Source organism: Pieris napi, chromosome 17 (genome assembly GCF_905475465.1).
Source record: "Pieris napi chromosome 17, ilPieNapi1.2, whole genome shotgun sequence".
Classification (NCBI taxonomy): Eukaryota; Metazoa; Arthropoda; class Insecta; order Lepidoptera; family Pieridae; genus Pieris; species Pieris napi.
Genome location: NC_062250.1, coordinates 11,182,703 through 11,429,586, shown reverse-complemented (window position 1 = coordinate 11,429,586; position 246,884 = coordinate 11,182,703). Strand labels below are relative to the sequence as shown.

The window sequence follows — 246,884 nt, the reverse complement described above, 5'->3', positions numbered from 1 at the left end:
GAGTAACTTAATAATAACATAGAACTAATTATATAAAAATTAAACAAATTACACATAAAGAAAACAAGGAAATATAAAACCTTAACCTATTTAAATAACAAATTATAAATAATGTAATTCTTGTGAATTCACCATCATATTCAGGATGCGCAAGACACGCGTTAATGGCGCTTGTCTGAGTAATAATAAATAATAATAATATATAAATTCTAAAGCTATTCCATATACACGATACAAAACTTCCAGAACGGATAAGAAATCCTTCGTAAACACATAAATCTTGTTCGTTACAAAAAGTGTATATATTTATTTCTACAACCAGGAAATATTTTTATCCATGTATGTACACAATGATATCGACATGTGTCCTTAATATTATCAGTGTTCAAAGATATGCGTTCAAAACAAATTACGTCGTTATAAAGCGACTGAGTTTATCAATTGTACCATTAAAATAATTTAGGCGCATTTTTTGTTGTCGTAGAATATTTGTGTTTCCCTTTCGATGTACGTCCTAGAAAACAACCTGCCCACTAAAGTATTTCTGAACCTATTCGACTTAGGGTCCTTCAAGAAAGGAGCGTACCGATTCTTAAAAGGCCAGCAACGCACTTGCGAGCCTTCTGGCAATATGAGTTTATAAGCGGCGGTATCGCTTAACATTATATGAGCCCGCCCGTTCGTCTCCTGTTACATAAAAAAACATATATTTTTTCTCTTTTCGTAACAGTGTTGCTTAGGCAAATTGCCTCGAATCAGTATTTTAGTTACGAGAGTGCAATAGAATTGCTTTGTATGTGTAAAGGGTAAGTTTTTAAACCCAGTTATATATTCTAGCATACTATTAATAGGAGCCAAATGTTCCTATTGGGAAATTGAAAATCATGCGTGTTAAAATTGTATTTCATTTAAACACATTTTAATTTGTACGTATTTGTTGGACGATTTATAGGACATTGACCTGGAAGTATTTGAAGTTAATTATTCATATAATATTGCATAAAATCCCCGATTCGAGGCAATATATTGTGGATTAAAACCTATTCCTACCCTATGAAATATCGAAATACTGTATAGGCGCCCCTTATGTGTCTAGGCAACAGATTTTTTGTAAATTTTCCACTGACTATATCTTTCTAGGAGCTCAGGTTACTTCGACATCTTGTGGCAGATACAAAAGCCTTTACTTTTACAAGTTGTCAATTTTGGAGTCTTACGCGCTGAGCGCTGACAAATATGTCAAAGTTCACACAGAAAACATGGTTTGACAGCTCTTGTAATTAGATATATGTTTGATTAACGTTCTATAATAGAGGACGTAGACCTTCCTTCGCCAAATGAGCAAGTGTAGCGAATATAGAAAGTAAAAGAAAAAGAAGAAAAGGTCACACCACTGATAGCTTTTGAAAAATTACGAGTCGATTGTAAAGTAAGGGACATTATTTATTCTTTCATACATTCAAGTAAAGAGTGTATCAATTATAAAAAGGCCGGCAACGCACTCGCGAGCCCTCTGGCAATGTGAGTGTCTATGGACAGCGGTAACACTTCACATCAGGTGAGCCTCTTGCCTGTTTGTAGCCTATTACATAAAAAAAAGAAAAAGCATATGTCCCAGGATCTGGATGTAGTGAGAACTATATTTCTGATGCACGTTTAAGTAGCAATATAAAAATTACATTTCAATTATTTTTTTAAAATAATATGAAACCGTACTTAATAAGGCGTATTCCAGGGGAATTCGTAATCTAAAAACAGGAATGAAGAGTATTTTCGAAGGTATTCCAGTAAATTGTAGTTTTTAGCAGACCACAAGCGACTGCGACAGATTGCGGAATTGTTTTTTAGTTTATTTACGAAATGAAACTGCTTTGTCCGTCGGGGTTCAATTTGAGTAAATATTTTATTACAAAACAGCTTTGAAGCGTGAAGCTGTTAAAGCCTGTGTACCTGAATTTTCTTGTGTTATTTTTTACAATATTTACGCACACTGATAAAGGGAAAGAAATACAAGTTTTAGGGAGACAACCAATTAAAGGCAAACAGAACAATAAGAAAGGGAAAGAAACATCGAACGTGTACGTGACGCACTCACTCCGCTGGCTCTAAGACCCAACAAGTGTATTTGCCTTGGAAATGAGAATCTTTCAGCGCTCCTGTGTCACTTCCCGCTAATTACAGCAAGTCCTCTTCCATTTTATAGATCCAGCAGTACCTGAATGTGTAGCAAGCGTGTTATTGTCCGATGAGAAATCGCTAAAATTTAATAAAACGAAAATAATACCACTAGTTTAGTATATACATAATTTAAATATTAAAAATTACGGTTATCGAGTTACTGAACGTAAAGAGCAGGTAAATAAAATAAATATATTATCAGTGGCGCTACAACCTTTATAGGTTTGGGCCTCAGATTTCTGTATCGGTTTTATGATCATTTATCAATCTAATAGGCAAGTAGGTGATCAGGCTCCTGTGACACACGCCTTCGACTTATACTTAAGGCAAGCTGGTTTCCTCACGATGTTTTCCTTCACCGTTCGAGCGAATATTAAATGCGCACATAGCAAGAGAGTCCTTTGGTGCACAGCCGGGGATCGAACCTACGTACTCAGGGCTGACAGTCGCACGCTGAAGCCACTAGGTTAAATAAGAAGATACTGATTCTTATTTATAGTTCTTTCAGCACGAAAGTCTATTGTTTTTCTTTTCTTAATCTATAAAGTGCTGTAGTGTGTGTTTCATAACTGACCTCATTTAATCCTACTTTATATTAAGACAAATCATATTGCTGCCAAAACTGAAATTTAACCCGTTCATCGCTCTAGGGAATCAATTTGAAAAACAAAATAGTTTTGGCACGAAGTTGTGGGGAATTGTTGCCAAGTGCGGTCACTGCAGCACTGCGCAGCTTACGGATACCTCTGTGCAATAAATACAACATTTTCTTGTTTTACGATCAATACAAATCAAAATCATTTAAATCCTTTCTTTTTAAATATGCCTACAGCGAATTGTATATTATTTCGGCCATACAATGCGCAGAGGCGATGAGAACTGGAGAAACTGATCGTGGTTGGTAACAAAGAAGGCAAAAGATCACGTGGCCGTTCACCAACTAGATGGACCGATCAAGTGAAAGACCCATCGTCCTCAATACTGTAAACTGCAAAGAGAGATGCACAGAAACCGGTGGAAACAGATTGTCCGCTCCAGATGCTTCCTTGCTGACAGCTGCCGATTAAAGAGAGACATAAGTTTTCAAATATTGACTCTAAATGTTTCACAGCCACTAAAATTGTTAAAAGTTTTACAAAATGTTTTTCTATTTCGACCTTCGTTGCTAGGGAAATGCAATTATGTTACTATAAATACTTTAAAAAAAGTTAGAGCAAAGTAATAAAACTTCTTTAAGTCTAAAAGCTACTATTTACTTAACTCAAAGCTTCGAAAGCTCAACAAAATCATAGTAAAATATAATTTATGCATGTCGGTATCGTATACTTATCAAGCCAGTCGTTGTCAGCGTGAGACTCTCGCTAGTAAGAATAAGTTATATTAGAGAAAAAACTAATTTCATATCACATAAATTCCTTAGGTTGAAGACATAAGCTTAATATGGTGGCTCAAAAGGTACTATAACCACATATTCACTGTTAATTATTAATAGTTTTAGATCCTGTGTAGTAATTAATGGATACGAGATATATAGAGATTTAATTTATTTATTGAGAAAGATTATAACTATTTCCTAAATATAAAGTTCTTTTTACGCCACTAAACAAATCTTTACATATAATGATGTACTTAACAATATAATGAATTAGTAAAAATAAAGTCATTTTAATCGAACTATCTATATGTGTCAAAGAATGCAATAGACTAACTAAAATTAGTTGAGGAACACTTATGGTAGTATAACTTGTACACTTATTAAAACTAATGATATCTACAATAGATAAAATATCTATACATACTGAGTACAGTTTAATTGGGTGTATAGTACTGCACTATCAAAACATTTCATTATTCTAAATTTGTTGTTAGTTCTCTCTACCTCAACCACAAATTTTGAAAGAGAGTTTTAGCTCGTAACACCCAATCGACTGCAAGCTTGTTTGATTCACGACTCGCTAATACTCAGGGGTTTTAATATTCCATTTTAAATGGGCTATTTAACATTATACGACATATTTAGTTGTTCCAAGAAAACTCAACGTCGTAAGTACGCGTCTTGGAGGCGTATTCATAAAAACTATGTCAAACTAATAGCATTATTTTAATGAAAGTAATCTTTTGACTTTGTCTGTGAATAGTGTTTAGTTACAAACGGTACAATAATGTCTTATTATAGAGAGGTCTATTAAGTATGAGGGTATGTAATTATTTAATATAGTATTAATACATCGGAATAAGCCTCGACTAAAATTAAAACGATGTCTGATGAATACGTACGTCTCATTCGATTAATATTATGTTTTTCATGTGAAAAGAATCATATTGTGATGAGAATTGAATTTTTTATTTTAATATAAAACTGTGCATCAACGGCGACCGAACAGTTTGTGGTACAAACGTATTCCGACCGCTATGGCTATATACAACTTTTCTACCTTCACCACTGAGGCCTTCAGGCCGGCCATTTAGCTGTTAGACTGATGGAGGATCCTCCCTTTCGTATGAAGTAGAGCAGCAAAAATATATAAAATAATCTACAATTAAGAATCGTATCGTATCAATGTCGTCAGATCTAACGTTCACCCAAGTTTTAGGTCGACCTTAAAAGTTGGTGAATTCGAACATTGAGATGTAAATTATGGTGTCATTTCACGTGTTCACTGTACATTACTGTGCGCATTGAAATTTATGTCTTCGCAAATTGAATGGAAAACTGAGTTTTCAATGTATTACGTGCGTAAAAGTTTTCCTTTGTCTCTTGTCTTGGTATATTTATGAAGTACTGCATATATTCATAACCATAATACGATTCCATTCGTGGGATTACTTTTACATTATAGACGAAGTATAGTGAAACAGTTATTGAAATGTTGTTATTGAGGGTTTTACAAGTCTAATGTTGTAGGGACCCCTACAACTAGGGCTGTTAACCAAAAAATAAAAGAGTGGCGGAGAGTTTATTGCCAGTTTTTCTCTTGCGTTCTACGCCCTTGATTTGAGAACTGGCAGTAAATGTAAAATTAAAAGCATTTAATATGTATTTCATTTTGACGTTCATAAGTGTACATTGTGTTACCTTAATAAATGATTTTGATTTGATTTGAATAGGTGCAAAATTGTCACTTGGTCATAAAGAAAGATGATAGCACTTAGCTATATAATCAAGGAATTGGGCAAGGCAGAACTAGAAGATATAGTCTTGTATAAATGCGCCACGTTACTGATCAGTATTAAAACGTTGCTGTGATTTTTTTTTAATTTTTGCCCAATAAATCTTGATTATCTCTGTGATGACACCACCAAGTGGAATTAAAATTATGGTATTTAACCCAAAAAAGGCAGTCATTGCAGCACATGGACACATTTTAGTGGGTGGGTTACCAGTCTTTGATGGAGGAAGTTGTTGAAATACATACGAATTTTTATATAAGATTTGGGCATTGTACGATAAAACACCGCCTTTGTGGAATCGTGACTGGAATATTCACGCGGAAAAGCCATAAAGTGGTGATAATGTGTTTTGCCGTCTATATTCCGATGTGCTTTCAAAATAGTGTATATCGTTGCATAGAATCCTTATGTTACTATGAAAGAGATTATTTAGATTTATTTTTATTGTTATATTTAGAATTTCAGATACTTAAATAGTTGTTTTTTAGAGATGGTTATTTCAAAAAGTTATAAATTTAAGATAAAAATTAATAGAAGATAAAGATTGGTTTTCTGTGAAGTCTGTTTTCGCACGATAATTTTACGTTGTAACGTCATAAGAAAACATAGATGAATAATTGCATTACTTTATAAATTGAATTGAAATATTATTTTGTATAATACAAAGGAGTTGTTAAAAAAATATTTTTTTTCGATATTAACATATATTTGCACTAGTAAATTCAAATTTCTTTAATTAAACTGTACAGATTAATTACAGGTAACAATGTTCTATAAACAACTTAAGGTAAATTCGTCACAAGCCAAACGCTTTGGCCAAACGTGCCTCTCTATCGCGTGTACCGCGCACTCGCTTGTGCAAGCGAAACGTGACAATGAAGCTCGGCTCAGGCGGAACGTGACAATGAATCATGTTTTTGTGTGCGTGCATCCGTTCATCGATTTAGAAGACGTAATCACGTCAAAATTAGTCTTTTAATGACACTAATAATGATATGCTATGTATAAAATACGATTTTTTTCGTATTTTTGTTAATTTTGTTTTGTTGATATTGGGCTTTAAAAATATTTGACACAATCACACTCTCATTCCTCCATAATTCTCGAAACTACGCCCCTGTAAACTAGCTGGAGCTTAGCGTTTCTCGGCTCTCACGTCTCAGTATCAGCTTATACGGATTGGGTTCCAATTGTAAGACATACCACTTAATCTTATTACGTTACTACTAAGAAATAGACCTTGCTTACCTATAAGTAGGGGTTTTCAAAAAATCGTTGAAGTGGGCCTAATGATCAATTAATTAGAATATTTTTATTTACATTTAATAGAAAATGCATTCTATATGATGTACTTTAAAACATAAGTGAAAACAAACTCACATCACAAAAATCTCTACGCTTTAAAACTAGTTATTTTTATCTACTTATATTAAATAATATAACTGTCAGTGCCGTTAAATAAAATAACATTCGGGAAAAAATTGTAGAACCTTTGACATGAAATATTAAGGAGTGAAATGTTTTTATGATAGCACATTTTCGTCGTCCTCATCAAAAACTCATCGATAGACCACTGGACCGCAACATTACGACGCTTCGGTTTTTCATAGCCTCTAATGTACGTATTTTTATATATTATTTTTAAGGAAAAGCTTTGAGCTTTTGATTGAATTAGGTATGAGCTTTCGTGACATACAACATACATCGTCTGTTTTTTTGATAAGGCTACCGAAGCAAAGACTCGACGATAATTATTATCACCAGGAATCGAAGCCAAGATTTTCGTGGTTACCGAGTATGGTATGTGGTGTACTTCCAAGGTGCAGAGTTGTTGGATTGTTTTCCAGAGTGCGAGAATTTACTAGATTTATGTTAATTGTAGAGGGCTGATCACCTGAACGAAACATACTCAAAACATATTTTGATTAGTAAGTAATGTTTGGTTTCCTGGTTCTCTCTCTTTAATCATGTCCGAACGTTGAACGTTGAACCGTGGTCAGCAAGGAAGCATCTGGTGCGGACTATCTGTTTCGACCGGTTTCAGTCCAGCGCCTGTCTTATGACAGTATACAGTTTTGAGGACGATGAGTCTTTCACTTCATCGGTCCATCTGGTTGGTGAACGGCCACGTGATCTTTCGTCTTCTGTGTTACATACCACGATCAGTTTATCCAAGTTCACATCGCCTCTACTCATCCTGGTAGTTTATTCATCTATAAAAGGATGCGTATTATTGATGTTGTATTGTGAGCAGTATTTCTACTGTTAAGGTTAAATATCACAAAACTGTAGAAAAAAGACAAAATAAATGGACGGTCTTACTTCTAATAGCAACTTCTTTTATACAACTCAGAACGGAAAACTACACTATAGTGTTTGATTAAGAAAAATTATACACATTCTGTGTATGTATTTTCAACAACAAACAACAGATAAAAAGAACAAAGGGTACATGTAGGAGTATGGTGACTAACATTGTGACACGAGAATTTTATATACAAGATATATATGATGTTTGTTTACTATCAATATATAAGCTAATTTTGAAATTACTAACATTAGTTATTTCCCTCCCTTAAATTGTTTACTTAAACATACTTGGTTTTGTGAGCTTTGCTCATTTCATACGAGTTCGAAAATAGGACCAAAAAATGTTCATGTTAGTCTGTGAAATCCCAACAGATCTGGTTATCTCGTTATTTTTAACTATGTAAGTTAACTTGTGACGAGTTTAGTAGCGTGGCTAACTAGAAAAACTGGGGACTTTTAATTAAATAATGCATAACTTTACGTATTTACGGACGGACTGAATTTCACAGAGACGTTTAAATGAAAATGGACGTACATTTCATTTAAAGGCTTGGTTAGTTGAGAGGTTAATAAAACGAGAAACCTTAGCTCTGAGGTGTCCACGATTAGAATTTTCTACCAATATGCGCTACTATCTCAGAAAAGATATAATGAGAAATCAGAAAGTACAAATATCTTAAACTCAAAAACCCACGATGTTAGGTAAACATAGGCTGATCACTCTCTAAGAAGAATGTTTCTTATTCAGTATAATATATACTTCATTCTTTTTATATCATATCTAAACTATGCAACGAAAGTTCAGTATGAGATAAAAATGTATAACACTATATTATACTTTTAAATTGCTTCCACAATATCTTTGCAAGTGGAAAAGAAATAAAACTCTTAAGAAATAATCTAAACTTCACATAGATGAAAGTTAGTTTCCACAGAAGAAAATTTACATCAGAATACAAAGAAGCCATTTCAAAGGAAAATGTGTTCGAGAATAATGTTACCGATATCATATTGTATACACAAGAACGATTACAGCATATATTTTTTTTATGTTGTGGCCTAGTGGCTTCGCGACGCTCATCCCTGAGGTCGTAGGTTCGATCCCCGCCTGTGCATCAATGAGCATTCTGTCTATCGCTCGAACGGTGAACGAAAACATAGTGAAGAAACCGGCTTGCCTTACCCAAAAAGTCGACGGCGTGTGTCAGGCGCAAGAGATTGACCACCTACTCGCCTATTAGAATGACAAATGATCTTGAAACAGATATAGATAGCCCAGGCCTAAAAAGATGGTAGCGCCACTTATTTTTTTAAACATATTAATTTTAAATAAAAACCTTTTTTGACCGGATTGAAGTTATGTATTATTATAAATTTACAACTATTTAACATAATTTTAAATTTATCAGTCACCGTGACCACGCACGCTGTAAAGCACGCGAAACGTCGGATAAATTTAAAATTATGTTAAATAGTTGTAAATTTATAATAATACATAACTTCAATCCGGTCAAAAAAGCTTTTTATTTAAATGTGTAATGGTTATGTCAATCAAAGACAATATTATTAATTTTAAACATTTTGCACGCCATCCGCACCTATTATCGACACAGTCACACATTGGTTTTAAATTGTATAACTTGCTGTTTATCTTTATTTGTTTTTTCTTATGAGTGGCCTTGGTGCGGTTATAAATAAAAAATAATTATTCTATTAAACGGTAAAATTCCCCACATAAACTAAATGTTATAGCTTACAAAGTTATATCAAAGGTTTTTTACGATAACGGCGAAACCGATTACTGTGGCAGAGTCTGTTCGCTTCATTACGCTGAGTTTATTAAAAAAATAATGATGTTTGAGTCTGGAATTGGTGAAGAATTCCAAAACTCATTTAATTTGAAGCGGTATTCCCGAACCGTGGTGTAGTGTGACCATGTACTGTTATTATTAAAATAAAAAATTGATAATAGAAAATTTAAATAAATTTAAATACACACACTACGGTACACTGTACCTTTAAAGCTAACAGCATTTCCTCGCTGTATTGAGATACTTATTCGTTTCGCACCAGCCCCAGCACTGATGTCAACGGGACTTTTTACCAGGCGCTAACTTAAATCTTTAAGTAGCGCCAGTGCACTTAAATACCAAGATTTGGAGAGAACAAAATAAAACAGCAAATTTACCAGTTATAAATTAATTTCTTGAAGAGAATACTTACTACAATCCACGATTCAATTGTAGCGGTAGCCATCAGCTTTCAGACATTTTACTTATGTATGTAAATTTATAGAATATTTGACATTTACTAAAAATATTAATAAATAATACTTAAACCCAATACCAACGCTAATATTCTTAGCGCCGTCTGGTCCTACATATTCCTATAATATATATGTTTTGAGAGTTTTCACTCTAAGTACGTTGTACTTCTTATACTATTTACCTTGGGCTCGAGACAAATTCACAAGACAGGCGTGGCTAACGCCTAACAAAAATGGTCACGTGACAAAGCGTGAGCATGTCTCTCCTACAAATTTGTTTTACGTTAGTTGCTCACGACTGTCGAAAAGTGATTATGTCTCTATGGTCACCCTACTATAGTGTCGCAGCGATGTATACAGCAATGAATCGGTATTTTGAAAACTATTCGGAAACGATTCATTCGCCGTTCAATTGTCCATGCTGGGTACAGAGCACAAAATAATTGCTTGCTTCTTACGGTTTTCCTCTTAAATAAATACCAAAGAACCAAAAGTTGGGCGAGGAACCAAAGGGGGCAAATTAACATTGTTTCTCGTAGTTTTATGTCCTAGCCCCCTTTTATTTAACTAAGCGAGAGTATGGAACGCAGTATAATACTTTCATAAACTAGAATAATATTATTCCAATTTGTTCAATTAATATTAACAAATTTATAACAATTGGGGCTCAGTTTAAATTCAGAGGCGTATTAAGTAAATTATCTCGGGTCTTTAAATCTGCGCTTATTCTGAGAACAATTCGCTTCGCTTCGATTTGGAAAACACAAAAGGAGAAGGTCTGAGAATTAAGCAATTGCGTTATTGCGAATTATTTCTTGATTTTGCGTAATAATTTGACAATACTACCATCTAGGTCTACCTGTCAAATTAGCCCTGAGATGTTATTTATTGATGCACTGGAAGCACTCAGTTGAACGCAGCTGGTAAGCGGGCAAACTGTTTGACGACCACTACATCGAACATACACATAAGAACATAATATCTTCCATATGATAGTAACTGTTATAATAAAATGTTATTTGACCTATATTGTCTGTCTTTAAGTATCCTTTTTAATATATTTGTTTTACAAGCTTTTATGTTTTAAACATCATAAACTACTACGCAAGTGTTATATTATGAGTGTTTTGTGTTTTTGATATAATCACATGCATTAATGACGCTTTATAGACTAATTAAATTAATATTATACATTTGGACTGAATCCAATTAATGAAAAGTCAATCGATGCTGCTACCACAGATTAGTAATAATTGGAACATGATATTGACACGAAATGGCGTTCTAGCAATTTTTTTTAATAACTCAATTCATATAGGTAAACAAGTAAACTTATGAACGTCAACTGAATTTTTTAAAAATTGAATCTAAATTTACATTTACTACCAGTTCGCAATCAAGGGCGTAGAGCAGGCAAGAAGAACTGGCAAGAATTTGTCTGCCACTCTTTTTAATCACTTAGTTTTGAGTCATACAAATTGTTTGAACTGCAGCAAATCAATCCCAAGGATTAGGAATATTTAAATATTCGTCAGATTTGTAAAAAGCTTTATTAATTAATTTACGTTTAACGAGAGCTTTCAGCTTTGCTTTTTTTTGCTTACCACAGAGCAACCTTCTTTTTCGATATATGATTAAAGTTCGAATATTATGATGTAAAAACAACAATGTAAACGAAAATAATCTCAATCTTGTTTATAACATTATTGAATTTAAAACGTGTAAACTTATAAACCAACGAACAGTATGTAATACATGTTTTCATGATGTTATTTTTTAAATTTATGCCACCACACGTACTGTTTATATTTCACTCAAATTTTGTGTGAGGCAACGCAATTTATTTTGGACAAACTCAATTTTCCCTTCTAAACTTATCTAGATAAAGCCTTCTTACCTTGATTAACCATTTCAGTGGCTTAATAATAATATGTTTAATATAAAGGTTCTGGGATTCGAATAAGGGAATAAATAAATAAAAGATAAATATTACAAAATCTTTCTGTGTGTGACCTTTTAGGCTTCTATTACATGGTATATATATTCTATATATATATTTACTAGGTTTTAAAGTGATTTCTAACGTAGCAAGTGGCGAAGACACTAAAAGTTTTTTTCAATGTTTAGTAAAATTCTTAATTTTAACAACTGTCTATTTAACAGCTATAATAAAACCCAAAGATTAAACTATTTATCTTAGATGACTACCCAGTACCCATGCTTTACAGGATTTCTTCTGTTGCAAGATAGATTCCTACTTAAGGTAAGAGTCGTTAGAATATAACTCAGATGTAAAACATAGCAATGTTAAGTCAGATTTTTTTAAGTTAAATAATAATAAAAGCCTTTTACTTTAGATACTTTAAACTTACACATTTATATTTCTATCATCTCATTCTTTAGATATCAGTGTGCTTCTAGCAAAGATCTCCTCCAAGTTCCGCCACATTCTTGTCCACCTGCTGTTTCCTTAAACTATCTGTTAAATAATAAGAAATCGTAATATTATAGACGCACATGGAAAAGGTTAAATTAGTTAATAGCATAGCTTTTTCACAAGGCGTTAAATATTTATATGTGATGAATGAACGTTTGGAATGGAGGCAAAATATGTGTAACTAAAACTACCGATAAACATAAGATTTTTCTCCTATCCGTACCAATTTCAGTCGCTATGTAATGCGGCTGCTTATTGCCCGTTAGAACCAACGAAATAAAGCTTCTATCTAGAACAATGTTGAAATTTAACAATTCTTTATTTTAAGCTTGACAAGTCTAGAAAGGGACTTGTAGATAATATGTGATGTGTTCATCTGTAGAGAGATTTTATGGACTTAAGCACATTGTAATAAATAGTCATCTAGTGGGGCTACAATAAATGGGCCATATAAGGGTATTGATCGCAGATGGCATCCGTTTCTTGGTTTTTTTCAATTTTATATGCATGTAGGTGATCAGCCTTGGATGACACATGTCATCGCTTTTCGGGTCTAAGGCATGTCAGTTTCCTGACGATGTTCGTACAAATGAAATATACATTGATGCACAGCCATGATTCACCTTGAGTTTGTGTGTTGTTCCCACATTAAGGAAAGTGCATGCATATATTTCACCGAGCCTTGCTGATAGCGGTGAAACGTTCTGTTTTCTTATTTAATTACAATAATTAACTTTAATTACAAAATCTAGAGAATGATCACTAAATAAATTCAAATCTCTCGTTAAAAGTAAATTAATTAATAAGGCTAATCCTTGGGATTGATTTGCTCCAGTTCAAACTGTATGACTCAAAACGTAGCGATTAAAAAGAGCGGCGGAAAGTTTCTTGCCAGTTCCTATTGCTCCCTCTACGCCCTTGATTTGCGAACTGGTAGTAAATGTAAATTTAAAATTAATTTAACTTCTTTTCTTACGTTCATAAGTGTAATTGTTTACCTATATGAATAAAGTTATTTTATTTTATGAGTTTGAGTTTAACTGCTAGTGATGAGGGGCATGATGTAGTGGTTTCTGTGCTTACAAACATTTGGTAAAAACATGGCGATTTAAAAGAGTGACGGAGAGTTTATTGCCAGTTCTTCTCGTCCGTTCTACGCTCTTGATTCGAGAAAGGGAGGTTTAGCTATTTTTGGCGTTCAAAAGTTTACATCAAATTACCTATATGAATGAATTATAGTACTCTTCGATCGCGAGTCCTCCAGCTTGACACCAACACTTCTTTACGTGGGATACATATATTCTAATAATGGTAGCTTTTGGAAGGAGGAGGAGAACAAAAGAGGAATTCGATTCCAAAGCAAAGCCTGTTGTTTATTACCGACTTTAAAAAAACTCCATAAAAACCTTTCTACGTGTTCAAGGAATAAATAAGAAAAATATTGGTATATCTTCGAGTTTTGCGCTGAAAAACTTCTATTGTAATTAATTTTTGATGAACACTAGCCAAAGTGGTATGAACTATCTACAAATGGACTGTAATAGTGATCATTTTTGAATTTAATCCCTGCTCCGTTATATTGCTAATCCTCCTTAATAACCTTGACAATTGATAAAACAGAGAGTGTATTGCTATAAAATGCCCTTTGGCATGCCAAGCGTAGGCCTGAACTCCCGTAGTCGCAGTTGTTGCGACATCTACATAATATTCGCCTATAATCAGTACCAACAATATGAACCACGCTGTGAAAGCTAGAAACATGAATTCGGTATCAGCCTCTGGGGTCGAGTAGTCAGTGGTTCGCCTGGTCATGGAGTCTCCTTTTAGCTTTCGAACAATGTACTTTTGCGTTCGTGAGTATATATTAGTTATAACTTAATATCTTTTATTATCGGCTTGTAGATCGTTATGCTCTCTTTAGTTAAAGATGAAGTTTTCAGGCCTTTTTATATTTTATTAACATTTCGAAGTCACGTTTATTTGAAGAGTGAAGTACTATTTTTTATAATATTAAAGATATATAGAGTTAATAAACGTAACTTTTGTACTTTTACATTAAAATTATAATAACCATATTTGTTTCATTTCAAACGTATGTGTTACAAGATTACTTAAATATACCTTCCATATTTTTTTAATATTTTAAAAATAAATATAGCTTTTATTGAATAATACTTTTTTTTAAATATAAAAACGGGCACCACTTGATGTTAACCCATGGACACTTTCAGTGCCAAAATGCGCGCGAGTTCGTTGCCGGCCTTTTAAGAATTGGTACGCTTCTTTCTTGTTCCTTAAGTCGAATTAGTTCGGAAATACTACAATCAGCAGCTGATTCCACATAGTGTGGGCAGCACAAACCGCCTTAAAACCGCTCAGTTATGGAAGGACGAATGTCGAGGTGATACAGGCCTGTTAGCTTTCTTTCTATAAAAAAAAATCTGTGGCGCTACAACCTCTTTAGGTCTTGGCCTCAGATTTCTGAATCTGTTTCATGATCATTTTTAAATTTAATAGGCAAGTAGGTGATCGGCCTCCAGTGCCTGACACACGCCGTCAACTTTTTGGGTCTAAGACATGTCGGTTTCCTCACGATGTTTTCCTTCACCGTTCGAGCAAATGTTAAATGCGCACATAGAAAGAAAGTCTATTGGTGCACAGCCGGGGATTGAACCTACGACCTCAGGTATGAGAGTCGCACGCTGAAGCCACTAGGCCAACACTGCTCTGCATCTTCTTCCTATAAAGGTACAAGTTTAATAAATTTTCCTGTTTGGTATCCGTATGTGCATAAATACACAAAAAGTTCTCTCCGAGCGTAAACGTAATTCCAAGCTAATATTCAGTTATTCTCTGAGGCAAATCGTTTACGCTTAAAATTTTCCTTTGCGAATTTATATTCATCTGATTGTCATGAAATATCCAATAATAGCTATTACAATAAAGGATAAACATAAATCAGAGGCTCTTTGTTATAAAATTCCTTTCAATTGGCTTCATTAAACGTGACACATCGAATGGAAAACAAAGGAAATTTGACAAAGTAATTCTGTTTGGATATGCAATCGTAAAAGTCCTTTGCGCTAGGGAATCCAACTGATTTTACTTACATAAGTAAATTTTTGTTTCATAAAATATTATAAGCAATGTTGGCCTAGTGGTTTCAGCGTTGGGGGGAAATAGCGGGGCATATGAGGCGTCATGCCAGAGAAATTCTTTTCGAAAGGTGGTTTGACGATCTAGCAACGCCCCGCGCTGGTGCATTGACAATAGGGGCAATTCGCCCAGTCTTAAAAGAATGGGTATGAAATAATGGTGAATAGGCGTTGGGGGGCTGTGACGTTTCGGCTTTCGCAGGTACTGTCTGGCCATGGATGCTTTGGGCGGTATCTGCATAAGGTGCCAGAAGGGAGATGCATCCGTTGTGCCACCATTGCGGTGCTCCAAATGACACGGCGGAGCATACTGTGGCTGAGTGTGTCACCTGGACAAGGGAGCGTCATGACCTGGTATCGGTTATAGGGTCAGACCTCTCTTTACCGGGTACTATTTTAGCTATGCTAGGAAGTGAGGAGGCCTGGAGTGCAATAGTCACCTTCTGTAAGCATGTAATGCTGCAGAAGGAGGCAGCTGAGCGATTGAGGGAGAGGCGCAGGTCTTGAATGAGCCCTCTATGTCGGATATAAGCCCGGGTCCCTTGGGTAGAATGCCTAGCGAACCCCGAGGGCCCATATTAAGGGCATGTGAAGGACTGAGGTGTTTTTAGTGGGTGGGGTCTCGCTACCCCTCTGAATAGCAGAGGGTTTTGAGTGTAGACCCAGCCCCACAGTCCCCGCGTCAAGCTCGATCCGTGATCGTCAGAGGTTAGATACCCGATTGTGCAGCAATGGAATTCTTTCTAAGTGGGCATGTAACATTTACTCGTACTCGTCGAAAACATCGTGAGGAAATCGGCTTGCCTTAGACCCAAAAAGTCGACGGCGTGCCTATTAGATTAACAGATCAGGCAACAGATACAGAAATCTGAGGCCCAGACCTAAAAAGGCAGTAGCGCCACTGATTTTTTTATTTATTTTACTATTAAAAAATTGATTTAAGTTTTTTTTATAAATTTACTACTCGAAAATATATGAAGTAAAAAAATATCATTACAAATAGTATTAAAGCCGGTGACGCACTTGCGAGCCCTCTGACAATGTGAGTATCTTCAATATCTTGGCCTCCTGATCGTTTACCCTTTACCCAAAAAAAAATATAAGTTTTCTATTTATATAATTGATGTAGTTTTACTAAGTTAGCCACCAGACATTACCGGATATTCTGACAATTTTTCACTGAACATGATTATTATTTCTTCTATACCTGTAGATTTTTGGGCGAACGCTGTTTTTCTCTACAAATGAATATGTGTATATTGTGCACATATACAGAATTGTATTGCGCACACCCGGTATTCAAACGGCAGAAAAAAAGTGAAGCTTAAAAAACGTAATACACAAATGCGGTCAGCCAATCGTTATATCAATACTTTAAGAGCCCATAAGGAACAGACATACTAAAATAAATAAGATATATATCAGTAAAGTGTACTACAAGTGGTCTTATCATTTGATATTGCCTATCAAAACCTGCGCTGAAGGTGATGGCCTGTTTCAAGGGGATATCCCTAACCACTTTTGTGGTTGATTCATAGTTTTAAGGACAGTCGATTTCAGGTTGTATACTTCACAATTTAATACGAGTCTCCAACCTGAAGTCATGATTTTAAATCCCACCTATACAACGATATAGATACATATATTTTTATACGCGTAATAACCACATAAGGAGTGTTGGTGGTTCCACCTAGTGGCTTCAGCGTGCGAATCTCATCACTGAGGTCTTAGGTTCGAATCCCGGCTGTGCACCAATGGACTTCCTCTCTATGTGCGCATTAACCATTCGCTCGCACGGTGAAGGAACACATCGGCTTGCCTTAGGCCCAACAAGTTGAAGGCGTGTATCAGGCACCGGAGGCTGATCTCCTACTTGTCTATTAGATTGACAAATGATCACGAAAGAGATACAGAAATCTAAAAGCCCTAAGACCTAAATAGGTTGTAGCCCTTTTTTTTTTTTTTTTAATTAAAACATTCCTATACGGCGAAAATCTACACACTAAACACTAACACAAATCTCAAACACTAATGCACATCAGATACAGAAATATGTATGGAATGGACGGATTATAGATCATAATTAATAATTTAATTAAAATACATGTCAAACAAAATCGCGGTCACATGTTGATAATGTTCCTCCTTAAAACCTCCTTCATACTTGTGGTATATTTTAATGCAACAGACGTACAATACAATTCTTTTAATTATAGTCAAGTGCACTTGCTTTGACATATATAAATGGTGACTTTAATTTATATCTCTTTGTGTGAGGCACAATGCGATTTCAAATAGTTTTATTGTATCTTGCGAAATTTTCCTTTGCATTTAGCCAAGAATCGGTGAAGATAGCAGTTAGTTATTTTCGAGAGAGGAATGTTAAAACCGTATGTTTACTATCGGATTCTAATCATATAGGTTAGTGATAATTTAACAAACTCTTTGAAGATTTATAATCTACCGCGAGTAGTAATTAAATGTAGAATTTATTTAATCGACAGTCATTTGTTATATCTACGATTTCCAGTATAGGTTATATTGAAAGACCGAGTGCTGGAATGTGACACCCTGACGCAGTTTCTGCTGGACCTTCACAATAATAATGCCACTTTAATTACATACTAATTAAAAAATACATCAAATGGGTGTTTTACGTTTGTTATTACACTAAGTGTACATTATTTTTATTTCCATTCGTGTTCTACAGTATGAACTCATCTTGGCTAAAGGATTCCTTCTGAACTTTCCATTTGGATCTGTCTATTCTCTGAAATGTTCCTAATCAGGATAATAGGAATTAAAATGAAAATAATAATTGATAATATCCTATAAAATTTGAGATTCTAGAGCATCACAGATTTGATTATCTATAGATCGGCGCGCAATTAATTTTATTGGAATTAATTTGATTTCGAATTTAGTCTTTGAATAGTTATTTGTTTTTGTGAAATTGTGGTGGTTCTTGCCAACTCAATCTACGGCTAAGATTGCTGCGGGCCTTGGATTTAAGGCGGAAACACATTACTAAAATGCTACGCGACTCGATGAAACGCAACGGGTGTTGAGTCCAAGATAAAAAATAAGTGAGAAATAATGAGAGAGGAATAACAAAACGCTTTCGCTGACATAATCACCTACCGTCTGGCAAACTGCTACAGCAATGGGATTAAGAAATTGCCATCTAAATAGCATCATTCTATTGATACTTTTGGTCCCTAATTTGATTAGCTAAAATAAAAAAAAATGCAAAATATTTATATTTTACATTTTCATACAAATCTCCAATTTCATAGACCTGCGTGTAATATAATAGTTTTTTTTGCTAAAATGCAGGCTTTACAAGACAGATTAGTTTACGAATAATTTCCAATGCGCTGTTCCTGTTCCAAAACATTGATTTGTCTTCTTCCATCGCATTAAAAACATAATTGATTATAGAGATATTAAATATACTAACAACTAAACGAAATACTATTTCATGATATGAATCTAAAAAGCCATCTTGATGAATATTATAAATAAATGATTATATTATTACGTATAGATTCCTATACAAATTAACAATTAACAATTACCATAAACATTTTGAAAATTCTACGAGTAAATACAATTCGTATTTTCAGGTATTCAATTTGCTAAAGAAGCCAATAAACATTCAATAACAGTATTGCAATATATAAATAATGACATTACACAGAGCAGCTGTCAACGTCAAGTTTACACACACACAGGCATCGTATTAAATACAGATTATCCAACTTTTCAAGATGTACTGGTTAATGTAAGTAATGACAATGAATTTTTATATAATAACTAGCTGATCCGGCAAACGTCGTTTCGCCATGTATATCATTTATAATAAAAAAATAGGGGTTGATCGTAGAGGGGTGAAAGTAAGGGGTTGTATGTATTTTTTAATGCTGTATCATAAAAAAATAGAAATTAAAAATTTTGTCTAAAAAATAAAAATCAAAATTTAGGGGTGGACTACCCTTAACATCTGGCGGGCTGATTTGTGAATCTAAACCATTCCCAGATCCCCTTGAAGACACACAAAAAATTTCATCAAAATTGGTCCAGTCGTTTAGGAGGAGTTCAGTCACATACACACGCACACAAGAAATATATATATAATAATTAGATTTTTATTAGAAAGAAAGAAAAATCGTTTTTCTTATTTGTGTAAGTAGTAAGTGCTTCCGTCTCATGATGTCCAGTTATGCGTACAGTATATTGAAAGGAGCAGTGTTGGAAAGGAAAACATCGTGAGGAAACCGACATGTCTTAGGGTGAGATCTATAGTGCGCACTTGGCCTTTGCTCAGACTTTACTTACGAAAAACACTAAGGTTAAACTATGATTTAGTATATTTATAGACATTTTAACGGTGAGATTAAGCTAAGCTCAAGCTAAGACAGAAATTGATGTTTCATTTCATGCAATACCTTCTTTATAATCCTTTAAAAAAGTAAAGAATAGTTGTAGTTAAGTCTGAGCAAAGTCTAAGTGCGCACTATAGATCTCATCCTTAGACCCAAAAAGTCGACGGCGTGTGTCAGGCACTGGAGGCTGATCACCTACTTGCCTATTAGATTTAAAAATTATCATTAAACAGATTCCGAAATCTGAGGCCAAGGCCTAAAGAGATTGTAGCGCCACTGATTTATTTAGTTTTTATAAAGAAAGGAGATTAAATCGCATTCGAGTGCAATGAAGATATATTTGCAATTGTTTTATTATAAATTGGCAAAATAAGTAATGAGTTTTTAATGTCTACAAAATCATATAGACCTATTGACTCATATAAATTATAATAACAAAATTTATTAAAATCATTATATCTATATTTTATAGTGAAATTGTTTTTCAGGCCTCTAAAAATAATATATTTGATTCAAACCACATTTGGTTAATTTTTGATGAAAATAATTCGACTGAAATTAACACAATCTTTTCAATTTTAAACCTATCAGTTAATGTCGATGTTACCATAGCACAGCGCATGGGTAAGTTATACAGATTAAACATATACTTTTATTATATACTTGAAATTTTTCAGGTATCGAAAAAAATTATACGATACTAATTTCTAATTTATATATATCTCATATAATAAGAAAGAAAGAAGAAAAATGAACCCGGCCGCAGTTTCGTCTATAATCGCGATAAGCTCGATCAATGTACCGGTTTTATTGTGTAAATTAACTACAATTAACCAGTGCCACGGCTCTTAGATATCGTTATCTGTGTCGAGATTTTTTCAAATAGGCACATAAAAGGCCGACAAAGCACTTGCGAGCCTTCTGGCTACGTGAGTGTCCATGGGCGGCGGTATCACTCAACATCAGATGAGCTTTTTTTTCCCGTTTGCCTCCGGACGGCGTCAACTTTTTTGGTAAGACTCGACTTAGGTCTTGGAACTCACGGTCTTTTCCATCACCGCACGAACGAATATTGTGGACATCAAAAGTAAAATTTATGTTTGATAACCACCGGCCGTGTAACACGATATTCGTCGATTTTTGGCTAAGTTTCCATGTATTATGCATTATTGGAAGGTCTACTAAAAAGATACTAAATAAAATAGAGCTCCATCTTCTGTGGGTCTATAGGAGAACCCTTTTAACACAATTCTTTTGTTTAGATTCAGGTTACACGTTATATGACATATTTAACTTTGGTAAAATACAAGGAGGTAATTTACAGAAAGAAATTACAGGCCATTGGAGTCAAGAAACAGGTGAGAGAAATGGTCTTAATCAATTTTAGATTTAATTACAAGTTTCAAAGGTAAAATCTAATTAAGTTTATTAATGTAAATTATGCCTTTTCTGCGTAGGTCTAATTGTGAAGAAAAGTTTCAAATACACACGACGATTTGATTTTCAAAGACTTGCACTAAGATTAATGATAGTGGTACGTATACAAAATATACCAAAGAGTCTTTATATATACTAAACTAAAATAATAATGTTTGATTAATAACAATAAAGATCCAATTTCCTTAGAAGGTAGCAAGGAAGGTTAATATTGTTTTATTTATACGAGGGATGTTCAATAGTGATTATGCGATACATTCTTCTTGGAAATAAAAAAGTACGGGCAGGCTTGGCTTGAGAAACGTACGCTCAATGTCTGGCCTAACATTGTAAAGATGATAATGTAATTATAGATCTATATCAAACATATGTGCTAACAGTGCCAACACTGCTTCGAAACAGCACTTTGTATTTATTTATTACAAAAAATAATAAAACAATGCTTAAAAATTTAAAATTAATTTACGAACCACAAATTAATGTTTGAATGACTTACTTTTAAAACAGAACATAAAATAATAAAATTAATTTACGATATAAAATTAAAGAAATGTTCTATAAATTTACTCAAAGACTTTAATAAAATAATTAAACTATTAATTTGTTTATTCCGATTTTTGTTATTATATAAATAACTTTTATACTACTATATAAGTTAATTTATATAAAATTTTTTCAGTATCAAGGTAAACCCGAAGAATTTCGCCCTGAAATAATATTAGAAAGAGATGTGGCACCAGGTATATCTATGGTGACACAGACTAGCGGCATGATACTTAACGAACTGGCAACTATACATAATATCAAGTAAATAAATTATTTTTAATCGAACTCTTTTCTCTACTGACTTTATTATTGGACATAGTACAAGTGACCATTTTAGTTTTATGTTTTTGTTGGTTGTTAAAGTATTCTTTTATTGTAGGAGTTTTTAAACCGCATTAATAACTTTATAATAAAACTTAAAAATAAAATTTACTGAAAAATAACTAATCCATTTATCAAAGATTATCATTATTACTAGTGTAGTAGTTATAGTGAACATTTTATATAACTAGTAATGGTACATTATCGTATAAACCCTTGATATAAGATAATAAATGTTATTATGATAAGGTTTAATAGCTAATTGTTATATGTTGAAACATATTTTTACAGCTTCAATTATAGTATATGTGACAGATGGGTTGGAGATTATAAAAGAGAAAGTCCGAATGTGAGTTAATAATAAAATATTTTTATTTATTAACTGGCTGATTTTATCAAAAACTAATTAACGATATTTTTAGTTAATTATATAATCAACTTCTAAGCCTACAAAAACATTGTTTGTTACAGGCTGTGACTAATTCATTGTATTTTAAGGAAATTGATATAACACCAACATTACGTTTTTTACCTTCTCATATGGACTACTATGATGTTATACACCAATATGTAACATATGCTGAGTTAGTAGTTCTTTTTATACATTTTTAAATATATATAGCATTATATATTTCTATACTCAATATGCTTTCGAATGATACAGCATTAACATAACTGATTTTGAAATAATTTTCGCAAGAGACGATGGCAAGCGGCCGAATGGAATGTCGTTGATCTCTTGGAAGATGGGACAGGTTTTGGTAAGGGATGATACTTGTGAGCCGCCAAAAAAAAAAAAATACTTAAATAAAAATAGTAAATTGTAAATACATATATATTTGATTGTTATCGTAATCATAGAAATCGTAGAATTTACTTTAAAATTGTAATTTCTTTGTGTGAAATTACATTTTAAGTAACCTTAAATTACTTTTTTTTTCAAAAAAGTTACATTGGTCCACTAAAACAATTAGTCTTATAAAATATAAAAAATCGTAAACATAAAAAAAATATAAACGTTTTTAGGTCTGGCCCTCAGATTTCCGTATGTTTCATGATTATTTGTCAATTTAATAGGCAAGTAGGTGACCAGCCTCCTGTGCTTGAAACACGCCGTAGTTTTTGGGTCTAAGTCGGTTTCCTCACCATCACCGTTTGAGCGAATGTTGAATACGCACATACAAAGAAAGTCCATTGGTGCACAGCCGAGAATCGAACTTACGACCTCAGGGATGAGGGTCGCACGCTGAAGCCACTAGGCCAACACTGCTCCTTCACGTACTTACCCTCTTTTTGAAGCCCTAATAAGCTGAATAATTTTTAGAGGTAAATACTTCTACCGCATCCCAACTACTGGAGTGGGTAAGTTTGAAAACCAATTCCTCACACCATTTACCCGAGATGTCTGGTTTACTGCGATCGGAGTAATAACGCTATGTGGTTTTGGCCTGTTATTGAGCGCAAAACTGGAGAATCGACCGAAGTCAGGACATTATGCGTTTTTCTCAGTTGTGGCATTATCTTGTCAACAATGTAAGTAATATTATATAAAAACTTTAAAAAAAAGCATTGTTAAGTGCCTATCTCATACCTAATCCGCTGTTTTTCTGTTATTTTTTTTTTTGCTTAATAAAGTTACTAGTATTTTAAAAAAACATTTGTAACATTGATATTTACCATTATTGTCATATATTTTAGAAATGATAGCTTGTAACGTATAGTATACTGTTGACAAAGTTTTATGTATGATGTGGTGTTTAATAAATAAATAAATAAAAACAACAAGTCTCGAAACGCCGTCCGTAAAAAGTTTTATGTCAAGTCGGTTTATTTATTTAGTTAAGGTACCATCTGTATTAAGTTAATACGTAATTAGCAAACCTATAAACATATTATAGTGATCATATCAATATACAAATCTTTACAAGTAATATTATACATGTTATATTCAATTGTTTCAGACACACGAACATAGTGTCAAAATATTATATGAACATTTCCTTAGTTAATTCACTAGTATTGTAGAAAATTAAGTCAACATAATATTACTGATTAGCCATAATAATTATTGTATAGACGCACTCTCTCTTGTGAACTTTATTTTAGAAAAAAAAAATAGTCAATCTATACATTAAAAACATACAAGAATTGTCATATTAATAACGTCACTATAAGTATAATATAATAAATACTTAATATCGAATTTCTCTTTCAGTTTTCGAAGATATAGATGACGGTGTTGTAAAGAGGAACTCCACGGGTAATTATAGTAAAACTCTCCAGCGATTTCATTTGTGTAAAGATAGATTTTATTGCAAATAAAAATGTATATTACTTGACGTACAAAAATTTAATGGTGGCTGTACACACTCGGCGAGAGCCTCTCGCCGAGAGTCTCGACCGAGAGGACCGAGAGAAGAGCGCAGCCTGTACACACTCGTTACGTTATTTGTATTTAAAACACCGTTAATAATGGACGTGGAAACCGCTGCTGCTGTTTGTATTTGTGCAATAAGTTATTTTAATTTTCTTCACGTTTACCATAAAAAAAAATTACGAAGCCATGGCGAAGAAGAAGATGGTGGATGGTTACTATGCACCGCAACAGAAATAGGTAATTAGGTTCATAAAGTTACGTCCACGGTACGTAGCCATGAGTGAATCTCGCTTTTTCTTTAGTTCCTCAATTGGGATATCCATCGGCCGGCTTATTCGCATCCAAGCATCATGTAGAGATTGTTTATTTTTGTGTCCTACATCCTTCGGATTCCATAACAACGATTCCCTTTGGTAACACTCCAAAAACTCTAATTCGCGTTCGTTAGACCACATTGTGCGATACGTCCTGTCACAACCACAGTCATCGAGCAAGTGATTGAACGAGTGTGTACAGGTCGCTCTCGTTTTACTCGCGAGACCCTTTGACTCGTGCGCAAAAAACCGACAGGCGACCGAGAGAGGCGAGACCGACTGCGAGGAAGCGAGGCGAGACGAGAGCTCTACTGTACACTCTCGCCCTCGGCCTGTCTCGGGGTGTCTCGCCGAGTGTGTACAGCTACCATAACAGTTATGAGGGAGTTTTTGCACCTGAGATCTGGAAAAAGTGTGAAAGACGTGAGACCACCACCAAAATCATGTGCATTTATAAGGTCAAAACTGTATAAAATTGTCATATTTTATGATTCTGAACCCGACTAGGTAGATAATAACAGTTAAAAGTGTAGCAACTATGTGGCTTTTTCTGCTGTGTCAAAAAAAAAGGCAGAAAGTGTAAAGTCGTGTCATTTCCAATCGTGAACATTATATTTATTTAACGTTTATGAGTACAAAATAATCTAACTTCATTACGATTTCTGTATACCACATGGACACTACATGCCAGAGGGCTCGCGAGTGCGTTGCCGGGATTTTAAGAATAGGTACACGCTTTTCTTGAAGGACTCTAAGTTGAATTGGTTCAGAAATCAGTGGGTAGCTGGTTCCACATAGTAGTGATGCGCGGCAATAACTACCTTACAAAACGCTCCGTTGTGGAACGACAGACGTCGTAGTGATACGGATGGTATTTTGTATTCTGCCTTAACGTCCGATGATGAAATTAAAGATTCTTTGGTAGTCCATCGTAATAATAATTCCATAGCTATTATCACTATCAAAAGTTAATTAAATTGGAGAATAATTAACATTTTATTGACTTCTTCTTTTTTCTTCTCCCTTATAGCTCGAAAGCTTACTATTCTAGTAACTGGTGTATCATGCGTTCTGATTTTCAACTACTACACAAGCAGCGTTGTCAGTTGGTTGTTAAACGGACCACCACCATCTATTAACTCTTTATGGGAACTGATGGATAGCCCTCTTGAACCGATCTTTGAGGATGTTGGTTACACCTGGTCCTGGCTTCAGGTATACTATATGTTAGATGTTTGTAGTTCTATTGAAATCAATAATTAAATTATAAGTGCTTTTGTTAGCATTTATTAAAATTACAAACAAAAGCTTTAAAATTGGTCCTAAATTATATGTTTTCGCAGATATTGTTAAAAAAAATCATTCTTAATTAATTTGGTAACAAAAACGTTGGACACATCATTAAGTTATATAAAATTGTAAAATTCGCAATATTACATTTAGTGTAATTATAATCGAGTAAAAACAACAGAAGTAAGTTTGCACCGTCTTGCTTGTGAATGATCAATTTGTCACGGATTGAAAAACGGAGTTTGAATGAAACGCATTTGCGAGCCTTCTGGCAGTGTGAGTGTCCATGGGCGGCGGTACCACTTAATATCACATGAGCCACCTGCCCGTTTGCCTCCTATTACATAAAAATTTTTGATCGACATTTCATTATTTCATTAGAGTTTAAATCAAATTTTAAATGGTAAAATAATGTTTCGAGGATACGTACATAGCACATGTTCTTAAATTAAATGTTTCAGCTACCCGATTATTATTACAATAAAAAAAACGCGCGCGCTGAAGATGTTTTGAAGAAGAGAATTAAAAAGAAAGGAAATTTAATTCTAACATCCCCAATGAAGGGTGTGGAAATGGTTAGAACTGGAGGTAAATATAATTTTATGGAAATTTACGATTTGGAATAGCATTTACAATATCATAAAAAGAAGCTGATTTACGGGACTTCTATTTATACGTAGTTTGATTAGAGTTATTAACAAGGTGAAAAACATATCGTTCGGTAATCGAGATAATTTTTTTAAAAGAACGAACAATAGAGTACAACAAAAGAGATGTGGAAAGTCTGAATATATTTTCATATTTTCCACTAAACTATACGAATTTTTATATCAGCTTATAATAAGAAAAGCTACTGGTATAATTTTTTATGTAATAACACACCAAATCATAATATATATTGCATTTTCTACAGTATACGTTACTATCTATTTATTCTTAAATACCTGAAAATTACGGCGAACATAAATTTTTACAAAAAAAAGGTTAAAATACATTAACATTACACTTCCAACTACAAATTTTAGTTTTTACTAGTAATTTCCTATTTAATAATAATTAGGACTAAATATTTATATTATTTGCAATAAAATCCAATAATTATTAAAAACAAGAACAAATACGAGGTTATATTTTTAATTAAAATACCCCGTAATAAAAGTCCTTACTTAAAACAAAAGTAAGTTGAAATTACAAGAAAACTTAGAAGTTTTAATCATTACCTCTAGAATATAACGAGCCAGTTCGTTTATCAAAGAGACTCTTGTTTTATTATAGTTAAGTCGACGGAACTCAAGACTAAACACAGAATATTTTAAAGATGTTAATTTTAGTTCTCTAGCCTCTTTGTTATACGTAGTCAGTGCATTTAAGCTTTGTTTGGCCGAGTTTTTCATACAAATATCACGAATATATAAAGTTTTTATAACAGTATAATAGAAGTGTATGTAAGTTAACTTAAGAATTTTTTTTTTTGACTGGCGGGGCGGGACTAAAATAATAAATAAATCAGTGGCGCTACCACGATGTCTGGATCTGTTTAATCATCATTTGTCAATCTAATAGACAAGTAGGTGATCAGCCTCTTTTGCTGACACACACCGTCGACTTGTGTATAAGGCAAGCCGATTTCCTCATGGTGTTTTCCTTCACCGTTCGAGCGAATGTTAAATGTGCATATAGAAAGAAAGTCCATTGGTCCTCAGAGATGAGACTAGCATGCTGAAGCCACTAGGCCAACACTGCTACATATTTAATATATCTGCCTTATTGTATTTGTCATAGGAACTACTTTCCTCCGACACAATTGATTTTTTGCGGGCAATCAAACCCAGGATCTTTGAGCTACGCATTATCTCTTAGTAATTACTACATTAAAATAAGGTGTGAATATTTTTTCAGCATATGCCTTCCATTGCGATGCGAACAGTGCAAATAAATACATAGCGAAAACTTTCACGCCGAAAGAGCTCTGTGACTTGGATTCTTTGCCGTCTTTTGAAAAAGCACTATTGTATACATCGGTTCAGAAAAATAGTCCTTACAGAGAGTTCTTTATTTGGAGGTAATCTTGCAGCTTCTATGCTGTTTCGTCCTACAACGGAAAAATTTAGGAATAGAAAAATATATGGAGATCATTTCCAATCTATTGAATTTAGTTCGATTCAAAAAATTATACATTCACTAATCATTTTAAGCAACATCTAAACCTGTCCAATGCTTAAACTTATTCTTCTTGTGCAACAGTAATATATCAATCAATAATATGTCAAATGGAAGAGACTAGTTGACCACGACACAGGGAATCCTAGTGCCCACACTATACACACTAGTGCACTTTCTGTTTTAACTATACACCCTTACTATTGTGTGTAATAAATATTTTAGTTCTTTTAGTTTTAAAAATGATGTCGCGTTTCTAGTAATATTATTAAATCACGAATAGCGAATTAAATTGAGCAAAATTGTGTCTAACATGTTAAACACTGTAGCACGATCTCGTAGCGTAGCGCTACGAACGTGCTATACTGATATCGTCTACACTTAAGTGCTACAGTGTTCTATACTATAGCGGCGAATACTCTATTACTTTATAATAGTGATAATGACACCATAATTAGTGATAATTTAATAATAATAGGGTCGTATTGGCTCTCTCTAATATATCTCAAATGACGTCATCTAAGCCCAATTTCAAAACAGTTCTTTCAATATTTGTTAACGTCGTAGTCAAATTTACTGATATTACTATTAGATATCTAAATCGCATTCACATTTGTATTGAGAGTTACACATCTGCAATATTGTTGATTTTACGAGTGAATTATATAGAGCTAATCTATTAATAACCATATAGTTTGCTTATTCTCTATAATTGATTATTAAAAAAAATGTATACGAAAATTATAAAACTATAAAATTATTACTTGTCGCTTTAATGTTATGATCAATACATACTGAGCGCCGATATTCCGCTTCTAACTTATATATTTGATTATAATAACTATATTTTTATAATTTTAATTTATAAATTAAGAATGGAGTTTAGTAGTTTTATTCCTTGTTGCATATTCAAAATAACTTGATTTCTTATAGTTACGCTCGAATAACAGAACAAGGAATAATGAAATTAATTCAATCTCGAACGTATCCCCGTGTGATGACATGTGAAGGGAGTTCTCCAAGAGCCCTAGCACTTGGAGGCGCTACTCCGGCATTCATAATGCTTGCTATCGGATATGTTGCCGGCACATTTATTATGTTTATGGAAAGGTATAATCAAGTTAAAGTTTAGATCGCTGCCTTGGTCAATCACGATGCTTTTATATAATTAAAATGCAATTGTGAAAATTATTTTTTTATTTATATACATAGATGATTGATTGAGATTTTCGTTTTTATGTAAACAGTAAAAGTCTAAGACACTTTGTGCCGCGGTTTATGTAATGATGGTCACTCTCTGGTACCATCTGCCCGTTGAGGTATTTCTGAAACAATGCGACTTAAGATCCTTCAAGCCAAGAGCTTACCGACTTCTAAAAGGCCGGAAACGCACTTATGCCAGTGTAAGTGTACTTGGGCGGTGGCGATATCACTTAACATCAGGGGAGCCTCCAGCAGGGGCCCTCAATTTTATTAAATAAAACCTCATTGTTTCGGTTTGGTCCTATTAAAAAAAAATCGTTGTATCTATTAACTTAAATTAATTTTAATCTTCTAGGATTTTGAAAGCTCACGAGCATAAAAAGCTTGCAAACTGATAATGAACGTTGAAGGACTAAATAACAAGAATGATAGGTGTACATTTTTCATCATAGTAGTTTTTAATTGTGAAGTCACGATATCAATAGTTATTTTCAATAGCAATACAACCTTTGATTAAAAATTTGTATCTGTATGTATAGTATTAATATATATAATGTATGTGTGACGCTTTTATAAATTTAATTTATGTATTATAATATATTATTATGTATCAGCATAAATAAATAAACGATATCTTTATTCACCATAGTGATTCACCTTTAATTAATAAAGGTTTTACCACCTGTAGTATCGCAAATACTGGAAATTAAAGCTATCAATCAAAAAATATAATATTATAAATATATATTTATGCGTATAGTAACGGCATTTACTCAAAAACTACCGAATGGATTTTGACAAATGTTTCACCAAAAGATAGTGTGATTTAACATTTCTTAATCATTTAACGTTAATTGACTGAATTATTAGCAGTTAAACATGTTTTAAGGAATCTTAATGCGTATAGAAACGGCATTTACTCAAAAACTACCTATTGGATTAAAGATAAAAATTTAAGGATTTAGTCAAAATTTACTTGGTTTCGGGAAAAAGGTAAATTACAATAAATGGTTTCTATCAATGATACTAAGATAATTTACTATCTATCCAAAAATATGGATGCGCCAAACTTTAATCAGCACTAAAATGAATCCCTTCTACGTATCACCATTATTTGAAGACACTCAGCCAGTATCGGAATTCTCGGTGTTGACATAACGAGGGAGGTTTAGTTTCGCTGTCATTTGGAGGATGAAAGCTAAAGCCTCCAAAAAGCTTGGTGTCCTTAGTAAAGTAAAACGGTACTTCACTCCGGGTCACTGCTTGCAACTGTATTCATATCAGCTAGATCCTTTGGCGAAAGCCAATGTTGGTTCAGCATGTTCTACCGCATTTATCATGGGGAGTGCTCGAAAGAATTGGTTGGACTGATACATACGGCTGAATGGCCTCGAGGGAGAATGCAAAATTCCATCCTTTACATCTCGACGTCTGGCGTTCCACACCAAAGCGCTTTTTAAGGCAATTTCTGTCACGCACCACCTCTTTGTGTACACCAGGTTTCAAGAACCGGGTGTGTTCTAGCCTTCTGGCGTTGCAAATGGACCCATGGATGGTGGTTATCTTATAAATTATAGCCTGCTCATTTGCCTCCTGTACCATAAAAAATCTATCTACTATCTTTAGTGTCTAGTCTAGTTAGGTTTCGTTTTTAATCAATTTCTCTGTAACAAGTTTTTGCTTGTGGTTTTATTAAATGTGTATCTTCTAATATGCATTTTACATACAAAAATCTTGATTGAGAAGCTAATTTTAAAGTACTAGTTTAATCACTATCAAAGCTTCAAGGATCAATATAGCGTCACCATTAAATTAGCTAATGTAAAGGTGACCGACTCGTGACCCTTACGCCCAAGGGAAATCAGACCTTAACGACCAAGGTCGGTGGTTCAATATGAATATATTAATGTAGCTATTTCCGATCCGGCTCTTGTAATAGTGATAAATAATTCTACATTTCCATCAAGCGGAGATCGAATGCTAAGTTTTAAGTAGGCTAAAGCTTAACAAAATATAGTCTCAAAATTTGTTACTAACCATTGCATTAGCTTTTAAATTTTTGTTTATATTATTATTTTATTTTTTTGACTATACTTTATTTAAATTAGAGTTGGTGATACATGTTATTTTTGTTACTTATTTATGCACTTCTTGTACTTTACCGTCTGTAGGTGGACGACTCGATGCATGTTAGCGATAAGGCCGCCCGTTGCTTATTAACTAATGTAACCTGCAGTTTTTGAAGTGAAACTTCTGTAGGCGCATGAGGGTAATTTTTTTTACGGATGAATCGAAATAATAATAATATACGCAGCGTTTTTGTCGTAGAAAAGGGAGAGAGCGATTGAGACCGAGTGAGAAGGGCGAATTGCCTTATATAAATTCTATTTATAAAATTAAAAGTTTGTAAAGAGAATTTATGAAATATTAGGATTTTATATTTTGTGCAAAATAATTTATTGAAATCTCAAATGACGAATTGTAAATTAAAATGCCACGTGTTTTTATACTCAAAGAAATAAATTAAAAAAAAATATATAATTTGTATTAATTTTCGACACTTTTAATATTTTAATGACAATTAAATTGAATTAATTCCTAACATATCTTCCTTTTTCCCTCCCTCTAAGTCTCGGAAATCTAAAGTTTTGGATTTGTATAAATATGACAAGACTTAAAAATTAGTTTGCCAAAGCAGTTTCACTTCTATCGTGTGTACTTTGTACGCACACACTTTTTTATGTATGCTTTTGTATAAGGGTAAATAAATGTTATGTAAAGTTTCATTTTTAAACAAGTTACTTAAAATTCTGCAAGGTAACAGACAATTTTATTAATATTTTAATACCGATACCAAACGCCATGAAAAATTCACGGATCAATGCATAGTAATAACCACAATATCCTTTGACTATGTCTGGCAAATATTATTATAAAATATTGGAACAGACTTTTCCAGACATATTACTTCGATATTGAAGATGCAATCTGTTATTGGTTTGAACTTTAATCAAAAGTTTAATATTCGTTTTATTCCTAACAAGAATGAAAATATATTTAATTAATTTACTTTAATTTATGTTCAGTGGTGTAGTTCGGACTAATACCCGCAGCTGAGTTTCAGTCGATGTCCGTCGTTCCACGACTGAGCGTTTCTAAAGGCCGATTTACATTATCTTTGTTCGGAAAGTAACCGAACACTTTGTAAAATAGCATAAGTACATATAGTTAGATCGCCGCCTGCGCGCGACGCTTTTCTATAACATCAGTGTATCATCAACCATCACCGCGATCACTCATTAAATTAGTTTTTAAGAGCAAAGCAATCTTTTATTTAAATATCATTAAAGTGTTTTGGCAGCAGCCCGAACATTTTTGGTCCTTCGAGCCTCCGTACAGGCGGGACCTGGAACGCGAGTTTTCGTGAAAGTTTCGTGTGTACGAAGTGCTAGCACCATTACATTAAATCATCAAGTGCGGTGAGCTACACCAGCTCCCACACAGCATACATCACAGCATACATCAGTTCTGGTTCGGCAAGCTAGCAGGCTTGCTACCAGGGATAGCAGCATCAGCATCAGCATTCGTGAGGTGGCCAGGCAGGCTAACCACACAACAGCATCATTACCTGTGGGCGAGCCAGGCAGGCTTGCCACGCAGCAGCATACAGCAGCAGCATACAGCATTGACAACACCGCGCGGGTTCGAGCAACAGCACAACAGCAACAGCATATCAAGTGAGATCTTTCCATATTACTGTTTAATCCAGCATGGATCGCGATAATCCTCAGCCTAGTCAACAGCAAACATCGTCTAATGTCACAGATGAATTAGCGCAGCAAGTAGAACCCCCGAAATCCAACGGAAAACTTCGGGAGCTCCTTAGAAAGCAAATGTCGAACTTCAAAGCGTTCGAAAGAACCGTCAGCAACATAGATTTAAGTAGCATGTCCGAAAAATGGGAGTTTGAATACACCCTAAAATCAATACAGCAGCGCTGGTCAGCTATAGACTCTCTTCACTGGGAGCTCGACATGTACCAAGAAGGTGAGGATGAGGTATATCAAAGCATATTTTCTAAGCATGAACGAACATACAACGAGTACATCAAATCAATCAATAGCAAATTATGGTCCGTTGCACATCGCGAGTATTCTACGCCCAAAATGGATATTCCAGTTTTTACGGGTAACTACCAGCACTGGACCTCATTCAAGGACCTTTTCCTAGAAACAATCGACCGCAACCCGTCCTTATCAAATGCACAAAAAATGCAGTTTTTGAAGAGCAAGGTAAAAGGTGAAGCTGAAAATTTAATTCGTCACCTACAAATCAGTTCCGAAAACTACTCTATATGTTGGGAAATTCTAAATAACAGATATAATAATCAAAGATTAATATTCACATCACACATGAATATTCTGTTCAGTCTCCCAACCATGCAGCAGCAGTCATTGATCCAGATCAAGAGGATGCATGACACAGCAGTCGAGGTACTTAATGCTATAAAGAACCTAGGTGTCAACATAAGCACCTGGGACCCCATCATAGTTCATATCTTATCACAAAAACTCGACACAGAGACCCATGCAGATTACATTGAATCAGTCAAAAATCCCCGTGAATTGCCTATTTTACGAGAGTTTATCGACTTCTTAAAATTGAAATTCACTACCCTAGAATCGTCTCGTAGAAAACAAGACTTTTCGACTCAAAAAACAAATCAAGCGACTCAACAAACTTATTATCAAAATCGAAAACAGCATTTTGAACACCAACCATCAAACAAAATTTTCCCACCGCGTCCCATCATGAAAGCGCTTCACGTATCTACAGGTATCATATGTCCATTATGTTCCCAGGCACACGGTATATTCCAATGCAATAATTTCTTGCAATTGCCGTGCGAATTGAAACTTAAAACCGTGCAAAAGTTACAACTCTGTGCAAACTGTTTGTATTCTCATAAAAATAATAAATGTTATTCAATAAAACGATGTCGTACGTGTAATGAAAATCATAACAGCCTGTTACATGACGCCTTTAACAAGCAAAAACCAACCATATCAACCGCAAGTACTTCGAAGTCTCACGTTCAACCAAATAGCAACGCAGCAACTACGCCCCATGCAGCCGTGGGAAAGGCAACCGAAGTTCTCTTAGCGACCGCAGAAGTCAAAATCACGGCAATCGATGGTTCACAGCAAATAATGAGGGTCCTGATTGACCAAGGATCCCAGATATCATTAATTTCGGAAAAGGCTGCTCAATCATTAGGTTTACAACGGCAAAAATGCAACGGCTCTATCTTTGGAGTCGGTCAAAAGCAGAATAATTGCAAAGGCATGCTCACTATCAAGTGCGCGTCTGTCAACGATGATTACTCATTCGAAACCGAAGTTTGAATTATAAACAACTTAATCAAAAGCTTGCCGAATCACAGCTTCGATAGACCGTTTCTACCGTATTTAGATAACATAAAATTAGCGGACCCTAATTATAATATGAGTAGACCAATCGATCTACTATTCGGAGCGGATGTCTATGCATCTATAATCTTATACGGGATAGTCAAGGGCGAACATCAATCACAACCAATAGCACAACAAACGCGCCTTGGCTGGATTCTCTGCGGAAACATGCCCCAATCATTTCACTGCAACGTTGTACTCAGCAACTTCGAAGACCTGAAACAATTTCGGGAGATCGAGGGTATAACGGAGGAGTATTCAATGTCCACAGATGATCAACATTGTATTGACTTTTACAAGCAAACAACAAAAAGACTCGAAGACGGACGGTACCAGGTCAGGTTACCAATGACAGAAAATTTTGAAGAGAAACTAGGAGAGTCTAAACACATAGCAATAGCACAATATCGAAACATCGAAAAGAAACTAGCAAAGGATCCTAATTTGGCAAAAAGTTACAAACAATTTATGCAGGAATATTTAGACTTAGGTCATATGACACCTTGTATATATAACGAAAGGGCTTCCCTGGAATGTTATCTCCCGCACCACGGAGTGCAGCGCGCCGACGCGAGCAAATTCCTACGCTATGTTTACAGTAGGTTAGCAAAGACGTCGTCTGGGTTCAGTCTTAATGATTTAATGTACAAAGGTCCGAATTTACAGAAAGACTTGCAATCACTTATTTTATCATGGAGACAATATAAAGTCGACTTCAGCGCCGACATAGAAAAAATGTTTCGGAAAATCTTGATAGATGAAACCGATCAAAATCTTCAAAAAATTGTATGGAGGAATTCACTAGAGGAACCTATCTATTTAACGCCGCACGAGCTACAAAATGCAAGTCGGTTGATCATTATCAATGAGCAAAGATCCGCATTCGCAAGCGATATAGAGCATTATCGCGAACATAAACGTGTGCAAAGTAAAAGCAAATTATTACCTTTGACACCGCACCTGGACAAGTCAGGAATCCTTAGAGTTGGCGGAAGATTATCAAAAGCAAACATAGATCCTGAGATGAAGCACCCAGCAATCATACCCCACGAAGGGCGTCTCACGACCCTACTGATAGCAAAAGCACATGAACTAACTTATCATGGTTTATTAAGGAGACCGATCATCAAATTGTCAGCATTACCTCTCGCCGACACGTCGTCTGAAAGCAAGCAAGAACAAGAACAAGAGCAAGAACAAAACAGAAAAAAAACATCAAGCAAGCAAACTAATGAATCATGTAAAGGTCAATCATCAGCCGGAAAGAAGACACGACCAGTTAAGAAGAAATTCGACTTTATATCAATGGCGATAGCGCTTCTTTCATTCATGAGCATTATGTCTACGTCTAGATCGGAGTATAATATTACTGAGATGAGCGCTAGCCAATCGTTGTATTTCGACCCCATAACAAAGATGCAACTTATCAGAGACAAATGGACCTTAGTTGTGTACCACGATATGGCCCCGTACTGGCAAGGTGAACTAGCATACAAAAAATTATCAAATCACTTGGACAAACTATGTACTAATATCGAGAATAATCAACAATGCCATATGATTTTACTACAAATGAATCACGACTACTCAGAATTACAATATAACAATCAACTTTTATTGACACAGCATTTTACCGAGCACTCCAGACAGCGTCGCGGTCTTATCAACGGCGTAGGCTACCTTGCGAACACATTGTTTGGTGTGCTAGATCAGCATTTTGCAGATAAATACACTGAGGACATTGAACTGATTACAAATAATCAACAGCACTTGGTAAATCTATGGCGTAACCAAACGTCTATAGTAGAGTCAGAAATTAACTTGCTAAAAAGAACAGAAGCATCGATGGAAAGGCAGCATAACATTATAAGTAGTCGGTTAAACTCTCTCGATAAGGCAACAAACGATTTTAATAAACAAATACAGAGCATGTCTGCGTCGGCGACGTCTGGTGCTCTCACCGGGCGCGCAACGCAGTGATAATAGTGAAATATAATCAGTGGTTCACAATGAAAGTGAAAGTGTTAGTGCGCGAAAGGCATTCTCTATAATCGAAGATAGTGTCGTGTAACATAAACACTCATTTTTTTTATCAGTAAATTTTTTTTTCTATCATTATTATGTATAATTTTAAGCATTTTGTTTTTTTTCCCGCCCGGGAGCATGTTCGGAAAGTAACCGAACACTTTGTAAAATAGCATAAGTACATATAGTTAGATCGCCGCCTGCGCGCGACGCTTTTCTATAACATCAGTGTATCATCAACCATCACCGCGATCACTCATTAAATTAGTTTTTAAGAGCAAAGCAATCTTTTATTTAAATATCATTAAAGTGTTTTGGCAGCAGCCCGAACAATCTTAGTGTTTAGGAGAGTGCTTTAGTACAACTCGAAAGGCAAGTTCTTTAGCGTAGCGTTTACTAAAGCAAGTAGCGTTTACATGTTTCAACTAAAGTTCTATCCTAAACACTAAGATAATGTAAATCGGCCTTAAGGCAATTTTTGCCGCACACCACCACTATGTGGAACCAGCTCACTGAAGTATTTCCGAACCAATTCGACTTAGTGTCAGAAGAGAGCGGGCTATTTCTTAAAAAGCCGGTAACGCACTCGCGAGCCCTCTGGCATTGAAAGTGTCCATGGGCGGCGGTATCACTTAACGTTTGCCCCCATTCTATAAAAAAATATAGAAATATGATTAAAAAATTAATACTCATATACGGATGGAACGAAATAAAGAGTTTTTCAGTATTTAGTTAATAAACCTCATTTTCAGTTCAAAACAAACAAGCTATGATATATTAACAAAATAAAGTTTGTCCTCGCTTCATTTTCGAGTTGCATTAACTAGGTACTGTCAGCAAAATGAGCGGTTTACTAATTACAGACGATTATTCAAGTTTCTTGTTCCTATTACTACTCAGTGTATATTTTAGCTAACCGCCTTCGTGGCTTAATCTGTGACGATATAGAAGAAGAATTTTAACATTTATTTACTGGTGAACCAGTATTTTAGCAGTTGCAGTATTTGAGCAGCGTGGTCGTAGGTTCGATGCCCGGCTGTGCACCAATGGACTTTCTATGTGCGCATTTAACATTTGCTCGAACGGTGATGGAAAATATCGTGAGGAAACCGGCTTATTTTAGACCTAAAAAGTCTGTCGGTGTGTGTCAGGCACTGGAGGCTGATCACCTACTTGCCTATAAGATTAACAAATGATCATGAAACAGATACAGAATTCTGAGTCCCAGACCTTTAAAGGTTGTACCATCATTGATTTATTTTTTGAACCAGTTCCTTCTTACGAGTGAATGTTAAAAGTAAATTACAGAAAAGATGCCGTGATGCGATTACACGACTAGAAAAGACAACAAGAAAACACAAATAAAATTTGCATATTTTTAAAGTGATAAATGACTTTGCTGGTAGTACGTATATTATACGACTAAATTAAAAACTGAAAAGCGAGTTACAGTTTTACTCGCAACGTTTTTGGTTATTTAAATGTAGCATTTATAAAATTAGCATAATAGTGTTTTCTTTCAGTTCATTATGAAAGAAACATTCTTATAATAGCAGTTTATTTTGATATAACATTTAATTAAGAATGAATCAATGCCAAGTAATGAGGCATACGCGTCAATAACTGGTTCTACTGTCGCACATTGTATATTATAATATTATTGTAATACATGACGCTTCAGTGGATGAAAAAATATATAAATAAAAAGAAATAAATTGAGAAATCCATACCTGTCTGCCAATTAAAATAATTGTCCTTAAATCAATTTTTTCACTAGCAATTGATTCATCAATTTAGTAGTAATATCAAAACTAGACCCATTGTCTTTGATGTCTAGAACTTATTTGAATATTTCATGAAGAGGTACAAATGTAATGGAAAGACTACTGTAGTTACAACAGCGAGTAGCGGCAAATACATTTCTAATGTCACGAAGTTTAACCCCTAATAATAAATAATAATTTTTGAATTGTAGTATTCAGTTATTTAAGATTAATGACATCGTAAGATTCAGTATTTATTTGATATATATTATTTAGTATTCTTCATGTCCAAGACAATCCTCTACATCCAGTACTTCTTTCATCATTTTAAGATTACGATAACATTTTTACTAGGAATTTACACGAAATAATATTGCATAAACAACAGAATTACCCTACTTAATGCTTCGTTACTTGACTTAGTTTATTAGATGCTAGGCGTCCAAAGCGACGTATGCGTTCCCGTTCGTTTCATGGCAAAAGAATTATGACTTATGTTTAAACACTTTATTTCTCAAAAAAGACAAAAATGTCACTTACGTGAGACTAATACTTAAAATAAGCACAATTAAAAGATAACCGTAGGCAAAAAACTAAAACGTAACCAATAAATATGAATTAAAAGTAATTATAAGAAATGAATTTAAATGAAATTTGTCTAACATAATATTCACTTAGCTTTTGAATGAATGGAAAGAAGTAATATTTTTATATTTGTGGGTTTTACAGCCTTCGTAGTTAAACATTTTTTTGCCGTAGTTCGTTCGTATTTTTGGTAATGCATAACTGGTTCGACGCATACTTCTATGAGTCACAGGTTGCGTCTTGGCATACATCACAGTCACATTGAAAAAAAAATCGATTGTCTGTAAAGTCGGTTTACCGATAGTTGAACGTGACAACGTCATAAGAAAATACGACAAACACTGCACTTCATACTTGACGAAAACATGTAAATGTATTATTGTATAGCAGCTGTCCACGCTCTCGCATAGTTCACTCAAGTAGGAGAGAGACAGATGTCGAACGCTGCCGAATGCGGAGGCCGATTGTGCCTCTTTGTCGCTCGTTCCGCGCTCTCGCTTGCACTTCAAGCCTTAAATGGAACGCCTCAGAGCGAGGTAACGCCGCATGCGTCATGTTTTTTCATGCGTGCAGCCGGCTCCATCGAATTATAAGACGTTGTCACGTCAATATCGATGAGCCAGGCACAGAAAATATTATTAGCTAGCTTACCCAACTGATTTTGTTACCGCTTTCGCGTATAGCATATCGTCGACATCAGGGTCAGAGCTGTATAAAATAAGGTACACGTTCACGGGGCGCGCGGGTATTTTTACAGTTCCGTAGACTGAAGCCTCCAATGTTTTTTGTGAGTCGTAAATTTAATTTGGTTGAGATGTTTTATTGTTAACAATATTTCTTCGTGGCTTTTATGGTGCTTCCAGTTCCTTTTAATAGACATATGTTAAATGGAAGTTTATTTGGTAATTCTGATATATATTCAAAAATAAAAATAGCCTTTATTTCAATTTTTTTTTCTTACATACAATCATTTAACAACAAACTCAGGATCACCTGATGTTAAGTGATACCGCCGCCCATGAACACTCACACTGCCAGAAGGCTCCCAAGTGCGTTGCCGGCCTTTTAAGAATTGGTACGCTCTTTTCTTGAAGGACCCTTAGTAGAATTGGTTCGAAAATACTTCAGTGGGCAGCTGGTTCCACGTAGTTGTGGAACGACGGACGTGTATACTTATGTTTTGTTTATCTTATAGATTTATATATGAAAATCTAGTATTTCATAATTTAAATATTGTATACCGATTCATTTGTTTATTGAACTCTAAACAACTTTAAAGCAACAATAGAAACAAATCACCTTAAAATAACTAAATCATTTCATAATTACCGTTGAAGTATTTTCAAAAAAAAATATATTATAAAGAGTTCCCAAAAAGCACCCTTGTCCAAGCAATTTTAGAAAAAACTTAGCATACTTATATAATGTTGGCACGAAAGATCGCTGACACTCAAACAAAGTAACATTAGGGTCAGTTAGGTGCATTTGGTGGTGATTTATGTACCAGATAAAAGTATTCTTCATAAATTTTAAAGGTTCACGTCAGCACTTTTGTGGTTACATTTTTGCTGATAATGTTTTAATAGTATTATCGCTGCGGACTGCGTGTTTCGGCTGAGAAGGGCCGAGACTTGATAGTTTGCGAGTTACGGAGGGAAAACAAATTATTGGATTTGCATTCTCTAATTGCCTCAAAATCATGTTACATAATCTGATAAAAGCCAAGAGGCTCATTGTAGGTGTTTAAAATTAAAAAAAAAAAACTTGTCGACCTATAAAAATTATCGCTATAGACTCTTTATTTCTGCTACAATTTTAAAAGTTTCTATGAAGATAAAGCTTGTTAGCTAATAAATTACTGATACTTTTATAACTCTTAAGGTGAGCGAATATCTTGCGGTCCTATCTAGTTAAGGAGTGTCTGGAAATCAAACATAATCAGTAGCTAATATAATGTTGTGCGCAGGAAGAACGGTACAGGTACAGGGCGTTCACTTACTTGTCTATTAGATTGCTGATCATAAAACAGATACAGAAATCTGAGGGCCAGACCCATAAATGTTGTAGCGCCACTGATTTATTATTTATTTATAAGGGTTTAATTAAAGAGCGTTCTCTAAAAGGTCGGCAACATAACCACACGCCATCGCAAGAGACCCACACTCGTCTATAACCATAAGAATATTACCGCCTCCTGTCTCATGAAATGCTGTATGATATTTTAAGTTATGATCAGGGTTTGGTAAATGGTACTTTTGCCCTACTTAAAAGGAACAATGTGCATAAAACAAAGTTACCTTGCAAGTTTAATAGTTGTTTGAAGATGACCTGGCCCTTCGCCAACGATGTTGCCAATTTTGTATAGAGACCCAATTTTCTGGTCAAAATAATGTGCAGTGCAGCGCTGACTAGCCAATTATGTAATTAAGCAATGCTCCGCTAATAATATGCCTCGAAAGTTATTTCAACTAGAAAATGCAGGTGCATTTCGAACGTTGAGTTAATATTTATATTTGTAGCTTTTAATACGAAGCAAATATCATCTTTAATTAGACATATACTATATTATTACCTATGGCCAAACCAACTCTTTAAAGTATCTTCAGAATTAAAATACTCGCAATTAAATTATTCGCATAAGGTTTGTTTAGGTAATTATTAAAAGGCTGGCAACGCACTTGCGAGTCCTCAGGCATTGATAGTGTCCATGGACAGCGATATCACATCAGGTGAGCTTTCTGCCCGTTTACCCCCTGTTCTATAAAAAGAACGCGTCTATGATTAGAATGTAGTACCCTCATATAATAATCTTTCTTGTATAATATTTTTTAATAAAAACCTTTGCAAGCTTTTTAAATAGAAATATTTGTTGAAGCAAATGTGCAGAAAGAAAGAATTGGTACATGGGGTCCGTTACTTATATATACTTGTATTACGTGAGCACTATACAGGGGATCTTTGAATTTCTTATTCTTTTCTTATATTTATTACCACATTGTCTATGCTTGAAAACGAAATGCATTTTCGAGGATTCCTACAAAATATTAATACTATTATTTTTGATAGCTTTGCTTACTTTTGATGACAACAGGAAGGGGGAGGGGGGTGGATATATTGCATTAAATCTGCTTACGTAATACTTGAATGACCCCATACGATTAAACTTCGTGGTCACGCGTACTCTGAAGTTCTAAACTTAATTTTATTTTAATATAAATTGCAACAAAGCCACTTCGAACATCACGAAATAATCTATACACATACAAATTAATTGCTGTTCGTTAGTCTCGCTTAAACTCGAAAACGGCTGGATCGATTTGTCTAATTTTGGTCTTGAAGTCCAGTCGACGACTATTAATTAGTGTTCCTATGTATTTTTAGAAATAAAGAAGTGTCACTCGATTGTCATATATTTATGGGTGCCTTCAGAAATGTTTGTTTCATGGCTGTAGTTTGAGGTTGTCTTTGGTCTGTTTTAAAAATGTTGTAATACTTTTTTGTGTCAAAAAGTTGTGTCATTTTGTGTGTATATAGGTGATACGAAGTTCACGAGTTCATCTAGTTCTATATAAAATTTGAATATTAGTGAAACGTTTTTAGTTAAGTAAATCAAGTCTTTTGTTTAGACTCATGACGCCAAGTGTCGGAGGCCATGTCGTAATATTGATTTTCAGTAATGAACATTCAGCTCACTGTACAGGCCATACTAATAATGGGGGCTGTTAGAGCTTCCAATCTTAGGTGTGGTGTATACTGTAGAATTTATTTTTACAATTAAGCTTTTAAGGGATATAATATTGTTAGCGGACTAACGCCATCTTGTAGCAGAAACCTATATAAAGCGTGGCAACACGCGTTGACTCACTTTTATTTCGAGACTTCGTGCGGAACGGACTTGTTACTAACCTAACCTCAGTAGATTTTAAAAGTCTAAAGTACCTACACGTTCTAATCTTTTGTGTTAACTAATAATATATTAAAAAATTCTCAATTTTTAATCTGTTTTCAAGTCCTCGTTTACAACGGAAACTTTAATGACGTCGTTACGTCTTTTAAGTTGTATAAAATTTTTTGGTGTTTATTTTTTAACCTAATAGAAATAAATCGGACAGGAGGCTCTCCTGATGGACACTCACATTTCTGGAAGGCTCGCAAGTGCGTTGCCGGACTTTAAGGATCGGTACGCTTTTCTCATGAGAACCCAAAGTCCAAATGAATCGCTCTTCGTTGAATACGGCCAAGCGAATGTTTTAGTTATGTGTGACACTTTCTTATATTAAATATCCTTTTGAGTAAATTAATTTAGACTTAAATTACTTATTTGTCTTAATTTAAGCTAGATCGTAATGTTAAATGATGTCTTTTGATGCAAATTAAAAAAAATCTGTCTGACGATTTTTAAAATGATAAAAATAACAAAACGTATATTAATTCAACTGGAAAGGGTTTTACAACAAGAAAATTGTGAAACTTCCTATAAAATATTACCACAAACAAACATAATCTTGAAAAAGAAAAATACAATTTTAAAGTTTCGCATAAGGTAATTTATAAGTGAAATAAGCTCTAGGAATTTTACTACTTTTAAACAAATAAATACTTCCCAATGTACCTAGATCTTAATATTAACAGTTGAACAATAGCCTTGTTCATTGCACCAGCTGAGTTGTCCCATGTTATGTCACCACATTATCATAATCGTATCTTCATATCGCAGCCCATAAAGTGTATACATGCTAGGGTTAGTTAAGATTGCATAGAACAATAATAGATTTTGCGTTTACTTTTTATTTATTGTCAACAAGTGCGTTAATGCGTGCGTATGCGTTTTGGGTTTATAAGTGCGAGTGAAGAAAGAAGTCATTCGCAAAATATTTTAATTGGTGCTGGAATGACAAATTATTATTGGTGCTGGAATAATAATTTAATGTTCATTACTAATCATAACATCAAATATACAGTATTTTTATTTTCAACCTACTTAGTAATAATAAAAAGAAAATGAAATATGTTTACTAACTTTGATCCCTGTGGCAGTGTACCTTTAACGCTGACGGCATTTCCTCGCTGTATTTATTTATTTCGTAATCCTACAGTTAACATAAATTGTATATAATAACAAACAGTTACACTGAAAATATAGCCAGAGATGGAATACATACATGAAACTACAAAAAGGTTCAAAAATTTACAAAAGGAATCAAACAAATAAAAATTATTCAATACATTTAACTACGTGGTACCTAATTTGGCTGTGTTGTGTAATGGTGTAAAAGTGAGGGTAAGTACGTGAAGGTGTGTATGTGGGGTATGCTCATGATGCAGGGATTTGGCGCTATGGATATTTTTAATACTTCTTTTCCATATTCCGCAAAAACCTAAACAAGTCAAGGCTTAAATATCTTTCGATGTATGTCCAGGCTACGCGATACAAAACTGAGATTTTGCATAGTTAGTGTTGATATGAAGAACATGAAACAAAGCACGATTGCGTCACCGGTACAATCTACCAGGCACCAACTTAAATCTTTGATTAGCGCCTGTGCACTCCCAAATATCAAGTCTCTACTCCAAAGTGAACAAAATCGGTGTTGATGGTAAGACTGTTAAATTTGAGCCGTTTTTTATTTCCCGCCTACTTTGCGGCCGTGATAGCTTTTGTGCTTGCGAGGGTGGTGAGACGGGGCAAACGTGTCCACTCAAGTTAAATATTTATTTATTTAATCTCATTAATACATACACTATCCTTACACGAAATCAGTATAAATTCTGAAAAGTAAAAATATAGCAATGTAATAATATGTAGCTTGCTTCCGCAGAGTCGATGTCATGTATTTTGGCGAGATGTTACCTCTTCAAGAATATTGTTTTTCCTCGCTTTCATTTAAACGATACAATACTTTTTTCATTTTAATCATTCTCAGAAATCACACGATCTATTGTGAAATCCGTTTGATTTTTAGATTATTTCGCCTGTATAGAATCGCGGCCGGGAATTCTTTTTATAAAAAGTGGGAATGTTTGATATTAAACACCTAAAAAAGGTTTATTACATACTTTGTTGATACGTTCTTTCAAGTCAAAGGGTCAGATAGCAAATACAGACTGCTTTATCCCTTATTCGGACCGAATACGTGTAGAATACGAAGAGATATTTTATTACTATTTAAGCATTATGTGATAGGAATCCAAGGTGATCTGGCGCTGTTCCAAGTTTCTTGTAGGTGTTACTAGACCCTAAAAAGGTGTGAACTTATTTTCAGCGGGTTTATATAATAGAATATTTGGGATACAACATATTAATTGTCATTCAAAATTATCGCTTTTTTTATAGACACAATTTCTTAATGTGTGTGTAAATGTCACAAACTGTTTCAAGATCTGTGAAACCAAATTGAAATCGAAGTTACATACTTGACAATCGTCGAACCAATGGACTCTGGTTTAATCCGCATGCCTTATATCGGTTTGTGTCAGACACAAAGCTGATCTTCTTTTCTATAATAATGCCTAGACCCATTTAGGCTTGCGGTGGCATATTATTAATAATTCCAATCTGAAACAGCTATACCACTGATAAATGAATTATGATATTTTAAAAACACTTATATACTTGTAGATCCATATAGATTTTATTGCCAGTGCTTCTTTTCCGTTCTACGCCCTGGTTTTGAGAACTGTATATTTTTTTTGACGTTCATAAGTGTAGGTACCTATATAAAAAATTATGTTTAAAGTAAAGTAAAGTAAAAAATCATTTAATCACATAGGTAACATAATGTACACTTATGACTTGTCAGTAAAGAAATACATATTAATGCTTCTAATTTTACATTTACTGCCAGTTCTCAAATCAAGGTAACAGGAGAGAAGAACTGGCAATAAACTCTCCGCCATTATTTTTAATCGCCATTTTTTTGTTTTACAAAATGTTTGTAAGGCTGCAACCATTACACCATGTCTCATGTGACATTTTAAGTAATTAATAATAATAACATAAATTAAAAACAAAGATTTGTCCTCTATTAGCAGGAGGCATAGTGAAATAGGAGCAAGCACTTACATTCTCGTGGGCACTTACACTCACAACAACACATAGTCGAAATAACCAACATCACCGCACACACGAATAACACAAGTCGTACAAGTACGACCAGTCACCACAAGCAGCACCCGTTCACGAGCATGAGCGTTAATTTTGATTTCTACAAGAAAGATTTCTTGTCTTTTTCTTCTTAAGCCGAATTATCCCACCAATACATTAACCCTTACATTATGTATATTGTCTCTCGTCATGAGATAATCGCGTTCACTAACACCACATTGCACGTACCCAAAAGACAATTTTAAAAGCACCACAGAGTAGCTAACACATGACAAAGCGAACGACTAGAGTGGATTTCTTGCAATAAATCTTGCTTTACTTGAGCTGTGGTGCTTTTAAAGTTACATATGAGGTCCCAACGGCGAAAGCTTTAGTTTGACCGACTTTAATATGATAATCTTAAGTTCTTTAAACATTCTTAAAGTTTTGAAAATTATTGTTCTTTCAAATGACAAATTCAGCTTAAACGATGTGCTTTTTCATTCATATCTTTATTCCTTAGTAACATCTGGTGTTTAAAATAGAGTGCTATACTTCAAACCTATGTTTTAATAATATTTAATGTTTCTCATTCGTTTGTAATTTGTACAAGTTATAAAGCTAATTTTATAAGTCATAATATTACAATAATTCGGAGAAAATGTCTTATCTCTCTTTCAGTTAAATTGTGTTTCCACTGACATAAAAAGGAAGATTAAAAGGATTTTTTTCTTATTTATAAGGAAAAAAATTTTTGTATGGACTTAGCCGTTCGGAAACTAGTAAAGAAAAACAGTGACCACTCTACCATTGCTATTAGCTTCAGATTCCTGTATATGAAGGATAATTTTTCCTTAAGTGACCAGTCTTCTGTGCGTAGGCTGTAGATTTTTGGGTATCTCCCATTGGATTTATGACGTTTACCACTTCATACATATGCTATATCTACATCACGTAACAAGCTATCTTTTCTAAAATATATAACAACTAGCGGACCCGACAGACGTTGTCCTGCATAATATTTCAAGCGATTAGGATATCAAACAAACTATAAAAGTACCAACAGCAGCGCCATCTGCTGGGCTGATTTGTGAATCTAAACCATCCAGGGCTCCAACCAAATGCATACCAAAAACATCATTCAAATCGGTCCAGCCGTTTTGTGTTCCGAGCCCGTCCGTCACTCAGTCAGTCCAGAGTTCCGTGACATACACACGTACATTAGAATTATATATAAGCTATCCTATCATTTAAGTTAGATCAAACTGCACACGTTGTGCAAATTTGATTGAAATCGGTTCAGTAGTTTAGGAGTCCATAGCGGACAACGCGTAATTTATATTAAGATTTTGGTATACATAAGTATTACAAAAAAATACTAGTACTTTTTTGCTTAAAAATTACCAGCAAAATAGTGGATTAGGTATGAGATAGTCTTAATAATTCATTCTTTAAAACTGATCAGCCCACTGCCGAATATATCCAGCTCCGGATTCTTTTTAATCCGTTATAATCGCGAAGAAATCGAATAAGAGGTGCCCGATCTCAATCATTAATCCCATTAATGGATTCATGATTGAGATCAGGTGCCGAGGTTCAAAGGAATGGACCTGGATTGACTGCCCGTTTACCAAGCAGACTCACTTTACTCTTACGCGGACCATTGTAAAGAGTTATATATTTAATATATTATATAAATAAGAGCAGTGTTGGCCTAGTGGCTTCAGCGTGCGACTCCAATCCCTGAAGTCGTAGATCCCTGGCTGTGCACCAATGGACTTTCTTTCTATGTGCGCATTTAACATTAGCTCGAACGGCGAAGGAAAACATCGTGTGGAGACCGACATGTCTTAGAACCAAAAAGTCAAACAGATTCAGAAATCTGAGGCCCAGACCAAAAGAGGTTTTAGCGCCACTGATATATATAATTTGTTTAAAATATTATACGGTATCGTACTGTAATTTGTGTTCATTCTAATGTGTAAAACATCTTCTTATAAAAGTTTCACCTACATTGGATCATATACGTATTAAAGGGTCAAGAGTTCCCGGCAAAAATCCCTTTTATTACACCCGGGTACATTAGACGGGTCACAAACCCCTAAAATTCCGCGTTTAATGCGGAAATTTGCGGAACATTTTTGTCCTCTCAAATTCACACGATGCTGTATTTTTATCATGATTTTTGAGTTTGTTGCTATCACTTGCAAGGCTTTATAAAAATTATATTTCAGGCCATCTATTTAGTAGGGACACCGTGATGCCTGGGTTTGACTCTTGGTCAGGGCATTATAACATCAACTATATTATTATTATTAACATCGCGTGGGCCATTCAATTTTTTCTAATCATATTAAGAGAACGTATAAATCCCTTGTGTTACAAACAAGAACTTCTATTAAGTACAGTATATCGGAACAGCTTACCATTCTCAAGGGATATTAAGAGTTTTTGGTTTGTTTGAGGATATCTAATATACATGATAAACAGATAAGTTAGAAGAAAGAAAAAGAAAACTTTATTACACACAACAAAAGGATATTTAGGTAAATAGAAAGTGCACTAGCCCTCTCGCTAGAATTCCCTGTGTTGTGGACCAGCCATTCTCTTACTTTTGACACGTTAACGGTACTTGATAATAATTTCTACATAACACATTTTAAAATTAAACTATTGTTGCACAGTTTGAATATTTTTCGTTTAAGTATAGCTGTCTTATGAGAGTTGATAAGATGTTTAAGCTTATTAGTGAATGTATAAAGTTTTACGTAATAGTTATTATTGTTTTTAAGGAAGTGGTTAAAGATTTCTCTTAAGGAGAAAAAACGTTGTTTGGGATACCAATATGTAGATTTTTGTTGTGTGTGATGTGGTATGTTCGCTGTCTTTTTCCTTAAGGCTGCATAATATTACTATTAAATATAGTTGCCTAACTTATTCTAAGCGTAAGAACTAATCTAAGCGTACGACCAACCAGGCTCCAGAAGTTAAACCACTCCTTTTATGGAAATTGTATTCGTTTTTACAACAAACTCCCAAGCGAAATTAGAGAATAATTACTGAATAAATTTAAAACTCTCTTTATGTGTAAATTTATCAATAAAGGCTACACACGTAGCATCCCATGTCAAAGCACGTTCCATTCTTCACCAAAGCACCAGCGATGGGGTCAATAGTACCACAATAAATTGTTCATTTAATATTTTAATTCTATAATAATAACACTTGATTTTGATATATAAAATATATATTATAAAACGAACTTTATCACGGCTTTAGTTTCAAATTGAATGCGTAATTCGTTCTTGAGTAGGCTTTTTTGGCTTAAGTTAGAAAACTAAGCGGTTCTCAGATCAATCCCTACTCGAAATTGACCATCATATTATTCATAAATAAAATTTAATCATATTTTAATCAAACTAACGGTTGAACTACTGATTTAAGCTAGCTAAGGGCATCGAGAAATCTTTTTAACATTGGATCTATGGCCAGCAACTATCTGACCCTTGCTTTGTTAACATACATAGTAACATATTACATAAGGATAATCTTAGTAATGTACAAAAAGAAACGAAACAGACGCAGAACTTGTGTCTCTTATATCTTGTTGGTAGTATATAAGACTCATTTATTTATACATAACTTACTTAAAGAAAGTATGATTTTTGAAGTGAAACTTCTTTATCGGGGTTGGAAAAAAATTTAGTGTAACATTTTTTCGTTACGCGTCACATTTTTCCGTTACGCGCCATCTTTTGAAGTGAAACTTCTTTATCGACGTATGGGAGAAATTTTGTAGCAGGTTACGCGCCATGTTGCTTTTTGAAGTCAAACTTCTTTATCGGCGTTGGAAAAAATAATTACACACATTTGTCACGTTTTTCGGTTACGCGCCATCTTTTTCTTGTCCCGACCACGGTTGATCCGAAGAGATTCGAAGCCATTAGTAACAAAAATATATAATAACGATAACAATGATAGTAATACTAATAATTCTATTACAATTAATGAAATTCTGTAATAATCTTATTTATATGTAGTACACATAGTAGTACAGTAATAAGTTAAAATGAAATAATTGTATTTGTATTCATGTCTATGATAATAAAAGCCTTTTGTTAAACTTTATCTAATTTAACTTTATTTAACCAATTTCTGTAAAGTTGCATATAGTAGATCATTGTTCGAAAAATAAGGTCATAAAGAAGTTTCACTTCTTACGTGTGTACACCTAGTACAAGCACACATTTTTTTTTTATGTAACAGGCTGAAGGCTCGTCTGATGTTAAGTGATACCGCCGCGCAGAAGGTTAGTTGCCGGCATTTTAAGAATTGGTAGCCCTTCTCGTAAGTGGAATTGGTTCGGAAATACTTCAGTGGGCAGCTGGTTCCACATATTGGTGGTGCGCGTCGAAAACTGCATTAAGAAACGCTCAGTTGTACAACGGGCGTCGAGGTGTTACGTATTTTGTATTCTATCTTGATTTCCGATGTGATTATCACACTACAGTTAACACCTTACGTGTGTACGTGTAACGTGAAAACACCTTAATTGTAATAACGTTGAATCTTATAACTTGAAGTCCAGCTTATAATCCCGGGGTACCCGTTCTCACCTCATTAATTACGGTCCAGTGTAAATTTACTCAGCTATTCCGCCCCCGGCGAAGATAATTGCCCACTGTCACCCCGCCGGAAGAAAATAAGTTTATACTTTTGTATTAATTTATATTTTTGTATAGTTTTGAGTGTATTTGTAAAGAATAAAAGTCTTGCAACTTTCCTACCGTGAACATTTGTTACATCCATGTACCAAGTCGGATATTCAGACATTCTGTTTTAAGTTATTATGTAAATTGCTAATTGAATTTTAGAAAGGCTAAGGAAATCTCCATGGCTTGGGAAACTCTGGTCTAAAAATAGAGACACAAGAAATTGTAAAATTGTCAGCGTACATTCTAGAATATCTATTTTGCGTTTCTATGAACGTTCCTGTCAAAGAGATTGTCACGTCATTCTTCGAATATGGGTTACAATGTCGTGTTGACTTTTGAATAGTGAAATGTGTATGTCATGGATAAACTCGGTAATATGCCCATGTGTATACAGACAATTTATCTTATCAACCTATCTATGAGTTTTCGAGCATGTTCTGTTTTTGTAAGTATATGTATGTGCAAACCTCAACCATGAGGTCATAGGTTCTTATCCCAGGTGGGTAGCATTTCTTTCTTTAGCTTGTTAAAACATGCTTAAACATCATTAGACCCAAATATCGGCGACATGTGTTAGTCGGGGATTTGAAAAACAGATGAAATCTCAGGCCCATAAAAGATTACCTACAGCAGCAATAGGATAGACTATAGATTATTTGGTCTAATTTCAATCAGATCTAGAACATATAAGTTGGATAGCACGCTGGAGTTCACCCCTTCGCTGTTGACATCCCCAGGTGCCGTACAGCACGATTGGGATCGTTGTTTCTTCTGAAAAGGAGTGGATCTGTTTGCCCCGTTCCCTAGACAGTTTAATATGGGTTCATTTAAGCCGCGGTTAAATAGGAATCTCCTGAACAGGCGTGCCATATAAGTCGTATCAATTATTATCAGGTGTGGCCAAACATCGATTTAGTTCTGTATAAAAAAATGTGTGCGAGTCGGTACGCCCGACCGAAGTGATAACTTAAACTAATCTAAACTATTTAATTCTGTAATGATTTGAAGATCATGTTCTGCTCATCTTCTTTCAAAAACGGTGATAGTTTCAGGTTATGTGCTCACTGTCAACAGTAAATGTCTAAGGGCCGATTTACATTATCTTAGTGTTTAGGAGAGTGCTTTAGTACAACTTGAAAGGCAAGTTCTTTAGCGTAGCGTTTACTAAAGCAAGTAGCGTTTACATGTTTCAACTAAAGTACTATCCTAAAGCACTCTCCTAAACACTAAGATAATGTAAATCGGCCTTAACGCACACTAAACACTAAGTAGAGAGAGGGGAGATAATTTAGCTTACTAAACATGTAGGTATTACGATTATGAAAAAACAATTAGTAATAATTTTGATAACATCTTGTAAGTCATATCTAAATATAAATATTACACATGCTTGAACTGCGATATCATTCATTGCCTATCTACGTATGTAGCTTATTAGTGTTTCAGGAAATATCACTAATCTGCAATCTGATAGAACAATTTTTTATACACAATAAAGTGGATTAGGATTTAGTGTATCGTGGGAAGCCAGTCTCATATTTTTGACATATTAACGGTACATGACAAAATTTCTACAGAAAACCTTCTTACATTTTATAATCAAGCTATTGTTGCATAATAATATTTTCTGATTCTGCATAGGACAGGTATATTTACATGGTTGTTATGAAGAGGCGAATATTGTACATTGTGTAGGAATCTGAAGAATTATTGAACTGTTTTGCTGACTTGTTCACTGGTATTCCTCATTACTACATTATTTACACTGTTAGCTATGTGAAATGTCTCTTCATTCTCAAACTATAGGTTGGACCTCAGAATTCTATCATCGATCAGCTCGTGAAAGAGACAAGTAGAAATAACAAAGGGACGCCTATGTCGGAAAACAACCTGACCAACTGGCTAATAGGCTAATAAACTAGTGTGCTATAAAAATATATATAAAGTTGAAATTATTTATTGTATTTAGTAAGTGAATAAAGGCTTTAAGTAAAAATATATTAAATTATACATTTGGTGAACACTGAGCCATAGAGAAAATACTTTTATTAGGAGATATCATATCACAACGCCTGATAATATCTTCCTATCTACACTAATATTGTAAATAGGAAAGATTTGATTGTTTGGTTGCTTGTTTGTTTACATTCAATAGGTTTCTAAACTTCTTATTCGATTCGAAATAATCTTTACCCTACATTATTCTTGCTAAACAATTTCAGTTAGAGATCTGTATGAAAACTGACTTAAACGATAATGTGAAAGAATTACCACCAAAAATTACATATATTGAACATTACGGAAACTATTAACAATAGAGCAAAATAATGTTCTAGAGTTTTATAGAAGACATCAATATCCACTAAATATTCCGCGATAGGTACCATGTCTGACAAAAATATGTATTTAATCCATTTACCAAGGAGGCCTACAGAAGTGATTGGTTCACCTCACAACAAGCACTTTTTGGTTAATTGGCTTTGGAAAGTTTTTAGTACATGCGCACTCTATCCATCACCCAGGTGCAGAGGCTTGTCGAAGACAGGGAAGAGTGGAGGAAGTTATGCGCCACTAACATGACCAGGAATGAAGAGTGCCACTGAAGAAGTAGTAACGTTATTATTTATACTTCTCTTTTTATGTAACAGGAGGCAAACGGGCCGGAGGCTCATCTGATGGTAAGTAATACCTATGGACAGTCACATTACCAGAAGGCTCGCAAGTGCGTTGTCGGCCTTTTAAGAATAGGAACGCTCTTTTTTTTAAGGACCCTAAGTCGAATTAGTTCGGAAATACTTCAGTGGGCAGCTGGTTCTACAAAGTGGTAGTCGGCAAATACTGACTTAAAAAGCGCTCGCTTGTGGAACGAGCAGATTTCATTTTAAATTAGTAAATACCAACGATCAAGTAACACGAAGCTTCTATATTAGATTATTAAATTTTGTAGAAAAAAAAAAATTTGTAGAAAATTATGTAGAAACGGGTAAATTCAATAGATAACGCTTCGTTCGGTTTAATTACTTTATGATTTATTAGGCGTCATTATTCAAGTTTCGAAGATACAATTGAATTAAAATCCTTTGCTTCTAGGTCTATATTGCATCAGATATTTCATAATTTTGTTGTGTTAATTTGTAATTGTTACAAAATTCATTATTATTATTATACGGATGGGATCTCATTGATCCCTTGGAGGATGAGATGGCCTTGGGTATGGGATACTTCTTGTGTGGACATGTTAGCACCGACTTACCTCCGTCGGAAAAACACAAAACTGACACGGCCGCAGGGCAGGCGGAAAATAATAAAAAATTTCCTCTAACTTTGATTTTGTTCCATTTGGAGTAGATACTCTTGTGCCTCGGGGCACCTAACACTGGTTCCTGCTAAACAAATGTTTTATATATATTATAAGTTCTGCCTTCGTCTCGTCTCGATTTAATTTAAGTATTTTGTTTGGCATTCATGTGTACTACGAAAAAAAAAATCCTCGCTGATAAACCACAGCCAGAAAGAGTTAATTTATCCTATTATCTTTACATTCCTTAATGTCTTATGGAGCAGGCGAAAGCTACTATAAGTTGTAGGGAACATCGGGGATTCCACCTTTCCTAGTGGAGTTGATTTTTAAAAAGAAAATGTGTAAAAGTCTCCACCAATTTTTCCTAAATACCTGGCAACATTTAAATAATTGCTTTGAACAAAACAAAACTGTTAAACTGTTTAATTAGATTATTTAATTTTCGTTAGTTTAAAAAGTTTAGCGGTAGCGCGCGATGCATTGTTTTAAAACAAAAGGTAATACAACTAATCCTCGAAGGCTTTACAGGCATTGTTCAGTGTTTCCTTTCACTGTATTTGGTACCTCACAGGCGGACTACACAAAATGCCTTCGAATCTTTTGTTCTTAATCGTATAGTATTATAAAACAAGTATTTAAATTTGCATAACGCGCTATGTCTAATATTTGATCGTCCACTTGAAATCGCTAACGATCCAGGTTTGATTTTAAATTTGACACTACCCGCAAATATGTATAACAATTGCGGGTAGTCAAGTTGTATTAAATCTATTTAAAAGTCAAATTATTTATTTCAATTAGGTATATTTAAAAGGCACTTTTGAAAGTTAAAATTGCCCCAATCAAAAGGTAGTTTTATATGGAGAAGAATGGGCTAGAAACTCCACTAGTTATATTAAGACAAGTAAGTAAGTCATTACTTAATCAATCTAAAAATCAATATTTTTTTAAAGACGTAACTGATGTATGACAACGTAACTGATTTTGTGAATTTTTAAATCAAATCAAATAAGAAAAGAGAACATTTCACTGATTGAATTTACATTAGCAATTATGATGTGTTTGTGATCATGCATCAGCTAAGGTTATGAAATATTGTTGCTTAAAACAGTGTTGTAATTGTCTAATGTGACTATGGTCAGGCGTATGCTACATTAGGTATTGCTACCTTGTCCCCAATCCTAAAGAAAATAAAACAGAAATAGAAAAATAACCAAACGTTGAGGTAGAAATTTCTTTTGAAAAATTATAAAAGTTGCCTCTTCATAAAATTTGTAATTAGTATACCGATACGTAATACCGATTTTTTTAATATTTATTACGTAATACTGATATATTTTGTAATAGTAGCTATCCTAGCTATGTTATTAAGGATAAAGTACGCAGTTTATCAAAACACTCGACAGATATCGTGATTTATAATCCTTAAGATATGAGAGCGACTGTTAGTTACACAGCTAAGTGCTAATGTTATATGCTTACAATATTCTCTTTAGAAACAGGACCTTTATTTTTGCCAAGAAATTATTATATAATATAAACATATGTCTGTTTTAACTAAAAAAACAGTGGCGCTACAACACAGCTCTTGGTATCAGATTTTTGTATCTATGTTGTGATTATTTGTTGTTTTCTACTTGGCAGTCGTTTGGGCGTGCCACCGTACGAGCGTGTGTTCATACGCACGTAGAAAAGTCCACATACAGCCGAGGTTCTAATCTACAACATCAGAGAGTCGCACGCTTAATTAACGCTACATTAAAACAAAAGAATAATGAAAAAATATAAATGTCTCAGTCGTATATATAACTATATCGTTTATTATATACAAAAATATTATGGTGGTACAATCTAAATTTCGCATATTCTGCCACACATAACAACTATAAACATGAAATTTGACTTTGATTGCAAAGCATTAAATTTCGGTAAATTAGGTCGTATTAAGACGGAAAAAAAATGGCATGAAAAACTTTGCTTTTGTGCTTAGAAGACTGATTGAACGAAACTTTTAAAAATCTCGGATTTTAATTTTTGATTGAAAATAAAACTATTGAAATAAAAATGTTTATTATTTTTATTAAGTTTTACTATCAAATTAGCTTACAGAAAAGTGGAAAATAACTTAAAAGTGCACACTTTTACTTTTTCTTTTATGTTCATAGCTACTTTCTCTCAATAAACCCCAAATATAGTCGCCCATCATGTTTTCATTGTATTGGCCTTGATAGCGTTGGTCAAAATTCATGATGTCCTGATGGAAACGTTCTCCTTGCTCTTCGGAATAGGCTCCCATATTGTTTTTAAATTTATCCAAATGAGCATGCAGCATATGTACTTTTAATGACATCCTGCAGCCCATGGCCTTAAAATTTGTAAACATATCCTCAACCAACTTTTCGTAGTTTTCAGCTTTATTATTTCCTAAAAATCCAGAAAAATCCACAAAAGCAAACTTTATACCGAAAAAAGGTATTTTCTTTTCGTTTTTGTGCATAACTAACTGCAATATATAAACTTTAGGTATATAACTATAGTATAAACTTTAGGACAAAGAACGAAATTTTTTTTGTAGAGTCGTGATAATTTATCTTAATTAAAAGGTACATTTTACATTATCAATCATATCATCTTAGTGAATTCTTATATTATTATATCACTTCATCATCGAGTAAAATATCCTATTATATTAAACAATTAGTATTAATTATATTTCACTCAAATAATCATTAATAAAACATTTACATATAAATACGATATGTGATCGTACGGCTAACTTCACCATTAGTTATTAATACATGTGTCTTCACTAAGACATCATGGAACATTGCGATCTAGCCTAACTTGAGACTAATAAGTAATTAAAAACTAACTTATTTACTAATAAGGAGTTTTAACATAAGAAAGTGTCCAATTGTTGTTCTTGTGTTTCAACAACTTACCATTGTTTAGCACTTAAGAATAACGTGCACTAACACTTATTCAAATGTTTTTGTGTTTTTCAATCTTCTCACTATGCCCTTGGTGTCATGAAGTTGAATAGCCTCGACAGTCAGGTGTTGGTGCAACCTTTGTTCTTGGGCTCCAGCATTCTTTTTGATTATTGTGGCGACACCCTCCACATTAAGGTCCCGATAGAGGTTGTTCGAATAATTTTAGTTTCATAAATGTTGATGAGGGTGATCTAAAATATTTTAACTCGGCCGATCGTCATATTTTTGATTCACTGCTTATTACTATTATACTGCTTTATTTCACTTGGATTGTTAGACGAAATTTTATTTTGATTACCTTTTTGCCAATTATATTTGTTATTAGTTACGTACCTACTCAATTTTATAATTTTGTAGTCAGTATTTTGTGCGTTTTGTGAACTATTCTAATGTATGTATTATCAGTTTAACCTCTCATATTGTTCCACAAACTAATATAATTTCTCCATATCCTTACGACGGACAATTGTGTGCCTTTCTTCTTTTTAAAGATATATCACGAGGTATGGCTACGGGCTACATAACCATGTGAATGCTGAAGCTATCCAACATTTTGATACAATAGGAACAAGACGCCTAAATATAACTAAACCTTTTAAGTAAATAAACCTAGTGTAGTGAATATAAGTGCTAGTGCGGTATCACACACGAACATTGTGTCAAAACATAGAACTCTAAGACTGTTAATAAACATTACCTTAGTTCAAGCTATTCACTAGTATTCTAGAAAATTAAGTCAATATAATATTACTTACCAATAATAATTATATTCGAGTAAAGTCTCTCTTTTGTGGCACAGTTCAGCATGATTAGCTATGCATTTCAACTCAATCTTTGGAAGACAATACATAAATCAGCTAGCAAAATGTAAATGGGAAATTTGGCTTCAGTGTGAATTGTTCTTAGGTGTGAGTCATAATCGACAGCGAGAATATCGCTATGTTATATGATATTTCCTTTTAACTTTACATTTTTTTACTATGCTAGAAATATAGGTAATGTAGGTATATAAAATATTTCACAATACATAATGAATGTGTTAAGTTCGCATGTCAGAAGGGGCGTTGAAATATATACGATAGCAATATGTTATATATTTATTGGTTTTATACACAACAAAATTATAGATACCAACTGGCACTACAGAGTGATCTGCTAGAACACACATGGAGCCCATTTATAACTAAAATAAAAGGTAAACATATTATACAATTATGACAACAACAATGGCGTAAGTAATGGAATCTAACCTACGATTAATCAGTTTATTAACTTTGGACTCATGACTCACTCGTAAACGCGACGCGAGAATACGATCAGTATTTTAGAATCCAATTTAACTTAGGGTCCTTCAAGAAGAGAGCGTACCAGTTCATAAAAGACCGGCAACACACAACCGAACCCTCTGGCATTGAGTCTCCATAGGTATCACTTAACAGATGAGCCTCCTGCTTATTTTCCCTCTGTATAAAAAAAAGTCTTCGTCTATATATACGGCCATACACTCCGAAGTGATTCCAATTATATCTCCCCAAGCAGGCGCTTGATTGGCACCTGCAAGGAAACCACGTGCCCACGCTTCCACTTGGGATACCAAGCAAAAAGTACAGTTGCAGATGAGGCAAAGAGAGCCGAAAAGAAAGAGCGAGGTGAAAAAGACTTATGACTTCGGGCGCTCATCTAGGGGGACGTTGAGTCAAGTCAACTATATAACAAATATACCTAGCTTATAATTAAAATACAATTTATAACATATAACGATAGAACTAAGGTATTTATAAATATAAATACTTACCCTTTCCATACACTATAAGTTTTATATACAAAATGGGCAACATATAATTTGTATGCCTATTATTTTAACTGAATCGTATTGTTAAACTAAATTACAAGTTATAAAGGATGAATATGTACTAAACCACAACCGCAGTGGAACTTTTAAGTAATTCAGTGCAATTTGCATTCTAAACTAGATTCGAGTACAAGTGGAATGCGCCAGAGCAAGATACTGATATTAATCAAACCTAACTTGAAAATGTTCACTTAAATTTTCTGACTTCCTTTAAAGTTGCTTCATTTTATTTATTAACACTTCGTTGCATACAGAAATATAATACAGTTGACATAATTAAATGAAAGGGCAACTGGCATTATCGCTTTCGAGCAATCTCTTCCAGGCAACCAATGTAAGAAAAAAAAAATAGATAAGGCAAGTGCAAGAAGTGCATTCATGAGACATATAGACAAAACGAATGGAAAAAAAAGCAATTAGAACATGTAAACAGCGAATAGGGCAATATTAAAAAAGGACACATTAAAAGGAAAAAGTGCACATTAGTTAGTACGAAAGTTAAGGTTACGATTTTTTACAGTAAACGAGCCTATGTAACGCCCAAAAATGCAGTGATCGCGCAGTACTCCCATTTTAGTGAGTGACCGGCCTTTGAGGCAGGAGTATACTCTTTCTTTAAACAATTGGAGGTCGTATATCCCTACGAAGACCCCACTGGGAGTCAATTCCACAGTTCGCTAGTTCGCAAAAGAAAACCTCTTGTGAAGCGGACCGTGGAAGACTTCCATCAAGGTGATGCTGATGAGACTTTGAATTACATACGGTGTTGCAACGAGGCTGGAGGGATCAACAAACTCTATATGTACGAGGCTCCTTTGTGATTGTGCATATGGTATGTAACCCGGAAATTAAATTCAATTTCGAGACAAAACTGTTGTAGGTTCCAATATTTTTAATGGGTCTATGACACAAACGCGGACATAAATTTGGTCTTTAGGTCTTGGCCTCAGATTTCTGAATCGGTTTCATGATCATTTTTAATAGGTAAGTAGGTGAACAGCCTCCAGTGCCTGACACACGCCGTCGACTTTTTGGGTCTAAGACATGTTGGTTTCTTCACGATGTTTTCCTTCACCGTTCGAGCGAAGTTAAATGCGCACATAGAAATAAAGTCCATTTGTGCACAGCCAGGGATCGAACCTACGACCTCAGGTATGAGAGTCGCACGCTGAAGCCACTAGGCCAACACTGCTCTCAAATTATATATAACAATAAATAATAACATATATAGCCAAAGATATACCAAAAAGTTCAAACATTTACAAAAGGAATAAATTAATAAAAATTATTCAATACATTTACCTTACCTAAAGGTGCGCTTACACGGGCAACTAAATTTGCTCAATTCTAGTCAATACTCGTCAACTATGACGTCACGACTACATCAAGCAATTTACGGCAACGGCAACAAGCATCAATACTGCGCAATACAATATTGAGCGATATGGCGCAACTTCATCAACTAGGCAATACTGTCGTACACGAGCATTTCAGTATTCGCTCGCTATGCTATATATTACTGACATGTCATAAGTGTACATTATGTTACCTATGTGATTAAATGATTTTTTACTTTACTTTACTTTATGGACGACATTTTTCTTGCTGCGGCGGCTTGTAGCGCTTTTTTATGATTAATTAAAAACAAAAAAAAAACAAAAAAAAAGGAATAATATCTGGGTGCGATCAATTTTGGCAAAGAGGCCACAATTTTCATTGTGTACAGAATTAGATGCTATATTATTCAAAAACTTTACTAAAATGTCACGAACAGACTTTGAATTACTTTTGAATAAAGTAATTAGAAATTATTATTATTTAGACCTCTGGCTCTCCCCGCGAAAGCAAGACGGCAAGCCGCAAAACAAACAAGTGCGAATGAGACATATACAAAAATTGCTAGGAATTTCAAAGTCCATTGGATATTCGTCAATTCGTATCTGCGACATTGAGCGATATGAAATATCTGGAGCAATTAGAAGCAATATCGCCGAAATAATTTATTGAAATTCATTAAATTTATTGAAATTGCTCCATTAATTGCTCCAGATCGGTCCATTCGTGTTGCCGAGCAATTATTGCCCTCGTGTAAGCGCACCTTAATTCAGTTGTGTTGTTTGATGGTGTGGAAGTGAGTGTATGTACATTTAGTTGTGTATGTGGGGTGTGCTCATAATGCAGGTGATTTACCTCTATGGATATTCTTAAAACTCCTTTTAATATATATAGCTTAAACAAGCCAAGGCTTAAATATTGGTCGTTGTATATCCGCGATACGAAACTGAGTTTTTTGCATAGTTGGTGCTGAAGTGAGGAACGTTATACATTATTTGTTATTTGCAGTCTAATATTGAAATTAGAATGTATACCTCAGTAAAAGTTCGGTCACTATCTTTTTATAGCCATCTATAGTCAAGCATTCATTGTCCATAGACTGATATCAGATAAGATAGATAGTATTTAAACTAACCAGGGACTCGTTGCTCTGTTATTCTCACTACAAGATGTATAGATTCATTATCGTCACGTTTGTCGCGAGTGTCGCTGGACAGCTTCAGTTAGATGGAGCCTGTGATTTTAATTCTACAGATTCTGTGAATAACTTAAATGCAACCCAGGTGAGATTTATATTAATGTTAAAAGTCACATTATATATTAACCATTGACTAAAACAAAACATGTGTGTGTACTTATGTATACGCGTTAGAAGTTATACTTCTTTGGTGTAAAAAGATAAAAATCTTTTTTAAATTTTTTTATCTTTCGCCTTATTCTATACGTTTGTAGAAAAAACGACACTAACAATAGAAAAAAGGTATTTAATAATTTTTGTCATTGAAAGTTTTAGTATAACGCATTATCTAGTTAAATAAAGTTTATTTAAATATCACAAAAAAATATTTCTACATAATTAAAGAAATGGACATTTTTAATTTTAAAATGTTGACTATGCTAACTTCAGGGTGTCGGTTTTTGTGACGATGGCGCACGCATCGTAAAAATGTACTCTCATCATTTTTCCTTAACGTGCCAAAAGAAGTATAACTTTAAAAAGGAAAGCTTTTAATTTATGAAAAAAATTAACATTTGGACCGATTAGAATGCTACGTTATCTGCTAAATAACAGACTATATTTTATTTTATTTATTTATATTAAAGCAGTATTAGCCAAGTGGCTTCAGCGTGCGACTCTCATCCCTGAGGTCGTAGGTTCGATCCCCGGCTGTGCACCAATGGACTTACTTTCTATGTGCGCATTTAACATTCGCTCGAACGGTGAAGGAAAACATTTTGAGGAAACCGGCTTGCCTGATACCCAAAAAGTCGACGTGTATCAGGCACAGAAGGCTGATCACCTACTTGCCTATTAGATTAGCAAATGATCATGAAACATATACTGAAATCTGAGACCAAGACCTAAAAAGGTTGTAGCGCCACTGATTTATTTTCTATTTATTTATAAAATAAAAAATGGAAAATTGTTCGAATCCAGGCTAGGTATTCATAAAATCAGTCCTAATTTTGCTTAATCCTGTCTCTTTATCACAGCGTAAACATAATTTCACAGATAAAAACTGATCATGAAAGTGGTTTACCTTCACAATGATATTATTTTCCAAAGTTTAGTCTAAAACATAGTTTTTTTACATCATATACTTAAAAGCATTCGTATAGCAATATAAATTGACAAAATATGTCTACTTATTGCTATAAAGGAAACATTTATTTGCCCTGTTAATATAAATTGGCTCTGTTAAACATTCTTGCAGAGCGGTCAAATTTGTGCCAAAATATATTACGAGTATAATCACTGTTAATATCTAAAATAAATAGGAAATTAATAAAACCTTATTTTAAGCGTTGAATGAATGTCTTTTCTATTATATCTTTCTTATATATTGTTACGCGCTTGGGGATGGGATAGAAAAGCCGTCGATCTCGAATGGTTTTTCAAAAAATGAATGAGGAATTTAATCACACGCAAAAATAGAGTAATTAAACGCTCAAAACACTATCGCTAATTACTTTGATTATCGCGCATAAATTAGTCACTTGGATTTTAAAACGGCCATAAACCACATTTCTTGCTAAAAACGTCGTAATCTCTAACTATTGAAAAAATAAATTTTACGTGTTGCTTTTTTTTTAAACCTTTAATACTTGTAACATGTTACGGTATTTTTTAAGGTCTCCGTAAGCTGAATAGGATCTTACAATTTGTGTCTCATGTTATATTTCAGCTTCAAGGAGAATGGCACATCTTACGAAGGATTGCAAGTGAAAATGAAACTGGACAATGTGCCTTTAGCACTATTTCTGGAGTCACTATTAACAACGGTGTATTTTCCTCTGCTCAATTCGAAATTCGGCAAGTTGTTAACAAGAAAATCGTCTCTAGAAAGGCGGCTGTCACTGCTGGGTCGGGAAATCAACTTGTTTTTAAATTCTCAGGTAAATTATTCATTTTCAGGTCTGGTAATTGGCCCCTTTTACAGGTCCTTGGTTTAATTAGGGACAATAATTATGTATTAATTAAAAATAACATTATTTTAAGCACGTCTCCCGTCGACAATATTCGTTAGACAACTATACATTTGCTGAACAACTAGTTGTTGTTGTTCATTCCTGAGTTTAAATCCCGAAAAGTAAGGGTATATGTAAAAATAATGTTAAGCAGTCAAGGTCGAACCGAAAACGAAATCCGAAGAAGAACCCAGATGACCAAAGACGCAATGACAAAACTGTTATGTGTATGGAAAGACCGGAACATTTCCTTAATAACAAAGCAGAAATTGGCAGAGACTCTGGTATTTCCGATTTCCTTTATATCGTTGAATCCTGGACAAGACGGTCATCTGAAAGGAGAAAAATAGATGCTCTGGAAATGTGAAGTTGGGGGCGGATGCTAAGGATTCCCTGGACAGCTAAGTCTTGTTACCAATGCATCCTGAGTTTTTTCCTGAGATTTTGGTCATAGTCACGCAGAGATCCAGGAAGCCTAGAAAAACTCATCGTGACTGGCAGAGTGGAGGGCACGAGACCTCGAGGCCGATCTCCTACTCGCTGGACTGATCAAATAAAAGCCCTTACGGGTCTTACCAGGCGCAGAGGCTTGTCAAAGACAGGAGAGAGAGTAGGAAGTTGTGTGGGGCCACTAACGCGACTTTCAGAAATGAAGAGTGCGACTGAAGAAGATGAAAAATAATGAATTAATTAAAACTCAAACTCTTTTTAAAAAGGATTAGCATATCGTTCGATTGTGATTGACCAATAGAGTCTCTACATCCAGTTTTGACCCGATCGGTTGTTTCGATTGTCCAATCACAGTCCATAGATATGTGTCAACGTTTATTCCCAGCTGGATAAAAAACTGCATTATATTAGGTGATTCATGCGAAGTACGAAATTTATGGGGTGGTGTGAGTTATAATATGCCGTAAATATGAGATACAGATAAAACTGATATCAGATAAACCGGTGGGATTATCATTCGTTTGAGTGGATCAGGTCATCCAGATTACAGATTAAATAGTGTAAACTTTTTTCACAAATACGTGAACATCGCCAATAAACCAACCAAATTTTCTAATTTTATTTAAATTCATATATTCTAGGAATTATATTTTTATTTAATATATTCTTTATTTATTTATAAGTTCCAAAACAACATGTATGCATAACATTACAATAAAATATGACATCAAAAATTTTACACACATACACATCTATCATAGTAGATCATAAGCAAGCTAGCAAGGAAAAAATTCAACAAGCAACCATAAAAAAAATTAAGTGTTGTGTTTTAAAATTACTTAAAACTAACTACGTACCTATATTTATTGATTCTTTTTGTCCTGTTTCTGAGTGTTATTACTTACTAGTTCTACAATTGTTTTAAGAGTAAATTTGAAGGGTTCATATAAATTTAAGAACTTTGTGAATTTTGTTTCAGATGAAACTTTCACCGGTCTAATATTGGCTACAGATCACATTGGATACGTTCTGCTATATGGATGTAATAACTTACAAAATGATACACGGAGAAATGGTAATATGCCATATAATTTTGAATGGTTTTAGAAAACAATAGATAATTAAGTAGTTTCATATTTAACATCAAGTGTTATCAAGTAGTTTGCTTGTCTAGACGAGGCAAAATCCAAATACATATATTTCTGAGTATTTATTTGTTAGGCAAATGATTGCCAATTTTAGATGATGTACTCTAACTTTTTCTTTTAACAACAATTAAGGCCTCCAACCCTCTATGGTGTCTTTGATAATTTATCTGTTTTGTATTAAATAAGCGACCTGACTTAACTCGAATTAGGTTAGATTACATTCCAATACTAGTCCATCACCTCATTCATGAACAATCAAGCTTTAGTAGAAAGAGGCTTAGACCACCCTTCAGCTTGTACCTCTAAGGGGTGAGCCCGTCTTTAACTAATCACATATTGTTTTGTTAAAAAGCCAGCGAAAAATAATAATAGTAAATAAAAATTGATAAATAGAAAATTAAAACAAATTTTAAAAGTTTAGTCCCTATGGCAGTGTATCTTTAATGTTGGCAGCATTTCCTCGCTGTATTGCGATACTCATTCGTTGAGCGAGGAGCACCAGCTCTGGGGTCACCGGTACTATCTACCAGGCGCGAACTTAAATCTTTAATTAACGCCTATGCACTTGAACCCCACGGCCCAAGAGTCGATTCCAAAGGGAACTAAATCAAAGCGCAAAGTAACTTAGTTCATAATTAAATCAAGCTTGAACATCCAAGTCCACGACGCTTTGTAAGTGTTCTAATAATTATTGCAGTTAGAGCATGGCAGTTCAGTAGATCAGACCAATATACGACAGCGCAAAGTGAGGCTGTCAACGCAGCAGTCTACGCAAATGTTGATTTGAGAAATGCCGCTTGGGAAACTTTGGGCTTCAACAAGACAGACTGCGACACGTCGAGTGCAGTTACCATAACAACGCCTGTGATATTAACCCTTGTTTTGTATTGCCTTGCTAAATTAATATAAAGTCAAAGTCTAATCATTTATTTTAATAAAACCTATTTAAAGGCCCCTTTGAAAGACAAAGTCAATTTTAAAAAAAGAATTGCTAGTTGCCCATTCCAAAATGTAGTTTTATATGGTGAAGAATGGGCAAAGAACTTCATACTTGCTCTTTATAATTGTTTTTACAATATTTTGTATACATTGATATCATAATTATATGTAAAGATCTAGAATAAAAAAAACTACTATCCTAAAATAAAATAGGCGCATGGTGTTATAAAAAACAGATAACTATATTATTATCAAGATACATGGTGCTCACATATTCACAAATATTGCAACTATACATTTTACATTATTATTTATAAAAAAATTAACATATAGTCAAACAGTGTGTGAGTTACGTCAAAAACAAAACATTTCAACTGAGTTGTGATTGTGAATTATTTATTAATTAATATATAAGTGTCTTGGTGATTAATGTCTATATTTATTATATATTCCCACCCTTTAGTTAGATTCAAATTGTTTCAAGTGAAAGTTAAGATTATTGTTATTTTGTTAAGAATTAAAATAATTACAAATTAGGTCCAATAATTTCACTTAAGTTTTTCTTAACCGACTTTTCTTTTTTTCGTTTTCCGTTTCAATTCCTAGTGGAAAATAGCCTGATATTTTTATAAGTGTAAAATCGAAATATTTCCTATGAATTCCCTTATCATGTTACTCATCTAGTGATTTATCTGATAACTTCTGAGTACCACTTAACACATTTAAGCGTTCTTAGAATTCTACAATTGATAACAAATTGTTTTGAGACTATTAGCTTTACAACATGCAGTGTTTCATTCCTCGAAACATTTAAACAAAAAGTACATGAAATTTCACAAAAATATGTCTGTATTGTACGAAAGAGCAGTGTTGGCCTAGTGGCTACAGCGGGCGACTCCCATTCCAAAGTTCGTAGGTTCGTATCACCTCGAAGTGCGTCGTTCCACAACTGAGCGTCTTTTAAGGCAGTTTTTGGAACCAACTGCCGCAGCTGCTGAAAAAGGTCGACTTAGGGTCCTTCAAGAAAAGAGCTTACCTATGCTTAAAAGGCCCGTAACGCACTCGAGAACCCTCTGACATTTACCATTAACATTCGCTCGTGTGTCAGGCACAGGAGGCTGATTACCTACTTGCCAATTAGATTGACAAATGATTATGAAATAGATACAGAAATGTGAGGCCTAGACCTAAAATGGTTGTAGTACCACTGATTTTATTGTAAGAACGACCCCACTACAGATACCACTGTATCAATATAATGCGAAAATTATTAGTTCTAGAAGGACAAAGTTTTGGCTTGAAAATCCATTTTTTGTAAAATAAATAATTATTTGTTTAGTTTTCGTTGAAAAATATTTTTTAACATAATCGGGCTCAAAAACAAAAATAATTGTAAGCAATTGAAAGAAAGAGAGAGAAAATGTTTTTTGTATGTTATCTCATTAAATAAATATTTGCAAAGGACGTGCCGCTCACCAATAGGGCGGGTGCACGTACACTAATTTTGCACCAATTGCAAAGGCGTGTTGGTAGAAGGAACAAATAATGGCTTCGCAACGTTAGGGAGTGGATGGGTATTGCAGCGGAAGAGTTTCTGCATCTGGCACAGGACAATACTAACCTCCAGCAATGGAGAGGCATTAAAAGAAGAAGAAGACCAGTGACCTATAAATTACGTTAAGTATCAAAACTCAAACTCAAAATAACTTTATTCATATTGGTAACCAAGTTATGAACGTCAACAGATAAATGTTAAATTGATTCTAAATTTACATTTAATACCAGTTCGCAAGTCAAGGGCGTAGACCGGGCAAGAAGAACTGACAAGAATCTACCACTCTTCAATCACCAAGTTTTGAGTCATACAAATTGATTGAACTGGAGAAATCAATCCCAAGGTTTAGGATCAATTAAATAATCGTCAAATTTATAAAAAGCTTTATTGAATTATTTACGTTTAAATACAAATCGATATTAAGAATGTTATTTATATAATCTATATATTAGTCTACAGATTAGATATCAGCTATTCACCATGATAAGCACTAATGGCGCCTTCAACACTTGGCAATTAGAGCCCCCTTCATGTTCAACCAGCTATATGATATTTACTGTAAATAAAACCTCATTGATCTATAAATATCCAAGTCTTAGTGATTGTATTATATAATATTTTTTTGGATACGATCGCGAGAATTGTTGCTGTATATCTAGATATGTATGTACTTAAAGAGCGGCGGAGAGTTTATTGCCAGTTCTGTCTTCCGTTCTACGCCCTTGATTTGAGAACTGGCAGTGAATGTAAAATTAGAAGCATTTAATGTTTCTTTTCATTTTTTTCAAGAGATCTGAAGATGTACAGTGCCACATAATTTTCTTGGCCGGCGGCTGGAATTGGTACTGCCGTCGCCATTTTAAAATGGAAAAATCAGACTGTTATTAATTAAATTAAATGTGAGAATGTTATTTTCTGTAATTGCTTGGTTCGTACCAAAAATAATTTTACTAAATTGAAGATATTATATTAATAGAACAGGTAACAAAACCTATTATTATATATAGTTATTCCTTATTTGAGTCCCATTTATTTAAGCCTAGAACTGTATTTTCTAGATACATTGTTTATTAAGACATTTCAATAAATTATTAAGTTGTATGTCTTGAAATTATTCCCCTTATAAGGGTTTATTTACTGGCAATGCTAATATCCATGACAGCGACGCTCTTACCGGCCAAGAAAAGTGGCATTGTATGTTAATAAAAGACAATGTTGACGTAGATAAAAGACTTCTGTATTTGACAGATAATTTTGAACAGAGAACATTTGTATTCTGTGCGTGCTTCGTAGCATATGAAAAGGAAAAGAAGCGGGCCTATGTGTACATGTAAGTGGATTCGCCGTCTTGATTCAATTTAGTTGTGGGAAAACTTTATATTTTTTTATTACACATGTGGTATTATTCTTTTTTCCTCGTATTTTGGCATGTCTCATTGAGCTTCCCATAGAAAGGTGGCTGACTTCTACATAATGATACTTACACCCTTCATTGTACGAGATAGTGGGCACACAGAAAGATCCAATAATTAAAAAAATCGTTTAACCTTTAAATTAAAATACGTTCTAAAGTAGCTAGCTATTATATTACATTACTAGCTGACCCGGCAAACGTTGTTTTGCCATGTATATTATTTCTAGGTTACATTTTTTTAGTTCAATAAAAATAACTTTCTACATTATATATATTATATAGTATATACCCAATAAATATTAGGGGTTGTATGCATTTTTGTATGCTGTATCATAAAAACATAAAAACAAGAAAAATTGTCTAAAAAATAAAAAAATAAAATTTTGGGGTGGACACCCCTTATTACTTAGAGGTTTAAAAGATAGATAGTAGCGGATTCTCAAACTTACTGAATATACATAGAAAATTTCATAAGAATCGGTCGAGCCGTTTCGGGGGAGTATGGGAACGAACATTGTGACACGAGAATTTTATGTTTTGTTTAATTGCTTTTTATTACTGTGACTGTAACGAATTATCTTAAACGCCAATATTTAATATTAATCTTCTAACATTTGCTAAAATCAATAGCGTTCCACGTGGGGCGTCAAGAAAGTGTGGAAAGCCCCAGGCCGCCTGCGGGTATCACGAAGTGAACACATGACATAACCTATCTATTAAAACAGATTGTAGCGTTAGCAACGAACATTTTAGTTCGTATAAACAGTGTAAAGACAGCGTTTCGCTCATTGGAGATATAACAGGCGTCATATTAATAGGCCCAAGGATATAAGAATATATCCTTGATCCGGGATCCTTGGGCGGCAAGTTTTTTTTTTATTTTATTTTTATCCATATGCAATCAGCCTCTTGGCTTTTATCAGATTTTATGAAATAATGGCAACTAGGGATTATATATTTAAGGGATTATACGTAAATGCAATATTTTTTATTTTATTTTAGTTGTATGTATTTTTGTATACATAATATATACCTATATATATATGATACGTATCATAAAGAAAACAATAAAAAATGTAAAAAAAAAAAATTTCGGATGGACACCCCTTATCACTTAGGGGTTTGAAAGATAGTAGCCGATTCTCAGACTTATTGAATATGCATGAAAAATTTCATAAGAATCGGTCGAGCCGGTTCGAAGGAGTATGGGAACGAACATTGTGACACGAGAATTTTATGTATATTGTATTGTGTTTTTAATTAGAGGCCATATTATAGTGAAGGATCAATGCATATTTATTGTTTTTATCATACTTGGACCAAAGCGTTATTTTGGTTAGTACTCATTCTTTATCTGACATATGATTTTGGTTAAATGGCGCTTTTACTATAAATGATGGTCCATTGGTCTGAAGTTCGATGACTACATTTACTGCTCTTACAATACTCAGTGTTTAAGCCAACGCTACAAATGAAGTTCATTAACCTGCCGATGACGTCACTCCCTCGCAGAAGCTACAGGGTGCTCGTGGCCTCCATGCATATATAATGAACTTTCTTATATTTGCATATATTTTAGCATATTTGGCGTATTAAAAGCGATTTAACACCAAATTTCACACGCTCCGCTGTGTTTGTTTAACGATATTAAAATACCATGGTGTTACCTCCACGGAATTAAACTTCATAATTAAAGTGACTTTTTGCTGTTCCTCTTTAAATCGACAAATTATGTATTTTATAGGACAGTACGAGGACTTTAATAAACTGTTAATGATACAATCGCATCCCATTTGTCCCTCCTTTCAGAAGAACGCGTTTTGGGCAAAGCTCACCGATGTCCTGATTGAGCCTTCTGATAAACGAGCTAGGGCATTCATAATTGCTCCCCTCACATTTTGAAATCGATTTTTCTTTAGTTATTTTGGAGAAATTTTCTGTTGCTCCATCTGTCACGAAACTACTTTGCTATTTTATGAGTTTGATAAAAATCTTCTATTCAGACTTTTCAGTTCTCACTTCTGTTGAAATACAATATAATTGATGCTAAAAGGTTCGATGTTTACACGACGATAAATTTGAACTAATGCCGCTATACTCACGTGACCATGTCATTATTCTGCCATGACTTTGAATGCGTCAAATGTATCTGGATCAAACATGATTATGAACTTACAACGCCTGTGTGTATGCGAAAATTCTCCTCCTGTGCAGCACACACGCACGAATTTTCGCATACGTAATATTATTAATATCAAACTCGTGATCGTCTTTATAAGTTTTGTCATTACTTAAGGCACATAATTCTGAATTGTCTTGCCATATATTTAGGACTTCGATATACACGAAATAGGTCATAGACAAAACTAAATTAGCCTACCGAGAATGTAAGCGGGGAGTTTATTGCCAGTTCTTCTCTTCCGTTCTACGCCCTTGATTTCAGAACTAGCAGTAAATGTAAAATTGGAAGCATTTCATATATATTTATTTTTTGGCGTTCATAAGTGTACATTGTGTTACCTATATGAATAAATGATTTTGAATTTTTTGAATACCTACATATTTATGTATCTAAAATTGTTTATATTCAGCGTTCTGTACTTACAATAGGTAATAATTTTCGTTATCAGCTGCTAACACAACCAAGTGTTGTATTGATGTTGAGAACAACGCTTTGGGCTGAAGCCAAAACCTCGTACAACCAGCCAATGACTCAGGCGGACAATATGTCACAGGAAACGATCGCTATTTCACAGGAAAACTATACTTATTTTTATAGACGTAAGAACTACGGTGCTATGAAGGATTTATTACATAACAGTATTTAATAGTATATATGGATGTTATTTGCTGACGTTATGCGTTTGGGTCTCAACTTTTTTTAGGCAACATCGTGAGGAAACCTACTTGTCATAGATTCAGGAATACGCTCTTAGTCCGTTACATAATATGCTTAAAGGCAAATTATAAGTGAAATAATAAACAATATTATTACTGAATAATATTGCCTACTGTAATAACTATCAATGGAGATTATTCTAGTAACGTGAATATTAGTAGTTCAATATAGTACGTACGAACTCGAATTACCTGCATAATTCACCAATGTTTCGGGTTTTATCTAACTATGACACTAATTATGAGGATATTGATATTTTCCACCTCACCAAAGAACATGTGAGAAAATATTTGAAGGGGCGGGAAGACTCGAATTTTGTTTAGGTTGTATTTGGTATTATTTATTGTTTTAAATATTAAATTTCAGTTTTCTGTATATATTTTTGTCTATTGATGCGCTTATTTGTTTCATTTTTCTTATATAATATTGTTTATCTATGTAATCTGTTTTGGCTTTTTGTACTGTATAAGTGTTTGTTTTGTAATATTATGTATGTTAGCTGTAAGATTACTTATAATTAAATAAATAAATAAATAAATATAGAACCTTACCTATGTGTATAATCTACTACTTTTTAAGGCTTTACAATAAATTCGCGCCTTAAAATTTTTTCTTAGCAATCATTATTGTCATTAACTTCAGGCGCCAAGCTCTTCTTGGTTTCATACATTAATTATCTTATGAATTTAAGTATATTTTCAAGACATTGTCAGCGTTCTATTAAAAGAAATATATAATTTACTTATTTTTAACACTAAATTGCATAAGATATAATAAAGACCGTACCGTTACCGTTTTTTCTGCACCAGAACTGGATATATTTGTGACAGGTTGGGAAGACAGAGATGAATGTAATTGTTTTTATTTATTAAGCATAAATTGTTTAAGGTATATGTAAGTTAGTCTATAAATTATAATTATTAGTTAGCATCTATGTTGTAAATAAATAAATTATACAAAAATGTAATCTTCATTGTATCATGTATGTATACAATAGTCACATAATATGTATATAGTGAAAGGGTTGATATGTTGCCCTGAATATATATTTTCAATAAGAAATATCATAATAAATGTTTAATTTAAAAGCATTTGTGTTTCATATCCATTGTTATCATAATTATTGGCAACGGGAATGGACAACTGGCGAAGTTGACATGGGGAGAAATTAATTATGCCAATAATTAATTTGGAATTGTATAGGAAAAACACCTTTTGTATGGCAATCAAGGTTTATAATAATTTACCAGAAACATTCAAAGATCTTCCTACTAGAGTTTTAAAAAATCGACGTGTTAAACTCTTGGAAAAAAATATTATTCTATTAATGATTATATAATTTAAAAATATATTTTATTTGATGATTTTGTGTCAAAAGAATATAAGAATTAAATATGATGTTATGATAGTGTAATAATATGTAAGGTACATGGCAGAATATAAGCTTAGATTGTACCACCATATTTTTGTACCTTATTGTTGCAAATAAATTATTACTATCCAACATTCGCAGATATATTTTACAGAATATACTAAAATTGCGAATAATACTAACAAAAAGTTGAATATGAGTTCTTCATTTCATTTATTACAAGCCTATTCTTGGTTACACAAGTAAGTCTTAAATATTAGTTATGAAAACTATGCGTAAAAATGATTAGGCAATATCAAAGCAGCAAAGGTGAAATACGACCTATAGATATTCTTTTACGTTTGGTACCCACGTCGTAAACTAGGATAAACTGGGCCGTATACTGTTTGTCGGCTTTGAGGATTTCGTGAAGCCCACAAAATTGTATTATAAAAGTAAATTCTGTATAAAGAAGTTCATATTGTGGGACTAATCTATTGAATTGCACACTATCAGAATTCACAAGGATCTCCTTCATAATCTATATCTATATATATAATAAAACTAAGTCGATAAAATGTGCGTGCCGATAAAACTTAAAAAGGAGTCCCGACACGATAAAGGGACTTATGTGGTGTGATAGCCCTTTATCCCCCCTCGAACAAGAAAGTTCCCGTTTTAATCTAAAGGGCATGTTTTTAAAGATATAAGGGACTTTCCGACCCTTCAACTTTGAAATTAAGTGCAGTGGCGCCATCTGTTATCGAATATTTGAACTTCATTCAGGACTTTTATTTGACTTATATTTTGGAGTTAAAGCAACATAATTTTAGTTATCCAAATTAGTTCTCAAAACATTAAAAAATTTAGGTTTTTAAATTTCGCGCTTTTACTACAAATGCTACCGCTATAGAACCTTTTATTATGGCGGACGATAATGACCAGAATACTCTAGAAGGTGTGTTCAACTACCATTGAATATAGCCGAACAACAATTCCCGGTATGTAAAATTTCAGCAAAATCTGGACGTGGTCAAATTCTAAAACAAGCTAAAATTATCATCTGGGATGAATGCACCATGGCCCATAAAAAAATTATAGAAGCTATGGACAGAACATTACAAGAATTGCGAAAAAACTCTGAAATAATGGGAGGAGCTCTACTCATACTCTCAGGAGATTTTCGACAAACACTTCCAGTTATTCCCAAGTCAACATCAGCAGACGAGATCAATGCATGCTTGAAAAAATCACATCTCTGGCCACAAGTACAAATACTGCAATTAACAAAAAACATGAGAGTTGAATTATCAAGAGATGAAACAACAGCACAATTTGCTAAAATACTTTTACAAATCGGCGAAGGTACATATCCTACTGACCAAACGACCGGCCTCATTGAACTTTATAGTGATTTCTGTAATATAGCCACTACTGAAGACGAACTAATCGACAAAATTTATCCAAATATTATTCAGAACTATACTAATGCAGAGTGGTTATTTCAAAGAGCAATTTTGGCCACTAAAAATAATATTGTTGACGATATCAATTTTAATATTCTAAAGAAAATACCTGGTGAAGAGAAAATATATAAATCGATCGACACGATGGTATCCATTGAAGAAAGTGTCAACTTCCCCACTGAATTTCTAAACTCTTTACAAGTACCAGGAATGCCATTACACTGCGTTCGTCTGAAAATTGGAACTCCAATCATACTACTCAGAAATCTCAACTCCCGAAAATTATGTAATGGAACTAGAATGATCGTAAAACAGCTATCGAATAATATCATTGAAGCTGAACTTATTTCTGGAAAGACCAAAGGACAGACAGTATTTATACCTAGAATACCTCTGATCTCTTCGGAATTGCCATTTCAATTTAAAAGACTGCAGTTTCCAATAAAATTAGCCTTTAGTTTTACAATTAACAAAGCGCAAGGACAAACTTTAAAATATTGTGGCATTAACCTCAAAGAATCCTGCTTCTCTCACGGTCAGCTATATGTAGCTTGCTCAAGAGTAGGAAATCCGAAAAATTTATGTATATATACTCCGGACAATAAAATGAAAAATGTTGTTTATAAACAAGTATTGTAAATAATAAGAAAACGTTTTCACTAACCTTTTTTTTACTTTTTACGTCATAGTTTATTTTTTTATTTCGACTCTACCACGTCATCTCATATCAACTCCCGGGCGAAGCCGGGTTTTTTAGCTAGTAATTATATAAAAATGAAACCCGTTTTCCGTTGTCACGACATAACATGAAAACGGCTTGACCGATTTGTCTGATTATTTTTTTATAATATTCCTTGAAGTACAAGGATGGTTCTTACGGAGAGAAAAATTCAAAAAATTGAGTGAAAAAGTCTAAAACAACACTTTTCTATATTCCCATACAAAATATTCGTAATAATATTTAAAGGCAATTTGAACTTTAATACCATATCATAAAGTTCAAGTGTTAGTGGAGGGGTTTCGGAAAGGTAAATTTTAATTTTTTGACATAATGTTTTTGTTGTATTATCAACCTTCTTTTTTTTATCTTTTAGCTAGACCGGTGTCCCGAATAGCATAATAAGTATTAAAAAAAATAAAGAATCGACTGTTAGGCGATACGATGTTCGCCAGGCCAGCTAGTTTGTTATAAAACCGTTTTATATGTGATATAATGTTCTTAGTTTAATTTTTGTATACTTTTTCTATTGCATTATAAAATAAGGAAATAAATTAACAATTTATAAAGAAAGTTAATAATGTTATAGATTACAATGAAGTCACTGGCATCTGATTAGTAAAGGTAGAATTTTATAGCTAGATTTTAGAGGCCTCCTTTTTTATATTACTGGAGGAAAACGGGCAGGGGGCTCACCTGATGTTAAGTGCCGCCCATGGACACACGCACTGCCAGAAGGCAAACGCGCTGCCGGCCTTTTAAGAATTGGTACGCTCTTTTTTCGAAGGACCCTAAGTCGAATTGGTTCGGAAATACTTCAGTGGGCAGCTGGTTCCACAAAGTGGTGGTACGGCAAAAACTGCATAATATATAAAATATATATCCTTCAAGATAAGAGCGTACCAATTCTTAAAAGGCTGGCAATGCCCTTGCGAGCCTTCTGGCTATGTGAGCGTCCATGGGCAGCGGACCAGAAAGCTTTCAGGGCAAATTGACAAATGGGCCTATATAGTGCCCGTTTATACTTTTTCGCGCAATCTATTGGCACAACCGGAGGTTGAATAATCAAGTAGGTTCGTAATTACATTAAAATACTTTATCAAGTTCTCTCAATTTTGCATTCGTTATAGTTAACTGATAACTGCGAAATTGTCCTATACTACATCTTTTTAATGACTACATTATAATCTTATATAAAAGCTATCATAAAATATAATTAATTCAACTTGACCTTCATAAGGTTTCCATCAAAGTTTTCTGAAAAGAGTCCTTCATCAATATTGATAAGGTTAGAAGACAAGATCTTGGAATTTCTGTGTCAATAAGTAACTATCTACATGGGTTAATAATATATTCAATATGGAAAGCTTTAGAGAAACTTTCGTATAAAATTTGCTTTGCAAGACTCAATGCAAGAGCACTTGTTTACGTCTGAAGTGTGTCTCGATAGCCAACAGCTTGAGTGGAATTAATCAATCGACGCGGCTCAAAATAGCTCGATCGGCCTATTAATACAGATCTTAGCTTAATGGAATGTTTAGATATACAACTGATTTCATACCGGCTATCTCAATCAAGATTTAACTCGGCTCAATCAAGATTTACGAGACGGCAGCGATAATCATGATGGAGAGCTGAAAATAGTTTGGCATCAAAAATGGTGATTAAGACTTTAACCTTTTAAAAAGATTGTTTTAGTATTAAACTCATCGAGCCTGCAGGACGCCGAAATTAGGCAGTCATCGCCGCCCATGGACACCCATTTCGGGTGCGTTGTCAGCCTTTGAGAGAGGAGTATACTCTTATTTTAAAAATTTGGAGGTAGTATCTCTCTGTGAAGGCATTTTGAAATTTTGAATTGATACGGCTCGTACGGTGTTGAAACGACGCAAGAGGGATCAACCCAAGCAACTCTTTAAAGCACTCACCATAGTACACATTGTCTCTGCGAAAAGAGAGGGAATCAAGCCAATCAGTAATACGTTGGAGATTGACAATTCGACAAGCCCTTAGCTGAATTTGGTTAAAAGGAAGCGGCTGGTATTTGAGAGTTCGTTTTTATATCAAACTATAGTCTAGTTTCCACAATGCCCCCTTAAGTTTGCAATGATATGAATCGATATTTAAGAGATCCTTTCCTCTTTGACCACTTTCTTAAAAACTTTCACTAACAATTCAAAATAACATAACTGAAAGTATTCTTATTGTGCAACAGTAGTTTAATTTTAAAATGTGTTATGTAGAAATTATTGTCAAGTACCATTAACCTGTCAAAAGGAAGAGACTCACTGCCCACGACACAGGGAATCCTAGTGTGGGGGCTAGGCACTTTCTGTTTAAACTAAACGTATAAAACAGGGAAGAGTAGGTATGTATGTCTATATAATAAACTCTCAGATATATTATTTCCTGTAATATATGATTTTGTATGTACATTTCCTCGGTAATCGGAGTGTTTCAAATAATAATTTGATGTTTACTCTTTAATTAACCACTCGCGTCCAACTATAGAATATATGCTAAATCATTAATTGTTAATTGCTTTCAATCAAATGGTAAATTAATGTTATATCAATATTAAATTATTTGTGTCTGGCTATAGTCTCCGGGCGTAACTCAAACGATTCAGGTAATCGCTACGCTTAAAAAACTAAAAAAGATTGAGTGAGCAAAATGTAGTCTTGGTTCGTAATAAGTATGAATAGTTTTGAAAATTCTAAAGGAGTTGAATAAAAACCAACAAATGCAGTTTTTATTTTATTTCAGTGATTACTGATTACATTATTAATAATAACATACAATATCTTAGCCTATTGATTCTAAAAAAATCATTTCCAATATCGCCTTACCTAGTTATTAAATTTTTGATTAATCCAGTAAAATTATCGGTTGAGTAATTACTTTAAGATGGAAATCGTGATATATAGGATAACAATTGATAAACGGGGACAAAACTACCGCCGGACTAAAGAAAATCTTTGGTATAATTAAATAAATTAATAACTTAACAAACGTAAATAAATTTGGAAGCCTTGAAATCGATATTGGTATTAAAATGGAAACAAACAATGAAATCGGAAACTTTGTCAACGCTGAAACGATTCTGTACGCATACACTAATTTATTAGCTACATTTAAACAAACGCATTCGTTTTTATTAGGGCTAATTCTCTGAATTGCAATTTTTATCGTAGTTAACAAACAACTTTGATCTTTCTTATCATAATTATAATTAAAACTACGAATAATCACTAAGTCACTAAGCTTATAATAACAGGGCTAGAGGAAAGATGTAATGCAAATTATAAAGAACATGATAAACAGCGCATTGCAGATGAAAATACAGTCCAAATACTTATAAAAATTGACGTAAGTTCCTCTTGAGGTCTGGAGATGTTTAAACAATATTTAGTATTAGATATTATTGTCGATATTAGCAATTCTGACTCTAATGACGATGAAGCATCTAAATAATTGGTTATTACTCACAGCCAGAATGATTTTTCATAGTTCATGTCTAGATATGGTAGGAGGAAGGAAATTTATTATTAGTTATAAAGTTTAGGTTACATTTTAAACTAATTTGCCTACAGTGCGTAAGTTTATGCCCTCTATTTATTTAAAGTTAGGATAGCTCCCTTTAAAATGGAATGTTAACAACTCGAAGATACGGAACACTTTTGATCGCAGATGAATGAATTCAAGAGTAATCAAAAGGATTCAGTGCGTCAAATCCAATTTATCTTAGATATAATTTAGAAGAAGTTTATTTTGGAAACTACAATAGTTTTTAGTGAGTAGGTAAACGCGTGACTTAGGTTAATTTATTTCAATTTTAATTTTGAATTAATACTAATCTAATCAAGTGCTAGATTTTATAATTTGATAGATTTATATCTAATTTAATGATGGGGTCAAAATCGAAATAATACGGTATACAAATCAAAATGTAAGATTATCGACGTAGAAATAGAGGAATAAGAATGCTAAGAGTAATTGAAGCATTACTAGAATAATGGCACCGCGGAATGTACCTGTCTTCATAAAAAATTATCCTAACTCGGCTTAACATTAACTGATTTGATTAATATTATGTCGCATTTTATATGAGTTACCTTATATTAATATTTAACGTCACTACTTTAACATTTCTTTTAACTCTTCTACTTATTGCCGATTTCTAATTTAAATTCCTCAACAGTTTTCTTAATTCCGTGATTCGGCCAATAGATGGTAAGTTGTGATGTGCGATTATCTTATGTTTTAATAATATCTCATTTAAATACGAAGAATCACGAGCTCAATGAATCTTCTTATTTATTTTACGATTAAATTTATGCGTTGACAAAGTTTCTGAAGAAGAAGAAAATTCAAAATCAAACGCATTGCCGCGTTGATGACAACCGATTCGGTTCTTAGAAGAATCCATAACGATTGCACGCAAATTTCGTAGAGGAAGTTGCTGGTTTGCGTGGAAACGAGCGGATTCAAAAGTTAAATAAATAAAGTTTACTTCAAGGCTTCCTATATAAAATAAATTCTCTAAATCAACATTGGTTGTCAATATACGTTATAACAAATTTACAATTTACGCCACTCACTGATAGATTCCTTCTATTCGTTTCGACCAAACCGTCTATCTCTAGAAATACAAAATTTAACGTATTTACAACCATTTTAATCCTTTTAACAAAACACTCATAAGTACCTTGCGTACGCACAGTCATGTACATTCTTTACAATAGAGGACTAGAATACTGGTGAACATAATATGATTAAAATGATACTTAACCTTAGGGCTGTCTACGTTCCGGAGGACGACCGCTACATTTCTATTAATCCTTATATTGTCTGGCAGTTGCAGAGATTTTCAACGCTTTTCGGAATGTATTCTATAAATCTGGATTCGTTCAGGGCCACTCCAACAAATTACCGATAAGTAGCTTACAACCAGACTAGTTCGAATTCGAGCGAAACATTATAGTTTAGAATTTTTTTGGGTTTATTATTGCTTATGGGTATTACATGATGATACATTTCCCTTTTTCGGCCCAAGGGTTGTTTTTCTTATCGGGGGCGTGTATGAGAGGATCATTCTTTTCATTCTCCTCTACGTACTCCCGCATCCTGGAACAACAATGAAAATCATCAATATATATATTTACAGTTACGTTATTCAATTGTTAATTAAATCTCTAGCTTCAGTTTGTATGAAGAATGTGACACAAAATCAAATGCAACCAAAGTTAGATATAATATATGTGTCCGCTCTTATAGTCGTCTAATATGACATGAACTTCACTACATATGCCAATTACATAATTAACAATAACATAATCCTGTGTCTATAACATATCTTAGTCATTTTCTGTTCGTCTTAATATATTTTGTCCTTATAATATGATGAAAAAACATATGTATAACATAGTGTAGGAAGACTTGTTGATATGAAGAACAAAACAAAACAATTTTAGGTGCGGGCCTATAAACTCTCTTTAATTATGGCCCAGAAAATAAGATAATAAAATTCTCCCTATATTTAGCTTAGTTAAGACAGTACTAAAGACACGGAGCTTTTATTAGGCTGTCTACCTTTTGATGGGTCGTTTGAGCAATGTGTAAACAATTTTACGTCAAAATATATATTCAACAATATGGAGAGCTACAAAGATATTCAAAGTCTTAAAATTATCCTAGAAGAGTGCCCATTAATTTAAGATTATTTTTATAACACTTTATTTCAATACGTCTAACTTTGACTATAATGTGTATCTATTCTTTGTTCCAAGAAGTAGCACAAGTACCTACCTAGTACGTAGTAAAATAATTAAATAATAAGAAATCGGGCGGTAGCTTTCGAGCGATCTCTTTCAGGTATCCACTGTGAGGAGAATAATAAATAAAGTGAGCACAAAAAGTGCAAAACTACATAAGATATACAATTACTTAAAGAATGGAACAAAACAATTATAACATATGCAGACAATGAAAAGGACGCATGAATATCTATAATTTTCAGGTCAGTACAGCACCACAGAAAAAATATCATATATCATCATCAATCGCTCATAGCCTTAGGGCTGATTGCAAATAATCGGAGAAAAAAAAAAGATCAGTTAGTACGCAGTAAGGCAGGTACCTCTTTATATTGGCACATTTGCGAGATTTGCACTGTGTTGTGTAAATTGTTTTAGTAACAGATTAGAATTCGATGTTTGAGAGTGAGTTCGGTGTCAGAGTGAATCAGAGTCTTCCCGCCTCTTCAAATACTTTCTCACATCTTCTTTGGTGAGGTGGAAAATATCAATATCCTCATAATTGGTGTCATAGTTAGATAAAACCCAAATCTTTGTTCATGTTCAAGTACACTTATGAACGTCAAAAAGAAGTCAAATTAATTGTAAATATACATTTACCAGTTCGCAAGTCAAGGGCGTAGCAAGCGGGCAAGAAACTTTCCGCCCCTCTTTTTAATCGCTAAGTTTTGAGTCATACAAATTGTTTGGACTGGACGTAGTTAGCTTAACTAATGTTATCTAAAATGCTATCTAATAACTGATACAAAGTCATAAGAAATAAATCAATATTTCCTACTATTTTCCTGGGTCATGTCGAATTTCACCCCAGTCGAATGCGAAAGCAACCCCAATAAGTACCTACTTGGCCGTGAATGAATGAATTTAGATTTCGGGCGTAAAAAAGTAATATCAAAATTCTTTAAATGTAGTTTAAGCATGACAACAACACACTACGATTGAACTGTTGATTATTTAATTGTTTTCCAATAAATACTGAAAAGAACTTGCTGCATGGAATTCAAGAACTCTCTAGATCGTCAATTTCCCTCAAGCTTTTTCTGCGACTTCTAGAAAACGATACATGTCATGCAAAACAATGTGATAATACCGCAAAACAGTAATCCATATTTTAATGTTTTATTCATTGCGCTTTCAATGTTTTATTGATGTATTATGAGCCTTGAACCTATTTCTCCTTGAGGACTTTTATCATATACACAGTTGTCTCAAAGCAAATTGTAAAGTACTTTTTTCTGTATGCTTAACTAGAATGAACTGGCACAATAACTGGCTTTTATGCCTGTCATGTCACCAATTTTAGGGTCTAAGACATACTGGTTTCATCCGACCGAGCAAGTTTTGCTCCCATAGAAAGACTATTGAACAAACATTTTGACATTTCCCCTTGTATATGTAATTACAATACATAGTCTGCAGACTAATTGCCTTACATAATATCGTATTACAAAGCCTTGTCAATCCAATTTATATCCACGGTTCACGGTAAACATAGAAACCCTAAGGCTAGCTGATGCCAGTCTTCGAACAAGAGTCACTATTTTACGTATAACTTATAAAAAATAAATAAAATAAATCAGTGGCGCTACACCCTCTTTAGGTCTTGGCCTTAGATTTCTGAATCTGTTTCATGCTCATTTGTAAATTTAATAGGCAAGTAGGTGATCAGCCTTCAGTGCCTGACACACGCCGTCGACTTTTTGGGTCTAAGAAATGTCGGTTTCCTCACGATGTTTTCCTTCACCGTTCGAGCAAATGTCAAATGCGCACATAGAAAGAAAGTCCATTGGTGCACAGCCGAGAGTCACAGTATGAGAGTCGCACGCTGAAGCCACTAGGCCAATACTGCTCACGTATAACTTATACTGGTTCAAAATTCTGGTAACCAGAGAAGCATGAGAAAATAATGCTTAGTATGAACTGGGCACGGGTCAAAATGGTATTACAGAGGACGCGTAATAGACGATTTCAAATCCATGTTCCTTCTTATGAATGAGAGACATGATGTAGCTGTTTCGTTATTAATTTATATAAACTACAATTTATAGACAAATAGATTATCCAGACAGATTTGATTGCTCACTTAAAATAATCATTTAGCCTGTGTGAGTTAATTTGTGAAACGGTTCTTTATTAAAGGATTGGTATCAATTAGTCTGCTATTACCAGCCTGAAATACAAGTAGATCAACTTGCAGACAATGGCCTGCTAGCTTGAAACAATTGATTGTTTATCGGGAATTCGAAGGTTTTAAGCGATCGGTATTTATTCTCCGATATGCCGTAACGTATTAAATTTACAATATTGTTGTCAAAGTTAAAACGCAAAATAAAATGATACAATACAAGTTTTAATGCAATTTGTATTCAAGTTCTTCTATTTAAAGTTTAATCAAAGGTTGTATTTACAATTTCACTATATGAAGCAAACATTTTTGTACGTATGCAAAAACAGTGGAAAACAACGGAATTAGATACATCAAGTAATTTTATTAAAAGCTCACTTCCATTGAGTTCTCATGAATAATTCAGGACAGACAAACAGGGACATTTTATACGGGTTCGTCTTTCTTCATTTTTTTCGATCGACCTGCATGTGTTATTGCATGTATTTGAGTGCTTTTCTGTATGATATTTTCATTTTATATAACCGAAATTGAAAAAATAAGTTTTTTAGGTCTTTTTTCAATGTTGGTTGTACATAATTATACATTTAATATGCAAATATACCGTTACAGTCCTTCAACGTACGGCAAAAGAAAAAAACATCGTGAGAAAACCGGCATGGGTCTACCCAAAAATTAGATGACATGTGTCAGATTGATTACCTACCTATCTATTACAAATTATTACTGAACAAAAATCTGAGACCCCTACCTAAAAGGTTGTAGTGTCATTGGTGGTGTATATATTTTTACTATATTTATTAATAAAGCTACAAAGAGGGACAGCTTTTTATTATTTAGTTTTTGTCTTTAAATGCTTCCGAGTCAAACCAATAAGAACTTTCAAAGTAATTAACTATGAGTTTCTAACTGATCAAAAAATTCAAGACACAAAAGAGCATTGAGAGCATTGATTACTATAGAGGCCTTCAATTCTTAGTGCGTTTGAGCATCAGCTATGCTCCTATGCATTTTTCATTGTATTGTTCATGTGTGGGAAAACTTCGTAAGAAAACCAACCCAAAAATACTTCATAAGAAACTTTTTTATAATCATTTTATGCGTCGGGTTGTGTCTCTCCCTAAAATATGGCGAGGGGGCCGATGGCTGGCCATGCGTCATACTCGTGAACGGGTGCTACTTGTGGTGACTGGTCGGACTTGAATTCGTGTATACGGTGATGTAAGTTATTTCGACTATGTATTTGCGTGTTCTTCCCACGAGAATGTAAGGGCGTGCTCCTAATTCACCATGCCTCTTGCTGATAGAGGACAAATCTTTGTTTTTAATTTATTTTATTATTATTAATTAACTATTAATTACTAAAGATGTCATGTGGAACATGGTGTAATGGTTGCAGCTCCATTCAAACATTGTGTAAAACAAAAAACTTGGCGATTAAAAAGAGTGGAAGAGAGTTTATTGCCAGTTCATCTCTTCCGTTCTACGCCCTTGATTTGAGAACTGGTAGTAAATGTAAAATTAGAAGCAATTAATATAAATTTCTTTTCTGACGTACACTTATGAACATTCTGTTACCTATATGAAAAATGATTTTTGATTTTATTTTAGTATATATTTATAAAAACAAATAGCAGATCTTACTAGCGTCTAACTTAATTAAACTTTACTAAATTCCTTAAGTAACCGTTAACGCCTAATCGATTTTGAGTCCGGCTATATAGAGTTAAATCAATATTTGAACCTGAGAAGCTGAGACTTCGATTATATATTTTATCTCGTCACCTGCGATAATACAATATCTTATGGTCTGGTAAACTCACGTTGAAAGCCGATATAAACCTTTGTTAACAGTTTACTGGCTCCAAAGGTCACGCGCCATGATCACGTTTAATTTGAAAGTTATACGACCGGGATAAGAACAAAATATCTAATAGCTATTCTGATGGATATCTATATGCTATGTTTTTTATATAATACACAATTGTAATGCGTAAGTATGCATCATTTCCTGGATTCCCTAAGATAGTCTTTGATATTGAATTTTTGTACTGCGCCATCCCAAGGTTGGAGTCGGTACGGATATTGAGAGAACTACAACAAATAAAAAAATAAAAAAATAAAAATAAAATATGTTTATTATGGAACATAAGATACACGTATCACTTATTCCACGTCATTAAATTTGAATTTGTAGGCATCCCTACTCATCGGCAAAGAAGACAGAGGGTGTAGGCCGAGAGAAAAACCCGGCGTAAAAAACTCTCGGTACTCTTTTAAAATATCAAATCATCAAACAACACTTATTTTAAAACAAATATCGCAAATTAATTAGAGGTAGCCTGTCTAGCACTAGTCCCAGGCCCTTTATCAACTAGATAATCGTTGACTTTATAGTAAGCCTTTTTACACAGCTTTTCTTTAATACATTTCTTAAATTTATTGAAAGGCAGAGATAAAAGAGCCTCTGGGATTTTATTAAAGAAGAGTATCCCTTTCCCCAAAAAAGAATTACTAACTTTAGATAGTCTAGTACGGGGAAATTGCAGCCTGCGTTTGTTCCGTGTGCATACAGAATGTCAGGATCTACAAACTATTGGAAGCTACTGGTACTGATTTGCTTTTAGTTACGGCATAATTCAATAAATAAAATAGATCGCGCCCTACAAATCTTTTAGGTCTGGTCTTCAGATTTGTGTATCTGTTTCGCGATTATTTGATCTTTTAATATGCAAGTAGTCTGCTGTGCCTCTCACTGACACACGCCATCTTTTTTGGGCCAAAGGCATGCTGGTTTCCTTACGATATTATCCTTCATCGTTTGAGCGAATGTTAAATATGCACGCGGACAAAAAGTCCATTGGCCTTTTTGACTTTCTTGTGGCAAGCCGAACCTACGATCTCAGGGATGAAAATTCCACGCTGAAGCCACTATACCAACAATACTCTCAAATAAGCTAAACAATTCCAAGTTATTTATTGTATGACATATAAATCCAGTGGCAATACAAACTTTCAGATCTGGGCCTCTGGGATTTGTGTATATGTAATCAGTTATCGTTATCATTTCTTTATAATTGGCAAATAGATAATCAGTCTTCTGTGCCTGACACACGCCGTTGACACATTTGAGCCAGAGGCATGCCGGTTTTCTCACGATATTTTCCTTCGCCATATGACATAATAAATTTAACAATTAATAAAATGATCCAAACTTGTTCTTACTCGAGTGTCAAAATATATGAACAGGATATTTTACATTAATTATTCTAATTAAATGCTGGATAAAAACTTAATAAACCAACACCTGTACAATGAACTATAAAAATAATTTATTCAGTAATACGATTACATGTCTGGTTAACGGGAAAATGTTAATTAGATAATGGGTCATTGTAATTGTTAATTAATGCGTGTTTCCGCGTTTGTGTCAATAACAATGTTTTAGTCATGCTACAGTATATATTGTGAAAATACCGAAAAATCTTTTAAGTAAATTTGACCCATCAGTTAAGATAAAATAGGTATATGTTTGATTCTTCTAATTTAATTACAATTACATAATGATCGCGCTGTTGCTTCTATGTTTTAAGTCTTTTCGATCGAACCTGGAGCAAATTTTGAGAGCAAATGTAACGTTTTACAGAAAATTATCAGCGTACCATGCCTAAATCGTTTTTGAGATACCGTAGATTCAAAATGTAATTTCTTCAATTTATTACAATCAAGTATACAGTATTTAAAAAGAAAATTAAAACAAGTTTAAAAAGTTTGGTTTGGTACTTTTAACGTCGGCAGCATTTCTTCGCTGTATTGCAAAATCAGTTTTTTCAATGATATAAATAAAAGGTTTAATATATAAGTAAATAATTTAAAAAAAATATCTTTAAAAAATCATCTAAAAGAGGTTAGACAAGTTTTGGTAAAAACTTAAACAAGAACTTTTTTCTTTCGCGGAATTATCTCCATTTCCACATTATAATAAAATTATTTAACTTCGAATATGTCGAGATTTCTACGCACAACGGACCTAATGAGAGACTAAGTGCGGAAACTGAGTCCACCAACCATTATTTAGAGATCTTGAAATATAACTTTAAGAATAATGTATTTAAGTTTCATTTTGAAGCGTAATTACCGAGATAGGGGAATCTTAAAATATGACGCCCTGATAGATAAAAACTGAAATTGCCGAGTGGGCGGTCCGTGAATGGTCTTTTCACTGTATTTTAGTCTTACTCTGGGCTATGACGTCAGAATCTTATCATACTTTAACATAACTACGGAAAATGCTGGGTCGATCCTGGTTTTTTTTGGTTTGATAGGCATGGCAGGTTGATGGGTTAATTGCCGCTTGTACATTGACCTTACGGGACTATAGCCAAATGAAATGGAAGCCAAAAGTAAGAGTAAGAGACCCTATCTGTAGATATCTGTAGACCTTCGTTGCGTAAACACCTTCCACAGAACGAAAGGCAAAATAAAATAGTTTGTCCGATAACTATCTTTTTTAAATAGTACATACATATACTATGTGCTTTTGAAATGTTCTTTATTCAAGGGTTGTTTAATTATTTTTAAAATAAAAAATTTATGACACATATATATGTCCTTTTGGTAAGCGAAATGTGAAAAAGTATTTGAATTAATAAATGGAAATACTGCTTTTTTGATTGGCATGTCGTATGTCAAAAACATACATTTTTGACATATTCAGCGCTACATATAAACTTTCAGTTAGCATAAAAGTGAATTGATGTCATTGAATAATATAATCGTAACGAATAAACATATAGGCTTGACGATATTTATTCAAAATCCTTTTGTTTTGATGACGATAACTTTGGCCAATATTGGATTTGTGTCGCATTATCCGAGGCGTATAAGCCGACCCTTCCTTGAGATATATTTTGAGGGGTTCCTAAGTATGTTTTGTATACGACGACCATTTATTATAAAGACATACAAATTTACGAATGCTGCTATGAATGTTTATACAGCCATTTATCTTCAAACATTTATTATTCAAATATTTGTATTACATGCATCGAACGATTTAAAAGTTTGTAAATTGTAAAATCTCTAACTATAAAACCGAAATTATAGTCTAACTATAGAACAATTGGTTAAAGAAATACAATATTGAAAAATATACCAGACATAAATATACAAGACAACACAACACTACAAAAAATATAATGATCATTTTCTTATGTATGTGAACTTCGACATGAGCTTTAAGAAAAAATGGTTTACGGAAGATCAAATAACTGAGCATCCTTGAAAAAATATAGACAATGTCATAACATAGCAAGTAATGGGTGTGGAGAAATGATTTCGGTAAAATAAAATTAAAGTGCGTAATTACTGCGTACTAAAATTACTGACTTAATTACTAGTGAGTAGGTTTTTGTTTTTGTTAATTAAATAATATTTCGCGTTCTTGGCCTGTAATGAATTTAAGGATAAAAAATGTATGTAACTAAACTGATATCGAAGTGTATGTCAATATCCTAGCTTTGTAATAGGTTGTATTTGTATTTCGTGCTAAATGATAATAGCTAACGTTCTCATGACTAAACGGCTAAACAGATTATAATGAGATTTAACGAATGGATTTGATATGATTATACGAACATAGAAAAACGGGTAGCATACATGGAATATAAAAAGCACGTCCTTACGAAAAAATCGCTCCCTTACAAAGAAATCAGAGCAGCACATACAATCACGATTATGAACCATAGCTGATTAGGAACAAGCACTAAAATGGGCCGCACACGTGAACCACTCCCGCCCGAATGGCCCAATATGGCCCAATGGCACTCCATTACGTCACCGCACAAATGTTAAAAAAAAGAATATTACTCACGCTGCAATGCTTTTTGATAGCGGCCAGCGTTCCATGGAGGCCTGGTACTTCATGTTTTCAATCTGCTTTTTCAGTGCCTCTTTGTCCATGGTTGCGAGAATACTGGCGTCCATCGCGCAGAATCTGTGGTATAAACACCCACACACAGGTAAGTGTCGTATGCACGTATTGGTAGCTCTGTGAGCGCAGAGACGTACAGTCAAAGAGACAAGTGGAAATTTAATTTATATCAAATCCCAGCTGTAATTTGTAATGATTATTGTCTAACACTTGTTACTATTACGGTGAATTTTTTGTTTATGGTATTACTTAGGTACAAATTATAAAGTAAGATTTTTTATTATTATATTATTTTCTAACGAATACAGCAAGCGTTGGTATATCTAAACACATTTATAAATGTTGTTAAATAATTATTTTGACATCATTAATGTTAAATATGAATTAAACCCGTGTTTTCTTTCATAAGTACCACAAACTTTTGAGATTAAAGAAAATATTGTCTTAAAATGCATTTTGAAACTTATTAAATTAAATCGTCACAGACAATAATAGATACAAATATGGACAGATCAGTGTGGAGGCAGCAAGTCGAGGTTAGGGCATTTCAAGACAAGCACAATCTTCGTCTTCCACATAACGAAGACGAAGTCTTCAAGATGAAAAAAAAAAGATCAAAATTAAAAAAAAACAATTATTACCTATAGCAAAACTTAAATAATAATATACTTATATTAAAATTCATTATGCAATAATATGGAATCGTTATAAATATGGATTTAAAAAGTAATAAAGGATATTAAACACTTGTCGCGTCATCTATACACAAACCGTCTCGCTTACACTGTAAGGGGATCTTAGGGTGTGCGTAGACGATGCGCGCGCATGCTGTTATAGTTTCTATGACAACCCTACGCACACTACAATAATTTTGCGCAAATTTAGTTAATGCACGGCCCTATACGAAAATTAACTTTATGCCTTTCAATTACGGTTGTATTTCAGTCCATATGAAGTGTGTAAAATTAATGAATTAGGCGTAATGCTCGGCAGTCGGCTGTGTTTTGTATCGCATTTATTCTTCATGCGTTGTACTCGAGCCCAACGTATGGTGTGTCAAAATTTATTGACGCATTTCTAATCGTTATTCTGTTCGCGGAGAGACTATTTTCGTGTGCGTTTTCGTAAATGGAATTTGAATTTGTATTTTCACATGTATTTTCGAGATTTTTGTAATATTTTTGTTGTGTTTGTGATGATTTTTTAGTGTTATTTAATTTTGTTTTACTTATAGAAATTCAATACGATAAAAATACCTACTATATTTTCCGAATCCATGACACTTTGTGACCTGAATAACATTCGAGTATTAATAACCCGGCGCCATAGCTTACTTACTGTTGTGCTGTAAAATATTCTCTAGTAGTATGACTTGGTTCAGTCAAAATATATACGTTATTAACTAGATATAATTTTAATTAAGTTAGATTTTAATTGTATCTTAATTTAGACGAGTAGAAATTATTTGACTCAATCAATAGACAATTCTTAATATAAATTTAACGTCGAATAACGAATTGATAACGACCTGGTTTTTTAGGTCAGTTACAACACCATAAACAATTATGGAAATAAATAAAAAAAAATGGATAGGAGGGCAAATCAGCCTAGGGGACGCAAAAAAGGGCAAACATCGCATCCCATGGACACCCATTATAGTGGGTACGTTGTCGGCCTTTGAGGGAGGAGTATGTTCTTTCGTTTAAACAATAGGAGAATTTCCCACTTGGAGTCTATTCCACAGCTTACTAGTACTATGTAAAATATATGCAAGATGTATGGGGATGCAGAATTCATTGTTTATTTAAATTTCTAACGAAATATTAAATATTCTTTGAATATATTAACAATCTACGGCTCATATTACATTATGTCACTCAATTCACAATTTATTCTCGAGTACTGTCAAAAACGTCACACGATGTGAAACCGAAATTTCTATTTGGGATTCTAATTAGTTAATTTTCAACTATTTAGAATACATTTAATTCTTTAAATTGTGTAATGTATTAAATTTAACTAAATAAAAATAAAATGTCACTCTTATTTTCAAGAATAATTTTATTATGAAAAGTTATTCAGTTGTTATTACGTTGTTCGCCAAGTGGCTTGAACGTTCGCGTCTCAAACTTAAGTTGTGCGTTCGGCTGTGCTAATAGATTTTCCATGTGCGTATTTAAACACTCGCTAGTTCGCTAAGTAATACATCTATAGAAAACATGCCTTACGCGTTAAACGACGGCGTGTGTTAGGAACACAAAGCTCTAATTGCCTATTAGAAAAAATATGACCACGAACGAGATATCTGAGGCCAAAAGATTTTTTTTCACACTTTATTGTGTTGTTCACATCCACCTCTTGTCTATGCTACACTATGAAATCAACGTTACTGTTACAACAGAATAATGTTGACTGACTTCTTTTAATCTCTAATATTTAGAACGAAAGGCAAATGACGTACTTGGCTGGCGATGACACAACTAGATATAAAAGAAAGAAGAAGAGTGAAGAAGATACTGGTGTCATTAGCATGGTCCATGATTCAGTTATAGAGGAAGGTTCTCTAGAGCTGAATCTTGGGGCATGAAAATGGCTGATAGACGACGCATAGACGCTTGAAATCTGGTGGTGGTGTCGTTTGCTGGACAACCTATATGACCAATGTCTCAATTGTAAAGGAACTGTATATCACAAAAAGGCTTTAAAGCATTTTTCTTAAGAAATATTTTGACAACATTGCCCGGGAACGTAATGAGAGAGAAAAACGTATAATGACAGTGGGGAAGCGGTTCCCATAGCGTTCAGCAGTGAGCAAGCAATCGAAGGAGTCGTTCCATAAATCAGGAGTTAAAATATAGGTCATTACAGCTAATATGCCAGGTTTAATTAGAAATCCAATGACCAATTTAGCGCTACAAATTACTTAAGGTAATTAGGATAATCTATTTTATTCTAAAAAAAAGTTTGCTTATAAAACAGATGACCAAATTGAGGTAAATTTTTACGATGTTTTTTGAAATCTATGTTTTACATTAAGTATTTGTAATTGGTAATCCATCCATTTTATTGTTTAATTTAAATTGATTAATTTATAAATATTTTGCAATATAGAAGAAACGGACTGAACATTAAATCTGTCGACTGTACCAAGCATGTTCAAAAAACATACTTTTGACACAATTGTATTTTCATATGGCGAAAGACGCTAGATAAAAGCTAAGATAAATAACATGTTACCTTAATAAGCATGTTTAAACCTTTAGAAAATATGTATGGACCGATAAATTTTGCTTTATCAGAACGAAGACAATTTTTTTTATAAGGCAACTAGCAGGAGGCTCATCTAATATTAAATAATACCGCCGCCCTCATCGACACGTACATTGCCGGTCTTTTAAAAATGGGTTCGCTTCTTGAAGGAGCTAGAAAAAATCTTAGGGCCAAAATTCAAGTGTAAACACTAAAGAATGATAGTGAATCATTAATATACAAATCAGTATGATAATTTTTGTTACATTTAAACCCATAGCAACACAAGTTTTTTAAAATTAATAAATTTTTGTTTTTAACCTACTGCTTGCTTCTGGAAAATACTTAGCTGCTTACTTTCATGATTCTACGTAAATTAACAGAAATAAAAGCCGTTAAAGAGGTTATATATAAATGGCATTTACTCAAAAACTACTGAATGGATTTTGATAAGTACTGTTTTCACTGATACAATCTAAGAGAAACCACTTCACACAAAAATCATTGACGTTCTCTGCCATTGTTCTTCGCTTTTAGTTCCGCAATGAAAGCAAGTTCAATGTGATGCGATTGTCTCATGTTACATTTTTGCTTTTAAACCTACATTAACCTTTTTCATATACTTTGGTCACGATACCGAGAGTATAAGATTTATATATAGTATACGTTCGTATGGAATTAATTGATTAGAAAATACGCGAATCTTCGTGGTTGTACTAAACCTTCTGTGTTTGACGTGGAGGTCTTTAGTTTAATAAATGAACGTGTTGTCATGAATGGCAAACACTATAGAGCCACTTTGTTTGCTTATACAAAGAGATAAAGTGTTATTTCTCTCTCTCTTTCTTATACGAGATATGCAGCAGATATTATCGTCGAATCGTCGACGACCAGGCACTTTCTGGCTTGAACTCTTGGCGTTGCGTAGAGGTGTGGGGTCCCGGGTCTGCATCTTAAATCGTATTTATCATGGATAATGTTCAAAGGAGTTGTTCGTATACCTCCAGCTGAGTTTCACCATCGGACGGCGAGGCATAATACGAAATTCTACCCGTCTTACCACAACTGAGCGTTTTTAAAGGCGGGTATCGCGTACCACCACCTTGTGAAACCAGCTTGACACTGTAGTATTTTTGAACCAATTCAACTTAGAGTCATTCAAGAAAAGAGGGTACCAATTCTTAAAAGGCTGGCAACGCACTCGCGAGCCTTCTGGAAATCTATGGGCGGCGTTATCACAGATGAGCTTTCTACCCTATTGCATCCTGTTATATGTATATAAAAAAAGAAATATTTTTAGACGATTTTATATTCACAGGCAATTAAATACTCTATGTTCAAAGGCAGAGGGAACATATCTGAGCATTCAAACCCTCGAATAAACCTAATAAATTTACTAGAATATGATTTCAAATCGATACTCTCTCAGTCCGCAATGATATTTTCAGTTCGATGTATCGGGCAATTGCTACATTTCTCGTTTCAGCAACAGTATTCACCTTTTTTGAGGCATATTTTCAAGCCCAAAAGTTATTCCAAGTTGAAATAATATTATATTACTCCACATTGACTATGTATAAAGCTTGTACACATACGCAACAATTTTTTGAGAGCCAATTTTGTTATGTTATTCATATCAAAAGGGTTATATTTGTTTAAGTTTATTTGATACACTAAATTCAATTTGTTTGCGGTATTTAAGAAGGTTGATTGCCTTTTGTGCGGCTGTACCGCTAATCTTGCTGGTACTCGAAACAAAACATTCTGTTAGATAATGTTTTCTATAACATCAAGCTTTAGGTTAAAAAGCAAGGCACAGTTTAGTAATATGTTTAAACATTTGTTTATCTTTGCAGAATTCTGGGGAAGAACTAAAAAATACCATTTGAACAAAATATGTCGTATCATAATATAAATAATAATAAAGCCTGTTTATTTCCAACCTTTACTAATGCAACGTTTATATGTGTTTTATAAATTTTTTCTTGTTATCCTAATGTCCTAACTTCCTTCAGTACTATTGATCGGAACCTCTTAAACGGTACAGGCCTCCTTCAGTCTTTTCCAAATATCTATATTCATGGCTTTATTTCTCTATTCGCTTTCTGCTACCGCTTCTATATCTTCTATCCACCTTTTTTTAGAGCGCTTTCTTCTTCCTGATGGTCCTTTCCATATAGTTGTCTTTAAAGTCCACCTTTTTATATGTGCATCTTGCTATACCATTGCCACTTCTGTTTTAAGGCATAATATAAGGCATCTATAATTTCGTTGTTAATAATAATAATTTATTGCAAGAATATGGTGCAAAAACCGTAGGTACAATCGTAAGTTCGCATATTCTGCAACATACATTGGCGCGCAAATTTATCTTTAAAGGAATTTTACATTTTACATTATTAGTCATATGAATTGGTCAGTTCTTATATTATTTGTATCGTACATATGCTATCATACGTTATTAAATTTATATCAACTACAGTGTCTTATGCATATAATCATTTATTGAATAATACATTTTGTCCAAAAGTAATACACCAAGTCGATTTTTAAAGACCCTAGTCAGAGGATCTTTTAATTCTTTTGGTAATTGTATTTGGTATTGTAAAGCTAATGGCCATACAAAAGGTGTCTTTCCAGATTGATCTTTGGCACAGTAAATTTTTCTATGTCTACTTCTTACTTCGACTTCTACATTCGACTTAAAAATATGTATGTTTCTGTGCACGAATAATTATAGTAGAATTCCACTAAATAATTATCCAGTGTTTAATTACATTAGAACGCTAATGATAAACCGTCGTGGAGTATAAATTAAATCAGACACTTTGAATTGATGAAGATTTAAGTGTAGACAGACCAGCGCTGGTTGCAGCTAATTTGACATAATTGTATGCAGCGGACAGGCCTCGCGTAAATTCAATTTGTTTGCGGTCTTGTGGGGTTTGTCTAGACGATGGGCGGAAAAGTTTCAAGGAAATTTACGATGATGTACTAAGACGTTTTAGATTTATAAACGATATTTACGTGAAAATTTACTTCATAATTCATATAAGTCTCGGCACGTAGCTTGAACAGAATTTGTTTGAATTCCAACAATATAATGGGGCAATAATATGTGAATAGTTTTTTTTAATACATAACAGGACTTCTGCAAAAAGGCAGAAGGCTCACCTGATGTTAAGTAATAGCGCCGCCCATAGATAGGTACTCACATTGCCAGTGGCCTCGCAAGTTCGTTGCCAACCTTTGAAGAATATGTAGGCACTTTTCTTGAATTACTCTAAGTCGAATTGGTTCGGAAATACTTCAGTGTCCAGCTGGTTTCATAGTGATCCTTTCTCTGTATGTATGGTGACGTTGGAATTCGCTTAAGTAATCTAATATGTTTTCTAAACTTACGGCAGATGCTAGCGCTGTGTCAACTCTGAATTTGTGGGTTGGAGAATCTTTTATATCACGTGAAATCATTGTCAATCGATATACATCTCGTTGTCATTAAATTAAACAGGCATCTTAAAAATTGTTAAGTGAAATATGATTCACCTTTTGTCAATAACATTATGTTTCATATTTCTAAATATATTTCAGCACGGCACTTGGATTGTAGATAAAGAATAATTATCGCAATTATAGACTATTAAAAAGATGTCACACATTTTTTGATTGTTCGTTAACTATTTATTTTTTATAAGTAATAATGTTAAATCTATAGTTGCAATATTTGTGAATATGTGGACATGGTGTATATACATAATAATGTAGATATCTGCTGCATTGTTTTTTATAACACCATGCGCCTATTTGATTTTAGTATAGTAGTTTTTTTAATTCTAGATACATATAATTATCAAATCAATGTATACAAAATATTGTAAAAGAGTAAGTATAAAGTTTCTAGCACATTATTTTCCATATGAAACTACCTTATGGAAATGGCCACTAAATATTTTTAATATTTTAAAATATGTAATTTTGATATAAATGATCGTTGAAAGATTATCTGACATCCCTGCGACACGTCTTAACAATTAATTGAATTGACCCGTATGAAGATTCCATTGGAATTAGTCTTCGTTTAAACGAATTTTATTACTCTCTCTAAGCTAAATTTACTTTAGAATTATCCATAATTAACTATGTTGTCACCTAGTTTAATTACTTAAATCGAAATTATTCGCAAAATATTTTTATGTACAGGTGTTTTAGGGGTTTGTTTATGTTTAAGTTTTTGTACGCAGTTTTTCAGATTTTGTGATATGATGCCAAAATATTGATGATAAAATATATCGATATCGTATTCTTTTTAATTATTTTTAGCTTCGCTGTTTACGTAATCGAGAATTGGTTTAAAAAATCAGTAGGCCCACGGAGGGTTTCATTTTAAAAGAGGCAATCTCTTTCGTACAAGCTAGTTGAATTATTGATTGACATAGGCGATTGAAACCTACACCAACGCTTGCTGAAGCCAATTAAATGATTACAATACTTAATATTTAAACTGTACTTACTTTAAATTATACTTCTAGAATATACGTCTTTTGGCTCTCTAACTGCGAGGATTCTGAAAGCGTATATTTAAAGAATGAATATTTTATAGCATTGGCATAATTACTTAATAATATATAATTATTTTGGAATAGAAACCCCACGGTAAAAAACAATTTCCTGGGTTTTTACCGGGGGGACGGCGGATCAATGTGTGGACTCTGGTCATACACAAACTAACATATGTGACGTATTGAAAACCCCCCTTCGTGTCGTGAATAAAGATGAAGATTATTAGAATTTTAGGAAATTCCATTTCGATAAAATTTAGTTGAACCAATGTTTCAAAAAATGTTCTCTCATTTCCAAAATAATCCATCAAAAACGTCATGCTTTCGTGTGAAGTTAGCTCACTCTCGTATATTGTGAGCAAATTGGAACAATATAACAAGTTCATAGGTTTTAATAACTCCATTTCTCTCTGTCCTTCAGAGATAGCGGCCTAGTCTGATGCGCAGTTCCACTTTGTGGAACCAGCTGCCCAGATATTTCCAAACCGATAACTTAGCTTAAACAGCGTACTACATCTAGTCTCTAGACTTAAAAGCCTAAGTAGCAGATGTCCATTTTAAAATCTTTAAACCTTTCGCGATCTATATGAAAAATTAAGTACTTTAAATTATGTATTATATCGTACCGTAAGTCTTAATATAGATATATAATCGACCGTTTCTTTATTGATTTTCCACCGTTACGCTTGTACGGCAAGACTATTAATAATAACTATCTTTATCTTTATTATTTTGTACTCTATTAATTCATATTTTAACATTATTTAATATTATGTACATTATCTTAAATTCTCCTCTATTAATCTGTGGTCACGATCTGTCAATTATTTTTAAAATTAATTATAAAAATATAAAGAATAAAAAAATAAAAACATACCGTATATCCTTAGGGACACATTAAAAATAATATATTTAGAAACGTGTATCGTAAACACAACTTTTTTAAACCAACGTTCAACGATAAATGCGGATAATTTAATTACAGCTAATTCTATTACGAACAAAGCCTCTCAACGCACACATATACGCGGACAGGGTTGTCGACTTTTAATAATAAATGTGTCATATAATCAATAATTTATGTAATAAATATGTTCGGCTATGAAATAGGTACAATATTATGATGATATTATGGTGATATGTACCAGTTTGTTCGCATATGCCAGTCTTAATAGTGTTTAATGTCTTCATGTCCTCTCAAATACAATGCCAATGAATGGCCTAAATATTTGCGATTTTGCAATGTCATAACAGAACATTAAAGAAATGATTGCATACTTTTATGAATAAAATAGAAACATTTTTATTGAATTATCACTATTATGTATGGATACAGAGAAGAAGAGAATCCATGGACGCATAGGCCAATCGAGTTGATAGAGAAGATGCGGGACAAGCGTATAATGAGCGCAATGGGACAATTAGCGTAACGTGACAATGAGTCATGCTATTTCGTGCGTGCAGCCGGCGTTCATCGATTTAGTCGACGTTGTCACGGCAAAAGGCACATACTGCCAGTGGGCAGCCCTAAACGGAACAAGACACTTGAAAAATTAAATATTATCACGTTTAATCTCAAAAAACATCTCTAACATATTAACATTGTATTTATCACCAAGAAGTTTTTTTCTTCGGCATCTTCATATGCTTCGTAAAATTTATTACAATATAATACAGTGTTATCAATAACATACCTGCCAAAATGACGTCAATTGTCAAAGTTGAAATAACACTGTCACTGTCAGCCAGCGTTGAATACTTGCGCCACAATAATGCAAATCTATTCGGACCGCGCTCTACGCTCCATTTGTGTAAGCGTGTATCATGGAATCATAGAAAATATTTTTGCTATGGTTTTTGACATATTCGAAGCCGTTAATTAATTGGAGTCTGTTATTAGTGCATAAATTGTAAATAGGAAATAGTAATATGTAGGTAACAGTATCGCAGAGCTGTTTAAAACATTTTGCAATAAATGTTACCATTTATATTTTTATTATTATTCGATATTTCTCGTTTTTATTATTTCTAATAGGTTTTAGTACATTTAATGCATGCCTCTAAGAGGTTTAAGTCTAGATTTCCTTTGTTTGTTTCTATGTTTATTGCTGTTGGCAGACTTTAAAAAAAAATTAAATATACATTTTTTTTTGCCTACACGTCCTTTTTTATTATGTGTAATAAAGACTTTTCTTTCCTTTTTTTTAATTATCTATATCTATTTAAAACGATTCTTGAGAAGAAAAACGTTCGTTTTATAATCAATTATGAGTACAATTTCTCCTAAGTATTGATTTTTTCCCTTAAATAACAATTGTAATTCGTTTGAAAATCAAAATGACTGTATTGGCAACTGTTGTAAATAATAAATACTTTGGTGTTTTCAATTAATATGTACATATAAAACAAAAACGCTTCACTAATTTACAATTAAACCTTATAGGCTTAATTTAAAGGAAATATAATAAAAATAATATTTTTTAAAAGTAACATACAGCACATTTCGAACCATCCATAAATAAAGAGCCGCACACACTATCATTTCTACTCACATCAATAACAGTATACATACAATTGTGCATATTGGCTATTCTAATAGAAGTATGTTTCCATTGTACTCTGTATTTTTTATCTGATATATCAAAAGGTATGACACTTATAGAGCTTATATGTTTAGGAATTAAATAATGTATATTTTAAGATTGAAACAAATATACAAAATTATTATTATTTTTGCGGCAGCGGTAACAGTACGAGCTACATCCAAATAATCCAACGATTCTAAACAAAGTGCTCAGGAGAATAGTCAATGCTCCCTGGTATATTCGCAATGACGACCTCCATCGGGACCTTAATGTAGAGGACGGCACCACAATCAAAAAGATTTCTGGAGCTCAAGAACAAAGGCTCCACCAACACGTAAATGTCGAGGTTATTCTTAACACCACGGGCCTAGTGAGAAGATTGAAAAGGACAAAATTATTTAAATTAGTTTTAGTGTTTTAAGTCCTTACCCGTGGTAAGTGGAAAAAAATTGTGCACAACAACAAAATGTCTTCCCCTTATTGGACACTTTCTTATGTTAAATATCCTTGTTAGTAAATTAAGTTGGACTTAAATGACTTATTAGTCTTAAGTTTGGCTAGATCGTAATGTTAAATGATGTCTTCTGTGTCTATAGTTCATTGATGTGTGTTTCTATGAAATAGCTACAATAAAACAAATAATTTTTACAGACTCCAAAACGCGCTAAGATGTATTAAATAACATTATTTATTATTTGTCTTCATTGGTCGAGTATTTTTAATTCCTTCTCTTGACTACAAATTAAAACCATTTGACACCTTGATCATCCAAAACGTTCCACGGACGGAGAAGCCATGCTTAATTAATAATAATAACAATCCACTTACACACAAACATTTCTCATTACACTCATACATTTTTAATATAACGCCGCACTGGCTCATAGCATTGTCGGAATATTTCCTCGTCTCGTCTAACAATGGACTCAGCTATCGGCATTGTGTATTCATAAATATGTTTGTATAATTACACCTCGTGCAGGTGCACTGTTCCCTCAGGTTAATGCCATATTTAATGGCTCATGTACTTTATGTAAGCTGCTTAAACCTTAAACTTTACTAACGTTTAGCCATGATGGCCTCATTTAGTAGTTATGCCAGCACTTTATTTGGCAGTAAGAGCTCAGAAGTCTAGAATATTCCGTTCTACAGTGTCAATTTAATTACCTTATCCTACAGTGTTGCTCATACTATTGCGTTTGCTGAAGTATTTCTGAACCTATTCGACTTAGGTAAAACAAAAAACTTGGTTGATTAAAAAGAGTGGCGGAGAGTTTATTGCCAGTTCTTCTCTTACGTTCTACGCCCTTGATTTGAGAACTGGCAGTAAATGTAAAATTAGAAGCATTTCATATATTTTTATAATGTATATTGCGTTAGGATTGCCCTGATGGGTTGAGGGGACGATAAGGTTCCGTCTACACGATAGCGCATCGAGCGGTCGGATCAAAAGTCGTGGTCGAGTCATAGTGGCAAGGAAGGACCTTGTCGAAGAGCCTCCTGCCTGTTTGTGATTAAAAAAAACGCAGCCCATGGTAGCAAAAGTGTGTCGAGTGCCTGAATATGTCATGCAACTTATTTCGCCTTGCTTGCTTCAACTGTGATATTCACGTTAACAAAACCAAAACTTTCCCAATAGAACCGATAGATGCTGTTCTGAAATAATTATCCGTCATGATTAATGTAGACTTTAGGCCGGTGACCTGTGACCTGGTTTCCCTATCATATTGAAAAGGTGTAATATATAGATCTTCAGGAAAGAAATGATGACGTAATAAGCGCCATTACGTGTACATTAGATCGGTGTGACACGGTTCCATCTGTCGTCGCATGTCTATTGTACTAGACCCTACTCATTGTAACTTTACAATGAATATAGGGATGACGGAGTATTAATTATTTAGTTTTGCGAGAGATTTTAACAAGGGTCGGTGAACTTTCTATTTTCACCCTTTGTTTAATTATTGTAGACTAAAACTCATGTTTTTCCTAAGTGAAGAAACTATTGTTAGTTCTAAGTTCATCCGAATTTCTGTCTACACAGAACACAAAATATCATCCGTATCACCTCGACGTCCGTCGTTCCACAACTGCTTTGCGATTCTGTAAACAATAAACTACAAGCTCCCACCTTATCAGAATGCCAAATTATAAAATGACTGTACTGCTTCACGACTGATTTGAGAGCGACCGCCGATGCGAAAACCGCTGTGTGAGTTCGAAAAGTGAGTTACAGAATCGCAAGGCTGAGCGTTTCTTAATTCAGTTTTGGCCGCGCTCTACCACTATGTGGAACAAGCTGCCCACTAAAGTATTTCCGAACCAATTCGCCTTAGGGTCCTTCAAGAAAAGAGCGTACCAATTCTTATAAGACCGGCATCACACTTGCGAGCCCTCTAGCAATGTGAGTGTCCATGGGTGGTATCACTTAACATTAGGCGAGTCTCATATGCCTCCTACAACATAAGAAAAATATTTGCAACCAAACCGCTTTGAGCCACCGTCATCGTAAGCCGTAAACCTTAAAAATACTTAAACCTCCTCAAAAATTGTAAGTTTTGAAATTGAAATTGAAAACCGCAATAATTTTTTCTGAATTTCTTTACTTTTTTGAAGAGGAGACATTCCCTGCCACGAAGTCTGGGCCTGAGGCATTAGACTGGACTTGCCGGACTATATATAGACAATGACACTTACAAACACCGCGGCATTCTATTGGTAAGAGATAATTCATAATCGGTTCATTAGTGATTATGCGGTTTTATAACTATTATGTATTAGATTGAAAGAGCAGTGTAGCGTGCGATTCTCATCCCTGAGGTCGTAGGTTCGATTCCCGGCTGTGCACGTGAGGAAACCGGCTTGCAATAGGCCCAAAAAGTCGACGGCGTGTGTCAGGCACCGGAGGCTGATGACCTACTTGCCTATTAGATTGACCAAAATTCAAAAATCCATCAAAACGCTTGTCTAGGCAAGATGGCGCCGCACCCGTCCCTATGACGTACACGTCAGTACCCGTAAATGTCAAGTTGTTTACGAGTTAATCATTCATAAGTATAATATATTTCGATCAAATTTTGGACGAAATTAAACTTCAAGAATGAATTATTATACATAATTTAGATACTACGTTATAGACAATTCGACTAATTTGTGACCATGTTGTGTTATGGAACTCCGATTTATTCCCGAACCAATTCAACTTATGGTCCTTCAAGAAAAGAGCGAACAAATCTTTAAAGGCCGCAACGTACATAAATCCTTGGAGCAGTGAGATCGCTTCGTGAATCCTGTGAAGTACCCAGAAGACTTCTGTGCTTCTGGAAGGAGTTAGGCTGGCTGGCAGCACAACGGACTTAATGAGAGTTTTTTAACCATTATTTAAAAGGCCGGCATCGCACTTGTGAGCCCTCTGGCAATGTGATGGGTGGCGATATCGCTTAATATCTGGTGACCCTTCTGTCCGTTTGTTATATAAAAACAGGTGACAGGTCCACTCAATCTGTGTGGTTCTTTCCTCAAAAGACCATTTCAGACAACAATCTACATGGTCTTCACATAATCTTGTTAGTTATGTCTGGACTTTAAAAGAGACTGTGACCTCTGAGTTTGTTTCGGCGTTTCTTCTCAGAGTAGTCAGATAGGAAACGTCGATCTCATCTAGTTTAAAAAAAAATGTTTGACGTGTAAAAGTGTTTGTTTGTAATGGATTTTTTATGGTCTAATATATAAAATTCTCGTGTCGTTCCCATACTCCTCCAAAACTACTCGACCGATTCTTATGAATTTTTTTATGCTTATTCAGTAAGTCTGAGAATCGGATAAAATCTATTTTTCATCCGCCTAAATTTTAATTTTAATTTGTTAGACAAAACTTTTTGTTTTTATTTTTTTATGACAACCCTTAATTGTCACCCCTCTACGATCCCCTATTTTATTGAACTAAAAAAATATTTCCTAGAAATATCGCAATCCGACGTTTGCCGGGTTAGCTAGTTTTTTTTTTAAATAATATTACCTATTATTTTACTCCCGCTTACGTGTTTTAAACAGATAACTCTAAATAACTCTTTATTTTACATAATTTTTTTTTTTTTTTTTTTTTTTTTATGTAATAGGAGGCAACCGGGCAGGAGGCTCACCTGATGTTAAGTGATACCTCCGCCCATGGACACTCACAATGCCAGAAGGCTCGCAAGTGCGTTGCCGGCCTTTCAAGAATTGGTACGCTCTTTTCTTGAAGGACCCTAAGTCGAATTGGTTCGGAAATACTTCTGTGGGCAGTGTCAAATAGCGTATTCACGCAGAAGCAGCCCTAATAATATATTTAAAGTTTTCCATACAGCGATACCAAGTTGGCTGCATTATTGTTCGGTAACAATGCGAAGGAAATCGAGTGTACCAACTAAAACAATTACTCGAGGACATCCATAGTTCCATACTTATGCTTTGTATGAGGCCATTTTAGTTATATAGGGTTAGGCATATTTAGCTTATGACTTAATGATCGTATAATTTTATAACATAATTTGCTCAAAATCTAAACATAAATGCTATTTTTTTAAGTACATATTGTGTCTTCACTTAGACATCATGAAACATAACAAATTTTAGTCTAATTTTATTTACTAATCTATATATAAAAATGAAACCCGTTTTGCGTTGTCACGACATAACATGAAAACGGCTTGACCGATTTGTCTGATTTTTTTTTATAATATTCCTTGAAGCACGAGGATGGTTCTTACGGAGAGAAAAATTTAAAAAATTGAGCAAAAAGGTTTAAAACAACACTTTTCTATATTCCCATACAAAATATCCGTAATAATACTTAAAAGGCAATTTGAACTTTAATACCATATCATAAAGTTCAAGTGTTAGTGGAGGGGTTCCGGGAAGGTAAAGTTATATTTTTTGACAAAATGTACGAGTAGCAGAATAAGTATTTATAAAAATAAAGAATCGGCTGTTAGGCGGTACGATGTTCGCCAGGCCAGCTAGTAATGATATATAATATAAGAAAGTGTCGAATAATAGTGTTATTGGACACTTTCTTACAGTCTCTATTAATTTTCTCTACACTCTGTTCTTGTGTTCTTTTCGGTTACCAAAACGATTGATATATAATGTTTAAAAGTGGTTCGGTTTATGGTTACTTTGGCTAGAAAACTACAGCAACCTAACTTATTCTTCGATTCCCGTGAAAAGTTTCATCATCGGACGTCGAGGTGATACAGATGGAATTTCGTCTTTCGTTCCACAACTGAGCGTTTTTGCCAGAACTTTGCTACCAAATATTTCCTAACCAATTCGACTTAGACAATAAAAGTGCGTACCAATTCCTTAAAGGCCGGCCACGCACATGTGAGCCTTCTAGCAGTTTGAGTGTCCATGGGCGGTGGTATCATTTAACATCAGGTGAGCCTCCTGCCCGTTTGCCCCCTGCTACTTAAAAAACGCAACCCTTCACCAGCAGCAAAGTTTAAAAATGGTAACAAAACTAGTGTCTGTGCCTGAAATGTCAAGCAATTTTGCCCATATAATCCTTGCTTATACTTGGATATTCCGAGCAGCGTTGATCTAGTGGCTTCAGCGTGCGACTCTCATCCCTGAGTCGTCGGTTCGATCCCCGGCTGTGCACCAATGGACTTTCTTTCTATGTGCGCATTTAAGATTTGCTCGAACGGTGAAGGAAAACGTCGACGGCGTGTGTCAGGCACTGGAGGCTGATCAAAAAATGATCATAAAACAGATTCAGAAATTCTGAGGCCCAGACCTAATTAGGTTGTAGCGCCACTGATTTATGTTTTAAACTTGGATATTAACGTTATCAAAGCCATAGTTATAATTACCAATTACGATTAAATTCCGTCTGATTACCCCGATGTTAATAACGTTGTAATAGAACCCAGGTATTCATGCAAATATTAATTAACGCGTGAGCAATATCAATTAAGTTGAGCTCATAAAATAGGCTTCAACGCTGTCTCCACAATGGACGTATTTGTCATAACTGGATTTAATTGTAAATACTTCGTTTCATTAATGATATATTAAATTACAGTGTAACCCTTTATAACAAATTTGAAGGGACCGAGCAGTTTTTTTCGTTATAGAGAATTTTCCTTATACGGAGGCAAGATAAAAAAACCAAATTTAACCAATTATAATAATTTAGATATATATAATAGATAGGTGACGATGGTGCGTTTAGTAACTGAGACCAAAATTTCCTACAGGCAATGTAATCTAAGAATAATGGCACACGTATTAATGCAATTAACAATAACAGAGGCGAGAAAGCTGTTTATGACCTCAGGTGTCTCTTAGAAATTTCGGCACCTCAATAGTTTTGTAAGCTGATTATAAAAACAATTACACTGAAGTATTTCGTTGCTGTCTGAATATGAAAATATTTATTCGTAATAGAGAATGGGTGTGGCGTTATAAAGAGTGTATTAATGTGTGGGTATTGTGTTAAACTAACTTTAAGTCATGTTTATGTTATATAGAAGTTTTCGTTATTACGAATGACATTTTAAAGAGTTTACACTATATATAGCGGTGTTGGTTAATTAATCAAACGATGTTCGTTCTAATCTATATGTACATCATGACGAAATCGTTATGTGTCAGGCACAGAAGTCCTATAAGAACGACACAATATTATTATTATTTGTTTGAGAGCATGAGCACGTAATTTACGATAATTTGTTAAACTATCCGTTTATGTTAATACGATAATACGATGTTTTTACTATAGAATTTTATCCACAACTAGCGACCCGCCCCGGACATTAATTTTTTTAACATTTTTTGCAGAAATCTGTTTTTTAATATTGTGGAACATTTTTTTAGTTCTATCATCAAAACTTTTCGCAGTGCATGCGATATTTTATAGGCTTTTATTACACTTTGGGTACTATTTTTGTAGTTCTAGTAGGGATCCTAATACTTTTCTTGCTATTAGCCTATGTTAATCAGTGATAATGTAACATTCAATTGGTGAAATCATTTTTAAAATCGGTCCAGTACTTTTTGAGCCAATTCATACACAATATCGCTACTGTGAATTCACTGTGCGATAAATATGTCGAGACAGAATTCAGTAGGCGCAACGTCTTTGATAGTCTAATTGAATAACAAATCGAGTATCGGCAAGAGTGCATGTGCGTGAGTGATAGAGTTGTGTATAAGCGTGTATAATTGGGTTAATTTTTACAATCTCAGTTCACCATATTCTCAAGTCAAATCATTTATTCCAATTAGACCACCTAAAATGGCACTTTTGAACGTCAAATAAAATATAAAGATGATTCTAGTTGCCCCTTCCAAAAGGTAACCAAATCAAATCAAAAATCATTTTGACGACTCATTGGTCTAGTGGTTAGTACCCCTGACTGCGAATCCATGGGTCCCGGGTTCGATCCCCGGCGACGAACATCGATGTGATGAGCATTTGGTGTTGTGCTTAGGTCTTGGGTGTTTAAATATTTATTTATATGTTTATCTATCTATAATATGTATGTATATCCGTTGCCTAGTACCCATAACACAAGCTTCACCAGCTTAGCATGGGACTAGGTAAATTGGTGTGAATTGTCTTTAAAAAAAAACATGTAGGTATGTACAATATACACTTATGAACGTCAAAAAAAAAATACATTAAATGCTTTTAATTTTACATTTACCGCCAGTTCGCAGGTAGTTTGGTGTGGAGAAGAATGGGCAAGAAACTCCACACTTACTCTTTTAAAATAGGTTTTACAATATTTTGTATACATTAGTTAAATAATTATATGTGAAGATAATGTACTTACTCCTAGAATAAAACTATTACACTAAAATAGGCACAAAGTATTACTTACAAACTAAGCAATGCAGCGGATATGTCAATTAAATACGAATGGCGAAACGAAAAATCTATCGACATTTTACAAATAGGATTAAAACAATTATTGGTACTGTATACGTCACTTTTTAATCTAAATTAATTATAAGCCCAACCTTACACATTTATTATCTCGCTCCATTGTAACGTAACCCTATTTTTCCTTTTAATTAACTAAAGGTTCGATATATCGACACTTCGGGACGTCCTTTGTCGAAAAAGTTTTCACGTTTGCGTTATATTGTTTAAAGTAGGTATTTTACGGGGAACGGTGTTAAACAAAAAGAGATCTTTCCTTTTTTCTTGATGGCTCCTATATATTTTTATAGATGGATACGTATAATCAATTATTAGGTGCGGCTCCTGCTATAAAAAAGAGGCTTTTATTGTAGGGAGTCTTTGAATAATTTAGTGATCAGTTACCCTGTGTTTACTTTTATTTAGCATCCAAAATTGTTCAAAACATTGCCTAAACCAAGGGAAAAACGGCTTTGGGTGCCTGCATGTTGCATCACGATGTATCCAAAAAAATATGCCTACTATAATATAATCACCTTCCTAGAAGTTATAGATCACTGTCCTGTAATGCTTTCAAAGGAATTGTGATTAAATTTTTAAAGGTGCCTTTATAGCTTGGGCGAGTATTTAGACGATTTTAACAATAATTATAAATAACTTATGACATTATATGACTACATGAAAATTAATATGACTTTTGCATGCCTATTTTCACATAGCTAACTGTGCGGATTTTAATAATTAATCGATCTAAATGTACCACTTTCTTTGCAAATAAGCGATTTATATATAACAATAACTATGTATGAAATTAAAGTCGCTTTATTATTACAGTATTGCTAGCTGCCCCCGCGAACTTCGTTTCTCCTTAATGTGATTTTACTTAGCTTACCTTTATAGTATATACCAACATGGAACATTTTGCTATGCTACCCCGGAGACTGTTCGATTTTCCAGAATAAACCTCCGAGTTCAAGTCCTAAGATTTTAATTAACAAATAAAAAATATTTGTTGATCGTAGAGAGGTGAACATTACGGGTTGTATGTATTTTTGTATGCTGTATCATAAAAAATAAAAACAAAAAGTGTTGTCTAAAAAATAAATAAATGTTATTAGTGGTGGACACACCTTTAAATCACTTAGGGATTTATAGTAGCCGATTGTCAGACTTACTGAATATGCATAAAAAAATTCATAAAAATCGTTCTAGCCGTTTCGGAAGAGTATGGGAACGAACATTGTGTCACGAGAATTTGATATAATATATAGAGATTTATTTCACACTATATATCTTACTGTCCGTATAATTTATAGCCTAACAAAAACATCGTGAAAATTAATATTTAAAGTGAAGCAAAAGCCGTTTTAGCTCAAGCTAACAAGAACTGGCCAATTTCTCTTGAAAAATATGAGACGTGGCAATTTATTTTTATCACAAAGCCGCTGTCGGGTGAAAAATACGAAATTCTCAAGTCGCTTGTCATTCTTAACTTCTAGTGTAACGATGTAACTTCTTCAACAGCTCTTCAAATTGACAACTTAACGTTGCGCTAAGGGGAAGAAAAAGTTGAAACGGAATTTTTAAGGCACATTTCAAGTAACAATATGTTGTATAGCTTGCTATTTGCTTGATATTTGCCTTAACTGGTTTTGGGGCAAAAAGATGTCAGTTAAAACATTTAAATGTTTGAATTAGAGAGCTGAAAGAAGAAACATGAAATCAACATCATATTCTTCGAGCAATATAATTATAGCATTCTATAATAATAATAATTTAGTTATTCAAGCAAACATGAATCATAAGTCTATATGGTTTTTATTGTGTTAAAGTCAAAGTCAAAAATCATTTATTAATAATATACTTAGGTAACTCAATGTACACTTATGAACATCAAAAAAGGAATATAAATTAAATGCTTCTAATTTTAAATTTAGTGCCAGTTCTCAAATAAAGGGCGTAGAATGGAAGAGAAGAACTGGCAATAAACTCTCCGCCACTCTTTTTAATCGCCAAGTTTTTTGTTAAACACAACGTTTGTAAGGAGTTGCAACTATTACACCATGTTCCACATGACATCTTAAGTAATAAATAATAATAAAATATATTATTAGTACACTATTACCCTAAATATAATATTAGTAGGTTAGCTTTAAAGTATATTAAAACATACAATTAAAAAGGGCACATGCGGTACACTTCAATGACGCATGTAAGGGCAATCCAGCCTTCCCGCTATTACCGCTATGCAGTACAGCCCTGCGATTTTGTAACTCACTTTTCGAACTCGCACAGCGGTTTTCGCATCGGCGGTCGCTCTCAAATCAGTCGAGAAGCAGTCATTTTATGATTTGGCATTCTGAAAAGGTGGGAGCTTGTAGTTTATTGTTTATCAGGATGCTAAATCATAAAATGACTGCTTCACGACTGATTTGAGAGCGACCGCCGATGCGAAAACCGCTGTGTGAGTTCGAAAAGTGAGTTACAGAATCGCAGGGCAGCTCGCTTGCGCATCGAGGCGTAAAACGTCTCCACAACTAAACATTGTAGACGATTGATGATTTTTGCAGATCAAGACCTCAGGCTACAGGCACTAATGATGTAGGTACAACAGTGCGGTAGTGGACCGGTTTACAACCGCCGAGAACCTTTTTAGACTAGCGCAGGATACCCGGAAATTCAAGTTGTTAACTGTAAAAGGTTGCAAATAATCCGGACCTAAAGACACGAAACGAAGCATTATATTTGCCTACCTTTAAGCCGCACACTCGATCAATCAAAACTTGATGAGTTTAAAAGCATTTAAGACCCACTTAGGCCTGAATGTGAAAATTCATTGACAAAAGGCCATTAAGTAATATTATCGGCGCCATTAATGTCGAGAATGCCAATACCTATTAAATTACTTGTAGCGAAAGTTCACTAAAGTCGATGTCATTATAGGCCTCTTTGAAAACCCCTTTAGGTGGCGTGAACTTTAAGCATTATGTTCGGAACTTTATAAATATTTTTTACAACGGACCATTCTTCATTGTAGAGTGTTAAATGTTACACCATCAATATTCAATAGTGGTGAGAGAACTGGAGGCAAAAGGAGGCTAACCAGATGTTAAGTGATACCATGGACAGATTGCCAGAAGGTTCAAGGCATTGCTGGCCTTTCAAGAATTGGTACGCTCTTTTCTTGAAGGACCCTTCTGTCGAATTGGTTCGGAAATACTTCAGTGGGCAGCTGGTTCCACATGTTATTGGTGCGCGGCACAAACTGCCTTAAGAAATGCTCAGTTGTGGAACGACGGATGTCGAGGTGGTACGGGTGGAATTTTGTATTCTGCCTCGACGTCCGATGATGAGGCTGTGGATATTGATCCGAACAACTCCACTAAACAATTTTCGTGGTAAATGCCTACATCGAAACAGTCGACGGCGTGTGTCAGGAGGATGATCACCTACTTGCCTATGGTATTATCAACAAGTATAATTGAATTGGTGTATTATTTTGGAAAAAAATGTATTACTCAATAAATTATAATCTGCGTGAGACACTGTAGTTGATATAAATTTAATAACGTATGATATGATATGTACGATACAAATAATAAAAGATCTGACCAATTCATAGTCAAAAATCAGTTAAACAACCAACCAATACTGAATATTTTCTCGTGTTTTCTGACTCGAAATGCAAAAGAGTTAATCTAAACGGTCAAGCAAATACGCCCACATCAAGAACATAGTTCTATCAAATTTCTCGTCGGCTCTGCGGGGTTAGTCAATAGTCTTTGAGCATGTGGGAACTGAATGAACGCGCCAATAACTGCGCTATTGCATCATACAGGCCAAGATTAAGAGGCAGATGTGCAAGACTAATTACAAAACGTAAAATCTTATATCAAAGTATGTGGGCACAAAAATATTTGAACTTTAATTTATTATATACAAATAAAAAACAGAAAAATAATAACTAACCTTAAAATAAAACTAAAATATATTATTTAAAGGAGTCCCTTTAAGCAAGGTTCCGAAGATAGTGGCAGCGTTCCCCCTTTGGATAGCTAGACTAATTCTTTGTCCGAGGTAACTGCCAGCTCTTCGATCTCCTGTGATGTCGACATACCTTTTTGTCCATCTACAGACCCTTGTATAGACCCCACGGACCCATGTAAATGTTTCATCGCTTTCAAGTTTCATTTAAGAAAAGAAAGAAAAAACTTTATTATACACAATATTTAGATAAAGTGCACAGGGAATCCTGGCAGCCTGTCTCTTCCTTTTGACATGTAAACAGTATTTTACTTTATTATTTGTGGGCAACTCGATTGACGCACAGTGGGTTGGAATTTATGGCCATACATAAACGAAATAAGAAAGAGATAGTTCGTAGCATTGCAATTACATAGACATTATGTAATATTTCATATGCTGTAATATAATACTCCTAAAAATATGGCATATCTGTCAAAAACATTAATCTATAGTGCATCAAAATGGGTACATCACAGTAATATCGGAGTAGCTGTATCATATTCTGAGCTGAGTTTAGGTTGAAATTCGCGTATTTTAAAATATAAATTATATTTAGAAACTGTTATTATTTTTCTTTGTTTAATAAACTGGTTTAACTGACTTCAAATAAAGGTTCAATCAGTTCGTTCTGTACGATTGTTGGAATTGTAAAATATTTGCGTTGTCCACAAAATCCTTAACAACAAAATCACATCAAAGCAATTTTTATTGAGGTGTTTTTCTTAGGGAACAATCCTAATGATCAATTTTGTTATAATAAGTACATAAAACATATAACTGGGACGTATCGTTCTTGAAAGTAAGGATAGAGAAAGATAAAAAAGCCGCAAAATATGTTTCCCTTGCGCCATTGCGCGTTGATGGGTCATCAAATAACAAGAGGGGTTGGGCTATTTTTTTGAGTTTTACGATCAAACTTCTAAATCGGAAGTTAGAGGACACAAATTTGTATGATTGTAAGAATTATTTAAATTATGGTAATAAAGAAAAAATAATATGCGTAAAATCCAGGGTAGGTACACGGTACACGGCGTGTTAGTGGAAAAAATTATGGCTTTGCAACGTTAGGGAGTGAAAGCGTTTTGCGACTGTGGAAGAGATGCATCTGGCACAGGACAAGACACGCTTCACGAGACTGATGGCCTCCAGTAATGGAGAAGCCTCAAAAGAAGATAAGATCGGTCTAGATTACATTAGAGCATTAGCAATTCGTATACACGACTTCCGGAATCTTTCTTTATCCTAAAAGCCTTGTATTAAGTCGTAAATAAATGCTGTATATAAAAAAATTAATGAAACATTTAATAATACTCTACGGTTATTGAAGTCTATTTTTATTATCTCCGTCCAACATCGGAACAAATACAGTTTTATTGGCCTTCTGTTACAGACCATTTCATAAAATACTTTGATTTGGTTCGTACAAATACGAATTGCTCCAATTTTAACCATTGGTAATCGTCTTATTTATTTATTAAAGTTCACCACATCTACAGAATATGTTACAAGCTATAATTTCTAAAATATATGACATACTATGGTAAACATAAAAAATTAAAAATATACACGTCTTCACTTACCTTAAGGCAATTCTTGTGTAAGAGAAAAAAATTGTTCGTATTAATACTTGCAAAGTTATCTTTAAGACAGAATTCGCTTACACTTAATATAAGTGAAAAGTTGTAAAAGGTTTTCTGTTTATGCTTAAAGTGCAAAACATGAAAACGAGTGGCCACTTCTAAAGTAGGTTAAATATTACACCAACTTAGAAATAATGAATGAGTGAGCTTTACTATAAGGCCCTTGTCCACCTATACGAAAAATATAAACGCTATTAATTAGATAAAACGTATTGCCTCTGAATCTTCGCCGAATACTGGTACAAAAAAAAAAGACGATCGCATGCATATCTTTATAACACATTGAACTTATGCCTCAGCAGCAGTGGTGGCCTAGTGGCTTCAGTGACTCTCATCCTTGAGGTCGTAGGTTCGGTCTCCGGCTTTGCACCAATGGACTTTCTGTTTGCGTATTAAATATTCGCTCCAATGGTGAAATGACATCGTGAGGAAACCGGCTTGCCTTAGACCTAAAAAGTCGACGGCGTGTGTCAAGCACTACAGGCTAATCACGTACTTGTCTATTAGATTGACACATGGTCATGAAATTGATACAGAAAACTGAAGCCCCACTTGTTTTTATGCGATTATTAGGTATTTTTATTGATATAAGATTTACATAAATCCCTTTATGTAATTCCCTCCTTTTAATAATATATTTTAGTTATTATATTTTAAGGTTAGTTATTGTTTTTGTTGTTCTTTTTTCTGAAAGATGTGTAAAGTTTTGGACGTGAAAACGTCTTATAATTCGATGGAGCCGGCTGCACGCACGAAAAAACATGACTCATGCGGCGTTACCTCTTAATGCAACGTCCTCACAATCGAGTAGCCCGATATATTGCAGCACACACAAAGAGACTCTTTTTATAGAAGAAGTCGCATGGGTCCGGCAAGCATCCGCAAATATACACTGTAAAAACATATGTAGGAATGAAGAAAATAATATTTATTACACAGCAAGGTTTCTAAAAATATTAATATCGTATCTTAATGTAGAATTAACCCTTACAATAATTATACGGAAAATTAAATCTCAAAGTTTATAAATGAAATAACAAAAGTGAAATGGCAAATAATGAGACGGCACTCGAATGAACACTGATTTTGGGAAAATTCAAGAAAATCTAATTATTTCACTTCGTTGCAGTTAAATGCAAATAATTTGGGACGGCTATGAAATTTGATTTTGTCAAAACACTCGCTGTGTCTAATTTAAATTGCTGTTTATTTAAATACTTTTAAATTTTCTTTAGGCGTCGGCTCTTTCTTGTCCTATATCGATCATGTGAAGCATTGAGAATGAGTATGAGAATAGTACTCGCCATTACGTTATATCCTAAACCACGCACTTAATTTCTTAATTATGAAATTTGTATTTATAAAAATAAATACATTTATTAGTTACACTACACACACATCATGCATAGCAGATTTCTTGCCTAGTCAACTTCTCGTGTTGTGGCTACAACTGAGCGTCGCCAGAATTGTTTAGGATTTCCTCTGAGCGTCGTGGTCAGCAAGGAAGCATCTGGAGAGGACTATATGTTTCCTCCGGTTTCTGTGCAGCAACTCTTTTATGATAGGGTACAGTTTTGAGGACGATGAGTCTTTCACTTTATCGGTCCATCTGGTTGGTGAACGGAAACGTGATCTTTTGCCTTCTGTGTTACCAACCATGATCAGTTTCACCAAGTTCTCATCGCCCCTGCTCAGGATGGCCACGTTTTTCCTTGTGGAGTCGGAGTTCATGATAATTTTTCAATCTAATAGCCAAGTAGATTAGCCTCCTGTGATTGACACAGGCCGTCGACTACTTAGGTCGAATGAAGGTTCGAACGAATATTAAATGCGCATATAGACAGATATAATATAAATAAATGGACGAATAAAGTGACGGAATGGCTTCCACGCTATGACAAAAGAAAACGGGTAAGACAAACAAAAAGTAAAAGATGGGAAGATGATGAGCGAAGAGCAGCTGGCCCTATGTGGCTAAGTAAAGCTGGAAACAGAGAAGAGTGGAAGCCCTTAGAGAAGGCCTATGTCCAAGGACAAGCTGTATAACAGAAATTAACCGGCTTGCCGATTAATTATTAGTATTTATTTTTTGTGTAAATATTTTAGTATTTCACATTTTTATGTACTAGTATAAGTAATTACAGCAATAAAGGCTTTTATTATTTATGATTATTATTATAGATAGATAGTCCATTAGGGCACAGCCGGGGTTGGTACCTATGACCTCAGGGATAAGAGTCGTGTGCTGAAGCCACTACACATTGTTACATTACTACTTTGTTTTTCTCATAAATTGTTATGTTTCAAAGCGGATTTTTGTGCCTAATTATAAAACCTTTTTAAATTTATCTGCTATTACGTTACATAGATTAACCTGTTTCAGGATTTTAGGTCATTGACAGTGGCTTGGCATTTGTAAGGATTGATCCATGGTCTCATTTAGATCGTTGATTGAAGGTAAACCGTAAAACTGTTGTTCTTGGTCAAATGGCAGGAATTTTAACTGATTACAAAAAAACAAAGTAAGAAGTTCGGATGTTATATTTGAGTTTCTCTCTAGACATACAAGCACGTGAGAAAATTTGCATAAACTTACTAAATCATCCTTTTTCATATAGATTCCAACTATAGTCCAGTACAGGATCAGTCCAAGTTTTAAGAAAATTGGTAACTTTTAAGGTATTAAGAGCCACGCAGGTTTTAGGAATTGTTAAATAAAAAAATATATATTAGACATTTATTAACGTTTCGCATAAACAACTAAAAATTATTTTTATCAACTACGCCTTTATTATTTCTTCTTTGCATCTAGTTTCTTCTTATTCGCTGAAAGAGTTCGGTTAAGAGCCTCTTGGGCGATCGCGTCATCTCTTTCTTCCAATACTTCTTCTAAATCTGGGCTCCATTGCGAATCTGAAGATGTTTAAACTATAGATGAATTTGAAAAGAAAAAACAATGTAACTAGTTGACCCGGCAAACGTCGTATTGCCATGTATATTATTTCTAGGAAACATATTTTAGTTCATTAAAAATAACTATATACTATAATAAAAAATAGGGGTTGATTGTAGAAGGTAGATACAAATTAAGGGTTGTAAGTATTTTTATGTTTGTATCATTAAAAATTAAAAACAAAAAATTTGGTATAAAAAATAACAAATAAATGTTTGGGGTGGACACCCCTTATCACTTTGGAGTTTGAATGATAGTACCCGATTCTCAGACTTACTGAATATGCTTAACAAAATTCATATGAATCGGTCGAGCCGTTTCGGGAACGAACATTGTGACACGAGAATTTTATATATATATGTCGGGGAAGGCTCGGATTATCAAGAAATGTTCCGATCGATTCAATTGACCGCTGATTATTACTGTTACTTGGGTAATAATTGAGATTCCTTTTATTAATTTACAGAATAATAATTAATTGATTCTATTTGTTTTGATATTATTTAATTGTTTTATAATTTAGAATAATTACTTTACGAATATTGATACGACCAATCAAAGTCGAGGGAATGCCTCGAGTAGGGGAGTGGCGCCATTTAGACTTTGGACTATGCGTTCAGGGAACGCAGGGTAGTTCTGATTGAGTATTCAGTAGAGCATTGTGGTGATGAGACGTTGGACCGAGTTGGGTTACCACTTAACCACTATGTGATTTATGGTTAAGTAGATTGTGATTAAAAGTGAGATCGGTGCCTTGAACCCGCTGCTCGTTATAATTTAAGTTAAAGTGTTATTTGTAATATTAAAAGGAATCAATCTGAATTAAATACTATACGATAATCATTGGTGTCTTTTGTTATCGCACTTTACCTACATGACGCCCACTAAGCCCGCTAATGAGGATGTCCATATCGATGGAGTTACAATATCTCTCCGACACATATACTATACTAGCTGTGCTCTGCGGTTCCACCGGCATTAATCCGCGATCTACTATAGCCTAAAGCTTTCGGTAAAGACTTTTAATTGCAAAACTTTTGAGAAGATATTGATGTCTTCTATAAAACTGTACATTGCTCTATTGTCAATAGTTTCCGCAGCATATACGACACATATTTTATAGGCATTTTTTTACACCTTGGATGACATTATTGTAGTTTTAGTTAGTATCCTTAATGTTTTTTTGCAATTAAAACAGTCAATATTAATCAGTGATAATGTAGCATTCAAATGGTGAAAGAATTTTTTAAATCGGTCCAGTACTTTATGAGCCAATTCGTTACAAACATACTTACATACAAATCTTTCCTCTTTATAATATTAGTAAAGATTTGAGTATACTTCTTTTAAAAAAAATTAAGGCGAAAATATGTAATCAACCTTTCATTATAAATTAATGGGCAATATGGATGTATGAACCTGCGCATGCGATTAATTTAGGCGTACATACCAACGAATAATCTTTCTAACAGTCGTCCTCTCTTCTTCTGCCGTCCCAGAACATGAACTTTATTATAGTACTGCAGCTCATTCATTCGATCCAACGCTGCTTCTAATTTCTGCTGACGAATCTTCTGCGTCACATGAGCTATTTCAGGTGTTAGTAATATTCTGTTGACAAATTGAAATATAATGTACCAGTCCCAATATGGCCAAATATTTCGACTGTGAGACATGCCTACGTTTTAGTGTAAAGCAAATAATGCGATTAGGATATAAGTATATGGTATATTGAATAAATAAAATGGTATCCACATATATGTTTTATACATAAATCATTTACATATTTTTTTAAACGCTGCACAACTTCGTGACGCTAATATTATTATTATTGCGTTACATCCGCAAAAATATTACCATCGTGCGCCTAAAGAAGTTTAACTTCAAAAATTAAAATAATAACTAAATTTAAATGAAACCTTAAACCTCATTAAGAGCATGATAAACAAAGTTTGGGTAAGTTGGAAGTTAGGCTCGCAAGTGCGCTACCGGCAAAATATATACATACATATATGTATATAGAGAAAAGTATTTTGTTATATGAGGAATAACAATACTTTATACGAAAAGGAAGTAGAGTCAATATGAAGTCAGACAAAGGTGCAAGTTTAGTTTTCTTTTTGGAGCAACGGGAGCTTGTCAGATGTTAAAACGGATAAAAACAGCTAACAATGCCAGTTGGCTCACCTTCACTCCTTTCTTCGTAATTATATTAAAAATAAGGTTTCTATTGGGTATTAAAATACAAAATTTACCATGTGTTAACAGTTTTAATACTAAGAATTAAACATTTACTCACTTCTCTTCCTCGATCTCTACTTTGGTACAAAACGGTACAAAGTACAGCGGTATAAATTTATCTTTAAGCTGATCAGGCATTGTTAAATACAGCGACTCTTCTTCACTTTCCTCCTCCACTTCTAATTCTGCTACAAAGGAAAGATTATATTTTTTTAATGTGACTGCCACTGCATCTATTTTTTTTTATTTCTCGGTTTGTTGTAAGGTTTTTTGTATTAATTGTACTTTTCTCTTTAGCTTTTTACTAAGGAATTTAAAATGTATCCTGTCGTGAAGCCCTTCAGGCACCAAGGTTAAATCCTTTGAAGGTTTATTTATTTAATTACATTTTGTTACAGTTATAGAAAAACAAATAACATTATACATAACAATTATAAGGGATGCAACGGGCGGCCTTATCGCTAGCAAGTGATATCTTACAGGCAACCCTAGTAAGGAAGATAAACTACAAAAAGAAACATAATGGGTAAAATATATACCAAGAATAAGATAAAGTGTAATCAAGAATTGCATAACCAAATCTTATAAAATAAAAAAGAATCACCAATCTGAAATAATACAAAAAAAACTAAACTATAAAGCTAGTCTTGTGTACTTTTAGTTTTATTGTAATATATTAACCTATAATAAAAAAAAAACAAAATAGTCGTAATAACGTATAGTTTTAAGTGAGTTTTGAGTTAACATTACTGTATGGACATGATACAATAATAAAAGTCTGAAAAACAGCTGTTAACAATTTAAATCATTATTTGTTTTTAATCGACTCGAAAAATGAGTCATAACTGTCAGTCGGCAATACTTTTTAAATAAAACGAAGACGAAATATTTCTTTGGTTGTGAGTAAAAACAATAAATAGTTATTTTACCGGCACTGTCCGTCACTGGGGTTGGACCTTGTTGTTGCGTTGCCTCCGTCTCCTCTAATAATTTTAAGAAATAAAATATTAATAAATTGTATTGCGTTGAGACATTCCTTTTTAAGCAACCATTGCAAGTTGACTGCCCTGAGCTACTAAGTAAGTTGTGTCTCCGTGTGTATAATAGGACGCTAAAAAATATGCACCTATTGTACACACCGAAAGTTAACACCAATTACAGAGGGAACAGCTTTATGGTTAGGGCGGCGAGTAAGTTTAATAGTCTAACTTGTGATATTGACCTATTCGCCTCAAGTGTGGTGTCGGCAAGGAGAGCTATGACATCTGAGCTCCTCAGTGGAATGAATGATGAACCATAAGTTTTTATAAGTGTACATATAAGTTATACTAAACTGTTTAGCGTTACTTAACCAATTTTTACTTAGTTTATTACTTTCTTTGATATATATTTTATTTAGTTGAATAAAATCATTTTATTGTTACCAATACAGTTAATATTATTAGTACTTAACTATTTGTAAAGATTTATTAAATGGCGTAAAAGAATATCTTGCTTAGCTGTTAGTCTTTCTCAATAAATATGTAAAATAAAAAAATAAAAAATTACGTGACTTAAAAAATATACATTTCTGAGATACTTATTCTTCATGATGATACAAGTCTTGCGAGTCACACAAAAACTAAATGTTTCCTGTACGTTTTGTGAACATTTTTATGTTTTTAAAATATAATATAATGACATGGCTTTGAGCACCTATTTTCCATTGGCAACATTATTATTACTAATTCTTACATAACTTACTTTTTTGTTCGCCTTCTACTTCTTCAAGGTAATGTTCCTATAAAGGATATAATGAATGCGTAAATATAACATTCAATTAATAATTTTATTTTTATTTTCAATGGAATAAAATAAATTAAAAATTGATAAATCGGACCTTTTAAACAAATTTCGTCAAAAAGTTTGTTCCCTGTGTCCTTTAATGTAGACAGCATTTCCTCACTGTATAACGATACTTATTCGTTGAGGGAGGAAAGCACTTAATTATTAATTATTATTATTACTATGTAATGTATCATTATTACTATGAATTATATAATAAAATAAATACAGTGGTTTCATTCAACTTAAAAGGTCTGATATTAGTATAGTGATCAAATTAAAAAAAAAAAAAATTACAGGCAAATAGATCCTTTTCCCTCAGTTTCTTTTCCTTTGTGTGCACGTGTATTAACACTCATTGCGGTTTTTTTAAGCACTAAGCCAACATTTTTTATTCAAAATATTCAATTTTTTCAAATAATTTAGTATAAAGTTATTACCTCTTTCATGGACATAGTACTTTCCGATGGAGGAGGTGGCAATGCTTCCAAGAATTCTGCTCGGAATTCCTTCCTGAAGATAAAAAATACTTTACTGTTTATATATTATAGTAATCCAAATGTATCTTTCATAAAAAAAGATCTAAAATTACGCATACGATTTATTTTTTTATTTTTATTCATAATTCAACAATACAAACAAATAATACTGTCGGCATACAAAAGCAATCAATTTTCCCTTGTTTTTTAAATAGAAGTCATTTGTTTGCGTCGGTTCGGAGCGTGTTCTTAAAAAATGGTTTCGAATTGATGGAACATCCTCCATTTGCCAGACTATAAACTCGTCTGTATAAGCCTGATGACTACGTCGATTTAGTTACGCGCCGAAAGTATAGCCAGACGTAGGCACTCTCTTCTACTGATACATTGCAGTCATTCGTTTCATAGCAATAAACATTTAATTATTCCGCTTAAATTCTATTGTTGTACGCGAGTGGTTAGTATCTAACACAAAAATCATCTATTATTTAAAGCACCCTGATGGACCAGGAACCGTACTCTTTAATTAAATGACCTTAAATCTTTGTCTAGAAGAGATTATTATTGTCAATAAGGCTCTTACCTAATTCTACATAAGTCATAACGCTGTTTGTACCTGATATGAGCTCCTCTGGTATTTCGTCCATGATCTTTTGCATCCCAGGCTTTCCGTGCTGCAACAAATAGTTGATCTCTCTCATCATCACGTCGTGCAGTGGCGCCGCCTCCAATGGAGAGAGAGCATTCCAATTCGACGTACGCGTCACCTGGCTGCGGCTGCCGCTGTGGTATTGGCGATTTCTCCCGCTCTTTACCAGAGCCTGGCTGAAAATGTTAAAATACTAAAATAAAAGGAGAGACAAAACCAGCGACGTTAAATCTTCTGTACCTCTCAAGACGAAATTATAAGTCTGTGAATCCGTCGAATCCATAAGCATTTATTGCCAAGGCGCTTATTATTATTTAAACAGAGTCATGTGTGAAATTAATTATTACCTTTTCTTTTCCAGTTTTTTTGGGTGTGGTGTCGATTTTAGTGAGCTCCTGAGAGTTCCGGACCTCATCCACTCGTATCCATTGTTGTAAGGTCAAAGGCCAGCCCTTGGGGGCTATGACTCTAAAATATATATGTAATCAATATGTATTTACGTATTATATATATTATTATATTTATTACTAATGCGATGACTTACTCAATTGTGTACTGCCTTGGTTCTACAGTGGACTTGGAGTCTTTAAGCTAGAAAAATTATGAACATCGTTAAAGAAACTTAATGTTTTTTTTAAGAAAAAAGAAATCCCAACTCTACGGGCGGTTACAGACTAACGTTTTTTACGCGCGTATAAGCTCGTCTTTGGAAGCGCATGTAGGCGATATAGGCGCGCCTTTTGGCACCCACGCAACTCGTACGAGCGTTGAGGCGCTTCTAAACTCGTATTAACACGAGCCACTAGTATCACTCCGCAGTTCAGGGTAGAGTGTATTAAAGTGACCGGTTTTCTGTCTTGATGCAACCATCTATGATACCTAGTATCTCTTTCGTATTCTCAGTCGACGCCTGACGGAGGAGAAGTAGCAATATTTCTTCGTCAGAATCCATGTTGAGCTGACGCGACGTCACTACCGGTTCGAGCGAACATGCGGACATATGCCAGGTTACGCACGTCCGGTTTTTTGAAGCGCGTATTGTAGCAAGCGTGTAGGCGCGTATGCTTAAACGCATAAGCGCAGAAAAATACGCTAGTCTGACACCGCCCTACAAAATACTTTTAGAAATTTTTGATTACCTTTAAATACTTTCAAATGTAATAATTAAGTATCATCACCATAAAACATAAAAAAATAACCTTAGTCGATGACCTATTTTTAGGTCCAGCTGATGAGGGTTTCTGTTTAGGTATTCTTGATGAGCGTGGACGGTCACTTGGAAATATGGACTTGGAATCAATCTGAAAATTGTCATAAACTTACTTACCAGTTATATAGAATACAAAATTATACATATACTCTGATTTTTCATTCCGTAGAATACTAAAAAACTCCACTGAAAAAGGGACAAATTTGACCCATTTGAGAGCAATAAAATAAAATGCTACGTATTTTTTATGTTTTAACAACAAAAAGGTAAATCTTAATATTATTTACTTACTCACCTAATACAAAAATAACAAATACTTCATTATCACGAACAATATACTATAATTACTATATTTTATTCTTTAGCTGGCATCACTGCCTACCAATTCTAGGTTTAGTCAACCTTTAAAAAAAATGTTACCTTTACTTGTGCTTTTCTTACTGTTTGTGATGAAAAGGGACGTAATTATCAATCGCCATAAAACCACTTTTAATGTTGCACCGCACTTAATAAAATGGATACATTTACTAACAAATAAAATGTATGTAAGAGTCAGATGTACCGACTCGTATTGAAATTGAAAAATTTGCCTGGCCATAAAGGTTTGTTATCTCTGACTTGTCAAAAAATTATAGCTGTCAGAATTCTACGGAATTTAAAATCAGAGTATAGTGTTCCATAATATTGTACCGCATTTGAGTTGGACATTGAGCGCTTATGCGCTGGAGACGTCAACAAACTTGGAGGTGTCGGCTGTAGTCGGATGTACGGCCAGTATAGCTCTCCCGTCCCTGAGCATCTGTCAACTTCTTCTATTTCACCATCAGGTCCCTTCATTTTTAGTATTGCCTGCATCTCCAACTAAATATAATTAATATCATGAACAATTGTAATATAACGAAGTATCACAAGCAAAGTAAAATAAAAAAATATTTGGATTAAAATGCAAAATTATTTAATTTTTTCTTATCGATGTTGATACTTTATAGTCGTCTTGATCAGCGAGTGAGTCTCTTTGGATAATAATTTGAGTCTCCATCAGTATCTGGAAAGCTATACCTATTTGTACCAAGTAAAACTTGTGTTTTGTAGTCTTGATTTCACTTACTTCTGGCGAAGTAGCAGCCGCTCTGAAACTAATGGCTTCATGTTTTGACACTGATAGATGAATCCCTCCCAAAATATTTCTACGGTTCGGTATGAATATCTCATCAACATGCAGTTTGCTTGCAGGTGGAAGAGGAAGATCCTTACAGCTGGTGTCATCATTATCACAAACATGGAAGACATCTGATAAACTGGTTAGCACTGTTAACTGCCAATGAACATCAGAAGATGTTCCAGGTGCTTCAGTAATAGTTCCATGGCCCATGACTGTGTAACTAGAATATCGATCGAAGCATTACTAGTATGCAATGAAATAAAGTATTTAAGCCTAGGCCTCAGATTTCTGTATCGTGATCATATGTTAATCTAATAGACAAGTAGGTGATCAGCCCCCTGTGTCTGACTCACGTCGACATTTTGTGACTAAGGCGAATCGATTTCCTCACGATGTTTTCCTTCACCGTTCGAGCGAATGTTAAATGCGCACATAGACAGAAAGTCCATTGGTGCACAACCGGGGATCGAACCTACAACCTTTAACGATTGGAGCCACACGTTGAAGCCATTAGGCCAACACTACTCTCATAGTATGCATTATCTATAAAAATATCGTTAGATAAACTTACCCATGCTCATTTGGACGAAAGTCAAATGTAATATGAGAATTATAAGCCTGAGGCATTTGAATTCCTGTGTCGTTATTATACACCGCAAAAGTCCTATATTGCAACGTACTCTGAACATCAAAGTGAACCTTAACAGGACTATGACAATAGAATACTCCTTGAAAATATGGAATCCACTTGCACTTCGGAGTTACAGGAGAATTGCCACTATGCTGCTGCAAGCCATACACACCGCTGAGGGCAGATGCAACCGAATAAGCATAGCGTGCACCAGGATACATGCCAAAGAACATATTCATCAGCGCTGACAAAGTCTCTAACGTTCCAAAAACATAATCCATCAACTACAAATAAAATCCAAAAATTAAATGTTAATGAATATAAGTAGCGGCACGAAACTCTAGCGCTGACCGTTATTGCGCAGAAGTAAAAAATAAGGTACCTGAGGGGGGCTAGCGGAATGAAGAGCGTCGATTGGCTCTCCAGTCGCATTTTGTCCCCCGCGCGACAGTACACATGCGCAGCAATCCCCTCCACGTAACGGCCAGCGCTAGACTTACGTTCCGCTGGTTATACATTGATTACTATTGTAATTTAATGTTTGGTAACAAACTAACAAGTTTTGTAATTTCAGGCGGTACAGCAAGTGGTGCCTGTAGACATTTTCTAGCCCAAGCACCACGCCAATGAGCTTGGATGACCCTAGCTGCCTCGTGCTTTCTTATTACTTTTTCCCGTTCTTCTTTTAAAACTCCACAAGGTATTTCTTCAGTTGCAAGTTCACATACATTGGAAGTTATTGGAAATTTTGGCGGGCTTAAAAGCCGGTCCATTGTTTCTTTATCTACAATGGGCCGCTCTTCAGCAGCAGCCTAGAATTAAATTACAATATTGAGACGATCATAATTATAAAAAAGTGTGTGCGTACAAAGTACACATGTTAGAAGTGAAACTTCTTTGTAAATTAATTATTACTAAGGTAAAAGCCCCAATAGATCATGTATGTACCAGTATACTCGTATGATCACTCCATGTATTGCGACAGAATTGCCATCGAAAGTTCTAATATGTAACTACTAAACGAATACATCAACCAATAGCGTGTATTTTTTCTGGATCTTCCTTACTCTCTCTATCAATCTTTCTCACTATAACTCTCTCACACCTCGCTCTATGGTATTGTGCGTAATGCGACGTTCGCACTTTCTCACTCTCTCTCAATTGGTCTCAATCGCTCTCTCCCTTTTCTTCGACAAAAACGCTGGACATCTTCGTGTCACTAAATATTAGTGTCACGAAGATGTCCTTAGAAGATTATTATTGTGTTTAATCTGTAAAAAATTTACCTTATGCGCCTAAAAAAGTTTTACTTCAATAATATAAACTTAAATGCTAGTTAATTAAAAACATAATTATTAATCTATAATAAGAGATAATTACAATCTCCACTTGCTGCTCTTCCTCCAATTGCTCCGTTATTTCTAATTCCTCAGCCTCTGGAAGTACACAATCACATGGGTCCATCATAGCAATATCCCGCAACGATGTTGGTGGCTTTGGTTTCGGTGGTAAACCAAAATCAGGGTCATGGAAAAACTTTCTTAACGTCGAGCACACGGCTTTGTATTCGTTCGGTAGCAGTTTTCGAATCAAAAGCGCTTGCAATGCCTGACGAAACATCCAATGCAAAAGTCTTTTGTCATAACCAACTATTTTTGGATCCCACACTAAATCTGGCTGATATGAACTGCAAATTATATAGGTTTATAAATACTATCGGTTCATACGGTACAACAGTTATGACAATTAGAAGCTTACTTGTAAAACTCCTTATCACTATATCCTAAAGTCGCGCTGGACCGTGAAGCTCGTAGCCAATTTGAAAAGGCTAGACTAAGATTATTAAGGAATCTCGACGCCCACGGACACTCACGGACAGCTGCCGATTGAATAACATCTCTAGTGCCCAGTACTAGTGTAGAGTCACTGAGAAACATGGCCGTCCAATTCATCCGAGAATGCACCCAAACTCTTAAAAGCATTACATAAGATACAAGAGTTCTGTATAAACTCTATATATATTACTAGAAAATAATTATACTTCTCAGTCACCATTTTAATATGTCACTTATTTAATTTAACAGGAGGCAAATGCTCAACTGATGTTAAGTGATACTGCTGTCCATTGACACTTACATACATCGCCAGAAGGCTAGCAAGTGCTAGCTAGCTCAATTCTTAAAGGTCCCTAAGTGGAATTGATCCTTGACGTCCGATGATAAACTCAGCTGGTATTAGAGCAGCAGGTATTAGTCCGAACAACTCCTCTGAACACTTTCCATGGTAAATGTGGTAAATGGTAAATGTATATTATGTAAACAATAACAAGACATCGATTAAATGAAAAATATTATCGACAAAGGGCCGTCAATGAATTCCAGTCGATAAATTCTTATATACCTGCAAAAATGTCGTCCCGGGTCTAGAGTGATTTCAATACAATCGTATCCTCTTGTCGCAATATAAGATTTAGCTTTTGGCAGTTCGCAATCAACAAACCATTCAAAAATTTCCAAAAACAAGTATGCCGGTTCTATGTGATCCATCACGGGTATACCACAGTTGAAAAGAACTCTTGGATGTAGCATTGCCAAGGATATTTTAAGGATGTTTTCGTCAGGTCCATCTATTTGAAGGTAGAGAGGAGCTGACTTTGGAGCGGGGATATCCAGGTTTTTGTTTGGTGGAGCCTTTGTTATCCGCACTGGGGGACTGCTGGCCGCTGTGGTATATTGATACATGGATGGGAAAAATAAAATATTTACGTTTTTAACGTATTCACGTATCTGTAATCATTACATTATATTAAAGCGGGTCTAAAAGACAAGCGGACAAGGTTGCGACCACATTCCGGCCAGGGCGATTGTTGGTGACGCTTTGGGATTTAGTGGGTATGGAATAGCGAGTCCCACACGAGCAGTCGCGCCCCGGAGGGGCCTGTCCCCAAGCAAAAAAAAAGACGTAAGTGTTGTCTCAATATTAATGCATTTATAATAGTTATTACTTACCTCTGTGACTTAGGTATTAGATGAAACTCCGGACAGAATCATGTTTCTATTCAGTATGCAAGATGAGCTTAATATCTACTAACCTAAAACTTTACGTACGAGCACAAAAAGTATGTCCAATTCATTCAGTTACGGATCGTTTCAAATAATGATTACATTTTATTATTTCTAATTTCTTGCTCTTTATTTCAATTAGTACTCATAGAATGAGGAATAAAAAATACTACAATAGATTATCAGACAATTCAGGGTTTGAATTCTACTCTATGGTTGACTTACTCCATCAAACTCTATCCACTCCCGAAGCTCTTCTTTCATTTGTTGATTAGAGCTATGTATATTACCTGAACGATTTAGTTCTTTACCCCCCTTTCTACCCTGCAATTAATGTATAATTATTATCAAAGATTTTTGTTAAAAGGAATGGATGGTGCATAGGCCGTCGATGTACCATTGATTTTTCTACACAATGATACACCTACACCTAATTTCGAGCAGCAAGGTCAAGGAAAACATTGACAGGAAACCATATTGGCAACTATATACACCATAAAAAAATTCTAAAGTTTAATATTGACAACCCTGTTCTGAAATCAAGACCATAGACTGGATGGAGAGAACTCTCCCATACCATGCTTCGCTCATATTGACATAAAATGTCATAATATTAATAATGTATGGTATAGGTATGTTATCTAAAGCTGGCGGCTTCAACACATTTACACTTTGTGCTTGTGTAGTGTCTGTGAATAAGCGCGAGACGTGATGTCAAACTGAAATACAATCACAAATACATCACGAAAAGACTGTCCGTCTCTCTCGCGCTCGGTCAAGCTTATGAGTATAAAAGAGACAGTTATTGTTTTTCTTTTGCTACTGTTTATGTTGATCTTTACTGTTTTATATTATTATTATTTTATACATGTTGATCTTTTTTCAAACATTACCAGGGCAATCTCGTGAAATGGTGCACAATGTTTTTAATTATTTTAAGCATCTTAATAAAAACAGTTTAATGAAAATTTTTTATATTTAATTTGACATCAGATGCGACTGGGTTTCTCAATACTGAAAGAATAGTTAGTGAAGTAAAAGTGAAGTGTGTTGAGCTAGATGGAGCTTATGTCGAAAAATGAAAAATTATTTACACGAACTACTCTTTCACGTTCTTGGTCTGGCTTAGAACTTTTGGATCCACCCTCGTATGCACCTAATATTTATATGTATTTGACACATTTTTATTTATTTACAACCCACCCAACCTTACTAAAACCAGAGTGGACTAAAATGTATAGCATGGCAAAAAAATCATATTTTGAAACATACTGTATGTGAAATTGCATTAGTGTGAGTACTGTGAACCCGCCAGCTTTCGATAACCGACCTATAAATACCTACCATGTAGTAGTAGTGTACCATTGGCCATTAGCAGGCAAAATGGAGGCACTAATAGTGACAACAAAACACAAAGTCGTGTTCAATCAAGGATAAAACTTCTTATGTGACTGGTTAGATTATAAATAATATCCCCACATACACGAGTTCAAACACAATCAGTCATCAATAGAACCCGTTCTCGAGCATGACGCATGGCCATCGTACCCTACGCATATATTGCAGGGAGAGGGACAACGTTATGCATGGACGCCATTACAAGTAATGACAGAACCAAAAGAGACTAAAGGACCGAGTAAAAGAGACTAGATGCTGTATTTCAAAATAAGTGCTTCCGCGATGGTTCCTTCAAAAATATTTCTCTACAATAAGAAAAATACTAACTTACCGGAGGGTTAGTTCTATCGTGGTCCTCTCTAAACTGAAACGTTATCTAAAAAGAAAAACACTTTTCACATTACATGGAGTAAAGCAAGAAAAACTTGAAAAATAAAATTCTTATTTCTGCATAGTTTTCAATATGAAAACCTATTCTTCTAAAAATTACATTTCAATTCCTATATGACAGAAAACTAACTAGTGTAATTACCAGCACTTATGTATGTACTTATGTACGCGTTAGAAGTTATACTTCTTTGGCGTAACAAGATAAAAATATTTTCAAAAATTTGTAGAAAAACGACACTAACAATTGAAAAAACTAAAATGTTGACTATAGCTTACTTCAGGGTGTCGGTTTTTTGTGACGGTGTGCACGCGCGTAAAAAATTACTCTCATCATTTTCCCTAACGCGCCAAAAGAAGTATAACTTCAACAACATAAGAAAAAAATTGGTCAGTGAATAGTTATAGATTCTTGATTATTGGTAACTAGTAGACTCGGCCAAGCGTTGCTGTGGCTAAGATTTTTGTTATATTACATAGTAGTAAACTATTCAAGAGAAACGGCAGGAGAACACCAATCCACCATGCTTTTTAGGTGGTTATGCCAATTGTAGCTTATGTGAAACGTTGGTAATTATTTTGATAAGGATCAATATAATAATACCAATAATAATACCTCGGTACGAAAAAAGAGCCTTTTCTAGCGGTGGTATTTTAATACAATATTAATAAAAGGACGCTTATTGTGACCGTAACTATAAAAGATAGAGACGTGATGTCGCGACATTTTTTATAGATAGTGATGTGTCCTGAAAAATTGTAATACATCATTTTGTTCTATCATTAATAGTTTTCGCAGCGCACACGATTGAAGGAAGTTTTTTGTTTATTTTTTTACACCTTGGGTTAGATTATTCAAGTTTTAGTAAGCATCCCTAATTTTTTTTTAAATGAAGCCTATGTCACTCGGGAATAGTGTAGCTTGCCAACGGTGAAAGAATTTTTGAAATCGGTCCAGTAGTTTCGGAGCCTATTCATTTCAAACAAACAAAAAAAATCAAACCTTTCCTCTTTATAATATAAGTATAGATTTTAACTTACAGATTCCGTACTCTGCACGTCGAGTAAATGCGGGGCGTGAGACTGCTTTAGAAAGCCATTAACCTTCAAGAACTTGGTGCGAGGGCAGGCGAACGCTTCATACAAGCCATGGTGACGAGCCCAGTCCACCCATCTGTAGATTTTCCATTGAGGAACCTCTGAAGACAAAAATACTTTTGTTATAATAAATTACTTTTATCATTTTATATACCAACTAGCAGACCGCCCAAGCGTTGCTGTGGCTAAGGTTTTTGTTATATTACATAGTAGCAAACTATTCAAGGGAAACGGTAGGAGAACACCAGTCATGAGGACCACCATACTTTTTTGGTATACCATTAAATTGTAGCTTATGTGAAACGTTGGCACTTTCAACACAGCGCCATCTGTTAGAATTGTGACTATCACAATAATGAACAAATATTTTGCAATAAAATAATATTGCGCGTATAAATTGAGTTGTATGCTTGTATGCAAATTTGATTGATATCGGTTCGGTGGTTTAGGAGTCCATAGCGGACAAACAACGTGACACGTAATTTATATATATTAAGATTTGACTTACTATACATTTAATATGTACGTTTTCTAGGAAGGATCTTACGATGGAAAGAAGCATGCTAAATATCAGTAAGTCCGATAGAATGAATAATAAAATCATAAGAAACCACACGAAAATTGAAGACGTCACAACGATACGAAGATTGAAATGGAAACGGGCTGGTCATATAATAAGACGTATAGAAAAGTGGAACAAAAATATCATATATTGGTACCCAAGAAATAAGAGAAGAAAACGAGGTAGACAGACGAAATAAAAACCGTAACTGGGAAAATATGGACAAGGAAAGCTCAGAACAGAGCAGAGTGGAAAGAAATGAAGGAGGCCTTGGCCAAAGTTGGGCAAACAGATGGGTTGTCGGTGTAACCGACTCACTAAAGACACTAGTTTAAGATTAAAATTTTGTAAAATTTCTGTCTGAATACAGGCCTATATATTATTATACAAATTAGACTTACTATACATTTACCATTTATTTATTTATAAATTTATAAAAGCTTGCCAACGCTCGGCACAATGATACATTGATAAAAGAAAAATAAAATAAATTGTTTAATGTGTCAAGCACTTATAGGCAAACATAGCATAAAATAAATAATAAAATTAATTAAGCGAAACAATAATATAATTTAAATAAACATTAAACGAAAATCGCTCTTAAAGTGTGAGGTGAGCAACAATGTATATCCAGATCTAGCTCATTTAACAGAATGCTCAATCTGGACATCGGTGAATTTTGGCCAAAACGCGTTCTCCGGAAAGGAGGGATAAATGGAATGATGGGATTTCTGGGATATCTACCATGTACGTTTTCCAGGGAGGGAAGGTAATTAAATAGGAGGGTAAAACTCCAATAGTATTACCCTTTTAATCTGTAGGTTTATTTGTAATAAAATACCTGACAAAATGAATCTTGCCAAATCACGATTATTTGCGAAATGAGACTTAAACTATATATAATATACCATTATTACCTGGCTCTGGTAAAGGTTTCTTCAGAGGAAGATCCCTTGCCATATTTATAAGCAAAGTCATTTGGTGACCAGGCGTGATTCCAGGTAGAGCGTAAGGAGGTTGAGTCTTTGTGTCCTCCAATAAAATTGTTGTAATAGTATTACGCTGTAAATTAAATTTTTTATGGTCATAATGCAATAGTATGTATATATGTTAAAGTTTAATTTCACAAGTTTAGTAAATCAATACAACATAATTTGATAAACTATAACAATAGTTATTTAAATAATATTTGTTTTTATCATAGTTGTTTCAACCTGCTTATTTGACTTTTTTTAACGCGGAAGTACGACTGACAAGGATGTTAAAAAATATAATAAATCAGTGCCGCTACAACCTTTTTAGGTCTGGGCCTCAGATTTCTGTATCTGTTTCATGATCATTTGTTAATCTAAAAGGCAAGTAGGTGATCAGCCTCCTGTGCCTAACGCACGCCGTCGTTTTTGGTTCTAAGGTAAGCCGGTATTCTCGCTATGTTTTAATGTTAAGTGCGCACATGGAAAGAAAGCCCATAGGTGCACAGGCGGGAACGAACCTACGACCTCTGGGATGAGAGTCGCACGTTGAAACCACTAAGCCAACACTGCTGTGACAATAATAACCATATTAAAAAAACCAGTTGAACAGACACAGAGATATGTCTGTCCCATGTGTCTATGGGCGACGGCGTACTTATCATCAGGTGAATCTCCTGCTCGTTTGCCTTCTGTTTAAAAAAAAAAAGTTACATACAAAAATGTTTCTTCACATACTACCATTCAGTACGTTACGTAATGAATGTACGTACGGAATACAGCAAAATTCCTAAACCACTTACCCTTACAGAAAAAGTTTCTTTCGTTGTTGGTTTTTTGGTACTCTTTGACTTGATAGTGCTCATCATCGTGTCACTGTCATCATCCCAAGAGAAAACAGGTACCTCTGACGTTACCAACTCCCACAGATTGTTGGGATCTACTAAATCACCTGCATGAGATAAGTGCAATGTACAACGCAGAATAAAACCTAGATTAAAGTGCAGCTCAAGAAACTCGACGCTGAAAGGTCACTGGTAACCAATGAAGACTGTGTTGGTGATGTAACATGGATGATGAAAAAAAGTTTCCAGCTCAATGTAATTTAGTTATAGAATGCAGTTTTAAAAGCGCATACAACTTTCGTCCCTGACGTTGTTTTTTATTTATTTATTTTATTAAAGTTCACCATATCATATATAATTCTATATATCTATAGTATATGTTACAAGCTATGTTCTATAATACATTACAGTTATGGTAAACATAAATGTTACAAAAAAATTAAAAAGTAAAAATAATAAAAATACAATGAAGAGAAAAAATATCTAGTAAATAGGGGAATAGGGGATTAGGTATCAGATAATCTTAACAAAGCTTTTTATTAAATTGATCAGTCCAGTAACGAAAATAACAAGCTTTTAAACTTGCTTTCATACCCTGACCTATCAGTTAATGTTAAGAATCAATAAATACGTATTACGCACGAAGTGTATAGCGAACACGAAAAAACTACGCGTGTCGGGTATGATCTAATGAGATGTGATTAATAAAATCGATACAGACATTCCAGTCAGAAGTCAAAAAGTCAAAAATCATTTATTCATATAGGTAACACAATGAATATATGAAATGCTTCTAATAAGTAAGGTAAGTTAGATTAGAATCGAAACTTCCAGAAATCCACATACGGTTGTATCGCCACTGGTGCCATTAATAAATGTAATAAATAGCTGATTTATACCCAAGTCTGGCGTTTAAAAATTTGAAAGGGAAGATTTAATAAATTTTGTAGTCGTTAATCACTCGCTAACTGACGTAACTGACCACAATTTAAAGGTCAAACTATTTCTCGCAGACTTTCAACTCGGTAATTGCGGGTAAAACTCTTTAATAACAGAGTTATATTGTATTATTATTTATACATCTAAAGGTTGGAATTTATTCTATAAACATATACTTTTAAAAAGTAAAATTTAGACATTTTTAAACGACACTTAAATGGTATTTTGAAAAAAAATTGATTATTTCCGTTTGAATTATAAGGATATTTTTAATTCACAAACATAAGCTTATTATTACTTATTAACTTAATTAAATTCCTTAATATACCTTACCTATTAATACCTAATCTTTTTTTTAACATTTAGACTTATCTCTATAGTCTACAGGCATTAGGCGACGGCTCTACTAAACACTACTGTGGCAGTGCACACCTTTAACGCTGGCAGCATTTCCTCGCTGTATAGCGATACTTATTCGTTGACCGAGAAAAGCACCAGCTCTGGGGTCATCGGTACTATCTACCAGGCGCCAACTTAAATCTTTAATTAGCGCATGTGCACTTAAACCCCACGGCCCAAAAGTCTTTACTCCAAAAGGAATATAACTAATGTTATATATTATATCTATTCTAATACTTATTTTCCTACGGAGGTTAAAACTTGATACCAAAAGTAAAATTAAACGTCAGGGAAACTCACCCGTGATCCTATAAGTCAGGTTCATTGCGCCAGTTAGAGCGTGTAATATATCAAACTCTGGCATCGATTCATCTTCAAAGTCTGCACCCTCGTCCGAATTCATGTCGGGAGCAGCCAACTTAAGCAGCGCCTGGGCAATTTTGATTAGCAATTATGCATTTACGCGTCTTGCATTTTTAATCAGGAATAAATAAAAAAAATACAACAATTTGGTTGTAGCATCTTTTTTTAAAACCTCTTATGCTCTATAATGGACATAATGTTCTGTGATTGAGATTTGTCCCAAAGTGGATAATGTTGATTGGCTGTGGTAGACTTGAACAAAGATAAAACAATACGGACCATCGTTGTCTTTTGTTTTACATAGGTACTGTTCTCCTAAGAGCAACGAACAATGAACCATGCTTTTGCATTACTTCACCTGCTGTAAAAACTTCGTAGATCTTGTCCAGAAACGCACTAATACTATTTGTCGAATCCTTCAATGTAGGTGAACCATCTACAAAACACTCTCATGATAGCTATTCTAAATTATTTAATTATAGTAAATGTTATATAATAAAAACTTAAGGGAAATTAAAAAAATAAAATTTTATTGGATATCAAATTGCAAAAACTAAATTAAGATGTTTATGTGGTATCGTATTACTCAATAACATTAAGAGTTTATGATATATATGAATTAGGTAATAGCGGAATATCTAATATGTTGTCATTTAAATCAACTTTCTATATTTTTTAATTAAAAAATTATACGTAAAAGTACTAATTTATTCGTATACTAGACTAATTCATCCCAGGTAAAACGAAACTAAAAAGCGAAGATTATAAGATTTTAGAATATTGACAAATTACAGACAACAGGTATCTTTTTAGCTTTTTGAGCACTTCTCTTCTGCCTCGTTATTAGCAAGTTATCTATATATATAAAAATGAAACCCGTTTTCCGTTGTCACGACATAACATGAAAACGGCTTGACCCATTTGTCTGATGGTTTTAATAATATTCCTTGAAGTACGAGGATGGTTCTTACGGAGAGAAAAGTTAAAAAAATTGAGTGAAAAAGTCTAAAAACAACACTTTTCTATATTCCCATACAAAATATTCGTAATAATACTTAAAAGTCAATTTGAACTTTAAACCCTTTTCATAAAGTTCAAATGTTAGTGGAGGGGTTCCGGGAAGGTAAATTTTTATTTTTTGACATAATTTATTTGTTGTCTTATCAATTTTCTTTTTTTTATCTTACTAGCTACACCGGTGTCCCGAATAGCAGAATAAGTATTAAAAAAAATAAAGAATCAACTGTTAGGCGGTACGATGTTCGCCAGGCCAGCTAGTATATTATATTAATAATGCCATATCCTAATATCATCAGCCACTCTACTTGGTCCATTTCTGGACGTAGGCCTCCTCTATTTTCCTCCCGTACGCCATGATCCGGCCTCTTTGTACCCACTGGGAGCCAACCTTCTTAACGATGTCGTCAGTCTACCTATTCAGGCGGCCGGAATTCCATTCAAGGAGCCTGCGGGTCCATTGCTTCTTGACCATGCGCTCTATGGCCTGCCCACCGCCACTTAAATGTTGCGACAGCCCTTACTACGTCGCTCACGTATGGCGAGTCTATAAATGCTCAGCCGTAATTTGAACGGATAATGTCAGAGTTTAAAGTCGCACGCGTATGCCACTAGGCCAACACTAGGTCAATGTGTGTATGTGAGAAAGACCGTTTAGTGAGTAGGAAAAACTAGGCAATTCGAAGCGATAGCTTATTATTATGTCACTCTTACATTTTAATATATATAAATTACGTGTCACGTTGTTTCTCCGCTATGGACTCAATACTCAACTAACGAACCAATATCAATCAAATTTGCACACCGTATGTAGTTTGATCCAACTTAAAAGATAGGATAGCTTACATCTCAATTTATACCCGCAACATTATTTTATTGCAAAATATTTGTTTATTATTTGATAGTCACAATTCTAACAGATGGCGCTGTGTTAAGTACCAACGTTTCACATTAGCTACAAAGCATGGTAGATTGGTGTTCTCCTGCCGTTTCTCTTGAATAGTTTACTAATATGTAATATAACAAAAATCTTAGCCACAGCAACGCTTGGCCGAGTCTACTAGTATATTATAATCTTTGACATAACTATATGTTAATAATATATACCTTACAAATAAGCAGCGGCCATAAATGAACAATTGGTGCTGTAATTGCAGGCGCTGCCATTTTGGCACCTGGTCTCGCGGGCGAGTGACAAAAAATAGGAGAGAACGGAAGTAGGGGAGACTCTGTTGCGTCTATGGGCACCAGGTCACTGACCCACACGCAACGCCAGGCTCCCAAATAGTACAGGCGAACGAGATAACAACCTAAAATGTTTTTATTTAATTATTATATAAAATTTACACAAAATAGCAATTCTATTATAACGCAGCGATGATATCTACAATCTTTTTAGGCCAAAGCCTCAGATTTTATGATCATTTTTCAATCTTATAGGCAAGTAGTTGATCAGCCTCCTGTGACACACGCCGTCGACTTTCTGGGTCTCAGGCAATCCGGTTTCCTCACGTTTTCCTTCACCGTTCGAGCGAATGTTAAATGCGCAAATAGAAAGAAAGTCCATTGGTGCACAGCCGTTGATCGAACCTATGACCTCAGATATGGGAGTCGCACGCTGAAGCCACTAGACAGACTACACCAACACTGCTCAAATTTTTAAATACATAGAGATAACCTAATGGGGCTAAGTTATTGTTACCTATCGTTATTTATAGCAGGTGACTAGACACAATAGAACTATAAAATATGTAATTGTTAGACTAACACTTTAATATGTTTCACGGTTAGAAAGATTTATTTTTAAAATATTTGTAGGAAATGTAATAAGCTTATATTTGGTTCGGTAATAAATACCGCCACATACAACTTTATTAAGATTAGCTCATCTTAAAGACTAGACGAACATACAAAAAAGGATATAATGTAATATCATATATGTCAGAGCAATGGCGCTGGTATCAGCTGTCAATGTCATTATATGTAACAAGAGCTCGTAAATTAACAACGTCAAAGTCTTATCAGTTTATAACCGTTAATATTTGTGATTTATTCGATTCGCCAATATTACTAGATAAACAAATTAACAGACTATTTGATAGTCTGTAGTAATAGTATCTTCAGTCATTATTAATCATGTCAGAGCAATGGCTTTAGTGTCAGCTGCCATTATCAGTATATTTTTTTTATAGAACATGGGGCAAACGGGCATGCCAGAGAGCTCGCGAGTCCGTTGTCCGCCTTTTAAGAATTGGTACACTCTTTTCTTGGAGGACACTAAGTCGAATTGGTTCAGAATTGAGGTGATCGCAGCAAAAACTGCCTTAAGAAACGCTCAGGTGTTGGACGACGAACGTCGAGGAGATACGGGTGGAGTTTTATACGGTGGATGATGAAACTCAGCTGCAGGTATTAATCCGGACAACAAAGTACAAAAATTTAGTACACAGTAATTTATAAGACTGACGTTGTCAATTTACGAGCTCTGTGACATATAATGACAATAGCATCTGATACTAGCGCCATTGCTCCGACATATAGGTATACTTGTGATTTATAGAGTTTGGATAAATTTCAGTACGTTCAACTTTAGTAGAATAATCTGCACCAGTACTCTTCAATACTGTTTGTCCTCAATACTCTTCAAATAGTGATTGATACCCCGACTTTTCTAGTCTACATTTACTCAGTACACGGCGCGATCCCTAGGTTGCGACAAATGCGTTACCGAATACAATTGTTCAGTTTGTCTTTAACGCTACGAATATAGAGTGCGATCTGTTGAAAGTTACAGAATACCAACGCTGTCTCCATTCATAGGATGTATTGTGTTGTTAACAAGGTTCGTCCGAGATGCTATTATCTAGCACGGGGTCTCACCTCGCACCTGTGTAATCGATATGATTGCGAACACATACGGTCCATGAAGGCTATTCTGACATTGCAATATAAAAAACATGTTACTCGCGCGTCTGTTTGGAAATGTTCACGCCACGGGAATTAAACACCATCCTAGTTTGCGTAAGTATATTTACTTTGAAAAAAAGAGAGGAGTTAAAACATAATCTGGGAAGATGAAACAAAATTGATAGCAGGGAAAGATTGGAAGATGAGAGACAAATGGAAGAATATATTTACTTTGATATTACGCGGATAAAGTCGCTAAAACGTATTACGTGATTAATGTAACCAAACATATATATAACATGATTCTTGTAAGAAAGCCAACGTTTGAACATGAATTTCTATTTTGTTTTATTTGCCTTATTAACTTTTAAAAAAATAAATTTTTATGTCTTCATGCATCAAGCCTGCGACTCTCAACCCTTTGTGCATTTAACTCACGCCTGCGCATTAATTGATTTCTCTTTCTATATGCTAATTAACATTTACACTAATAGTTTATAAAAATCGACGATTTGTGTCAGGCACAGGAGGCTGATTACCTATGAAACTGATCTAAAAACAGACGTATTAAAAGGTTGTACGTTGTACTACGGTATTGTTATTATGCATACATTATAAACCTAACATTTTTAAGATAACTAGATTTCCTTAAGTGATAATTTCTAGACACTTGTATATTTCCGCATCAGTCCCTGAGAATTTTCAACAATACACATTATCTAACATGCTCATAATAAACAATACATGCCACTTTCAAATCTAGTTTCGGAATCTAAGTTAAAAAAGCGCCAAGTATTATCTTAAGTATTGCTTAATTAAAGTTCACAACTTATATTTTTTTTATCAATGGATTTGTACATAACCACTTAAAATTGTACCTGTACAGAAAACAATATTAAAATGTTTATTAAGTATAAATATAAAATTCTCGTGTCACAATGTTCGTTCCAATACTCCTTCGAAACGGCTCGACCGATTCTTATGAAATTTTTTACACATATTCAGTAAGTCTGAGAATCGGCTACTATCTAGCTTTCAAACCCCTAAGTGATAAGGGGTATCCAACCCAAAAAAATATTTTTAATTTTTTGGATAATATTTTTTTATTTTTATATTATGTGGAATATAAAAAAATATTGACCATCCAAAATTTTTTTTTAGTATAGTAGATAGTTATTTTTATTGAACGAAAAAAATATTACCTAGAAATAATATACATGAAAAAAAAAAACAAAGTTTGACGGGTCAGCTAGTTAGTATAAAAATAACGATAAAAAATATTAATACCAATGTTTCAGTGGCGTCGGTGGGGTGTAAATGATCTTAGGAATTCACAATCGTTAATACTGCCTTAATACATTTAAAAAGCTTTACCATTTTTCGACAACACTGGCCTATGTTGTGCTCCACCTCCTGGTTTAAGGCCTGGCGAATAGATGTGATATCGAGCCCTCCAGCCTTCCGGCGGAAGGCTAAATGCGAAGTTTTCCCATTGATGTTCCACCTGACATTAAGGTTTATTTAACTTGATTTTTAACTATAACGTTTGTAGAAAGTAATCTTTTAAGCTCGCAACTAATTTTGAAAAGTCATTCACCAGTAGAAAGCTGCAATGAGTGTTAAATTAAAGAAATAAAATGAGATTGAGTGAGAGTTTCGGAGTCGACACTAAGCGTAGCTTCCATATTTTAAGATCTAAAAAATGTTTGACATACACGTCTCGACTCTAGGACCTTACTGCGTAAGTGGAAGATATTTAATTTACGGTTATTATACTGTAAACTCTGTACTGTACTACTTTCTTTACTCTGAAAAATAGTAATTTAAATATATACTCACAGTAATATTATCAACGCGTTCGAGAATGAAACACATAGAGAGCACAGATCTGCAGAAAGAGGATCTCAGTATAACTTGGGCGTGACTCAATTGCATATCGATGATATTCATTTTCGCGATGTCACTGGCATCCTAAGAGGGTAGTCAAAGAAATATATAAATTAGGTATGCTTATTCTCTCTACCACTATGCGATGTGTCGTCTATTGTATTTGGAGCGATTCTACTATGCGCAGGTAATGTTAAATTTGTACTTGGTTTTTGCAAATCCATGATATTTTTGCAATGTAACGGGTGTCCAAAGACGGTAGTAAAAAAAAACTGATAGGTTTTTTTTTACCCATGGCACAGGCTTATATATATATAGTCTTTCGACCATACCACCTAGTCTTTCGTAAAAAAATTCCTTTAATTATATATTAAGTTCATGTCTTTCGTAAAACGGTAAATTAATTAATTAGTAAATTTAGATTTCTTTTCAAATCCATGTTTTAAGTTTTGTCAAACCGTTGTCAAGTGGTGTCAGATGTATTACCACTTGTTTTGTCAGTGATCGAATCCGTGTAGTCAAGCAGTCATTTTATGATTTGGCATTCTGAAAAGGTGCGAGCTTGTAGTTTATTGTTTATCAGAATGCCAAATCATAAAATGACTGCTTCACGACTGATTTGAGAGCGACCGCCGATGCGAAAACCGCTGTGTGAGTTCGAAAAGTGAGTTACAGAATCGCAGGGCTGAATTATAACCTTAATTGATACGTATTATGCCAACGTCATTCAGGTTAATAAGAGTGTCAGATGCGACACAGGAGTGTGCACAGAATACCTGTGTTAAATTTCGAATTTGTTGTTGTATATCTATGATAGGTTTATTCAACATAGTACCCGTATGATTTGATTAGATAATTGTATACTCAAGCACAAAGACTGATCGCTTTTTTATTTTAAGAAACCTAGAGATGTCAAACCATCTGTCAATCCTTCATATTAAAGGTACGAGATTATTTATAGGTTTTAAAACATTTAAAAAAGTGATTTCGCCGCAGCGTTTCAACTTGAATATTTAACTTTTTGAACATTACATTTATGTTATATATATTACTAGCATCGATTCATTATGATAATTACCTACATAATTATTTACTTTTTAAACTAAAAATATTGCTAAAAAATATACATTTTCCTTGTATTGATTACCTCAAACACAGCTACTTCCGCCTCCCATCTGCTAAATGCCAAATCCTCAGCTCTGATCCATCCATGCAGGAACTGTCGCACAGAGCGAGGCAACGGCTGTGTCTGGTCATCCCCCCAGGACAGATCTGCATGAGATTTACTCACTGGGATCTTACTCATCACATGACTCGCTCGAAGTGCTGCTGGACCCTGGATTTATTTTCTAAGTATACTTTAACATCTGAGGAAACCTTAATATAGGTAAAATTATAGATATATTTTTTAGTAATATAATGTATAGACTATTATAATTATATAGTATCTCGAAATGGGAAAAATAACAGTGGTTACATGTAATTGTGATAATTCATTATTAGAAAAAAATATCACCTTTATACTCTGCTTTATACCTATACTAGCTGACCTGGCTAACTTCGTTCCGCCCTACAACCTTATATTGTATCGTTGTTACTTTAATTTAACTTATTTTAGGATTTCATTAATGTTAAGTATTACATTAATACAACTTTTTTGAAAACACAGAAATGTTTTATTGCTTGCCATTGCGAAAGAAGAATGGCAGTTTTACACATTAGGCATCTTCTCTCTAGCGTCAATATTGCGATACTGCATGTTAAGCACTTTCTGATATCCAACATCTTTTGATCAGGATCAAAGCATGGTTATGCATCTCCTCATTCACCTCAAGATCGGAATTTCTTGAACTGACTCGAATTCGACGTAAAATTATGCGTAGTTTTGTCAACAGATGGCACCATATGGTTTTTGCATTCGTAAAATTAATTAATTAATTTAATGTTATTCGATAACTTATCCGATATTTTATTGCTTATTCTGCTATTCGGGACGGAAACAAATCCAACAAATCAAAAACCATGGCAATCGGTCCAGCCGTTCTCGAGTTATAAGTGTTGTAACAAACACGACTTTCTTTTATATATATAGATATAGGCATATACGAGTATCTGTTCAAATACTACTTAAATTATTATATGAACTTTTTTTTATTTAAAGAAAACCATTTAATCCTGCTTTAAGTAATTTGTTTTTAAACTATGCAAATTACATCAAAATTAATTTATCATGATAAGGAAAGACAATGAAAATATATCAAAAAATACCATTCCCCAAGAATCAATAGTTAATTCAGTATCTCGGAACTCCCTGAAGGGGCATTCTGTGGGGTCCACCGTGTATGCTATCAGCTGTTTTATTTCACTCTTCTTAGACATTTTTTATTAATTGTATTTATATAACTTAGAGGGAAATTTGGCAGATTTAATGCCACCCGTGTTTGACGGTTATTTTAATCGCTTTTTAATTTTGGGAATTGGAGTTTTATGGAGGTTTTATAGGTTTTTGATAAGGCATATAGTCTATACCGACTTCGCTGACTGGACCTTTATTTTTTTAATAAATATAGCCTATATTATTAAGTTAAGTGCGTATTTAATACTTGCCCGTATAGTAAAGGAAGCGAGGAAACCGCCATACCTTAGACCCAAAAAGTCGACGGTGTGTCACGCACATATGGTTGATGACCTACTTGCCTATTAGAAATTAATAGAAATCACGGGACAGATACAGAAATCTGAGGTCCAGACCTAAAAGGTTATAGCGCCATTGGTATTAATATTATGTTAATTAGTTACTTGAATGGCAAATTCGTATCTAAAGGGTTTGTGGACGGCTAAAGTGTTTTAGGGGTTGAGACCTTTCTAGGCTCTGGATGTAGGCTCAGCCCCATTCTCCCCGCAACTAGTCCAAATTCTGTAGCGAAGCCCACGATAATGTAAGTGCGTGCTCCTATTTCACCATGCCTGCTGCTGATGACCAAATAAATTTGCTTTTAATTTATTTCATTATTATTTATTATTTAAGATGTCATGTGGAACATGATGTAATGGTTGCAGCTCCTTACAAACGTGGTGTAAAACAAAAAACTTAAAATAAAATAAAAATTAAAATATGTTTATTATGGAACATAAGATACATATACATGTATAAGTGATACCACTTATTCCACGTAATTAAATTTTTTGAATTTGTAGGCATCCCAGCTCATCGGCAAAGAAAACAGAGGGTGTAGGCCGAGAGAAAAAGCCGGCGTAAAAAACTCTCTTAAAATCTTGGCGATTAAAAAGAGTGGCGGAGAGTTTATTGCCAGTTTTTATCTTCCGTTCTACGCCCTTGATTTGAGAACTGGCAGTAAATGTAAAATTAGAAGCATTCAATGTATATTTCTTTTCTGACGTTCATCAAGTGTACATTGTGTTACCAATATGAATAAATGATTTTTTACTTTGACTTTGAAAGCCTGCGTTAGCGCATTTTCAGGTCAATCAAAGAAAACAACTTAGATACCTCAACCTTTCAAGTGCTATTCAGCTATCGAAGTATACCTCTCTACAAGTCTCTTAAAGATTGATTTATGAATTTATTGATTTACAGGCGAAGACAGATATAATAATACTTAAGACTAACTTACAAACAACTGAATTATCTCAGTTTCCCAAATCCGACTCATTTATATCCAGTACTGATGCATCGAGGAAACGATTAAGCTTCGAAACCATTAGTGGAATTGGTGACTCACCACATCCACACTGAAGTATATCTTGTCACCAACTTGTGGTTGTTTCTCGTAAATTAAAGATGATTTGTATGAAGACTAAAATATTTAACATTCTTCCTGCCTGCACATTCACTAAACCATATGCAGTAGAAGTTTCTAAGTAATTATCAATTCCTAACAAATATAAAAGACCTTCCAACTAGCCTTATTGTATTAAAAACTAGCCACATTAGTGTCAAACGGATATGTAACAACATTTAGAGGACAGGAAGCAATCTGGTTTGCCGTGAAAGCCTTAATTAGCTATGAGTTCTTGTTACGTTTCTATCAATATAAACTGTAACTGGTTGGTGTTCGTACATATTTGATACGAGGAAACAACCTCCTTTCTTCATCTTGATTTTTGGTTAATACGGGTTTATATCCTTCTACCTTCTTACTTGACACCTGAAGAATGATTCGGGAAGGTAAAAGTAATCACATTCCTCTCTATATCTCCATAAATATAGTACTGATTTTGAAAAAAAAAGTCATTTAGATAGATGTAATCGGTTCGAAGGACCAAAATGTACGGTTCCTGGATCATCGGGTTGATTTAAATTAAAGAGGATTTTATTTGTACTCTATATTAACCACTAGCGTACAACTATAGAACATAAGCGAAATAATGTTAATTTCTATGTAATGAATGAATGCAATGTAACAGTCTGGCTATACTCGCGGGGCGTAACTGCGACATTAGGAAATTGCCACGCTTATAAAACCAAGACAGCCTGATTAAGCAAAATGAACAGCCTTGGCTCCTACAATGTGGATTCAGAAATCTAAATATAATATAACAAACTTAAAGTACGAGCCTGCTTTGGTTTCTTAAATCGTTGTTGATTTTCAGCAAGCAGGAGATTTTAACCCACTGTGCCCTAGTTCGCTAGTGGCGCTGCCACATTAGAGCTTCCAGACAAGCTCGGTTTTATGCAGTAATCCTCCCTAGTGAGTGGATTCTATTTTAAGGCACTGAATACCCGCCTTTTCCCTGCATCCTCGGCTTAGTTGCAGTTCTAGGTAGTGGGCACATCAGACGGTGGCTGCAGCAGGTCCCAGGGTGGACGACCAGGACTACTCTACACTAGTGTTCCACTATATAACACAGCAGATGATTAGTTGTTTTTATTAGTCAGTGCTGACTTCACTCTATCAGCGATTCTGACCAACACTAGCCCAACTTCCCACCCCGAACTCTACCAATCGCGATGGATACTATGGACATCTATTAATAGGAAATTAAGTAAGGTACGAGCCGGGGTAATACTTATATATATATTTCTATACAGATTTCTGAAGTACATTTAAGCAATACTTTTTACTTCATATAGCATCATTGTTCTATTTTGTACCCATTATTGGTCCATACTTTAAACCGGTGCATGGTGAAGTGTAGCCGTAATAACGGCATTCATATAAGAAATACTTTGAAATCCAAAATACATGCGAAGTTAACTAAACAAACGACTTACACAGATGCGTAGGAAACAGCTACAAATATTTGATAAGATTAATATATACTCACAAAAAAATATTAATAAAAATTATAAGCCCTACTCAAAGCCTTTATGTAAGTATATTTTTAAGTTTAAAATATTCGGGATATAAATGATTTAGATTAACTATTTTGGTAACAAATAGCTACATAACTAGCGACCTTCTATCTAATCTATTATCTTTATCTCGTAAAAACCTTAAAATTAACGTATCAATTAAGATGTAAAATAATTGTTTCAAAGTTACATGCAACCAGTATTAAGGTCAGTTGCAAAATTTACCAAGTCGAGTGAAAGTAGTTTAGTATGACCAGACTCGTTGAGCCATGCCTCCGCCTCCGCTGTAGTTTTAATGGACTGTGAAGGGGATACTAAAGCAAAGTGACAGATCTTGGTAAACTGGTCCTGTGGCTGGCGAGGTAACTTGGCAGTTATTGATACAATTGTTAGATAAAGGGATTATGTGGTTTTAAAGATAAATTGATTCCATTAAATTCACACCATTATGTCTGCGTGAATGTAATCTATTTATTTATTAACACTTCTTTGCATTAACTTAATAAAAATTGAACATAATTAAATGAAAAGGAGGGCAACTGGCCATATCGCTTTTGAGCGATGTCTTCTAGGCGACCATTGTAAAAAAATAATATTAAGTTAGATAAGGTAAGCAAGAAGTGCAAAAACACATAATACATATAGTTATCAAGACAAAACTAAACAGGAACAAAAAACCCAAACTAAAAAAGGATAGATGAAAAATAAAAAGTGCACATGAATCACGATGATTTTAATCTAATTGAAAAAAGAGAGCAAAAAAACAATAACTAACCTTAAAATATAATAACTAAAATACATTATTAAAAGGAGTCCCTTTAGGCAAGGTTCCGAAGAGCAGGCAGCTAATTTGTAATTGTTTTTTTTTTGTTATCTAATTGCAATATACCTATGTATTTTAAACTTATAATAACTTCGAATATAAACGCTTATGTATATATTTTGAACATAAAATTTTATAATTAAATTAATTACTTATTACGTTATTGTTATTTTGTTCTTTCATTATAATTATGATATGACATTGACATTTCATCTCTCTTTTCAGAAGAACGCGATTTGGCCGAAACTCACCGATTGGAGATTGGGCATTCTGATAAACGAGCTATATCAATAATTGCTACCCTCACACTTTGAAATCGATATTTCTATTGTTCTTATGATTCTTTTTTCTTATGTCTTCGTGTATGTTATGTTTGCCTATAAGTTATTGCTTGTCACATTAAATAAGTTTTCTGGGGACTTCGAAGGCTTTACGTAGCGGCCTCACTGCTCTGACTGCTCTTTGGGAAGCGACAACCACGCATTCCAGGACTACGTGTGAACTTATTTCACACGTAGTCCTGGAATGCGAGGTTGCGCTGCTGCGCTGAAACAGACCCCGTACAAGGGACTGTTTGTCGCACCAAAGACAAATAAAGATTGATGAACTTGATGTTTATTTCGGAGACAGTCGCACGTAATTATCATTATTTTGTGATTAAATCTGTTTAGCTGTTTAAGCTTCAAAGCTGAGATGAGTGCGTGCAGGTCTTGCTTTCTTGATGTTGCATCGTAGTCTGAGAGTACTGGAAGAATAATCTTATACGAATAGACTATAATACCTCTTTCGTATGTATGTCTCACTAGTTATATTGTGTGTTAGGAGGCTCGGGCCACACTGAGACGCCAAATTTAAAGCCACATTCAATACAACTTGAGTAAAACATAAAGCACATATTACGGAACGAACGTAAATGTCAATTAAAACTAGTTATAAGGTATGTCGGGAATTTTGCTACCATTTTCGGTTTATACTTTCACTACGTTTTGTAACAGTGTAATGACATTTAATGAAAGTAATTTTCGCAAAATCTTGTAATACAATAATGATAGTTTTTTAACATTATTTAGGAACAGCTGATGGTTAGGGCAGCGGGTAGTTTTACAATTTTACTATTGAAGACCTGTTTGCCTCAAGTGTGGTGTCGGCAAGGAGAGCTCTGATATCTGAGTTTGTCAGTGAAATAAATAGTGTTTCATACGGTTTTATAAGTGTATAAGTTATATTACCTTAAGTGTTCCTCATCTAATTTTTAGTTAGTTTATTGCTTTTATATATATATAGTATATTACATAAAAAAACATTTATTTAATGGCGTAAACCTAACTTTTTTGGTATAGTATCATAAATTATAAAAAGAGCGGCTTCGAATGACAGCCATTTTTCGTGATAGTTAATTTTTGGACCCGACTTAAAACAGATATTATAAAATCCATGTAACAGCACAAGGTAAAGCTCTCAATCAGTATTTTTCATCTGTTGGCCAAGGGCCTTGACAGCAGCTCAGCTCAGGCTGTCAGCGTAGCTCGGCCTGAATGGGCTTTATTCGCGACAAGGACATCTTCTGCGAGACTCGGACGTTAGCTTAGGCCGGCGCGAGGTGGTCAATCACTTGAAGGGCAGCTCATTGGAGTGAGCGAGTACGTAAGGGACTTTGAATCTGGTTTGCCGCGCGGGAAGCTTTTAATTTGTCATTAGCTTTTGTTATCAGTATCAGTTTTCGATATTTTTATACTAGCTGACCCGGCAAACGTTTGTTTTGCCATGTAGAGAACATTTGTTTAGTTCTATAAAATAACTATCTACAATAATCAAAAATATGTTGATGGTAGAGGAGTGAAAATTAAGGGTTGTATGTATTTTTGTATGTTGTATCATAAAAAAATAAAAACAAAAAAATAATAAAAAAAAATAGAATTCGATTTTTTTTTGTGGGGCACATACCTTATCACTTATGGGTTTGAAAGATATAGTAGCCAATTCTCAGACTTACTGAATATGCATCAAAATTTCATAAGAATCGGTCGAGCTGTTTCGGAGTATGAGAACGAACATTGTGAGACGAGAATTTTATATATATAGAGATTACGTTACTTTGTACATTTAAATTAATTATTCTTGATTGAATGTTAATTTTACTAACAACATTAGATACAAACAATGGAATCTAAATTTCTTTTAGCTATTTATAAAAAAAAATAGCGGCAAAAAAAGCGTTTGGCACAATCCCACTGTTAAGTGAGAGGCGGCCTATTGGAAGGCATGCCTGTGCAGGAGATGCCTATTTAACCACCGCTTAAATTAAACCATATTAAACTCTCTAGGGAAGATGGAAGAGGGCGAAAGTTCCAATCTTTTATTGTTTTTACAAGAAACGATGATCCAAATCGTTCGACAGTACCTAGAGATGTCTACAACAAAGGGGTGAAACTCCAGCGTGCTCCTAGATGAGCGTTGAAAGGGTGTGACGGAATCAGGTTGTGTAGTTCCATGAAACATCCGGAGGGCAATATTATCTATTTTACTCGATTAGGTTTGACCGCCTATCTACTTGGAGTTGTGATGGCGTCTTCAAATAAATCTTGAAAGCGGCTATTTTAATTAAATTTTTTGACGTCTGTGGTTACAGAGTTCAAATGAGTCGTTTAATAAGAGAGCTGCGTAATGTCTAAGTTAAGGAAGGGCGCGTTGGAACGCTTGGTCGAATTAGCTTAGTTTAATTACTTTGTTAAAATGTTTATAATAATCATGAAAACGTAGTGATTTCATATAGGAAGTGGTCTTTTATGAAGCGTGAAAGAGATAAGTAATTATCTATCCTTGTCATACAGTGACATTCACAGGGTGAAAGGAATCATGTAAAAATGTATTGAATCTGAATGATTAATGGATATATGTTTTTAATACTTTGGTCAAATAAAATTAATCTGGTCTTGAAATTTCAAGATACAATATTGAATTTATCGATTAATAAAAAAGAATATGCTACCCTCCATTAACACCAGTATCTTAACTGACAATAAATATAATTACTCCAAAAACATATAAAATACGTAATTACGTAACGTAACGTACATTTAAAACGTCCTATCCCGTAGCACTCGTACGCGGTAGTCTAGCGTCGCAGCAAAATTAGGGTAGCTTGCATATGAAAATGAATCTACCCACCACTTTGCTTTAATCGAATAACTTGATTAGTAGATATTTTTTTTAATATTTTTATTTGACATTACATGCTTTCTTATATATTAGCTGCTTATACCAAATATATATATTATGCTGATTAATAATATTATTGTGACCTTTATGGTACCTTTAGGGTACCTTTGTACCTTTTTTACCTTTACCTATATTGGTACTACCAACTTGAAACTTCTGTTATCGTTATAATTTAATCATCGATATCCAATTAATATGAAGTAATATCTTGTGTAAGTGTGATTTATCTATCCTTATCTTTATGTTGTTTTCACATACAACGAAATACTATTTAGTAATTAATTGATATCATAACAGACCAATTGATTAAATTAAGACTCGTTGTATGGTTAATGAAAGAAAGTTAATATAAGTAATTAATTAATAAAGAAAAGCATTCCTTGTAACCGAGTCCTCAAGGAGCGATCTTGGACTTTCGTTATTTGCAGCATCGCAAAAGTATTTTCATTAATTAATAAGTGGAGGGCTATAAGATTGTATATATACTATATGATTTTTTTCTCAATGTTAAAACATATTGTATGTACCTATGTATAGCTAAGACTTGCAAAGCGTGTGTTTGTCCATTAGCTATTAGAACACTTATCAAACGTGTTTTTGAATGAGACAATAAGTAAAAGAAATATTCTACTGTTAGATTTAATTAGAGATATTAGCGTCTGCAATATAAAACCCTTCAACTATGCGTAACGAAGCTTATGTTCGTTTATTATTACTGTCATTACTTAATTATCTGCCAGAAATGATAAGGCCTAATTGAAATATCTTCGGAATACCATTTTGCTATCATTTTTCTATTTGTGGTTTACATTACGGTATAGTAAATTAACTATTAGTTTTGTTTGGTTTCTTTTTTTGAACTGAAAGACAAAGAACGGTGTTGTTCTACGCTCATTCCTGAGGTCGTAGGTTCAAACTGTACACGGTACGCATTTTACACTCGTATGGTGAAGGAAAACATTGTGAGGAAAAAAGCATGCCTTTGAGGCAGCAAGACCAGATATTTTTATCCCAATTTTAACTAAGTAAAGTACCGGTCATCCGCTGCTGCTGATTGTATGCTCAAGATGAAAGTAATCCAGACATCCACACCATAGGAATCAATAAAAAGTATCAATTAAAATTAATTAAAAACCACTTTCATTTTTAGCACATTTAATATTCAAAGCAAGTATCAAGACAGTTAGGTCCGATCGGCGCACACGCACACATTTTGAATCGGTAACGACGCACGGGGCAAAGCGTACTTTCGGGCGAATATTCAGTCCACGACTGTCTCTCCTCTGTGACAGACGGACAGCCATGAACACTACATAAAAATACACCTTCGGGGAAGTGTAATTGTGATCGTGATTTTCTTGACGACTGTCTGTGCGGTACTTTATTCAGTGCTTTGTGTTTTGAGTGTACATTCGCGGAAATCATAATGGTAAGTTTGTGCTTTTGTGTCGAACGCTTATGTTAAAATTAAATTGTCAAAACGGGTTGTTTTAAAACACGTTGACCTTGTTATTTCGATTTGGTAATAAATCGTTTTTATTAATCGATTCCGTATCCTTGAATGTATTCGATTATTTATTCTAGAACTTTGTTAATATTTTTAGATATTATTAATGCAAAACTGAGTTGTTTGTTGAACAGAGTAGAAATCGTAGCAGCATAGCATTTTGAGTAAAAATCAAGTAGAATTTAACTAAACATTTTTTAAAAGGTATGTCAATAGGTTTTCAAAGTTTAGTTTTCGAGTCCTTAAAACCTTTGTTTCGCGAGTTTGGAAAGCTTTTCGTTGTTTACAAGTATTTTAGTGTATTGAGGGTATTTCCACTTTACCTTTTAAAAGGCGAAGTAAATTGTTTAGTTCAACAGCTTAAAAAGTATTAGACTCAAAATAAATGGTAATATCAAAATAATTAGTACTGTTTTATAGTCTTCAATTCTAAACAAAGCTTTAAGCTAAATATTGATTCAACATATATAATATATAGATATTTTTTACTGAAACGCATTTTTGCCTATATGTGTATTGTTTTGTATATGCAATATTTTTTTATATCTTGTAGAGTTTAAATTCTGTGAAATATCGCGAAACTTTTCGTTATCGGTTGTGCGATATTACCTGCGTCTAACCTTCACATTTTAAGACAACTGGACTGGAACTAGTTTTTAAGTATTTATATATGTAAAAGGAGGTTTAGAATGCTTTATTCCGTTGATCTAGAAATAAATAATATTGGCTGTTAACCTTAGATTCATGACTTATTAAATAAAAGGAAGTACTTCTTTAAAGGGACACGAAACCGAGGAATCAACTTTAAGAAAAATATTTTTAAGTCAATTAATCGGTACTGTCTACCTTTAAAATGGGAGAGAATTTATGGAAGGGATAGAGAGATACATAGAGTGGTCGACCATAGGACACGGACACGTCCTTCCGTTGGTAGGTTCAGTCAATCTCTTAAAAATAATGAAAGGAGTTCCAGCGTTAATGGAACAAAAATGTCGCTCGTTATTAGCTCGTATAAGGGATATGCGTGCATAAGATAGTGAAAACGTTCTTATAATTGAACATTTTGAACATATTATTAAGTGAACTCATGAAAATTATTTTACGATTCATTATTATTTGAATACACGAAAAGTATTCAAGATAAAGTACCTAATGGTCCAGAAATGGGTTCGATATTGAACTATATCTAATTTTACTTTTGAAGTAATTTTTTACTTATGAAAACCGATATAGGTATTCTAAATACATCGGCGCTAGAACGATACAATGGGTAAAAACACAGTTTCTCTTAGAGAAAGTGGCGGTCTAAACGTAGAAATCGCGAACGCAGTGCTCTATGCAAATTTCGACTCTAATGTTATTGAAATATGAATTTTAATTGCTTGATATTTTGTCTTTAATATATGACTCTTTATTTTTAAAATACTCGGAGCTTTTCATGATTGTTCTATGTTGTTTAGCTTTTTTTCTCACGAGCTGATGGCCGCGAGACTGTAAAAATGGGACATAAAAAAACATTTTTTTTTTCTTTGCGTGACATCGTATTTGATTAATCAGGAAGAGAAATGTAATACAACATCAACTACATTTATAATTAAAGATATAAGAAGTCAGAATGCTCTTAGTAGTATTTTTTGTTTTAAAATTTATATTGACACTATGAACGTGAACAAAAACACCTTTTATAATTCAACTTAAGATATAAATTACACATTTATTAGTTTTATTTAAAAATGACTAAGTTAAACATAGTTATTGCTACATATTAGTAAGTGCATAAGAAATCCGCAAAACTAAAATAACTACTTTAATAGAGTATTTAACAAACTCATTCAAGATTAAATATAAGGTTACGAAATATCCGTTCATAACGTGATAAAGGTCACTAAATAGTGTATGTAGAGGTCAAACTATGTTCAAAACGTTAATTGTAAGAAACGAATTAATTTTATGTTCCATAAAACAGTATAACATATATTTTGTATATATATGCATGTCTAACCCTGTATTACAGTTAAGAAAATTGCTGACTTTATTATTACTACTACTTCCAGTAAGGTTAAGTTAGTTGGTAAACTCAATATTCAAATTAGGATCTCTGATGTGATTTTTTGGTATCGGCTGAGAGATGTATTACCTGACCTGGAACGAGTACCAGGATGTAAGAACTATGAATGGAGGGGGGGGGGGTTGTGGTTTGTCCTCACTATTGCCCAGATCCATCAAATCGCACCGTGGGGTTTTTGTGGATAGAATACAGTCTCTGAACAGTGGTGGGTGTACATTTCTCTACGGTGAAAAAATAAGACGGTGCTTTCATTTGTAATGTGATTGGCACGGTCTTTCATTTCGCGTGAAATGGTGAGGACATAAAAAAGATTCCAACGACTAAGAACCTCCTTTTTTGAAGTCAAAACAAAACATGCGTAGTCTTCGTAATATTTCTAGGAATAACAAACTTGTCTGTGACCGTGTTTTATGATGCCATTGGCTTTACGATATATCGTTGGACTGGTCACATATTTTATCTTTACGTTTACATTTATTTTTTATTCGTCATAAAACTTGCTAATTTTGCGTGAATCAATCATACATAGATGCCACATCTAAATTGACAAAAAAAATTGTATCACGCATAGCAACTACTGAAACTTAAACATAACAATTAAATATACAGTATTTACAATTTTCTTAACCTACATACCTAGTAACAATAAAAATAATTAAATATTAATTAAAACAAATTTAAAAAGTTTGGTCCCTGTGGCAGTGTACCTTTAACGCTGGCAGCTTTTCCTCGCTGTATTGCGATACTTATTCTTATTTCTTATTTAACCTTAAGTTGTATAAGACTGACTTATAACAGTAAATTCCGGATCTGTTACTTAATTACAGCGTAAATACTATTGACAGAAATAAATTAAAACTCTGCAATCAAGATAGAAGTTAAGAGTACAATAAGACTGATTTAACTTTATAAAGAAGAGGTAATAAGACTATGTATAATAAATTCATAAATGATTTACGGACGTTTTTACGGCTCAATTTTATGGTAGCTTTCTTGGTTGATAGATCTTCGGAAATAGTTTTGTCAAAGCACCAAAGCATTGTTCAGAAGCGCGGTGTCTAAAGTCAAAGCCACGATAATCGCCAATCGTAAAAGGCGAAGGCACTATTCGAAAAAAAACGTAATCCAGAAGTTAATCCAGGAAAAGTAAAGAACTGTACCTCCCGGATTCATTCGATCTTGATAAGAAAATCCACTTACGATGCCTCGTTTATCAATGTAGCCAAACTGTTTTAGTCAGTTAAAATCGTGGTTAATTTAATTCCTAATAAGGAGCTTGATCAATTATGAAACGTAGCCTTGTGGTTGTTGTAATAAATAACCGCTTTTTCGCATTTAATAATAACTTATTATATCATACACAGACTAGGAAATAACCTTATTACAGTACAAATTAAGGTTAGCCCTAACGGTAGATCCATCCTTTCTCTAACCAACATCTCATAGATTATAAACTTACCGTGTTTTGTATAATTAATTGTGTACGCGTTTGTTAATATTTAAATTCATTACAAAGCTCACACTACGAGCAATTTGTGTCACTAAATTAAAATTATTATGTTTAAAAGCCATGTATGAAAAACGTGGTTTGTTAGTAGTTTGTATTTATGAAACAAAATAGTCTATGGTCATAAGGCTGTGAATTTTTAAAACTTTTCAATTCATTTTTCATTTAATTTCAATATTTTTTCCACCTCCCACCAGTGACGAGTCTGAATATAAAAACCAACTACCGATATGATGTAATTTAATTATGAAAGACACAAACAATTTAAAATGTATTGTGATATTAACAGTTGCTCAATTTTTAAATGCAGTTTTGTAAAGGTCCACATTTGATCTGGATTCGGCGGGGGCTTTAATACATATTTCATGAATTACGTAACAAGTTATAGGTCAGTGCAGCTTTTAATATGCATTTAAAATATATCTCAGAGTTGATATAAAATAAAATACATCAGTGGCGCTACAAAGTTTTAGGTCTGAGCCTTATATTTCTGTTTCATGATCAATTGTCAATTTAATAGGCAAGTAGATCTAGATAAGATCAGCCTCCTGTGCCTGATACACGCCGTCAACCTTTTGAGTCTAAGGCAAGGTTTCCGATGTTTTCCTTAACCGGTCGCGCGAATGTTAAATACGCACATAGAAATAAAGTCCATTGATGCACAGCCGGGGATCGAACCTACGACCTCAGGGATGAGAGTCCCACGCTGAAGCCACTAAGCCAACATTGCTAAAAACAATGTCTCATTTCGTGTTAAATGGACTTTGACCACACATAATCGTGATATCATTATCCGTTTAAAGCTATTAAAAGCTTCTGTGCCTTTCTATTTCAACTATTTATAAATATAAAATCCGATTCCAAAATTTTCAGAGTGTACGAATAACCAATAAAACCTGTGCCATTCAACTTAGATTTTTAAAAAATCGTATGCCCCCATTTGTAAAATACACAATTTATAAAAAAAACTGAAGTGAACAACTTAAAAACTTAAATTATAGGTTCTATAAATAGCTAGCGAAACACAAAAAGTAAATTTACATAACATACTATGTCAATCACAGCAATCAAATCCCCCTGTGAGGCGTGGGAAACACTGTTTATAACTATCTGCCAAGAAAAAAAAATAACAATACTTTATGTATTAAAACTTTTTAGTAATCGTCTCGAAAGTTCGCCATAAACCACCGAAATAAATATTAAGCCTAATAGAAAAACAGTTGCGTTACTCTTGTGCAAGTTGACGTAACAAGTGAAGTTGCCCAAGTTACCTAAGCGATAGAAATAGACGACTACTATTTGTATTGCAATCATAACAAGTTTGCTGTGACAAAATTTAAGTAATAAATATGACATTCGATTACTATTACAACGTAAATAAATGAGGAAAAAGACGAAAGCGTACTTTAACGAAAATCAAACAACATTTGATTTTAAAGACTTGACAGACAACATTTACATATGAAATAGACGGAGATACAAATTGCCAATTAAAAAATACTGTCACCATATCAATTATTTGTTTAGCCAATTGGTTTTTTACCAAGGAAACCCAAAAATTGATGAACTGTGTTAGGTACAAAAGTGATAAAGATGCCAAATGACTTTTCTTTTGCAATGTTGAGTACTTTTAAAGTTAGAGAAATCTCGGAAGAAAGGCGACCAATTAAACCTTTTAATTGAATTTTTATTAGTAAAAAGTAGAGTCAACATAAAGCACTATTTTCATTATGAATATTCACGGCTCGTCTGTGCGTCCATTGAAGCGTTACGTTCGAGACACGTGTTATATTATTAGGTCAGGAACGTCAGCATAAAAATGCAATTATGTGTTTTCTATTTTAATTTTTTTATTCTACTCACACTGACTCCTGGCTGTAACTCAATTGTTTTTTTTTATAATAATAATAAATCCATTATTGGAAATTTAAGCATTTAATTACTTTTATGCTTATTTTACTATTAATAGGTTTTACTTAAACTTATAAACGACAGTGAACAATTCTTAACTTAAGAGAATAAAAAATTCTTAAGTGTCTTAACGCCCTGGCTGCGAGCTTGCGAGAACTTGCGAGTCTTCTGGTAATGTGGGTATCCACGGACGGCGGTATCACTTAACATCAGGTGAGCCTCCTGCCCGTTTGCCCCCTTTTAAATATAAAAACATCAATATATATACTTAGCTAAATAGAATTTAATAGTTTTGTGTATTATCTTTTATTAATTATCAATGACCCGTTCGTAAAATAACGTGCAGTAAAATCGCAGTTTAATTAGTTGAAACGTAACGATGTTTACATGGCTAAGTATCTCGTTTGACCGTGTCACAAATATGTTTCATTCAATAATATTTGCATTTATAATATTGTCAACAACTTGTGACCGGTTTTATGTTGTGGTATCCAAATTTTATTGCCGTACATTCTAAATCAAATCAATTTTATTTCAAAACAAAACACAACACTAAGAAGAATGGAAAGAAGACCTTGACATCAAGCAAAAGGTCAAAATAATAAATGCAGTTATCCAACAAAGAACAAAGATCACTGATGCACTTTCTACCTTTAAAGATGCCTCTATATTTATATTTAATCTGTTAAATCTTGAGTGTAGAACGGAAGACCAAAACTGGCTAAAAACTCTTCATCATTTCTTTAATTGCTAACCAGCCGCAGCCTTGGTCTACCAGGTTATGAGTTCAGTAAGGACCTTGGGGTTCTGTCCTCCGCCATTAGGTGCACATGTCCCAACTTGAGGCTGTTAAATTTTATGAATAGGACGATGTTGGCATCGTCAAAGATGTTATAAATGTTTGTGCGGCTTCATCTCTTGGCGTTGCGTAGAGATGTAGAGTATCTCTGCATCTTCTACCGCATTAACCATGGAGAGTGTTCAAAGGAGTTATTCCGACTGCAGCAGCTGAGTTTCATCATCGGACGTCAAGGCAGAATACAAAATACCATCTGTATCACCTTGACGTCCGTCGTTCCATAACTGAGCGTTTCTTAAGGCACTGATGTATTTCTCAATCAATTCGACTTACGATCCTTCAAGAAAAGAGCGTACCACTTCTTAATGGCTGGCAACACAATTACGAGCCATCTGCATGTGAGTGTGCATGGGCGGCAGTATCACTTAACATCAGGTGAGCTTCCTGTCCGTCTGCCTCCTATTACGTAAAAAAAAAAACAAATATTGATTGATTGACCACGTCGAGGTATATGTGCTATGTTTGCGAATACGCCAAACACAAAATAAACTATATTAACCCACATACATTAGTTATTGCAGTAATTTAGTAGGTACGTTGTTTAAGTACAAATTTTTATGTCGACTGTACTTACAATGAATAATTGTATTCTTTCATGTGTTATATTTTATTCGTTTTCCTATATAATCGAATTGTTTGATTGGAGGCATTCGTGCTGATAATTTAATTTATCCTCCAATTTTAATATCAATACAGTTTTATAGTTAATGTATTTAATAGCAGACTTTGAATTATATATTCGAAAATAATTGAACACAAGTAAAAAACTACTTAAAATCTTATCTTTTTAAACGGTTTATGACAGACGAAACGTCATAATATATATCCGATTTTGAATTGTGAAAGTTTCGAAACAGCTGTTGCTTTCCCAAGAATCGAATCCAGGATACGATAGGATATCTAGGTGCATATAATCTAGCTTCAGAATAGAACACAAGAACAGAGTGTCTTCCCCTTAATAGAGACTGTAATTAGTGGGATATTTTCTTATGTTAAATATCCTTATTAGTACGTTATGTTACTTATGAGTCTCATGTTAAGCTTGATCGTAAAGTTCCATGATGTTTTAGTGAAGACACATGTACAAACTACAAACTGTGAACGGCGATTTTAAATCACTATGCTATTCAATTTAATTTTTATTCCATTCATATAAAATAAACAGTTACGATTATTAAATACCTGCTAAATGAAGCTTAAAAGCTACGATCGCGGGAAGCCTTTTGTTACGCTTTTTGTTAGCCTAAAATAGATTAATTTCTGTTGAGTGTGCTATAGAAAATTTATCTTTTATTGTGAGTAAAAATAAGCTGGCCTGTCCATGTTTTTCAGTGACTGAAATGTTTTAACATAAATTCAGTCTAACACTACGTGTGTCCACAATTTTTTCTACCTAGGTTTTGCTTGTATTCCTACGTTTCTATCATTTTTATTACAATATACGTCAGATCATATTATCTTTAACCGCATAAAGACATCATCATGTCAAAACAAGATTTATCAGTGTCAAGTTAAAACTTTATTAAATATTTATTCAAATATGAACTTTATTGCAATTAAAATAGAGTCTTAATGTCTCATTGTGGTCAGTATGCAGATGCCCAATACGGTCTTTGGTTTCAAATGTCAGGGCTTACAAGTTGTCATTAATTACATTTCTCATTTAATTTTATACCAAGCCAGCGATTCTACGCAAATTCAGCCAAGTATCTTTATTTATTTCGTCCTACATCTAACATACATTTTATATAATAAAAACCGATTATACTAAATATATAGCCAGAGATGTAATACATAAATATACAAAAGTGTTCAAACATTTACGAAAGGAAAAAGTCAATAAAAATTATTAAATACTTAATACCTAATTCGCGTGCGTTGTGTGATGGTGTAAAGGTGAGGATGGACGTACTGGTGTGATCGATGCAGGTTATTTAGCGCTATGAATATTCTTAAAACTTGTTTTAAGCCTATTTCATGATAGCTTAGCTAAGCTTTATATCGCATAGTAATATTAAGAAATTTATCATCATTAACACAATTTCATTTTCATATTTTATGCTAATTGCATGTCGCCATCGGACAGCAGATTTAATTTTGTGATTTAGGCTTTCGGACTTATAATGTGTGATTTTAAAGACATTTTAAATTTATTAAGTTTGAAAGGTTATTAATTAATAGAACATGAAAATAAATATCAAACTCTATGTATGACTTTGACTCTGCTTTATATTTTGCTTTTACGAGGAATGTAATCATACAATAAATACAGTAAAATCAAGTAATCAAATAAGTATTTTTACCACAACGTAAACTAAATTTCCCCTCACAATTTTTCTTTAGTTTTTATAATTTATGAATCGATGTATTTTATTTTCATATGTATCAATGTATGTGTGCCGTTGTGAAGCTTTTGAAAACCAATTACGGAGAGAGACAGAAGAGTTCTTCGAATAAAATAAAGCACTTACACTGATTTAGTTCTTATGAATGAACCCTATACTACAACATGTACAGACATTTATTTAAACACGAGAGGCCATAGTTACCACGTGTAAATAGCTTCTAATAACTTAGAAGTAATTTTGTACGGTATAATATAAGTATACGTATACATTATGCCGTGAGGTGAGTAGATAACAGCAAGTTGTCCATTTGACATTAACTTTCACGATAATTTCACTTTCACAAAGTTCATTTGCGTGTCAGCTAATCTGTATTGCAAATCTTATAAATTTATAATCATTCAATCAGTTCATAATCACGGTATAATTTGCGAATTTTTTTAGGTCTCAGGGTAAGACTCGGAGACTTTCTGCCGAATATTATTCCTGTATGTTTTTGATGTAAGGGAATTAAAACTCTAAGTACGAACGTAGGAGGATAGGATGGTTTCCTGGCCTAAATCTAAATCCTGGCCGTTTACCAATAGATTTCTCTTTCTAACTCGTGCGCAGCTTTGTCTTACACGATTGAGGGGGGCTAATCATTTATAGTCAATATAAAGACAAATGATAAAAACACTGCTATTTGTAACGTTCCAACAATATTGTTATCAAATTCGTTTTTTATTTTGATATTGAATTAATACACAAATATATAGTATTGACAATATTCTTAATTATAGTAATAATTAAAAATATTTAAAAAAAAAATTCAAAGTTTGGTTCCTGTGGTAGTGTACGTTCCTTTAATGCTGGCAGCATTTCCTCGCTGTATCGCAATACTCTGGTGTCACTATGGGTATGTTCCGATATACACTGCGACCACTGTACAGAGTACCGTCAATTTAGTATACTGTGAAACCGTTTCTCTATAGCCAGCTATACTGGTTACAATTTAAAACGGAACGCAGTCCAGTATACTAGTCAGCTTCGTTTTTCGACACAGTTTTCAAATGAGTGCATCAAAGTTTTTCTATTCAACAAGAAAAACTATTATTGGAGTATTATCGCATTAAAAAAATCTATATTAATATTAACTGTCAATTGAATTAATACTACAAAGAAAGTAAGTTAGAATTTTAAATGTTTGTTATTAAACTGTAAGTTATATCAGCCGTTAGGCATTCAAGTGGTTTTGATTGATCACGTGATCAAAGCACTGCGAGTACCTTACCTCGAAAACGCCAGTGCTCGCAGTAGAAGTATAGCGGGGATTTGTGACGTCATATATTTCCCTAGGACGCTGCGGCTGTATACTGGCAGTCCATAGCGGAACGAATTTTTGAACAGTGGGAGCACTATACAGTACTCGCAGTGTATATCGGAACATACCCTATCTCTTTATTTTCTATTGATTACATATTTTAATCGTGGTAAGCGGGAGACTGCCACGACAAGTTGGTAGATTTGATATAATAATTAATGACATTCTAGTAAGAGTAGCGTACTAACGCCATCTATTGCCGCGAATTGGAAACTCGGATTTCTGTTAGCACTCGAATCGTCTACGTAGTTATGTAAATTAAGTTTTATTATTAACCCTTCCGATTTTTTTACCCGATAATTTTCTTTGTGCCTGAAGTAAGTAATATTATGATTTAATTTTATCTATTTACCAACTCGTTAAAAGCAAATTATGATTTACGCAATAAACCACGATATAATTTTTGCGGTAGATTATACAATAAAGGCCAATTTCTTTAACAGTTATTTCCTGATTGTGGTGAAAGATTTTTATTAAATAAGTAATTGTAAATAGCTTTTCGATGGCGAAACAAACACTTCGCAATTTAGTTTCTTAAGATCTGAATAAAAAATTATACTGCATAACGCACTTACATAATTTATATAATATTTGTTTATCTACTCAGCTTGGAAAGGTAGGTGTTTTGGCAGTGTCAGTGTTTAAATAATAATTGCAACTGAACACTTGATTCATCTCTATAAGTGACAGTAGTTGTTGTGTTTCGGTCAGTTCAGTTCAGCCCTGCGATTCTGTAACTCACTTTTCGAACTCACACAGCGGTTTTTGCATCGGCGGTCGCTCTCAAATCAGTCGTGAAGCAGTCATTTTACGATTTGGCATTGAAAGCATGGCATGAAAAGGTGGGAGCTTATAGTTTATTATTTATCAGGATGCCAAATCATAGACTGCTTCACGACTGATTTGAGAGCGACCGCCGATGCGAAAACCGCTGTGTGAGTTCGAAAAGTGAGTTACAGAATCGCAGGGCAGTTCAGTCGGTACGGAATAAGTTTAAGGAATTAAATATTATGACACTATCTGGTCAATATATTCTTGAAGCTTTGTTGTATGTACAAAAAAATTAAAACGATTTTAAAACAAATAGTGACTTTCACTAGTATAATACGCGGAATAGAACTAATTTGAGTGTATGACCAACCAGGCTCCAGAAGATAAACCACTCCTTATATGGAAATTGTATTCGTTTTTACAACAAACTCCCAAGGGAAATTAGAGAATTATCACTAAATAAATTCAAAGCCCTCCAGTTCAAACAATTTGTATGACTCAATACTTGGCGATTAAAAAGAGTGGCGGAAAGTTTCTTGCCAGTCCTTCTTACCCGCCTAGTGCCTAGTGGCTTGAGGGTGCGCCTCTTAACTCCGAGGTCATGCGTTCGTACCCCAGTTGTGCACCAATGGAATTCTCTAAGTGCACGTACGGCGAAGGAAAACATCGTGAGGGCAGCGGCACCCAAAAGCCTCCCAACATTCACCCCTCGTCGAGTTCCTGGCACAGAAATACAATATTTCTAAACTTTTTTGCCTTACAATTTTATAGATAATCCATGTGTTTTCAGCCGGGGCTCTCGTGCACACCCTAGGTTTAGATACGCACGCTTAACCACTACGCTTAGCATTTAACAATGTAACACAACATTTACTCCAACGATTTGCACAATAGAAACGTATGCAGCGAAAAAGTCAATGCCATTGGTCAATCACCCATTTAATACAACCTGAATTTCAACGTTCATTAGTTCGTGACTAAAATTACAAGCAGATCTAAGTCTTAATAGCCTTCACGTAGATGTCATAATAAATTGCATACATATGCATTTAGCAATATTTGGAATGCGAAAGGGTTATTATTTTGTTTAAGACCTGGATTCCATTCGTAAATTATAATCTGACTGTATAGTAATTTAAAACTAGATTACACATAACTGATTTTATCGCAGTTACATATATGTATATTGTATATACTAGCTGTCCCCGCGAACTTCGTTTCTCCTTAATGCCTAGCGTACCTTTTTAGTACATACCAACATGGAACATTTTGCTATGCTACCCCAGAGACTGTTCGGTTTTCCGTAAGGAAAAGTTTTTAGGTTTTTCTGTGATTTTCTCTAATAAACCTCAGAGTAAGTTATAAGTACTTAAAAATTAGAGGTTGATCGTAGAGAGTAGATGAAAATTAAAGGTTGTATTATGTATTTTTGTATGTTGTATCATAAAATAAAAACATTTTTTGGGGTGGATACCCCTTATCACTTAGGGGTTTGTCTCAGACTTACTGAATATGCAAAAAAAAATTCACGACAATCGGTCGAGCTGTTTCGGAGGAGTATGGGAACGAACATTGTGACACGAGAATTTTATAGATTAGATATGTACCAATATAAATATATTTTCAGTGGCAATTTAAATCTCTTAGGTTATCAAACCTACAAGAACGCTAGTCATTTAGAAATTGCAGAAGAAAAAAACTAAAAATATCTCACGCCTGCATAAACTACACACTTAAATTCTAGATACTTCCTACGTGCTTTATATTAAACGTAATTTTAATATAATTAATTTCTATTAAAACAATATTTTGTATATATGAGCTATAAACAAAATATTCCGCCTTTATACAAAACAAATGAATTTAGATGCACTGATATTAAGATTCTTAACCTAAAGAGTCATCTTACAATTATTTGTATTATTAGCTTTAATAGATTATATATAGCTTGGTATTTCATTATAACACGTCTTACAAATATTTGACATAACACTGGTAATACGTTCCAAAATCCTAAGGTTTTGTCGATACAAATTATGAATATTTAGTTGTAGGATTGTGCAAGCGATGTCGAAACACAAGGCCAGGTGGTAAGGACAAATGGACGTGCGGTGTTTTAAGCGAACTTATGTGAAACATTTGCTAGGTCTAGGAATTCAAATACATTTAATAATACCGGCAGAGTGCTTTATGGCTAAAAAGCTACATTTAAGTGTTATTAAAATGTAGCTTTTTAGCCACAGTAATAATATGTTATCTTGATATTTTTATAATATATAATCATCGATTTGTTATGACAATAAATAAAATGTTTTGGTAAATTTGTCGAATTTTCCCCGCCTTAAAACAGCTCCAATTTTTTTCTACCGTTCTTTTCGACTTTTATGTTGTAGCCCAAGTAATATTAAGGATGCGCTTGGCTTTGGACCCCTTCAAAATAAAAAAAATTATAGTATTACATAGTGTAAAAATTGGGTGAAAAAATTTTTTTGTGAAAAAATTGTATACCTTCTTTCATCCATTTCGCAGTTTCTTCGCAAATCTTACCTTTGGCTTTGTCGTATCATTTGATTAAATGTAGTTATTTGTAATTGATTCGAAAAATTCCAATGATTTTATTGTTAATTACGCCCTCAATACATATATTATAATTTAATTTCGCGAGAGTTTTGCGCCTATTGTGAACTTTTTGTGTTTGTACTGTATATAAATTATGATCGTCTAACCTTTCCCATTGTTCCTGTCTAATTGTTTCCATTTACCACTGATAATTGTGTGCCTTTTTCGTCAATTCATTTACACAAAGCCAATAAAATAACGTTAACGGGAATTCATTACTTTATTTACGTTATATATTCAATGGAAATTGACGGCGTGTTAACCTTTTAGTAAATATGTTGATAGTCTTTGGCTGACCACGATCGCTGAAGAGCACATAAAACGCATGTAATAATTCGCGTTTATATCTCTTAAAGAAAGTTTACATAAGTGCGTAGCCCCTAAAGAATAAAATAATAATTAAAAAAAAGCTTACTACCAACAGATTTTACTTGAACAAACGTCATAAAATTGTCATATTATTAGCCATTTAGTATCTTCACATCATAAAGTGATCACATCAATCGGGAGGCGACATTAACATTAATGCATACAATGCAACTAGTTTTAAGAACTTTCTTTTTGTGCAGATTTTAGTTTTCAAATGAATTTTAATGGCTGTTATATTTTGTATGTGCCACAACGTCTTTATAAAAATATTTTTTACTAAACTAATCCTATTTAGTCTTCTATTTCATTTAAGTATTCACTTTTCATATTATTATGTTCTAACAAAATGTCTATTAATTGTTTATTACAATTATTCTGAGAATCAAGACTCAGTTTGAGTTTATATATTAAGAGAGCTGTAAATAGATTAATAAAGTTAATTTTAATCTCGTAATTGACAAGTGTAAAGTGACTTTATTATCATCTGAATATAGGAAACTAAATAAACAATCTAATCCCAGATATCCACTTAAAATTGAATCTCATCTCGTATTTGCGAATTTTCAATACAAATTCAGACAATAGTTTGGCAAATTACACAAACTGAGCCGGGATCTAGTTTGTCCTCATAAATATGCAACGGTAGCAATTAATATTCGTCGAATAGTTCCAAATTAAATATTTGTTTGTATAACCTCCGATAGTTTGATATTGGTCGCAAACAATTTATTGAAAGCAATTGCTGAAAAAATTGAATCACTTTTCCATACGTGGACATAGCTTTGATGTCTTTGTACTGTGCTTTTATATCTGAATTTAAAACGTGATACAATGTTTTGTGTACGTTCAAACAGGAATCTTTTGAGCACTTTTTTTGTTTTTAATTCGGACATATTTTGTAAACAAGATTATGATTTGCCACAGCGAACCTTCAAACTTAAGACATTTATTAAATTATCTGTATAAAGCAGTAAAATATCTTTTTAACCGACTTCAAAAACAACGCAATGAGATATCAAACGATGCTCTTTTGTTGATAAATGGATGAGGCCATATCTCAACAAAGAGGAAGAGAGGGTTGTTTAATCGGGTGGATAGTTTTATGTATATTATTTGACTTTCCATTAGATCTATGATACATAAAGATTTATCTAAAGGTGAATAAAATAACATTTATGATATACTACATACCTATTATACCATTTAACTTTTAATGTATATGTCTCAATTAGAATTATTACTCAACGCTTTTATAAATATATGAATATGTATAGTTCGTTTCATTCAACTTTGATGGTCATCCATACGATAAAGAGGAAAGATTTGTATGTAAGTATGTTTGTAATGAATTGACCCAAAAAGTACTGGCCCGATTTAAAAAAATCTTACAACTCTCTGATTATCTCTGATTAATATAGGTTATTTTAATTGCAAGAAAAAAGGATTATATGTTCTAAACCTCAGTGTAATGTTTTTTAAAATTTGTTTTCATCAAGTCCCGTACACAAAGGGAGCCAGCGATAAACTATTGCTAAATACATTATTATTATGCGGACAATGGTATGTCCATTTACTGTACGCTTATGCCAATTTTTTTTTAAATAAATGCACACCCGTGCGAAGCCGGGACGGGTCGCTAGTAACTTAGATTAAAGGGATGAGAGTCAGAACTAAGATTCTCTGATAATAGAAGAAAAATTATTCGAAAACAATAAATATTGATAGAAATCAGTCTGGTCGTTAACCTCGTGGGGTGCTTTTAATTTATTTTGAAAGTGAATGTGCTAAATTGTGATTCATGTCACATTCTCACATTGGTACCGGTATGAATCACTACTTTTACCACTTTCTTCAACGTCTCGGTGACGAGCATTGTCAAACAATGAACGGTGACTTTCTGTTTGTACGATTGCCAACGGATTTAAGGTATTTGGTTACCGACTTCTAAACCTCAATAGAATGCATCTTAGAATAATCATAATTATGGGCCGCTGTCTCCTTAAGAAATATCTCTTGGTCCGTGGCGCGACACACAGTCCCACGGCAGAGGATGTTTCAGTGCTGCTAACTTTTACTAATATTTTTTTTCTACTAAGTTATTCCTACATTTTACAAGTTATCTACATTCCTTTTCTTTCTTATTTTGCGACTGAGGAGCAAACTAGCTGCTGTGGTCTCTGGCAGAATGACCAGCGCTGTGGAACATTCTGCCCCTCAGCATAATGCAGAGCCAGGGCCAATAACAACCACAGCACACACGCATTACACACATGAAACGAACCGAATGGGAAAAACGAAAAAAAATTTTTTTTTAATATCTTATTATATTTTTTTCTTTAATTATTGTTATTTTGTGTGTTTATGTGTGTGTGTTTTGTTAGTAATAAATTTTATGTCTATGTCTAAATTAATAATGTATAAAATATGCCAAAATACGTTTAGTTATGAAAGTAATTCCTTTCATATTCACACTGCGCGTAATAAACATAGGGTTGTACTGATAAAATTCTCCGCCTAAGGCTAGTTCTTATGTAGTAAATAACAGTGTTGTGTCACATCATGAAGCAGTAATCATATTACAAAACCGCGGACATTGCACACTCTGTTGACCGGGCCTTAAGACACACATTTCTTCACCTTAAATATGCCTTGCCCTTGAGGAAATTTATTTGGGCTCTACCCAGCTTCGTAGCATCTGTCAACAACTTTTACGTAAAAAATAAATAAATTATAACATTAATAGCTCGATATAACTGGCAGTAGGTCAGTTGTACATTTAAAAATCTGTAAATTATTAGGTCCCGTTGACTGCCTGTTAACCGTCTTTCGTCACGAAATTAATATTTGACGGTGATAACACTTAGAAGAAATAAGCTTGCCTTAGATCCAATTATTGACATGACCCAAGAACCAAAAACATGTGTGTGTACTAAGTACACGCGTCAGAAGTTATACTTCTTTGGCGTAACAAGATAATTTTTTTATCTTTCGCCTTATTCTACGTTTGTAGAAAAAACGACACTAACAATAGAAAAAAGGTATAAAATACATTGAAAGTTTTATTATAATGCATAATCTAGTTAAATAAAGTTTATTTAAATATCACAAAAACAATATTTCTAAATAATTAAAGAGATGGACAGTTTAGTTTAAAATATTGACAATGCTAACTTCAGGGAGTCGGTTTTTTGTGACGGTGTGCGGGTGTCGAGTTTTTGTGACGGTGCGCATGCGCATCGTAAAAATTTACTCTCATAATTTTAAGAAAAAAGAAAAAAGAGTCTGTTTCACTAATAATTTTTGAAGTTATTATACTTATAGTTATACTTCAAAAATGATTACTGAAATAGTCGAAATGCCAGAAACAGACACAAATAAGTCCTGTTCTTTTGCCTTATTTTAGAGACATAGCCTAATCAGAATTATCTATGATCTATGATTCAAGAGGCTGTAAAGAATTACATTAAAGTCATTGACCCCACGGTCCGGTTGACCCAGTGGCATACAACTATGAAAGTTGGATTCAAGGACATCATTTGTGTTGTGTAAACAAATATTTGACAATGGCATATATTTAACAATGCTTTTACTTAATTCAAACGTATTTTGTATTTTTATTTATCAAATTGTGATCAAATACTTGCGTCCACAGTTCAGTAAGCGTATCTTACAATCTAGTGTAAATTTATCTAAGTGGGCACTGGGCAGTATCAAAATAGGGTAATAGTAATAATAATTAAAAAACCTGAGGCGCCACCATAACAACCTTTTAGCTCTGAGCCTCAGATTTATGTATCTGTTTCGTCATCATTTGTTTTTTCTACTAGGCAAGAAGTTGATGAGCCTTCTGTACCTGACATACGCTGTTAATTTTTAAGGCATGCCGGTTTCCTCGCAATGTTTTATCTACGAATGCTAAATGCACGCATAGACAGAAAGCCCATTGGTGCACAACCGGGTTACGAACCTACAACCTCATGGGTGAGAGTCGCTCACTGAATCCACTAGACCAACATATTGCTCCTAACTTCGTTCACAAATAGTTAAAGATTTTGGCTTAAGTCCCAAAAAATCCAGAAATGTTTGCAAGTTTATAATAAGATATATTATTCAAATAAGATATATTAACTATCAAATTTATATATAACTAAAACTATCCTAACATTCAATATAAATACAAAAGAGAATTTTAATACACTATTGTAATTGAAATACAAGAAGCCAAATCACGTAATTATATTTAAAATGTTGATCAACTTTCGCCCAACTTGCCTTGGGCCCAAAGCAAGAAAAATGACCATTATGTAACGCTTAATGGACAATTACGTTTTTTAAGCAGTAACATGAAAACAATTACTGTTAATTAACATAGTAAGCTCTCTGAGTGAAGGCCATCTTTACGAAATTTTACGGTTAGAATAACAGATTTTCACTTATAAGTCTGTAATGTAACGTAATTACAATTTTGGGGTACCCACTAAAGTATTTACATTCATTTTAATATAAAAACTAGCTGACCCGGCAAACGTCGTTTTGCCATTTATATTATTTCTAGTACCTAAACATATTTTTTAGTTCAATAAAACTCTACTAGGTACCTATATTAAAAAAATTGGGTTGATCGTAGAGGGGTGAAAATTAAGGGTTGTATGTATTTTTGTATGTTGTATCATAAAAGAATAAAAACAAAAAAAAATTGTCTAAAAATTAAAAAAAAAAAAAATTGGGTTGGATTATCACTTAAGAGTTTGAAAGATAGATAGTAGCCGATTCTCAGACTTACTGAATATGCATACAAAATTTCATGAGAATCGGTCGAGCCGTTTCGGAGGACTATGGGAACGAACATTGAGACGAGAATTTTAAATATATAGAGATTTTACGTTAAAATATAAAGGACTCTATTTGAACTGTTTTGATTAAAGTACTTATCAGTCTCTTTTTATAACAGCGTTAACATAATCACAAAAGCAGAAAGAGATAAAAGATTAGTTGTAAGATTGAAATTAGACTGATTTAGTTTTTTGAATAAAATCTCTGATCATTTTTACAAATCTCGAACTTCTTTCATTTCAGAGTCATATGTACTTCATCGGTAATGTCATTAGTATAGGTATAAGCATATCTTTAGGCAAGACAGCAATCGAACCCAAGACTTTAAAATCTAACCAAAACCAAAGCTTACAATGATTTATGGAGGCGATACCCCCTAAACGAATTATTGTGGAACTTTACTATGGTAGGTTATTACGGTTATGGTGTGTATAATACATCATATCACTCTATCACAAAATGAAACAAAACAAATTATTGTGAAATCTTAATATAATATATAAATTACGTGTCACGTTGTTTGTCCGCTATGGACTCCTAAACTACCGAACCGATTTCAATAAAATTTGCACACCGTGTGTAGTTTGTTCCAACTTAAAAGATAGGATAGCTTACATCTCAATTTATACCCGCAATATTATTTAATTGCAAAATATTTGGTTATTATTTGATAGTCACAATCCTAACAGATGGCGCTGTGTTGAAAGTACCAACGTTTCACATATGCTACAATTTAATGACATAACCACCAAAAAAGCATGGTGGTCCCCATGACTGGTGTTCTCCTACCGTTTCCCTTGAATGGTTTGCTACTATGTAATATAACAAAATCCTTAGCCACAGCAACGCTTGGCCGGTCTGCTAGTTATTATATATAAAGACGTTACAAATATATACGCTCTTTATACACTCAATATATTTTTTCTTCTTAAATAAGCTCGTTTCCACCTCATTGGAACTCATAAAGTATAAACATTGAGTAATGAAAAGCTTGAGATACTCCCGGGTATTGTCGAGTCAGTGTTCTGTTACAGGGTCAATGAACGAAGTAACGCCACAAAGCCTTATTTTTAAGGATTCAACCTTTACGACCCTTTACAACTGACGATTTATTATTTGTTATTGGTACTATGAGGTTTATGAACAGACGCGACTGTTTTGACTTGCTCAACAGATTACAAACATAATAAATCGTTAAAGAAAGTCTCTAAACTTAAAAATGACTTATTTACTTTTATGTATTTATTTATTAAAATAAATAATTCGTTTATTAAGATGGTCATATATTTAGATCGATTAATTATAAAATAACGGCGCATGATGAATTAAGTACTGGATATTTCAATCAAATAAATTATTATTACATCCCCGATATTATAAATGACCGTATAATTAAATGCTCTATTTTGAGTGATCATAAAATCTCTAACGTCTTTATAATAAATCAAATTAATATAGATCTACAATCTACTGTAAAGTTTAATTGTCAACTGTCATTTCGGGATCTATAAATAATTAATGTAGTCGATAGTAGTCGTTCGAATCTTTTGCTGAGTGGACGTGTGCACGGAGTCATTGCTAAGTTAATTTATTTATTGTCGTTTGGAACTCGAACTTATTAGCTGGTTACTACGGCTCAAATGGTTTACAATTAGCATTTTGTTTTTGTGCTGTTTTGCTTATTACACCAAGGACAAAAAAATCGCGAGTGTAGTGCACAGCGGCCCCCCTCACCACCTCGAGGGAAGGAAACAGAAACTATTTTTTAGCCTGCTTACACCAATAGGCAAGTATAGTCTAGTAACGAGTCAACACGCACATATTTTATAATGAGTGTTTTGCGTTCACCAACACATGCAAGTGGCGGTTCACAACCGGACTTGTCAAAGTTGCGTAGTATGGAAGCGGACTATATAACAAATCGCAAACGAAAACAACCACTTGATCATGAATGCAAGTGTTTAAACGAAATCAAGTCTGTACGTTCCGAATTGTCCCACATAATATCACTCTTAGAGAAAAATAATGAATCAAATGAGCAAATCATGAACAAAATGCAGAACAGTATTGCTGAGGTAAAAAATCAGATAACGGAAATTAGATCATCAAATGAGCAAACAAGAATAATAATTCATGAAAATATTTCGGAAATAAAATCTCAAATAAATGAAATAAAAGGATCTTCATCTAGTATTCACAAAGAACATACTGAAATTAAAAAACAAATGAGTCAATTAGAGAAGAAACTTATTTTAGGAGAAAATAAAATCAATACTTTAGAAACCAGTGTGAAAAAAATGAGTCTTACTGAACCCCAGACATCTTCAAAGCTTATCCAACCAATGTTTAGCGAAGAATTGATTCAAGAAGTAAACGAACGAAATAAAAGAAAGAAAAACATCATTATGGTTGGGCTACCAGAACAAAATACCAATAATTTAAGAGAAAATATGCTTCAAGACGAAACCGATATATTTAATATATTCCGAGCACTTACAGAAGATGTTCCGAAACCGATAAAAATTATTAGGTTAGGCAAATATAATCCAACGAAAATTCGTCGAGTTAAGGTATTCTATAACTCTTCAGACACAGTCAAATTTCTTCTTCAAAACAAAAGTAAGCTGCCTTCAACAATACAAATTTTCTCAGACCAAACTCCAGCACAGCAAAAATTCCTAAAAAACTTAAAAGAAGAATTGCTCCAACGCCAAAGTAATGGCGAAACAGACATAACAATAAAATATAAAAACGGAACACCATTAATAATAAAAAATTCATCAAAAAACTGATAATTAAAGAGGTAATAGCGAATGTAAACACATATCAAGTGCTCGACAGCTACAACGACATACAAAAAACTAATTTCAGACTGTCATTCTTTTATCTAAATGCTCGAAGTATTTGCAAACAAGGAAAGTTTGATGAACTACAATGCGTGCTCAAATCGTTCTCAACAACTATACACATAATATTACTAACTGAAACCTGGATCAAAAATGAGAAACAGGCTTGCGAACTAAAACTACCAAATTACACACACTATTACAATTTTCGTACAGATACAATTGGTGGTGGAGTTTCTATATATGTTCATAACAGTCTTGAGCACAACTTGTCAGAATCAATCTACCAGGATGGAAATAATTATCTTTGGGTACAATTAAAAAGATATAAAATAGAAGTAGGTGTCATCTATTACCCTGGTAATACTAACTACAATCAATTCCTTGAAGCATACACTCAACAGCTTCGAAGAAAACGCAGAGCTATAGTTTTTGGAGATTTCAATACAGATTTATTAACTAAAAACACTAAATCTAAGCAGTACATTGAACTTATGAACGAAATTGGATATACAATACTCAATAAAATATCTAAAAAGTATTCCACAAGGGATTCAACAACACGAAAATCTATATTAGATCACGCTACAACGAACTTAATAAAAGATCACTTTCACATGGCTTTAATAGAATCTTCTATGTCAGACCATAAACATATATATGTAGAGTTAAAAACTGTCAAGATTCTGAAGAAAGAAATTATCGAGTACCAAGCGATCGATTACGAAAAATTGGGAAAATTAACAACAACTCTTGGACTTGACGAAGATAATGATGACTACAAGATACTGGAAAATTCTATTATAGATCACGTAAACAACTGTAAAATAATCAAAAAGAAAATACTTAACGAACCTCAAAAGGATTGGATTAATAATGATTTAATCAGCGAAATAAACCAAAGAAATAAACTATGGATAAAATTAAAAAACATGCGTGACTGTGAAACTACAAAGCAAGAATTCGAAGACTATAAAAACTATGTTTGTAAACGCATTAGGGATACCAAAGATGCCTATTACTTTCAAAAATTCATAAAATTAAAAAATAATCCGAAAAAAATGTGGAACCTTGTAAATGACCTAGCAAAAAATAAAACAAATACTAGCTGTGGGCCTTCGAAAATTATAATAAATTCTATCGAAATTACTAATAAAAACAATATTTGTGAGGAATTTAACCGATACTTCACTGGAATAGGTAAAATTCTGGCTGACGAAATACCAAAAACCTATCATGATAATTTTTCAAAAGCTTTACCTTCAACTAAACAGTCTACAAACTTGATGATTCTAGAACCATGTAGTAGTGACGAAATTTTAAAAGTAATAAATAATTTGGATACACATTGTAGTGCAGGCCTGGACGGTATTAGCACAAAATCTATAAAATGTATAAAAGATCATATTGCTAAAAACCTATCTAAATGTTTTAACAAATTATTAGAAATTGGAGAATTCCCAGACTCTCTAAAAATAGCTAAAGTTACTCCCATTTTTAAATCTGGATCTAAAACTAACACTGGAAACTATAGACCAATCTCGGTGCTACCCATAATAAGTAAAATACTTGAAAAGATACTATATAACCGTCTTACAAAGTATCTAACGTCTATAAATTTTTTATTTGAACGACAGTATGGTTTTAGACCAAAAAGTAATACATTAACTGCAACTATTGACTTAATTACTAAAATTAGGACCAACATAGATAATAAAAACATTACGTTAGGTGTATTTATTGATTTAAAAAAAGCATTTGATACTGTAAGCCATAAACTATTACTACAAAAGCTTGAATGCATTGGAATCAAAGGCACAGCTCTCAAAATTTTTCAATCATATTTAAAAAATCGATTTCAGGTAGTTAAAATAGATAATACTCAGAGTAAACCGTTGCCTATCGAATACGGCGTTCCACAGGGTTCTATTTTGGGTCCATTACTCTTTCTTATTTATATAAATAACTTGCATGAAATTGGATTAAACGGTCACCTTACTTTATATGCAGATGATACGTGTTTATTTTACTTTGGCAGTTCAATCAAAGATATCTTCAGCAGAGCCCAAGAAGACCTTAATCTACTCTTCACTTGGTTTCAATATAATTTACTCACTGTCAACGCGTCGAAATCATGCTACATTATATTTAAATCTAAAAATAAAAAAGTTTTACCTCATGATCCATTACAAATAAATAACACGGTCATAGAAGAAAAAAGTACAGAAAAATATCTCGGTCTTAGAATGGATAGCGGTTTGACGTGGAATACACAAATTGAGCACATCAGATCTAAGCTCTGCTCACTTATGGGATCACTTCGACACATTGCTCGGTGTATCCCACGTCAGGTACGTTACACCATCTACAACTCGTTGGTCAAGCCACATCTACTTTATTTAATTGAAGTATGGGGCAGCGCCGCTAAAACTAAATTAATAAATATTCAAGTATTACAAAATAAAATTATAAAAATACTGTTCCACTATAATTATCTTGCACCTACCATAAATATATATCGAGACACAAACATAATGAATCTAAAACAACTTTATATTTATCACACATGTATTCTTGTAAAAAAATTTATAACAAGTTCTCTCCATACTAGTTTAGCTTTCTCCAAACCGCCACGTGTACGAAGTATGCGTCGAACGAGTTATCTTGCATTACCTAAAGTACGTACGAACTACGGCAAAAAAATGTTTACCTACGAAGGCGCACAGCTGTATAATAAACTACCCACATATATAAAAAATATTACTTCTATCAATTCATTCAAATCGAAGCTAAGTGAATATGTTAAACAAAATTACTTTTAAATTCATTTCTTATTACTTACTTATTACTTACTTTTAATTCATATTTCTTTGTTTACTTTTATTTTTTAAATATATTGCATGTACGGCTATATTTTATTGTGATTATTTTAAGAACGACTACAATGTTATGTTATCTAGAGTATTATTCTCATGTAAGTGACATTTGTTGTCTTTTTTGAGAAATAAAGTCTTTAAACCTATAATGTGTTATAATACATGAATATTACTTGTCATATGTCTAAAAGTTTGTATGAAGTCTTAATGCAATAATATTATCTATAATATCAAATTGTATTGGGTGGAGCAGTGTTGGCCTAGTAAGGCTTCAGCGTGCGACTCTCATACCTGAGGTCGTAGGTTCGATCCCCGGCTGTGCACCAATGGAACTTTCTTTCTATGTGCGCATTTAACATATTTTGCTCTAACGGTGAAGGAAAACATCGTGAGGAAACCGACATGTCTTAGACCCAAAAAGTCGACGGCGTGTGTCAGGCACTGGAGGCTGATCACCTACTTGCCTATTAGATTTTAAAAAATGATCATCTGAGGCCAAGATCTAAAGAGGTTGTAGCGCCACTGATTTATTTATTAATAATATCAATTTATGTACCTTCTAGAGGTTACAAAAACGTTCAACGTTCGACAAAGCAACATACATTATTTATATTTGTGTATCAAAACTAATAAATACCGTATTTACTATCACGAAATTATAAAGTATACTTACACTACTTGTGTTCCGACATAATATCGGGGTCGGACAGTGAAAGTATACCCGTTACGGACATTTGCCGTACTTTTTACGTTATATTCTCGGTGAAAGAATAAAAAAGGACTTTGAATACACAAACCTAGTATGGGGATAAGAATATGAGACACATTGTATTATCTGGGCTCCATTTTTTCTGAAACTTCTGTTATTTAGAAACAAAAGCCTTATTGCTGTTAAAAATAAAGAAAACTATACACAATCCGAGGTGCTTTCGATACATTTTGAATCTTTGAATGCGTTCGAATTTTAAATTCAAACAAAGAACATCCTTTAATTAGTGTAGACGAAGTATGAATTCTCTAAAAGCGAAATTTTCCTACAAAGGCTCTATGCGTTTTTAAATTGCATGGAAAGTAACGAACGACCTCGCTGTTTACCGACGAGGACGGCGGCGAGAATGTGAACGTTTTGTATTACATTGTTCATGATAACAATGATAAGGATTCTTTATATATATTAAACACGCGAAGTTAGGACATATTCACATACATTCAGAAAGGTCGCTTTATTGCTACAAGGACGCGAAAAAAAATTGTTTAATTGTATTTGTTCTATTGTGTGCACATAATTTTTTTTTTAATGTTGTCTATTATTTTCAGGTATGTATCCTGTTCACTTACTGCATAACGGTATAGTATTCGTGTTACGGTTATTATCATTCGAACTAGTATTTTTTAGTTTAATTAATTAATTAAAGCAGACAATCATAAGTAATTATAATATAAATCTACCTATATTATATAAGTAGGTTAGCTTTAGATTATATTCAATCATACAATCATAAAATTACCCCCGCATACATCACCGGAACTAAACCATACACAGTTTTTTTACCATGTACAAGGCACGTGCAGTCCATTGCAATGACCCATTGCAACCCAACTACTCCGCTATTACCGTCAGCAGCCTATGTTTTTGGTTTGGTGCTGTAGTGACTGCTTTGGCTTAAATATATAGCGTAAAGGCCGGAGATTCTGTATTCACATCCCGTTGAAACATTTATAACGCGTTTGAGGAGATGCTGAATTTATTTGCTTTGTCGTCATTTTGGTGCGTCATAATGTTCGCGTGTCTGTTTATATTGATATAAGAAATAAAAAAAGGTAAAAATTTGGTTGAATTAAAAGCATTGTCCGATTAATAGCTTTGACGCCCAGAATTTTATACATTTGCAATGTATCAAACATTAGATCATAGCTTGTGGTGTCTACCAGGAGTTTTCCTATGCTCATTCGTCTATTTAATGGTTACGACCAGACTTGAGGATTAAAGGGCCTTAACAGTATATAGATCTTTATAAAAAAAATAGCCTGTACTAAATAATCGGAATTACGTTAAGTCCTTCTTCTACTTGTTTCTCATCCTTGCCAAGATTTTCCATTAATATCAGACAAAGACATTCCATAGGTTGTTGAATTGGTTAATTCACCAATACTTGAACCAGCCAATACTAAAAATGACACTTTTTGCTATCGTTTTGTTCAAATAAAATGCTAGCATTAAGCACCGACCGACCTTCAGTCAAGCTTGTCCCACAACTGGTTGTTATTGCACCTACACTCAATCACTTCCGTATCTTGCTAAACACTGACCAGTACTTGGCAAAATTAAAACTTTCAATTCCTAAAATTCATTTTTTTTATCATATTTTATACCGATGCGGTTTTTATTTTGTAGGCTTGTCTAGATATTAATCAAATCCTGTCAGATATTCGTATTGTCCAGAATTCAGCGCTATAAAGGAATATCGAAAATGCCAGATTCTTCACCAATTTCTTCTTGGTTTCTAAGGAAACGCTTCGTTCCTTCTATATTCAGCAATATTGTCATTGCGTCTTTGGTCATCCGGCTTTCTTAATGTATAGCAGACACATAAACACACTGCGATACAATCGAATATGAAAATAACTATGTTAAAAAATTTTCATTTCCTTAACCTGCACCATTGTAATCCTAAATTATAATACGACAAAATTTTTAATTTAAGACTAAACAGTAATATACGAATATGTGTAGGGTATGTGTATTTGTGTGTGTAACTGAAGCCTGTGTGTTAAAATCGGCTTGGTTAACTGACATGTCTGATAGTGTTTTAAGGATATCTGTTTTGAGCTCCGAGAGGCAAACATATTTCAGACTTAATGATACAAGCTTAAAAGTCTAGATTTGAAGCAACTGGTTTGACAATTACAGTCTTGTTTGACGACTGGTCGGCCGATCTTGTTGACATTTACGTACGACCTGATTGCGTCAACCGCACAGGGCTTTTGACTATTTACAATGGTTGGCAATCTATATTGGTTATTTTAAATTTAACAAGTTTTAAACAAATTTCATCATAGTTATAAAGCGTAGTTTTAAATTTAAGTGTTGTAATTTAGTGTTCTTCATTTGTTTTTACTTAAAACAAAGTATATCTTAAATAGTAATGTCGTATTTCAAAATTAACATTTTGACATTGACAACTGACAACTGACATCATTTCTTTTTGTTTTTTTTATATGTCTAGTTTATACAGATATAGCTAGAATTTGAATAGCTTTACTGTTAAAAAGGTTTTGAATTTACACATTTGGAAATTTACAAGGGCGAGTGACAACTCGCCATGTCTCACTATGTCTAGTGTTTTGACAGATCCGTTGCTATGGTTACCTTTCATTATTTTATTGCTGAGTAGTAGTAGTGTGGATTCAATTTCCGCAATGAGACGCTCATTTGGTCCGTTGCTAAGTATTAGTACTGGTTAATTAAGCCAGCCTGGCTCCTTTCAGAAGCTCAGAGGTTTCATAGGCACTTCGCAGGCTTGTGTCGTCACCCACGCATTCCAGGACTACGTGGGTTACTTATTCCTCTGCACAAGAGAGTGTGTAGGACAAAGAGATTTTTACTAAGGAGACAGTAACCCATCATTATTTTGAGATTAGTTCTGTTGAGGCTTAGAAGTTTGTCACTAGCGGTTTTACTGCTGGCAGTGCCATTTTGGACTGTCTGACGAACCCTTCTTAACTGTCAATAAACATTTAATTTTACATAATCAGAACTAAAGGCTGTAAAGTGACGTCACTTAATTACGTCACTAATAACCAGCCTACTACTTTTACTTATGACGAAAACCACGACTGGTCAATTGTATAACTGTAGTTTGTCAATTGTAAACAGGATAGAGGGTAGAGTGAAGCTTACGAATTAGTACCGTTATATTAATCATTTGAACTTCATTTAGCGTAGAATACTATTGATGTACTTAAACAAAATTCTCATTATATATGATTCATTTTTAATTTATTTAATTCAAGATAGTTAAATAATCATTAAATTTAAACGTTATTAATCATTAGTCAGTCAGTCATTCATTTAAAATCAAAATTATTTGGTAATAAACGCTACTCTTCTACCCAGAAAGAAAATACTGTAGTATACATCTCCATTCGTAAGCTTAATTTTAAAAAATTAAATACAACATTCAAGTTATAAAAATAATAACTAAAAATGTATAAATAGAAGTAAAATTATATTAGATTACCCAAAATCTGTTTATTTCATTTTTTTTTTAACTTCAACGTCAAGATGTCAAAATGTTTATTAGTGTGGCAAAAATATTAGAGCACGTATTTAATAAATTGCCACTATGCTGGAATGGCACTGTATTTTTACGCACGATGTGAGCTTCACTACTGCCTTTACAATATTGTAATAATATCTGAGTTTTGTAATATACATAAGTTAACGTTTAAATGTATGTAAATTGCCAAATTTAAGAATTCTTGTTCGACTGTGTAATACGAAATGTTTACATAACTTAATTTAACTCAGTTTTAATAACTTTTAAAACGCTATTATAACTGAAATACCAAAAAAAATTGGCCATACAATGCGCAGAGGCGATGAGAACTTGGATCAACTGATCGTGGTTGGTAACACAGAAGGTAAAAGATCACGTGGCCGTTCACCAACCAGATGGACCGATCAAGTGAAAGACTCATCGTCATCAAAACTGTACACTGTCATAATAGAGGCGCTGGACAGAAACCGGTGGAAGCAGATAGTCCACTCCAGATCCTTCCTTGCTGACTACGACGCTCAGACATGCGCTGCCGATTAAAGAGAGAGACAAAAACAATTACAAAAAACTTTGCTATCGTACATACTCTTTAATTTTTTCTTAAATTTTTGTGTTAACTATTAAATTGGTCAAGTTACCATTTTCATTTGGGTTTGTTTACTCTGTCTCAAAACAATTCTTGTTTAAGAAACGAGTTTACTGTTCGTTTTTTCCACGAATCAAGGGTAAAGTTTATACTCCATAGATCTTTACAATATGTGAAATGAATTGTCAAAAGCCAAGTCAAAAGAAGTTATTCATTTCTACAAAAGTTATTCATTTCTACAAATCTTTACATATGCCGCTCCAAAAATCCAGTAAATAAAAATCAGATCTCTGTATCTATTTTGTCATTCATTTTTCTAATAGACAAGTGGGTGAACAGTCTGTGCCTGACACACCGTCGACTTTTAATCTCAAAAGTTCTCTCTCTTCACGGTTATACCGAGGATTAAATCCATACACAAACAGTTTGTAAACAGTCGGGATTCGAACCTACAAGAATGATCGCGCAGAAGCCTAGACCAACACAGCCGCTATAAAGCCGTTCAAATAAAATAAGAAATCATTATGTTGTATTATATAAGGTGCGCAATGAAGTGTAAATAATTAAAGAGAAACTCGTCGTACACGAAATAATTAATTAATATTGCTAAAGATGTATAGTTCAAAGTAATTTCTTGAACATTGTATGAAATTGAGCCGAAAATCTCAACGGGGTAATCTCAGTGCTGCACAGGAATGATGCCAATTCGTTTCAACAATTGGAAATTTTCAAAGAGATTTTCTCAACGACATTTCAGTTTAAATTTAACTACACTTTCACAGTTCAAACAGACTGCTTCGTTTAGTCTATTACTGATTTCAGTTAGCTGTTATACCCTTGTCTAGATAGAATTAGAATTTCTGTCTATATATGAATATACAAGCGGATTTTTTAGAATATCACTTCTGCACATCCTCCGCAAGCAGCAGATGCTCAGGTTTTCATTGAATGGACAAGCAAGAAGATGGTCTTTATTAAAATAAAAGAGTAAAGCTATACCCTTAACTACATGTGCAGTGTACACTGAATGCCCATCCAAAAAATACAACCAAGAAAGAGTAAAATATGTTTAGAATCTTTATAAGATTTTTTAAATATGTCGTCTACTTCTGTTTAAATATAAATTGTATATAATAACAATGTCTAAATAAAACCAGTCCAGTAATGTGTGATTTATTAATTTTATTACTTTCTTGTTACAAAATAATATCTTATAAAACAACTGTTTTAATATAACTGCTATAATAGACCACCGGCCTTAATCATTTTCTCTTTAATAAACCTTGCATAAGAAAATTTCACAGCTTAGTATCCTATATTAAAAATAATTTCCAGTAAACATTTCTTATAAACCAACCAAATTAAAAAACCAAAGTAACTTCGAAACCTTAATTAAATAAATAAATGGTGCAGGCTCAATTACTTTTTCTATTCTGTAATTTTATGGTTATTTATAAACATGTACAATGGTGGGTATAATAATTAAATAAAAAAATTATGCAAAGCAATCTACCTATTTCAAATTCCTCGGTCTAATACAAACTATTTACGTGACTCAGTCATGTATCGGACCTTCAGATTATAACACAAATTACCAGCAAATATATATTTATCTATTTATTTAAGTTAACCACATAATGCGTAATACTATATCTACGGTATATGTAACAAACTCTTTTATCTAAAATTTATGACAATTTAGGTAAACATTAATGTTATAAATATTGTTATATACATCCAAGCTAAAATAAAAATACAAGAAAAATACCAGTAATTTTTGCTAAGCAGAAAAAAATTACCAGCAAAACAGCGGATTATTAACGAGATAGGCACTTAAGAATGCTTTCTTTAAAATTGATCAGCCCACTACCGAATATATCCAGCTCCGGATAAGTACTGTTTACTCGACGAAAAATTTTACTAAAACTAAAACTATGGCAACCTTAATTGAATAGAATGGACTTGTTATTTCTCATTTAATATGATCAAGGCATCTTACAATTAATTATATATTTATTTGTATAAGTGGGTGTTCTGTGCTTGTGTATACTGTTTTTGGATTTTGTTTGTTATGTAATTGTTTGTATATTGTATCATAAGTAGCTGTAGGAATAATGATAAGCAAATAAATCTATTTACAAGTAAGATGGCCTACATAAGCATAGTAATTATTATTTTTAATTAAAAGTGTCGCATATTTTCCTATTAACAATATAGATAAATAAAATTGTCGTGTTAATCTCGGCGTGACGGCATCCAACACGCTCTGATTGCGTTTATACACTTGTCAATTTCTAAGGAAATATTTCTCCGGATTTAACCATTTTACATGCTTATAAACTTTCCACCTTTATATTGAGTTTACCAATTGAATATCAGTGTTGGCCTTTGTGTTAGGGCCTTTAAGATGGGTGGGTTGAAAAGGGAAATAATTACACATGCCTAAAAAAAAAAATATTCACGTGTATCAGGTACGGCTTATAACCTACTCCGTAAAATAAAAATGACAACGAAACAGATTCATTTTCTTGCGGCATATATAATATCTAATATATAAAATTCTCGTGTCGCGGTGTTTGTGGTTAAACTCTTCCGAAACGGCTCGACCGATTCTCATGATTTCATTTGGTGTGCATATTGGGTATGACGGAGAATCGGACAACATCTATTTTTCATCCCCCTAAATGTTAAGGGTAGTCCACCCCTAATTTTTTTTTTTAATTTTAGATAAAAAAAAATATTTTTTATTTTTTATGATACAACATTAAAAAATACATACAATACTAATTTTCACTCCTCTATGATCAACACCTATTTTTTATTATAAATGATAAACATGGCAAAACGACGTTTGCCGGATCAGCTAGTACATATATATGCCGCTATCTGTAAACTAATACTTAATAACCACAATTATGTAATTGAAAATATAAGATTTTACTTGAATGAGTATTATTGACAAACTTTGTTACAAATATATTTTTATATCTATTTTGTAAATAATTAGCCAATATTTTGGATATAAAGCTATATTTAGCTAATCACTTCAAAAAAAGGCGGATAAGTCAATCAGAGGAACTAAGAAGATACTGACTAATTAAGAAGCAATATTAGGTTAAGTGAGAATCCTTTCAAAGTATTCAAGATCCTCGTTTTCTACCCTAAACATGAGATTAACTAAAGGCTTGAGGATTAACAAGACTAATGTTTACTTATCCTTTCGAGTAAGACAGCCTTAAACCAACCCTTAACGTAGGTATTATGTGCCAAGTAATGTATTTAACAGTAAACGTTACAACAGTAAAGAAAATCTTTATCGTTCTATAACACTTTTGATTTCATATATAACGGAAGTCCATAATAGTTGAAGCGTATTTAATGTCTTTGTCTAGGTGTATACTCGGGCCAAATTATTTCTTCATCTCTATCAATGATAATATTTCATCATAACGAATTACGACAGCAGGTCCTCCTAAAACAATCTTTGTGTTTTATAAATTTAATGTTTCTTGGGTAAAGAACTAAATACTTAAATAGGCCACCGGCAAGCTTTAATAAGTCTTATTTTAATAAAGAAAAGCGTTTTTTAACTCTAAGCTTTGATAGCTTTTTGCAGAGGATAAAATCAAAGATTTGCTCAATCAAAGCTTTACCAACTAAGCCACGGATTTAGTTTACAGATATGTGTGTGTGTGTGTGAAGTGATACTGACTTTTTACAATTGATATTAAGAGAATGATATAACGAAAGGGTAACGCAGGCATGAAAGAGAATGTCTAGCTAAATAATTGATGTCAAATCAGTGACTCAGGATTTAGTACGAAACATGACCCTTTCCACATTATTTATTCAATGTTTGAGTATACTCATTTTCACTATATAAGCCTAGAATGTAACATGGGTTTGGCCCAATTTGAGAATCAGCTAAAGGTAAAATGATGTCAAATCAAGTTTCACGCTTTTATAAATAAATGCCTTCTCATCTTCAAGTTCTGCGGAATCACGACAACTCGTGAGTGGAAATTGGATCGAGGTCAAAATACTGTTACTATATTGTTTTAAATTTATTGTGTGCGCCGTCACTTTTGCTCCAGTATTTCTAGAGTCTAACGGATTGGAAGGTATTATGAGTTCTTTGATTTATTTTATGTTTACGATACGAAAGCGATGTTTTATTTTAGCTTAAATGTAATAAAAATTTCCCTGTGTACCTTTAATGCTGGCAGCATTTGCTCGCTACATTGCAATAATTATTCGTTAGTACATCTATGTTAAGAATATTGTAAATACTGTATATTTGTGTGCTTAATTGTTAAAAAATAAACGATGCAATATAAACTTGTTACAAGAAAAATGTTAAATCCACCAAAATTTGTTTTGTCGTTGGATATAATATTAAATGATTAAATTACGCGATGCTTCATTCACCGGTGTCGAAAAAATTTCGCACAAGCGAAACATTATGAGTTATCTAAAGAACCACTCAGTACATTGACATTTTGTGGAGTACTATTTAAAAATAACCTAAAACACTCAAACTACTCTACGTAACCTGTGTATTTTGATGTCATAGTTTAACATCATCTACCTTTTGTCGAAATAATAAGAAGATAGCCGAAGCTAAAATCTGCCCAAAAATTATAATTAAAAGATCCTTACGAATTTATTTGTTTAATATTACAGCGTAATTATAATAATGTCATTTTATATACCAAAATTATCTGCAACCTGCACTACCCACTTAGCACAAATGCCACAGACAATAATAGAAATGTGCTAATGTAAAATTACTAGCCACAGAGCTAATGTCTTTTGAACGGCTGCTGATAGTGATGTGAATTGTTCACAGAATAAAATCGATAATTTTGTATGGATTTTACTTGAGTTAACATTGTCTGTAATTATAAAAATATTAAACAAATCAAACTATTTGAATGTTTTTGTTCTCAGATGGAAAATTATATTACATTAACATATTATTATGCCCACTGGCAGCTTAATAAACTGATGCGTGCTTATTTGAAGATTAGGAGAAATTATCCAACCTGTTTTTTAAAGGGTTCAAAGAAGGTGTATTAATTACAGTTTCCGGAAGCCTATTCCAGTCAACTACTCGATTTGGGAGGAAGTTCTTTTGGGAATTAATATTAAATTGGTGGTCTACAGTTTTAAAGAACTAGTCCTCAATTGGGTGTTCACACTTAAAATAAGGAGCTTCTCAATTCTTGGAAAATATAAAATTCAATGCATATTTTTTAAATATTGAAATCAATAAATTAAATTTTCATAATTAATCTCTGGTATATAATTAGTAAATGTTAATTATGTAAGATGTGATTAGATTTTTAACCTTTACGTGGAACATTAACCTTGAGTTTTATGTTTGTTTAACATGAGTATTAATTCAATTAAATTAAACTAATTGCAAAAACTTTCCGAGGACGAACATGAATTATAATCCAATTAACGTAAACTAAATCGCTCATTCGAAATGGTATATTTTAGATTATTTTATTGACAGCTGTTACCTCAACTGTCACTTTATATCCACTTTTATTGTGTATTGCTTGTGAGTTTTCGTAGGGCTTGTCTTATGTATTGTTAAATTTAAGAAAACTTCGTAAAACAGAGACCAAATTTCATTAATCACTTTACATAAATTATATTTAAACGTGTAGTACTCGTAGATAAAAGATTATATCGACATTTTATGAACATCACTAAGCCAATTTCGGCTACAGTTCCAAAAAGCACCTCATTAGATATTTACTTGCCTGAACGGCTTTGCCTCTACAGTATCTAATGAAATTTTTAACTAGGCAGCATTCTCTTTGATTTATTGGTACTTGGAAAGGGAACGAGAAAAACTAAAGGAATTTGTTTGAGCCTCTCGCTTTTAATGAAAGAGTTTTAATCTTTCAGGTTTTGAAAAGATATTTTTACGAATTATATAAAAGGCTTTGATATATTTGTTCCTGACAAATCTGTATTTCTATACAATATTAAAATAATTTACGAAAATATATATATAAATTCAGAAAATAATAAATTTCATATTTCTAAGAACATCATAATATATGATATTTCTAATAAACTACCATATTAAAAATCTAGATAATATTTGATTTTAAGCTGTGCGATTTTCTTTCAAATTAAGTTAAATTGCAGTATCTTTTAAGTTTCGCAATAAAGCATCAATAGCCAGGAAACAGCGATCTAAATAGTCCGTAGTGTGACGCATTGCAGATCCGAACTCCGCGCAATCACAGAAATTGGGTAATGGCTTGAAAGGACTTCCTTAAGAGATAATTTTAGGACTCGTATCGCGTCATGTAGATATAAATAGGATTAGTACTTTTAATATTATTCATGAACGGTGTAAGACATTTAACTTTTAAAAACGTTAAAGTACTCTGAGCCAAAGTTGTAATTTGATAGAATGTGTTATGAAAAAAATATGTGTGCAAAACTTGCTCCGAACTTCTCGTGTCATTCAATGTTCCTGCCCTGTCTCTTTGTGGAACCAGCTTCCCTCTGAAGAATTTCCGAATCAATTCGACTTAGGGTCCTTCAGAGCGTACCAATTATTAAAACATCGGCAACGCACTTGCGAGGCCTATGGCATTTAGAGTGTCAATGGGTGGTAGGTATTTCCGAACCACAGACTTAGGGTCTTTTAAAAAAGGGGGTATAAATTTTTAAAAGACCGGCAACGCACTCGTGTGCCCTCTGAAATTGAGTGTCCTAGAGCGGCAGTATCACTTTACATCAGATGGCAGGAGGCTTATCATCGTTTGCCCCCTGTTCTATTAAAATAAAGCACTCAGAGCTTTCAACCTACCCAGTCCCAGAACGAATATTAGATTCATGCGGCTCTTTATAATATGTACCTTGCTTGATGCTAACACAGATGTCGACCTGTTTTCGCACTCCTCTGCTTCATTTAAGAAAGAATTATTAACTTAAGTCGTCTATGTTTTGTTCATTGTTATAATGATTTCTGTTATTTATAAATATTCTTTTGTCTACTTGGCTTTCTTGTCTACTATCATATGTATATATAGTATATACGTTATTATTATATTTTCGTTAAACTGTTGTGGAATACATTAAATACTCTCTTTATATTTCATTTGTTGTCTTTCTGTTTCTATTAATGTGCCGTATCGGTTAATTTCCTGATTAGTAAAGCAATAGGAGTATTTTTTATTTTATTTCGGACTAGCCATGTTTCCACCTCGTTGGACCTTTCTTATTAAAGTATGTTGAAGATAAATAGCCTGTTACTTACTGTGCAGCATTTAAGTGAGAGAATTTGGATCATCCAAGTAGTTGAGTTTATTAAAAATATACAATCTTCTTTACACAGCACTTCCCTAAGTGCTACAAGCTTTTACTTGTTGCTTTCATATAGAATCCATGAACTCAATTGCTGAGTCATACGCATCATGTATGATGGAGATTGATGAGGTTTATCGCTTCTGTGTATTTAATGTACTTTTTATTTAGTAAGGGGATTTTTCAAAGGCTCTTCTTCTTAGGGGTTTGGGCACATATTTCTTATTCTTCGCTTCATTGGTTTAATTCTCAATGTAATCTTTAGTTTTTAGGTCTGGGCTGGACCAATTCAAAAACATTTTGTGTTATTTAGTACACATATAAATGTTTAATATGTTGTATGTGTATGTAGATGCTAAAAAGGTATGCTAAGTACAAACAATCATATTAAGGCGAAACGATGTTTGGCGATCAGCTATTAATATAAACGGATGTTTTAGAAGTATAACTTAAAAGTACTTCTAGTAAGAAGAAACGATTTTACATTCATTGCTTTTCTTTTGTCTTAGGCTCCTTATTTAAAAAAATTAAACCATATTTTATACATTCGGTGAATAAAGCTGATATTTTAATACATATGAACGTTGTAAAATAATAACTGTGTGGTCCATAGCTCGTTTTGTGTTGTGTTGTTCACTTTAATCTAAAGGAACATGATATTTCTTGGGTGGCAACACACGTCCAGTGACAGATTAATCATTACTAGAGTCTTTATTAGTAGGTGACCTTGTGGCGTTCGTAGAATAAGATACATTTTTAAAAGTATAAAGTATATTTCTTAACTTTACACCATTCATTGTGTATATGTAATTAATACTTTAAAAAAGCATTGACGCTGCAATCCCTAAGATATATATCTACCTAATTCTATATATATATCTTACCCTAAGATATGTTAGATTCCTTCCAATGTCTTTGATAATTATACAAATGACAAGAAAAATTCATTGGTCCAGTGTTCGAACATACGACCTTTGGTAGTCAGACCTGGCTACTACTATAATAACAATTTTCCATCATTAATCTTCATCAGTCTCTATATACAACTACTCTGCTCTATAGCTTATTCCTTTTCCTTTCATTTGGCCTTGCACACGCGTTAATAACATTAAATTTAATATAACTGGACTGTTGGAAATAACAGACTAGGTACCTTCAACTGTGTAACTACTATAGTAATAATAATGAACTTTATATAAAACAAAATGTAGATAATAGTTAGGGCAGCTGACCATACTCCTCATATACTAGTTCCTGAGATAAGTGCATTTAATCTGTGGGTGTCGGACGTTAGTCTTAATAATATTATCAATACAAGACATAACATTAGTGACGTCACAAAATATTGATGACGTATTATGGTTACTGTAGCCATTAGCGCTGAAACACTGAGTATCATCAACCCTTCATCAAATTGTCTGACAATCTGACAAGCTGAGAGCGAAGAATGGAAAATTATTTAGCGGTAACGTCAGCAGTTGACTCGGAAAAAATATCAGAAATTTACATTTTTAAATTAAATGATAGTACATATTTGCTGCGGTTCAATTTGAATGAATGGCTGTGCACCAATGAACGACACAGGAGGCTGATCGCCTACTTGCCCATTAGATTAACAAATGATCATGAAACAGATACAGAAGTCTGAGGCCCAGACCTAAAAAGGTTGCAACTCCACTGATTTATTTAAAAATAGCCTAAAATCTCTAAAAGTTAGATGTGGATCGCTTAATAAATATATACACAAGTATTACGTGTTTATTCAATTATCAATTCAAGCGTTCTTATCGCGGTTCACGTATTTTCGGACCTATAGGAAAATCCTTTAGGAAAAGCATTAATATGAATGTTTAATAATATTTTAGTTTAAGGTTTTAGTCCCGGCTTGGCATTGCTGGACATTTTTTTGTTTTTACACACATATCGGCTATTTTACCAAGGGAGACTGTAGGAACAATTGAAATAATTTTTGAAATCGGTGCATTTTTGAGTTTATTCATCAAAAATATATTTATGTTATATAGTATAAAGTATATTTATGTTATGTAGTATAACTATGTTGTGTAACTTTTAAAACATATAAAACCTTAATAAGCCAAATTACTTGAGCTTTCTAGGTGTGACCGAGTTCAAGTAATAAAATATTGTTATATTATACACTTTAAAGTCCAATATAGGTGACCTCACTTCTAGGATTCCTTTAGGATACCTAACCTTAGCCTTAATTAATTTGACTTTGAAGATGATATTGTTTTTATTGGCATGACATTGAACTAGAATATTACTATAAGTCTAGCGTTCATATAAAAAATGAATTACAAAATATGTTTTACTAAAGAAAATCGATGGCAGATATTATATTTGTCTGTTTAATGTTTCTTTTGCGTTTGAAGTTTATAACTTTTTATCAGGTTGCTTCAAGACGTAAAAAGTAACTTTTGATACTAAAATATTTCAAATCAACACGATTATAGAACTCATCGTACTGAGCTGTTTCATATTCACAATCTTGGTACAAACGGTCCAAATAATATTATTTCGTAAGAAGCCGCGATTTATTCTGTATTATCTCCAAACCCGTTTTTTTGGAGGAGATTAAAACAAATCCAATGCATTTTTAAAATCAAATAAAATCGCACAATCACATTACACATTCCCACACACACTTCGACCAATAAATTATTAGTAAATTGTCTTTGTTGGTACATAATAATGTTCTTCATAATATATATTGTGTAATCCGTTATGGCTATATTTTTATAAAAAAAGATTTGGATTATCAATAAACTGTTAAATATATAATTATTTATTATTTAGTATAGATTAGCTCATTTAGTCGATCGTGAGGGTGAGATACAGACTCGCACTAACTTAGACTGAGATCCATAGTCTTATTCATATTATTCTTTTTTGTATGTAAAAGGAGGCAAACGGGCAGGAGGCTCACCTTGTTTAGTGGCCCATGAACACACATTGTTAGAAGGCTTGCAAGTGCGTTCCAGCCTTTAAAAATCTCAAGTCACAATCTCGACTTGATGGCTATCAAACATGTAAAACTGCTTATAGAAGAAATCGTTTGAAAGCTATTGAACGGGCCTAAGTTATATATAGCGCTGAGTATCGATTCCTATTTTATCCTTCGCTCATATCAAAGGCATCATCTATTACAAATCAAATCAATAAACGTTATTTTAACCCCGAGATGTATAAGAATAAATATCGCATAAAATCGGTTAAAGGTCAATTAATTTGACTTTGACGAGTTCTCTCTAATTCTAACGTTGACCTATACGTATTTATTCGTATGTTTAGACCAAAGACAACTGAAGTTTTAAAAATATGTAAAGTATTATAAGGGTTAAGGTATTAAGAAACATGATGGGTGCAAGAAGATTATTGAAGAAGAATTTATTAACAGGTTATTTTCATATGGAACTGAACCTAAAATATGTTTTTTTTAACGATTAAGTAAACAGTTTTTATTTAAATTACTTTTAAAATGCAAAATAACATTTCTTATATTATAAAATATTTCTAGATAGTAAATTAAATAATTGATAATATTTTATTTATGCACTATAATATTAAAACTAAGATTTTTTCACACTGAATAATTTACAACGGTGTCTTTACTAAGACCAGAGAAAAGAGCTTACCAATTCTTAAAAGGCCGGCAACGCACTTGTGAGCCATCTAGCAATGTGAGTGTCCACGGGCGGCGGTATCTCACATCAAGTGAGCCTCCTGCCCGTTTGCCTCCTATTACAAAAAAAAAATCCTATTACATTACAATGAAAATCACATAAATTAAGAAAATTACATTAATTTTAAATTTCGAATTATTATATCTTTCCCTTTAATTGTAGGATCTAGCCTCAAAACTCATTGTAGAAACCGCGCTGCTGAAAAGACTCCAGGAATTTAATCTTTAGAAGATGTTATTCATAGTTCATGCATTCAGAATTTTTAATTACTTTTTTTGCAGTCGTTCCCGCTCTATTGTACAACGAGTAGTGATTTTAAATTAAAATAGCCTAAGGCTTTGTCCTTATTTCGTGGTATATGCATAGTATGTTTCATAACGACTTTGAATTTTTAATGGACCCGTAAAAATAACTTTGAACAAACAATTGGTTATGTAGGCTACATTATAATAAATATACATATTCACATTCATTTTAATATCATATTTTTTGCTTGTTTTTTACAACAAATTTTAAGTTTTTGGATAATAACGAAGACATACAGTATCGTGCTTGTCATACATGACTTATAACCAAAGCTTTGCATTCGATTACAGTCGAAATGAAAATTTTTGTGCTGAAGAAAAATAATTCCAATAATCTTCCCGTATAAAAAATCATTCATTAATTCCTAAACCCTGTACTGACGTATTTGTATAATGTTGTGTGACAAATCATTAACACAGTATAATTACAGTTATTTAGTGTTTATTCTGCAGATACTGAAATCTGAGGATCTAAAAACTAACTGACATAGTGCACGCTGATATCAACTCTCAACCACACTCAAAACCAGAGTCTATTATACGCACACACCCATTAACATACTCATACATTCACATATACTTAAAGTCCTATACGACTTTTGCTTGATTACATGTAAAACAAAAGACGACTCGTTCTTAAAAAAAATGTTTTAAACATGCCTCATTTACTACTGATTTTTATTTATTTTAAATAAATATTATAAACAAAAAAAAAGAGACAATAAACAAAACAGTAACAGCAAATAAATAAAACGTAAATTAACATTAAACAAACAACTTAATATTTTAAATAAAAACGAATTACTACTAAATAAAGTCTTCTTCTTCTTCTTCTAAGTAAATGTCTTCATTAATTGTATTGTTAATAAAACCCGATGCATTTGCGAATTACGCAGATAATTCGTGTTCGTACGAGGCACATGGAATAGTTGTGATTCTCGCAACCAATTTTGTAACAAGTTTTATTATTATTTCAAGATACAGAAGAACACAACACATGAGATTTTAATTCACATTCAATACACATCTTATATCGAAATCAACAAACGTAAAAACGTAATTCCCACAGTAGTGATAGTTTCGGCAAAGGCAATTTTTATTGGCAAAAGCCGCCAGTTACTTTTCCATTACGTTTTTGCTGACTATTCGTCCATTACGAAGTTAGCTCGTTACTATGGTTTCCTTCATTTCGCCGAAAGTTATTGGAACAATAGAGGAAATACATATATCAGGGTTTTATAATTTTCCTGCGGTAAGTGGAAAAAAGGACACAAGAACTGAGGGTATTAATAGAGTCTGTAAGTAGTGTTATTGGACACTTTCTTTTAAGGAAATTAGGTTAGACTTAAATGAATTATTAGTCTTAAGTTAGGCTAGATCGTCATAAAAGTTATATATTCTTACATATTATAAAGACTTACCGTAATTTAAAACCTTATACGCATTCATCTTGAAATGTATGTAAAGAGATATCTAAATTCGTCTAATTTTTTGGAAACTAGGAATTAATCCGATCGTAATAAAAAATAAAAAAAAATAAAGAGAGTGGCGGAGAGTTTATTGCCAGTTCTTCTTTTTCGTTCTACGCCCTTGATAGAACATGGCAGTAAATGTTAAATTAGAAGCATTTCATTTATATTGCTTTTTTTGACAATAAGTGTACATTGTGTTAACTATATGAATAAATGATTTTGAATTTCAATTTGAATCACTATATACTCGTAGAATTTTTTTTCCAAGATCTTCTCTCTTATTCGTAGAAAAATCAAATGGTACGGTTTTAATTACTTATCTGTCCCCTTTCATCTCATCGTAAACGCAATTTAAAAAAATACAAAAGTGCACTTAAGTCAAAAATTAATTAAACTGGTATTTATACTTGAACATGTGAGCTTTGATGACGTACTTACTTACTACTTACCTACTTAGTAAGATTCAGAATCTAGACTTAGACTTCACGAAATATAGCACTAAGTCTCGAGTTTGAGTTAAAAACCTTCATAGTTGTTCGAAGAGGTATCAGTTATGAAAACTATTTAGCAAAACAATAATTAAGCTCACAATGCTCGAAGAATAAAAAATCGTTAAGCTGCAGTGTTTTGTTTTTAATTTATAACTAGCGTATCCAACAGACGTTGTATTGCCTGACACACACATAAATGTGTGTAAATTTCATTGAAATCGTTAAGTAGTGTTCAAACTTTAGTAGCGGACAAACAACGTGACTCGTAATTTATATATATAAAGATTATTAATATTTTACAAATAATTAAACAGTAAGACTGTATGATTAAACTATAAGGCTCTTCGTATACAGCCTTAATGCTTTGAGACGTTAAAATATTCCGACTACACGAGTAAAATAGATCAAAAGCAGTGTTAGCACGTACAAGGATGCCGCACTAATAACTCGATATTCCTAACACCGATACATTATGCATGAGTCTCAACACAACACGTGTTTACATAACGTCTTTGTCTTTACACGCTGAAAACTGTTTCATGCTAATAATTATTCCTATATTTTCCTTGGTAAAAGTTTTTGTGGGACAACTAAACACCGCCCATGGACATGAGCAAGTCCTGTCAATAATGTGACGAACTTTGGACATGAAAACTGTATTTTACTTTATGATTTCTACATAACACAAATTTATATTTAAACTATTTTTGCACAGTAAGAATATTTTCTATATCAGAAAAGGTTGACAAGATATTGTTTCAGATTTTTAGTAAGTGTATGTAATGTGTTTTGATAAATGTTAGGGATAATTTTGTTTTTAAGGAAGTGGTTAAAGATAAAAAGAAAGCCTCGGAAGGAGAAAAAGCGTTGGGCGAAGAAAGTGCGTTTTATATCTGTTTCATGATCATTTGTAAATCTAATAGGCAAGTAGGTGATCGGCCTTCTGTGCCTGACACACGCCGTCGACTTTCTAGATCTAAGGCAAGCCTCCTGACGAAGTTTTCCTTCAACGTTCTAGCGAATGTTAAATACGTACATAGAGAGAAAGTCCATTGGTGTACAGCTGGGGATCGAACCTACGACCTCAGGGATGAGGGTCGCACGCTGAAGTTACTAGACCAACACTGCACTATATATCGTCGTATCTCCTTATAAAAGCCGGCAACGCACTTGCGAGACTTCTGGCACAGTGTCTATGGGCGGCGCTATCACTTAACATCAAGTGAGCTTTTTGCCGCCTTGCCCCCTGTTGCATAAAAAAATTTCTTCTAGTAAACCTATCATCACTGTTCATACCAGATACTAATTTTTTTTTCTTGTTACAGTGGCCACCGAGACTGTTACGGTGGACAGTCACCCTTCTACTTCTAGTTGCCGTCATAGCACCCACCACAGATTCTTCTAGTAAGTGTTTTCGATAAATATTTTTAATATTAAGCAATTATGTTATGAACTCTTTATTGAAATAGATTTTTTTTTTATCGGAGTGAAGTAATTGCATTAAAATCCCTTAAAATGAAATAGGAAAGGTGATCAGGCGTGTGTGCCTTTTAAAGAGAAATAATTTTTGTACTGCGAATCCTTCAATTTAGCCAACCACTCGATTAGCTCACTGAGGTATCAGGTCTAATTCTTCATTACTGCAAAAAAAAAAACATTTTTATTTGGGATCAGGATAGTCTTTTGTTTCGTTCTAAAAATAATGTTTTTTCCTAAACAAGTCACCATCGGTAATAAATAAGTAAACAATTTAAATGTTCAGGAAGCTCATATTAAAATGCTGTCAAGTAAATGTCTAAGTAAGACAAAGAGAATATCTGGCATTGAGGTGATCTGGAGCGTGCCAGCTGGCCCACTTCCGTCTTGTGAAAGCTAAATGCTAGATATCTTGTGTTTATTATCATTTGTTTAGCAGCTTCATAGATTAGAGTTCTCGCACTTTGTTGTCATGTCACCAAACGATAGTTTTACAGTCGGTGAAGTACTTATACTTTTATTATTATTAATTACCTAAGATGTCATGTAGAACATGGTGTCATGGTTGCAGCTCCTTACAAACATTGTGTAAAACAAAAAACTTGGCGATTAAAAAGAGTGCCGGAGAGTTTATTGCCAGTTCTTCTCTTCGGTTCTACGGCCTTGATTTGAGAATTGGCAGTAAATGTAAAATTAGAAGCATTTCATATATATTTATTTATTGACGTTTATAAGTGTACATTATTACGTATGAATTTGAATGTATAAGAAGGATTTAAACATAAATAAATACAGTGGGATATCGCTGAAATTATAATGATTAAAAACAAGCATTTTTATCGCTACTCTTATAATCTGATTCTTAACTTTATATTAAAGGTATCTTCAAAGCCTTAAATTTGCTCTTCTTTGTAGAAATTTTGTGAAAGTAACTTCAAAGGTTAAATAAAGTTTGTTTTCGTTCGTTGAAATTAACAACATATAGATAGTAGGCAATTTATTGGTAAAAATAATTAACTGCCTTTTTGTTTACTTTATTATAGTAATAGTTTTATATATGTCAAATTAATTAAGCACTGTGGTGATTGATTAAAATTTTCTTCTGAGAAGTAGAAAGAGATTATTTGTACTACTTCGACAAGTAGTATAAAATCAGTAGCTGTGTACACAGCACCAAAAAAGGCTAAACTAAATTTTAAATTATTTATCTCATACTATTTTTCTTTTGTTTTTCTACTAAATCCATACGAAACATCTTGCATCTTCCTTCGGATACTAACAAGATTTTCTCTTCAGATGTCCGCAGAAGATTACGTAAGCCAAGCAAAGTCAACACATCTGTAACCAGCAGTGTCTCCAGGTCATCAGACCAGGTCATATCGGCTAGTGTTAACAGACCGAAGATCCGTGGGAGACCGACCATCGCCAGCAGAAAGTCTTCTGCTGCGATTGACAATTCCGTTGCCACTGATGACCATCGTGATAAAGATGGATATAAGGTATGTGTGGACAGATAATTATTTATATTGTTCTGTAATGAAAAGTTGATTGAAGCATCACTTATTATTGTACGGCAAATACGGTTCAGTGGCTGTTGTCACACAATTTTATATTAAAACTAGCTGACCCGGCAAACGTTGTTTTGCCATGTATATTATTTCTAGGAAACAGTTTTTTAGTTCAATAAAAATAACTATCAATAATAAAAAATAGGCGTTGATCGTAGAGGGGTGAAAATTAAGGGTTGTATGTATTTTTGTATGATGTAAAAAACAAAACAAAAATCGAAAAAAAAATTTTTTTTAGGGTTTCCCCTTATTACTTAGGGGTTTGAAAGATAGTAGCCGATTCTCAGACATACGGAATATGCATAAAAAATTTCATAGGAATCGGTCGAGCCGTTTCGGAGGAGTATAGAAACGAATATCGTGACGCGAGAATTTTATATATTAGATAATAAGCCCTGAGTACCTCGTTTGGATATATTATTCTTAACACGAAAGGCACACAATATGTTACCTATAAGTGGTTAGACTGATAATATAGTAACTATTAATTTGCCTTGATATAGTTCAAAATACGCGCAAACACTCACTAAGAAATTATACAATCTAGGGCGTAACTAATAAATTGCCAAAAATTTAAATAAAAAATTCGTCTAGCATAACCCAAGCGAACCATAAAAGCAATAATTATCATGTGCCGAAAAATATTTTAGATTACTCTCATCAAAATTTATGAAATAAAAATATGTATTTTGAATTTCGCTTTTTTAAGCTCTATAAGTCAGATTTGAAACAGTTTTACGAGAGTCAAGTTCGATGGCGAATATCCAAACTTATTATTGACGGGAATAACTTAACTTATTGAAGGGTTCTTAAATGTAAGTGACTCTTATGTTACCTATAAGGATATAAGGGTATACGACCTATTGGACATTATCGGAAAGAGAATGTTTTATTACAATTTATGAGTGTGCGATTGCTAACATTTGGTTTGCGCTTCTAATTATTAACTATAATATAGGTACATATTAACTTAACTAATGTTACATAACTTGAGTCGTATTAATTTTAGAATACAGGGCAAGCTTCAAAAGTTGGTAATAAAGTAATGTTCTAATAATGTTGTTGTACCACATCCCACTTAACAAGTCAAAAGTCAAAAGTTAAAAATCATATTTTATTCATATAGGTAACACAATGTAAACTTATATACGTCAAAAAAGAAAAATACATTAAATGCTCCTAATTTTACATTTACTGCCAGTTCTCAAATCAAGGGCATAGAATGGAAGAGAAGAACTGGCAATAAATTTAACTTCATCGTTCATCTTCAACGTTCAACAAAAGAGACGATCCAATTTGTACAAGATGTGAAAGAGAAGAGGATCTCCCACACTTAGTTCTCGAGTGTAAAATCAATGAATAATGTTGATTGCATTTCTTAAAGGAAACTCGATGCTCAACTGGCTATTTTCTTTTCTTTCTCCATCAAATCTTAAGTTCAACATACACTGCCGAATATAGTCATAGATTTGTAAGTTACATTATAGATTCATGAACCTTAGATCTTAATATTATAAAAATACTCCCAACTGTCAAAGTAATATCTTAAGTTTAAGCAACATCGTTATTAGTTTTGAAGTCATAAAGAGACCATTCGATGTATGGCTTAAAAAATAAATAAGATTATTAAGAAAAGTAAAGTATTTAATAGTATTAAAATCCCGATTCCCAAAACAATACAGAATCGTTCCACTGTCTACTTCCGATCAATATTTTAATCTCATTTGCCGTATATCGGAGCGATCAAACATTTCAATTACAAACGCAGCCTATTCGCTGAATGTAGGGTTGTCGACGATTCATTAATTTTCAAAAGTCACAGCTTGACCTTTGATCATGCTTTAAGTAAACGGTAGTTTTATTATTTTTACAAGATAAATTGTTGAAAATTGTGAAATATGTGACTTTCCCATTTTTATCAAACTAAAACGTGTGTAACTTTAATTAAAGTATTAATACTTTTACTATTCTTACAGGGAACGTGGTTAGATATAGTTACAAGAAGCAATGTTATTTCAGTAGATAGTAGGGTGACTCAATTCTCAAGGTCATGCGTTTAAACTCCGGCTTTAAATAATACTTATTTACGGACATTAAACAGTTTTGGACTAGTGGCTTTAGCGTGTGACTCTCATTAAATGTTAAATGCGGAGGAACACATGAAGGAAAACATCGTGAGGAAACCGGCTTGCCTTAGACCCAAAAAGTCGACCGCGTGTGTTAGGCACAGGCGGCTGATCATATACTTGCCTATTATAATATTAGATTGAAAAAATATCCATGAAACAGATTCAGAAATCTGAGGTCCAGACCTAAAAAGAGGTTGTTGCGCCACTAATAATAATTATTATTATTGTCATGTATTTTAGAAAAGATAGCTTGTAACATATACTGTAGACATAGCATTATGATGTGGTGAACTTTAAATAAACAAATATACTGTATGGCAATCGGATTGCCAAAAAATATAAGTTGATAACCCTAAAACTGACTTGTAATTCATTTGCGCTCCGATTTCACAAACTCAACGGCTGATGCAAATCAAACGATATTGCACGTTCGATTTATCCATAATTTTGTTTGCTTTATCACGGACTTTAAACACAATAAACAAGCGAGCTGCCAGATTTTGTAAGACTGACATTTCAAAACGATTTATAAATTCCATACAATACGAAGTCCTTGTGTTAATTCAAATATTCTTATTCATAGTATATAATTTGGATTATAACTGTAAATTGTCCTTTAAGTATTGTCATTGAAGAACCTTAGAAAATTAATCGATATTGATTGCCCCAACATTATAACTAAATTTAAATTTCGTGCATCCTTTTTGACCCGTTTATAAGAAAGTCTTTCGGCCAAAACTCACCGATATCCAGATTGAGCATTCTGATAAACTAGGTACATCAATAGTTGCTCCCCTCACACTTTGAAATCCTTACCTATCTTGTCACATAAGATCTTGTATTTTGTTCTTCTTGCCAAGGACTCTAAGTCGAATTGCTTCGGAAATACTTCAGTTGGCAGCTTCATATAGCTCCACATAGTGGTGGTGCGCGGCAAAACCTGCCTAATGAAACGCTCAGTTTTGCAACGACGGACGTCGAGGTAGTTTAATTCAATAGAGCGTATTGCTTTACTAATTTAAATGTAATCACATTATAGTTATACTAAACGGGGTTAAAAAGGTAGTAAAAATGTGTAGTAAAAAAAGTGAGGGTAAAAATGTCCTCCGAAATATTGATTTGTAGAGTTGTTCACAATCCTATTCAATAATACATTAGAAAGAAAGGCTGTATTTCCCTGTCATAAAGCCTTTTCGGACCTTGCAACCGCATCCAAGAGAATCTAAGCTCTACTGCATTACAATAAACACTTATTTCCAAAGCTCATTTTACACGATTACAACGCGGATATGGACAGCTTTTTGAATGTAAAAGCATACGTGCTTACCTTCAAGTTTTGTTTATGGTAAATGGAACCGTAATTCATGCACATAGGGGCGACATTACCGTGTATATGTAGATAGGTCAGACATATGGGCAAGATATTTAAACTGCCGTCAGGATATCCTACAGAGATTGGAGGAATGTCAAAGTTAATTATATGGAAGTTGATATACTCATATGATGCGGCAATTTTTTCATATATCCATACAAAATGTGTAATTCAGTATTAATGTAATATGCATCAGAAACAATATAATAGTAATTTATATATATTAAACTCAAAAGCATTTTGATAATGTTTTTTTAACAAATTTTGGAGGTAATAACTATGGCGGAGTGTTATTTTAACAAATATTACGAGCCTAGAAAAATGGCATAAACGTGTGAGCGGATGCCCAACATTCGAGATCATGTAATGGACATTTGCAAGAAAGCAAACACAAGAATGGGATGTGTGGTTCGAAGGGCAACCTCGTTCACTAATATTAAAGCCATCTCAAGCTTGTTCAACGCTTACGTTGTGGCGCATACAGAATACATTTACACGATACCTTTATAACAGACCGTATGGCGTCTATCCCTACAATCCTTTAATGTATTAATCAACCCAACATTATTTGTCTTAGGGTTGGTGGGGTACAATAAGTTGGAAACCAGACGGGTCTTACATTTGGCCTACTATGTACTGAAAGTCTTACAGGGGGTAGTGTGCAACCCAAGTGTACTCCAAGTCTTGGGTTTTTTGTACCAAGGGCCAGAAACAGCCTGTTGCACAGATCCCAGTTATCAAAGACGTTGCGCCTACTGAATGCTGTCTCCGACACTATCGACATATTTATATGTTCGCAGAGTGAATGTGAATTCACAGTATTGTGTATATTATGTGTTTAATATTATATTTTATTTTTTCTCGACATGATTGGCATATGTAAGGATAATGTATGTATTTCTGTAAATAAATAAATGATGAATATTGGAAAAGATAAATTAAAAATTGAAAAATATCTTGATTTATCTCGCACTCGTCGTCATTATCTAACACACACAGAGACTGGCTATCAAATATTTTGAAACACCATGATAATCCGTAGACCTTATTCAATATACTCTTATAGTTTTTTAATGCCTACAAATTACATTAAACCCTTAATTGCGCAATCATAGTTATTGCAACCGCTAAGCTATATATAACTTACCCCCTCGACCTTAGACCTCTAAGGTCAAAGTCGGGCTACGGGTTAGTCTTTTTTTTATATAACAGGGGGCATACTGCAAAGGAGCAGGAGGCTCATCTGATGTTAAGTGATACGGCCGCCCATAGACACGTTGCCGGGCTTTAAGAATTGATACGGTATTTTCTTGAAGGACCCTAAGTCAAATTGGTGATCCTTTAGATTGGAGTAAACACAAAAAACTCTCAGTTATATTAAATTATTTTTTTGTCCATAGGTGGTCTGTTACTACACCAACTGGTCGCAGTATCGTACGAAGCTCGGGAAATTTACACCAGAAGACATTCAGCCAGACCTCTGCACCCACATGATCTTCGCCTTCGGATGGATGAAGAAGGGGAAACTCAGTTCTTTCGAATCCAACGATGAGACTAAAGATGGAAAGGCGGGATTGTATGATAGGATTAATGCTCTGAAGAAGGCCAATCCAAAACTGAAGACTTTGCTTGCTATTGGTAAGTTATAAAAAAATAATAAAAAATAAAAATGTGTTTATTCATTATAAGTACATATGCATTACAATGTGTAATATTTGGGAACCCTTTTAAGTAAAAAATACCTTTGTCAGGGTTCCCAGCACTGCCATAACAAACTTAATTATAAATTCCTTTGAATATATTTATATATAATTTAATTAAATCTTTAATTTTATTTATTTTTCAACTGTTCACACGCCTGAGTGAATGAGTAAGTGTGTGGGTGCAAATGTGTGAGTGAGTGAGTGAGTGTGTGAATGAGTTGCTTAGAATTTTTGGTGTCCTGTAATTTCCCAAGAAAGCTAATACGAATTTCATCTGTCCATAAAGGAGATAAATCTTTTGTTTAACTGTAAAATTATTTATTGGTTAAGAATTACGAAGCTACTACTTTATACAGGAAAGCATATATTCACGACGATACAAATAAACCTGTCATAACATTTGTTCTTGACAGTATAATAAGAGACATAATTACTTCGTCATGCCAACATCAAACAGTAATTAGCATCATCACTTCCACTTGTCCAGCCATGTAGAAATAATTCACCTTGTACAAACACCGACCGGAAATATTCCGGAAACTCTCGAATTCAAATGAAAATAATTGATTCACAATACCGTTTTTGTTTGATGATAATACGCTTAATAAAGGCAATTATTTCGAACACGCGATTTACGTAAACGTGTATATTTTGTATGTATATTTTAATTATATTTTTATATGATGCTAACATAATATTAATTTAGTCTTCTTAGGAAAATGTAAAGTCCCAATTGGAGCAGATATATTTTTGAAGTTATACTTATTTAGGCGCGTTATGAAAAATTGATGACAGTGAAATTTTATGATGCGCGTGACACAATATTAACAGAATGAAGTTGCCCACGGAAGATGCTACGGCATTGGACATAATTTAAAAATAACATTCGAATAATAATAGAATTTATGTTAAAGTTTATTTACACTTTGGTAGTAACTATAGACACATAAAACTAATAATAAAATAATATACATTGAAATAAATAACTAAACTTAACATAAACTAAAATATATCATTAAAAGGAGTCCCTTTAGGCAAGGTTCCGAAGATACTGGCAGCGTTCCCCCTTTGAATTGCTAGACTAATTCTTTGTCCGAGGTAGCTGCCAGATCTTCGGTCTCCTGTGATGTCGACTAACCTTTTTGAAATTTCTTTAAAAAGCCTTAAAGCGCTAGGACCCCACGGACCAAGGGTCTCGACACCGAATGGGACAAAATCATATTCTGAGCCCAGACCCCTGTATTTGCATGCTTTATTTTTTTCAGCCGCTTCACAATTATGTTACACTTAATGTAAGAGAATTAAAATAATTATTGTAAATATTTATTTATTTAATTTTTCAAATGTAAACTAAACCTTATTGACTATAATGACTCCTTTTCCAGTCTTTGATTATTTAATTGTAATTAATTATTTGCATGCAATCAAAAGCTATTTTTAATAATGCCAAAGAAGTAAACTTCTTACGCACGTACATAAGTACACGCACCCTTTTTTCTATTACATTTCCATTCTTTACGTGATAAATTGTAGTGATTGACACATTATGTATATGACAACCCAGTCCTCACAATTTCGATGTGTTCTGTTCCGTTCGAGCTAAAACATAGTCTGTATTTTAATTTGAAAGTTTAACAACTGTCAATATTGACAGTGACACAATTATCATTATCTGTGTTCAGGACTGTAATTCTAAATGTTAATTTCAATAAATAAGATTCAAAATCTACAAATTCAGTAGATAAATCTTCAAATACAATATTGACATGAATACGCCAAGTAGAAAGTGACATTATGCGCAATGTTTTGTTTAACGAGACAACCTGACAATTCCACTTACATAAGATTAATTGCTTGACTCGTTATATAAAAAACTTTCTAACGCAACCCTAGAGCACTTCCTGACATATTATTACAGATACATATATCATAATAAAATAATAGTTATTAGGGAAATGAAAGAAGTAATAGTCACTATTATTATTTACTAGTATTATTTTTAAATAATACGTTTTTATTGTTCCTTTATGAACGGAGCTTATGCTTTATAATAAACGGTGGGTGGTACCTTATTTGTTATCATGGTTAAGAATAAAATCAATAAATCAGTGGCACTACAATCTTTTTAGGCCTAGGCCTCAGATTTCTGTATCTGTTTCACGATTTGTTAATCTAATAGGCAAGTAGATGATCAGCCTCCTGTGCCTGACACGCCGTCGACAAGCCGGTTTCCACACGAGGTTTTCCTTCACCGTACGTCACATTGAAAGAAAGTTCATTGGTGCACAGCCGCGGATCGAGCCTAAGACCTCAGGGATGAGAATCGCACTCTGAAGCCACTAGGCCAACACTACTGCTGTTACCATGGTTACCAATATTTTAATAAATCGCACGGTTGTACCACTTAACATCAGATGAAGAGTAATAAATACTAAGTAGAAAAAAATAATAATAAAGTTACCAGTGTACGTAATGAAGTCTTGTATAAAGGTGTATAGTAAAATTTCATATATTAATATTATCATACATTAAATTATCATAGTAAATACATACTAAAAGTATGATATAAATTCCATCACTAGTACCCCAGTTCCCACGTACAAGCATTTTCCTTATTTAATAGTATCAATAAAAACTGCATATGCAACAATATGAACTATGTAATTGATTGTGAAAATGTATTGTTAATACTTAATCAATTTTCTCAGGCGTAGGAAAAATTCCTTTGCAATGCGAATATTTGGTCCAATTATTATACCTTAATATTAAACACAAAAATAGTCTATGGCAAAACTTATATATGATATTAACGCGAATTTATTATGTTATCCACATAAATTTAACTTTTCAAATGTGCTAATATAATGGTGGTTCGTATATACATGTTAAATTTCTCATGTAAATAAAAATACATTTTTTGTAATGAGAAATAAAGTTCTTTGAACATTAAACATTATGGTCAGTTATTAACAGCAACGCCATCGGCAGCAACTAAAATTAGTAGCATTTAATTATATTTATATTTCCTTTTTGACGTTCATAAGTGTACACTGTGTTACCTATATGAATAAATGATTGATTTGATTTGACGACATCAATGACGCTTTACTACAGCAAATTATATGTTCTCAACCACACTTGGAGACTCCCACAAAGGCTGGCAATGCACGCACTAAATAATATCCATGGGCGATGATTGCTCTTTTTGGGAATCGCGTAGGCGCGTTTTTATGCTATAAAAAACTACCTTAAAATTTTTGTCATAAATTCAAAGAACTGGTTATAATATTAGACAAAATACTGTTTTTGGGAAGATCATATTATGTATCTACCTTAATGTAGAGCGCGTCGCCACATTAATAAAAAAGACTGCTGGAGCCCACGAACATAGGCTCCACCATCACGTGAATGTCGAGGCTATTCTACTCCTTGACACCACGGGCCTAGTGAGAATACTGTAAAGGACAAAATCATTTGAACTAGTGAATTAGTCTTAGTACACGTTAGTATTAAGAACAGAGTGTCTTCCCTTTAATAGAGACTGTAAGTAGTGTTATTGGACACTTTCTTATGTTAAAAATCCTTATTAGTAAATTAGGTTAGTCTTAAGTTAGGCTAGATCGTGTATCTTAGTGAAGACACATGTAGAAAAAAAAATGTGTGTCGACGCGCTGATGGGGATCCTGAGTTTCTTATGGTACTTCTATTATAAGTTTTTTTTTTTAATTAAATTAACAGATATCTTTCTTCCCAGGTGGCTGGTCCTTCGGTACTCAGAAATTCAAGGAGATGTCAGCGACCCGGTACTCCAGACAGACGTTCATCTACTCAGCTATCCCGTACCTTCGGGACAGGAACTTCGATGGGCTGGACGTGGACTGGGAGTACCCCAAGGGTAGTGATGACAAGAAGAACTTTGTGCTGTTCTTAAAAGGTAAGGTTCATACTAAACACCTGTTTTAACCTGTTCTTTGCAGCAACGAAAAATATTCTTCTTGTGCAACAGTACTATGAAATTGTAAGTGTTATATAGAAATTATTACGTCAAGTACCTTTGATATGGCAAAAAGAAGAGACGTACTGGGTGGACTGTACTTTCTTATTAAACTAAACATCTTCTTCATTGATAATAAAGATGGTTCTTATTTACGAAAAAGCCGAGAACTTGAAGTAATAAGGCATCCCCTTTCATATAAATTATGGCGCACTGTTCAACGTCAGGTCACCTTTGCCTTATACTTACACTGCCACATACTTCTTCTTGGCCGGTAAAGCGAGTATTGCCAGTAAATAAAAATTAACCAGAATTCTTTCAAGACTTGCAGACTAACTTAATAATTTATTGAAATGTCATTGTAATTTATGTCATGTAAACAATTTACACTAGTATCTAGAAAACAGTGCTAGACTTAAATAAATGTGACACAAACTTAGGAACAACTGATATGATAGATACGTGTACTATTAATATAATATTTTTTTATACCTAGCAATCAGAACCGTTCGATAATTAATCCTTTGCCATTGTAATTAATAATGCAAGGAAAAAAAATACATATAAATTTTTATTAGATGTTGGTAGATATAAAATTATTTATTGTACGCATCAAAATGGCGACGAAAAGTATGTAATACTATACAGTGTATTCATAGCTCCTATATTTGTATATCAGAACAAGCCAAATAAAGCAAGCCAAGAAGCTGATTGCAGATGGTTAAAATAAATAAATAATGAAAAAGAACCACAGAGATATAAATTAATCGTGTTTTACCATATTCCCATACATTCGTATAAATTGTAACTCATAAAATATTCTAAACAGATTTCTATTGAAATAACTAAACAGAAATATTGCACGCTTGCAGTATCGATAGACTGCCAGTGGTTGCACCTGCTGCCATAATGATGGGGTTATTTTTATCGATAACACATTTCTTGGTTTTTTTAATTGTATCCATTTTTTATGTTATTCATAAAACTAGTAAGTTTGGCACTTTAACGTGCGGCCTGGAAAAACTTCATATCTAATTAATTTCTTTGTGTTTTTGTTTATAACAAAATTTCAAATAAATAATGTTAATTGTCCTCTTGAGTATGCGCAAAAAAAATCTATAGAGTCACATCACCCAACGGTTAGAATGACATAATAGAGTACAATCTGGAAGAAACTGCTTTCAGCAGTAAGACCGCTTTGTCTTCATTTATTTAATTTTACTTGTCTTATTGTAAATAAGGTGTTATTATTGTAATAAAACCAAACATTTTACGAGCTGTGTTGGACTAGTGGCTCGAGCGTACGATTCTGAACGCTTAAATCGTGCGTTCGTATCTCATATATTAATAAACTTTTGTTTATAAGTGTGCATTTAACTCTCGCTCTAGGCAAAATATTGTAAGGAAACCAACTAGGTAAAAAAGTCGACGGCGTGTGTCAGGCTCAGACACATCACAAACTTGCCTATTCAGAAAAAAAAACGATCAAACAGATACAGAAATCTCAGACCTAGACATGGTAGCTAATGGCTTTATATGTATACCTTCTTCTACACAATATCTCCGTTCATTTTACAATAATATATCGATAAATTATTTATAACACAAAATTCTAGTTAAAATTGACCTAATTTTTACATACCTGTATTCAATTATATCTGCAACGAGTACATCACTAGCGAGGGTCAAAGCGAGCTTAATCAAATATTTTATCGATAGCTGCATCTGACGTCAGCACTGCGCCTTCCTTACATAATTCTATTTCCTATCAAAAAGCAACGATCGCAAAATCGATAAAAGGGTCGCGCTCACCTGACATCCATTAGTGCTGATCCATTTACATCGATATCGATAAACTGAATACAAAATTGACTATAAAAGGAAGTATAAGATTTTTTTACATACTATGTTAAAAGTATAATACTTAACACAACCCGAAACTGATATTTTCATGACCATACACAAACAGACAGATTCCACAACACAACGCAACAAGGCACTCTCTGGACCACCTCTTTGTAGAGGCTAACGAATACGACTTAGAAGCCTTAAAGAAAAGACCGTACCATTCCCTAAAAGGTCGACAACACACCCGCTAGCCCCCTGCGCTGCAAGTGTCCATGGGTACTATTCCTTTATTTAAAGCGACCAGCCTACTCGTTGGCCTTCTGTCCCATCAAAAACATGCAGAATTTTAAATCCCGAAGAGTCAAAGTAATAACTAAACATTCTTATTAAAACTGGGTCCTAGTAATTTTTATTCATTCATATATAAACGAGCTAAGTCTGGATATCCATAGTTGCTCCCCTCACACTATAAAATCGAGTTTTGTTTAGTTTTTTGTAATTTAAATTTTTTTGATTAGTAATTGTTTTTTTTTGTAATGTTCGTTTTGATTAATAATTCTTTTGATTAATATTTGTATGATATCTTCATGTAAGTCACGTTTGCCTTTAAGTGCTTGTCACATTAAAAATTGTATTTTGTGTTTGTTTTAACCAATGTACCAGTGTGCCGAGCGTTGGCTAGCTTTTTATCAATCAAAAAATCATATGTTTGTAATTAACACTTGGTCTAAACATATATACATAGTACTGTTTAGATATATACACGCTTATTTTTACATATGTCGCCTGTTACATATATAAAAATATAATAACAATAAGCAAAGAGGCTCATTGCCAGAAGGCTCCGAAGCCGGCTTTTTAAGAAGTGGTACTCTTTTCTTTCGATTAGCTCCCACTATCAAGCTCTAACAAAGCTCTGAGGGCTAATTGTAGTTTTGAAATGTATATCTACGCTTAATTAACTTAGATTTTATTTACATTTTGACTAATTATCGTAGTATACATTTTCAGTAAATCTAAATCCCTATCAAAGTAATTCTGTAGTCAATTTTCGTATATTTGCAAGGCATGTTCGTTAAGGACAAGGGTCAATCTCATCAAAACACAGCACACGTTGCGTCAGTCCTGCCGACACGAAGCCTCGTAATGTAAGGTTTCTTCATATCACATGCGGTTTGAATGCCACAATCGTCATTATAAGTATTTGCTCATATATTATCCGATTCATACCATTCAACCTTTGGTAATAGACCAAACGTTGAATGCTTTACGCTCAACAAAAGATCGGTTCACACAACTTTAATAATTGTTAACATTCTAAACTTAACAATCAAATATACAGTATTTTCAATTTTCTTAACCTACAAAGTAATAATAAAAATAAAATTTAAATAAATTTTAAAAGTTTGGTCCATATAGCAGTGTATCTTTAACACTGGCAATTTTCTCGATGTATTGCGATACTTATTCGTTGAGCGAGGAAAGCACCAGCTCTGGGGTCACCGGTACTATGTACCATGCGCCAACTTAAATCTTTTATTCACGCCTGTAAACCCCACGTAAACCCCACGGTCCAAGAGTATCTAATTCAAATGAACAAAATCGAAGTTGGTGGAAAGAATCTTATATTTGAGCCGTTTATTAATTTCCGCTTGCTTAAGTCAGGCTAACTTGCCCACACAAGAAGCATACCATACCAAAGCCCGTCCCATATAAGTTTCAAAATATTATTTAACCAAAAAGTACTTAAAACGTGTTTTTAATTTAGTATATTTCTCTTTTGATTACGCAGTAAAATCCTATCGGGTAGCGGGTATTATAATAGTACTGTTTTTTATATGTCATAATAATTATGTAAATGTTATTTCTTGGTCTTTTATTAGCTCTAAGCACCGCAGTACACATTTTTTTGTTATCATTTAAAAGTAAGGTTAAACTTGCCAATATTCGTAACGCAGCTATTCTAACGATGCCTTAACGCAATTATGTCCTTTCGTAACATATTACAAACTTGAAAGACAACACATGGGGAACCTGATTAAACACACTAATTATAATACATTATTTCTAATTATTCAAACGATTTATAACCCCGTACCTGTATAAATACATAATTAATCATTACGCATTCGTTTAACAGCTGTTAAGATGTCGTTATTTTTAAATTCTTGTTAATTCATTAGATTACAACTGCAATCAGATTTTATTTACATCAATTGAAAAATAAACACGATTCTTTTTAAATATAAATCTTTGTTTATATTAATATAAATGCCAATTTAAAATTAATGTAAAAGAAAATCAAGAGAAGAGTGTACCAATTCTTAAAAGGCCGGCAGCGCGCTTGCGAGCCTTCTGGCAGTGCGAGTGTCCATGGGCGGCATTCAATTAACATCAGATGACTCTCCTGCCCGTTTGCCTCCTGTAACATTAAAAAAAAAACGTGAAATATTTTTAGCAATTATGAAATTCTTAATGACTTAAGTAACTTGAGTGTAAATTAACGGCTCGTTATCGATACGTTTTTGGCTGTTTCAATAAATAATTTATAACTCGTTTAATAGTTCTTAAACTATTTAAATATAATAACTGACAGCAAATATTTTTTGATTAGAATAATAACTTAAAGGTTTACATATTTTATTCGCAATACCATTGCTAGAATAAATCATTAATTTATTTCAAATACTTAACCGTATTTCCGTGCAAAGCCACATAAATGATAAACAAAAAAATATTATAATTAACTTATAAGCCGGTTTCCTTCAAGTTATGGATGTCACAACACATACATATTAATAATGACTGCAGAATAAAGTCCACGAGTACTAGAAGCGAGCAAATTTGGCATATATCGCTACTGTGGCATGTTGTATGAATGAAAATAATCTAACGTACGAAATGACACTCCACAGACTAGATAAACTACTATTTTGTTTCATCAATGAGAGGGATTTATATTACAATACAGAACAAATGTTCTACATAACTTCTATGACGGCGTTATGTTATCGCGTTTCATACATGCACAACGCCATCTGTTGATTAATAAGTAAATCAATTGATGAATTTAGACATCGTTTTTTCCTATATAACAGTCAAAATATTTCATTTAAAAAAATCAATGGCGCTACAATCTTTTTAGGTCTGGGCCTCAGTTTTCTGTAAGGGTTTCATGATCATTTATTCATCTAATAGGCAAGTAGGTGATCAGCTTTCTGCGCTTGATGCACGCCGTCGACTTTTTGGGTCTAAGGCAAGCCGGTTTCCTCACGATGTTTTCCTTCACCGTTCGAGCGAATGTTAAATGTGCGCATAAAAATAAATCCCATTGGTGCACAACCGGGGATCGAACCTACGACCTTAGGGATGAGAGTCGCATGCTGAAACCACTAGGCCAACACGGCTCCTATGTTTCATTAAACTTAAACATAAAATAAATGAAAAATTCCCACCCTAATACCCACTAAAAACACGACAAAACACGCCCTTAAGATGAGCCCTCGGGGTTCGCCAAGGGCTTATATCTGACATAGAGCTCAATCATGACCGCTCAAGACCAGCCTTTGCACTCCAGGCCCCGTCACTTCCTAGCATAGCCAAGCTTTAACACTGGCCAACTGGCTTTATTATGACAAATATGTAATGTATGTCAGTAACGCCGCGTTAGGATATTATACATATATCATAACCAAATATTATGGCTTTCCGCGAACAGTATTATTAATTAGGTATACTGACTGTGCTTTTTTATTAATCCGTGAAATACGCATAATTTTACCATAAAAAGTACTAATAAACTTTGTTATTAGGAGATTTAGATCACTTATAGAGCGGGCATTTGAATAAAAGACATGAAAAATATCTATGCGTAAGTGGCATATCATATCATTCTTTAGGGAATGACAAAATAGACTTCTTGTATAAAATGTATTATTCAAGCCAAGTACAATTAGAAGTGATGGCACGTCGCCCCATCTTACAATAATAATTTAAAGTTGCGCCTGATTAAAAATTTGCGCAATGACGCAACAGGCATAATCTGTATTCCAGCAGCAATATATTTTTTAGGAGTAAAATTAACAAATTCTTTGACTAGCTAATATTAGATTGAGGTTTTGTAGTATTTAATTTTAATATATTTGTTATTACGCTAAATATCTCATTAATGTGCAACTTGTTTGTAGATTTTGATCTATAACTACCCGCATATATTTAGATTATAATTATACATAAAATTTCTTATTTAGAACTTAAGATTTACAAAACTGTTGTCATGTTTCGCGTGCCCTATGAAGGCAGACATGTACGCATTTATTAAAAAAAAAAGGCTAAATAATTAATCAAGTTTAAAACTGGGGATTGTGTACTACCGCTTGGAGATAGTCGCCGGTGAAAGTCTCCGGCATTATCAAGATATAATCATAAAAAGAGGCAATTAGTATACTTTTTTACTTTTAAATTCTCTTTGGACATAACCAAAACCGTAAAAATTTAACGGAGAATGATCATATACTCAAAATATTTTATTTTTATTTCCCACGGATGTTCGTGTTCATGAGTGATATAATACACATACATTCCCACACACATATACTAATACTACTAGCTTTTTATGGCAAAATTTTCTTTTGATGTATGTTTTCAACTAATTAATACTTCTTCTTGTCTGTACCTCGAAAGAATCTAGTCAGGAATGTCCCTGTGTGAGGTCCTTCAAGAAAAGAGCGTACCAAATCTTGATAGGCCGGCAACACACTTGCGAGCCTTCTGGCAATGTGAGTGTCCTTTGGCGGCGGTAACACTTAACATCAGCTGAGCCTCCTGCCCATTTGCCTCCTATTACATAAAAAATACTTCAGTGTAATCAGGCTAATCATTAAGTATTGAAGGTAGTAAGCGACACCGAGGCCAATACTAGTCGCTCATTCCCTCACACAACCTTGTTAAACAAAGAATTAATCATGAGACTGCTAGTTAAGTTAATACCTTGTTCGGAACTTAGTTCTCGAAACTAGTATTTGGGGCTCGACTACACGAGTCTAAAGCTTTGCACTTCGAAATTGTTGAGGCTGCTTATTCTAGAAATGGCTCTTTATTAATTAAATATATAACATTAATTTGGCATTAACTTATTTGTAAGATTTTCTGAGTAACCTACCTTTGTAATGATATTTTTTTCACAATATAAGGCTGTATGGCAATATATGGGGTACTATGTCACTCTTACTTATATAGTATTAACTCGTATATAATTTTCCCTATATGTTCAACTTTGTTAATAATTACTCACTCACTCCGCTGGCTCTGCAATTCAAGTATCTGGGCAAGAAACTTACAGCACTTCACCTCCTGCCAAATGCTGTCTTTTCCAGCAGGCGGAGGACCTGATATTAATTAGGCCAATACAATATTTGCAAGGAGTTTTTAAGCTAAAATGATTCATTTTAACGCTTAGATGTGCAGCGTTTTTGTCGAAGAAGAGGGAGAGAGCGATTGAGACCGATTGAGAGAGAGTGAGAAGTGTGAATTACCTTTTAGAAATTCTATTTTTAAAATTAAAATTTCGTAAAGATAATGTAAAAAATATTAGTATATTTTATGTAAAATAATTTATTGAAATCTCAAATGACGAATTGTTAATTAAAATACCACGTGTTTTTATTATCGAAGAAAAAAAATTAATTTATTATTTGTATTAATTTTCGACACTTTTAATATTTTAATGACAATTAAATTCATTAAATTCCTAACATATCTTCCTTTTTCCCTCTAAGTCTCGGAAATTTAAAGTTTGTATAAATATGAACAAGAGTAAAAATTAGTTTGCCAAAGAAGTTTCACTTCTGACAAGTGTATCTACTTTGAACGCAAGAACTTTTTTTCTGTATATTATAAATGGCACGATAAATATCCTTTGCCACAGTTGTCCAACAATGTAGAGGCTCATTAAAACAGTCAGCACATACGAAAGGCTTAATTATTCTATATGATCAAAGCTGACGTCATCACAAACAATCTGTATCAATCGCTTAAGTTCTAGCAGTAAATTGGACCACGATTTTCTGTAATTGCGATAAAAATCATCGTATCGTGCCTGAATGGTATGTGTGCAGCACTTCATATTTTTATTTTAAAAGCGAAAACCATAAGAAGTGTTTGAAAAATTATTATTTATTTTGTTTGAATTATTTTTAAAAGGCACACTAACGAAACATACAGACAAATAACACACAGTACATGCATCAATGACAAGTGTGTATAACTTTTTTATGGTACAAAAATACGATGGTGATACAATTTAAACTTCGCATATTCTGCCATACATAATAGCCTGCAAATTTATCTTAAGGTAGGATTTTACATAGAAGCTATATATTATATTAAAATATAAGTCATATCATAGTCAATTCTTATATTATTTTATTACATTATTTAAATATATAGAGCAGTGTTGGCTCAGTGGCTTCAGCGTGCGAATCTCATCCCTGAGGTCGTAGGTTCTTGCCTATTAAATTGACAAATAATCATGAAACAGATTAACAATCCTAAACCTAAAGAAGTTGTAGCGCCACCGATTGATTTTTCATTTATTAAAATATATTATTACGTTATAAAATTAATATTAATTATAATGTTTCACACAAATCATTAATAGAATGTAATTAGTTCAATTTAAAATTTTAATTTCCTCTTTGTAATTGTAACGGAACAATATTTTATGCTAATCTGCGAAATACAAAGCAACACAAATATTATGACTAACATTTGACAATTAAAATAAATATCTATACAAATTCACATCGACCCTGACATTTGCAAGATGAAGACTGTTTTATTTTGCACGACTTCGTGGCCTCATTATCACTTTGCTCATCTTTATGTTTTATTGTTTTAGAAGCTTTTTATTATATTCATAACAAATGAATATTCATTCATAGCTATCGTGAATCATTTATTTCATCATAAAAGGCCAAGTGTGATTTATTTAATTTATCGCATTTAAGTTTCATATAAAGTATTCAATTCAAGTGTTTTGGTAGAGTGATTTGACCTTTTTGACAGATGATTCATATGTAGTGCTAATTCAGAGTCGAGATCTGAATCTTACTCCTGAAACCTAAAGCAACACCAACGCGTTATCAGCTATTACAACAAATCTTTGTTTTTAATTTATTTTATTATTATTAATTACTTAAGATGTCATGTGAAACATGGTGTAATGGTACAACCATTACACCACGTTTCCTTCTTACAAACATTGTGTAAAACAAAAACAAAAAGAGTGGTGGAGAGTTTATTGCCAGATCTTCTCTTCCGTTATACGCCCTTGAGAACTGGCAGTAAATTAAAAATTAGAAGCATTTCATATATATTTATTTTTTGACGTTTTGTTACCTATATGAATAAATGATTTTTTGTATTCAAATTAAATGTCACGGAAACTTAATTGGTCATTAAAAAGCAACATTTACCGTTGTATTATTATTGGATTCTAAGAATATACATATAATGCAATGGTAACATAAATAAAAATAAATTAGTGGCGCTTGTTATGAGGCAGTGACTAAAACTTGTTTTTAAAACTAACAAACTTTATTTAAAATTATGTTTACAAAAACTAACGTTGGAGTTCGAATATGGAATAGAAGTGTCTTTGAAAGGATCGGGATTTGGTACTTAAAGGTTTGGGTAGGAGTAGGGATACATTAGGGGAACAAACAATGTCATTAGGTACTTAACTATAACTTATCACTACATGAACATATGGTTAAACTTATACAAGGCAAAAAATAACAGTTGAAAGTTTAATAATATAGTGGGGACCACATAACACCTCCCCCCTTAAAATAAAGGTTGCGCCTGTTGGCGTGAACTTTTTGAAGAAGTTTGTTGGGCGTCCTCTTCCTCGTCGTCCGAGCTGATGCAAGCCGTCGTCGTCGTCGTCGTATTGTATGTAGACATCGGGATTTCTATTTGTTGTCGTCTTCGGGATTGGTCGAAGCAATTATTAAATATTTGAATGCATCCTTGTTCGTGAGGGTTTCTTCTTGGGTAAAAGTATTTGAAGAGGTTGCAACAATTGCAAAACTTGTAAAGAGTATAAATAAGAAGGACTGATCCAAGTGATAAACTCATTAGAGTGAAATTGTATGGATGTTCTTGAATGATATATTTGTCTTGATTTAGTATTTTAGAGTGATGTTTGATCTCGTCTTTAATAGTATTGAGAGAGTCTAAGGAAACATCGTTAATTTGGATAGGTACGAGTCTTGGATTATAAAGATCTGGAGTTCCTTCGATGCAGCGATTTTCCACGTCGACAGTAACAATGGGATGACTTATGTTTTTCGATTTCGAGTCTTCAGCGATGAGTGTAACCATTGGTGTATAAAATTTGCATGCAGGTTGTAGCAGAATTATTCCGTGTCCAAATATTTCGCCATGTGTAGTTTTTCCGTTGCATTCCATAGCATATGTAATTCGAATTGTTGTCGAAACTATTTTCATCCTGCAGAAGAGGGCTATTCGTGCAATCTATAATTTAAAATGTAGGGAATCTCTTAGAGATAAATTCAAGGAAATTAATATACTTACCTTTCCCTCGCAATATATTTATGAAAATATTATGTATGTATACAAAAATAGTGATAAGTTTACTAGAATAGAACATACGCACAATGTTAATACACGGAACAAACGCAGGCTGCAATTTCCCCGTACTAGACTATCTAAAGTTAGTAATTCTTTTTTGGGGAAAGGGATACTCTTCTTTAATAAAATCCCAGAAGCTCTTTTATCACTGCCTTTCAATAAATTTAAGAAATGTATTAAAGAAAAGCTGTGTAAAAAGGCTTACTATAAAGTCAACGATTATCTAATTGATAAAAGGGCCTGGGACTAGTGCTAGACAGGCTACTTCTAATTAATTTGCGATATTTGTTATAAATAAGTTTTGTTTGATGATTTGCTGTTTTAAAAGAGTACCGAGAGTTTTTTACGCCGGCTTTTTCTCTCGGCCTACACCCTCTGTCTTCTTTGCCGATGAGTAGGGATGCCTTCAAATTTAATGACGTGGAATAAGTGATACATGTATCTTACGTTCCATAATAAACATATTTTTATTTTTTTTCTTCGAAAGTATGAAAATCCATTTGTTATTTTTTAATGGATGAAATGTGTTGAAATGCGCAGAGAATGTGGATACCTCGCAGTTTTGAGGTATGTCTTTAGAATTCGTCAGCAAGATGGAGACTTCGCAGATTGGTTGTGCGTTTGAGTTGAAGATTGTGACCTTACTGCATACATGAAGGTTTGGAGAGAATTCATGACACTTATCCACGGAGTTCGTCGTCAGGTAGCGTTGACTGTTTTTGCTGATAGCAAGATACATGTGCTCAGGTAGGATTGTGGAATATAAGGAGGACTCAGGATGTTTTATAGGAATTGAAATTAAATGGTATAAGGTAAATATGTCATTTTTGACTAAAGGAAAATTTAATATATATATAATTTTGTTCATATAAATATATGATGTAATTGTGGCAGAGTTTAGAATTTTATGAATGTTTTGAAGACTCACGGTTGCCACTAGGTTACCTGATGTTCTAGCATGACTTGATGCTAATAATTCTTTGTAAAGACTTACTGACGATATGACCGAAGGATGAACTGCTCCCGATTTAATAAATAAAATGCTCGCAAAGATATCATCAATTTGTTTTTCTAGAGACGTGACGAGTTCTAGAATTTGTATAGAAACAGTTGAGATCTGTTCAGATACACTGAGATTAAAAAGTAAAGTATTCGTTGAGTTAATATAGGAGTTAATTTTCATTAAATTTTCATTGATCATGTGTTCATCGTATGAAATTTTTAAAATGGTATTGTTAAAGTTAGTAATGGTTGAAGAAAGAATTTGGAGTTGTTGTTTTAAAATATCATTCGTAGAAATTTGTTGCTTTTCTAAGAGATCTATACATTCATTATAGTATTCGGCATCTTTTGCGTCTGGTGTACCAATGAGCCATTTTAGAACTGAGCTTAGACCGTCTATAAGTTCGCGCTTGAAACGCTTGTCGCTTGTGTAATATTGAAATTCATCCAACCTTGAGTCTATATTCATAATACTTAATTTAATAAAAGAACTGGTAGTATCGACGTTAGGTAAATTAGAATTTTGTTTGATTATAAAATTATAACTATTTACTAATCGTTTTAGAGAATCCCTCGATAAGAATAATGGTTCGATATCTCTATATATAATGAGTTTCCAAGAACTTTCCGACACTAGAACTTCACCAACTTCTTCATAATATAGTCCTGAGTTTGAAGGTATATTTTGTATGTGGGTATCCCCGACAACAAAGGTTGTGGAGTACCTGAAATATGGAAATAACTATTTTGTAAAATATAATATTGAAAGAAATATAATAATATTCAAGAATTAGACTACGACCTATTCAGAATTCTAATTAGAATTAAACCTATTTGTAACTATTTTCTTTATAATTATATAAATTTTGTATAGTATAATGTAAAATAATTTTTTTATTATAGAACATATGATAAAACTAAAATAAGGATTATTCATGTGTGTATAAAACGAATGTATATAATTAGGATTCTCCTCTCCGTCGGATATAGTATTGGGAAATGCCATAGCAATTGGTAAACTGAAATAGAATTAAAATTGGTTTGTAAAAAAAAATCTAGTAACGATAATTATTCTAAATAATTTATGATTCGTGCGATGGTCTTAAACGATTTGCATGCACTATTTGGTTTCTTCCATTCTTTCTGATAATGTAATTTTCATTGAATCCTATTCTGACAATAAGATAAGGACCTTCCCATTTCGAATCTAAGTTATTAGGGTTAGGCACCTTGAGCATTACGTAATCGCCTACGTTATACTTAGCGATGTTTCTAATATTTTTATCATAACGTTCTTTAGCTTTTTCCTTCATCGCTTGTAAGTTACGTAAAGCAACGTCACGAGAAACTTTGAGTCGTTCATTAAGATCATGTAAATAATCACAGGTTGTATATTCGTTTAATTCTTTTAGAGAGTAGAGTGATCGAGGTTTATACCCAAAAAGTAATTCATGAGGCGTGAAACCCAATGATTGATTAACTGCTGTGTTATGACATATAACTGCGAAAGGAATTATTTGATCCCAATTGCAATTATTTTTCTTATGATACGATCGTATATGATCTCTAAGAGTAGCATGGAAACGTTCTATAGAACCATTACTTTGAGGGTGGTAAGCTGTGCTCAATGTATGATTTGAACCTAACAATTTCATTAATTGTTTTATGATGCTATTTACAAATTCTGTTCCTTGATCTGAGTGAAATCGTTTGGGAACGCCGTAATGTTGACAGAAGATTAATAGAGTCTTTGCTACGGTAATTGCTTGTTTATCTACAATAGGATAAGCTTGTACAAACCTTGTTAAATCATCTTGTAAGGTTAAGATGTACTTATTAGAGTCATGGGTTACTTCCGAATAAGAAACTAAGTCGATAGAGACACGTTCAAAAGGTTCAGTGGATGATGAAGTTATTACCATTGGAGCTTTATAAGTTTTTCTTTGTATCTTACTCCGTTGGCAAATTTGACATTTGTCAATGTAATTTTTAATAGTGTCGGTCATACCTTTCCAAAAATACTCTGATCTTATTTTTCGTGTGGTTTCAACTATACCACGGTGACCAGACAAAGGGTCATCATGAAAAGATTTTAAAATAGAAGGAATATCTTCAGGATTAGGAGTCTTCACTTTGTTTTCACAGATAGTAATCTTACAATTATAAATGTCTGCTAAATAAGATGTAATATGTAGTTGTTCATTGCCTTTTAATTTACAAGTTGCGTCATCTTTTAAGTCAGGTACGTAAAGTGATTTCAAATCGTTATTCTGTAAACAGCTAAGAAGTGACTTAAAATAGCTTTCAGAATCCCAAGGATCGAAATATAAGGGTCGAGAATAGTTAAAGTAAATGTTTTGTTTTTTGTTGGAAACCAATAAGTCAGTTTCGTAGAGTGCTTTAGACTTTTTTAGAAATGGTTCCACTTGAGAACACATTGAAATAGCTTCGTTGTAAAGATTGTTCTTATCGGAAGTGTCACAAGAAATAGCAATAAATATGTCTTTATGTCGTTCGTCTAACAGCTTATCTGGTGAAATATGTAGATTTGGAGTGTCGAAACTATAATCTGAAATTTCTGTAAAGTGTTGATAGTTTAATTGTAAATAGTCGTCGTGAGAATCGATTTCGTTCTTATCAGTATTTTTGTCACAAGTTAAGTCAATAGTATTTGTGTTAAGAATTGAAGGCCTAGAGAGTGCGTCGGCATTAGTATTATTTTTACCAGCTTTATAAATTACTTCGTATTCATATTCTTCGAGTTTGAGACGCCAGCGAACGAGACGACTTCCAGGGTCTTTTATAGAGAAAAGCCATGTTAATGGTTTATGATCGGTAACGATCTTGAACTTTCTACCAAATAAATAGGGACGAAAATGCTTAACAGCCCAAACTATGGCTAATAATTCACGTTCAATGGTGGAATAATTTGATTCTGCTTTGTTGAGAGTACGTGATGCATACGCAATAGGTAGATCTTTACCTATTTGCCCTTGCGATAAAACAGCGCCAATCGCATGAAGAGAAGCGTCTGTTGTTAAAATAAATTCTTTAGTAAAATCAGGATATTGTAAAATAGGAGGATTGGTAAGGAGATGTTTGCATTCTTCAAAGGCTGATTGTTGAGTTTCACCCCAAACAAAAGGAACATCTTTCTTAAGGAGACTAGTTAAAGGTTTTGTTAGACTACTAAAATTAGAAATGAAACGGCGATAATAGCCGGTTAGGCCAAGGAAAGACTTGATGTCTTTGCATGATTTGGGAACTGGAAAATTATCGACTGCGTGAACTTTATCAGGATTAGGTTTTACACCTTCGCTAGAAATTATATGCCCTAGATAGGCTACTTCTTTCCTAAGGAATTCACACTTATCTGGTTGAACTTTTAAGCCATTTTTCCTAAGTCGATTGAAGACTTCGTATAGCTTTTGTTCGTGTTCTTGTAAACTAGAGGCGAAGACTACTATGTCATCTAAGAAGACAAAGCAACGTTCACCTTGTAATCCATAGAGTACGCTATCCATAGCACGTTGAAAAGTTGCTGGAGCATTCTTTAATCCAAATGGCATTCTTAAAAATTCATAATGTCCATACGGAGTATTAAAGGCAGTTTTAGGAATATCGTTTGATTCGAGTTCGATTTGGTGGAATCCAGAGGCGAGATCTAAAGTAGTGAAGTAAACAGAATGTCCTAACTTGTCGAGTATATCTGTAATGTTAGGTAAAGGATAACTATCACCTATGGTTATATCATTAAGTTTACGATAATCGATAACGACGCGCCATTTTTGTTTGCCGGAGGCGTCTACTTTTTTAGGGACTACCCAGATAGGACTACTCCATGGTGAAGTACTCGGACGTATTATATTTTCATTTAGCATTTTATCGACCTGGGTTTTTACTTCTTGTTGATGTATATGTGGAAACCTATATGTTTTCGTATTAATTGGAATATTTGATGTGGTAGGAATAGTATGCTTAGTATGGTTTGTAAATGTCAGTTTGTCACCTTCTGTATAAAATATGTCAGAATATTCAATTACGATTTTATTTAGGGAGTTTGATTCTTCTTTGTTTAAATGGTCGCCTCTAATGAGGGACCAAACTTTGCTCTGACGATCTGTTTGGGAAATACAATTAAAATTATTTATCTCATGTTGAGTTTGTTCCTTAGTATGTTTGTCAAAGTCAAAAATAGTAACAGGGATGGAAGGAGTGCTAATAATCTTATCTTGTTTGTCTAAATTAATGCAAGTTGTAAGAAAAGAGTTGTTTGCGACGGTCACTAATGAGCGTGGAATAATAATGCCATGATCTAATGTATGTTTTTCAACGATTGCTTCGCCAAAATTCATAGAATTTGTTGTACATCTAATTACTGTTTCCGATCGTTTGTTAATTACTTGTTTTTCGAGGGATACAGTATAGTTCTGTGAATTTAAATCTTGTAGTTTTTCATGTAAATAAAATAAGTCATAACTTTTGACGCCAATTGTTAAGATTTTCGATTGTACTTCAATTTTACAGTCATATTCAGTCATAAAGTCATTACCTAAAATACCGTCAGCTTTTATGTTAAGGTTTGCAACATGAAATTTATGTTTAGGTAAATTGTCAAGGGAAATATTTGCCGTTCCTAAGGTCAGCATCTGAGATTGAGAACTGGAAATACCTTGAATAGAAACTATATTTAATTCGTTAATGCAAGCTAAACCTATTTTATCTTTACGTATGACAGATATACCAGCACCGGTATCAATTAAAAGAGTCACAGGTTTATTATCTATGTAAAATGTAGCATGTAAGAGATTTTCTGGAGGAATATCATTTAAAGCAGAGATTGAAAAAGATTTAATATTCTTGTTGTTTGATTTCGACTTACGTTTATTTTTTTTATAATGGTATTTTGAATTCGATTTAGTAGTAGTATGAGATACAGCGGGTTTACAAGATTCAGCGATATTTTGAGATACAGTGGGGTTAGAAGATACAGTGCGATTTTTAGATTCAGAGGATTTTGGAGATTCATCGTGCTTATAAGAAATAGTAGAATCCGTATTATGACCAAAGGTTTGGGACTGGCTACCCTGTTTGTAGGTCTGTATAAAGCTAGCTTCGAAATCTGTCTGTGTGCAAGCTTCTTTGCATTGCCTCCGATAGGCTGGTTTATTATGCAAGGATGCAGGCACAGTGCTTTGTAACACTCGACTTGATTTTGGAATTTGAGGAAGCATTGAATAGTCTAAAGAGCTGGGTTCATCGAGTAGGAGCTGGTAGCGATTTCCAACGGGTCGCTCATTTCGTTGGTCGCTTCTAAGTTTAAATGGCGGATTGGTGCAGGGAGAGCGCGTTGTTTATTTTGCTCGTTGTATGCTCTCTTGCGACATTCGTTTATTGAATGCCCAATATTTTTACAATAAGCACATGTCTTTGGAGAAAATCTAGGATTAGGAGGCCTGAATGGAATATTTGGGTTTCTAATAGATTGGTAATTATTTTGATATGCATTACTCCTAATTGCTGGCCTAGGAGTTGGAACTGGTCTAAATAAAGATTGCCTAGCTTTGTTCATAGCCCTAATTTGATCTTCTTGCATTGCAAAACGACCTGCTTCTCTCAAGGTATCGAAACCTTTTGTTCTGAGCATTATACCCATGTCTGTAGAGAGACCGTTGAGGAATATGCTTAAGGCGGTTTCCTCGGTGGTTGCTACACGTCCGTCTAATGTTGAATCGCAAATTTCTGAGTGTAGTTTTTCTAAGATTTTGCAACGACAAAGATCTACTCTATGATAAAATTGGGTTAAGGACTCATCATGTCTCTGGAAAATCGATTGAAGTTCTAAATTCAAATGTTGAATCGTCTTGGTATTCGCGAATCTCTCAATAAGAAATCTCTTTAGTTCATCCCACGTCTCGTAAGTTTTACACCGAACTTCTGAGGCCGCGATGCCTTTAATATTATTTAGAGCACAAGTTAACAAAGTCTCCCGTTCAAACGGAGATGACAGTTTAAACACAGTATCACAGGACCTAATGTAACCGTAAATTTCATCGTGATTGTTTGTGTCGAATATAGGAATAAGATTTATAAGAGTTTGAATATTAACTGGTGATGCCTTCATTATGCTTTCGGTCTTTAATGACATGATGATTATTAAAATGTAGAATGCGTGTGTAGTTAAATATGAATAATGTAATTAAATGAAATATAAGATATAGTAATACAGGATAATATATATAAAACACACAAAATATGGAAATATAGGAAAAGAATGAGCCACAAGTAAAATGCCACTTACCACAGTAACACGAACCACAAGAGCATAGTATCGGCGAAAACTATTAAAAGCCTAAGGCTACCGTACTAGGCGATGCTAGTCCTTTGTACGTTTGCTTCGTCTTACTACACAAGTAGATCCTACCGACTGCGCCAAATTTGTTATGAGGCAGTGACTAAAACTTGTTTTTAAAACTAACAAACTTTATTTAAAATTATGTTTACAAAAACTAACGTTGGAGTTCGAATATGGAATAGAAGTGTCTTTGAAAGGATCGGGATTTGGTACTTAAAGGTTTGGGTAGGAGTAGGGATACATTAGGGGAACAAACAATGTCATTAGGTACTTAACTATAACTTATCACTACATGAACATATGGTTAAACTTATACAAGGCAAAAAATAACAGTTGAAAGTTTAATAATATAGTGGGGACCACATAACACGCTACAACTGCTTCATGATCATTTGTCAATATAATAAGCAAGTAGATGATCAGCCTCCTGTGCCTGACACACGCCGTCGACTCTTTGGGTCCAAAGCAAGCTGGTTTCCTCACGATGTTTTCCTTCACAGATTGAGCGAATGTTAAATGCGCATATAGAAAGAAAATCCCGGGAATCGCACCTACGACCTCAATCGCACGCTGAAGCCACTAGGCCATCACTGCTAATAATGAAATGATACCAATACAAAATAAAAAATCTTTATTGCTCATAAACAATAATTGTAACATATTAATAACATCTATTTTGTTTCTAAGTCAGCGTGTTCTGTAGACACATAGGTCTCCTCCAGCTTCTTCCACTCCCATCGGACCCTGGCCATCCAAAGTAGACCAGCTGCATTCGGACCGGTATTCCTTGTCCACTTGCCTATTGTATCTTGTGAAATGATGCCAGTAGCATTAACTGTATCTTATATTATAGACAAAATATGTTGTGAATGTCATAGCACAAAACAGATTTAACAACGAACGGAATTTATCGCCGCTCACTTATTTGGATGATCCTCTCACTAAGCCTTTTAGCATTGAGCAAATAAACCAGCGTCATTCCAACACAAGGATATTGTATATTTACAATATTCCTACATAGTAATAATATAAGTTGAGCGAGGAAAGCACCAGCTCTTGGGTCACCGATACTATCTACCTGCCAACTTAAATATTTTATTTATTAACACTTCGTTTCAATATAAAAATTTAACATAATTAAATGCAAAGGAAGGCAACTGGTGGCCATATCGCTTTCGAGCGATCTCTTCCAGGCAACCACTGTGAGAAAAAAAATGTTTATTAGATGAGGTAGGCAATAAGTGCAAAAATACATGTTACAAATAGTTATTAAGAAAATAAATCTTTAATTGTTATTGAATCTCAATCAATTTTAATTTCATTATTATTATTAACATTAATTGTTCTGTTTCTGTTAAAAGCCATTTACATTTTAATCAAATGCCTGTAGCGATAAATCAAATCAAAATCATTTATTCATTTCGGTAACACAATATACACTTATGAAAGAAATACATATTAAAGGCTTCTAATTTTATATTTACTGCCAGCCAAATAAAGGGCTTATAACGGAAGAGAAGAACTGGCAATAAACTCTCCGCCATATTATAATACGAGTATGTCAAAGTAATCTAAAGACAATACACGCATGAACGGCGGCGTGGTTCGTTTAATTGTGATTGGTCAAACGATCTTCTGGATTTCGTGATTGGAGTAGAGATTGTGTTGTGACCAATAACAATTAAATGAAACTCTTTTTTTGTTTTGACTTTTGTTTTACAATCCCACGGTTCTTGGAGTCTGAAGGATGATGGCTGATGATTGAAGGAAAGGTATTTCAGTTACCTCCTAACTTTTGAATAACTCGCCTTGCTTATGGCCACACACTAAGCTCCACACGTGTGGGAATAGCAGCAAATACAATATCTAGTTGAGCCTGGCTCGTGTCTCATATCTCTAAATAATGTGTTTTATTTGTACATATTCAGTTTATCTTCGAGAACTACTTTTCACATTAATACAGTTCTTGTTTTTTACATAAATACAGTTCTTGTTGTCGTGTAACGTTTACATAGTAAACTGTCACTGGCACTGTCAAATACCTATGTCAGACTTCATCCAGAAAGTTTGACATCTCTTATAAATATATTTGGGTTTTACAGACGTCTTTAAGTAGGATCAAAAATATGAATGAGTCTGTTTAATAGACTTGTTTTAACGGAAAGTATTCTATCTACTAACCCAAAAGAATGATTGCGTCACTGGGAATCGAACCCGCCCTAGCTTATACTTTATTTAACACTTAACCGTATTAATATATTATCTATTATTTCAGAGCTTAGAGAAGCTTTCGAAGCTGAAGCTCAGGAGGTGAAGAAGCCACGATTGCTGCTTACAGCTGCTGTACCAGTCGGCCCCGACAACATTAAGAGTGGATACGATGTTCCTGCTGTTGCTAGGTAATAAGACGCTTACGATATTTTCAACAAGTGTATACGTCAATAGTACTTCTTTCCTAGAAGAGAGAGGGTGTATTGTTTGATTCAACATCGGTGCCCTGTAACACCCTATAGCAATTGGATTTCAAAGATCCTATTCAATGTTATCAATGTGAAAACAAAATGCCACATCATGTCATCAGTCATGGGGTTTAAGTACATGTAACTGTTATGTCAAAATTATTGTCAAATACCGTTAACATGTCAAAAGGAGGAGACTAACTGTCCACGACTCAGGGAATCCTACATTTTTCTTTTCTCTCTTTCGAGTATAAAATGCATTTTACACATTTTTGGGAACTTTTTGTTCTCTGGCCTTAATAATGGTAATTGTGAAATCATTTAAGCATTCAATCGTTAAAATTTCTCACACACGTTGTATTTCCATCATTGTTTATGTAAACAATCATATCTTCATTTATACAATTCACTCTTTTTCATACTACTTTCAAGAATGATTCTCCTATTCTTACTACAATTTCGAAGTGATTTCATGGATAAAAGATTAGAGAAGATTTTTTAGTTTTATACTCTTTATTCCTGATTTTATATGATGTCTTACGCTTATAAAACCACGTAATTTAATTGAAAGTAAATTCTGGTTTTAATAATAAATTAATTATTTTATTAACAGTGACAGTAGAGAGGATATTTATTTCAATTTAAAAGTTATAAATATTAATGAAACCAATTCCTCAGCTATCTGGACTTCATCAACGTCATGGCTTACGATTTCCACGGCAAGTGGGAGAAGGAGACTGGTCACAACGCACCACTATATTCTCCATCATCAGACTCTGAGTGGAGGAAGCAGCTCTCTGTGGACCACGCGTCCCATCTATGGGTCAAATTGGGAGCGCCTAAGGAAAAATTAATTATTGGTTAGTTTTTTATTTAGTAAGAATCTGAAGTGGTATTTTAAAGAAGTAAGATGTATAAATCGAGAAGATATGAAACCGAAATTCGTCGTAAAATTTTGAGATTCCTTTTCTCGTAAAATACAACTATTAAGTATCGTTTAAAGAAAAGTAATTTAAAATGTTGAAACTCAACAACAAACATTTACAGTAATTTTTATTTATTTGAAAACAATCACTTTTATCCTTTTTCTTTTATAATCAAAAATTTTCTAACAAAAAAATCTTCGAATTAAAATTTAAACGAAAGGCCAAAACTAGCGTCTTTTCCACAGACTAACAAACAAATTAAATTAAACATCAGTTAACACAATAGATAATAATCAATAACCTAATCTAATGAATATAATTATTACTTTACATAATTATATACTTTAATACTAGGAACTTTCATTAAATATAATGAGAACAAAAGTCCCCTGAACTGAACCTCATTTCGACAATATTTTTTTTTCATACGTACGAGTATTACGTACCTACACCTAATGTTTTGACTAGATTTATTTTCTTCAACAAACACTTTAATAGTTGTATTTTCGAGAGAAGGAATTTCAGAGTTCAAAACCTAATCGGATTTTCTTCTTTTCAATTTATATATCTTGTATCCTCATTTACCAGAACAAACTAATAATTCAGTAATCTCTTCTATTCAATCTAAAATCTCGTCTTTTCTATTGAATGTCCACTCAAGTATATGTGTCTTTCATCCATCCACGTTTCATAGAGGTTTCATCCACGTCTACACAACTTAATTAAAAATAAATAATTACACAAAGTAAACAATTAGTAATTCAATTATATCAGAATGTGGTCCTAGTTTCGTATGTCATGCAAAGCCTTTGTCGGAAAGCCTACGCCTTGCCTTTGAAGGACAAGTCATAACTGCATACCAAAATGTTAGCCAAATTCTAGCAAGCATTAACAATATACATTGACTATTAATTATGTGTATAGAATAATAAAGTATGAATTGTCTCGCCATCCGTTTAGTTTAGGTATTTTTGTTTGTTAACGTCTATAACAATCATGCAGATTAAAGAGTAATAGTACAAATCATTTTATTCTTAAAAACTAATTTTAGTATCTTCAACTACAAGTATCCTACTAATATTATAAACGCGAAAGTTTGTAAATATGGATGTTTGTTAGTGTTTCACGTAAAAACTACTGAATGGATTTTAATTAAACTTTACAAAAATATAGCTTATACATCAGAGTTACACATAGGCTACAATTTATAAAGATATTGTGGAAATTGTCCAAAATATCAATTAAGTAGGAAAAAATGTGAATGCGAGCTGTTCTGGCGTGCGCTACCAAAACCGCTGGAGATACACATGTGTAATGTATGATTGAAATGTTTATCTTTAATAGTCCTACAACAAAAGCCCGCCTCAGTATATATCTATATGTATTATGTAAGCCATTATAGCCAAAATAGTGAACCATAACTAATACATTGCTTCCTAAATGAATCCCGAATGGTATGCACGAACTGACTAAAAATTTGTGACTAAGTATCTGCTTAAAAGAAATGACGATATTTCCAATGGATCGGCAAGAAACCATCAATATGAGTGGCCAATTCCTAAGGCACTAAAGCGTGGCAGTCCCAACAGAATCCGATCTTTTATATTATAGGGGGTTAATATATCAAACACGCAATTCACTTAGCGCCCCGGCAGTACAGCTAATAGTGAAGATAGAAGTTTTGGCAGTTAGCTTTAGGGCACAATAACTATATATATCATTTGTGAGTAATTTATAAAACACTATCTAATATTGGAAAGTTGGATCTTAAAACAGTACAATGTAAATACAAAGTAAAATGTCTTCCCATCTTCCAGGTATGCCAACGTACGGGCGCACTTTCACTTTGTCAAATGTCAACAACTTCAAAGTGAATTCTCCGGCGAGTGGGGGAGGCAAGGCTGGCGAATACACAAAGGAAGGAGGCTTCCTCGCATACTATGAGGTGATTTTAATTAAAAATTATTGCTTGAATCTTACTTTATACCGTTTGCATTTCGTCGATTCGACAGGATATGTAAAATTAAAAACTTCTTTCATCAAAATACACGCAAAAACTGTCAAAGATAAAGTTGGACAACATAGTGTAATAGCAAATAATATAAAATTTATGATTTTGAGCAAACAATGTTTGTGCTCCATCGTCAGAGTAACCCAGTGGGACCAGTAGGTATATGCGGGTGTTCATAAAACATATTTTGTTTGAAATTAAAGTATATAATATTTTGCGTGTAAAAAAGACATTGCAACGCCTGAACAATTGTTCATAAACTTTATCTAAAAACCATTTAATTCACGTTATTTTAAGCAGAAACGCATCATAATCGATGGTTGGCTAAATATTGGTTAAGGAGATACAATCCTAACATACAGACACGCAAATTATAGACGCGTATTTAAAACTCGTTATAATCAAGAAAATCTCGGAATGGGCCCAGTCTTTGTCATCTTAAAAGAATACAATATATGTTTCAAAATACGTAGCAGTAGAGTTATATATGTGTCGGAGAAATATCGTCATTCTATCTATATTGACGTCGTTATTAGCGGGCACAGTGTGCGTTATGTGGGTAAAGTCCGAGCACAGAAGACACGAATAATTATCGTACAGTATTTAATTTAGATTGATTCCTTTTAACACTACAAATAACACTATAGCTTAAATTATACCAAGCAGCCGAATAACTCGGTCCAAACTCTCATGATCACAATGCTCCACGTACTCCTCTATCTCACTTTCCCTGAACGTACCATCAAAAGCCAAGATAGACACCCACTCTGCTCTGATTGGTCATAACAATATTCGATAAGTAATGAAAATTCCAAACCATAAAACAATTAGATAATAACAAAAAAATATATTTAATAATGATTCTTAAAAGTAATAGAAGAAATCTCAATGATTAATCAAGGCAATAACAAAACGGTTAATTGACTCGATCAGATATTTCCTGATAATCCGAGCATTATCTGACATGAATATTTTCTAGGCAATAATATACTTTAAGATCCGATACGATAAATCGTGACGACTCAGTGTAAACGCGTATTTATCATTCTTTGAGACAAAACGGCTGTTTCGAACCTGCCAAGACAGTTTCCTCCAAGGTTAACGGTTTGATAAAGAAGCACTCTTTTCTAATTCGCAATTTACACGGTTATAAACGAGCGGGAATTTGCGATTTTCCTCCCGAGACTCCATTATTGTCCCGAAAGTAATTGTATTGAGTGGCTTTTTTAAACATTTAGATACATTTCGTCCTTTTCCATTTCTAACATTATGTGACTGTAAATAATCACAAAGCCTTTATTTTTTAGATGCCTAGCTAAAGCCAGTTATATTATTTAGATTTATGCCTCTTTGATAATGTTTTCTTCATAAGAATACACGTAAACAAACTATACCTAACTGGGCCAAAACATTCAAATCAAAAACAAAAATCATTTATTCATTTAGGTAACACAACGTACACTTATGAACGTCAAAAAGAAATACATATTAAATGCTTCTAATTTTCTTTTACTGCTAGTTCTCAAATCAATGGGCGTAGAACGGAAGAGAAGAATTGGCAATAAACTCTCCGCCACTCTTTTTAATCGCCAAGTTTTACAAAATGTTTGAAAGGAGCTGCAACCATTATACCATGTTCCACATGACATCTTAAGTAATTAATAATAATAAAAAAAATTAAAAACAAATATTTGTTTTTATAATTTCGTAAATAAATTTAAAAACGCGTTTGATTGCTGATAAAAAATCCACTGTTTTAGCATCTTTATAAATAATAGTGTTACTCTTCAGTCTGATATATATATAGTTTGGTTTAATTAAATAAATTTTATTGTAGATTTGTGAAATACTGCAAAACGGTGGAGCTTACGTTTGGGATGACGAGATGAAAGTCCCATATGCGGTCCACGGAGACCAATGGATTGGATTTGACGATGAGAAATCTATTAGAAATAAAATGAGGTAAGTTTTTTAGGTCTGGCCCTCAGATTTCGGTATCAATGGTCAACTAGCACACCCAGGGTACGAACTACTACCACTGTTCAATACATACATTAATATAAGATATATTAATGTAGGTTACAGCAAAAATATAAATTTAAATATATATATAGTCAGAAAAATGTCACGGCCAACCCCTGTAAAATCTAATATAATTAATATTGGTGTTTCTTTATTTGTGTGGGTGGGTGTATGTGTGTGAGTCCATGAGAGACTAAAGTCTCTGTAGGTTTAAATTGTAAGTAATAACGTTTAACTGGTTACAATAACCGTAAAATAAATAAAAATACAGTATAAGACAGTCAGCTGATATAGTATTATATATTTTTTGGTATATATTAATATAAACTTTAAATAAAAATGAAATATTTTGCATACATTCTCTTATAATTGTTCTTTGTATGTTTCTCTCCCTTTTAAAATATACAGTAATAATATAAGATATATTTTTATTAACAGTTTCAAAATGAGGACTTAAGGAATTTTTGCTTTATTATCAATTATTTAATTATGATATAACACGTTTATTTCAAATACTTACAACACTATACCACTTACCATGTGTATTGTGTATAGATTTTTATAAATATATAGAATACAACTGTATAGTGTATATGCACAACTGCGCATATAGCAATATAGTGTTAGTATAAACTATCTTCAAAGGAAAATAAAAATCACTAACGACCTCCATATACGACTCCTAATAAATAATTATGTTCTAGATGGATCAAGGATAATGGATTTGGTGGAGCCATGGTGTGGACTGTTGACATGGATGACTTTAGTGGAACTGCTTGCGGTGGTAATGTCAAGTACCCGCTCATTGGAGCAATGAGGTATGTAATGCACTTACCTTCTCCGAGTTAGTCACAGCGCTTAGTAAAAAATTAATCCCTGGCTAATAACTGGGCAAGTCTATTTAAAAATTCATACTTTTTGTTATTTTTAATGGCATGAGAGTGGGTAACAACAGTAGTCTGAAGAAAAGATTACGATAAATAAAGAAAACCCCATCTTTGCCTTATATGCATCAGTTTCTGATGATTTTCTTTCTTTTATAGACAGTTGATCAGCCGTCTGTGCCTGACAAATGTTGTTGATTTTTTTGGTTCAAAAAACGACAGATTTCTGACCAAGTATAAAATGCGCACACAGAAAAAATAGAAAGATTACTAAATAAACAAACAGATTGAATTATAATTGAAGTACAAATATATTCCTGTTATAAATTAAAAAAAAATTGTATTATAAATAAAGAAAAGAACTTTAGTTAAAAAGAAACTAAACACTAGCTAGTCTCATCCATTTGATATGCTAACGGTACATACACATAACACTACCAACGTGTAGCTATTTAATATAATAATAATGGAGAAAATTATTTCAATTCGTTTTTGTATGAAATGGTGCGAAGAAAAGTTAATGTTCCGTAAATATACATTTATCTGATAACTCTCCAAGGGTCGCACCGTATGATTCGTTTTGTATAGAAAACATTTGAGTATTCGCCTGTTATAATATATATTTTACCTTAAAATATTTTCCATCTAACAGAAAAGAATTGTTGTCAATGAAAAATCAACCATTTAATATTTCTTTAAGATACTTGCTTTTATACGAATGTCGAATAAATAAATAAACAGGTATTTTGAATGAGTCTGTATTTAAGTTTCACACGGTACAAAATACGTATATTATATACTAGCGACCCGCCCCGGCTTCGCACGGGTGCAATGCTGATACTAAATACACTACAGAAAAACTGTGCGGCCGGCCAGTACCGCCGCAAACGCTATGTCCCGCAATTTTTAAATCTGTAATATCTTCGAAAATATTCACTTAAATCATACGGTGTAAAGGGCCATATAGATCTATATTAAATGAACAATGTATTCAAGGTATTTAATTGGTTAAGGGTTAATGCTGTATTGGTTAAAATCGCTTCGAAAATTAGCCATTATTTGTCGTAAAAAGTAAATGACAAAAAAAAGTTATTGTGGGTTATCCATAAGAGGACTTTTCTGTAGACCTTTTCAATGTGTACAACACTTAGTACATTATTTTGATAAAACTCGTAGGGTTCAGCCTGCGTTTGCAATGTAAGCGGAAAAAATGTAATTATTTACGACATCACATTAGAAACCTCAAAAATAACAGTACTTCTCCACTATTTAATGGATGTTATTATACATATAAACCTTACTCTTGAATCACTCTATCTATTAAAAAAAACGCATCAAAATCCGTTGTGAAGTTTCAAAGATTTAAGCATACAAAGGGAAATAGGGACAGAGAAAGCGACTTTGTTTTATACTATGTAGTGATTCATTAATAGCTTTTTACTCAACACCCGAACCATCACCGACTTAAGAAATTTAACATGATATCACTGTACGATTGGAGATGTTTAGCGGATCTAAGGCGGTTTCCTCGCAAAGTTTTCCTTCACATTACGGGCGAGTGTCTAATGCGCACTTCGAATAATGTATTGCCGTGGTCGAACCTATGGACTCATAGATGAGATTCGCACGCTTAAGCCACTTAGCCAACACTGCATATGTCGGCAGTATCCACATAGTACCTACCAATTATTTTTACCAAAACCAACCTCAAATTAAATGTGTATATTATATTAATGCACAATTTTTAATTAATGCTTCAAATAATCCAACCATTAATATTATATATAATTCCAACCGGTAATTGCGAAGTCGAGAATAACTAAAATGCGGAAGTAATAAACGATTCTCCAAATGTTATTCAATCCACGAACTTTAACAAGAGAAAAGTTGGTACGTTTTAGAAATTTAAAGTGTGCTCGCTTCTATTAACTGCTGATCTCAGCAGTTTTCCACGATTTATTACCTCTAAAAGTTTTCAACTGTCTACAATATAAAGAAATCTGAAATGGATAGCTTTTTAATTAAAGTTTGTATTTTATACAAAATATGTAGGAATAGAACTGGCATCTTATAATTATTTGATACGAAAGTGTAGGACCATTATTATTATTTAATATTTTTATTTAGTATTGTGTGATATTCACTAAATAAATATTTGGAATTACAGATAAATATTATTTTAGTTCAGTGGCTTCAGCGTGCGACTCTTATCTCTAAGGTAGTAGGTTCGAACCCCGGCCGTACAATATGTGCGCATTTAACATTTACTCGTTCGGAGCATTATCATCATCAAAAAAACATCGTGAGGAAACCAGCACGCCTTAGACATAAAAAGTTGACTGTGTTGGTCACAGAAGACATGCATATTAGAAAAGCAAATAATCACGAAACAGATACAGAAATCAGAGGCCTACGTATATATCAGCTTTAGATAACATATAGGTCGGTTATCGAAAGCTGGCGCGTTCACAGTACTCACACTAATGCAATTTCACTATACAGTATGTTTAAAAATATTACTTTTTTGCCAAGCTATATATTTTAGTCTACTCTGGTTATAGTAAGGTTGGGTGTGTTGTAAATAAATAAAAATGTGTCAAATACATATAAATATTATGTGCATACGAGAGTGGATCCAAAAGTTCTAAGACCGACCAAGAACGTATAAGAGTAGTTTGTGTAAATAATTTTTCATTTTTCGACATAAGCTCCATCTAGATCAACACACTTCACTTTTACTTCACTAACTATTCTTTCAATACTCCTCTTAGAAACCCCAGTCGCATCTGATGTCAAATTAAATATAACATTTTTTTCATTAAACTGTTTTTATTAAGATGCTTAAAATAATTAAAAACATTGTGCACCATTTCACGAGATTGCCCTGGTAATGTTTGAAAAAAGATCAACATGTATAAAATAATAATAATATAAAACAGTAAAGATCAACATAAACAGTAGCAAAAGAAAAACAATAACTGTCTCTTTTATACTCATAAGCTTGACCGAGCGCGAGAGAGACGGACAGTCTTTTCGTGATGTATTTGTGATTGTATTTCAGTTTGACATCACGTCTCGCGCTTATTCACAGACACTTCACAAGCACAAAGTGTAAATGTGTTGAAGCCGCCAGCTTTAGATAACATACCTATACCGGCAATGATGAAAAAAGTTGTTGATAAAATAAATATTGCTTTTCAGGGAAGAACTCCGTGGTATCTCCCGTGGTAAAGACGCGAAAGACGTAGACTGGTCTACTGTAGCAGCCAGTATCGTTGAGGAAGAGACAGAGAAACCCGAACCGATTAAGATCAGCCTCTCAGATGTCCTCAGCAAGGTGGAGAAGCCTGCTAAGACTATCAGACTCAAGAGCAACAATGCAGCGATCCTTGATAAAAACAGTAAGTTTTTCGTACATACCTCCTTTCTTATATACCCGTAGGACACCAGATAAAAGTGCATTGTATTTGTGGGTATTTTTCTATTATTTTCAAGGAATACACTTTATGAGAATCAAACTAGATCCTAGTGCCATCCCTCCAAAGATATAATAGTACTAACATAGATAAATTCAAATTATATTGAAATCGACTGTGAATACTTGTTTTTGCAAAACAAAAAATGCAATAAGGCCGTCATAGATACTAATAAATATGTGTTGTTGTAACATTGCAAACACCAATTATTAAATCATTCGTAAAGATAAACGCTATATAGGTGTAGATTGAGATACTTTCTAGAAACGACACGAGTTTAAAAACGAATATAGTTTCATACAGTTATATTGTGCAAATAAATAGCTTTTGTACTTTCACTCGCAATATTTTACTAATTACACGTACAATCAGACATCATTATTTGCACTTTATGTATCATTAACTTTCTAAATTGAAAGTCTGGTATGACATCATTTTACATTAAAAAGTGAATGCTTGGATAAAGTTTGATAACGAAAACGGTATAAATAAGTCAAGCTAAAGCAACAACGTTCAAAGTGTCATCAAAGTTTTATATTACGTATTATACTTGAAAATAGGAGCGATATACCGTAGAACGGAGTGTCACAAGGGTCACTTCTAGGTACTTACTTGTACATAACAGGCAAGAAACTCTCTCGCCGAACAAAGTCTGTCGACATAGTTGCTAAAAGTTCCAGACATCGAGTGCTTTTACACTCGAATGCTCGACCAGAATTTGAAGAGCTCCAGTTTTAAACCCAAGTCTACAGCTGTCGTGGTAATTGTAGGGTGGATGGGCCAGCACAAATTGGTTCGTTAAGAATTGATGTTTTGTGATTTAGGCTTGTCAAGTTTATGAGGCAAAGAGTTTAAGTACTGGAGCTTACGTTACACGATGTATTTTGGTTAATTTTCTGTATATTTTACATAACGACATACATTTTCAAGAGTTATTTGTTAAATATTCACCATTTTAAAATAACTGTTTACGCTGATTTGACCTTTTTCCGTCCGTCCGTAGACCGTCTATTATATTTTGAAAATAATTTAATAAAGATTAGGAAGGAGAAAATGCCGATTTTGTGATTGATGAGTTTAATTTCATAAATTTGTGAGAGTGAAGAATCTTAAATCTTCTTTGATTTACATCGATGTTTGATGAGCTTTTTTGCGTTCGTTATAAATCTAATTTTTCCACAATGATATTGATTGACTGGGAGCTCCACAGTACCAGCTCCTTCCGCTTGACCGTGTTCAACGAAGAGCGATTCAGACTGTCAAAGACCAGTCACTTTCCTTGCGGCTTGATCCCTTGGCGTAGAGTGGGGTGGGGTGTGGGATCACTCTGGATCTTCTACCGCATTTACCATGAAGAGTGTTCAGAGGAGTTGTTCGAACCTGCAGCTGAGTTTCAGTATCGGACGTCAAGGCAGAATACAAAATACCATCCGTATCACCTAAACGTCCGTCGTTCCACAACTGAGTGTGTTTAAGGCAGTATTTGCCGCGCACCACCACTATGTGGAACCACCTGACCACCGAACCCATTTGACTCAGAGTCCTTCAAGAAAAAAGAGTACCAATTCTTGAAAGGCCGGCAACGCATTTGCGAGCCTTTTGGCAATGTGAGTGTCCATGGGCGGCGGTATCTCACATCAGATGAGCCTCCTGCCCGTTTGACTATTTAAAAAAAAGATAGTAACGAATTAGAAAAGGTGTCAAAAATATACTAGCAATAGGATACTTTAAAACATAATACTTAAATGTACTTCATGCTGTATTACTTAAACTTATTTTAAGATAGTAAAAGAACCTTATGTAGGCAGTTTTTCATCTTACTAAGATTAAAAAAAAACGAAGATCTTAGTATATAACTTTTCTTAAAGTGATTTCTAAATATGTTTCCTTTTTCAGAACGTGAACCCCAAATTTTGTGTTACCTGACCTCATGGTCATCAAAACGACCCAGCGCTGGACGCTTTATGCCAGAGAACGTAGACCCAACTCTATGTACACACGTTATCTATGCTTTCGCAACTCTGAAAGACCATAAGCTGACAGAAGGTGATGAAAAAGATGCCGACATGTACGACAAAGTAGTTGGACTGAGAGAGAAAAATCCTAATTTGAAAGTAAGCATATAATTTGTACTTCAAAAATCTTTTAATATTTCTTAAATCAAGCATATTTATTTTGTATATCTTAAATTGTATGCTATACACTAATATATCAAACTTTTAAATGATAAAATTATTTAAATATATATTACGCTTAGTGATTTCTATATATTTATTTAATTTAAATAAATATAGGAATAACAGGCATTCATCGCTAAAGTTATAAATTTTCAAGAGTTCTGTTTTCTAAAGTTGTTTATCTATCCGCTAATCTCGTGCAAATAAAAAGTGAATTAAATGTATAAATGTGCTGACTACGCATTGCACAAATCTAATTGGTTTAATGTAAATACCTTTACACGTTCATGTAACTTTTTAGCAATTTAATAATAATAAATATTTATATTATTATTTTTATAATAATAAATATTTATATTATTAATTTTTTTATTAATTTAATAATAATAAATATTTATTTTATTAAATATAGACAAGGATTTCTCCCAAATGGCCATACAAATTCAAATACTAGAACTCTAACAAAACTAACCTTAAGTTTTAGAACTCATAAACGCAAACTCAAACTCAAAATAACTTTATTCATATCGGTAACTAAGTACACTTATGAACGTTAATAGAAAAGATGTTAAGTTTATTTTAATTTTTTACTACCAGTTCGCAAGTCAAGGGCGTTCGCCAATCTTTTTAATACATAAAATCAGTAAATTAAATTTAAAAACTTTGGTCTCATATAGCTTCCATAAAGCTCCACACTATAATGCCGTTCACGATTTGCGGTCTGATGTTAATCTGGTAAAAATTTAATTTAAAACAACGTGGGCCTCCGTAATGAATCTCCGTGATAGGCGTACCGCGTACCCTACAATAGGCCGCATTTTACAACAGATGTGTTTGTAGCCAAGCGTCTGTCCGTATATAACTCTAAAATAATAATTTCAGATCCTTCTAGCCATCGGGGGATGGGCGTTCGGATCAACGCCTTTCAAAGAACTTACCTCCAACGTGTTCAGGATGAACCAGTTTGTCTATGAAGCTATTGAATTCCTAAGAGATTACCAGTTCAACGGCCTTGATATTGACTGGGAGTACCCAAGGTATAGAACATTTTTAATAGCGTAATATTTATTTTTTAACGTTTTGTTTACTTTTTACATATTTTATTAATGTAAACGAATATAAATACAGTATTTTAATAATATAGTATTGTAATTTACTAAAAAAAAAAAAAATTGATATATATAATATATCGGCAACACTCTTGCGAGCCCTCTGGCAATGTGAGTGTCTATAGTCGGCGGTATCACTTAACATCAGGTGAGCTTCCTGCCCGTTTATCCTCTATTATTATTAAAATATATATATATTAATTGCATATGTGTGTATTCTAATCATGTGTATGAATTACAGAGGAGCCGACGATCGCGCAGCATTCGTATCTCTCCTCAAAGAACTACGTTTAGCATTCGAAGGTGAAGCGAAATCTTCCGGTCAACCACGTCTTCTCCTCTCAGCAGCTGTCCCAGCTTCTTTCGAAGCTATTGCAGCCGGTTATGATGTACCGGAGATATCTAAATACTTGGTAAGTTGATTATCATCGAAAGATTTTATTAACTCCAGGGAATCATTAGGCACTATATAATAATAATCGTTAAATATATTAAACATATATATTTATCCCCAAAAAACCAATACAGTATTAACAATTCCTAACCTACATAGTAATATTAATTAAAAATTGATAAATAGAAAATTAAAACAAATTTAAATTTTATGTTAAAAAGTTTGGTCCCTATAGCATCGTTCTCTGTATTTCTCGCTTTATTGCGATACTTATTCGTTGAATAAATTACTTAATATGAAATATATTACTTTCATTAAGCACGCTAAAACACTGGAAATATACAATTATGCATTGAATGTAATAAATTCGCGACAAACAGTTTTATTTAAACATTTCATAAGAGCAGATCTTCCAAAGAAATTATTGGCCGGAAATCGTATCTATATCCGAGATTTAACGCGTGGATGCTTAACACGTCTGATTTTTTTTTAACAAAATTGTAAATTATAGTAAAAAGACACTTAAGTTAGAACTACTAGTTCAAGTCATTCTAATTTACTAAGAAAATTTTATAGAAACGAGTAAAGTTCGGTGGCGGTTGTTGGAGGGATGTTCAAATAAATTAAAGTCTTTGTTTGAAGTGAATTTGTTGAAGTGTCAACTGGCTTTAATGTTTTTTTTTTTAATGGAATTTCGCTGTTGGCCTTAAGGGCCTTTACAGCTCAGCTCGGGCTGTAGGTAGTGTAGGTAGTGGGTTGCGACGCTGGATTAATAGAATACTCTCTCTAATCTTGACTTATTTCTAAGTGACACTTCTGTTAAAGATTATTATGAATGTAGGTGAGCAACACAAGCAGTAATGTAGGACATTATCGGGAATGAAAATGTTGTATACCTACAACTAGCTGCCCCCGTGAACTTCGTTTCTTCTTAATATGATTTTACTTAGCCTACTTTTTTAGTACTTTCCAACATGGATTTTGCTATGCTACCCCAGAGACTGTTCGTTTTTCTGGAATGCAAAACTTTTAAGTTTCTCTGTGATTTTTTTATTTTCCCTATTTAAACCTCAGAGTTCATAAGTTTTTAATTAGAAATAAAAAATAGGGGTTAATCGTAGAGGGGTGAAAATTAAGGGTTGTATGTATTTTTGTATGCTGTATAAAAAAAAACAAAAGATTTTATCTAAAAAATAAAAATAAAGTTTGGGGTGGACCACCCTTAACATTTAGGGTTTGAACGTATAACATTTCATGAAATTTTGAATGGGTAGCCAATTAAGCTTTCTTCGGAACTCCGAAATATGGTAAATATATATTACCATATTCCTACACTCCTACACCTACGAGTGTAGGAAAAACCAAAGATCTCATTTTGGCTTCGACTTTGCGATGATTGCTAACATTTGGTTTACACATCTAATTATTAACTAATTATAATTATTTAGGTCACATAACTATCGTAAGGAATTACTCTTCCTTTCTGATTGTAGCTGTTTAACAATAAATGTTACCAACAATTTTATTATACGGTAAATATTTCGTTGCCAGTACATTTCAATAATTTCGTCGAAATGAGTAAATGATTAATGGATTACCTTCCGAGAAGCAACGTGAAAACTTCGATTTCTAATCAATTTTCATAAATGTTGCCAAGTTAGCCATTTAATGTTCTAAAATTATATTTCACGATTTTTTTTTTATATGACACTTTAATTTTTGGATAATTATTTTAAGATTATGAATATATTATAAGATTATTTTAAGGAACGATTCAGTGAACTAATCCAACATTGTTTCATTGTTGCTAGTAATTGTAATATCTCTATTTATATCAAATTATCGTGTCACAATGTTCCTTCCAATACTCATCCGAAACGGCTCGACCGATTCTTATGAAATTTTTTATGCATATTCAGTAAGTCTGAGAATCGGCTACTATCCATCTTTCAAACCTCTAAAGGTGGTGTCCGTAAATGTTTAATTTTATTTTTAAACCAAATTTTTGTTTTTATTATTTTATGATACAACATACAAAAGTACAAACAACCCTTAATTTTCACCCCTATACGATCAACCCCTATTTTTTATTATAGTAGATAGTTATATTTATTGAACTAAAAAAATGTTTCCTAGAAATAATATACATGGAAAAACAACGTTTGCTACGTCAGCTATAAATGATTTTGACATGTTCCAAAACAAAAGACCTAACCTAAACTTAATTCGCAAGTGTCATCTTCTAAAGGCCGGCAACGCACTTCTGGCAATTTCAGTGTCCATAGGCGGTATCACTAAACATCAGATGACCCTATAAGTTTGCCGCCTGATGAGTAGACACATTTCTTTTTCATTTATTTATAACTGACCCGGCTAACTTCGTTCCGCCTAACTGTCTAATAATATCGTGTTAACTTTAGTTAAAACTTAATTTAGGATTTCATTAAGGTAATAACTAATAACATTAATACAACTTTTTTTGCAAATACAGAAATCATTTATTGCTTGCCATTTCCAAAGAAGAATGGCAGTTTTAAACATTAAGCCTCTACTCTCTAGCGCCGATATTGCGATAGCAGTATCGCATGTTAAAGCAATTCCTGATATACAACCTTTTTTGATGAGGTAACACATGTCGTCGATCAAGATCAAAGCCTGGTTATGCATCTCCTCATTCACCTCAAGATCGGAATTTCTTAGACTGACACGAATTCGATGTAAAATGATGCAGATGGCACCACATGCTGTTTGCATTCGTAAATTAATTTACTTATTTATTGTTATTTTATCGGAGCGGAGAAAAATCTACCAAAACAGAGATAACTAACATCGGTCCAGCCGATCTTGAGTTATAAGTGGTGTAACTAACACGCCTTTGTTTTACAAATTTATATAAAACTATCCTATATATAACCCTCTTCCTCCTTTTCAGGATTTCATCAACGTTATGACATATGACTTCCATGGGCAGTGGGAACGACAAGTTGGCCACAATAGTCCACTCTTCCCTCTTGAGAGCGCCACCAGCTACCAGAAGAAACTTACTGTGGTAATTATTTTCTTCATGAAAATGAAGTCTGAGGATTTGACCCAAATGTCTTGTCTTTGGACTTGACAGGTCCACTCAATCTGTGTGGTTCTTTCCTCAAAAGACCATTTCAGACTACAATCTACATGGTCTTCACATAATCTTGTTAGTTATGTCTGGACTTTAAAAGAGACTGTGACCTCTGAGTTTGTTTCGGCGTTTCTTCTCAGAGTAGTCAGATAGGAAACGTCGATCTCATCTAGTTTAAAAAAAAAAATTTTTGACGTGTAAAAGTGTTTGTAAAAACCTACTTACAGAAATAAATCATTTATCATTTGAGGTATACCTTGCTTTGTGACCAGTCTCCCAATACCTTCTTTATTCTAATCGTACTGTTTGTTTCAAATGTTATATGGGAGAAATCAATAATAATTATTATTATTATGACTTATAATACGCCTCAGTGCTCCAGCTCTCCACTGCACACCGCAGTTCACCCCAAGACAGTGATACAGTAATTCGTACTGGGATAGGGCCATAAGCCATGAATTATTCTGAAGCCCTTATAAATAATATTGCCTATTGTAAGCTATTTATTGATTACAGGACTATTCTGCGCGTGAGTGGGTCCGACAAGGTGCACCAAAAGAGAAGCTTATGATCGGTATGCCGACGTATGGAAGATCATTTACCCTCGTCAATGACACGCAATTCGATATCGGTGCGCCTGCGTCTGGTGGAGGTAAGGTTTCCAATAATTACTAGACCTATCCCAGTATTTTATATTTTGTTAATAAATATTAAAATATGATTGATGTTTCCCCGGATCCCAGTTTTTATTTGTTTAAATATGCAAAAATACATCTTTTCTTATAACATTGGTATATACAAGATGTAGCTTAAACTTAAAAAATTACAGCCATAGTAGCAAGACTGGACTTTTTTTGAAAATATCTATTAAAAAATGATGAAAACCTAAAAGAAATACCAAGAAAATTAAAGGTTTTTATCTGAAGTTACTGACTTAACGAGGGCGAAAACGAGTTTCGCCCTCTTTAAAACATGTTTTCCAAGAAATTCAATTCTAGAACTTGCAGTCAAAATTGTAACCACTTATTTTGGTACATAACTTAAAAATTTACATGAAGAAGTTTCTAAGCTTTTTATAAAACAGGTCAAACCGGAAGATACACAAATGAAGCTGGTTTCATGTCATATTACGAAATCTGTGACTTCCTTCGAGAGGATAATACCACTCTTGTGTGGGACAATGAACAGATGGTGCCATTCGCTTACAGAGATGACCAGTGGGTCGGTTTTGATGACGAGAGATCACTGAAGACGAAGGTAATAAAAACTAATAAGGTTTTAAATTCCTTGGCCTAATACAAACTATTTACGTAGCTCAGTCATGTAATACCTTCAGATTATTACACAAATTACCAGCAAATAGATATATTTAATGTAACTATAAAATGCTAAAAAATAATATAAAAGCTCTGGTATAGTCTTTTAATAATCATGGCTTTGTTATTCTTCCTTTATATTAAATATATATTATAATGATCAATGCATCTTAGAATTTATTAAAAATATTTTTTTTTGTATAAATAGATAAAAATTGATATCCGTTTGTTTTAATGTGTATTCCGTTTTTGGCTTTTGTGTATAATGTAGTTGTTTGGATATGGTGGATATGGATATGATGATATGTTTAATGAGTAGCTGTAGGAATACTGATGAGCAAATAAATATAACCGTTCATAAACTGATATCTCATTTAAAGTAAATACATAGTAGTTAATTCAGTGTTTTGAATGTTTTATAAATCGAAATGTGTGGTAAGTTTGGATTTAAAACCGAAAAAAATAGTTTATGCATATAGTATATGGATGTTTATTGCTTCGTAGATAACGCAAAAATACACAAAATCCAATAGTTTCAATCAAAATGTGTAGTCAAAGATTTCAAAGATTACCTTTAATTTAACCTTAAATATATTATAATGTAGAAGGCTATTTTAACGAAAATATCCTCCAAAAGGAAAATTATCTTAATTTAATGACGCATCGATCAGTGGTGCTCTAATGAAGTATTATTGGTCAAAAAATATGATAACAACTTGAACTTGAGCGTATTTATAATGCGTGATTTTTTTAGATGGCATGGCTTAAAGAAGAAGGTTTCGGTGGAATCATGGTCTGGTCTATCGATATGGACGACTTCAGGGGGTCATGTGGCACTGGAAAGTATCCTCTCATTACAGCCATGAAACAGGAACTGGGTGAATACAAAGTCAGACTGGAGTATGATGGACCATACGAAAGTTCAGTGGGAAGCGGGCAGTACACTACTAAAAATCGTAAGTTTTTTTTAATATCTAGATTTTAAAGTTATACTTCTTTTGGCGCGTTAGGGAATTATGAGAGTAAATTGTTACGATGCTCGCGCACACCGTCACAAAAAACCGACAGCCTGAAGTTAGTTATACTCAACATTTTAGTTTTTTTGAAGTTCTTTGAACTTCTTTGGCGTAACAGGATAAAAATCTTTTCAAAATAGTTTTTTATAAAAAAATGGAGGAATGTCATTTTATTACAATGGAGCCATATGTATAATCTATACTCGGTTATGAATATCTTTGTGGCACCAGCTGCAGAGGTATTTCCAAACCGATTTAGGGGACTGAAAGGTCGGCAACCCATCCGCTAGCCTTAGCAACCTTTTCGTTATTACGGGAATTTATTAATTGTTAAGTATGGTTTAGTAAAAAAAATTATAATGTAAAGAATATGACAATAAATATAAATTGGGACTATATTTTATTTGTAGCAAAACTTATAACTAATTCTTCAATTAAGTTGTGTTTCAGTTCAGTTTTCACTAGACCTAACACAGTCAAAACACTTGCACTCTCATAAGACTAAATCTTCAACCATTACTCTCAGCCCACGAAGTGACCTGCGAAGAAGAAGATGGCCACATCTCATATCACAAAGACCATGCGGATTGTACAATGTACTACATGTGCGAGGGAGAGAGAAAACACCACATGCCATGCCCCGCTAACCTTGTCTTCAATCCCAATGAGAACGTCTGTGATTGGCCAGAAAATGTCGAAGGTTGCCAGCAGCACACACAAGCGCCAGCTGCAAGAAGATAAGAAAACTAGTAGAAATAGGAAAGTAGAACTTATTTCATAAATGTCATTTGTAGAAAGTAGACGTCTTGATTAAAATTTGATTCTTACAAAAAAGCTTGGCGTGCTGAAGAATTTTAAAACTCGTTTTTGATGTCGTAGGAACTCAACTACGACGTTTTAAATAGTATATTTTCTCATAAACAACTGAATGTATTATTACGCTGCAATGGCGGCTGTTATTCAAAATGAATAATTAATACACAAAAATAATGATTACGTCACTTTCTACAAATGCACTGTTCTTCCACCTTAAAATTAAATATTTATTAATGACGGATTTTATGTTCGTGTGATATAATGTAAATTTTTTATTTGAGTTTTGTACTTATTTTTATACTATCGTAAACTTAGGCAATTTCGACTATTAAGTTTACTGTTAGTACATTGTAATCTATAGTGTTTCCAGATGTCTAATGTAAGGAATTCATAATATATGCATTTTATATAATTCGTCATATGAAATAATACATTATGTAATCTGGACTATTTAGGGTCTGTTTCACAATGTACGGATAAGTTCTACATAAGTTCCAAATTAGCTATTTATTACTTATTAGTAGGATAAACACTATTGTTGCGTTTCACGACTGTAAAATTTATCTTCCAAATAATTTTTGTGTTGCATAGCTATGGTATTGGTACTTTATCCATACATTGTGAAACAGACCCTTAGAGTTATAAAAGTTTATTTGAATATATTGACTAATTTGTCTAATTGATAAAACCACCTGATTATCGTAACAGTTTGGATATGTTTTAAAACCTTTTTAAAAAAGTAGTATAACACGAAACTATATGTCGAAGCAATATTCCTTATAAATTATATATGTAAATTATTTAGAATTAGAGATTTAACGATAAAACTAAAGCATATGTGTATAAAATTTTCCCGTTACTTTAAGTTAGATTTTACGTTTTTCTAAATAATTCCTTATAGGGGTGAAATCCCTTCAATACTCGAATCAGCTAAAATACTGCCTAACCTAATATAACAGTGACTCGACATTATTATTCTAAGTAGATGAATATCTAAGATTTGTAAATATTGTATTTAGGT

At 33.5% G+C, this 246,884-nt stretch overlaps 5 protein-coding genes across 5 annotated transcripts; 3 read left to right on the top strand and 2 right to left on the bottom strand.

Moving 5' to 3' along the window:
* The first annotated feature begins 20,893 nt into the window (after nt 1-20,893).
* Nucleotides 20,894-30,182, top strand: LOC125058078 (ionotropic receptor 75a-like). The gene is made up of 13 exons (XM_047662105.1): nt 20,894-20,915; nt 21,165-21,260; nt 21,360-21,436; nt 22,019-22,146; nt 22,498-22,555; nt 22,678-22,790; nt 23,531-23,739; nt 24,422-24,466; nt 25,928-26,112; nt 26,649-26,775; nt 28,087-28,249; nt 29,281-29,457; nt 29,906-30,182. Exons 3-13 carry the CDS (start codon nt 21,428-21,430, stop codon nt 29,943-29,945), a joined length of 1,254 nt encoding a protein of 417 aa, XP_047518061.1. The 5' UTR covers nt 20,894-20,915; nt 21,165-21,260; nt 21,360-21,427; the 3' UTR covers nt 29,946-30,182.
* Nucleotides 30,183-61,803: 31,621 nt separating this feature from the next.
* LOC125058050 (insecticyanin-B-like) lies at nt 61,804-66,383 on the top strand. Its single transcript, XM_047662058.1, has 4 exons — nt 61,804-61,957; nt 63,581-63,791; nt 65,293-65,388; nt 66,159-66,383. Exons 1-4 carry the CDS (start codon nt 61,844-61,846, stop codon nt 66,368-66,370), a joined length of 633 nt encoding a protein of 210 aa, XP_047518014.1. The 5' UTR covers nt 61,804-61,843; the 3' UTR covers nt 66,371-66,383.
* A 12,526-nt stretch (nt 66,384-78,909) lies between these two features.
* On the bottom strand, nt 78,910-98,462 carry LOC125057795 (guanine nucleotide-binding protein subunit gamma-e). The gene is made up of 4 exons (XM_047661693.1): nt 98,362-98,462; nt 97,437-97,489; nt 89,617-89,739; nt 78,910-80,930 (listed from the first exon to the last, which is right to left on the bottom strand). Exons 3-4 carry the CDS (start codon nt 89,727-89,729, stop codon nt 80,825-80,827), a joined length of 219 nt encoding a protein of 72 aa, XP_047517649.1. The 5' UTR covers nt 89,730-89,739; nt 97,437-97,489; nt 98,362-98,462; the 3' UTR covers nt 78,910-80,824.
* Nucleotides 98,463-116,388: 17,926 nt separating this feature from the next.
* Nucleotides 116,389-143,026, bottom strand: LOC125058076 (androglobin-like). The gene is made up of 28 exons (XM_047662103.1): nt 142,897-143,026; nt 141,776-141,964; nt 140,581-140,712; nt 140,116-140,245; nt 136,942-137,144; nt 134,755-134,884; nt 133,075-133,223; nt 132,218-132,362; nt 130,682-130,839; nt 129,585-129,629; nt 128,081-128,179; nt 127,194-127,579; nt 126,552-126,764; nt 126,174-126,480; nt 125,351-125,605; nt 124,734-125,077; nt 124,109-124,382; nt 123,691-123,861; nt 122,990-123,091; nt 122,335-122,381; nt 122,138-122,258; nt 121,758-121,966; nt 121,103-121,175; nt 120,582-120,618; nt 119,768-119,821; nt 118,897-119,023; nt 118,048-118,208; nt 116,389-116,557 (listed from the first exon to the last, which is right to left on the bottom strand). Exons 1-28 carry the CDS (start codon nt 143,005-143,007, stop codon nt 116,436-116,438), a joined length of 4,494 nt encoding a protein of 1,497 aa, XP_047518059.1. The 5' UTR covers nt 143,008-143,026; the 3' UTR covers nt 116,389-116,435.
* Nucleotides 143,027-151,232: 8,206 nt separating this feature from the next.
* LOC125057639 (probable chitinase 10) lies at nt 151,233-245,964 on the top strand. The gene is made up of 19 exons (XM_047661414.1): nt 151,233-151,416; nt 195,363-195,441; nt 196,810-197,012; nt 201,983-202,220; nt 206,040-206,219; nt 226,415-226,538; nt 227,277-227,458; nt 229,342-229,469; nt 231,373-231,497; nt 232,262-232,375; nt 235,643-235,842; nt 237,814-238,031; nt 238,977-239,131; nt 239,445-239,616; nt 242,530-242,646; nt 243,232-243,367; nt 243,800-243,972; nt 244,786-244,987; nt 245,574-245,964. The coding sequence occupies exons 1-19, from the start codon at nt 151,414-151,416 to the stop codon at nt 245,786-245,788; spliced, it is 2,964 nt and encodes a 987-aa protein (XP_047517370.1). The 5' UTR covers nt 151,233-151,413; the 3' UTR covers nt 245,789-245,964.
* Nucleotides 245,965-246,884: the final 920 nt, after the last annotated feature.

Bases quoted from the DNA above. Each gene is read 5' to 3' on its own strand.
- LOC125058076 (XM_047662103.1), bottom strand. From the start codon at position 143,007: ATGTCTAAGAAGAGTGAAATAAAACAGCTGATAGCATACACGGTGGAC. The intron at 140,246-140,580 runs GTGAGTATATAT...CCTTAATGTCAG, and splicing joins AACGCGTTGATAATATTACT to GTGGAACATCAATGGGAAAA. The intron at 116,558-118,047 runs GTATGTACGCCT...AAACATCTTCAG, and splicing joins GTTAGAAAGATTATTCGTTG to ATTCGCAATGGAGCCCAGAT.
- LOC125058050 (XM_047662058.1), top strand. From the start codon at position 61,844: ATGTATAGATTCATTATCGTCACGTTTGTCGCGAGTGTCGCTGGACAG. The intron at 61,958-63,580 runs GTGAGATTTATA...GTTATATTTCAG, and splicing joins ATAACTTAAATGCAACCCAG to CTTCAAGGAGAATGGCACAT. The intron at 63,792-65,292 runs GTAAATTATTCA...ATTTTGTTTCAG, and splicing joins ACTTGTTTTTAAATTCTCAG to ATGAAACTTTCACCGGTCTA.
- LOC125058078 (XM_047662105.1), top strand. The intron at 22,791-23,530 runs GTTAGTAGTTCT...AATAATTTTTAG, and splicing joins CAATATGTAACATATGCTGA to AGGTAAATACTTCTACCGCA. The intron at 29,458-29,905 runs GTATAATCAAGT...TTAATCTTCTAG, and splicing joins TTTATTATGTTTATGGAAAG to GATTTTGAAAGCTCACGAGC.
- LOC125057795 (XM_047661693.1), bottom strand. From the start codon at position 89,729: ATGGACGCCAGTATTCTCGCAACCATGGACAAAGAGGCACTGAAAAAG. The intron at 80,931-89,616 runs GTGAGTAATATT...TTGTTGTTCCAG, and splicing joins CTATCAAAAAGCATTGCAGC to GATGCGGGAGTACGTAGAGG.
- LOC125057639 (XM_047661414.1), top strand. The intron at 195,442-196,809 runs GTAAGTGTTTTC...TTTTCTCTTCAG, and splicing joins ACCCACCACAGATTCTTCTA to ATGTCCGCAGAAGATTACGT. The intron at 239,617-242,529 runs GTAAGTTGATTA...CCTCCTTTTCAG, and splicing joins CGGAGATATCTAAATACTTG to GATTTCATCAACGTTATGAC.